Source organism: Artemia sp. Qi Xiang Cuo, chromosome 3 (genome assembly GCF_049724085.1).
Source record: "Artemia sp. Qi Xiang Cuo chromosome 3, ASM4972408v1, whole genome shotgun sequence".
Classification (NCBI taxonomy): domain Eukaryota; kingdom Metazoa; phylum Arthropoda; class Branchiopoda; order Anostraca; family Artemiidae; genus Artemia; species Artemia sp. Qi Xiang Cuo.
In genome coordinates, this window is record NC_142796.1 from 87942329 (window position 1) to 88230686 (window position 288358).

At 35.0% G+C, this 288358-nt stretch overlaps 3 protein-coding genes across 3 annotated transcripts in view; 2 read left to right on the plus strand and 1 right to left on the minus strand.

The window, feature by feature from the left end:
* Nucleotides 1–7744, plus strand: part of LOC148954709 (uncharacterized) — a 141457-nt gene extending 133713 nt beyond the window's left edge. The window contains exons 9-11 of the mRNA XM_089086468.1: nucleotides 2145–2278; nucleotides 3450–3647; nucleotides 7506–7744. Coding sequence (XP_088942594.1) covers nucleotides 2145–2278; nucleotides 3450–3647; nucleotides 7506–7559 — 386 coding nt within the window. The 3' untranslated portion in view covers nucleotides 7560–7744. The remainder of the gene's footprint in view (nucleotides 1–2144; nucleotides 2279–3449; nucleotides 3648–7505) is intronic.
* A 10155-nt stretch (nucleotides 7745–17899) lies between these two features.
* Nucleotides 17900–183650, minus strand: LOC148954710 (protein ECT2-like). The gene is made up of 18 exons (XM_089087211.1): nucleotides 183554–183650; nucleotides 166696–166817; nucleotides 123638–123774; nucleotides 121672–121807; nucleotides 117834–118043; nucleotides 107203–107346; nucleotides 100962–101090; nucleotides 98044–98239; nucleotides 95080–95207; nucleotides 89320–89505; nucleotides 81617–81824; nucleotides 68594–68754; nucleotides 64580–64699; nucleotides 55832–56009; nucleotides 45588–45739; nucleotides 34618–34703; nucleotides 32092–32269; nucleotides 17900–21245 (listed from the first exon to the last, which is right to left on the minus strand). The coding sequence occupies exons 2-18, from the start codon at nucleotides 166807–166809 to the stop codon at nucleotides 21156–21158; spliced, it is 2553 nt and encodes an 850-aa protein (XP_088943337.1). The 5' UTR covers nucleotides 166810–166817; nucleotides 183554–183650; the 3' UTR covers nucleotides 17900–21155.
* Nucleotides 183651–220389: 36739 nt separating this feature from the next.
* Nucleotides 220390–266761, plus strand: LOC148954711 (xyloside xylosyltransferase 1-like). The gene is made up of 3 exons (XM_089087212.1): nucleotides 220390–220732; nucleotides 253799–254152; nucleotides 266364–266761. Exons 1-3 carry the CDS (start codon nucleotides 220400–220402, stop codon nucleotides 266688–266690), a joined length of 1014 nt encoding a protein of 337 aa, XP_088943338.1. The 5' UTR covers nucleotides 220390–220399; the 3' UTR covers nucleotides 266691–266761.
* The last annotated feature ends 21597 nt before the right edge of the window (nucleotides 266762–288358 follow it).

The following is a 288358-nucleotide window of genomic DNA, read 5'->3' on the forward strand; positions in this document are numbered from 1 at the left end:
CGTTTGCTGACTGAAATTAGAGACCACCTGAAGGTTGAAAGCCTACAGCACAAGTAGAAGGAGTTTCAAAAACTAACTTTTTGTTGACAATGCAGTTGATTCTGAGCTTTTAAAGAAAGGCCCCCGTTTGATAGCGGTGAAGTGAGGCTCGGATTCTTAATGGCTTCGCAATAAGTGCTACGCATCGCGGCTTTACTTTCAAGATTTTTGTTGGATTTGAACCAATACTCAGCGAAAACTCATTGTCGTCTCTCTCTCTGTGCTTGTGCCTTTATAGAAGTGCCATATATTTTTACACGGCAAAACAGGTATCACTAGTAGCATTTTCTATTGTGCTTATGAATATTCCTTTGTGAAAGTATATATTGAATCTAATTATTGAACATATAAATGAACAGTTACCCGAATATGTACATAGTCACATAGTCATAGTCATAGTCCTATGACCACATAGTCATAGGCATATAGTCATAGTCATAGTCCTATGACCACATAGTCATAGGCATATAGTCATAGTCATAGTCATAGTCCTATGACCACATAGTCATAGGCATATAGTCATAGTCATAGGCATAGTCCTATGACCACATAGTCATAGGCAGCGCAATCGCGCTCTTCTTTAAGAAATTAACATGAGTAGGGCTCAAAACCCCTATGCCTTCCCAAGGCCAGAACATAATTTGCATTTTACTGAAAAAATACAAATGAATGTGAATTGTCAGTTTGATATACATATACTGAAATTTGGTAATCAAAATGTTAATATTATTTGATTTATTGAAGTTATGGAAGTACAAACATTTATATTTTTTCAGTAAAGGGCAAATTATGTTCTGGCCTTGGGAAGGCATAGGGGTTTTGAGCCCTACTCATGTTAATTTCTGCTCGTTTTGAGTTTGACTCGGTTATTTATTGTAATTCCTGTTCGTTTTGGGTTTCATTTATTTATCGATGCCGATTTGTGGTATTTTCACGCTTGGTAGATTGTTTGATTTCATTTTTTGCTCATTTATGGTTTAATGGAGTTCTTTACTTTTCTTTGAAAAACTTATTTTGTGGAAAAAGTTTTTTAATTAATATAAAAAAAAACATTGCAACACGCCCATGCATCTAATACGAATAGTTGCAATCAACGGTGGTAATAGACCTAAATATCTAATAACTTATAACGAATAACAATAAGTATAATAAATATGATATAATAAATATAATAAAAATAAATGTAATGATAACTCATAACTAGTAACCCGACCTAAATAACTGGTTTTGCCTGCTTCCAACACCTAATGAGACTTTAATAATAATGTTAAAAAGAAAATTAGAAAATTCTAAAATTTGTTCATTTTTTTTTTATCTAAGCAATACTCGTATCTGTAATCGCTTATGGTTTGAAAACAGAGTAAGGCGTGTCCTCTATCAATCTATGAATTAATAGAATCTAAAATCAGCTCTCTGCAATTCCTGGATCCGCCACTGTTCCTGTGTATGCTTTCTAAAGTGTAAATCCTTGTGTCCTCCATTGTGCCATCAAGAAGGGGCTTGAGAGTCTTTTAGAGCCCTCTATTTATTTTCTTCATCCAGAAAGGAGCTGCCGTACTCCTAAAACAGAGAATTTTTTTTTATTTCGGACAAAAGATAAACCTCGCGATCAACAATTATAGGGATATGTTCAATAAAATTGAGTTACGCTAAAATTTTTATTATTTTCGTTTTCTTCTTTTATCAGGTGGCTTGAAAAGCACTGACATATTTAACCCCTGCCTAACCTTTTGAAAGAAAAATTTAAATTTTGGAAAAAAAAATTAAATTCTGAAGCTTGAAAAAATATAAAATTTTTCGTATACCTGAAAAAAAATATACAGATATATTAACCTAAAAGATCCCAAATTTTTTTTTGAAAAAACTGTTGACTGGGTTCGAGCCCCCCCCCCCCCCTCACAAATTTCCGTTTAGAGATTCTAGTCTTTTGGGTGCAGTCACTGAAGTTAGTTTACTTTTGGCTGTAATTTAGTATCACGAAAAACTTGAATAATTTGGAATAAAAATATCTGACAGGGTTGGCAGACTGTATGATAATAAGAAATTGTCCAAGAAAAAGAGTGACAGCATATGTTATTTTGACAGCACATTTTTTTTCTTTTTAGGTGTGCTACTAATGTTGTTGAGTTTTCTACTGCCCTCATTACTTGTGGTCAATTTCCTAGTTGCCAATTTGCCCAGAAGTACCATTACCTCTACTCTTGGTGAAGAAGCTACAGAAATGCTCTATGTTTATACTGTAAGCACTTGTTAAATTTTATCATTTTTAATGATAATTGTAGCCCTCAATTATTTTTTCTACTTCTTCGCTTAAAGTGTTATTTCTGCGGATTTGCCATAGATATTTTGGTGTAATTTCTTACTTAATTTAGTAATTTACAACTGTTAAAGAAACTAGGAATTCTTCCGTAGATTTTGGGATCTTCCTTTTTCACTAGAAGTTTTTTTTAATTTGTCTAATTCACTTTCACTCAATTTGCTTTCAGTTTCATTTCATTTTTTTATGTTCAGTATTAGGGGAAAAAAAATTATGCTAACGCGTGGCGATTATATACATAACTCTTCCTAAATCAGCCTAAATTAATAAATCAATTCCCACAAAAAAAAAACAACTAAGCCAATCCCCTTCACTCACATACTTCCAGAGCAATAACCAACATCAAATACAACTTCCAGCCTCCCCCCAGCCCATCCACCCACTCCTCCCCCAGCTCTATAATAAAGAGGTATGATTTAATAATTTGAATAAGAAATACCCTGAAATTCTGGAAAATTCTCGACTGCCGGACCCGGAGTCTCCCCTGCGTAAAACCCTGATCAGGGTATTCCTGCTCTTCCAGAGTTTTCCTTTTCTCGCCACTCGATTTTTTACAGCTGGATAGCTATTTCTTCTGCAAATGTGACTGCTCGCTGTGAGTACTCGTTATCGATGATTTGTGAGAGTATCGATTCCTTGCAATGACTAAAACTTTTTTTTTAAATATGAATGTCAAACTAAATAAATATAGCCTGAATATTTTGATTTCACACTCTGAAATATTTTTGACAGAAAATCCACGTATATAGAAACCATTATGCGTGTGTAGCCTATATGCAATTTTTCATGTTCGCTCAAAAATAATCTGAAAAAATCTACCTAGAACCATGAAAATTTAATTCAGATAATTTTTGGAACCCTAGGAATGCCAGTAGGCTGAAAAAATTTCACTAATAAAAAACTCCAAACTCCAATATGTGTAACTTCAATTATGTGTGGAGACCATCGATTTTTGGAATCATTAGATTGTACATTGGCTGTAAAAATACCAAAAAAATTTGAAACTAAGAAAAATAAAGAAATATGTCACCGTAATTACAGGGGCTTGAACCCATTCAACAGTCTGATAATAAAAGAAGACTTTTGTTTTTAGACCCCAATTCGTTCATTTTGGCTTGCAGTGCCAGAAGATTATCATTTTCATCTTTTGCTAAGCGTGATTGGTTTCTCTTTTATTCTCTTCTTTGTCTCGAGATGGGTCTCTAGACTCCGCCCAACTCTCAGCCGCGCTCACAAAAGAAGGTTAATGGAGTACAGAGAATTTGTAGAAACCATTGTGAAGTCTAAAAGGGTAAGTTGCATAATTTTTGGTTATTTATGCTGTTATACATTTTATTTTTGCACGATATTCTTATTAGCAGATATTGCTCATACCGTACTTCAAAGATCCTTCCCTGTTTCTTTGTCAGGACTTTGAATTCAGGGCCAGATCTATAGTTTCGAGGTTTTCTATTTTTGGGTTTCCATGAGATTACAAGGCTAAAAAAATTTTAAAAACTAATACTACTACTAAACACTCACCGCAGCACCAAGCTGCCTGGGGCCAACACAGCTACGCACGCTCCTTCTCCATCCTAATCTATTCAAAACCTCCCTCTTTACACCCTCCCAAGAAGTTGCTATTTCCCTTAAATCTTTTCTGACGACATCTTCCCACCCCGACCGAGGATGACCTGCTTTTCGTTTAGCCCTGGACGGTTGGCCGAAAAGGACAATCTTTGGCAAGCTGTCATCCTCCATCAGTAGAACGTGCCTTAGCCATCCCAACCTTTCTCTCATTGTAGAAACCCTAGAAAGCGAGATTAAACCACACTACAGCCTTAGAATTAAACTCTTGTATTAAAAACAATACCAGAAACAATAAATAAAATCTTTGGAAATCAACGGCTTGTCGATGGTTGAATTATTTCAAATTGAAATAATTAGTTTTACTTATGTATTTTATCGGTTCTGCGTGGCAACACTTACAAAATGTGCTACAGTCTTTAAAACTTCAAAATTTTGAAACAACCAAAAGAAAAATCCGAAAAAAACATTCCCGTATTTTAGATATGAATAGACCTGAGATGGTTTCAGAGACAAAAATTATTTTTATTTCGATGTCCTTTGAACTTTAAGAATATCCAAGGATTAACTACCGAACAATTTTGAAATTTGAAAAAAAAAAATTCCAACATGTGAAATTATTATTTATTTTTTGAGTTGCATGTCTTAATATACTTAATTTTCCCGATATCTGAATCTCAGGACTGAAATCCTAAGATTTCAGGGAAGTCTCAATGAGCGGTTGCTCTGGTGCAAAGTTAAAATTTTTAAAATTCTTCTAAAAATTCTTCCAGTAATAAAATCTCTAGGATTGGTCTATTCTAGCCGAGTTTGGCGTGCACTTTTTTCAAACAGTCCACTGAGCGAGTTCAGTTTTATTTATTTATATATATATGTTACCGTGAATGTCCGAAATCTTGTTAATGTTGACATTCACCGGTGAATTTCAAAATTTTCTTTTTCTTTGTTTGGATTCAATTGTTGTTGTTTGTTTTTTGGGGTTTGACGCGTTCGGCCAATAGTTCATATATGTTCGTATCACATGGTTTATCTGTGCCTTCTGTAATCACTAGCTCGCTTGGGTGTCACTTCAGTCAATATTCACTGAACCTGATCATGTGTCACTTATCTTGCTATTGGTAAGGGTAAATAATGCAACTATGCTTTGTCATACAACAATTAAAGTACATATATAACACAATTATAATGAATAATACATTTTTACATTATAACCTGTGACATACTTCCAGATATAAAAATTTAAGCAGATAAAATAAGGATAATATAAACAAATAAAATAGTAAATAGAATAACTCTAAAATAAAATAACATGGGAGGGGGCATTAGGGCCTCAAGGATTAAAATAATATGAGCCCATCTACCACATATCTTGCTATCTATAGGGGTTAATCACTAGCAACAAGTGGCTGCAGTTATAAACACAAGTGGCTGCAGTTATGAACCAAAACAATATAATTTACCTTATCAAACAGCAATTGTAATGCTCATGCAACTCAATTATAATAAATAATACAAATAACTTGTTGCATGTCCCTTAAATCAAGATATAGAAATATAAACAAATAAAATACAAATAAGACAACTCAAAAAAAAAAAAAAAAAAAAAAAAAAAAAAAAAAAAAACAGTAAGAACCCAACCAGTAGTCTTAACCAAATTACTTAATAAGTTTGTGCTGAGTAATCCAGGCCAAATTCAAGTGAAAATGGTGGAGAGATAACTAGTCATTTGTCTGAGAAAGGGCTAACCTAGGTCTCTGTACCCTAATTATAGCACCTTCTGGGCTAGGTATAAACTCCTTTCCTTTACGTTTCCTTTCTGCTTTGCCAGGATTGCTGGTAACTGCTAAAATTGTGGGAAGCCTTGAACCTTCTTTATTTAGGTTTTCAACTGAATTATTCAGGCTACAGACTGCATTTTGAAAATGTTTTGGTGCTAACTTAGAAAACAGTTCGCAAATAGATGTTATAACCTGAGTTTGATCAGAGATCTGCTTTGCAAGACCTTCAAACATGGCCATGTACCCCCAGTTGAGTTCCTCAACTGGAGGTTGATTAGGAGTCAGTGGAGGGAAACAGTCTGTGTGTACCATAGGGACGTGTTCTGTATGAGTTGTAAGTCCTTTCTTGAACACCTCAGCAGCAGTCCTCATGGGGACATTATTGGAGAATGATTAAGTAACAAAAGCTTTCTTTTCCATGAGTATCGAAGACTCATTGGAGTTAACAGCATTGTTTCCATTGCAATTTGGGCACTTAAGTACCTGCTCTTCCTTCACTATCTTTAATTGGGAACATTCTTCAAGGGTGTGTTGTCCACCACATATTAGACATATTCTACCTTTACGTCAATTAGAAGCCATGTGGCCAAAGCCTTGGCAATTGAAGCACTGTATTGCCCGGGGGATAAATTGCTTTACTGTATACCTTGCACCCTAAACAGAGATTTTCAGTGGGAACTGGATATCCTGATTGAAGGTGCAAACCAAAGGGGCAATCACAGGACTTGGATTTTTGAAGGTCATTGTCAATGGCTGGATTCTGTCATCACCTTGGACCTCCCTAATAAAATCATCCATATTGTTGACCTCCTCAGATGGGATCAATACAATACCTTTTCTGTTTGAATTGGGGTTGGAGTTAGGACTAAGCACAAACTTCACCTTACAACCATTTACTGCTATATCTGAGATAGAAAGTAGGCTATAGCAGTAGCTACTGATTGGTTTGCGGCTATTATGATAATACAGTCGTCTGGTCCAAGTCTTTCTAGCATTGAGCCATAATGGCCCCTGCACTCATGTTTTTGAAGGTGTTCAAACAGTTTTTTTGCAATAACTGTTCTACTCCCGAAGGTCAGCGGTTTACTAGTGGTTACTCATTTGGACTTTCTACTCCTAGGGCCAGAATCCTTATACTAAAATCATTTAGGCGATCGGTAACAGGACTACTAACTGTCCTGTCAGTCATGCCAAATAAAATACCAGTAGGTTAAAAATAAACAGCTAAAACAGCAAAGCCAAACAAATAATACAAATACAAGCAGAGGGGGAGGGGTATCAGTCAATAGTAGGCTAGCCTATATGAAGCTTGCAAAATAAATCAGAAGCAGGCACTGCAGTAAGAGGCCAAGCAGGGTATATATAAAAGCTGACTCGCTAAACTAATTGAATCCAAGCAGAGAATTGCTGAAAATATCATCAACCAACATTGGGATTGACGTAACTCGGGGTCAAATTGCTGTAAGACTCCTCTATGAATTTTTACGGACGAAAAATGTTTTCCAAAATAGCTAATTAATTTTACATATTGATTTTTACGGTTCGATGTTGCAACAATAATGAAAATGGGATGCTTCCCTAAAAACTTCTTAGTTTTTAAACTGCCAAAATAAGATCTTAGAAAATCGCGGTTTTCAGGTTTAAATTGACCTAAGAAGGGTCTCGGGGTTTTTTCCTATTTCTTAAATTTTCTAATTCGAAAAACGCTGTTTCTTTTTCCTATTTTTGAAATTTGCTACTTCCCAAATTTTTATTAAAAATTTTCTGTCTTTCCTAAATATCCTAAATATTCTTTTTTTTTTCAGAAAACGTTGTATCAGGAGTATCTCCAGCAAAGTATTGCTGAACAAGACCTGTGAATCTCAACTTGAAGACTCAGTTACTTTTTATTTATTATTAGCAATAATGTGATTATTATTAGCAATAATAGTCAAATTATTTTGAGATGTTTAAATTTACTTTGTGGTGCCCTATGGACTGCTTTCTTTTTTCTGATAAAAAAAATAATTAAAACTATATTGCATAAGTTCACTTTTCATGTCTATCTATAAGGCTAAATTTAGAATGTGGATGGTGTCCCCCCCCCCTTTCAAAATCTAAAAGATCTAATCGATTTGTTGAGATGGACGCTAATTTGCGAAATCAAAAGCGGTTTAATAATTTTCAAATAATTTGATATATAGTTAAGTTCCAACTATCAATGATTAATGGTTCTCCCCCCCCCCCTTACAAAATCTAAAAGATCCAATCGATTTCTTGAGATGGAGGCTAATTTGCGAAATCAAAAGCGGTTTAATAATTTTCAATTCATTTGATATATAGTTAAATACCAACTATCTAGCAGTAAATTGTTAATTCATGTTTTAATTATTGATAAACAATTATTTTAATGTCCGAAATCTGGTTAATGTCAACATTCACCGGTGAATGTCTGAAATTCCTTTTTCTCAGCTTGGATTCAATTAGCTTCGCGAATCAGTCTTTTCAGTCTTATGCAAGCTTTAATGGTAAAAGTTAGGTTAAATTAGGTTACAAATCTCAGAAATGGGCTAAAAACCTAACCTAACCTGTCACCATCAAGCCTTATATAAAACTGAAAAGTTGACTGGTAATGCTGACTAAATCCAAGGAGAAAAAAAGGTATTTCGGACATTTACCAATTTCGGACACTCACGGTAATATATGCACATACACACACACACACACATATATATATATATATATATATATATATATATATATATATATATATATATATATATATATATATATATATATATATATATATATATATATATATATATATATATATATATATATATATATATATATATATATATATATATATATATATATATATATATATACATATATATATATATATTTGACTAGGTCTTTGGAGAGCCCCACTTCCAAAAACCCATAAAAGATTAAATCGTTTTGTTGAAAGCGAATTGCTTTTGTAAAAAAGGCGGTTTAGTAATTTCAGTTCATTTAATATACAGTTAAATTCCAACTATCTAGTGATAAATTGTTAATTCATGTTTTAATTATTGATACATTTTAAATTTGTTTATTTTTAATCCATATACACTTATATATTTTGCACTAGACCTGTGCAGAGTCCTCCCTCCAAAATACTCGAAAATATTAAATCGTTTTGTTGATATCGAGTGTACTTTGTAAAAAAAAATGATTTAGTATTTTTCAGTTCATTTTATATATAGTCAAATTCCCACTATCTAGTGATAAATTGTTAATTCATTTATTATTTATTGATAAATTTGTTTATTATTAATCCACATATACCTACATACTTTTCACTAGACCTGTGAAGAGCCCCCCCCCTCCAAAAATACTTGAAAAGATCAAATCGTATTGTTGATATCGAGTGTACTTTGCAAAAAACGGTTCAGTAGTTTTCAGTTCATTTGATATATAGTTAAATTCCAACTATTTATTAATAAATTGTTAATTAATTTATTAATTATTGATACATTTTTAATTTATATTATTAATCCATATACACTTACATGTTTTTGAATAGGCCCATGGAGCACCCCCCCCCTCCAGGATTAAATCGTTTTATTTATATCGATTCTAAGTTGAAAAAAAGGTTTAGTAATTTTCAGTTCATTTGAAATCAAACAGTTCGTGGTAACGAACTGTAAGTAAGTAGCGACCCGGCTCAATGGTAACCGAAACTCTAGAAAACGGGTTTTTGATACCAATAGATACATCAAAAGAATCAGATTTTAATTCTGAATTCAAATATATAACTTTTATCAAGTTTATTCCTACCCATCAAAAGTTATGCGCCTGAGAAAATTTGGCTAATTTTCAAAAAAAGGGGGAAAGACCCCCTAAAAGCTATAGAACCTTGATAAAAATTACAGTGTTAGAGTCAGTGTATCAGATAACCCTACTGTAGATGTTTCAAGCTTCTATCTGCGAAAATATGGAATTTTGTATTTTTTGCCTGAAGAACGATCACAGATGTGTGTTTATTTGTTGTTTTTTTTTCCCAGGGGTGATTTTATTGACGCACTGGTCCTAGAATATCGTAAGCGGGCTTATTGGAACGGAAATTAAAATTTCTAGTGCCCGTTTTAAGTGACAAAAAAATGGAGGGTAACTAGGCCCCCTCCCACGCTTATTTTTTTCCCAAAGTCACCCGATCAAAATTTCGAGATAGCCATTTTGTTCAGCATGGTCGAAAATATGATAAATATGTCTTTTAGGATGACTTAATCCCCCGAAGTCTCCAGGGGGAGGGCTAAAAGTTATGAACTTTACCCAATGTTAACATATAGTATTGGTTATTGGGACGTATACAGAAGTTTTCAGGAGGTTTTTTTTCGGGTGGTGGGTGGGAGGGGGGGGTCGGGGGTTATGTCGGAGGATCTGTTCATGAAGGAAGTTTTCATGGGGGAAGGGAAATTGCCATGAAGGGGGCGCCGGACTTGCCAGTATGATTTATTGGTTATTGGGAAGTATACAGACATTTTCAGTAAGTATTTTTTTCTGGAGGGGGGGGGGGCTATAGGAGGGGTTTAATAGTGATAATCTTTCTGTGGATGATGGTCCTTGTGGGCAAGGTAAATTTATATGAATGGGGTGCCAGATTTCAAAGCATTATTTAAAAAACAATAAGAAATTAAATAAAAAAAAACAAGTTTTTTCAACTGAAAGTAAGAAGGAACATTAGAACTTAAAACGAACAGAAATTATAACGTATGTGAGGGGGTTCTCCCCCAATTCAATACCTCGCTCTTTACGCTACAGTTTTTTTTAGTGCTTTCAAAAGAGCTATCTATTCTAATTAAACGGCCTTTGTGATTAAGGGGTTTGTTAATAAAATTTTTTTTTTAAATTTTAACTTAAAGAGCGTGTTATTGACTAAGGGGAGAACCTCCTCATATACGTCATAAGATATACGTAATAAAAAAAAAAGCAATGCGGCTCAATAGTAATCAAAACTTTTAAAAACCGAATTTTGATGTCAATAAATGTATCAAAAGAATGTGTTCATAATGCTGATTCTAAATGTATAAATTTTATTAAGTTTAGTATTACTCATCAAAGGCTACGAGCCTGAGAAAATATACTCGATTTTTTAAAGAGGGGGAAAACATCCCCTACAAGTGAAAGAATTTTAATGAAAATCACACCGTCATATTCAGCGTATCAGAAAACCCTATTACATAGGTTTCAAGCTCATATCTGCAAAAATCTGCAACTTCGTATTTTTTGCCAGAAGAAAAATATACGAATATAGAACTTAGTTACGTAAGTTAATTTGTAAAGACATCCATTTAGCAAAAGAAAAGTAAAATTTTTATGCAAATTTTGTTTACTTATTCAATGACGGTGAGCCAAAATAAAAGCTGCATTAACTAAAAAACGATCAGAAATTAAATAAAAAAAACAAGTTCTTTAAACTGAAATTAAGGAGTGACATTAAAACTTAAAACGAACAGAAATTATTCTGTATATGAAAGGGTCTATCCCCTCCTCAACACCTCACTCTTTACGCTAAAGTTTGACTTTTTCTCACAACTCTATTTTTTAAAACAATAAAAAACTTTAGCGTAAAGAGCGAGGCGTTGAGGAGGGGACAGCCCCTTTCATATACGGAATAATTTCTGTTCGTTTTAAGTTTTAATGTCGCTCCTTACTTTCAGTTTAAAAAACTTGTTTTTTTTTATTTAATATAGTTAAAAGTCTAACTATCTAGTAATAAATCGTCAATCAATGTATGAATTATGTCCTTGCCGGCCAGCCGTGTAGGGTCAAACGAAAAGCTGGTAGTCCCCAAATGGGGTGGGAGGATGTCGTAAGAAAAGATTTCAGGGAAATGGGACCATCTTGGGGGGAGGGGTGTAAAGAGGGAGGCTTTGAATGGATTAGGATGAAGGAGCCTGCGTAGCTGTGTTGGCCTAAGGCGGTTTGATACTACAGTGAGTTGTTAGTGGTATTAGTATTGTCATCTCTCTCTCTCTCTCTCTCTCTATATATATATATATATATACATATATTTTTTTTTAATTCCAATTTTTTAGCAAGATGTTAGGGTTATATTCTCAATTTTAACCATTCAATCACTTTTTTTTTCTTTTTTTTTTTTTTTTTTTTACCTAGTTTAATGCATGTAAATGACAGTGTTTGTCTTTTGCTACAGCAACCAGGAAAGTTGCACTTTATAGATTTTCATGATGATATATTTGATATATTATATACATAATATATCAAATATAATAATACATGATGATATATTTTATATATATGTTGATGGGCAAACACCTGGAGCTAAGTCTAGACAAAGAGAATTCTCGTGGCTGTCACACCTAAAGGTCGCATCTGACATTTTTGTCGTTGCTGTCATGCCTAAAGGTTATATCTGATATTTTGGTATATTTAGATAGTTGCCAATACCTTTTATTAAGTTGTTCTTAAAGGGGGGGGGGGTGGCAGCAAGGCAATGTATCAATAATAAGACTTTGATTCTCCTGATATCAGAAGTGCGAACGTGTCAGATTACAACCTTTAAGGATAACACTAACTCGAAAATAATAGTTAAGCCCAAAGATGAATATATTTCTATGAATCTGGGATTTTATAATTTGTGGATATTAATTATGGCTGAAGGATAAACCAATAAGAGAACTAGATTAAACTACAATCATAAATTTTATAGATTAATTACCTTGATAAACAAAAAACTGAACTGTCTTAAGAAAAATTTTTAGCATTAAACAATGGTCTAGAATATTTTTTAATCACATAAATTTTAAGATTATTTTTGTAACGAGAAAATAGATTAAGCGGATAGATTCATTTACCTTAGTAGTATTGCTAGCAAAGATGACGGACGTAGTGAATGTGTTAAAAGTAGAATAGCCAAGTTACAGGTTGTATTTTCGATGCTAAAAAAAATTGGAAGAATAGATCTGCAACTATTAGCGAGCGTAAATATTAGAATATTCACTAAGATTAGCGACAAGCTTATCAAAATTATCCTGCAATATACTTAAAGAGAAACTCAACATAAGTAAATCATCAGCATGGCTTATTTCACTCAAATTACAAATATCAGCCTAGTCCACCAGAAATTTGTTTTGAGATTAAGGTGTTAAGACAGAGCATTGTAGTAGTTCCCATTTTACTATAACTAGCTCATTAAGCCTTTTAACAACAAGTTTCATTCTTATATAGTTGTTGAAACGCTAATATGATAACATAGCTACTATATGAACGTTCACATCGGCATTTTATATTGAATTTCTTTTTTGCATTCAACGTATCAGGGAACACCGTCGAGGTTGTCAAGTCTTTCACCTACCTTGGATCTGTCATCACGGAAAACGGCTCAGTTAAAACTGAAGTTCAGTCACGCGTCGGAAAATCCGCATCAATTATGGCACGACTATGCCGTTCAGTGTGGTCAAAGCCCAACATCAGCCGAAAAACAAAAATGCGGATCTACAACACCACCGTAACCCAAGTCCTTCTCTACAGTGCTGAGACCTGGCCGGCTGCTGCTTCTGCTCGTGATGCCATAGACGTGGCCCAAACAAAGTTCTTGAGACGTATTGAAGGGATCAGATGAGACGACTTCGTCTCCAACACCCGATGGCTGGCACTAACAGATCAGACCCCCAACTCTCGACAGGTCGCTGCACGAACCCTACGGTGGTTAGGCCATTTGGTCTGCATGCCAGCAGAAACAACCGCCATCACTCTCTTTAATTTTGATCCCCCTGCGCATGGCTGGAAGCGCCCCCGCGGAAGGCCCCGGTTCAGATGGAGGGACAACCTCACCCAGAACCTCTCAATGATCGGCACTGATATACAAGAAGCAGTCACGCTTGCACAAGACCGTTCCGAATGGAGGCGAAGAGTCACGTGTCTCTCTACGCTGGACCACCAGCAGGAGCATTAAGTCAAGTAAGTCAAAGCCCCTTGTATCCCTGGCCTTGGAGCCTTTCGAGGGTAATAAGAGCATTAGGATTCTAAGCAAGGGTTTGGAAGATGACAGACTGGATTACCGAATCAAAGGCAGCGGAAGTTTCAACACTACATATATCTACTGATAGCCCAAGGGATTCAGCCTTGGCAAGAATGCGCTTTAGAAGTCCGTGGCTAAAGCATAGCTTAAATATTGTTGGAACCCAAACTGCGTGCCATCTATATGACACTTCGATATAACTTAATGAAGGACCAATGTCTCCAACACCTTGCTCAGCAGTAAACTGAGCTATGGGAGGGGCAGTCGCCACCCTGCCCCGTAGCAAATTACGCCCCTGTTGCTCAACGTACTTGAGACAGTAATTGACCTGTAACCTCCACACTCATTTGCCTTTTTTCATTTCTTCAGGATGTTTGAGAATGTAGTTGAATGTATGGTGAAGTAAAGTGTGGAACCATTGCTCCATGGATGATTACCACTAACACCATCAAGATGGGGAACCTTGTTACCCTACAACTAACAAACAGCTCTCCAAACACTTCTTAGATATCACAAAATAATTTCTCTTTTTCAAAAGTGAATGAAGACACGTTTCATTACACTCCTTTTGCGAATAATCATTTTTAGATCCAAAAACTTTGGAATAATGTGTCAACCACTGTTCCTCAGATAGTGTGGCACCTGCATTGAGCTGCGTTTTACTATCCTTCATTATTGACCCCATTCCTTCATTTTCAGCTCATCCACGTATGTTTTGTATTCTCTTTCACAAAGGAGACTGTGCCAGTCCTTGGCTTGCGGGCATCGCACCGCACAGAATATCACATCTTAGACCTCCATTTGGCATAGTTGACGTAATAATGAACACTACATCATCTTTTACTTGTACCTTTCCTAATAAGTGCATTAGGTACAGCTGCAGACTAAGCAAGTTTTAGCGCATGAGTGATTTCAGCGCTATGCGTATTGAGTGCAATTTTGTCATCCCACCCATAGAAAAGAAGCTGGAACAGGGCTTTTATTTGGCTAAAAATTTCGTTACGCGTCCACTGGTAAAAACTAAGGTTAATATCTTTTCCACTCGCACCTTTCTATAGGTTCTCTCCTCCACTGCCTCCGGAGTTGGGCTGCAAACCACATAGAACAAAACGAAGACCAAGCCCAAATGAGATATTACATCGGCATCACCCTTGACTATTGCAATCAACGCCCAATCTTTTGATGTGGTAAAAAAGTTCACTCATGTTAGATAAATTATATCATCAAATGGCTCAACGGACGCTAAAATCTCAGCCAGATTAGCTAAGGCAAACTCTGTATTCGGACGGCTCTTGAGAGCAATCTTCCTCAAACCGCAAATTAGTCGCCTTACAAAAGTCCGTATCTATAACGCCACAGTCTCAAGCATCATGCTGTACTCTTCTGAGACATGGCCGATAACCCAGACACAGCTAAGAAAGGTCGATTCCATCCAAACTAGACACCTGTGTCGAGTTGAAGGCTTCAAATGGTATGACAAGATCCACAATACTGAGATCCTGTGGACCTTCAGGTTAGCGAAACTCTCCACCTAAGTAGAAGCTCGTTCTCTAAGATGGTACGGCCAATTAATCCACCTCCCATTAGTTGTCCTTCAAAAACCCTCTTTAGAAATCAAGCCAGTGATTGATTGCAAACTTTTTCGACAGTAACTACGCACTAGATTTAATGACGCTCTAAATTAGTGCCCCCTCAACTGAACATTCGGCCCACCTTAGGCCCCATACTTAGACCTGGACAGGGCTGCTTGGAGAAGACTGAGAGTGCTCTCAACTAGTTTCTTCTACGCTGGCGACCCTGCTGAGCAAGAGCGTTAAGTCAAGAAGTCAAAACCTTTCTTATAATCTGGGCTTTTTCCCTTAAAAGAAACATTGAACTTGAGACCAAGATGATCCAGTTTCGATACGAGTCCAATTCTTAAACCAAGAACCTGGTTTGAAAAACCTATATCCACACTAAATTTTTCCCTGATAAATTTTTAGTAATACCACGTCCTTGTATTTTCTGTCACATTCAGCGGAAAGAGAAGAAAACTGTTGTTTAAACTTTTCATCTTTTCTCATTTCAAAATAGTTTGCCATAAATCTTAGCTCTGACTTGTTAATCAGAAAACTATACTTGGAAGCTGAACATGGCCCAACTTGCCAAAATCACACAAGCTATACTTTATGTAGCCTATCAAATATTCGATCAAAGTCGAAAAAATGCGCTTGTATTATTATTATCCCAGAGTTAAAGAAATTACGGTTCAAATCTCAGGGCGGCAGAAATTATGCTATAACTTCCAAAATAAACTATTTGAAATACCTATATCCACGAAAATTTTCTCTTCCAAGTTTTTTTTTTTTTTTTTTTTTTTTTGCAGTAAAACGTCCATGTATATTTCGTGGATTCAGCAAAGACAGGAAAACTGTTCTTCAAATATTGCATCTTTTCTAAATTTAGAACAGTTTGCCCCAAATCTTCCCTCTGATTGGTTAACCTGAAAATTATGCTTGCAAGTTGAATATAGCCAAACTCAGCAAAATCACGAAAGAGGTACATCATTGCAGCCAATTCCAGTCAAAACAAGAAAAAAAGAATATACTTTTAAACTTTTATTTCTCCAGGACCCTTCATATTAATCTAAGGGTAGAGGAATTTATGCTATAAAATCTAAAATAAAACTATACTAAAAATATCCTTTATTTAGACACTTTCTCCAAAACATACAATATAAAAATAAAAATGTTAAGTCACTAAAATTTATACTTTAACCAAAACACTTGTTCGATTGCTGCACTTAGAAAGCTAAATTATGAGAGGGGGGGGGGGGGAATTACTACCACGGAACTTGTAGGAGAGCAACCGCTTTGTGGTCGAAGTCCATCTTATTTAAAGTCAGAAATTGGAAGTTTTTGGGCGCTGGTAAATTAACTTGACAATTTTAAATTAAAACATTTGTACATAAAACGGCGATTCATAGCACACACCCTAAAGCTTAGCACACTGTATCGATCGGTTTAATCCAATTTCGTGTACTTGATTTAATTCTTGGGACACTTAAAAATAAGGCCGTGTCCAGGGGGTTACCGGATTTGAATCCCCCCTTTCCAAAATTTTTGTCCAACTCATAAAAACGTTACAAAACTACATATAATTTTTTTGATAGTTTTTTAACAGTTTTTATTCTACTCCCTCCCCCCCCCCCCCCGACCAAACGAAAATCCTGGATACCCTCTTGCTTAAGTTTTAGTTTTTGTCCGGTAATACTCTTGTTTTTGCCCCTCCTTTGAAGCAAACGCTGGAAGAAGGAAATTTTGAGTTATGAAGAAACGGACCTTCTGGGTCGCTTTCCTTTTATTCCAAGTCTTTCCACTACATTTTTGTTGTAATCAAAGTAATACGGTTTTTCGGTGCTAGTTTCTCGCGTAATCCCATATTTTAAATATTCGCAACATTAAGCACCATCTATTTCATTGTTAACGAATATTCATCGACACTTCTTTCGAAGATTCTAGAACTTTGAAAGGACTTTTTTGTTACATATTCAGTTACGCTGTACAATCACTATTAGCTGAACAGGGGAGGGAGATATGGCTCTTTTTTAATTGATTTATTTGACAAATTTAGAAAAATATAGTTGGTATTTACATCACAAATATTTCAATTACGAGTACATGCAAAAAAAACATATAAAAACAATATTAAAAAAAAAAAAAAAAAAAAAAAAACAAAAAAAAACAAACAAACACGTATTAAAGTCAGAGTGAACCAGCAAATCCGTAAAACATAGGTTTTCTACATATCACGAAATGATAATTTTGTGATTATAGTAATTGCTTCAAAAGAAGACATAAACAAGAGTGATACCCAAGGGGGGGGGGGATTCAAACCGGATAACACCTCGACATTTCCCCTGGATACGGCCCAGGTGATGCCCAATTGTTTTATATCCTCTTTTTTTTTATTCATACAAAAAGCTAGAAAATGGAGTTTTTTGAGGAAAATGGCGATTTTGCCATATCTTGCATACCTAAGAACAACATTCTTATAGAAATAACGCTTTGTCAACAAATTTTACATCGACGAAATGCAATTGTCCGTTGACCCCTATCTACTCCTCTCCCTCTCATAAAAAACGACACTTAAAAAACTGGATTTAGGATTTGAGACCCCCCCCCCCAAAAAAAAAAATAGCGGACACTTTTTTCTCAAGTGATTAGCACTTAAGAAGCATTGTTCTGCTTACGTTAAAATTTAGAGTTTAGGCAAAATAAGTAAAAAAAACTCACAGAAATTTGTATTTTATTTTCGTGTATGTGATGTAACATAGCACATTTTGAATTACTGCAACCGACTTAAGAATCAATCATGTAAACACAAGTTAAAAACATCTAAAAAGACAGGTTAATTCACACAGAACTCAAAATGTAAAGAAACAACTAGTTTGATAAATACTAAAATATATAAAACTAGTTAAAATGTCTACTCTGAATTAGAAAATGTAGTAAGAACTGCAACGCAGAACTGTAATCAGATTGCAATCGAAAAAAGACTAAAAACTCCCTAATGTGCCGTTCACACATGTGCTTACAATCCAAGTCGTAAAACTATGACAGTTGACCGCAACTTTCGTCAAGCAAAAACGACCAAGCAGTGGCGGTAGCAAATTCCAATGAGTGTGTCTGATGAAAAGTAAATTTTTTTTGAAGTTTCTGCCAAAAAAACAACAACAAAAAACAAAACATTTGATCAGAATTATAGCAGCAATATCTAAAACATAAGTTTTCAAAAGTAAATAAACAAATAGTAACTTAAATAATAATACAAAATAAATACAAATAATAATACAGGATAAAGTAATATTTTAAACGAATGGTTAAACAGAAGGCTCATATTTATTTAAAAAATATTTATCCAGCTACTCAAATTTTAGGAATCCAAACCAGAGTAAAGATTTAATTAATCAACAAAGTATATCATTAGGTTGAGCGATTACTTCCCAGATTTTTTTTATAAATATTTTTATTTTATATTATTTAATACTTTTTCCGATTCCTGAAAGTTTCATTTATCTGAGTCAACTAATTCCTTAAAAATGAAAGGATCTTGAATAAGTTCAAGAATCTTTCAAATAAAAAATATCTAAAATGACCATTTCCTTTCCGCAAAATTGAAAATGTAAGGAACTACCCGTTTTATAAATACAAAAAAATATAAACTAATTAAAATGTCTACTCTGAATTAGAAAATGTAGTAAGAACTGCAACGCAGAACTGTAATCAGATTGCAATCGAAAAAAGACTAAAAACTCCCTAATGTGCCGTTCACACATGTGCTTACAATCCAAGTCGTAAAACTATGACAGTTGACCGCAACTTTCGTCAAGCAAAAACGACCAAGCAGTGGCGGTAGCAAATTCCAATGAGTGCGTCTGATGAAAAGTAAATTTTTTTGAAGTTTCTACCAAAAAACAACAACAAAAAACAAAACATTTGATCGGAATTATAGCAGCAATATCTAAAACATTAGTTTTCAAAAGTAAATAAACAAATAATAATAATAATAATATAATGCAAAAACGTCGGCCAGAGCCTCGTTTTACAAAAAATAATAGAAGATAAAGTAATATTTTAAATGAATTGTTAAACAGAAGGTTCATATTTATTTAAAGAATATTTACCCAGCTACTCAAATTTTAGAAATCCAAATCAGAGTAAAGATGGTGATTTAATCAACAAATTATATCATTAGGTTGAGCGATTACTTTCCAGATCTTTTAAAATAAATATTTTCATTTTATATTATTTAACACTTGTTCCGATTCCTGAAAAGGTTCATTTATTTGAGTCAATTAGTTCTTTAAAAATGAAACGATATTGAATAAGTTCTTAATAGATTGCATTATCACTCCAGGCATGGAATTTCAAAGGGCGACGCATCTGTATTTTAGCACTATGTTCACTAAAGTGTAAACAGCTTATTTTTTTCTTTTGGTTTGAAAACGCCCATAAAGCCTGACGCTAGTAGAACTTGGAAAATCGTCACAAGAGGTTAGGTCAACAGTTTCAAAATGTTTTAAAGCGTTAGAAATGGTCCAAAAGCAAGGGTAGTGGATCCTTGCATTTATTTTTTCAAGAACTTGTTCATGGTCCTTTTATGAAAGAAACTTTTCCGGAAAGCTATTGTTCATCTTATTAAAGCTAAATGATCAACTAAGATAATAGGAAATTAATGCTCAAGTCAAAGTAGTCAAGCCTTTCAAGCCAAATTTCTCAACAAATTTTTCACATTTTGACGTCGCGTCAGTTGTGTCAATTGGTAGCGGGGGTGCCAGTACCCCCCCACTACCCTAACTTTTAGAAAATACCTGTTTTTGGTATTTTCGTTGAACAAATTGATAAAAACAATAAATTTATCCCCTGGATATTCAAAAATACTTTTTGTTCCACCTGCTCTCCTAAATTTGAGTGAATTGACGCCACTGTGTCGTACTTGTAGAAGAGAAATGGGTAATTGAAATAGAAAGACTTTGGCCGGAAAGGCCTATTTCAACCCCAATTTGTTTCAATTATTTTCTACAAACATCATATCTTTATATATTCTTCTGAATTCATTAAACTGATAGAGAAATTGTTGTGTAATCCTTTAATCTCATTTGATTTCAAAACAATTTGCATTCAACCTCCACCCTGATTGGTCAACCATACAAATCATGTTAGAAAATAGTTCAACCTTCACTCTGATTGGTCAATCATACAAATTATGCTTGAAATAGTTCAATTTATCCTAATAATGCACTCTTAAAGTATATTGTTCAGTAGTCATGGATAAATTTGTTTTATCCACACGTGTGACTCGTGGAAATTAACTATAAGTAATTATTTGGTATACCCTTCATCCTAGAAAGACTGAAAGTTGTGAACTCAATCCTGTACACCCTCATAATAAGAAAAAAGGCTAATAGTTTAGTTGAATTAAAATTTATAAATACACAAAAAAGATATCTGAAATTTTGGAACACACATTTTATTGTAGCTCGGGCACAACTTGACAACTGTGCCCAAAAAATAAAATCCTTAACTTGGTTATAACCAATTAGAGTATAGAGCGTTTAATAAGTACTTTTTAAATCCTGTATTTACTCTGGTTGGTAGAAATTCAGACACGGGTCGGGCACAAGCTGGCAACGGTGTTCAAAAGAGACAATCCTTAACTTGGTTTTAACCAATCAGAGTATAGAGCATTTAGGATGTACCTTTAAATCATGCATTTACCTTAATTGGTTGAAATTCGGACAAGAATAATAGCTCTCACATCCGGATTTGTAAGCAAGTACACATAGAAAGGGCGGATAAGTCACTGAATTAAGAATTACATAAACTCCTCTAACATCCGGCTTAATAACACAAATTAAAGTAACAATATTAAAAATAACTATAATAATCAACTATTCTACAGATTGTCAATTCTTCTTTGATGGTTCAGGTATACGTCGGGATTCATTGAAAACTACAGTTGCATCCAGAGACATAGATGATTCGCAATGCTTCCCCTACAAAAGAAGAGATATATCTATTTATTTGTTAATGCAATTTTTTAATATTATCTTATCAGTTTAATCATTTAATAATATATTTATTGTTAGAAATCAGAAACAACCTGAAATAGAAAGCTAAAAAATGGGCACGTACAAATATCACGTCTTACTGTAAGTTTTAATTCAGTTTTTAAATCATTAGGGATTTGTCAATAAAAAGATATGGTAATATCTTTATTTTCTGATTTTATAATAAAACTGAAAAAATATAATTAATAATAAAAAATATTAAAAAATATGTTTATTAATTAATATAAGTACGAATAAACACAATCCTTGTCAACAGCGCAACACCAACTCCGGAACAAGATACAGGAAATGAGGTAAAAAATAGAAAACGAAAAAACAACACAACAAACAAATATTGCTAACCAGGCAGTAAACTGATTATATAAAATGGTATATTGGCAACCCTATAATTAAATAATTGTATATTAGCTAATTCCACTACTTCTGATGGCAGATTATTCGATTCTTCATCAGTCCTGGCCAATTTGTCCAAGTTTATTCCAAAGTTTACAAAAGTTTCTTCCCAAAAATACACAGATTTTTCCCAAGTTTGCCAGTCTCTTCCTAAGCTAACTCCCAATTTTACCCAAGCTCACATAAGTTTATCTAAAGTTTATTGCCAAGTTTGCCAAAGTTTTTCCTCGAGTTAACCAAATTTTCCCTAAGTTTAGCCAATCTTGCCCAAAATTATTTCTAAAGTTACCCAAGTTTTTTTTACTTAAGTTTGCACAAGTTTATCCGAAGTAGATTCACAAGTTTGCCAATTTTTTTCCCAAGTTAACGCCCAATTTTACTCAAGTTCTTCCCAAGTTTACCCAATTTTACCAAAAATTCCTAAGTCTGCCAAATTTTTTTCCAAGTTTGCCTAATTATACCCAAAATTATTCCTAAGATTATCGAAGTTTACATAGGTTTTTCCCAAGTTTGCCGAATTTTATGCCCAAGTTTACATAAGTTTTAACAAGCTTAAAAAAGTTTATTCCAAGTTTACAAAAGTTTGTTCCCAAATTTAAACAGATTTCCCCCAAGATTACAGAAGTTTCTTCCCAAAAATATACAAATTTTTCTCAAGTTTGCAAGTCTCTTCCTAAGCTAACTCCCCCAATTTTACCCAAGTTTACATGAGATTATCCGAAGTTTATTCCCAAGTTTGCCAAAGTTTTTCTCTAGTTAACCAAGCTTTTCCTAAGTTTACCCAGTCTTGCTCAAAATTATTCCTCAAGTTATCCATTTTTTTTTTTACTTAAGTTTACCCAATTTTACCAACAATTCCTAAGTCTGCCAAAAAATTTTCCAAGTTTGCCCAATTTTATTACCAATATTACCTAAAATTATTCACAGCGTTACCCAAATTTATATACGTTTTTCCCAAGTTTGCCAAATTATATTCTCAATTTTACCCAAAATTATTCCCCAAGTTTACATAAGTTTTTACCAAGCTTACAAAATTTTATCGAAAGTTTACCCAAGCTTACTTCAGTTTTTTCCCCAACTTTTTTCTCAAGCTTCCAAACTTTATTTTCTAGTTCACCCAAAATTATTCCCAAGTTCATCCAAATTTATTATCAAGTTTGCCCAAGTTATTTCCATTTTTAAGCAACCCTATAAATAAATGCACCCTGGTCAAACTTCTTTCTTGGTTTAATGGAATAATAGGCCCTTCTTCCATACTCTACAATGAATATCTTTTTCTATAGAAATTTTGAAAGCTTAGAAACATACGTGCAAAGAGGTCTGGTCTTTTGATCCCACCTCTAACGGAGAGGGGGGGGGGTCTAGTAACTCAAGAAGTACGTATTCAGGATCATATTATAAATTTTAGCCATGGGCCCTTTAAAAAAGAATTAGAAGGGGGAGATTTTTAAGAGGGTAGGATCTATTGAGGGGGAAATGTTACGGAGAACGAAGTTTCAAAGTTTAAAAAGAAAGTACGAAGATAGAATTCAGACTGGATAGTACAACTTTGGCAAAAAAAAAAAAAAAAAAAAAAAAAATCCGTTTTCTATTGGAAGTTTGAAAGCTTAAGAACATACATGCGCACAGGTCCAGTCTTTAGATCGCAACTGTTATTGGTGGGATGGAGAGTATCCATTACCTTCAAGCGCAAACATTCCAAGAGCCCACTAGACAAGTATTAGGAGGAAGAAAAGTTTCAAAGAATGAAATTACAAGACGTATAAAAAAGAACAAAGACTGAATCGGAAGTCTGTCTTCCGTGATTTGTAGCCTCTAAATATTTAAAAATTTCTTTGATTGTATCCGTCGATAAACCTGAGAATTGCGTACAGATTATCGTTTAAAGTTGCTGCTTCATTTTATTGCTAAACATGTTATTGCTAAAAGTAGAAGCCAAGGCACAATTTTTCACTATTAAAACAAGTATGGAAAAATGGAGAATAAGCTTTTGAACTAAGATCAGAGTATTGAAAGCCACGGTTATGTTATTTTCAACTTTGGCCCTAAAATGTGGGCCTTTCGAAAGACAGATGAAGATATGGTAGGTATTTTCCAGAGGAATCCTCTACGGATAATTTTATGGCCTCGCTTGACAGAGCGTACATAAAAAGGTACGACATACCTCAAAAGAGCGTACATAAATACATAAACAAAAATAAGCTATGCGAAAAATGAGGTTCGATCTCACTTTTTAGGGCTATTGACGCTGCCCTGTTGCTGGATAATGACTAAAATTGAAAAAAAAAGAATATGTCAAAAGAATTTGTCAAACAGATTCTGAACAAATAATCGTCAATCCCCTTGACATGGCTACATCGCTACATGACATGAATACTCCCTTCTTCCCTATCTAACCATAAATTTAGGCTACTTAAATTAGCTATGCGAAAAATGTGGTTCGATAATCTTTCTAGGGCTATTATGAAATAAAAGTTAAGATGGCTAGGCCACGTCTTACAGATAAAGGATGAAGAGATTGTCAAAAACGGTTTTTTTAGGTTCTCCAAATGGGGCCAAACCAAAAGCAGGTCTTTAAACGGCCCAGGAAGAGGTCATAACAAAGGACTTAAGGGAATTGGAACTTCATGGGAGGGACAAAAAAGTACAATTTAAAAAAGACTGGAATGAAGCCCGAGCGACTATGGTAGCCCCAGGCACTGTTGCAGCGAGCTGGCAGTAGTTGTTTAGTACTCAAAAGGACAAGAGGGTTCAAGTTGAAACCCTCCTTTTCCTAACTGTTGTCTACCTTCTATTCAAGGAGTCAATCAAAATGAGTAGTTTGAAAATTTAAGGAAATTTAATCTTGCAGCAACCCAACTCTTATTTGGGGTAGTTTTAATGGTTGGGTCTCAATGTGTAGAAAATAATTCCTTTATAAGAGATAGGGGAGAAATAACCTGACTAAGACAACAAATACTTCAGAAGCTCTAGCATTAAAAATTCTGATATTATTTTGCGCATTATGTGTTAATAAAAACCGTAGTATTCATCTATTCATCGTATTCATCAGTATTCATCGGTCATTCAGAGCGATAACATCTATTAGTTTAAAACAGTTAATACACAATTCAGTGCGCAAGGACGGGAGAAGTTAGCCACGCCCCCAGTATAGCAGCGTCTCCGGATAAAGATTCATTTCTTTGACAACTGAAGAAGAGAGCGCTACAAAGCTGTGTCCCGGGCTAAAGCGGGACGCAACGAATAAACTCTACTGTCGGAGAACATTGCTGGCAGAGAATAAGGTAGGCAATCTTAATTATCTTGAATACGCAAGCAGAAACGGAGGGGAATCAGATTCAGCCACCTCAACTTCCGGATGCGTCAGATCCCGACGCTATTTCTCAGTTTATGCGTGAAATAAATTTCAAACTGGATTTGATCCCACAGCTCTCAAACAGCTTATCCGGTATAGAGGCAAAAATGAATAGTTTTAGTAAACAGCTAGATACAACAAGATCAAACATTTCAAGTGACCTAGCGGAAATGAGGAATAAACTCAGGAAATCTACACTTGAAATTGACTCATTAAAGGCAGAACTAAAGCGTTATAACCTCGTGTTTTACAATTTCCCTGTGGCTGGTCCATCCCAGTCGAGTTTGAAGGATGGGCTTTGCGAGTTTCTTAGCTGGTGCCTCCCGAACCAACAGCTTTCTCGGAGGGACATAAAGGATACTTTCCGCCTCAGATCAGCCCTGTAATAGTTAAGTGGCACGACTTGGAAATACGAAATGCGGTTCTCAGGAAAAGATTTGTATTGAAACAGAATGGCGTAGGGGTTGCTTTGGACTACACTATATATCAATGCAAGGTTTGAAAAAATTTAAAGTCAGTGCTACCCCAAGCCATAGTAAAAGGTAAAAACGCGCAGTTCAAAGGTGAAAGGCTTATCATTGAAGGTAAAACGTACACATACGACCGTGAATGTCAAAAAAATTAAAGAAATGACGGTAAGCCACTCAATTAGGGCCCCTAATGCAGCACAGAGTAACTCAGAGATCAGAGGTATAAATCCCGCTAATGTGAATGAAAATAACCAGAGATCAGTCCAGAATTGCCCTTCAGATCAGTCGGACTGTTCTGGTAATGAAAGTGACACGAACACGATAGTTGAAAGAAACAGTTTAATTGATTATGTTTTGGTGGATATTCGCTGGGATCCGAATTACCTTAATGTGGATGTACTTAAGCTAGTAGGATCGGACCATCTACCGGTATTTTTAGAAATTAGATCAAGGAGTGCTCCCAAAATGAGGGATATTTCAAGTGAAAGTCGTATTTATAATAAACATGTTAGACGTCAGATACCTAGGGAATGGCCTACAGAGGAAAAAGTTAAATTAGACGAAGCGTTTCCAGAGGATGAAGTAGCTATATGTCTAAGTAAATTAGAGAAGGTAAATAGCTAAGATAGATTGATGGAAGAGTTCACGGATATTTTACATGAAACAGCAGGTCCAATTCTGGGGAATAAAAGAGGCTGTAATGCTTTAAAATTTTTTGATGAGGATTGTAGAAATAAAAAAATTAGAATTGATTAAAGAAATGGAGATTTTGAGGGAAGAGGAAATAGAGGAAAATAGGCTTCGACTAGTAACAAGGTTCAAAAATGTTCGCCGGGAGTATAAACGCCTTTTAAAACAGAAGAAGAAACTGGCTATTCAAAAAGGTAAGGAGGAGCTGATCCAGTTTTATGAAAAGAGCGATATGTGGTCTTTCTGGAGAAAGATAAAAAAAGGGGCCTCCATAGCTCAGCCAAAAGTACCTGACCCGAAAACATGGCCTACATACTACAAGGACGCGGTTCAGGAAGACTATTCGTTTGACTGCTGGTTCAGCGACGAATTATCGAATACAGAGAATGAGACCAGTTTCCCACTGAAAGAACACGATTATGATCTGATAAAACCCGCATCGGAAGAAGAAATCGAAGAATGCATAAGTGCCATGGAAGGTGGATCCGCACCTGGTAGCGATGGAGTCCCAACAAAGATCTTGAAACAATTCCAACTTCTATTTATGCCCATCTTCTTGGCTATCTTCAACTCAGTTCCGGACTCTGGAGAATGGCCATCGCCGTGGAAAACATCCTTGATTTTGCCGCTATTCAAAAAGGGAGCCCCAGCGGATCACAGTAATTATCGACCGATATCTTTAGTACCTAGTCTTAGCAAGATATTAGAAAGAATACTAGATGCTACATTAGCTCATTGGTTAGAAAAATATAGGATATTGAAAGAGGAGCAGGCAGGATTTCGAGATGGATATAATGCTATTGATAGGGTCTTAGTCCTACAGGCGCTTGTAGAGAAATATGCAAAAGGGAAGAATAGGTTGTACGTTGCATTTTTAGATCTAGAAAAGACCTTCGACAGTATTGATAGGATTTTCCTGTGCTTAGAACTGTTAAAGGTAGGCTTACCAAGACTTTTTGTTAGGATATTAGCTGATATGTATAGAAAGACATTTGGTATAGTTAAAGTTTGAGGGAAGGGATTATCGTCACCGTTTGAAATTAGAAAAGGAGTAAAACAGGGTAGTAGTATTTCGCCTACGTTGTTCACGTTGCATATAAATGATATTGTTGACCAGTGTATGGGCTTTAAAAAGGTATGGGCCCCTACAGTGTCACTAAGGAACCTGACGTTATCTCTGTTGCTTTTTGCTGATGATGCGGTGTTGATAGGCGAGTCACCAGAGAAACTCCAAATCTTGTTGAGCATATTAGAAGAATATTTAGATAGAATGGAACAAGTGTTAAATATCAAAAAAATTGAGACTGCGGTTTTTAGTTGAATTCGTGTGAATAAGGATTATCAAAAAGTAGAATTTTATTATAAAGGTGAAAAAGTAAAAGGGAATGAAAATTTTAAATATTTGGGAGTAACACTTTCAGCAAAAGGAGGATGGAAAGAGCATGTAAAACAGATGATTAAGAGAGGGAAAGTAGTTTCAGCTGCCATTTTACATAATTCAAGGCTTTCAAGTATAAAAGATCTAAAAATGCATAAATATGTTTTTAATTCTAAAGTTTTGCCTACTATCCATTACAGAGCTGAACTTTGGGGGCATGACCCGGCACCACAATTGGAATCAATTCAGCTGCAACACTTTAAGAGATTAATTGGTCTTCACGTAACGACCCACAATCAGACAATAAAAGGTGACCTAGGTATATTTTCGCTGAGAATGAGTAGATTAGCACAGATGATCCGGTACTGGCTAAAGGTTCTAAGTCTGTCAGAAGATAGGTTAGCAAAAGCAGCTTATGTGGAGATGCTACGGTCGAAACGTAAAAGATCGTGGTCGTATCAAATAAAAAATGTTTTAGACGGATTAGGATTATCATATATTTGGAATGAGGGGCTAGGACCCTCAAATCAGGGTGAGTCGTGTTTTGCTATGTTTGTAGAAAGAATAAAATACCACGAAGTCCAAATGTGGACCCACGCAGTTAAAACATCTGAAACATTGACGTTTTATTCCCATGTAAAAGAGATATTTGGATTCGAATATTATTTTAAACTATGATTACTGGGGGAGACATTGAAGACTTTGTTTCGGATTCGAGTAAATTGCCTGCCACTAAAAATAGAAAAATAGTATTTGAAAGAAATAGAGTGACCCCAGATGCAAATGCGGATTACTCTTGCCCCAGATGTAACCTAGGTATTGAGGATGTGGCCCATATTCTCACCGAGTGCCAGCAACTTTCTCTATTAAGGGAAAAGTATTTTGAGGGTGGTAACTTGGTGTTCCGGGGTATCCTTAAAACGACTGTAAAAAGGTCAATCAGGCAGTTATGTAAATATGTAAATGAAGCGTTGACATCAATGAGTGAAACTTGATATTTATGTTATTTTTCTTGTGGAGTGTATTTAAGAATACTGTTCTGTATGGCCTGTTTTTTGGCTTATAATAAAATTATTATTATTATTAAAAACCGGTGGTAAAACTAGATATTACAAAATGTGATATTTACCAGAGATTTTTCTCATACAGAAAATATTGAAAAGAATATTTCCTTCGATTTCCGGAAAATGTTCTCCAAATCGAATTTGAGTTTTACGAAAATATCATATTACATCTTTAGATTATAGCAGCTGGCAAAAACAACTTACTAAATCAGGTCTCATCAGAAATATCTCTTAGTAGGTTTTTAAAAATAAGTCAAATTTGCGGAGGCATGAAAATTGGCTTAAATAATATCCGAACGCCAGAACACAAACAGTTCAGCGGTACGTCTCTGACTGATAATATATTGTCTCCGTTTAATATTCTTTTTGTATTGGTGCTATGTGCGTTCAAATTCAAAATTTCCACTTATTAATCACATTCTACACCCCCCCCGCCCCAGCAGCTTTGTGGATATGTGATACTTTTTGGCTGCTTTTCCTTCGTTCACGACAAGCATTTGAGATTTCGTCCTTGTTCAACCGCATGCTTATTACATTAAAAAGTAAAATGTCCCTCCCCTTTTACTTCAAGTCCCTCCTCTTTTTACTTCAAGCATTTGAGATTCCGCCCTTGTTCAACCGCATGCTTATTGCATTAAAAAGTAAGATGTCCCTCCCCTTTTACTTCAAGTCCCTCCCCTTTTTACTTCAAGCATTTGAGATTCCGTCCTTGTTCAACCACTTGCTTATTACATTAAAAATTAAGATGTCCCTCCCCTTTTACTTCAAGTCCCTCCCCTTTTTACTTCAAGCATTTGAGATTCCGCCCTTGTTCAACCGCATGCTTATTGCATTAAAAAGTAAGATGTCCCTCCCCTTTTACTTCAAGTCCCTCCCCTTTTTACTTCAAGCATTTGAGATTCCGCCCTTGTTCAACCACATGCTTATTGCATTAAAAAGTAAGATGTCCCTCCCCTTTTACTTCAAGTCCCTCCCCATTTTACTTCAAGCATTTGAGATTCAGTCCTTGTTCAACCTCATGCTTATTGCATTAAAAAGTAAGATGTCCCCCCCCTTTTACTTGAAGTCCCTCCCCTTTTTACTTCAAGCATTTGAGATTCCACCCTTGTTTAACCACATGCTTATTGCATTAAAAAGTAAAATGTCCCTCCCCTTTTGCTTCAAGCATATATATTTTATATTTTACCATATTTTTTTCTCTTTCTCTTTCAGGAAAAAAAAACGAAAAGAATATCTAAAAAGGTATAATATATATATATATACCTTCTTTTAGCCGTTTTGAAATTCTTGATTGTTGCTACAAGGCAGACACGTATTAAAGATTTTCTTTTCTTTTTTTGTAGGGGGGAGGGGGGTCAATGAGGACGAATTCAGGATTTCGGGATAGGGCAAGGCTCCCCCTCCCCTTGTACGTCCCCTAGTTATAAGGAATAAAAAATAAAATAAATTTATATTTGGGATTTCGGGAATACCAGACACGTATTAGAGATTTTTTTTGGCGGGGGGCAAAGAGGACGAATTTATGATTTCGGGACGGGGTGAGGCTTCACATCTCCCTTGTATGTCCCTGTTACAAGGAATAAAAAATGAAATAAATTTAGTTTCCTTTTTTTTGTTTATTTATACACTGTGTTCTAAAGTTGATATTTACAATACATGAGGTATTTAACTACAAAGATGTATGGCTTGAATGGTGAAAAGATTGATTTGAAATTTGTTTGTTCGTTTGTTTTGTAATGAGTTGTTAGAAAACTGACTACGTGTTGTAACAGTTGGGGGCCCTTGCCCCCGGTACAAAAATTTTAGGGGCGAAAAATTTCAAAATAAATAATCGAACGGTTATAATCATTTTATAATTTTATTGTCATTGAAATAAAGTAGAGGGTGTAGATAATAATTGAAAATAATTAATAAATTATGAGTCAATTAACAAATTAAAAAATAAATCCAAAATACAAACAATTAATTAAATAATTGAACAATAATAATTAAAATAACTTAATTAAAATACTTAATAATAGTTAAATAATCTAAATAATAAATTAAGAATAAATTATTAATGAATTAATAAATTCAAAATAAATTTATTGATAAATGAAAAATTTGTCAAAATTTGGCCTGAAAATTTTGTGGGAGCTAGGGGGAGGGGGGAGGGTAATCGAGATTTTGCCTCATGCGTAAGAGAGGCTATATAACTGCCACTGGTGATGGCTTGAGCGGACACTTCCGTCGTCATATGCCGAGTCGATTCCCTTTCCTTACAAATACATTTTGAATATTTTATTATTAAATATTTTCTCTTTTTCTTTGTCAGGAATTTTGTTTTCGGAATTACAAGTTTCTATATATCTAAGCATAAGCAAGTCGTCGCAATAGAGCGGTTTTATTATAATGGATATTTCTCGTCAATACTGACTTATATGACAGCCATCTGGCATAATTTTTGTGCTGAATAGGTTTCTCCTGAATATTTCACGTATACATTAAAAATCCAGACTTTTCGAAGTTCTTCTTTAACATGTCGAAAATTTCGAGTTTTTCACGGAGATGGATTTGTCGTACCTTGAAGAAGTTTGACATTCCTTGAGTGAATGTGTTACTAATGCTGAATAGTTTTAACCCAATTATCTAGTTTTTGACGATTCACGAATGTCACATTCTGCTTTAACCGATGGAACTACATAACTAGAATATAATATTTGCAACTGTCACTTAAAAAAAGAATCAGTAGATTCAAATTTACAAAATCTCTCTCTGATTTCCGGGCCACATGCCACAAAATTAAAAATTCTAAAAAAGAATAAATTTTTGACGGTGATTGTCGCTGAATCTTGATTCTTGGAAAAAACCCCTTAAAATTCATGTTTATGGAAATCCATCTCGAGTGTAGAAGCAAAAAAAGAGCTCTCACAAGCCGAGTCAACACTCTTATTGGATTCCTCTTTTAGAACAACTATATTTTAAATATTTTATTATTAGATATGTTTTTTTTCTCTTCTGGGAGAAAGAAAAAAAGGATTCTTTTTAAGCCATGGATGTGTTTCGCTCCCTTTGTTACCAATAACTGTTCAACGGTATAGATAAGAGAAGTCAACTTAAAGTAAAGTTGCTCCTGTCCGACATGGAAAAGTTTCCGAAACTTTTTTTTTTCATGATTATCATGCATGGAGCAATGTTGTGCAGTATATTTGGAAGGGCGCACTAGACTCGTTTTCCTTGAGATCATCTCACGGGTAGAAATAACAAGACCACTCTCACAGACCCATTCAATTTCCTTTTTGGATTCTACAAGAATATATTGAAGATTTTACTATTTTTTTTTTCTCCTTTAGGAACAAAAAACAATCGTTTTTATTTGTTTTGTGAGCCATGAATATGTTTTGTTCAATTCTAAGAACTGTTTGACAGCATGTCAACTTACTGTAAGATTACTCGTTTCTGAAACACAAAGCGACATTGAAGAGTCGCTGAATACCGAGGAGCTGCCTAAACTAGCAGTAGAGTGCATCGGTCGAAGGATCGATGATACTGTTCGTTTCAACATGGTTGGCGTTCCCTTCAGAGTTCGACTAACGGCATCAGAAGTCCGTGAGGCAAACCTAAATAATTGGAATATCGTTACTTATTAACAGCTTGGTTTAAAAAAAAACACATACTATCAAATGTCAATACTATATAATGTGGCTTATTAATCAATACAGGTAGAATACCCCCACCCTCCCTCCCACCAAGAAACAACAAAATTTTCCCGCAAATCCACTCAAAAAACAACAGCCCCATAAAATATTTTAGGTAGATAATTTTACTACTGTTGTACTACTGATGACGGTCACTGCATATGCGATCGAAATATTTAGTATTTTTGTGAAAGTTATCACTGTCTATTAAAAGAATTGTTTGAACTTTTATTTAAAATATTTTACATTTGGGTTTTCTATTATGTACTAAAGCAAATAAATAATGAACAAAATAGATAATAATAATGAATAATAATATAATAATAAATAAATATAAAGATAATTATAATGATAGGAATTAAAGAACTAAGCAAAATAAAAATATATAGATAGATAGATACCTATTGCAACAGAAGTTACTTTGGGCCATGGCCAAAACAATAGTAATAATATTAAAAAAAAGAAATGACACAAAATAATAAATAACACAAAATGACACAAAAGAAACACACATAACAATGCATGGTACATAAAAAAAGGAAAAAAACATAGCAACTGCAAAAAGAAACATGATAAAGCACATAATAACATAAAATTAACTCACATAATTGTAAAATAATAATGGCGATTTCCCGTGAACTCTCTTCGCTCAAAGAAGGTAGGCTCCATACTTTACGCTCTTTTTTCTTTAAAAGAAAAAAAGAAAAAAAAAGGAGAGGCATGTTCAAGTAGAGGAGAGGTATGTCGTGCCTTCGTTTTTCAATAAGATGCAACGACGAATCGTCGCATGGGAAAAATTTCTCCCAAAAGAAACTTTCCACCCCCATTCTGCCCGTCTTGGGCAGTGTCTCAGCCTCTTCCTACTTCCTCCAGATACGGAAAGAATTTTCGTTCCCTACATTACGAAAAAAAATTAACTCTCCCTTTTTATTACTTGTACTGGCATCCCCGTGTTTTGTTTATGTTCACTTGTTTTCCTTCTTTTCTAAGTTTTTAACATCCATTTTAACTTTACTGTATATTTTTTATTGAGTATTGATTATTTTTTTCCTCTCCCTTTTTATTACTTGTACTGGCATCCCCGTGTTTTGTTTATGTTCACTTGTTTTCCTTCTTTTCTAAGTTTTTAACATCCATTTTAACTTTACTGTATATGTGTTTTATTGAGTATTGATTAGTTTTTTTCTTTTAATGTGCTATGACCCATTTATATGGGTCATAGACCCATTTGGAAGGAATTGATCAAATGAGAGTTTTAAATAATAATTAACGAATGATTTATCCATTCGGTCAATTTGATTTTGAATTCTCACTCTTGCATGCTTCCAATTTATCGGTGTTTTTTAACTTTTTTTATATGAATTCGTCCTTTTTTGTTTTTAGACCCCAAAATTCAAATTCAACCACTCAGGGCTTGTGATAGCAATTTTTTAAAACACATTTTTGATCTTATAATTACTCATAGCTCGTTGTGACACGAAATCTAAGGCAAGACATTTAGAAATTTGATTAGAAATAATAAGAGAAGATTTAGATATAAAATTAGATATTTAGAAATCTAAAGCAGGATTCTAAAACGGTGAAAAATATAATCAGGCAATACAGTAAGCAGATTAAGCACCCTTTTCTTTCAGCACACTCATTCAAACACTAGCCTATCCGTTTAATAAAGGTGTTCAAATATTTCAAATCTTCAAAATGGAAAATTAAATTTTGAAGCTACATGGACAATACAATCCTAACATGCGGTATTGAAAAAAACTATTTTTAAAGATTATTGCTCTGAAACTTAAATAAATCAGCATAAGCAGCGCTCAAAATGAGTGCTAATCCAGGCAGAAATCATAGTTGAAAAGTTGGCGTAATACACGGTCGTGTTGAGGAAATAAACCCGTTGTTAAATTGATAAAGGCTTGGTCTTTCCAATCCTTAAAATAAATTTAATTAATAAAAACCGAATGGAGCACATTATTTAGTTATAACATACAAATGATTTTTTTCTTAACCGTTTTTTTTTCATTATAGCCCGAAGGAGACAAAATAAAAAAAGGAAAAAAAACACACATACACTTATACTATATACATATATATACATATATATATATATATATATATATATATATATATATATATATATATATATATATATATATATATATATATATATATATATATATATATATATATATATATATATATATATATATATATATATATATATATATATAATATATATATATATATATACATATAATTTAATTCAAACTTACTTTACTGCCCTTGAGAAGCCCCGATTTGACAGATCACTTGTATCGATCTCCAATGTACCCGCGTCGCAGTTTGTTAATAAATTTTCCTATAAAGACAGCAATAATGGGTATTATAGAAAATTGGGATAAATAGGGAACAATAAATGTTGAAATTAGTATAATAATTCCAAATTTGAAACAATGAGAATAAATAATTCCATAAAATTAGTTCTGAAATCAGATATCAGATTTTTGGAAGTCCTTTATTTAAAAAAAACAAATACGCCTTTCCATACTATATGAAAAGAACTTCCAAGAAATAAAAACATTTTTTAAACACAGACAGTGACAAGAAACCAAAATATGCGAATATTCCAGCTATATAACTATGGTCCTTCCCAGAGAAAGGAAAAACAAATGAATAAATTTAGTAGTTAGCTCACAATTGTGCGCTACCTCAATTAGCATAAGCTACTTAATTACGTGTGAGCTAATAGAGTAGTTCACAATTAAAAGCTCCGCAATAAAACCAAAACTATCTTCAAAATACTAACACTGTTTCAGAAAATATTTAGCTAACAAAACAAAGTAATTTCCCAAAAACAAAAGAAGTTGAAATACAAAAGCTGCGAGGCTTTTTTCTGTTCTTCTGAAAATTTAAAAATATGGAGATATGTCTATTTGATAACCGACTGACGATATGTAAAATATATAAACGAGATAATTATTCCTTCAATAAAGGACAGAAGGAGCAAAGAAAATCGTATATACACAAACGAATATTTTGTCCTCTAATACGGTACAAACAAGAATTCAATTCAGATCGATTTTTATACAAAACTTACGCTAATACCAAAACACTGAAAAACAAAAAAGCAACAAATATATAACAAGACATAGCAGAATTTAACAACATTAGGGAACACCATGAAATTATATTACTTTAATAATTTTATAATAATATTTATATAATTGTATTATATTTAAATGTGATATTTATATATAATATTTAATAAATTTGAAATATGGCTCACTCCCATATAACGATAGATTATAAACTTGGACATACGTTTAATGACTCAGATTCTGGGCCACATTCCATGGCATTTGGGTGTTAACGACATTCCTCTTAAAAAACATAAAACTATTCAAATTCATTGCAAAACTCTGGTTCTCCGCTCAAAGTCATTACAATAGAAATAAAGCTTTGTAGAATATTTGTTAACCTAGCCTGTTTACCCCTCTTCAACTCCTTGCTCTTTACTCTAAAGTTTTTTTGTGCCTGTTTTTAATTCAACGACCCTCGGTTTTGAACAGCTGTTTTAAGGAGTTGAGACCAGAATTCGAACTTGGGCATAAAAAGCGGGGGACTAAGGAGGGGGTAGACACCCTCATAGACAAAATAAAATACTTTAAGATCCCCTTCAACATGCTCTGAAAGTAAGTACCCTTGAAACTTAGCACCCTTTGCCGTTGCTGAGACGTTACAGATATACCTTTTGACACCCCGTTTAATGAACATAGTGTCTTTTGATTTAGTTTAATATCATGTCCACAAAAAAAACTATAACCAGACTGGGAATCATGAGATACCTGTATATATACGAGGGTTGTTTTTTAAGTAAGTACCGTTTTGGAATTAAAAAAAGACGTGCAAAGATATCGCAATAATTTTATTTTTACATGAAAGCCTGTACCTTAATCTACTTTTTCACATAATATTCTTGAATATTAAGGCACTTGTCATAACGTGGCACCAGTTTTTGAATACCCTCCTCATAGAATTCTCCCGCCTGACTTGTTAACCACTGTATCACAACTGTTTTGACTTCGTTATCGTTTTGAAGACGCTGACCACCCAGGTGTTTCTTCAAGTGCAGGAACAAATGGTAGTCGCTGGGCGCCAGATCAGGGCTGTATGGAGGATGATTTAGAGCTTCCCATTTAAAAGATTTGATGAGATCTTTGGTCAGATTAGCCACATGTGGACGGGCATTGTCATGCAGCAAAATGATGCCCTTACTAAACTTGCCACGTCTTTTGTTCTGGATTGCACGACGCAGATTGTTCAATGTCTCACAATAAGACACTGCATTGATTGTCTCATTACGAGGCAGAAACTACACTAGCAATACTCCTTTTTTGTCCCAAAAAACTGTGCACATGACTTTACGGGCAGAAAATGTTTGCTCAAACTTCACTGTTTTGGGTGATGATGAATGTTGCCATTCTACGGATTGGTTTTTTGATTCTGGTGTGACTTAGGCCCCCCATGTTTCGTCACCAGTAACAATTTGGTCTAAAAAATCTTCACCTTCATTCTGGTACCGCTCAAGGAAAGTTAATGCCCTGCCTAAACATTGGGTTCTGTGCAAATCCGTCAACATTTTTGGAACCCAACCTGAACACAATTTCCAGCAATTCAAGTTCTCAGTCACAATGCGATACAAAACGCTACGAGAATATTGATGAAACCAGTCGCACATTGATGAAATTGTAAAGCGTCTGTTTTCTCTTACTTTTTCTTCCACTTTTTGCACCAAATCTTCATTAAAGACCGAAGGACGCCCACTCCGTTCTTCATCATGCACATTTGTGCGGCCATCTTTAAATGCTCTCACCCATTTCCTTACCATTCCATCACTCATAATGTTTTGTCCATAAACTTCACAGATCTTACAATGAATTTCGATTAGTTTTACAGCTTTAGCCTTAAGGAATTGTATAACTGCCCATACTTAACGATCAGCAGGATTAACTATTGTCAGAGGCCTTTTAAAAGATCAGTTAAACACGTATAAAATTAAGAATCAGACCGCAATGGTTTCAGTGCCTAGACAAGAGATGTAAGTAACCAGTGCGTAGGCGCAGAACGACGACCTTAGCGCTGTGGCGGCGGAATCGCAAAACGGTACTTACTTAAAAAACATAGCAGCACAGGATACACACTACAAACAAAGCTCGGGAACAAAATACAACTTTGGATAACATAAACAAATAAGAAAAATAGAACAACAAAAACACAAAAAAAGAAACACACTAAAATTCAACATTTTAACCAACAAACACCAATCATAATGAAATTCAAATCCTGAGAACCGTAACAAACTAACCCCTCATACATTCTTTCGTATGTTTAATCCCTAAACGAAGAAACTTACACAACTGTTTAAAAGCACATGCGGTCCCTCAGCCATCCGCTCAATTAACCAGCATTCACTCCCAAACACTCGTCCAAAAAATTCATCTCGCAACTCAGACAGCTCTTTACACTCGGATACAAAATGGAATAAATTCTCATTCATACAACCACACATAGGGTAAAAATAGGGGTCAGCCGCCAGCCTAAACTTTCCCAAAAATTTCCTTCTCTCACCTAAATTCAAACTTTTTCCTCTCACCAATAACAATTTCTTCAAATCCTCTTTATTCAACCCAAATTTAAAATACACCTCCTCCCCCCAACCGTCTTCAGCTTGGAAGTGAAACCTCGAAGACATAGATTGGTCCTTATGACCGTGTCACTCTTGGATTTCTTGGCCATTTAGAGGTCACTGGACTTCCTTTCAAACTGATATGCCTTCACCCATTGGGCCTTTTCCTTCATTCCATATCTTCGAGAAGCCACAAAGGTCCAGTATTTTCTTGACCTGATTTTGCCACGAATCACGTCCACCGCCCTTCAAGCTCTCCAAACAAGTTGACTTAAGAAGCCGAATTCTAGGTAGCCTAATAATTTTATCACAGAATTTCACCATTCAAACCAATCCAGCACTCCTTAAAGTTAAAAGCCCCAAATCTCCTTTCAGTGCCACTGAACTAAATGAATACTCTAGTCTACATCGGTGGCGCTCCAAAAGGATCTGTACTTGTGCCTCTCCTTTTCAACATCTACATAAGCGGTCTTGTTGATGACACTGATTCTTGCATTCTGCTATACGCCGATGACACGAAGCCCAGAGCACTCTACAGAAAGACCAGGAAATAGTTGAGAAGCAGATGGCAGCTTGGTTGATGCAAATGAATACCACGAAATCCCACCACGTAAAAATAGGCCCACAAGAGTAAACACAACTTATAAGCTCCTTGGAAAAACTCTAACACGTAGCCTTGAAGAGCTTAACTTGGGCATGATCATTGATGCTAACCCGAGTTTCTCCAGCCACTATGAGGCAATCATTAAGAAGGCATCGATGGTAGTTGGACACCTCCCTACATCATTCAAATTTCTCTAAAATAATATAATATATACTTTATAAAAGGCCTTGTTAAGGTATTTTCCCCAAATTTATCTAACCTTTCTTTTGAAGAACGACTCCAAAAGCTCCAAAAGAATGGTTCAAACTACCAACTTTGGCTTACGATTTTTATCGTGGCAATATAATTGCGATAGGAAATTTACAATAACATTGTACCCATGAACATTCAACAATTCAGTACATCAAGTCTACGTGACCATCAGTTTACACTGTAAAGTAGACGCTTTTTCAAGGACACCAGAATATGGGCCTTTTCAAAGGGGATCATCAGCAAGTGGGATAGACTACACTCATCAATAGTAAATAGCCCAGATGTAAATTCATTCCAGATAGAACTTGATCATTTTCATGGACTTGATATGTTTTCTAGTTTCCCACTTCATAGAGAATTGTAAGAGGTTTGCGCCTGTTTTTACACTAAATTGCTATTTATTATAAATATATACATAAACATATACTCTACAGTCTTTGCCTTCTTGTAAAAAAGAATAGAACCTATTCTGCTATCTTGAAAAAAAAAAAATAATACCAAAATAAAGCCATTATACTTACACCAACAAAAGGCCGTATCAAGGCAACAAAGGAAAAGGGTAATGGGGTTTGACTCCCCCTCCAAAAAAAAAATAGTCCATCTCGCAAAAAAAACAAAAACAAAATGTATATAAACAAATATTTGAAGTTTTCAAAAGATTATTTACCCCCTCCCCCCCCCCCCCAAAAAAAAAAATTCCTGGATACGCCCTTGCACCAACGTCGTCATTTTAGATCTTTTTTTCTTTCTAATTTTTCCATAGAAAACTGTTGGCACAGATGCTTAAAGACCTTATTTTTGCTCATATCATTTTGCCATTCGTTTTCAAAGGTCTTTCATTTTGAGTAAAATGACATATCTTCTGCATACGAGTTTAAGGGTTGAGGTTTTCCAAAACAAGAGCTTACAATTTTGTTTAGTTTATGACGTGGAGTTTTAACCACACTTTGAGTCAATTTTAAATGTGATATTTGCTTTTTTATGCACCTCGCTATCGCTTGAAGACGTTATAGTATTATACTGCAGATTTTGTTTATGACGTCAATTATTCTGTTTTTTTTAGTTTAGAACGTAGAGTTTTAAGCACGCTTTGAGTCAATTTTAAATGTGATATTAGCTTTTTTTATGCACCTCCCTATCGCTTGAAGACGTTATAGTATTGTGCTGCAGATTTTGTTTATGACGTCATTTATTCTGTTTTTTAGTTTATGACGTGGAGTTTTAAGCACGCTTTGAGTCAATTCTAAATGTGATATTAGCTTTTTTTTATGCACCTTGCTATCGCTTAAAGACACTATAGTATTATGCTGCAGATTTTAGTCAATTTTGAAAAATAGCAAATCAAACAAAAATAGTCTAATGTAGTTTTTCGATAAATAAGAACTAGAAATCCTTTCCATACACACTTTTACTTACTGAAGGACATATATTTTTTGAAAAATTTCGACTACTACATTTTAGAAAGATGCGTATTATTTCGAATATTGCTAAATTACATATGATAATATAAATAATAAAACAATTATTTTGAAGATCACTGTAAAATACATATAAATGGTGGAGTAACAAAAAAAAAAAAAATAAAACGCTAAAAAGGAACAATAAATCTATCAACAATAATAATCACTGATAAATAAAAAAGATAAAACGATAATGTGGGCCCAACCGAGAACTAACATCTTGACCGATCTCTGCTTGATCATAGCCTTCTAATTTAATTTAGTCTATTTATTACTCTTCCAATTAGACCCCTCTAGACTTTATTCCTCCTGTGTTTTTCAAATACTATTTTTCTGTATTTTAATTGAAAAACTGCCCACCTCTAGATTTTGAAAAACACTCTTCATTAAATACAAAATTCGAAAAAAAGTTTTTTGAAGTTTTCACGGATTGGCATGTCCTGGATGTAGCTATTACAACACAGCAAAAGAGTAGCAATAGCCATTTGAAACAAAGGGTAGTCTAACAACCAACAACATCATTCTTTTTTCAAGATCGAGAAAATTCAACACTAAAAAAAAGCGCTGATATATTGTAGCATATCAATATATCATAACAGTCGATATATCTATCTATCTATATATCTATACTATAACCATTCATATATTATCTACTATAACAATTTATATATTTATATATCTATATCTATTATAATATATATATATATATATATATATATATATATATATATATATATATATATATATATACCTATAATATCTACTATAAGAATCTATATGTTGTATACAATGACATATCTTTATGTCTAGACCCCAAAGCCGCGCCGAAAAGTCGGCGGCGCCCCGCCGAAAAAAACGGCGGTGTGTTGCCGAGCTTGCATCAGCACGCTGACGCCACCGCTGATTCTATCGGCGGCGGCGTCACTAATACGCCGCCGTTTTTTTTTTGTTTTTTTCTCTCTTTTTTGGTTATCGATATCGCCCTCCGGGCTTCAACCGTCATCCCGGCTAATCTGTTTCTTAAAAATTAATACTTTCATCTTGGGCTCGCCATGTATATCGGTTCGTAGGAAGGAGAAGAAGAAATTTTTCTTGAAACAAAAATTCTACCTTCCACTTTAAAATTCTGTTCATTTTTCTTTCTGTTTTTCGGATGAAAAGAGGTAGGTAAAACAGCATTAGGCAATTCAGGATGTTATTATAGGCTGCGCAATCGAGCTGCCTAAGTAAAGAACGATGTTGGCTCAATGTATTATTTATTTATTTTTCCATACCAGGGCACTTCATATCGAAGGAGTTGTCGTAGAAACTTCGAAAAGGGCTCATTCGATTGGAAATTGGAATAGGTAGTGCCCCTTTTAATAGTCGAAAGTGATTGGAAGGCAGCTAACACCCCTTCCACGCCCACCATTTCCCCAAACACATCCAATCAAAATTTTAAGATAGCCATTTTGTTCAGAGTAACTGATTTCCAGAGAGAAAATATGTTTTTTTGAGGAGGTTACCCCCCCCCCCCACAACCCTTAGGGCAAGGGTTTTAAGTTATGCCCTGGGGGTATATAAGAACGATGTTGGCACAATATATTATTTATTATTTTTTCATTTAGACCAGGGCACTTCAAGTCGAAGACATTGTTGTAGAAAATTTGAAAGGGTCCATTCAGTTGGAGATTGGAGTGGCTTGTTCTCTTTTTGATTGTTGAAAATGATTGAAATACAACTAACACCCCTTTGAAGTTCACCAAAACCCGAAACAAATCCCATAAAAATTTTGAGATAGCCATGTTGTTTAACGTAGTTGAAAGTTCTGGAAATTATGTCTTAGAGGATGACAACGACCCTCACAGCCCTTAGGGTAAGGGTTGTAATTAATGCCCTGGGGGCATATACGGTGTTTATAGAACGTGTTGTCGTAGAAACTCAAAAAGGGATCTTTCGATTGAAAATCGAAAAGCCTAGTGTACTTTTTAATAATCGAAAGTGATTGGAAGTCTTGACATTTTTATAGTAAAGATCGATGCGGGTATAATTTATCATTTTGTTGTTGTTGTTGTTGTTGTTTAGACCAGGGCATTTCGTACCGAAGGAGTTTTCGTAGGAACTTTGAAAAGGCTCATTCGATTGAAAATAGAACGGGCTAATGCCCTTTTTAATAGTCGAAAGTGATTGGAAGGAAACTAATCACCCTCCCACGCCCACCCTGCCATTTGCCTTTATGTTTAAAAAGTAAATATTGCCTTAAGATTAAATAAAAATGCACTGTGTTAATGCTAATTCCCAATAAGGCATCTCAGCAGTATCCCAAGAACGATGTTCAAACTTTCGGGGCTTCTTCTGCTCTTAAAATTTGACCAAATCAAAATAGCGTAACTGTATCCAAGCTATCAAAGAAAGTAAAAAAAAAAAATTTTGCGAATGTTATCAAGTTGTCCATTTCAGATCAACTAGAGGAGGTATGAAACTAAATTAAACACTAATATTTGTGTCCCGATTTTTAAAAGGGTTTATGTTGTTAAAAATTGCTGAAATTTTTTTTTCCAGCATACAATAAGCAGGCCAAACTATAAAGTCCTAAAAAAACGAAAAATTTAAAGTATTATTTTCTTTTTCCCTGAAAAGACTTTGTCAATATAAAACGAACAGAAATTAATTAAAAAATCTGTTTCCACAAAATAGGTTTTTCAAAGAAAAGTAAAGAAATCCATTAAACAAAAATGAGCAAAATTAAAATCAAATAATCTACCAAGCGTGAAACTACCACAAATCATCATCGATAAATAAATGAAACCCAAAACGAACAGAAATTACAATAAATAACCGAGTCAAACTCAAAACGAGCAGAAATTAACATAAGTTGAGCTCAAAACCCCTATGCCTTCCCAAGGTCAGAACATAACTTGTACTTTGCTGAAAAAAAAATATAAATGAATGTGTATTGTCAGTTTAATAAACATATACTGATATTTAGTAATCAAAATGTTAATATTATTTGATTTATTAAAGTTATAAAAGTAAAAACATTTATATTTTTTCAGTAAAGTGCAAATATTGTTCTGGCCTTAGGAAGGCATAGGGTTTTTGCGCCCAACTTATGTTAATTTCTGTTCGTTTTGGGTTTGACTCGGTTAATTATTGTAATTTCTATTCGTTTTGGGTTTGACTCGGTTAATTATTGTAATTTCTATTCGTTTTGGGTTTGACTCGGTTAATTATTGTAATTTCTATTCGTTTTGGGTTTCATTTATTTATCGATGCTGATTTGTGGTAGTTTCCCGCTTGGTAGATTGTCTAGAGCTAGTATAGAAATATATCTATAGAAATGAATTAAATTTTTTTTTGCACTGTTACCAGAGCATACTGAAGTTGAAGTAGCCTTAAACTTTGACTTGAAACGTCATAACTTGACCACTTCTTTCAGAAAAGAATTTTGGAGGGTTATTCCGTGTTGATAAGAAAAGAGGGTAAAGGTGCAGTTTAGTTCCCCCTGCAGTGTAGGGCGCAGGAGCCCTATGGTAAAGGTGCAGATTTGTTCTCCCTTATAAAAATAACTTATTTCAGCAGATACAAAGGAGAAGCCCATTTGCAGCAATTTGTGGGACCTCAAGATCCAATGCTAGAATCAGATCCCGCGAGTGGCAGTTTACGTTCGTCAAGCTCTGGCTGTACCGGCCACAAGTGCCCCAGGTAAACGGCTTTTTAGCACGACAGGACTGATAGTGACTGCAAAAAGATCAATGGCTCCAGGCAGACTGGACAAACTCACTTTTGTTACATCAATTGTAACTGAAGTGATGTAACCGCTGATTTAAAATTGTTGGTGTTGTTAAGCCATGGTATCTGATTTGTATACAGTGTTTTTTTCGATGTTGTTATTTGTTGTTTTTTTTTTCACTTCCTTTTCGTATGTATTTGATGAACAGGAGATGTTTGAACTTCAAACTTTGAAAGTTATACACACATTATCCCAATCATTAACAAGAAGGAAATGACTAAACACGGGATTTTATAGGAACAATGCGATGTTAAACATAAACACAACATAGGTTTCCCTGGGTCTAGTGGCTAAAAATGAGAATTCTACTTGGACGGTGAACATAAACACTTTCCGCACGGCCCAGCAAATTCCTGTTTTGTCATATTGTTCTTGTATGTCTTTAGCCAAGCCTTTAAAAATCCTTACTAAAATCGAGGTTGAACGTGTTTGGTGAAGTGGAATTTTTATTACTTTTAATCAGAAAAATCGGCGCGCCGGGGCGCGCCGCCAGTCTAAAATCGGCGGCGCGCCGCCGCCGATACTAAATCACACATTCGCCGCTATCATGTCGGCGTGGCACGGCTTCGGGGACTATTTATATCTATCATTATGTATCTATTATATATATATTATTATGTCTATTTTTGTGTATACTAAAACAATCCGCTACGCCTATTGTAAAATGTTTGCAACGGATTTGCAGTATTATTGAGCATGAGAAATATCCATATATTACATCTAATATCTATTATAACATATATATATATATATATATATATATATATATATATATATATATATATATATATATATATATATATATATATATATATATATATAACGTAGATAATTTCGGAGACCACACTGCCTTTCCATGACGATAAAATAAAAGTTCAAAATAGGGATAAAATCCTTTTTAATAGACAGTGTATAGAAAATCACAAAAATACCAGATATTTTGGTCACATACAGTGACCATCATCAGTAGTAAAACTGATGACGTTTTACTACTGATGACGGTCACTGTATATGTGACCAAAATATCTGGTATTTTTTGTGAATTTTCTATACATTGTCTATTAAAAAGGATTTTATCTATTTCGACTTTAATTTTATATATATAAATATATATATATATATATATATATATACATATATAAATATATATATATATATATATATATATATATATATATATATATATATATATATATATATATATATATATATATATATATATATATATATATATATATATATATATATATATATATATACATCTGCGATACCTACTATAACAATCAATATATCTATCCATCTATACACGTATACTATAAGAATGTATACGTTATATACAATAACATATCTATATAGCTATTATATCTAGTACAACATTCTATATATCTATATATCCATGTTGAATTAATCAATGCTATAACAACCCGCTACTTCTATTGTAAAAGGTTTGCAACGTTAACCGGACTTACAGTATTATTTAGCGTGAGAACACATATTGTTTCTGCCAAGGTACGTATATATTTTAGTTTGTTCACGTCCTCTGATATGATTCGCCATACGTAGCGTTTTTCGCGGAGGTCCTTCGGACTTCTTACAATAAAGGCAAATGCATTTGGACACTCTGCAAAAAGGAAAAACAAAATTAGTGAACGAGTGGTTCCAAAGTAATCAAAATAATACGTAACATTATTTTCCCCGCCTGCTTCTGATATGATTTAATCAGCAATACCAACCACCTGACCACCGTCTTCAACGCTTTGAAATAAACTGCACCAGTTTTCTGACTAAAATTGTGCCGCAAAAAGTTAATTAGTACTATCTGAACCACAGGTTAAAAAGTTGCGATAACAACAAGAAAATTTTCAATAAGCTAAAACTTGAACAGTCATCCGAGTGAGAAAGGAGCAAGTAAAACCAAAACGTACCGCATTGTACCAGGACCACTAATTTGTACCACAAACGGTACAACTGTAGTGTTAGCAGTGTTACCACGTTGGTAACACTGCTAAAAGTAGATTCCATTTCCCCTGCAAGTAGCGCCGCGTACGCCGAGATGGTACGGCCATCTCCTCCGAATGCTAGGAGAAGCGCCATGTCGCATCACCTACGATTTAAACCCCGTGACCACCGGTGGAAACGACCACGTGGTCGTTTAAGAATGAGACGGTATGATGGACTGCATCAGTTCCTAAGCAAGGCAGGAATAAGATTTTAAGATGCACCCACGGTTGCTCAAGACCGGATGTCCTGGAGGAGCATAGAGTCGGCTTTCTCAACGTTGGCACCTAGTTGCCAGGAGAGTTAACCCCAATAAGTCATGTTTCTGATGCCAGGCAGTAATGCCCAGACTACTTTGCTTGAATCGCGCACAACCTCTAAGCATTTCTTCAGAGGAAAAAACAACTATTTTTTTTAATGCCCGTGTTTGCACAAGGAGCAAGTTAAGTAGCACCAGGTTAAGGCATTTGCTGGTCAAGACACGGAAGTCTAAGACACGACAGCTAAATTCACTTTGAATGCCAGACACTTCTATGCTTGACAAGCACGCAATCTCTCACCCATTTCTTCACAGGAAAAACATTATTTTTAAATGTCCGTACATAGACAAGGTAGAATTGAAACACTCACGCCTTTAGCAGTTGATTGAAAAAATTATTAGGTGTAAGACATTTTCTAAGATAGCCGTATTTTGACAGTACTTGTGCTATGTACTTTTTCTGCACACTTTAAAGCAAAGTCTGCATTTAGTGAAAATTATGAACTAACATTAATATATCAATAAGGAACAATAAATACCAGATACTTAAAAAGAAATTGTTACTCTTGTCAAATATTTTTACAATGAGTAATCGGCTGGTTTTGAATTTCCAAGAAGAAGGATGACAGAAATGTCATCTGTCACGTCATCAATAGTAATCATGTCAAACGCCATCATGTCAATTATTCTTACAATGGGCAATCAGTTTGGTTTGAATCTCAAAGGAGAGGCTGACAGAAACGTTATCTGTGACGTCATCAACAGTAATAGTACCGTCATCCAGTCAATTATTTTAACAACGGATAATCGGTTCGGTTTGAATTTTCAAGGAAACGGTGACAGAAACCTCATCTGTCAAGCCATCAAAAGTAATCATGTCAATTATTTTCACTATAGATGATCGGTTCAGTTGGAGTTTCCAAGAAAAGGATGACACAAACTTTATCTGTCACGTCATCAACAGAAATCACGTCAAATGTCATCATGTCAATTATTTTTACAATGCGTAATAGGTTCGGTTTGAATTTCCAAGAAGAGGAAGACAGAAGCGTCATCTATCCCGTCATCAATAGTAATCATGTCAAACGCCATCATGTCAAATATATTTACTATTCTGTTCGTTCGGTTCGGACGATATTCTATAATCGGTTACATAAATTAATATAAACCGAATATAAACCGAATTTATATTCGGTTCGGTTTGAATTTCCAAGAAGAGGATGACAGAAACATATAAAATCTATAGATTAAGAAACACTTCACAGAGCAAACAAAACAAAAATCAATACTTTGAATGGATGTACTTGTAAAGAACATTGGGCAGCATCATAGCCAAATACATATGGGATAGATAAAGAAATTGCCGCCGTATACTAGTGAATATTTATAGTAAATATTAAATAGAGTTCCGTTCAAACTGCTTACCAACCCATACAACGAAAATTTTTACTAGAAAATGGTACGTCTTGAAAAATTTGACCCTTTGAATCAATGAAATACGAGGACTTTCATTGACGCCATAGACGCATATATAATCCGTTCAAACTGCTAGCCAATCCATACGACGAAAAGTTTTGTAAGAAAAAAGGCAAGTCTTGAAAAAATCGACCCTTTGAATCAACGAAATTTCTGAGGACTGTCATTGACGCCATAGACGCATTTATGTTCCTTTCAAACTGCTTACCAATCCATAGAATGATAAATTTAGTACAAAAAAAAAGTAAGCCTGGAAATTACTTGTCCGATATTTAAAGCCAAGCTGGAAACTCTTGAGCACAGGAGAGGAACGCTGTTCCTCCGTTTCGCAAAAAATGCAATAATAAACCCTCGCACGGAAAACATTTTCCCCAAAAGACACTCCCCATCCAGACACCGCCTGCCACGTACTGTCTCTGCACCCATCCCTATCTTGTCCGCCATCCGTTGTTCTACCTCCAGATATAAAAAAACTTTTGTCCCCTTCATTACTCATCAAATAAACCACTAGTTTTTTTTTTTTTTTTTTTTTTACCGCTGATACCGATGCTGGTGTCCGTTTGGCTCTTCCGTTCCCTCCCCTTTTTATATATTCTCTTTTAAACCTTTTTAACATTATTTTTATCTTAATTTTCTTTTTTGGTTTTGTTTTAATTTGTGCCTTTTTAACTTTCTTACATTTGACACTTTTTGTTTTTTAGACTAATGAATGGCTTTGCCTTTCTGATATTGTTGTTTTTGGCATTGTTTAGCCAGTTTTTTAGTTGTTGTGCTATTTCTATGTCTTTTTTTTATTATATGACCCCGAAATGCGAATTCGGCCCTTCGGGGCTTGTGATAGTCATTTTTCGAAATAAATATCTTATCTTATCTTATGTGGTGATATTATTGATAATGATGATGTACCACTTTCTAAATATATGTCCGGAGCTATTTTCTTTAAAAAAGAATGTTTCAGAGAATAAAAATTTGCTACTTTCAGGTATCTTGAATTCTACAAATCTCTGTGTAATTAAACAATTAGGAAACTTTCTTAATAAAGCCTTAATTCAGGAAAAAGAGTGCTTTATTGTGCACTATTTTTATTTTCAGATTCGGAATTTAAATTACAGGCCTTTGGCTTCGACTTATCCATCTATAAACACATTCATAGACATTTTAGACTCCTGAACTTTCTTACACTCAACACGTGTATTTTCTTATATTTCATGTCATATTTTGTGATACAAGGCATCCCCAGAAGTGCCGCAAAATCATGATAAGAGATTAGAGATCAATTCCTACCTTCACTTCCCCCCCCCCCCTCATATCCCGTTCTATATTTATCTGAAAGCTCGTGGAGAATTCGACAATTCGGGCATTAAAATTCACTCTTTGAGGCATCTGGTAAAATAATCACACACAAATTTTAGGCTCCTTTCAGGCATCTGGTAACATAATCACACACAAATTTTAGGCTCCTTTCAGGCATCTGGTAAAATAATCACACACACATTTTAGGCTCCTTTGAGGCATCTGGTAACATAATCACACACAAATTTAAGGCTCCTTTCAGGCATCTGGTAACATAATCACGCACAGATTTGAGGCTCCTTTGAGGCATCTGGTAAAATAATCACACACACACATTTTAGGCTCCTTTGAGGCATCTGGTAAAATAATCACAAATAAATTTAAGGCTCCTTTCATGCATCTGGTAACATAATCACACACACACATTTTTGGCTCCTTTGAGGCATCTGGTAAAATAATCACACACACACATTTTAGGCTCCTTTGAGGCATCTGGTAACATAATCACAAACAAATTTAAGGCTCCTTTCAGGCATCTGGTAACATAATCGCACACACACATTTGAGGCTCCTTTGAGGCATCTGGTAAAATAATCACACACACACACACACACACACACCACCATTTTAGGCTCCTTTGAGGCATCTGGTAACATAATCACACACAAATTTTGGGCTCCTCAATTTTCTTATACTGAACAATCCTATTTCTTTTATTTCATGTCACATTTCGTGATAAAAGGAACATCAAAAGCACCGCATATTTTTGATTAGTACGGATCAATTCCTACCTTCACCAACAGGACCTAATCTCTAATCGCAAATAATTTGATCTAAAGCGCCACAAATTCTTTACTCAGTCAAATCACCAAGTTTAATGCATCACCCGAACCTTCACTTGAGATCAGAACATAGTCTTTATTTAAAAGCTGCTAAAGGAGTAAGTTCGAGTTAGTGTGAGGTGTCAAAACCATGTGCAGTTTCATATTCTTTACTCAGTCAAGTCGCTAGGTTTAATACATCATTTCAACCTCCACTTAAGGGGATAAGCATAATTTTTTGATTTAAAGGCTACTCTAGACAGTTCTTGGCGGATGTCCAATATAAAACCAATTTATTTTCCAAGAACCCTTTCCTAAGCGTTTCCTTCTTCACGTAATCACAACCAGGGTTACCATTTCTTGGGCTTTCTCCAAAGATTTTGAACATTCAATCTTGAGCTTGGGATCTTGAGGACAGTATAGTTGTCATAATATAGCTCCCAAAATAAATTAACTATATATTATTCTTATTCAGCATATTTTCAAACCTTGGAGCTTGTCCTGAGAGAATCTTGGGATATCCTTAAATGTTCAATGGACGCCCTGATCATAACTTGTCACATTAGCAAACAGAGGCAGAAACGGTACTGGCAACAGTCGAAAAAGCGTTCCTCAGCTGTCAACACGCTATGCAGCTTTTAAAGGGACAGTGTTTACATTTAGAGGCTCAGTAGTCAGGGGAACTAATGTCATATCTTTGAATAGCAAAAACTCTAAGTTTTTTTTCTTTAAAGTACCATGTACATCAAAATTAAAACATTTTTTGCCCCCCCCCCCGCTCCATCTTAGGTCTATTGCACCGTTTCTGCAAAGATAGGCAGAAACAGAGGTGGCAACGCTGGAGAGAACGTTCCTCAGCTGTCAACATGCAATAAAGCTTTTAACGGGGCAGTATTTACATTTAGAGGCTCAGTAGTTAGGGGAACTAATGTCATATCTTTGAATTGCAAAAGCTCTAAGTTTTTTTCTTTAAAGTACCATTTACATCAAAACGAAAACATTTTTGCACGGAGGTGGCAACGCTGGAGAGAACGTTCCTCAGCTGTCGACATGCTATGCAGCCTTTAACAGGGCAGTGTTTACATTTAGAGGCTCAGTAGTTAGGGGCACTAATGTCGTGTCTTTGAATTGCAAAAATTCTAAGTTTTTTTCTTTTAAGTACCACGTACATCAAAATGAAAACATCCCCCCTGGTTCCATCTTAGGTCTATTACACCGTTTCTGCCAACAGAGGCAGAAACGATAGTGGCAATGCTAGAGAGAACGTTCCTCAGCTGTCAACATGCTATACAGCTTTTAACGGGGTAGTATTTAAATTTAGGGGCTCAATGGTTCGGTGAACCACCTAACTAGGTGGTTAGGTGCCCCCCCCCCCCAGCTCCATCTTAGGTCTATTGGATCCCTCTTTGCAGAAGCGGTGGTTGCAACGCTGGATAGAACGTTTCTCAGCTGTCAACGTGCAATACAGCTTTTAACGGGGCAGTATTTACATTTAGAGGCTCAATTACAAGTCCAGTGGAAATTGTCTGTCACGCGTCAACCCAAAATCAATCCTATCTTTCATCCCTTAGTTCTACGACTATCTACCTTGGTTCTGTACAAGGAATTATGTATGGACGGATGAATGATAGACTTATCTATCAACAAGTGAAATGACATCACTTTTATACAATCCTAAAAAGGGCTTATGCCAGAATTGCCTCTCACTCACTCGGACAATCTGTCTTGGCTTTTTCTGCAATTAAACCATGGTTTGATGCCCGCAACTATTTGATTTTAATTAAACTACTTGATTTAATTTACTTGATTTTGTATTTTAATAGTCAAACAGTTTGTGGTAACGAACTGTAAGTAAGGAGCGACCCGGCTCAATAGTAACCGAAACTCTAAAAAACAGAGTTTTGATGCCAATAGATACATCAAGAGCATCACATTTTAATGCTGATTTCAAATATATAAGTTTCATCAAGTTTAGTCCCATTCACCAAAAGCTACGCGCCTGAGAAAATTTGTCTTTAATGAAGAAAAGAAACAGCCCCTAACAGTCGTGGAATTTGAACTGCAGTCCCACTCTTGAATACGCTGAATCTGTTCGGTGAATTAGCAAGATTAAAAGTCGTGTACTAGAGCTCCTAGCTGCAAAAATGTAGAATTATGCATTTTTTGTCAGAATAAAGATCAAGTATATGTGTTTATTTGGTTTTTTTGTTTTGTTTTTTTTTTCCCAGGGGAGATCGTATCGATCCAGTGGTCCTATAATATCGTCGGAGGGCTCATTCAAACGGAAATTAAAAGTTCTAGTGCCCTTTTTAAGGGACCAACAGAAAATAGAGAGCAACTAGGCCCCCTACCACGCTCATTTTTTTCCCAAAGTCACACGATCAAAATTTTGAGATAGCCATTTTGTTCAGCATGTTCGGAAATATAATAACTATGTCTTTTAGGATGACTTAATCCCCCAAAGTCCCCGGGGGGAGGGCTGAAAGTTATGGACTTTACCCAATGTTTACATATAGTGTTGGTTATTGGGAAGTATACAGACGTTTTCAGGGGGATTTTTGCGGGTAGGGGGAGGGGGTCGGGGGTTTATGTGGGAGGATCTTTCCATGGAGGAAGTTTTCAGGGGGAAGGAACATTGCTATGAAGGGGCGGCGGATTTCCCAGCATTATTTAAAAAAACGAACATAAATTAAATAAAAAAAAGTTTTTTCAACTAAAAGTAAGGAGCAACATCAAAACTTAAAACGAACAGAAATCACTTCGTATATGATTGGGTTCGCCCCCTAGTCAATACCTCGCTCTTTAAGCCAAAGATTTTTAGTACTTTCATAAGAGCTATTTATTCTAATTAACGGCCTTTGTGATTAAGGGGTCATTTTTAAAGAATTGGAACAAAATCTGAACTTTAGCGTAAGGAGCGAAGTATTGACTAGGGGGCGAACCCTCTAATATACGTATTAAAAATGTACGAATATAGAAGCTCGTTACGTAAGTTAATCTGTGAGTTACGTATATTTATTACTAATAAAAACGTTCATAAATAAAATTAAATAACTTTCGAGAAAGCCATTTAGCCAAATAAAAGTAAAATGATGATGCAAATTTTGTTTTAATTATTCATGTACGGTGAGCCAAAATCAAAACCTGGGTTAATTCATAAATGTTCAAAAATTAAATAAAAAAACAAGTTGTTTTTAACTGAAAGTACGGAGCGACATTAAAACTTAAAACGAACAGAAATTATTCCGTATATGAAAGGGGCTGTCCCCTCCTCAACGCCTTGCTCTTTACGCTAAAGTTAGACTCTTTCTCACAACTTTTTTTTAACAATAAAACCCTTTAACGTAAAGAGCGAGGCGCTGAGGAGGGGACGACCCCTTTCATATACGGAATAGTTTCTGTTCGTTTTAAGTTTTAATGTCGCTCCTTACTTTCAGTTAAAAACAACTTGTTTATTTTTAATCAACTAAAGGGATAAATACAACAAAATAGGATAGACTAATTGGGTAATTGGGCTATCGAAAAATGGGTTCTACTAGCTAAGACAATTAACAAATAATAATTCCAAGCCTTTAATGTTGAAGAATTTTAGTTTTAAACATTTTAATATATATATATATATATATATATATATATATATATATATATATATATATATATATATATATATATATATATATAAAATATACATATATATGTATATTATATATATATATATATATATATATATATATATATATATATATATACATATATATATATATATATATATATATATATATATATATATATATATATATATATATATATATATACATATATATATATATATATATATATATATATATATATATATATATATATATATATATGTATATATATATATAATATACATATATATGTATGTATATATATGTATATATATATATATATATATATATATATATATATATATATATATATGTGTGTGTATATATATATATACATATATTTTTTTAAATTTCAATTTGTTAGCAAGATGTTAGGGTTATATTTTCAATTTTAACCATTCAATCACGTTTTTTTTTTTTTTTTTACCTAGTTTAATGCATGTAAATGTATGTATATATATATGTATATAATATATGTATATATATATATATATATAATATACATATATATGTATATATATGTATATATATATATATATATATATATATATATATATATATATATACACATATATTTTTTTTTTAATTTCAATTTGTTAGCAAGATGTTAGGGTTATATTTTCAATTTTAACCATTCAATCACGTTTTTTTTTTTTTTTTTTTTTTTTTTTACCTAGTTTAATGCATGTAAATGTAAATGCGTGTAAATGACAGTATTTGTCTTTTGCTACAGCAACCAGGAAAGTTGCACTTTCTAGAGCTCCATGGTGACATATTTTTTCGCTTATTTTCTGCTAGTTTTTTACAGATGTTCTATATTTTTAAACTTGCAGCCGGCTAAGTGTTAAAACTATCTATCTGCATCGAACGTCTTTTGCATTAAGAATTAAGTTTCTAGGTTTCCCTAAAATTTTTTTTTTAAGACGCAAATGGTTGTGTAAGTTTCCATATAACCAATAAAAAAAAAAAAAATCAGATCTTATTTTCACTGTCCTTGGTAATTAAGCTGTACGGAGATAAAGTTAGAGGCAAAGATGAGGAGGATGATGGATGGATAATTTTACAGTGGAACCAAGACCATAGTTACTATTTTCATGTTGTAATGGCTAAATAAAATATATATTTAAGCACATGTACTTCCTCTGTTTCACTGTTGGTATTCTGACAAAATTTGTTAAGTCTAACATACGATGAATTTCGTTGGAGATATCAAGTGAGGCATAAGTCAAAAGCTATATTAAGAGGATGCGATACCTTAAAACCATTGTGCGAGCCTCGGCGTCGGCTGACTACCTCAAAGACAAAGGGTCCTTAGCGAATTCTCCAAGAGGACTAGCCACCATCGACAGCTACTGAAAATCTGTGGTTTTGCTATGAAATTTGATGGAAAAGACAATGAAATTTTACGTACCCTGTGTCAGCAAGGTTTTCAACCAAACCGGGTAGCACCATAGTGTATTCTCAAAGCTGCCAAATTGCTCAAATGATATTTCCTTTGAGCTGATTTTTAATTCTGCTCCGTTTCATCGAAAAAAATAAAATAAGTTTTCTGATGATGGAAGTTTCATTAAAACTAAATATGGCATAAAAAGGGATAAGTTAGATGGTTTTTCTAAGATTTCCGGGAAAGTAGATGTCAGTTTTGGTTTTCTGTCGTTTATTTGGATCTTTTATCCAAGATCAACAAGTTGTGGCAGGACAACCCAACCAATTCTGAATAGTTTTACGACACAAACTAAAAAAAAATAAATACAAGAAAATCGAAAGACACGAAACAATAATATTAGAAGGCTGTAACTGGTAAGAAGTGAATGCTCACAAGGACGTGCGTCGAGGGGGCCTAATACCCCCCAAAATCCCAATTTTTCTCAAATTTAAGAGGTTCTTCTTATTCAAATTATCAAATAACATTTTTTTATTATTATTATTATCCCTCACTCCAAGAAAAAAAATTCCTGGGTACATGCCTGACTGCTGATATAGGCTTTAAAACCAACGTCTTGCCAATTCCATTTTCGGTTTCTCTAGGGCAAATATGACGCCAAAATTAGGGGTCAAAATATCAAAATCTCTAGGGCAAATATTACGTCAAAATAAAGATAGTTCATAAGTTTTTTTTTCGACAGGTGTCTATATCAACTATCAGTGATATAGTTTGTGTGGCCAATAGTTTGGCCACACAAACTGGAAAAGACTATATAGAATGAATTTGCTACCTTCGGTTTCATTGATGTCCACTATTCTCTTGATATGCTGCAACGATATCAGCTCTGCGTGTTTATAGAGTTTATTTGATGTTTTCGAGGGTGTTCCTACTCTGGACGGTGTTCTTGTCGGTAACGGAAGAGTTGAAGTGCTTGCACCAGATGCGAACTTGTTTCGTTTTTTACATACCTGTAACAAAAAGGGGTTATTCCATGGTTGATTTAAAAACATACCTGCAGTAAAAAGGTGACATCATGTATGCTAAACATGATATAATGGTATGGTAACATAACTAATAGCAGATGAAAACTAATTTATTTTTGCTGATTTCATACTAATTGCCGAACACAGTGTCATTGGTCGTTGTTTTTTCGTGTGAAAATCTGTTTTATATTTGGCTATTTCTTTGTTATTTTTCCCTTGATTTTAGCATATCTTCTTAACTTTCTGTTTTCATCCCCTTTACATGCATTCCTTTGAATTCCACAGTGTGTGTGGTTAAAAGGGGGAAATAAAAAAACTACGAAGAGATTTTTTTTTCGCAGTGTTTTCAGTTAAAGGAAAAAAAAGTCAAAATAAAGTGAAAATGATAAGAAAACAGATACGTCAAAAAAAAATATATTTCTAATACAGGTGAAAAAGCCGAGGGTGCTTTTCTTGCAGTTTAAAAAAAAAGTTTAGAAAAATAGGAAGATAAGTCTGGGAACCAATTTTAAAATATTGGAAGCTACAGTGATGACAGTGGTCAAGTATGGGTCTGAAACGTGGGCGCTCAGAAGGCCCGAGGACGATTTGTTAGGTGTTTTCCAGAGGAATTCTGTACCAATTCTTTTGGGTACCTGTCTGACTGACCATATTACAAACAGTGAGCTGTAGGTAATATGTGGTTTTATCTCGCTTCCTAGGGCCATTTTCATCAAGACACATCCCCTTTTTGGGGGTGTTTTCTCAGCTTTCCTAAAATTAAGCAAATTCTCTCAGGCTTATTACTTTTGATAGGTAATTTTAAACTTATTGAATTTTACATACTTAGAATCATTGTGAAAATAAAAAAAGAAATGGTAGTTGTTGGCATCGGATTCTCGGAGCCAAAACTAACTCCCAAGAAGCGTTAGTCATACTATGAGCCATACTACTCTATATAAGAGTCACCGTCTATCTAGTATCAAACCATACTAATAGAGTATAGTTGCTACTCTATTCTATTTCTCTATAACTAATTCCCGAGCCACATTATACCAAACTACTACGAGCCACACCACTCGATCTGCGAGCAGCACTCTATTTAGTTTCGAGCCACACTAATAGAGTATATTCATTACTCTGTTCTACTGCCCTATACCTAATTCTTGAGCCTCACTATAGTCGCTACTACGAGCCACACTAATCTATACACGAACACCACTCTATGTAGTTTCGAGCTACACTAATAGAGTATAGTCACTACTCTATTCTACTACACTAGTCGCTCGCCAGCATTCATTCGGTGCGGAGCTTTGTGTGCGTAAGAGGTGATTGCTGTATCATTTCAAGGCGCTGGCTGGCTATTGTTTATTTTGGCGTTGTTTGAAAGCGGGCCCCTCTGGTTTTTAATTCTCTGGAGAACGGGGCCCTTGCGAGTAAGTTTTCATTCTATGGATTTTTAGGGGAGATTTAACAAATATGCTAGAATTTATTGTTAGTAATAAGGAATTTAAATATGACATCTCTTACAAAGAATAATTTCGATCAGAAGCATCAAGAGCTTATGCAGTTGGTGGCTAATCTGGAACAAGGAATTGATGCTCTCCGCTAGGAAAATTCCCAATTACGGCAGGAAAATTGCGTTTTGAAATCAGAGTTAATCAATATAAAACAGTCGTGCCTGCAATCGGAGCTTGCATCTAAAAGACAGAATATTCTACTTCACGGTATTCCCGTTGTGTCTGGGTAGACTGGTGTTTCCGAGCTTTTTACTGATATTGTGTTATCAAAAACTGACGTTATTCCATTTGTGAAATGCTATTTCTTGAACAATAATAGAATAAAAGGGACTTCAATTAGGTATTCCGTTAGGAATAAGATTGAACTTATTATAGTCACTCTGACAAGAATTACTGACAAAGATAATATTATGCAGAACTGTGGAAAGCTCAAAGGCTTTCGTAAAAGTATCAATTACGATTTAGCTCGAGATCTAGCACGTCGCCGCAAAGAGCTTTTAGCGTACGGATATAGCCTACATACTTCTGCTACTCCGTTAGTGAAGGTGGCTGAAACCGGAGTTATTTCAAAAGGGATTAATATTTGGCTTGAAGCTAAGAAAAATTCGAAAGTTAAGAACTGGAAGCATGTAGAGGATACTTGTTTTGATCCGTTTATGATCTCTGCTAGTGCGTCTAACGTAGTCATCCCTTCACGTGTGTATGAGGAATGATTTTTGGTCATTTATTTCATTGTGTTATTTCATCAGGTTCCTTCTTTTTTTTTTCCTTTTTTTTGGTATAATTATATTTTAATTGTCATATTTATTATAATATGATTGTGGTCCTGCGTGTGTGTGGATCTCCCGGATGATTTCATCGATGATCCCTTTTCCTCTTTTTTTGTTCTTCTTTTTTTCTTTTTTTTGTCTCTCCATTGCTCCTTACTTCGGATTCAGTTGTTTTGGTTTTACTTTTGTTTTTCAGTTTCATGTGTGAACAAAAATGAGTTCAGCTTTACTTCTGCATAGATGCCATAGCTCTGCTGTGATGTCGTTAACCTTTGGTCAGGTGAGTTTGGTCACGGAGCGCATATACTATCCACCGTAAGTAAAATGATTAATACTTTTGATGACCAGGGTGATGTCAATTCTTTTGGGGAAAGTTTTGTTGAGTTACAAAATAATCTTTCAGATGTTGAAAGTATAAATAATAATTCAGAGGGAAGTAGAAATAGATATTATAATGATCCTAAATCGGCTATTGAAAGTAGTTATGTTCCGCAATTAAATGGTTCTGCTTCTTCTAAACAAGACGGTATTTGCTCTGTGCTTCACCTAAACATTCAGAGACTTTGCTCCTCTTTTGATGAGCTGAAACGGAACGTCAGTGGTGGAACTCCGGATGTTATTGGATTATGTGAAACTTTCCAAGATTCAAAAAAGGATATGCTTATAGATATCCAAAGATTTAGGATGGAGAGGATGAACCGGAAACAGATGGCGAAATGTGGCCTCGCCCTGTATATTGCCGATCATCTTGCATATAATATCTGAAGTGATTTGAGTAGAAATGAGGAAGGAATCTTTGAATCCCTTTTTATTGAGATTAAGTCAGGTTGTAAGGATCTAGTCGGTTTGGTTTACAGATCCCCTAGTGGATCTATTTATTCGTTTATGAAAATTCTGGAAGAGGTTTTGGACTTAGACCAAAAGCATCCTTGCGAACTAATCCTTATGGGGGATTTCAACCTTAACCTGCTGGATCAAAATTCTGCTTCGGCTGCAGATTTTTTGTCAATGATGCTTTCTGCGGGAACTCTACCTTCAGTTTGTATACCAACCCGAGTTACTGAGATGCAAGCATCACTTATTGATGGTATTTTTCCGTCACTAGATGTCTTAGATAATTCGGTGATGGTTAGTGATATTTATGATCATTTCCCTGCTATTTCACGATATAGGACTGCTGATCGATCGCAGCGTAAAGCTTCGCCATCTAATCTTCCATTTTTCCATTTTGATGTCAGTGAGATCAGTCTATTGAAATCTCGTTTGACTGATCAGCCATAGGATAGTTTGGATTCTGAATCGGATTTTAACCGCTCTTTTGATGTCTTATATGATTCAGTAAAAGAAGGCATCCTATGAGTCTGCCACCAGAATTCAGCGCCTCATACCTCGAAAAGGATAGTACTGCTGAATCCGTGGATGACTCCAGGTCTCCATAAAAGCTGAAAAAGGAAAAATTATCTGTGGAAGCTATACAAGACTTCGTTATCTGCTTCTCATCATCAGCGGTTCAAGGCCTATGGGAGTATAATTAATCTCTCTGTCGGAAGGCCAAGTCTCAGTATTATCACAGGAAATTTTCCGAGTGTGGAAAAGATGTTGGGAAGACATGGAAAATTATTAATTCTGTACTTAGACCTACTCCCCCTCCGCCTTTAGTTCCAAAAACGCTGATATCCGATGGTAAAATTGTCCAAGGAGAAGAAAATGTTCAGCTAGAGTTAACGTCTTATTTTGCTAATATAGGAAAGACGACTGCTTCCTCTGTGAGCTCTACAACTCCTCGTTGCGATTTCAGAACCTACCTTGGACCTCTATGTTTAAAGTCAATGGTCTTTAACCTAGTTTCTGATTTTGAGGTAGCTCGGATCGTAAATGCCCTTAAACGCTCATCGTCTTCAGGGCCAGACAGAATTCCTACAAGGGTTATCCGTGCCGTTCTGCCTGCTATTCTATCACCATTGACTAAGCTTGTCAATCTGTCTTTCGAGAAAGGAATTTTCTCTGAATCACTCAAGCGAGCTAAGGTGATAGTGCTGTATAAAGGTGGGTCCCGGAGTGATCCTGCTAATTATAGGCCACTTTCTCTTCTATCTGTTTCCAGCAAAATTTTTGAGAAAGCTATGCTATCCAGGCTTCTTAGTTTTCTGTATGTCATAAAATTTTTCCATGATTTCCAGTTCGGACTCCGAGCGAATCACTCTACAGAGCATGCTTGCGCATCTCTCTTGAATTTCATTCATTCGGCAATAGATTTTGGTCTTATCCCGGCAGCTTGATTTTTGGATGTTCGTAAAGCTTTTGATTCCTTGACTCATTGGATTTTTCTTTGGAAAATATTGCATATTGGTATAGAATCAAATGCTTTCTCTTGGTTTGAATCAAATATTTCTGGTAGGCTTATTTCAACTGATCTGCTTTTCTGGAGCCCTTCTGAAGTAGAATATGGCGTCCCCCAGGGATCTGTTCTTGGCCCAATTTTATTTCTGATTTACGTCAATGATCTGATTTCAGCAGTCAAGAACACCGGTCCTCTGTTACGCTGCAATCTGTGTCATCCGGATGTTCCTTCGTGTCCAAATGCTGCTTCTAATGAAGATTACCTCGTTGCTTTTGCCGACGGCAGTATTTTTGGGACTCTGGGGAAGATGGGATGTAATATCAGATTTAACCTGGTGGTAAAATTTAAGATAGAAGTTTCAAGGCTTGATGTAAATACTTGTCCTTGAATGTTACCTCGTCAAATTTTCCTATTTTTTCTCGAATTGGTGTAGCTATCCCTGAAATGACAGAGGTTCAGGTGTCACAAGGCTCCATGTGTAGACCAAAAATTCAGATGGTCCGGTTTCTTGGTATCCTGCTTGATGAGAACCTTTCGTTTAGACACCATATAGCCATGATTAGGGTTAAGGTCTCAAGAAGTTTGTGTGTCATTCGAAAACTCAAACACACCTTTCCTGGATCTATTCTGAAGCTTCTTTTTTTCTGCCTTGTCCAGTCATATGTCTCTTATTGCCCCATAGTATGGATGTCTACTTTTGCTTCTACACTGCGGTCGCTTTCTGTGATGTATAACAAAGCACGGCATCTGGTTATGGACACCAACCGTTCTTCACCAAGACCGGTTCTAAATCTACAGTCTATCTACATTCTTTCTTGCGCTTCTTTTGTTTTTCATCAGCTTCATGGCAATCTTCCAAAATCTCTTCAAAAAACTCCTCAGTTTATTTCTGATTCAGCTCCATATAACCTTCGTTCGTCACATAATATCTGCATTCCTCCTACTCCCACTGTGCGGTCAGGTTTCAATCCCCTCGTCGCTTTTCATCAGGTTTGGAACTCCCTGCCTTCTTCAGTAAAGAAATACCACTCGTTTGGCACTTTCAAGAGGATTCTTAAGGACCATTTAGTTAAGAATCAAACAGAATAGTTTTTTTTTTTTTTTTTTTTTTTTTTTTTTTTTTTTTTATGTGGAGTTGATGTCCCCTGAATGTTTAGTTTTGTTATATGGTGGTCTTCTCTGCACTTTGATTCCCAGGCCTCAGGTATGGTCTCTTTTTAAATTTATACGTTGTTTGGCGATTGATTTCTTTTTTATGGTTGTTTGGATATATTGTATATATTTTTTTCTCATTCCCCCTTGTATCCCTGGCCATGGAGCCTTTCGAGGGGGATTAGGAGTGTTGTGATTGGATTGTGTATGTATTGTGGAATAAAACTCTGAACTCCGAACTCTCTCTCTATACCTATTTCCCGAGCCACACTGTATCTAGTTTCGAGCCACACTATAGTCACTACTACGAGCTGCACTATATCTAGTTTCTAGTGCACTATATCTAGTTCACTACTACGAGCTGCACTATATCTAGTTTCGAGCCACTCTAATGGATTACAGTCAATGCTCTATCTACTGTTCCATCTACAAGCCACACTACTGTCCATAAAAAGCCAAGATTTATGAATGATGCTTGTTCTATATAGATTTCAATGACAACATAATGCAGCAGAAACGGACAATCTACAAAATTGCTTCAAAATTCATCGTCGGTTATATAATTTAAAAAATTCCTTAGACCACACTACCTTTCGATTTATAATTGAAACGACAATATATCAAAAACTTTTTAATAAGACATTTTTAATAAGAGTAAAATTTTTAATAAGACATTAAATATATTTTTGTTCCAACTATAAATGAAATAGGCAGCGTGGTCTAAGAAATTATTTATGTAAAGCCTACGGTTGGCAAGAGGCTAATTCTATTTTTATTCTTGGAGTCAGTTTATATGGTTCATCAAACATTTTTCTTCTAAGAGACAAAAAAAAAAAAAAAAAAAAAAAAAAAAAAAAAAAAAAAAAAAACTAATAATACTTTCCAGTACAACTCAAAAAAGAAGCAAGAAAATGACCTTCCCCACAAAAAAGCAAACCACTTAGGCGAAAAAGCAAATAAAATTAAATTCCACAGTAGAAAAAAAACAACAAAAAAACAACAACATGAGCAGTTTAAGTACAAACCTGACCAACTAAATTTACCCCACAGATAGGAATCCTAATCGCATGTTGTGAAGACACAAACGAGACAAAATAATCTGATATACAGAAACATAGAACCAAAACTGTCTTTTAGAGAGTGGAAAAGGCACGAATGATTAATCACAAGGCGGATGGAGGAGGGGGGACGTATTTTATTCAATGTCATGTCGGCGGGGTACTTTTTCTTCGTCTGTCTCAAAATATGTCCAGGAGTTTATGCTGACGTTAACAGATGTTTTTTTATTTTATTTTTTATTAATATAAACATAAGTTTAGTGACTTTTCCCGTCTTTGATATTAGTGCTGCTCACATAATCTTCTCTTATACGATTACTACTTTCACCCTAATGCCCAACTAATTGACTACAAGCGTGATTATTCCTACCAAGACCACTCCTACGATGGCTACTACTACTACTACTACGTATCTTCTAATGATTAAAATTATTGGACTTTGCCTTCTGTTATATTTCAGTTATCGCAAAAACTTGGAAAATATTGCTACTATTAATATACACAAAAACTACGTCAAGTCGAAAACGAAGAGAAGCTAAACGGAATAAGAAAAACGAGGTTGTCCCAAAGCAAATTTAAACTTAAGGGGGAGCAGAAAATACACCGAATGAAGAAATGACAAAGTAAAGAAATGGCAGAACAGAATAAGAATTATACTAAAAGTTATGACGAATCGTAAAAATTCAGACTTTGGGAAAGAAGGGAGAGAGCCCAAAGCAGTTGTGCAAATCTGGACTAGGGTTAAGGGGCCAGAGCAGCCCAGAAACAGTCCTTACGATGCTCAATCCTCACAAGAAAGCTTGAAAGAATTCTATATGATTTATAAATATTCGCTTTATACTGAAAACGTGTCAAGCTCATTATGCTGAATCAGGACTGTTTCTGAAAAATAATGGGCCATGGTCTCCTCGTAAATATCTGCATCCATCTGAGCACAATTCAGGTGTCAATCATTAGACTTTGATAACATGTCATTGAGCCTGTACACCTGATAATCAATAATCAGATAATAATTTGTCACTACAGATTTTCTTGGCCATTCTGTGAATAAATAGTAATTCATCCCTCTCTCCCTCCTCCTTCCTCTATATAGGAGAATAACAAAATTCAGAACACAAGGATTTGTGGAAATCATACATGATTACATTCGAGACCAACCCAAAATTCATACAATCTATTTTTGATTTAGTAGTAATTTTTGATTTGGGGATGGTTTTCAATAGAAATTCCACATATCTAATTCTCCTGTAGTCATAATTAATGGGGATAAAAATTTTAGACAAAAAGCATCGCAAATAGAATGGAAGAAAGAGAGAGAGAGAGGGGGGGGGGGGGGGGAAATCATAAGATAAAAATCTTTTTTTCACTTTTCTTTTAATTTTCTACTAGGGGGATTTCTTTAATTCTCTCCATTTGCATTTGAGTATATATGTAATAGAAGGAGAGATAGATGGGATGCTTTAGTCTCCCACTCTTATCTGGCAATTTCTGTTTGTTTTAATTGTGATCTCAAAGGTTGCTTGACATTTTTTATTCAAAACACGTTTTTAAATTTTCGCTTCCTACGGGCTAGAGTTCTTTCTTTACTAGGCTGCGGCGTGCTGCAACCATAATTGTAAAAAAAAAAAACATCGGTGGATTTCATTTTGTTTATTTTAATTTTCGGATTTCTTGCTTTATACAGCGGAGCAGTGTCACACTATGATCGTTGAAAGGTTATTAAAACAGAACTTACCTCTAAAATATCCGTGAAAAGAAAAAGCATGGCTATATCCCCTCGAAACACGCTTGACGTGTTGAGGGCTATCACTTCCACTTTGTTAAGAAAATTCCTGTTTGAATTGATTATATTTGCCTGAAAAATGACATTCAAGACATTAATAAGATTATGATAAATTATGATGACAAAATTATTATCTTAGGATATTTCTGTAAATAGAAGACGGATCAGTTGGAAATTTCTTTCATAAAAATTAATAGAAAAGACATATTTCAAAATATGATCAACGTGAAAAAAAAAATATATATATACAGACATATATACGTATTTTTGGCTCATCATTGGAGTAGGAGAAGTAAAATTAGCATTACCTTCGAAGCCTTTTAGAGATTAAAATTTTTCCAATTATGAGTGGCTACAGCCCTCTCAGCTCCTCACTTTCAATATTAAACTCTTAATTAACTTTAACAACATAATATGACATATATATATACATATATATGTATATATATATATATATATATATATATATATATATATATATATATATATATATATATATATATATATATATATATATATATATATATATATATATATATATATATATATATATATATATATATATATATATATATATATATATATATATATATATATATAAATATATATATATATATATATATATATATATATATATATATATATATATATATATATATATATATATATATATATATATATATATATAAATATAAAATTATATAAGCTTGTGGAAATCAGGATTTTTTTTTCCAGGGAGGGGGGGGGGGGTTCAAAATCAGAAAACGTATAGTTTCAGCCACTATATTAAGAGGGAGATTCTCCTTATCCCTTATTTCCCCTGAATATAAGTATCGAGGCATCTGTGACTTTTTTTTTATGGTTGTACAGTTTTCAAATAGATTATAATTACTTGTATTTTAGCACTTTTGAGGAGCGGGGTTAATTTATTCATTTGTGCCTCTCTGTAGCAGGGGTAACAAATTTCTTCCTTACGTATCCGCGTCGGAAATCTTTATAGCAGCCGAATTTTCTGTGTGTCGCTGAGTAAAACAGGACTCAGTGCCAAGTCTTGCAATATTTAACAATGCTATCTGCTGTGCAACCCGCAGAATACCAGATTTTTTTTATCGAGCCATCTATTTTCGCCAGTCACCTTTAGTACGCGGATGACACCTTCCTCCTGTTTGATGATTCACAATCGCTGTAGGCTGCTGTGAATAGCCTCTATGCCGGGCTGTCAGTCGCTTCTGCTAAAACTGAATTCCTCGTTTCTGATTGATCCTGCTACAATTTCTGCCTCTGCATCTCTTGAGTGACTTGGACTTACATTCGGAACCTCGATTCGGGCAACACGGTCGCAAATAATCAATGTGTTGAGAAAGAAGTTGAGAAAGTCCTATGGACTTTTCTCTAAAGTTAAAGGCCAATTTGACAGGCTGTATAATTTGTTTTTCGCACCAAATGTTTTATTTTTGACACCCTTTTAGGAGTTTTTCTCCACCTCTGGTAAAAAGCAAATCCTATCGCTGTTCTTTAGGTTCTGCAAGTACTTATTCAGTATCCCCATTTGGACCCGTAATAGTTACATCTACCGACGGTACGGTGTCTTTGAGATTTGCCTAAAACTGGATAAACTGTTACGTAGATTTGCTGACCACTGCAACAGAATTGTCAATTTTCCTCTGATTTGTCTCCTATCAAGGGCCTAGTGTCGTTTCCGGCTTCTCGCCAAGGTAATGGGCCAATTTAATATTAGATCCCTAGGTCAACTATATAACGCCTTTTTTGCGCCACATTGTGTTGTTTTTGACACTCTTTTGGAAACTTTTCTCCACCTCGGAGGAAAAGCAAATCCGATCGTTGTCCCTTACGTTCTGCAAGTATTTTTTCAGTATACCTATTTGGACTCGTTATAGTTAAATTTACCAAGGGTACGATATTTTTGAGACTTGTCAAAACAATGGCTTAACTGTCACTTAAATTTGCTGACTGCTGCAATAGAATTGTCAATTTTCTACTGATGTGTCTTCTATTAAGGGCCTAGTGTCGTAAGTTCTAAAATCTCATAGTATTCGGCCCTTGTTGATTGAGTGTTTAAGTTAAGTTGTCAGCATTTGTGCGTAATCGTTGTCAGTGTCCTTCTCATTTTTTTCTTTTTGTTCACACTCTTCTTACTGCGTCTTTGCTATTTATAGAGGGTAACAATAAATTATTATTATAGCTGTCCTAGCTATATTACTATATTATTATAGTAATTGTTCAATCCAATGAAAGAAGTTTTTTTTCCGTTTGTCCAGATTAAGAAGATGAAAATGAGCAACCTATCAAATTTTGTCCGGTTTTTTATCCGGTAAGATCTATTATTAAATAGATCTTAGTCTATGAAAAAATAAGAAAACGAAACTAGTTTTATTTTGCATTCAGTGCATTGTGCATTTGAATCACCTCTTTCTTAACGTCACGGGTTGTTTTGAGCACCCGGATGACCGACCGTATTTCCAACAGTAGGCTGTACGAAAAGTGCGGTTCAATCCCGCTTTCTAGGGCTATAATGAGGGAAAGGTTGAGATAGCTAGGGCAAGTTCTACGGATGAAGGATGACAAATTGCCAATGATTGTCCTTTTCAGCTAACCATTAAGGGCTAAATGGAAAGCAGGTCGTCCACGGGTGGGGTGGGAGGATGTCATAAAGAAAGATTTAAGGGAAATGGGAACTTCCCGGGAGGGTATAAAGAGGCAGAATTTGAATGGGTTGGGATAGAGGAGGAGCGTGCGCAGCTGTGTTGGCCTCAGGCGGCTTGGTGAGTTATTAGTAGTAGTAGTAGTAATTTAAGCACCTTAAAGCACATTTAGCGTACTCGTAACGCATCTTAGTTATTATAGTAGATCTTACTTCTCGTACACTCAAAATAAATTTACTGTAAATAATCCACAAGTGGCATTAAGACTATAAAGGGTGAATTGTTTAAGCGAAAAATGAATATAAATAACTTCGGCTATTTCTTTTTTTAAATCTAAGAATAGTCTTTACGTATAAATTACGTTCAAAGTAAGATATTTGTTCTCCATTGCTAATTCCCCATATACGATTTTGAAGCAACAATGTCATTATCCATTTCTTTTTCAAAATTAGCATCGCTTTCATTAATATCATTGAATTTTCGAGAAGATACACAGTCGAACGTACCGTATTACATCTAGCATTAGCATATATATATAAAAATAGATGGCGTAACACATTTCGCAAATCAAAGGACAATAAACGTAGTTTTTCCAAAGTAGGAACTAGAACGCAGCGCGATTTTTTTTTTTTTTTTTTTACCAAATATTTTAAATACGTAAAATCTTTTTTCTTCTGGAACAGCTAGAACGTTTTCCTGAAATACTTACATTAATTTAGAAAAAAATAAACGGTACTATTATAGAGAACATTTCTCAAATGAAATGGCATGAACAAAAAAATAAACCGCCAAGTGCTTGTTTTCGTGATTTTCTTGTTTTTTTTTATAAGGCATTTTTCGTCGGCTTGAAACTTAATGTTAAGAAGACTAAGTCGCTTAGACTGATAATAAGTGAAGGGGTAGAGTAAGTTCTACGAAAAATGTGGTTCTATTCCACTTTCTAAGGAAGACGGGGGTGGCTAGGACACGTTCTGTGGATGAAGGATAGCAGATTGCCAAAGATCGTCTTTTTCATCCAACGATCTAGGGCAAAACAAAAAGCAGGTCGCCCTCGAATAGGGTGGGAAGAGGTCCTAAGGAAGGATTTAAGGTAAATCGGAACTTCTTGGAAGGGTGCAAAGATGTATAGACCCAGGAGGTGTCAAGAGGGCAAACAATGTTTTGTTATCATGTCCGTGGTAATGTAAAGATTAACTTCGAAATGAGATTTCTTTTCTTCTGAAAAACTACGTAACCGAAGAAGAAGAAAAAAAGCGGAACTCATGTTAGAGTTTACTACTAATCAAGACTATTCAACACTCACCGGGCAATTTTCAATAAAATTAACAACTTCAAAAAGGGCCACTTGACCATCCGTCTTCCGCTTATCTTCATTTAAATATGAATTAACCTTTTTTATAGCTGCAAGCGCTTCTTCCAAAAGAGCGTGGTCTGGATTACTTTTTCCAGTTCTTTTCAACAAATCTATAAGATACAGACGGGTTACGAATGGAACAGAATATATTTTAACTGTTATTAGTAAAAAAGTATATCGCAACAAAATCACAACACAAAATATAGATTATGAGAGACTTGAAAAAACAAAACAAAACTATAGTAATTAAAAGCAGAGTAGAAAGAGAGTATTTTTTTAAAATAGAACTGATGGTAAAACTGAGAGAACACCTTAAATGACAGTCTTGATGCAAGAGAAGAGGGAAAAATTAGGAAAGAAAACAGCCCCAAAGAAACTGAAAACACGATTATTACATGGATAAGCAATGAGGTCAAGAGAGCCAAGAGACAATTAAAGAAAGAGAAATACTAAAGAAGGGCAGTCAAGGGGTAAAAAAAATAAAGAAGAAAAAAAAACAAAGAAAAGAGGAGCAAAGAACAAACCGTGACCCAGCAAAGAGCTGTTGCAAAGAGAAAGGGAATTAGATAAATAATTAGAAATCAGGCTCTCACAAGGACCACTTTTTGAAAATGGTGATCTATTGCATACAGGTGATCTATGCGTGCAGACATCAGGGTGATCAGGTCAACTACACTTTGAAGCTTCTGATGAAAATTGCCCTGTTTACATTATTTTTTATGAAAGGTTTGGAAATAGTTTTGGTAATCATCACAAAAAAAAAAAAAAGCCAAATACGACATTTAGGCGCGACAGTACGAAGAATGTTAACACTAAGCTTGTGAAATGTATCACAACTGGGATTGCAGCTCTCTTTTAAGATAATAGCGCACGAGAACAGGGTCAAACATAAAAACGATATAAAATTATCAAACCTCATTACCAGCTCTTTTTTACATCGAACTTCACGGTATCAAAAACATGTAAATTATGTTCAATTACGCTTTAGTCCTCCTGACCCAAATTGCCTTATTGATATTATTTTTGATGACAGGTTTGGAAATAGTTTATGGTAACCATCACATAAATATGAAAAAATCAAATATAACATTTAGGTGTGGCAGTACGAAAGGATGTTAGCATTAAGCCTGTCTAATGTATTACAACTGGGATGTTGCACTTTTTTAAGATAAAAGAGCATGAGAGCCATTATTAAACATAAATACGATAAAAAACGATCAAAACGTATTTTCAGCTCTTTATACGATAAACTTTACGGTGCCAAGAACATCATGAACGCCAAAAATCTGGCAATCATCTGACAAAAAATTGTTTTGCCAAAAATCTGGCAAATCTGTGCCCAAAAATCTGGCACAGATCACGATTTTACAGATGTCTTGATCTTTTTCTTAAAGGAATAAACAGATGGTGTTGAACCACTCATAAGGGCACTTTAAAATGAGTGGGTCGTATCGAGCAGAACCATTTTTCAGGTTCTCATTTAGTTCCTCAAAGGAACAATGTGCAAGCACATTGGACTTTTTTCTGTTACCACATTCATTTTCCCTGATTCTTACAAATGTAGTACATTGGCAGCCACACCCCCCCCCCCCTCTCACCATGCTCCTGTCTTTTAAGTTTCTGTAGAATAGAAACCAACATAAGAAATCTGAGATTTTTCATGTCTAAGTTCTCAGGTGGACTAGAAAATGGTAATTGAAAAAATGCCCCCCCCCCCCTCTTAACCTTACATTGGTGAGGGCATAAAAGTATACCTTACTCCCTCAGGAGATATTAAAAAACTAGGCACACAACTATGCTTCAAAAGTAAGAGGGCTTATCCATTGAGTTTTATACCATGTAAACCAGCTAAGTTATATGCATCTTTTCTTGAATGAGTCAGTAGATGAGATTGATAGAACAACCCCCCAGGGACACGCTTTAGGATGGAATTGCAACACCAAATTGAACTATTATAAGGTGGTGAGAATGGAAGAGCTCCCATGAAGGTAGATTGACATATAACCCAATTTATTTTATAAGCAGTTGACTGTGAGAATTAAGTACCAAGGGCAGTGAAAAGTAAAATTTGATTGAATTGGTTAAGTGGAAACTTCCTCAAACATGTTATAGCTTCAAAAACTAAGGAACATCAGGAATTCAGTTGTCAGTGAAAAATACTAGGTAGTTATGCAGTCTTTGATGAAAAAAAAAAAAAACTTAGACCGAAAAATCAGAATATAATAAGGTAAAATATATAGTAAAAAACAGTTAGGCTTTCTCCAGCTTTAAACAGTCTTCAGCTTTCTCTTGAAGATGTATTTGTTTTTCGAAATCCGTAGATAGTTAATGTTTGGAAGTTCAGGGACGAAAAGCGTCGCCAACCTTAACTAATTAGTTTTGCTCATTTATTTTCACGGTTCAATGTAGCAACACTGACAAAAATGTGGTACTGCCCCTATAAACTCAAAAATCCATAATTTTAAAATAAACAAATGAAACATCTTAGAAAATCGTTTCATGTATGAATTGCCTTAATATGGATGGTCTAAAGGAAACATGATTTATATTGATGTCCTTAGTACTTTCATGCTTGTCCCCAAAAAAGAAGTAGAAGAAGAAAAGTTGATTCTGGACAGCAAAAATCCAAACAAATTCTTAGTAAAATAATTTTTGAGCAATGAAAAAAAGTTGCATGGAGAATAATGGTGTATCGGATAACGATAAACCAAAAAATACAAGTAGCGATTTCATTTTTCTATTACTCCATATTCTGTTGCATATAAATAAACAGATAAAAACCATATTTAATCAGATACTTGGCAATGGCCCCAAAATCGAACTAATTGTAAACTGTCTTGAACACCGTTCCCCTGTACAGCAAAAACTAAACTACTTTCAAGGTGGCAACAATGTCAAGACACAAAAACTGCGCTTATTTGACCACGTAAACGAGTGAAGCCGAGCCGCCTCCCAAAAATCGCACTTGAAGGATATCTGCATGGCCTTCGTCCACGAGGCACACCACGAAAGCGATGGATAGATGACTTCAATTTCAACGTTAAGTTAGCGACTTGTCAACTACCGCACCTGATTGAATAATGCAACGAGCTCTTATTCATGAGCTAGCAGGAGGATTTGCGCCAAAACTTCCAACGAGGATAATCGGGGCTTAAGTAAGTAAAGTAACCATATCAATTTTTCCTGAAGGTCATCCAAAAATGTGCAAATATCATGAAGAATCAGATACACTTTTAGCTAAAATAATTGTAAATTATTTTAAGGATGTTGATCAAATTGATATTGATCTATTTTACCTTGAAATTGTTCATAGTTTAAAAGTCGGGGCTAATAAAGCATTTAGAACTGATTCTTTCCGTCGTGGATCTCATGTTTTAGGTTGGAACCTTAACCCGATTTTAAAGCAAAGCCAAAAGAATGAATCTCAAGCTTGTTACCTTTGGAATTGCGCGGGAAAACCGCGATCTGGACCATTTTACGATGGTATGAAATTAACTAAACGCGTTTTTCGGGCTGAGTTGCGTTTCCATAATGAAATTATAAAAGATGAAATTGGTTCAAGGATTACTAGTGGTAAGAATGAGCTTTGGAGTTTGGTTAATTCTAGACGTCGTAATAATAATTGTTCACCAGATTCTAATAGTTCTCTGAAACTAGATGATTGGATAACTCATTATAACCAGGTTTTTTCATCCGGTGATGCGGCAGTTGAATCACGGCTTGACTCTTTATTATTGGAAGAAATTACAAAGCCCCACCCAAATAGTAAAATATCTGTTTCTGTTGATGATGTAACGGTAGCAATTAAAGCTATAAAAAGTGAGCATTCTTTTGATCATGATGTTATAAATTCAAACCATATAAAATGGGCATCCCCCAAAGCAATCCTTCTCCTCGCGACTCTTTTTACTACTATTCTTTCTTCTGGAGTTCTTCCAACTAGCTTTTCTCATGCTACCACTTCACCCCTTTCAAAAAAAGGAGGGAATACGAATCGATGTTCTGATTACAGGCCGATTACTGTTTCGTGCCAGATTAGCAAAGTTTTTGAGTTAGTTTTATTGAAGTATTTGGAGTCTTGTAACCAAGGCCTGAATCAAATTGGGTTCCGTAAGGGTCTAAGTATGGATGTTGCTCATACCCTCCTTTCAAGAATAATATCCTTTTGTAAGCAATGGGATAGAGTTTATACACTTGCGTTAGATTTTGCGGCGGCGTATGATTCAATTATCCATTCTTTGGCTATGACTGCACTTCTGAAGAATAATGTCCCACTACCAGTAGTTTTGGTTTTAAAAAAGTGGTATGGCTCCTCTCGTATTCGTATTAAGTGGAAGAATCAGTTTAATGATTATAATGTTAAGTTATGCAAGGGGCTGAGACAAGGAAGCATAATTTCTCCTTTGATTTTCAATATTACTGTTTCGGGGCTATTTGATCAAATTCGGTTGACTTTTATTTATGGTAAAGGTTATGTTCTGTCGTGGATTGATTACGCAGATGATTTACTACTTTTGAGTCGATCGCTTCAGTCACTTCAACAAAATGTAGATTTTTTAGCAAATGTTTTTAGTGAGCATGGACTTCGTTTTCGCCCTGAAAAGTGTCAGTTTTTAATTATTGGTCCTAAGGCTAATGATCTCGTTAATTCAGAAATTTATGTTCGTATTTATGATAGTATTTTAAAACCTTTGGAATCTTTTTTATATCTTGGTGTGCCTTATGGACCAACTTTGGCTCTATGCCGTGCTTCTATTTCTAAAGCAGTTAAAAGTAGAATAGCGTCTAGTTTCGGGGCAGTAATTTGTCTTCACGATCTTCTTTCTCGGAAATCACTGGCTCGGGTATATAATACAGTCGCTTTGCCTCAAATTTTATTTTCTTAATCGCGTCTCCCGTTTTTTATAATTAGTAAAATTTCGCATGTAAAAAACAAAATTTTTAAATTTTTCTAATTTACTTTGCCGCTTTTCTAAATCTGAATCAAATATTTTTTTAATGAATACATATAAAATAAAAAACCCTGCTGATGTTTTGGAGAAAAAGCATAATAATTTTTTATCCAAATTAAACGTTTTTTCTCATAATTTATATAGAGCTGCGCACGAAGCTTAATTTATTTTATTTGATTTAATTTTTGAATGAAGTGTTAATTTGTGAAGTGTTAATTTATTATCTATTGAATGAAGTGTTAATTTGTGTGGTAATTTTGATTGAAGGCCTTTGCGTATTTGTTGTTATATAGTTTAAAATAATTTTATGGCCTGTTGATTAGCGGTTATTATTTTTATTTATTTCTTGTTTACTCTTCGTATTCGGAGGAAATAAAAAGTTTGAATTGAATTGAATTGTTTTTTTCTATCATGCTTGAAAACTAAGGCTGGAAAAGTAGAAGAAGAAGATAAGGAGTTTCGCGTTTCGGACGAGGATGAACCAAAAATATCTAGAAATTTCGTCAACTTCTCACAGCTCACCTGGTTTATCTCGACATGACTACAGGCTCTTAAGAAGATCATAACCATTGTTCACATTCCTCATAAAAGGAAAAATTTTATAATAATAATAATATTAAAACAAAACCAAAATTGGGAATAAGCTCTCTTTTTGGCCCCAAAGCCATTTATTGTGGAGTCATCGCATCTGTAGGTAATACAGATGCGATGCGATATGGTCGTAATACACGACCATAAGTAGGTAATAGGAGTGTCTAAAAACGAGAAGCCGGATTTGAAAGCCAGTTATTTTCATTTATTGTTATCGACAATATTTTTGTTGGAACCATCTGACCATTTAGGCTGTGTTTTGATACCCCTGAAGAGAAGGGTGTGTTTTGTTTGCTTCTTTCATGTCACATGACATTTAAAATATGTCAAATGTCATGTATATTTGGAACATCAAAAAGATGAGCTATTTTTATGCATTACCCCCAGAGTGAAGGCTACACAGTGCACGTTTTGATTTGGTTGAATCAGTCTCAAATACCAGAATTATATTCTAAAACTGATTATTGTTATGTATTTGTTATGTTTAATATATATATATATATATATATATATATATATATATATATATATATATATATATATATATATATATATATATATATATATATATATATATATATATATATATATATATATATATATATATATATATGTGTATATATATATATATTTATATATATATCATATATATATATATATATATATATATATATATATATATATATATATATATATATATATATATATATATATATATATATATATATATATATATATAAATAATATTACTAATATTACTTAAAACTCACTGCAGCATCATCCCACCTAAAGACAACACAGCTGAGCACGCTCCTCTTCTGACCCAGTCTATTCAAAGTTTTACACTTTACCCCCTCCCATGAAGCCCCAATTTTCTTTAAATCCTTGCTCATTACCTCCTCCTGCCCCATTAGGGGATGACTTACTTTTCGTTTGGCCCCAGATGAATGGCTGAAAAGAAAAATCTTTGGCAATTTGTTATCCTTCATAAGTAAAACGTGGTCTAGCCCTCTGAACTTCGTTGTAGCTCTGGAAACTCAGACTAAACCATGTTTTTCTTAAAGCTTAGTGTTTAATAGAGGGCCAGTCAACGGGTTACCAAAGGCTGTCCTTGTACGTTTTTGGATTATTGATACTCTCAGTGAAATGGATACCCAAAACTATCCGTAGACAACTGCATCATCAGACAACAGCATCAGCATTTCCGACAGAAACAGCATTTTTGGGTAGGCGTTTATCAGTAAATGGAATCCAGTATGTAAGAAATCTTGGGGGCTAGAAATCTAAATTCAGAAAAATAACCTAAAGATTGGGACTTCCTCAACTTAAAAGAAGTAATTGAAAAGAAAAAGGATTAAAAACCAAGAATAAATTTGAAAAAAAATTCCAAAACCAACAGAATAAGATGGGGGAAGGACTAAGGCACATAAATGAAGCCGTGAAAATAACTGTTACGAGGAATGGTTATATAGAACCATTATCTGTTTTCCTCTGGAAAACAGAATAAGTTTTCCTTTGGGTAATATCCATGATTCTGAAATATGTTGTCTTCCGTATGCCATTGGAAATTGAATTCCGAAAATTTCGAAAATTCCGAAAAATTGAAAATTCCGTATTTCATTGGAAATTGAAAGTTCTTGTTCAATTTTTAAGATTCAAAAGATATCCGAGGGCAAATAACCCCACCCCACACACACCCTTTTCCCCCAATCCCATCCGATAAAATTTTTATAATAGCTATTTCATTAAAATAATTCAAAGGTCAGATAAGAAAAATTCCTGTGTCAACGGAACCCGCCAGGGCCCGGAGGCAGGCGTTATGAATAATGCTCTAGGTGCGTATATAGTTCTTATGAAAGGGATACCCACACAAACTTCGAAGAGGGCTCATTTGAATCAAGATTGAAAGTTCTTGTACATTTTTTAAGATTCAAAAGAGATCGGAGAGCAACAAGCCCCTCCTCCTCCACGCCCTAAATGCATCAGATAAAAATTTTGAGATAGACATTTTGTTAAAAATAGTTCAAACTTCTGATAACAAAAAACTCCGGTGTCGAAAAACCCCCTAGGGCCCCGGGGTAGGCGTGGTAAGTTATGCCCTGGGGGCATATATGGTTGTTATGCAAGGGATGCTCGTATAAATTTCCTAGAAGGCTCATTTGATTGGAAATTTTAAGCTGTAATTCACTTTTTAAGAGTCAAAAGTGATTGGAGGGCAGCTAGCCTCGCCCCACACTCCATTTATCTTTTCCCAGAGGCACTTCATATAGAAGAGGTCGTCGTATACACCTTAAAGGGGGCTCATTCGATTGGAAATCGAGAGTTCTAGTGCCTTTTTAAGAGTCAAAAGTGATCGGAGGGCAACTGACACCCCTTCCACGCCCACCGTTTCCCCAAACACATCCAATCAAAATTTTTATGTGGCCATTTTGTTCAATGCAGTTGAAAATTTTGGAAATTATATGTTTGAGCTGGACACTCCTCCCACAGTCTTCAGGGGCAAGGGTTATAAGTTATGCCCTGGGGGCATATATGGTTCTTATGGAAGGAATACTCGTATAAAATTCAGAGAGTGCTCATTTGATTGGAAATTGAAAGCTGTTGTTCACGTTTTGAGAGTCAAAAGAGATCAGAGGGCAACTAGCCCCTCCTCCTCCACGCCCTAAATGCATCAGATAAAATTTTGAGATAGCCATTAAGTTAAAAATTGCTCAAAGGTCAGATAACAAAAACTCAGGTGTCGTCACAACCCTCCAGGGCCTGGGGACAGGCGTTATAAGTTATGCCTTGTGACATATATGGATCGTATGAAAGGGATGCTCGTATAAACTTCAGAGAGGGCTCATTTGGTTGGAAATTGAAAGTTCTAGTTCACTTTTTAAGCGTCAAAAGCTATTGGAGGGTAGCCAGTTCACCCCAGCCCCAAACCCCTTTTTCCCAAATGCATCCAATAACAATTTTAAGATAGCTATTTTGTTAAAAATAGTTCAAAGATCAATATAACAAAATTTCCGGTGTCAACACAACCCCCCAGGGCCCGGGGACACGCATTGTATGTTATGCCCTGGGGGCATATATGGGTCTTGTGGAAGGGATGCTCGTATTAACTTCAAAGAGGGCTCATTTGATTGGAAATTGAAAGTTCTAGGTCACTTGTTAAAAGAGACTGGAGGGCACATAGCCCCCCCCCACCCCACCCTTTTTTCCTCAAACCCGGCCGATAAGAACTTTGAGGTAGTTTTTTTAGAAAATAGTTCAAAGACCATATAACGAAAACTCCGGGATCAACACAGCCTTCACCCCCCGGGCCCGAGGGCAGGTGTTGTAAGTAATGCCCTGGGAGAATATATGGTTCTTATTGAAGGGATACTCGTAAAAACTTCAGAGATGGCTCATTTGATTGGAAATTGAAAGTTCTAGTTCAGTTTTTCAGAGTAAAAAAAGAGATTGGAGGGGACTAGCCCCCTCCCCCTTTCTCCCCAAATACATCCAATAAAATTTTGAGATAGCCATTAAGTTAAAAATTGCTCAAAAGTCAGATAACAAAAACTCAGGTGTCGTCACAACCACCCAGGGCCCGGGGAAAGGCGTTATAAGTTATGCCCGGGGGCATATATGGATCGTATGAAAGGGTTGCTCGTATAAACTTCAGAGAGGGCGCATTTGGTTGGAAATTGACAGTTCGAGCTCACTTTTTGATAGTCAAAAGAGATATGAGGGGAGCTAGCCCCTCCCCCCGCATCCTTTTTCCCAACCCATCTGACGAAAATTTTGTGATAGACATTTTGTTAAAAATAGTTCAAAGGTCGGTTAAGAAAAAATCTGGTGTCAATACAAAACCCAAGAGCCCAGGGGAAGGCGTTCTAAGTTATGCTTTAAGGGCATGTATGGTTCTTATGAAAGGGATGCTCGAATAAACTTCATAGAGGGCTCATTTGATTGGAAATTTAAAGTTGTAGTTCACTTTTTAAGAGTCGAGATAATTAAGGGTAACTAGCCCCCCCCCACGCTCTTTTTTCCCCAAACCCAGCCGCTACAAATTTTGAGATAGCCAGTTTTTTGGAAATTATTCAAAAATTGGATAACAAAAACTCCCCCCAGGGCCCTGGGGATAGGCGTTGTAAGAGTTGTCCTGGGGGCGTATATGATTCTTATGAAAGAGATGCTCGTATAAACTTCTTAGGGGGCTCATTTGTTTTTGGAAATTGAAAGTTCTAGTTCAATTCTTTAGAGTCAAAAATTATGCAAGGGTAAATAGCCCCCCCACACACCCTTCTTCCCCAAGCCCATCCGATGAAATTTTTATAATAGCTATTTCATTAAAAATAGTTCAAAGGTCAGATAAGAGAAATTCCTGAGTCAACGGAACCCACCAGGGCCCGGAGGCAGACGTCATGAGTAATGCTCTAGGGGCATACATAGTTCTTATGGAAGGGATGCTCGTATAAACTTCAAAGAGGGCTCATTTGATTGGAAATTGAAAGTTCTTGTTCAATTTTTAAGAGTCAAGAGATCAGGGGGCAACTAGCCCCCCCTCCCCTCCTCCACGCCCTAAATGCGTCAGATAAAAATTTTTAGATAGACATTTTGTAAAAAATAGTTCGAAGGTCTGATAACAAAAAATTCCGGTGTCGACACAGCCCCCCCCAAGGCCCGGGAGTAGGCGTGGTAAGTTATGCCCTGGGGGTATATATGGTTGTTATGGAAGGGATACTCGTATAAACTTCCTAGAAGGCTCATTTGATTGGAAATTTTAAGCTGAAATTCACTTTTTAAGAGTCAAAAATGATTGGAGGGCAGCTAGCCTCGCCCCACACTCAATTTATCTTTTCCCAGAGGCACTTCATATAGAAGGGGTCGTCGTATACACCTTAAAGGGGGCTCATTCGAATGGAAATCGAGAGTTCTAGTGCCTTTTTAAGAGTCAAAAGTGATCGGAGGGCAACTATCCCCCCAAGCTCTTTTTGCCCACAATACATTGATAAAAAATTTGAGGTAGCCATTTTGTTACAAATAGTTCAAAGGACATGTAACAACAAGTCCTTTACCTATGGCCATTTCTTTAGAACTAGTTCAAAGGTCAGACAAGAAAAACTGCGGTGTCGACACCCCCCCCCCCTCCAGGGCCCGGGGAAGGCGTTGTAAGTATTGCTCTGGGGGCATATATGGTTCTTATAGAAGGTATGCTCGTATAAACTTTGGAGGGCCCATATGATTGGAAATTGAAAGTTCTCGTTCACTTTTTAAGAGCCAAAGGAGATTGGAGGGCAACTAGCCCCCCTTTCCATGCCCTATTTTCCTCAAACCCATCCGATATGAACTTTAAGATAGCCATTTTTTCAAAATAGTTGAAAGGCCAGATAAGAAAAACTCCGGTGTCGACACAACCCCCCAAGGCCCAGGGGGCAGGCATTGTAAGCTATGTCCTTGGGCCGTATGTGGTTCTTATGAAAGGGATGCTCGTATAAACTTCAGATACGGTTCATTTGAATGTAACTTTAAAGTTGTAGTTCATTTTCTCAGAGTGACAAGAAAATCGGAGGGCAACTAGCCGCCCCCACCTTTCACACCTTTGTGCTTATTAGATGGGTAAACCTATCTGATAAAAATTTCAGTTGACTATTTTGAAAAAAATAGTTGAAACATAAGACTCTAAAGCTCGAGCGTCGATAGAGCCTCCCAAGACCCGGGTATAGGTGTTGGAAGTTATGCCCTGGGGATATATATGGTTCTCATATAAGGAATGCTCCTATAAACTCCAGAGAGGGCTCATTTGATTGAAAATAAAAAGCTCTAGTTCACCTTTAAAGAGTCAAAAGAGACCGAAACTTAATTAGTCCCCCCAAGCCCTTTTTCCCAAAACCCATCCGATAAAAATTTTGAGATAGCAATTTTGTTAAAGATAGTTCAAACATCAGATAATAAGAATTCTGAGGCTTACGCAAACCCATTTTTTCCACTTTGATATTGTTACTTTGGTACCAGTTTTGATACTTTGATGAATATATGATTTTTTTTTTAAGTTTGGTTTTGAAATAAGGAATTTTTAAAAACTTGAAACTTTTTGCAATAAAAAACGAACAAAAATTAATTAAAAGAAACATTCCGAAAAATAAGTTTTTCATAGAAAAGTAAAGGCCATTTTAAACTTAAGCTCAGCAGATACAAATACCTTTTAAAATTCAAACTCAAAATGACCAGAAATTACTATTAAAGAATAAATGAAACCCAAAACGAACAGAAATTAAATAAACAATCATAGCAAAAATATACAACAAGTAATAATATAAATGAATAAATAAATCTTAAAGCGAGTAATGCTTAGATTGAATATGAAAATCAAGCTTAAAACGAACAGAAAGTAAATAAACAATCAATGCAAACAAACATACAATAGATATTGCTGTAAATTAATAAATAAACCTTAAACGAATGAAACTTAAATTGAAAATGCAAATCAAGCTTGAAACGAACAAAAATCACCACAAACAAGAGTTTGGATATGACCTCCTTCTCTCACTGTAAATGTCCAACACCTACAGCGTCATTGGCGCTTTACTGAAAACTATATACGTCTTGAACAGTCTTGAAAAGTATAACTGACATCAAATTGAATATTTTATGTATAATGATATTAATTGTTGAAAGATCCATCAGTTCATTAACTTATTTCACTTTAATTTTATTTTTATTTTCAATGCTGTAAGAAGTGGAAAAGAAAATATTTGTAATATAATTCGTTTTCAGTTAAGCGCCAATGACGCAGTAGGCTTTTGGTTCTTATTTCCAGTTAGATAAGGACTTGTTTGTAGTGAAACTAAATTCGTCTTTAACAACTTTAAATAGAGCTAATAAATTAAACTGAATATTTGATGCATAATGATATTAATTGCTGAAAGCTCATACGTTCAAAATGTTACTATAATTTTAATGTTTATTTTCAATATTAAATACAAAGGAAATTTTTTTTCATAAAATTGGTTTTCAGACACCAATTCATAAAATTGGTTTTCAGACACCAATTCATAAAGTTGGTGTCCACTATCTTCACTAATAAAGCGAACAATTCCACGTGACCGATCTCGTCACCCAGCGTCATTTCCTCATCCCCATTTATTCATAGTTTAAGCGACCTATTCTTCATAACAATAATACTCTTGCACCCAGAACTCTCAAAGCCAAAGGATCTCAAATCTTGTACATAAACTAAACCTAGAAGAGTTTAACTTTCCCATTTGATTCAGTGCTCACCCATAATATTTGCCACCTTCGTTAGGACGAGTCCATCAAAAAAATCTGTATAAACGTGGATAGGACAGGACCCCTCTTAGCTCCTAATTCAACATCAAACCCCCCTTCGTCTGTATCAGTGTATATATAACCCATATTATGGGTTTTCTTATGGTAGGAGAAAAAATTAAAGCGTTACCATTGAGAAGAAGGGTTATACTGGGTAGCCTTTGAATAGGACGTATCATAAGCTCTTCCAAAGATTGTCTGCCACATTCTGGTTTCCCTTGGCCAATTTTAAGAAACGCGTGGAATCGTGGATTTCGTTTATAGCATTCTTGGAGTGTTGCTTTTGAATTTTCAAAAAAGTTGATATAGGGTTGGTAGGCACGCAAAATATCATCCCGCTAAAAAAAGAGACTTGTTTAAGTAAAATAAAATAACAAGTGAAGCGAATAAATAATATTTTTATAAATAAATAATATACATAAAATAATGAAAGAAAAATAACAAAATGAAGAAAACAACAACGAGTCTGAAGCCTGTAGAAGGAAACGACGCAAGGATATTTCGCCTGTGTAAAACGAGGCGTCTTCAGCACTAAATACACAAAAACTAATTAAAAGAGTAAAGATACTAAAACTAAAAACAATATAAGAAACAAACCAATATATATATATATATATATATATATATATATATATATATATATATATATATATATATATATATATATATATATATATATATATATATATATATATATATATATATATATATATATATATATATACAATAATTAATACTGCTGTGATGAACAGCACAGGGTATTTATATACACAATTAAGGGTAATTTTGTGAACACACAAAAACAAATGGATAAAAAAAAAGAAAATGAATTTGAAGTTAATTATTTTGCTGAGAACCCATCTTTCCGTTTTCAGTCAAGGTTGCAGGCCCCTTGTTTCGTTCTGCATTTGGGATTTTTCTCTCTTTAGTTTTAAAATTTAAAATTAAAGTCAATTTATTTGAACAGTTTACCAATAATGAAAGCTAGCAAATGCCGAAGAAAGTCTAACCAGAACCAACTACGGTTGATAAGCACGTACAATTTCATCCCGATAAAAAGTAATTTTTTTCATAAACAAATAATAGTAGTTAGCTAATAATTTAGAATAAATAATTATTTTCAAAAGGAAATAGCTCATTTGAAAAGAGACAAAAAGGCAGTCAAAAACGCTTAAAATTATTTTAAAAGTCAACTAATAATGAAATACAATGAAGCAAGTACCCGAGATAGTCTAATATCCTTCCTTCGTAAACCAGCTCGACTAAAACCTCGGCACATTTTTAACCTATTAAAATAATTCTATTCAGTCTCAGTTGCTTAAATTAAAGTATTAATTAGTATCTTGACTTAATCAATTAATTAACTGAATCAATCATTAGTTTTATAGTTATTGAGTTTTGTAAAGCAAAGATGTTAGTAGCATCGTGGTCAAGCGATGGGATTCAATAAGAAACTACTGAAACTTAATCACTAGTTGATTAACAGCTTTATTCAATAATTCAACTAGTTGATTGGTCTAAGTATTAAACGAATTAAAAATTTGATTAAAATTGATAAAAAAAATTGATTTATTGATTAGGTGTGGTTATTTGGTTATGCACATATTTAGTTTGGGAAGTTAAGATGCTAGTACCATTTAGAATAAAGGAATTGGGATTAAAATAAAAACGGCTAAAATTTAAGTACTAATTGATTAATGGATTGATTTTCTGATTTAACTAATTAATTAGTTTAAGCATTAATTAATCAGTGTGGTTATTTGACCGTGTAGTTAATTAGTTTCGGAAATTAAAGATGTTCGTATAACTCAGAAAAAAGGAATTGGGACTAAAATAAAAATGGTTCAAATCTAAGTATTAATTAATTAATGGACTAATTTGATTAGTTAATTAGCTAATTAACTGATTTAGGCATAAATTGCAGCAGTTATTTAGTTTTGTAAAGCAAAGATGCAAGTACTTCAGAGAGAAAAGGAGGTGGGAGTAAACAAAAACCGCTAACATTTAAAAACTTATTGATTGAATTAATTATTTGGTTGAAGTATTCATTTATGCGGCTATTTAGTTTTAAAAAGTAAAGATTTAAGTATCACTGAGAGAAGAGGGAGTGGGATTCGACAAAAAAGGTTCATGGGTCAGGTGGACTCCTATACCGAAAATTTTGTATCTACTTTGTTGCATCGATTCCTGACAAGTGAAACTCGGCCCAAATCTCTTTTGAATACAATAGGCTTACCATTTCGCAATATTAGCACTGATACAACTACTGCGACTGCGACTCTGACTGCAAATACTACTGCAACTTCTACTATTACAACAAGAACTATTGAATTAAATCAAAAGAGTTTAATTGCATCCTCCTTTTCAAAATGACACAATACATCCAGGTTGTCAAAAGGGCTTATCTGTAATATCTCACAAATGGCTAAGCATAATAATTTTAAAATTTTAGAGAATATTTGCAGCAAGGGGGGGGGGGGTGTCACACTAAGTCAAAAAACACTAGGTGCGTCCAAGTTGTTAAGAGGACCTATCTGGACACATCCATATTGATCTTAGGAATGGCTACGGGTGTTAGATTGAAATTTTCATGGAATGTTATGGGTGATATTAAACATAATCAAAAGACAATATATATACTCTGGTTGTTATAACGGCATATCTTATTTCCAAAACAGTTAGGGAAGTGTTTGACATTGAAACGTTCAGAGAATGTTGAGGGGGATAAGTTAAGATGTTTATAAAAAAAAAATACTATCACAAGTCCCAAAGGGCCAAATCCAACAAAAAATGTTCCTGGTCAAGTGGACTCTATACCGAAAAAATTATATCTACTATGTTTCATTGATTCGTGACAACCAAAACTGGGCCCAAATCTCCTTTGAATACAACAGGCTTACTATTTCCCAATAGGGAAATGGTCGGTCAAAAAACATACTGCTTGGAACTTACCTTGGGCCAAACAAATATTAGGTAAAAAAAATAACAAGTTGATGTTTTTAATGGAACAGATGCTTTCCAACCATAAGAATTCAAAAACAATGTTGATGATTGTTATTAAGAATTATTTATAGTCCTTTGTTGGTGACGATGTTTTACCAACAAAGGACTGAGAAGTCCTTGTTGGGAAGACGCTGAAAAACAAAGGACAGACACAATTATTTTATCCTTAGAATTGATTCCATTCAGAGATAAATAGCCTTGTGGGAGCAGCCCCCCCCCCCCCAAAAAAAAAAATCCATTGTTTTAAAAACGATGTTGATTGTTATTAAGAATTATTTATAGTCCTTTGTTGGTATAACAATTAATAATCCAAAGTAACTGTTTAATTAAGGATGTGATTATTAAGGGATATGATCAATATCCCTCTGCGAAGTTGACTTTGGGATAAAGATTGACTAGAAAATGTGTTTCACATTCTAGCTCATTTCTGGAAAGATGTTGGATACACTTTTCCGATTTGGGCTCAATGAACACTCACTGGGCATTTTAAATTCGTCGATTCGTAAGCGCGAGCGACAGATATGCGCAGTTATTAGCTTTGGAAAGTAAAGGTGTTACTTAAAAACTTCCATTAAAGGATTCAACCAAAAAAAATGAAAATACAAAAAAAAAAAAAAAAAACAGAATTACCGAGAAAATACAAAGAAACTTCAGATAGACTTAGGTCTTTTGATTATGTTTCGCATATCTAATATTTTTAGTATTTAAGAAGCTGAAAAAAAAATTAATTACTTATTTCAAATAAGCAAAGAATAGCGGAGATCAGGTTAATACAAGAATAAAAGGAGTTTAAGATAGACTTTCCTATTTTCGCTTAACATATCCTTCAAAGTGCAAGATGGAGTTGGGCGATAATTTGATTAATTAACGATATATTGAAATCTATATTTTGAATCCGGTTTTTGTTGAGATTAACTCTTGTTTTAGCCAAAGTTCAGTAACAAAACTTTTCATTAAAAAGTATTTGGCCTAATTTTTTCAAACTTCGGGTAATATAAAATAAAACAATAAATAGACAATTTGGTCACATAAGTGAATATCAAGAAAACCCACTTAAAATTACTCGGGCTCAGGGCAAAGATAAATAAACCAATGGCTATTAGAAAAGCAACATGACAATGGTTTCCCTGAGGATTATTTCTATTTTTCAGTGATTAACTAACCAATCTTGGAAAACACTCTCAGAAGGGATATTGGTCGCATATTACTGACATTACGGACATTACTTTTGTGGCAACCTTTGGACATTACATACGGACATTACTTTTGTGGCAAACATTGACATACGGACATTACTTTTGTGGCAACCTGTGGACATTACATACGGACACGACTTTTGTGGCAAACATTGACATACGGACATTACTTTTCTGGCAACCTGTGGACATTACATACGGACATTACTTTTGTGGCAACCTCGTTTAGGTATTTCTGACATCCCATAGTATGACACTTGAATGGATCAGTTTTTTTCGGAACTATAGACTGTCTATTAAAAATCTGTAGAACTATGATAGATTCAGCCACTGGCGAAGCATGCTTGACATTAATGAACCCCGCTTACAGAGGGGTTTAATTAGAGTTTTACCAAATTGGCTAGGTTTTCCCCCTTTTATCAAAAACCACATTCATAGTCCTCAGCAATCCATCTCTAATCCACAACCACCATATTTAAAAGACTCATTTACCACACTATCAGCACCTGGGTATTTTTATTTTTTAATCCTTTTAGTAGCCTATTGTCACTAATTCTTCCTCACAACATAAATTTTCCTTTACTTCCAAAGTGTCAAAAAATTCCATTCCTTTCCATATATTCTCCTGTAACTTTGTCATGGTTTAGCACACTCTCAAAATGTTTTGGCCAATTCTATTTAACACTGTTCTTATCACTAATTGCGAAGCGTTCCTATCTTTACCTGCGACAAGTCCAGGTTGACTATTCCTTCTCATTTTTTCCTGTTAGTAAGATATTTTCCTGTAATGCCGTCAAGTGAAGAGGGGCCATTAGCCCCCTAGATTTTGCCCCCCCCCCCCAATATTTTGGATTTTTTGTATTTTCATTGAGAGATAACCTTAGTTTGGCATTTTCATCCAGAAAGCTGACAAAACTAAAGCTCTCATTTCTAAACTTTGAAAAATACATCTTGCCCTCTTTCAGCATTTTCGTGAAAGCTTGTAGTACTGACACATTTTCCTGTTATGCCGTCAGATTGCATCCTCCAGATCTGCAGCAATTTTATCCAAGTCTTCCATTTCAAACCTTCCTTGTTCACATTTTAAAGCTGTTTCCAGTCTCCTTACATTCTTTTCCTTAAATAATTCTTGCATAAACCCTCCCTCCTCTCTGCTAAACATCATCACCATCGTCACTAATATTCTAACTTTCCTCCTAATTAATTTATGGGCGCAACTTATTTTTATGTTAAATTATTTTGCGCCCTTTCACTAATATTCTATTCTAACAGGGCTTGTAACTTTCCTCCCAAGGACCACAAACAGCGACTTCGCAAACTGTTTTCCTAAAATTATTCCGTCCATCTTCTACCTTCTCAAATTTTAGACGCTCCATTTTTGTATTCAACGGTTCCTGGAAAGTTTCTCTCGAACTCTCACCCTTGTAGTCTATCGACGGCGTAGTTACCTGGAAGGTAGTTACCCTTCCTAAATTTCAGCTTTAGATTAACTAGGCAGATGGTGGTTTTACTTTTCAAACAGTAATGTAAATACTGTAACGAACTGTAAGTAAGTAACGCCCCATTTTTATGCTGATTTGAAATATATAAGTTTCATCAAGTTTAGTCTTACCCATCAAAAGTTACGCGCCTGAGAAAAATTTGCTTTATTTTTCAAAAAAGGTGAAAACACCCCCTAAAAGTCATAGAACTGTAAGGATCACACCACCAGATTCAGCGTATCAGAGAACCCTACTATAGAAATTTCAACCTCCTAACTGCATAAATGTGGAATTTTGTATTTTTTGCCAGAAGAAAGACCACGAATGCGTGTTTATTTTTTTTTTCCCAGGGGTGATCGTATCGACCCAGCGGTCCTAGAATTTCGCGGGAGGGCTCAATCAAACGAAAATTAACAGTTCTAACGCCTTTTTTAAGTAATCAAAAATGGAAGACAACAAGGCCCCTTCCCATTCATTTTTTTCCCCAAAGTCACCTCACCAAACTTTTGAGACAGCCATTTTGTTCAACATGGTCGAAAAATACAATAACTATGTCTTTAGGATGGCTTAATCCCCCACAGTCCCCGGGGAAAGGTCTGCAAGTTTTGAGCTCCGCCCAATGTTTACATATATTATTGTTTATTGAAAAGTATACAGATGTTTTTAGGGGGGATTTTGCTCGTGGTGGGGGCGGGGGGGAGGTGGATCGCGGGTTAAGTGGGAGAATCTTTCCATTAAAGAAGTTTTCATGGGGGAAGGGACATTGCTATGAAGGGGGGGGGGCGCCGAATTTCCCAGGATTATTTAAAAAAAAAAACGATCAGATACTAAACTAAAAACAAACAATTTTTTCAACTGAAAGCAAGGAGCACGATCAAAACTTAAAACGAACAGAAATTATTATGTATATGATTGGGTTCGCGCCCTAGTCATTACCTCGCTCTTTACGCTTAAGGTTTCTTTGTACTATCATCAAAGCTATTTATTCTAATTAACGGCCTTTATGATTAAGGGGTCATTCTTAAACAATTGGAACAAAATTTGAACTTTAGCGTAAATAGCGAGGTATTGACTAGAAGGCAAACCCCATAATATACGTAATAAAAATATACGAATATAGAAGTTCGTTACGCAAGGTAATTCATAAATTACGTCAGAACAAAATTTCAAGAAAGCCATTTAGCCAAAAAAGAAAGTAAAATTAACATGCAATTTTCGTTTTAATTATTCATGTACGGTGAGCCAAAATCAAAGCTGCATTAATTCAAAAACGTTCAGAAATTAAATGAAAAAAAAACAGGTTTTTTTTTTTTAACTGAAAGTTAGGAGCGACATTAAATCTTAAAACGAACAGAAATTATTCCGTATATGAAAAAGGCTGTCCCCTCCTCAACGCCTCGCTTTTTACGCTAAAGTTTGACCCTGTCTCACAACTTTAAAACAATAAAAAACTTTAGCATAAAGAGCGAGATGTTGAGGAGGGGACAGCCCCTTCCATATACGGAATAATTTCTGTTCGTTTTAAGTTTTTATGTCACTCCTTACTTGCAGTTAAAAAAAACTTATTTTTTTATATTTAATAATATTAAAAAAATCACTCCTATATACCAAACAAGGCCGTATCCAGGGGGGGGGAGGGGAAGGAGATTTGAAATCCCCCCTCGCCGAAATGTATGTCCGACTTGTAAAAATGAATTTAAACAAATTTTTTATGTGCTTTTGTACCCCCCCCCCCCAAAAAAAAACCTTTTGTATTCGTCCTACGCAGTTTGTCTTCCAACTTCTCCTTCTACTTTTTTAAATTATTCTTTCTTGTTTTTTCCTTTCTTCCTTGATGCTTTTTAGTTTTTACTTTATTTTAGTCTTGTATCGACATCCTTTTTTGTTTTAAATGAGTAAATAAGTCTTTATTCCTCTATAACACAGTCTATTAAGCCTTTTAGGGGGCGTCTGTCCTAATTATTACACATCATTTACATTATTGAAAATAAATTTATTTACCTATCATACCTATCATATTACTTTTAATTATAAATATAGATTATAAATATAGAATTATATATATATATATATATATATATATATATATATATATATATATATATATATATATATATATATATATATATAGATTTACCTATCATATTACTTACGTGCTTTAAAAATACCCGTCCAATACTATTATCCTTCCAATTCCTAGCCATAATGGTAAAATCCTCTAAGATTTTTTCATGAACTTCTTTGATTGCTGGAATATTACCAAATATAATTTTTATTTCTGTTGCAGCCACCAGCGGCCCTCCAGGTTGGTCTTCAGCTTCAAGAGGTACCCTAAATACCTGAAAACAAAATAGTCTTATTCCCCCTGAAAAATTAGGACCAGAGGATGGAAAAAATTAATTCTAAAGGAAGGGATATCACGATATTTCCCGGCCAAATTTTTGTGATAGATCTTTCCAACCATCATGGAGAGAAATCGGTGAATAAGGAGAAGGGTAATGCTTAGTGGGTCATTATTTCGCTTTTATTCCAGGAAATAAGTGTCCATAACACCCAGCCAATCCTTAACATGAAAACAATCCCATGTTATCATTGCCCAAAGCGTTTATTTCTCTAAAGAGCTTTCAGAAGCAGTCAGTTATTAACTAGCAGTTAGTTTCCGATATTCAGAGGAAATATTTATTTTACTATTTTATACTAAGCTTCATAAGAATAGCCTGCTTTGTCTTCCAGCTAGGGGATTAACTTGAATTATTTCAGAAAACAATTTTTTGTGGGAGTAGAGGATCTTGTATTTTTTTTTTGTTTAGGGGAAGAGGGCAATATCTTTTTTCTCTGTCTCACCAAAGGTATACACTATGTTGGTGTATACATGTACACTATGTAAAGGTATACACAAAGGTATCTCATGAAAATATACAAAGGTATCTCAATACAATATACAAAGGTATCTCATGTACACTATACAAAGGTATCTCATGAAGATGGGAAAATGATCTCAGAGTTGGAACATATTATTTAACAATATAATAAGAATTAAAAGTAATAAGTAATGACTCACTAATTTCACCAAACAGGAAACAGTGCAGGAAAATTCGACATTTAAATTTAACCGATTAACGAATTAAATAATTTAATCGAATGAAGCCTATGCCACGAGATTGTGACCAGCACAAAAATTACATTGTAAATACTAAAAGGTTATGTTTGTAAAGATTAAAGTTGGATTGCAATCCCCACATACTCGTAAACAACTAAAGGTTTTCGGTGCCTCCCCACGCTCACAACATTTGCTTTTGTGCTACTCCCCCCCACTCACCACTAAAAACCTGTTTCCACTAAACTCACCTGTTTTTTCTGCAATTGTTGCTTATTTTTTTAATGTTGATCTTCACATAACAAGAAATTTCTTTTAAGTGAAGTAATCATGAGATCACCTATCATAGAAGTTATACTGTAAAGTATAAAAGATTGAATTGTAAATATTAGAATTAGATTACAAAATTAGACCCTTAGGATTAAAACATTAGATAAAATTAGCCCAATTAGACTAAAGCTTGCATTAAATTACACAAAAATAAAAAGATTGAATTTCACCACAAAATATTGCCTACGAGCAAAGAAAAACGAATTAGTCACCGCGAATACATGGGAGGGGGAACAATGAGCCCACCTCTTCAACAAAATATCAAAATTTTGCGATACTACTTTTTATACTTTAACATTGCATATTTTTGGCATCTTTTGCTAATCCCTGAAATAGCTTTCTGAAGACCTTACATTAGAGAAGGCAATTAAATAAGCATTCGTATAAAATTCTTTAAGAGTAGTCGGATGAGAACACAAACTAGAGCCTTGTACGATGGCTACAAATCTCCTGACTTTAAATCCCCTTCTTAGTTGGTGTAATAAGGGGCATGGGGACTACAAAATAGAAAGCTTATGCACAAATTACAGGGATCGGATTTCACTATGTCCTTATCATAGGCAGCACAATTGCGCTGCCTAAGCAAAGAACGAAGTTGGAACAATGTATTATTTATTTGTTTCTTTGCTCAGACCAGGGCACTTCGTATCGAAGGAGTTGTCGTAGAAACTTCGAAAAGGGCTAATTCGATAGGAAATTGGAAGGGCTTGTGCCCTTTTGAATAGCCGAAAGTGATTGGTAGACAACTAACACCCTTTCCACATCCACCATTTCCCCAAACACATTCAATCAAAATTTTGAGATAGCCATTTTTTTCAGCGTAGTTGAAAGATCTAGAAATTATGTTTTTGAGGAGGACACTCCCCCCACAGCCTTCAGGGCAAGGGTTGTAGGTTATACCCTGTTGGCATATAAGTTTTTTTTAATAAAAAGTGTTGTCACAGAAACTTCAAAAAGGGCTCACTCGATTGGAAATTGAAAGGGCTGGTGCCCTTTTTCATATTCGAAAGTGATTGGAGGGCAACTAAACCCCCTCTCACGCCCACCATTTCCCCGGACACATTCAATCCAAATTTTGGGATAGCCATTTTGTTCAACGTAGTTGACAAATCTGGAAATTATTTCTTTGAGGATGACAAACCCCCTAAAGCCCCCTGGGCAAAAGTTGTAAGCTATGCCCTGGGGGCATATACGTTTTTTTTTAGAAAACGTTGTCGTAAAAACTTCAAAAAGAGCTCATTCAATTGGGAAATATAATATAATTTGTAATTTACGATTTGTAATTTAAGAAATCAAAACTAATTAATATTTTAAGGAATAAGCATCAGCATACGTATATTAAATTGACAATGCACATTTTTTTCAGTAAAGTATAAATTATATTCTGGCTTTTAGAAAGCAGAAGGTCCTAGAACCCTATTCATATTAATTTCTGCTCGTTTTGAGTTTGACCCTATTATTTATTTTAATTTCTGTTTGTTTCGGTTACATTTATTTATTGATACTGAATTGCGGCAGTTGTATGCTTGGTAGATTATTTGATTCTATTTTTGTTCATTTTTGGTTTAATGGAGTTCTTCACTTTTCTTTGAAACACTTATTTTGTACAAATTTTGGCAAATTATTTTGTGCAAAGTTCGTGATTTTCTGATTAATTAAATCAAGCACTTTAAGAAATCAAAACTTAATTAAGATTTTAAGGAATACATATCATCATATGTATATTAAACTGACAATGTACATTTCTTTCAGTAAATTCATTTGATTTTTTCCATTCTGGCTTTTAGAAAGCATAGGGGTTTAGACCCCTAGTCATATTTATTTCTGTTCGTTTTGAGTCTGACTCTGTGATTTATTTTAATTTCTGTTTATTTTGGATTTCATTTATTTATTGATACTGATTTGTGGTAGTTGTATGCTTGGTAGATTATTTGATTTTATTTTTGCTCATTTTTGGCGAAATGGAGTTCTTTACTTTTTTGAAACACTTATTTTATGGGGAATTTTTTTTTAAAAATTAATTCATGTATAAGAGATTAGACTCCTTGATGTTAGATTGAAGGTGATTTGAAAACTACTGCTACCACATAAGGAAATAAGGTGCAAAAGAAATTCTACATAATAGAAAGCCTAGAGTGGAGGACCAAGTTTCAACCTTCTCGAACTGTTTCTTCTGCACGTGAATTCATCATAAAAATAGAAGGAAAAAACTGCTGTTCCTAAGAAACTTTAAAAAATTCGCCAACTCTTCAATTAGTGTTAAACTGCGTGTAAAGAAAAAACCTTATCTGAGACCATTAGACTACTAGAGGACATGGGATGGTGTGGGATTGAAAGGGGGAGTGGGAGCACCCAGTTTGAACCCACCCTCCTTGAATTATTTCTTCGATGCGTACTTTGGTCGTAAAAACGCAACTAAAAAACCCGTTGCTCCTAAAAAACTTAATAACATTCTCCGACTCTTTAATTTGTCTTAAACTGCAGAAAAAAAAACTTATCTGTAACCATTAGTCCACAATAGACAAATCCCTTTTCTTTCGTTTTTTTTATACCCCCCCCCCCAAAAAAAAAATTTCTTTTGGTACCCCCAACCCTCCTTTTCCCGAAAAAAAAATCCTGGATACAGCCCGGCAATTCAGATTTCTTTCTTCTTTTTTTTCTAAGTTATTAATTTTTTTTAATGCTATCTTTATTTAGCAACAAGCTTAATTTTAAAACACGTTATATTTCCTTTAAATAGCAAACAGAACTCACTTTCTGGCCCCAAACTGAATATAAAATTTTTACCGCAAAGATTGTTTTTATCCATTAAGTACTTTCAGAGTTTTTTTTTTTCTCAAAGACAGTTCATTCTGTAAGGAAATTAAATTACTCAAATTTACATTTGATAAAATATTCAAAAAGACGGGAAAATATATTATCATCACCAAAGGCGTATCCAGGATTTTGTTCGGGGGAGGAGGGGGGGCAAAAAAAAATCTAGTTTAAAATAAAGAATACCTACAATATTTTACTAACTGTTAAGCAAAATGCTGTCTATTCAATGTACCTACAGCATAAATAATATGCATCCTGTGTCCGCAAAGATTTCAATAAATTCGGTTAGCACAACTGACAACTTCCAAAGATGTCAAATTATTCAATGAGGCATTTATTAGTTGATTTTTAAAGTTTTCAAAGCAGGTATAAAAGAATGTTTTTAGGGACTACCCTTTCCTAAACTTTAAAAGAAAATTCTACTCAGTTCCACACACAAAAAATAAAATAAAAATCATGCTTTCTAATGATGAAGTTTCTTTAAATCTGAATATCTCTATCCCCGACACAAAACGGGAAAATATAAATGGTTTTTCTAAGATTTCCAGGAAAGTACTTGTCGGATTTTAGTTTTCTATCGTTGATTCAGATCTCTTATCAAACCTGCACAAGTTATGACAAGACCACCAAATCTAATCTAAAGAGTTTGGCCACACAAACATAGAACAATTTACAATGTTCCTTTCAATTCAGATCGTTCACATTTCTCATATAGTTATGTTTTGCAACCTAATGCAAATTCCAATGCAATCAAACCAGATAAAATACTGTTATTCAGAAAAGTTTTAGGTAAGATAAATTTGCAAATGAAAACTTAAATCTGTCATTCAACATCTGGATTTATTCTATATTCAGCATCGATTTTTATTTACTTTTACTTTTATTTGCTTCTATTCATTTATTTATTGTTTATCTATTTTACTTATTTATTTTTGTTTATTTATTTATTATTTATTTACCTGAGGATGGCTCGGCGGAGCTCTCAACCAAAATATTTACATTTTCATCTTTTTTCACTGGCTGTTGAATCAAGAAGGCCCGTGATATTAGAGCGACATCTCGACTAAACACTCAATTTTATCAGCTTCTCAAATCAAATAGTAACCACCCCCCACAAAAAAAGAAGAAAAAAGATCATATGTTCTCCTTAAAAGATCCTATCTCATTACCAAATAAAAATGTAAATTATACAACAAAAATTAATGACCCCCTCCCTCCCACCAAAAAAGAGAAAAGCATGTTATCTTTAAAAAAAACTCTCAAAACACCAAGTGTAAAAATACAATAAAAGAAGCCATTCACATACTTTTCCGCATGCCAAGCAATGGTCCGCGTAGCACAGGTGCCGATTCCAGGTTTTCTGCTTCTGGCCAGAGGCAGAAGAGACACCAATGTCAAGTACATTGCGCCATTGGCGGCAAGTCATTCAACGCTTTATTTGTTTTCCTCCCAGATCTCTTGAGGCACTCATTTTGAGCTGGGTCGACTCTGGCTGAGCTTACACAGTCGCGCCACTGAGCCTCGTTCCAAACTAAACAATCAGCAACATCAGGACTCGAACCCCTGCCCTTACAGACACAGAAGTCTAGCACGCCAACCCCTCGGCTAGTATGGCTCCAAATTCGCACAGGACTATGGGGAAAAAGTCAGAAAAAAATTGCAAACGAACCTTATCAATTGCGCTCAGAATTCCGACATAATTAACTTCTGTCTGCAGAAGCTCCATGAAGACTTTTTCCCTTTGAGTCATGTCTTTAAGCTGAACGGCAAATAATCCAGTTTTGCCTTGACCCAGACCTAGAAACAATATAAAGGAATATATGACAGCTATAGTTACGACTCAAATTAACATCAATGTTAAGTGTCCATACTAGATCAACTGAAATTACATATTTTTGTTTTGTTATAAACAATCATAGGCCGGTCCATGGGGGGGGGGGATCTTATTTTGAAATCTTTGGTACTATAAAGAGTCCATATTAGACCAATTTAAATTAATTTAAATTTAAAGGAGATTAGTTTTATATCGTTCTCGTAATTTTTTACGACTTATTTGTAAAGATAAAAAAATGAAAGAAAGAAAACAAAACTGTAGTTTAAATAATGTTTGAAGTAGATATATCAATATTGATGCCAATGCTATTCTTAGGTCGGCACTAGATGAACCCGAACAATGCGATTTTGTTTCAATCAAGATCTTAGTTTTATGTCTCATATATGACGATCGACAAAAAAAGAAGATTTTTATCAGAAAGGACAGTCAACAATTTTTTTTTATAAATATGTACAGGCTATCCATAGGCTATTCGTTACAAATAGTGTACTGTTTAAATTGACTTTCAAGTTTACGCATTCATGAAAATATTCCAGATTATAATCAGGATTCACCCCCTGATTTCTAGCCATGGTTCACAGACATTTCAGAGCAGTAAATTGTATCTATCAAAATAACAGTAGAACAAAATTTCAAATACATATCAATAGTACAACGGGAAACAATGGGGACCGGTCCGGGATAGATTAATTTTAACAATTCTAGAAAAGGCTGTTGCTGGAAAGCGATTTTCTCAGTCACTTTATAAAAAGGACTATGTATTGGCTAAAGGGAGATTTTGATACCATAGAATACCTTAAAGCAGTGGTTTTCAAACTTATTTAGACACTGTACCGCTTTTTACTCACAAAAAATTTTAGGTATCCCTTCTCAGTTACCGGTACTAAGTAAACTATAGCTAAAATAAAGTTAAAGGGTTGTTTTATTTTTTTTTGTTGGCCGGCCACATACCCCCTAAAAATTTTGCGTACCCCCAAGGGGTACGCGTACCACAATTTAAGAAACACTGCCTTAAAGAATTACACTAACTCGTCCAATATCACCTTTTTTAGTGGGCAAATTATTTAGAATTGACTATGGGACCCATGGGTCTCCAAGTGACCCATATCCTAATTTCAAGTAACCCACTTTAGTTCCAAAAGTGTAACATATAAAAAATAAATTTACAACATATAAAAATAAAAAAGATATTTAGAAAACTGATACTAAAAGAAACATTTTAGTTCAATGGCAAAATTGCGGTAACGATAGTAAGCGCAATAAATCAACATTTTCCGAACAAATACCAAACATTAATAGGCGCACAGCGTGTGTCACTCTCTCAGTTGTAGCAGCAAAAGGATAGTGACGCAGTTACAAGACAATTTAGTTACTGCACAGTGATTTCAAACCGGGCGGACAGAAAATTATGGGTGTATTCAAAACATAAAAACGTGAATGAAATGATAAATGTGAAATTTTACTAAAACGCGTATTAAAGTTTGAAAACAAGACAAATTTTTGAAGATATTTTTTACCAGCTATAGCTACATATCTCAGCCATTCCACTACATATGCCAGCTTTGTTGCACCTATATCTTTATATCTCAGCTATCACAATACATCTGCCAAACTTTGTTGCAGATACATCTACATATCTCAGCTATCACGCAGTATATGCTAGTTTTATTGCAGCTACATCTACATATACCAGCCATCACGCCACATCTGCCAGCTTTGTTGCACCTATGTCTTTATATCTCAGCTATCACAATACATCTGCCAAACTTTGTTGCAGCTACATCTACATATCTCAGCTATCACGCCGTATATGCTAGTTTTATTGCAGCTACATCTACATATACCAGCCATCACGCCACATCTGCCAGCTTTGTTGTACCTATATCTTTATATCTCAGCTATCACAATACATCTGCCAAACTTTGTTGCAGCTACATCTACATATACCAGCCATCACGCCATATCTGCCAGCTTTGTAGTAACTACATCTATATATTCCAGGCTATCGCGCTACATCTGCCAGCTTGTTGTAGGTGAAAAATGATTAATAACGTAATTAGCATTACAGTTACCGAAACAAGATTCCTTAAAATGTTATTTACAAGATAAAATAATTCTAACCAAAACACACTCTTAATATTTACTTATTTAATATTTAAAATTTTTAAATAATTTAATATTGTAAATATTTACTTTAGAACTTTTTATGTCTGTAAACACAGTTTCAGACTAATTTTGGCTGAATTTTGCCCACAGACAAGACAAGGTTATCAAGCCAAACTTGACTGTACAAACAGAGCAAAATTAATCAAGGTGCCCCCTCCCCCGTGGAACGGGTGATAAAAAAAATTAAGAGGGGACTCGTTCAATTGAAAATCTCAAGTTCCTGTTTCCTTTTCAAGAGTCGACAATGATTAGGTTAAATTAAATTGCAATGTTTAACAAAAAATGCATTTTTTTACATCTACAAGACGTTACGACATTCTGCTGAATTCCCAGTAAAAATAGTTGTTACCTCTCACAAGGCAGAGAGTTATCTCAACAAATTGCTAATACTGACACATTTTTTAAAACTACTATTAAAAACACTGCAAAATTCCAAAGTTTCTGAAAAATTCATTAAGCAAAGTGATCAAACGCAAATGTATGTCTAATGAATTACAAGTAGCTTAAATTTAAATAAACAGCTAAACCGTTTTAAAAAATAGAAAACATGAAAAAAAGAAAGAAATTTGCGGCAACATTGGCAGTCAATCATCATTGCAATTATTTATCTATTTTTCAGTTGAAAAGACTTACCGCCATCAACAATACCGTCAGGGACATGTTCAAAAGATTCGGATACAGAACTTCTTCTCTTTGACGGAGATACCAAAACTGGAGATGACCCACCAGAGGCCAATTGCGACAAAGTCTCACGAAATAATCTCTTTCGATTTTTGCTCAGGATTCCTACTGGTGTCTGCGGTGACTGAACAAGCTCTTTATCCATTTCCTAAAATTAAGTCCTTAAGCGTGATATTTACAAATTTTTGACCCAACTTTACATAATCGCTATTTTTTCTGGCCCAAAACAGCACAAACAATACCCATGTTGCAGCAAAATACAAAAACTAGAAACAAATATTTCAGCCTAAGAAAAATTCTAAAATACCGAAAAAAACGGGCATTTTTCGCGTTTTCCTCTGACCTTAGAGAAAAACCGACTACCAGAGCGGATTAAAGTCCGATCAGATCCTAGCTATGTCTAAACCCCTTCCCCGAAATACCATACTTATTAGGGATGTTAGCGTAATTTCCTATAATGCTATGTGTTTCGCCCCCACACCCAGGGAAAATACCGCTAGATCGAAATTCAACTCAAGTCAAGTCAGTCAGATAACCTATCTAAACCCAGATCCCTTCCATAATTATTAGGAATTTTACATTGCTTCCTATGAAAATGAGCATTTTTCCTCCTCCCTCTAGGGAAAAACTACGCGAGATCTGGTTATCTCAGTGAATTTAAGTCCTGTCGGAACCTGGTTATCTCCATAGCCAGGCCCATCCACTCAAATGTCGTAATTATTAGAATTTTCGCATAATAGCCAGTGAAGCTGGATGCCCCCCTCCTTCTACCTAGAAAAAAAAGCCACGGAATACGGATGCCGGGAGGGTTCAACTCCTATTCGAACGTAAATTTCTCCGAAATCTATGCCCCTCCCCCCAAATATCCTAATCATCTGATTGATATTCGCTCGGCAGCCCGATTCACACGTCGTCCAACGAAAAACATATTACTATCTGGGCGGATATTCAGTTCGTTTCTGTCTCGGAAGAGGATTGAAACCTCCAGCTCATACATAATTGGCCCATTAGTTTTTAAATGTAACATTGGAAAATGAAGTCGTCTAGTGGAATCTAATGGAATTAATAAACCAGTTCCTGTAAAAATAAAGCAAGGGAATTTTTTAACAATATAATTAATGGTAGTAACGGTAAAACGAGATAAGACATCCACCCCATTAAGCTTCAATTTGTTCCGCCATCTGCAACTTTCCCTTAAAGCATCAATTTTGGCGTCTTTTTTTCTAAAACACTTTTTTTCAGAGCAACACTAAAGCGACACTTTTGCTTATAAACAAGCCTTAATGCGTTGTTTACACAACTAAAATAATAATATGCCCGTTTAATGGTTGACCACTTCTAAAGAAAATATGCTAATAAAATAAAAATAGTATCATTAGATGCCCTATTTTATGATCTTTCCAAATATCGCGGTCGTTTCGACAATAAACCCCACCCTGATGGTTCAAAACATAGCCATAGGGTATGTAAAATAGCCCTATACCATAATTCCTTACATTGTTATCTAGATTCTTAGATAATTTCAAATAATATCTACATCCACAATTATATTATTATGACTTAAGCGAATCTAGATTTCATCGAGTCGAGAATCCAAAAACGGGTAAAATAGATAACGTGTCACAAGATACAAAAGAACGGAGAAATATATTATTTGGGCTATATACGGGGCGATCAGGGGGGGGGGGAGGGGTTCACTGTCGCAAACGTGAATATGATATTTGGAAAGAGCATAAAATAAGGAATCTAATGTTAATACTTTATTTTATTAGGATGTTTCTTTTTGAAGTGGAAAGGTATTTTGATATAAAGATAGATATAAAGATATTTATAATATTTGGAAAGAGCATAAAATAAAGGAATCTAATATTAATACTTTATTTTATTAGAATGTTTTTTTTTGAAGTGGTCAATCACTAAATCGATGCCAATAATATAAACATTAATTTTTTTGAAAGAGATTAAGATTAAGTGGTATCATGGTATCAAGAACCGACTGTACTGAAAGTAGGAATAGAAAAAAGAATTGATCAAATCTTACTACGTTGATTACAAAATTAGAGCAAATTATATGACTATTGATTATCCTGAAGGAGATTAAGGCGTGGTCTCGTTTTATGACGAACCGAATTTAGCGAAAGTAGAAGGAAAATAATCAAATATTACAGCGTTGATTAACCGAATAGGCCAAATAAAGTGAGTATTGGTTTTCTCAAAGGAGATTAAGGCGTAACCTGTAGTATTACCAACCAGCTTTACTGGAAGCTAGCTGTGCCGTCCTAGCCGACTTATTAGCGCGCTAGACCCGATATCCTTTGTCCGTGAGGACAAGAGTTCGAGTCCTAACGTCGCTGGTTATTTCGTTAGGAACAGGGGCCAGCGGTGTGACTCTGCAAGCTCAGCCAGAGTCAACTCACATCCAAATGGGTACCGAAAGAAATCTGGGGGAAAAAAATACGGGAAGCGACGGATGATTTTCTCCCAATTACAAATAGGACCCCCGGCCGAAGGCAGTGAATCAGGAGATCGGTGCCTGCGCTACGCAAATCACTGTCAGCAATCGATAAAGTTTTTAAGTTTACTGGAAGAAGGAAAAAAAGAACGGAAGAGTCAAATTTGACTGCGTTGATTACCCGGCCAGTGTAAATAAAGCGTCCACTATTCGTTTTGAAGGAGACCGAGGAATATTCTCTTGGCAACACAAACCGACTTGCTAAAAGTTGAAAATAAAATCAAATTTTACGGCAGTGATTACCCGGTTAGAGCAAAGGGATAATGGTTGTTTTGAAGGAAGTTAAGACGTAGTCTCATGGCACCGCAAACTAGTTTTACCGGAAGTAGGAAAAAGAAAAAGAAAGAAAAATAGGAACCTCTTCAAAGACGAATGTTTTCGGGTCAGCACAGTATTCCATTTGAATTGACGCCCAGAACCATTCCATTTTCAACTTCTTCACGTTAGATGCTAGATTTGGCGGTGCTTTTGAGTTTTTTGCAATGATCTGGAACACAATAATAAACAGAAGATAGAAAAAAATGAATTGAGGTGCTTTTGAGGCGTTTTAATCTGCAACAAGATAAACATAAAAGCAGTAAACAGAAGAGAAAAAAAAAATTAAAAACAGGTGCTTTGATCAACAACAAGATAAACACAAAATCAATACACAGAAAAAAATAAATTTAAATCGAAGTGCTTTTGAGGTGAAAATAAGCATAAAATCAATAAACAGAAGAGAAACAAAATTTTTTATTTATATTTGAGGTGCTTTGATCTGCAATATGATAAAGATAGAATCAACATACACAAGAGAAAAAATGGCGAATTCGTATAGAAAAAAAATATACTGATGATTTATTAAAATAAATAGGGTTGATGAACCTTCGATCCCGTTTTTAAATGCCCCGAAGATTGTAGGGGTAAATAATAACATTCTCCCGAAAGGCAATAAGTGGTAGGATGGGAGGGGTCCCGAGCCCCTCCATGAAATAACCCAATTTAAAACAATTATTTTTCGCCTCATTAATAACCGGGCCGAGGGAGAAAATTAAAGAGAAAAATGTATAATTTTCAGACGTTGTAAGACGTCTCACCAACAAAAAAGTTCGGAGTTAAATATGAGCGAACGCCAAGAGGGTCTTACTCCGCTCCCCTTATCGAAGCCTCTTGGAATTCCTACATTGCTTCCTGAAGTTGTTCATGTTCACATGTTTTTTCGTTTTTTATGTTTTCAAAAATTGTCGCAGCCATGAAAGAAGCTCCTGCATTCATACTTAGGGTAAGTTCGATGTTCGATCCACGTTCAATATTCGATGCATAAATCTAGATTCGATGTATTAATCCACGATCATCGATTCAAAACTTATAATCCTAATTACCCAGAAATTAGGAACTCGCTTAGAAAATGTCGAACATCACTTATTAACATGAGAGCGTTTCATTGTTTTCTTGGTATCCTTATATGTAACATGTAGTAAAAAAAAAGTTCGTATTTTAAGACAATTATTTGTGCTATAGCTATTTCTTATAGCCACCTCCTTTGAATTCCTGACCTTCATACTTACTTATTAAGTTAAATAACTGTGCGAAATATGTGATTCAGCCCCGCTTTCTACGGCTACAATGAGAGAAAGAATAAGATGGCTGGGACAGGTTCTGCGGATGAAGGATGACAGATTACACAAAGATTGTCCTTACTGGCCAACTGTCTAAGGCCAAACAAAAGCAGGTTGTCCAAGAATAAGATGGAAGGATGTCATATTTCAGGGGAATAGGAACTTCTTGGAAGGATATAAAGAAGGACGTTTTGAATAGATTGGGATGGAGGTGGAGCTCAGGCGGCTTGGTGCTGCGGTGAGTCGTTAGCAATAGCAGTAGTAACTTACTTATTGTGTTTAGTATCAAGGGCTCTTAAAAAAAATTGCGAAAAGTAAAAAATAAGGATTGAATGTCTTTTTTAAAATTCCTGATAAAAGCAGCATAATAAAAACGCTGAAATAAACACGATACTCTTTACCCTCGATTTTATTGAAAAAAAATAAATAAAAAAAAAATAGATGTATAATGTATTAAAAGTCTTTCAAGTTATTTTATAGACATAGTTACATTGAAGATAATTCATACATAAAATATAAAAACAAAGAATAATATGGAAATATATAATTATATATATATATATATATATATATATATATATATATATATATATATATATATATATATATATATATATATGAATAAGATGGAAGGATATCCAAGAATAAGATGGAAGGATGTCATATTTCAGGGGAATAGGAACTTCTGGAAGGATATAAAGAAGGACGTTTTGAATAGATTGGGATGGAGGTGGAGCTCAGGCGGCTTGGTGCTGCGGTGAGTCGTTAGCAATAGCAGTAGTAACTTACTTATTGTGTTTAGTATCAAGGGCTCTTAAAAAAAATTGCGAAAAGTAAAAAATAAGGATTGAATGTCTTTTTTAAACTTCCTGAGAAAAGCAGCATAATAAAAACGCTTAAATAAAGACGAGACTCTTTACCCTCGATTTTATTAAAAAAAAAAAAAAAAAAAAAAATAGATGTATAATGTATTAAAAGTCTTTCAAGTTATTTTATAGACATAGTTACATTGAAGATAATTCATACATAAAAGATAAAAACAAAGAATAATATGGAAATATATAATTATATATATATATATATATATATATATATATATATATATATATATATATATATATATATATATATATATAATTTGATGTATATATCCACAATCATTCATCAGAAATCTACAATCAATAATTCTTTGAAGGTCTTTTAGAAAATGCTGATCACCAGTTATTAACATGAGAGCGTTTTATATTATTTCTTTGAGGGTATTTTCTTCGTACCCTTAACCTGATACAAAATATAGCAAAACAAATCAAAAATCGTATTTTAAGACTTAGTTATTTACAGAGGTCTATCCCAGGCAGTGCAACAACGCTTCTTAAGTAAAGAGCGATGTGGGCACAATGTATTATTATTAATTGTTTTTACTCGTTGATACAGACAGTAGTGGTAAGATCTCCCTTCAAGCAGCTAACGATCTCTTTCTTTCTATTCGGTTGTGCATCCTCGTTTACTGTGTGCATATCATGTGTGCATTACCCGGATGTGTATTTCGTCTTGATCTCTCCAGTTGTGCGAGAGTTTAAAAATATGTAACAAATGCTGGCATTGGGGTCCCATTAGCCCAAGGTCTCATACAAGTTTCGGGCCAGTAGAAAAAATTTAGCCCTTTTTTAGCTAGAGGGGGTAATCCTTTGAATAATTTTTTATATTTGTTCCCTTGGCCTAAGGATATAAGCCTGTAAATTTCAAACTGATCAGGAAAAAAAAGTTTTGTAGAAACATAAAAAAAAAAAAAAAAAATCTAAAAATCAATACTATAGGAAAATCTACACCAAATATTCGGCCTACATTTGGACTATAGGATGGTAATTCCAAATTTCCTTTTTTCTTCATACTTTCTATGTGGCTACTCAATTTTTGCAGGGGAATTTCCCGGAGGTGGAGTGGGGGGATTTTCCAGGGGAAAATATGCTGAACCCCGGTTTATAGTACATATAATTATGCAAGGCAGCCTTCGAGCTGGAATTATTGAAATATTCTTTGTTACAATGAATGTGCATCTCCCGTACCTTCTCTCATGAAATACACCCCAACAAATGCAACCAGTGGATTTAATTCCAATAAAAAAACCTTACATTCTTAGATCTGCATCCCCTTCAATTTTATAATGATAGCGTGATAGAACCCCACAAAAATATTAAAATTAGTTTTATTTTTAAAGGTTTAGACCTTTACGAGCTCAATTACGTCGATGACATTTTGAATTTAAGCCTTTGTTGAAGAAAATTGTTATGCGCTAAGTGTGTTTTCACAAAATTTATTTTCAAAATCTGGGGACTGTGTATTAAATTGACAGTTTTTCCAATTTCGTCAATAAACATATCGAAAAATCAATTCCAACCAAAAAAGGTATGTTCAAAATCTAGGGGGCAAACCCTCCTCTGGTCCCTCCTAATTGATGTCAATGTGGCTATCTCGGGATTTTTGTTCAATAGCATTGTTTACCTAATCCAGGAACATGCAAAAATAGGTCAGAAGTCTAATACGTCAAAGAGTGAGGTTCTTGCTTTCGGTAAACGTATACGTAATAGGAGTGCGTACTACAACGAAAATCTGAATATTCAATTATCTACTTGCTTTAAGCCCTTGGTATATAGGAGGTAGTGTGTAATCGATGAGGGCACTCCTCCTCACCCATCTAATTGAGAAGCTTAAAAAAGAGTTTGGCATGCTAGTCCATTGTAAAGCCTGCTATAGCAAGCGTATTCTTGCCCATGTGAATAACGATTCTGCCAGGCCGCATGTCCTCATACTGACTCCATTTTGGAATACCTTAACAGCTACCGATAAGAAAACATTCCGGTCTACATGTTTTGTTTCTCGAAGTATTTGTTGTGTATACCCCTCTGTGCTAATCTCAACTTACGGTTTAAATGAGCCACTACTAACAGCTTAGCAGCGTCTGGTTCGCTTCATATCTAAGTAAATGAGTCGAATAGCCCAATAAATAATCAGTAGATTATTTGTATGTTCGTCACTTTTTCTCCAAAAGGCCGCATCTGACATTTACACATAAAACCAAGTTATATTTTATTGTAGGTGAAAAATACATTAATATTTTATTATTAGAACAGTTAGCTGTAGGCTAAATGCCATATAGTTGAACTACAGCTACAAACAACAAAATCTTACGGAAATAAATAGCAGCTAACAACTTTTCTTGAACAAGAAAAATCTTTCTTAGGGTAGGGTGCAGCTTAAAACATCGGCTTCTAAATTAGGGAACAATCACAAACAAATAAAAAATCAATAGGGATAAATCTTTTATTAAACAGTGAAAACAACTACATAATCTTTGGATATTTCGACCGCACATATAGTGACAGTCTTTAGCACACAAACTAAAATAATACAAATGAAATATCGATATTTACACAAAATAATTACTTCCAGGCCATAAATCATTTCATAAATAAATCATTCAGTCTTTAGTTGTAAATTGAATTTTAATGAAGGTGGCGCCATCTTCTTCTTCCAATTGCAAAAGAAATATTGTTGAATTTATAGTTATATATTTGTTTGGTCACATCATCCCCAAACATACGACGTAGGTATTTTTAAAGACCACACATCCTTTCTAAGAAAAGGGCTCCTACAACTGAAGCAACTGAGTTGCTTTGGTGTTCTCACTGAAGTAACTCTAATAGCTTCTTTTCCCTACGTGGATTAGTTGCGCCAATTGTATTTTTTTGGTGGTGGTTTTATTTGTTTTAAGTTTTAGTTTGGTTGTTTTTTTTTTCATCTTGTTCTTCATGCATTTTTCTTGTGCAGAAGACACCTTGTTTTAAAATAGGTGAAATATCAGCGTCGTTTTACATTTTTCGTCTTTTCTCTGCACTGGCCGCAGTCTCGTTTGTCGTTTTTTTCATTGAGTTTTTTTCTCTCTGTTGTTTTTTGTCATTAGGGAATAAGCTAAAATTTATCCTAGAGTTATCATTACTGACATTTATTTATAGATGGAGCAGAATAACTAATTACTGATTAATTGTCAAAAACCCATATTATCATCTAAATCTCCAGTTTCTTTTTCATCTTAGGTTTTTGTGATATAGTGGTAAACTGCCTCTCTTCGAACACAATTTTCGTAAATAACGATTTGGTAAGCTATTGTTAAAGGAAGAAACGGCAAGGTAATGTAGATCTGAAGGATTGAAGTGTAATTGAAAAAAGACTAAGAAAGACTGAAGTGTAATTGAAAAAAAATTGCCCCATTCATCAAATCCTTGAATGCAACCCAACGAACTGGTTTTGGCACTTAGCCCAAAACAGTGGCCTATATCAGAACAGGTTTGGTCAATTTCAGGAGTTTAAAATGTCAGATACGACATTGAAAATAGCAGTGACAACTGTGACAAGTTATTCTTTTGTATGTTGTTATTTGCAATTTATATTATTCAAAATAGTATAGTCTTTTCTGTGCGTGTATTTATTCTATCGGTTTTCTCTTTCTTTTCACTCCAGTATTGACTGATTAATAAGCAACTTTTTCAATACAGTTCTATAAACTAAGTGATTGAGTATTTCTTACGCACATAATTATGCATATTTTTTTTTACGAGTTTTTGCGCTTCAAAAAAAAAAAAAAAACACTAAAAAATCACTGCACAAAGCTATGACTGCTTAATAAAAACAAGCATTAGAAGATTCTACTGGATAAGAATTTTTTTTCTTAAAAAAAAAAAAAAAAAAAAAAAAAAAACCATTGAAAAAAGTTCTATTGGCATTTTCGAGTTTTGGGAGCACAAGAACCACAGATTCTGCCCCCCCCCCGAAAAAATCTTCCATGATATTATTTAAACAGGCAGTCTTCAACACCATCAATTAATGGCAGAATTGCTTGTTCAATGCCGCCAATAGGATCAATCAAAGTATAAAATGTTATAACCTTGGATAGACTGACTTTCAACTACAAAGATCAGAGTCAAATACTTAGCCAAAACTTACCAAGTGCGTCAGATTAGGGTCATTAACGTCTACCCCCTTTCCACCATTTGATGCAAGAACTTCCATCATCTCGTCGGTTTCGTTGTCAGGAAATCCGTAGAAGTGCATCTTTAGATTATGAAATATTTTCATTTTGTACGCCATCTAAAAAACATCTAATATATAAATAATATTTCAAAAAATATGATTAAATATACTTAAATATATTTAACTTGAGTAGAGGGAGGAGGGGTGCGACCCCTATAATCCAAGTTACTGCTAGCCAATTATATCTTTTCTTCGTGTTCATTGTCAGGAAGCATATAGAAATGTGAGATATTCTGATATCCTGAATCATCTAAAAAAAGCTTTAAAGTTTAAAATACACAACACGTTCGACGGTTAGGCCAGGGGCTGATGTTGCAAAAAAAAGTATGCGTTTCGTCGTTTTTGTTGTAAGTAATACTGTATAATTTAAATTATGAAATATTTTCATTTTGTACACCATCTAAAAGAAAACTACGCCCCCATTTTCGTTAAATAGAAAAATTGCACCCCCCCCCCCATTTTCGTTGTTATAAAATCCGTAGAAGTGTATCTTTTAATTATAAAGTATTTTCATTTTATAAGATGAAGAACAAAGATCGTCCAGAGCCACTGCTGGTACATAGAACGTCGAATAAACGTCTCAATTACTAGACCTTTTTTACTGGGACAAGTAGCTAGCATGTGGCTCAACCTCGCTACAGCGGGATTGATCCTTAGGCCCCATATTGCCTAGGAGAGCATCAATCCACTGTGGTACCACAGGGTATCACTTCATGCACCATTTAAAAAAGAAAGAAAAAATGGAAGAAAAAAAATAATAATAATAGTTCTTGTCTTGGTACTTGGCAAGGTTCATTATATGAAGCTAATTCAGGAATGGTAACTATGATTTCGATTAATATTAATGATAAAAGTTCGTAGTGAAAACAAATTTGTGGGAAATTAAAAAAATAGCCTGAAATTTCATGAAATGGCGCCGACTCGAAATTAAAAATGCACCCACAAACAAATTTTTAGTGAAAGGGAATATTTTGCCGCGGAAGGTAGGTGAGGCTCAAATATGGTAAACGCCTCTGGTAATCCATCTGCTTTGGCCTCTTGTTCCTAAATTATTCGCCACGTAATTTTGGAGTGGATTAGAGTCAGAGGTATTTTCGAACGCCACACTACCTTTCCATGACGTACAAATTACAGTTTAAATAAAAAGGATAAATCCTTTAAATATACGAAATAATAATAAAAAAGGATAAATCCTTTTAATAGACAGGGAAAACAATGACAGAAATTCTGGATATTTTATGCATTATTAATAATAACATTAATAATAATAATAATTAGATGGATATTTGATGAATAATAATGGATATTTAAATAGACTATGACCAAAGACATACGGCACAGACTATGAGAGCATGGTGTCAAAAAAAAAGTTCTTTAGACTTAGATTGTGTAGATGGCTCGAGTGTCTTAGATACCACTGTTAGTGAATTTTCGGAGGTTTTGAGAGTTCAGGAATATAGAATAAGTTCAATAATAAATTTTAAAAAGACTAAGTTGCTTAGACAAGGGATAAATAAGTATATAGAGATGATGTTAGGCAACGATAAAATTGATCAGGTAGAAGGCTTCAATTACCCGGGTAATATTAATGGAAAATAATGTATTATTTTATAATAACTTATATAAATTATTATATGCACTATATATAAATAATGTGCTATATATAAATAATTATAATGCATTTCAACAGCAATAAATCAAGAAAATACACTTGAAATAAACTAAATGCCAGGCGATTGGGAACCCCCATAGATCTAGATTATCCCAAGCGAAATTCGGGGCATTTGACTGTATATTCTCGATCTAATCAAATTAGACATTTCTGTCGAAAGTTGTAGACTTGGAGAGAATTAAAATGAAGGTAAGGTTCGAAAGTTTTGAGACATAAAAAAAAAAAAAAAAAAAAAAAAAAAAAAAATTCTGTCAGCCGACTAGCCATAACAGTACCTAATCATGCGCTTAGCAACAAAAAAAAAAAAAAAAAAAAAAAAAAAAAAAAAAAAAAAAAAAAAAACGCCTGACGAACAAGGGGTACCAAACCAGGGGGAAAGAACCAGGGCCAAACAAAATCAGTTATTGCGGTCCACTAATATCAATTACTAGAATGTGCGGACAAGATCAACCTCCGCTGGGTCAGCCGCCTGAAAAGCCGTAAAAAAAAAAAAAAAAAAAATTGTGCCCACATAGTTCCACAACGATATGGGCACAATGTGTTTTTTTTTTCCTCCATACCCGGGTAATTCGTATCGACCGTAGGAACTTCGAAAAGGGCTCATTCGATATGAAATTAGAGTGGCTAGTGCCCTTTTTAATATTCAAAAGTGATGGGAGGGTAACTAACCCCCCCCCCCACGCCCATCATTCCCCAAACACATCCAACCAAAATTTTGAGATAGCCAGTTTGTTCAGCGGAGTTGATTTCCAGGTGAAAATATGTTTTTGGGGAGGACACTCCCCGACAACCCTCGGGCAAAGGTTGTAAGTTATGCCCTGGGGGCATATAAGAACGATGTTGGCACAATGTACTATTTATTATTTTTTCCCTTTAGAGCAGGTCACTTCATATGGAAGGGGTTGTCGCGGAAACTTCAAAAGGGGCTCATTCGATTGGAAATTGAGAGTTCTACTGCCCTTTTTAATAGTCGAAAGTGATTGGAGGGCAACTAGCCCCCACCTGAGCCCATCATTCCCCAAACACATCCAATCAAAATTTTGAGATAGCCATTTTGTTCAGTGTAGTTGATTTCCAGATAGAAAATATGTTTTTGAGGAGGACACTCCCCCACAACCCTCGGGGCAAGGGTTATAAATTATGCCCTGAGGGCATATAAGAACGATGTTGGCACAATGTACTATTTTTTTTTTTTTCCTTTAGAGCAGGGCACTTCATATGGAAGGGGTTGTCGTAGAAACTTCAAAAGGGGCTCATTCGATTGGAAATTGAGAGTTCTAGTGGCCTTTTTAATAGTCAAAAGTGATTGGAGGGCAACTAGCCCCCCACCTACGCCCATCATTCCCCCAAACACATACAATCAGAATTTTGAGATAGCCGTTTTGTTCAGCATAGTTGATTTCCTCATAGAAAATATGTTTTTAAGGAGGAAACTCTCCCACACCCCTCAGGGCAAGGGTATCAAATTATGCCACCGGGGCATACAAGGTTTTCATAGAAGGTGTTGTTGTAGAAACATCAATACAGGTACATTCGATTGGAAATTGAAAGGGCTAGTGCCCTTTTGAATAGTCGAAAGTGATTGGAGGGCGACTCCCCCCCCCACGCCCATCATTTCCCCAAACACATCCAATCAAAATTTTGAGGTAGCCATTTTGTTCAGCGTAGTTGATTTCCAGATAGATAATATGTTTTTGAGGAGGACACTCCCCCACAACCCTCAGGGCAAGGGTTTTAAGTTGTGCCTTGGGGGCATATAAGGTTTTTAAAGAAAGCGTTGTCGTAGAAACTTCAAAAAAATCTCATTCGATTGGAAATTCAAAGGGCTAGTGCCCTTTTTAAGGGTCAAAAGTGATTGGAGGGCCACTAGCCGCCCCCCCCACGCCCAGCATTCCTCAAAACAAATCCAATGAAAATTTTGAGATAGCCATTTTGTTCAGCGTAGTTGATTTCCTGATAGAAAATATATTTTTGAGGAGGACAATCCCCAACAACCCTCAGAACAAGGATTATAAGTTATGCCCTGGGAGCATATAAGGTTTTTTATTAAAATCTTTGTCGTAGAAACTTGAAAAAGAGCTAATTCGATTTGAAATTCAAAGGGCTAGTACCCTTTTTAATAGTCGAAAGTAATTAGAGGGCAACTCACCCCCCCCCCCCCCCTCTCAAGCCCAGCTTTTTCCTAAAAACATACAATAAAAATTTTTGGATATCAATTTTATTTAATTTGGTTGAAAGTTTTAGAAATTAGGTCTTTAAGGATGACAACCCCTCCCCCCACAGCCCTCAGGGCTAGGGTTGTAAGTTATGCCCTGGGAGCATATATAGTTTTTATTGATATCGTTGTCGTAGAAACTTCAAAAGGGCTTATTTGATTGGAAATTGAAAGGGCTAGTGCCTTTTTTAATAGTTGAAAGTGATTGGATAACGACTAACGCCTCTCTCACGCCCACCATTTCCCCAAACACATCGAATTAAAATTTTGAGATATCCATTTTGTTCAACGTAGTTGAAAGTTCTGTAAATTAGGTCTTTTAGGATGATAACCCCCTCAGAGCCCTCAGTGCAAGGGTTGTAAGTTATGCCCAGGGGCATATAAAGTTTTTATTGAAAGCGTTGTCGTAGAAACTTCAAAAGGGCTCATTCAATTGGAAATTGAAAGGGCTAGTGCCTTTTTAATAGTTGAAAGTGATTGGTTAACGACTAACGCCCCTCTCACGCCCACCATTTTCAAAAACATATCCAATCAAAATTTTGAGATATCCATTTTGTTGAAAGTTCTGGAAGTTAGGTTTTTTAGGATGATAACCCCCTCAGAATCCTCAGTGCAAGGGCTGTAAGTTATGCCCTGTGGGCATATAATGTTTATATAGAAAGTTGTTGTATAAATCATAGGCAGCATGATCGCGCTGCCTAAGTAAAGAACGAAGGACTCGAGAACGAGACAAGAAACGGAGACTAAGTAAAGAGGAGGACACTCCCCCCCAACCCTCAGGACGAGGGTTTTAAGTTATGCCCTGGGGGCCTATAAGAACGATATTGGCACAATGTATTATTTATTAATTTTTCTCTTTAGACCAGGGCACTTCGTATCAAAGAAGCCGTTGCAGAAACTTCGAAAATCCATCATTTAATTGGAAATTGCAGTGGCTCGTGACGTTTTTAATAGTCGAATGTTATTGGAAGGTAACTGACAGCCCTTCGACGCCCACCATACAAAATACATTCGAAATACATTCAATTAAAATTTTGAGATAGCCATTTTGTTCAGCGTAGTTGATTTCCAAATAGAAATTATTTTTTTGAGGACAGTCCCCCACAGCCCTTAGGGCAAGTGTTGTAAGTTATGCCTTGGGGGCCTATAAGGTTTTTTTATAGAAGGCGTTGTCGTAGAAACTTAAAAAAGGATCATTCGATTGGAAATTCAAAGGGCTAGTGCCCATTTTAATAGTCGAAAGTGATTAGAGAGCAACTAACCCCCCTTTCATGCCCATCTTTTCTCCAAACACGTCCAATCAATATTTTAGATATCCATTTTATTCAACGTAGTTGGAAGTTTTGGAAATTAGGTCTTTAAGGATGACAACCCGCCCCCCCCCTCACAGCCCTCAGGGCAAGGGGTGTAAGTTAGGTCCTTGGGGCATAAGGTTTTTATTGAATACGTAGAAACTTTAAAAGACCTCATTCAACTGGAAATTGAAAGGGCCAGTGCCTTTTTTAGTAGTTGAAAGTGATTGGAGAGCGAATAACGCCCCTCTCACGGCCACCGTTTTCCCAAACACATCCAATCCAAATTTTGATATCCATTTTGTTCAACGTAGTTGAAAGTTCTTGAAATTAGGTCTTTTAGGATGATAACCCCCTCAGAGCCCTCAGCGCATGGGGTGTAAGTTAAGCGATGGGGGCATATAAAGTTTATATAGAAATTATATGTTGTAGAAATTTCAAAAAGGGCTCAGTTGATTGGAAATTGAAATTGCCCTTTTTAATAGTCAAAAGTGAGTGGAGAGTATTTAACCCCCCTCTTACGCCCACCATTTCCCCAAAAATATTCAACCAAAGCTTAGAGATAGCCATTTTGTTCAACGTAGTTGATAGTTCTGGAAATTATGTATTTAAGGATGATAAACCCCCCAGATCCCCAAGGGCGAAGGTTATAAATTCTACTCTGGTTGCATATAAGATTTCTATAGATAGATTTGCCACAAAAGTTCAAAAGGGGGTCGTTCAATTCGAACCTGAGTGAGCTAGTGCCCTTTGTAATAGTCGAAAGTGATTGGAGGGTAACTAATCCCCCTCTCAAGCCCAACTCTCAACCCCTTCAAACACATCCAATCAAAATTTTCAGATTGCCATTTTGTTCAACGTAGTAGAAAGTTCTGGAAATTAGGTCTTTGAGAATGACACCCCCCCCAGCACTCAGGGCAAGGGTTTAAAGTTGTGCCCTGGGGGCTTATAAGATTTTTATTGAAAGCGTAGAAACATCAAAGGGGCTTATTTGATTGGAAATTGAAAGACCTAGGGCCATTTTTAATATTTGAAGGTGATTGGAAAGCGACTACCGCCCCTCTTACGCCCACCATTTCCCCAAACACATCCAATCAAAATTTTGAGATAGCCATGTTGTTTAACGTAGTTGAAAGTTCTGGAAATTCGGTCTTAGAGAATGACAACCACCCTAACAGACCCTAGGGTAATGGTTGTAATTTATGCCTTGGGGGCATATAAGGTGTTTATAGAAAGCTTTGTCGTTTCCAAAAGGGCTCATTCGATTGGATATTGAAAGGCCTAGTGCCCTTTTTAATAGTCAAAAGTGATTGGAAGGCTTGACATTTTTATAGTAAAGATCGAAGTGGGTATAATGTATCATTTTTTTTTGTTTTTTAGACCAGGGCACTTCGTATCGAAGGAGTTGTCGATGAACTTTCAAAAAGGGCTCATTGGATTGAAAACAGAAAGGGCTGACGCCCTTTTCAATAGTCAAAAGTGATTTGAGAGCAACTAATCCCCTTCCACCCCCACCCTCCCACGCCAACCCTCCCATTTCTGCTCTTAAAATTTAACCAAATCAAAATAGCGTAAGTGTATCCAAGCTATCAAAGAAAGTAAAAAAATTTTTTTGCGAATGGTATCAAGTTTTCCATTTCAGGTCAACTAGAGGGGGTATGAAACTAAATTAAACAGTACTATCTGTGTCCAGATTTTTAAAAGGGTGTATATTGTTAAAATTTGCTGAAAATTTTTCTCCAGCATACAAATAGCAGGCCAAACTATAAAGTCTTAAAAAACGAAAAGATTTAAAGTATTGTTTTCTTTTTCTCTGAAAAAATAATGTTAATATAAAACGAACAGAAATTAATTTAAAAAACCTTTTCCACAAAATAAGTTTTTCAAAGCAAAGTAAAGAATTTTCTTTAACCATAAATTAGCAAAAATAAAATCAAATAATCTACCAAGCTTGAAACTAACACAAATCGGCACTAATAAATAAATGAAACCCAAAACAAACATAAATTACAATAAATAACCGAATAAAACTCAAAACGAGCAGAAATTAACATAAGTTGGGCTCAAAACCCCTATACCTTCCCAAGGCCAGAACAAAATTTGCATTTTACTGAAAAAATACAAATGAATGTGCATTGTCAGTTTAATATACATATACTGATATTTAGTAATCAAAATGTTAATATTAATTGATTTATTAAAGTAATAAAAGTAAAAACATTCATATTTTTTCAGTAAAGTGCAAATTTTGTTCTGGCGCAAAATTTTTATTGGATGTGTTTGGGGGAATGATGGGCATGGGCGGGGAGGCTAGTTTCCCTCCAAGCACTTTCGAATATTAAAAAGGGCGATAGCCCTTTGAATTTCAAATCGAATGAGGCTGTTTTGAAGTTTCTACGACAACGCCTTCTATAAAAACCTTATATGCCCCCAGGGTTTAACTTAAAACCCTTCCCCTGAGGGTTGTGGGGGAGTGTCCTCCTCAAAAACATATTTTCTATCTTGTAATAAACTACGCTGAACAAAATGGCTATCTCAAAATTTTGATTTGATGTGATTGGGGGAATGATAGCCATGGGGGGAGGGGGGCGAGTGGCCCTCCAATCACTTTCGACTATTAAAAAGGGCACTAGCCCTTTGAATTTACAATCGAATGACCCTTTTTTGATGTTTTTATGACAACTCCTTCTATAAAAACCTTATATGCCCCCAGGGCATAACTTAAAACCCTAGCCAAAAACATATTTTTTATCTGGAAATCAACTACGCTGAACAAAATGGCTATCTCAAAATTTTAATTGGATGTGTTTGGGGGAATGATGGGCGTGGGGGGGGGGCTAGTTTCCCTCCAATCACTTTTGACTATTAAAAAGGGCACTAGAACTCTCGATTTCCAATCGAATGAGTCCCTTTTGAGGTTTCTACGACGATCACTTCCATATGAAGTGCCCTGCTCTAAAGGAAAAAATATTAAATAGTAGGCCTACATTGTGCCAACATCGTTCTTATATGCCCTCAGGGCATAACTCAAAACCCTTGCCCCGACGGTTGTAGGGGAGTGTCCTCCTCAAAAACATATTTTCTATCTGGAAATCAACTACGCTGAACAAAATGGCTATCTCAAAATTTTGATTGGATGTGTTTGGGGAAATGATGGGCTTTTCCAAGTTTCTACGACAACTCCTTCGATACGAAGTGCCCGGGTGAAGAAGAAATAAAAACACATTGTGCCCACATATTTCTTTACTTAGGCAGCACTAGCGGGCTGCCTATGATACACTGTTTTGACTTTATAGTTATATGTTGGAAACGACTGCAACAAAATTACACAACTACTCCAGGAAAACTGATACCTTTCTTATATCATCTTTCCAAACAATGGAACAAGCAGTCAAAGGATTGAAGTCAAATCTTACGGACAGAGTAGAAGAAAGAAGAATAGAAATGCTCGTGCCCCACAGGGGCACCAATTGGCGCGAGGAGAGGTCATATACCCTCTAGATTAGGAAAATATTACTTTTGGTATTTTCATAAAAATGCCCTTCTCTATATTGTGTAAAACACCGTTTTTTGCATCTTGATTTGTAAATTCCACCCTGCCATACATCTGTGAATTGCCCTCCCCCCTGATGACCCATTTCCTAAAAGTCCCAAAAGATAAATGACAAGAAATTTTTCATTTATTAACAAAAAACGCATAAATAGACACATGCCCCAGCAAAGGATTCATGGCATTGAGAAGTGTGCGTGTTTCTGGGGGGCATATTGTTTGAATACTAACCCAAAACGAAAAATAAAGTGACAAATGGCCCAGACTGGAAAAAAAGCAAAGACTAATGGGGGTTCAACCTATGCTGGACAAACCTACCCCAAGACAAAGAAAATATAAAAATGAAACAAAACCCTTTTTTTCATAATTTCGACAACACCCTCAATTCAGTCGACAAGTCACTTTACTCAACAAATTTAATACAATATGATAAGCAGCGAGAGGTTAAAAATGCGACCATACTGACAGAGTAAAGGCCCATTCACACTGAGATTTTACTAATACCGAAATTCACCCAGAATAAAAAAAAGAAGCAAAAAAAGCAAAAACTAAAAGGGGTCCAACCTATCCCAAGACAAAAAAAAAAAAAAAAAAAAAAAAAAATTTAAAAAAACAATTTTTTTAACAATTTGACCAACACCCACAGTCTAGTGGACAATCCACGTTAGTCAGCAAATTTTAAAAAAAATTATAAGCAGCGAGAGCAGCAACACACTGCAGGCTCGGAATTTGATTCCGATGATGAGATTGTGCTAAAACTGCTCCATACTAATCCAAACAAGAAGAAGAAGTAATACTATATAAGCTACTGGAGCTTGTCAGATCTCAAGAATATTTGCACGACAAGAGAAACAAGGACTATATGAGTAAAGGCCTATTCACAGTGAGATTTTACAAATACCAAAATTCACCCGTTCCAACACCCAAAATTAGCTGATGCTATTAATCTGATTTATCATTGGCAGTGAATAATTTAAATACTGAGATGAACTAGTACCATAAGTATCCCATGTCCTTGTCCAGCAGCTTATATAATATTTCTTCTTCTTCTTCTTGTTTGGATTAAGTAGCCGTAAGTATCCCATGTCCTTATCTACATTTCAGAACTCATATAGTCCTTGGTTCTCTTGTCGTGCAAATATTCTTGACATCTGACAAGCGCCAGTAGCTTATATAGTATTCCTTCCTCTTCTTGTTTGGATTAGTATGGAGCAGTTTTAGCACAATCTCATCATCGGAATCAAATTCCGAGCCTGCAGTGTGTTGCTGCAGATGTGTTCAAACGTTGAGTCCCGTATTACCAAGCCGAAATCAATCTCACTACACCTCAACAGAACTATCAATATTTCTTCTTTTTCTTCTTGTTTGGATTAGTAGGGTAATTCTTTCGCATAATATCATCTTCGGAATCAAAATTACAGTGCAGTGTGTCCTGCAGTGTGTTGCTGCAACTGACTTCGAACTTTCGGTTCTGTATTACCAAGCTGTGCCACTACGAGACCTCTCAATATTTCTTTATGTTTGCAGTTTTTTCTCTACCTGGTTAAAGCTTAGATATTTGTCAATAAGAAAACTAAAATTTTTGATTGACTTTGATCAAGTTCATGTTGATTGAACTTTAATTTTGGCCTGATCTAGTTCTGGGCGCCAACTAAATCTTTTTTGTAAACGGGTTTGGTTTCAACTGATTCCCAAAATTAGCGCTAGATAAATCTCGGTATTAGTAAAATCTCATTGTGGATGTGCCTTAAGAGAAAGAACAACAAGACATATTGTTACAAAAGTAATAAACAACGGGCTTAATAGAGAACTTACAAACTCTGGGTTTGTAGCATGACAATCCGTCTTATGCCGCTGCTCCCAAACAGCTTGAACCCAATCTGAAGTCATTACTGGAACCCTTAGGGTCAAAGCCAGGTTACATTTATCAGTGCCACTTATGCTTGATATCAGATGCGTTACTGTCTTGGAAAAATCATTCCGTATTTTACCACCCATCCAGTGGACAAACTTGCATAGGGCTATCTAGAAAAAAAAGGCTATCATAGGGCTATTCGTGTACTAACAGAATTAATTAATGTGTGTTAGTTATAATTGAAGTTAGAAGCGTTACTGTTGGAAACCTCATTCCATATTTTACTACCCATCCAGTTGACAAACTTGCACAGGGCTATTTAGAAAAAAGGGCTATCATAGGGCTATTTGTGTACTGATAGAATTAATTAATGTGTGCCACTTATGATTGAAGTTAGAAGTGTTACAGGGTTGGAAAACTTATTCCATATTTTACTACCCATCCAGTGGTAAGACCTAAACAGGACTGTCTAGAAAAGTAGGACCATCATAGGGCTATTGTGTACTAATAGAATTGATTAATGTGCGCCATTTATGCTTGAAGTTAGTTGTGTTACTGTATTGGAAAACTAATTCCATATTTTACTACCCATCTAGTGGAAAGACCTGAACAGGGCCAGCTAGAAAAAGTAGGACTATCATAGGGCTATTCGGGTACTAATAGAATTGATTAATGTGCGCCACTCATGCTTGAAGTTACATGTGTTACTTTATTGGAAAACTAATTCCATATTTTACTACCCATCTAGTGGAAAGACCTGAACAGGGCTAGCTAGAAAAGTAAGGCTATCATAGAGGTATTCGTGTAATTAATAGAATTAATTAGTCACTTTATGTGTCACTTATGCTTGATCTTAGATACGTTTCTCTCTTGGAAAACTCGTTCCATATCTTACTACCATTCAGTGGAAAAACGCAAACAGGACTAAATAAAAAAATAGGACAATCACAGGGATATTCGCGCAAATTAATGCAATTAATTAGCCAATAGTTAATCAGCGTGAGTTTAGTAGTCCAGCCTTGAATCACTGAAGATCTAGTTCAGACAACTTTCCCATTTTCTTTGCAAAATAACAAGTTTTTGGCGCCAGTAGCTGGCAAATTATTTTCTTTTTTTTTTCTGAATCAAAATCTTAGCCCAGCCTGATCATTTGCAGCAGACCTGTTTTTATGTCATAGCTAAATAGTCTGATAGTATTACAGCCTGATTCTAGCCTGATAATCACTCACCCAATTGTGATGTTCAGCAAAAGTTCCAGCTCATGTATTTTAATTTAAGGAGCAGAAATTTAAAAAAATGCCTAACCATTCCCAAAAACAACTCTGCACTAAACAGACTGTATTGAGGTCATAATAAGCTCAAATACGCAGTCTCATGATCAACAAGTCCAAAAAGCCTTTATAATACAAATCCCTGACAAAAAATTCTACTCAGCAGCCGTAGTTGCGTTATCAAAATCTTTACAATGCAAAAAATACAAAAAATTAAGTAATTTAAGTCAAATTTATTAATGCTTTTATATTGGTACGTTTTCATCGCCCTAGTTGGTAAACCTTTTAAAAATACAAATAGCCCTGAGGATGATAAAAAAAAAAAAAAAAAAAAAAAAAAAAAAAAAAAAAAAAAAGGAAAGAGCGACAGTAGAACTTAAAACGAACTAAATTATTCAATATAATGAGGAAATCCGCTTTTTAAGCTAAAGTTTTATAGTGATTTACCAAAAAGTCTACAAACAAGAACCCTTTACACCATCTTGCGTTTGGCAAAACTAGTCATTTTTCAGACACAAACAATTAATTTAATTTGTAAAAGTAATGTAGTAATAATTGTCTGATCCCAGTTCCTGGCAGAAAAACGATTACAAGGCTTGAAAAAAAAAGCCAAATGTCGCCAAAGGCTAGATGACGTTGATGGTCTTTTTTGCTAACACTACTGCCAATTTCGACTCTTATAAGTTACCCACACTTTTTGTTATCGCTTTTAAAAACCCCTTTAACCCCGAATATCAACAGTTAGGATAAACTTAAACGTCATTTTCATTATGACAGTAAACTAATTGCTACCTAAATGAAAATGGCATTGAGTTAATAGAAAATGCTAAAAAAAAATTATTTATATAACAATTTAAATTAATGAATGCGATAAATATTAAATATACTTTTAACTCATCAGCCTATCTTTAACTGGGACTAGGCTAGACTAATTACTAAACCTTAATTTTGTACCAAACTAAAATAATGTTTTACAATAATACCGTCGAGATGGTTCTTCCACATCCTCAGTAATTTCCTCCGTTACTCCAACTTCATATCTCCTTCATTCTTAATCTAATACCCGTTCGATTTCCTTATTGTTTACTAGTTCACGTTACATCACTCAAATTTTTTTATGCAAAATTATTTTCTGTTCTACCAAAACCAATTTGTGTCGCTAGTATTCCTAGCTAAATTCCTAATTCTCCTTCCTACAGCTTTGCCTACTGCTTCCACGACTTTTCAACTCCATTGAACTTACACTACGCTATTAAAATGCATTTGGATGCATTTTAATGCATTTGGACGCTATTAAAATGCAAGCGGGCGTAAAACCTTAAATTAGTTATCCTTTTCTCAAACCCCACTGCCGTTCTATGACGAACAAACACACGTTCAAATGGGGCTAAATCCATTTATTTAGACAGTGAAAAAATCTATGTTTTCACTATGCCTATGTCCCTGTCTATGTTTTGACTGTCTAAATGAATGGATTTATCCCCATTTGAACGTTTATTTGTTCGTCATAGAACGGCATTATGGTCTAGTTAAAGGTGTTACGTCGAAAATAAAATTTTAATTATCTTTCGGTTTGCTTAAGTGTAGATAAACAATTAAACACAAGTCAAATGGCACGGAGAGTCACCCCTTTGACGATCGACAGATTCGTATAAATGTAAATAAAACGGCATAAATTTACACTAAAACCAACTCACATTTCCCCCCCTCCATCCACCGCTAGCTACTGCATATAACAAAGGCTTACCCTGTTGTTCTTATTGCATTATAATATTATTTAGCATACATTTTTCATTAGCATTATCCAGTCCGCGACTGACGGTCATATCGATAATATATAACTAATAAGCGTTATTAGACTAGATTTAAGAGGCTAGCTCGCCTTGTAAAAGCAAGAATGTCGTATCCGCACTTTTGAAAATTTCGAGAAAAACGCAATTGAAAAATCGGTTTTTGTATTTTTTAAGGGATTTTTAAAATTGGGCTTCAGGCACAAAAACAAAACAAAAAACATATGCTCTCTTGTCAACATTATTATTATTATTTTATTTATGATCTACTAATAACAAAAATGTAAATAGCGGAGTGAAACATATATAAAGAAGAAAAGCACTAACTATGGAAATGTATACTTTCAAGACAATGGAACGAAGAAATTTATTTTTTCTAACATCCGAAATCCTTCTATTTAGTACGGTAACTTTACAAAAAACATCAGTCACCCCGAATTTTGGCAGCATCTTTCCATTATGATACCAAGTAGAGAGAAAAAGAGGAAATTTACAATACCGGAAATACTGAATACACAAAGAAGAAATATCATTCTTATTTAACAGAGGATAAAACCCGGAAAGATATAGAACCAAATGATCACAAACATAGAAAATATCTGCATAAAGCTTCACGGAAACCCATTGACTCTGATTGTAAAATCACTCCGAAAAAACCTTTACTATTACAAATTAGGCATAGACTGGGATTTACGTAAATTTAACAATTATATAAAGTAAGATAATGATAAGCCTACCACGTCTTCTTTCTTCCGAAACCCAGATACGCAAATACAGACGTTATGCATAGATAAACAAAAGACAGGTCGGGTGAATTCTGGCAATGGTTTTTCGCTGGCATAAAAGGCTTCAAAAAGAGGGTAGCCAATTATCCTAGAAAATAATATTTAAGTCTTAGAGATCCTAACATAAAAATAAAGAGTCAACAGGCGAATTAAATATAGAACCAATGGCTCAGAAGAAGCAGAGAAACTATCCTCTCCCCATGATGACGATTCTAATCTGAAACGTTGAAGGTCTTCTTTAGAAAGAAGAGGGTAAGTAAAAAAGAGAGAGAGAGAGAGAGAGATTTACAAAAAAAAATTATTATTATGTTTTATTTACTATATGCCTGAAAATGTAGAATGGGTTTAAAATACCGTGCAAATATGTAAACTACACAGGAGTCAGCAAAAACCCCCCAAAAAACGAGCTCCTCCCCCTGGCCCATATTTATGGTAGGGATAAGATACCCAGTATTCGGACAGCTGATCACCACTTCAATAGTTAAATCTTTGTAAAATCTTAAAGCATACCACCTAAAAACTCGATTATTTCACCATTGGTTTTGTCAAAATCTTCTTAATAAGTATGTGAGTAGTATTTATATTTTAGAACATACAACACTCACAATTCCAAATATACTAATAGACAATAGTGGAGCCTTATCTTAGACACATTTTAAGCTTAAGCCTTATCTCGGAAAATCTCAGAAAAGTCAGCCAATCCCAACCAAGCCAGTCAGCCAGCCAATGTCCAAGATTGGGAGCCTGTAATCTGCTTTTAGGAAAGGCACTTTTTGACCAGGAAATCTGTCTGAGATGACTGGCCGAGTACTGGGTGTCTTACTCCTACGTCGTAATGTCCTTGTACAAACCCATGAGACACCAGCCTTACTTGGCGACAGAATCAATACAAAATTCAAAAAAGAAGGGTTCTTGTAGACAGCTCATTTATTTAGCAAACATATAATGAACATTTAGCTGACAAAGGTACTATTTTGATAAGCCCCGTGAGGTTTTTGGAAAATGTTACAATGCTTAAGCATATATTTAGGACTAGGATAGGTCTGGTATTTGAGTTTGGTCCAGAGTTATGGGGATCAAAAAAGGCTGAGAAGTTGGAACAGCTAGAGCATTCTAAGAAAATTTTAGCGGTTAGTGCACTAAGAATAGCCAAGTAAATGAAGAAGATTCAGGTCTATATGAACGGCTAGTTTAGTAGACATGGTAAGGTATTGAAAAAAAAAAAATGTTAGATAACCATGAACAAGGCTCGTAATATCAGCATATCTAGAGACGATTAGGAATTCAGTTGCATATTCTTGGCCGAACCGAACCACATTCATGAAAATGTGGAGGGGAAAAGGATTTTTCTTTTTAATAAAGATAGATAAAAGGTATTTTCCAAAATCTAGGGAGATGGGGATTATGTTTTTTTCAATGAAAATACCAAAAAAAGGTATTTTTATAAACCGGAGAGAGGAGTATTTACAATAAAGACAAATATTCTGGCTTTATGAGTTTTATTATATTTCTTTTTGAGATAGTCTAATACACTCTAGTGTATTGGGTGCAAATGATTGAGGGAAAAAGTAAAAATACCTCAACTTTATAATGTTAACATATGTTACTAGGTAACAAAAAAAATTTTTCGTAATGGTGTAGAAAGGAATATGTTAAGGAACGAGTACAAGGCTATCTGGATGAAGCGTAAAAAATTAACAAAAGAGCTATTATTTTTGAACAAAAACTTTATTGTAGAATTTTTTTTAGTGTCATTTATTATACAATTTATGATAATATCGTTTAGTCCATATTATAATAATACTCCTTTATTAAGTTATTATTTGTTATAATATAACATTTAATATTAATAATAAAGCCGTTATTAACTATAAAACTGGGTAAAATTGAAAGAAAGATTAGAAAGTGGGTATATTACCTTTTTTTCTTACCATCCCGAGTCAAATCATCATATACAGGTGTCTGAAACTCATCCAGAACAAATAATATTGAATCATCTCTTAAGGCAGGCAGTTCTTCTGTATTTTGACAGAATAAAACAGGTACATGTAAATTCTGTAAAATAAAACATTTTTATTTTCTATTTCATTTTTTATTAAACATTTTTATTTTATTAAATTAAAGACACTCATGAGAAGATGCACATCCATACAAGTATTAGTAAGAGGATGTAAAAATCGGCTCTCAACTTTAAGTCTTTTGATATACTATTTTTGTAAATTATATTAGCCCAAACTTTCTTAGAGAATCCCCATAGAGCCCATTTTCTATATATCCAAGCGAAAATAATAGGAGACTCTGCAAGATAACAGTAGTATGTAAATAATCATTGTCCCTTACTTTCAAGGGACCCCCTAAAGAGACCTGGTTTTCTGCGTTTCAATTCAAAATAATGGTAGATTTTGCGTGATGACAATTGAAAATAAAAATTAGCCCACACTTTCTCGCCCCTCCCACCAAAAATTAAAAAAACAATTAACTATATATACAAGTAGATTACCCTTGTTTATATGTATGTAGGCAATTATATGCACTGCTTTTGCATTCAGTTAAGGAATCCAGAGAAGAAAAAAGTTAAAAAAAAGACAACATTCAAACATTCAGTTAAAAAAAGCAGAGGAAAAAATACTCTGATGTCAACTGCAAGAGATGATATAGAAGAAGGCATGTCAATGATGATGAATATGATGCTTTAAACAACCCTAAACCCACCGTTAAGTTCAGAATCTAAACCCTTTACCTGCTAGGGATGTATTAGATTCAAGTCTAGCACAGACAGTCAGCCTAAACAATGACGCTGTAATTAAGTTTTAACTCTTAAGAAGATTAAGAGTTACAAAAGAACAGATTTGTGAAGGATACTGTAGTTTACACCAACATATCCTGACGGTGTGGACATGATTCTTGCACAAGTCAAAAGTTTTATAAATCTATTAAACATAGCCAAGTCTATGGCTCACTGGGACAAAATTAGCATACAGGTGGGATGTAAAGAAACAGAGAATAATCCCAAAATTTAAGAACTAAACATCTTTTTCGACTTAACCACTCTTAAATGCGAGTTGCTACTAAGCATCGGAACTGTAACTGTTTTTACTTCTTTTTCTGTTTTTGTCTAACCTGTTTCTGTTTTTCCACAAAGAACCCCCCCCCCTTCAAAATTTTTACCCGACTCGGATAATCTTAACATAAATGAATTCAAACAAATTATTGATGAGTTTTTTGAAGTTTTATTGTACCCCCCCTCCCAAACAAAAATCCTGGATAAGCCCTTGGTTAGAGGACCTAGTTGTGCTAGGTTTCATCCAAAAGCTGGCAAGGTATAAGGATGGGTAAACTAGTTTCTGGTCCCCAAACCATTTCACAGATTTCTTTCTTTTTTTTTGGGGGGGGGGGGGGGTTGAAGCCATGGTCTCATGTGGTCGGACCTTTGACACAGTCTGCCTGTGGTATGATAATAACAATAATAATTAAAATGGTTCAAGGGAACATGATATTCATTTGGGATCTGACAAGTCTACAATAGTTCAATTTTAAGCCGGATTACCTTTGGAATATATTATAACACTGAGAGTGCAGATATATATGGAATTTAAAGATACTTTTAATGATTACATTTGAAATTTTGATGGACTTTTTACCTGGATAATAGATTAATTTCGGCTATGTTTTGGACCTAGAGTGTTTTGGGCTGAGCTAAGCAAAAATAGTAATGTTTTCGCATTCAGCTATTCTTAATTTTATCCAATCAAACATTCGATCGGGTATTGACGATGAAGTAATTATTAGTCATGTAGTGGAGTTTTTTCCTGGAAATATTCTCAAAGATGCTAAAGCTGATTTATGGACAGAAATATACCCTATTAGTAGTAGTAAGCTATCTAGTACTTTCACGAGTGATTGAGTAATATGACTTACCAGGGTCAGTCACCTATTACTAGGAACGGTGCATGCCTTACCAGACGGGTTTCTAAGGTAACACCCATTTTTTTGGGGTCAATCGGAGAGAGAGCGGTGGTTACTCCATATACAGTAACTTGATTAGTAGGTTTTTTTAAAAACTTGGCAATGTATAATGTACTCAAGCATGTTTTGAGAGTTTGATTACATGCCTTACCAGACGGGGTTCTGAGGTAAAGCAAACAGGTTTACATTCACACCTACAAGACCATACACAGTTTCAGGGATACATTCACGCAATGTGACGATCTCTAGTTTTGGCTATTGAACCTTGAAAAACATGTGGGACAAGTCTTGTACCCTCTGTATCAATTGATGACTGTCCGCGGTAAGGCATATTATGCGATACTTATTTAATACCCCGGTAAACATTTGACTTGAAATGCTTCAGGAGAAATAGACTTTTGCTTCTTTCTGCACTGTCGGGGGAGTGGGTGGGGCAAGTATTTAGTGAAAATAATGCTAAAAAGGGGGAAATTAAGATTTGAGGGGGGTTTAAAAATGGTACTTATTTAATATCCCGGTAAACATACTACTAGAAATGCTTGCTACTAGAAATGCTTGAGGAGAAATAGACTATTGCTTCGTTCTGAACTAATCGCAATTCCTTGACAAATATTTTTTTATTTTTACTTTATTGCTATTAGTCTTCACGATTACATGAATATACAGTGTATTTTCACGACTACAAGCCCGAGGCATGAATATACAGTCTTGTTTGACGATTACATTGCAAAAAGCGAGTAATCCTTTTATATTATATGCCTATAGAGTTAACAAACACGTTTTTACAGTATAATTGAGATTATATGACGCAACCAGATGGCTTTTTGAAGCACTTTCATCATAACATGTTTTTTTTTGTTTTTTTTTGCAATTGAAAATTTTTTCTGATAACAAGTACCGTTCATTGCGATCGTAGCTCTATGTTGGCTCGTTTTATATACTTCAGCTTGTCTATTCATTTGTGTTGAATAAAAATCTTGAATCTGGAAAATGAAAAAATAAGTATTTAAACAAAATGTACGATGCTGCTAATTAAAGAATAGTAGGCTACACTCAGAATTGTTTGATTGACATATGCTATTAAATCACTTTACGTAAAAAGCTAACTATATTTGCAAAAAGGGATAAGGGATTCGTGAATTGGACTGTACGAACGATCTTATTTGATAATAGTGAAAAAACAGAGCTAGCTGAGGTTGGAGTTGCACGGGGGTTGAGTTGCATGAGGGTTCAGTTAAACAGGGCTCACTTGCATAAGGGTTCAGATGCATGGGGGTTCAGTTGCTTGGGGTTCTGTTACACGGGGATTCAGTTACAATGGAACCAACACAAAAACAATGGGGCACACAGTAAAGCCAAATTAGGCCAGTGGCCTATGAAAAATCGTAAAATACCCGAGACAATGAACAAGTCCCGATATGGCAAGTATTTAGTTAATATAATGCTTGGAAGAGAAATTAAGTTTTGGGGGGGGGGGGTGTAAAAATTGTACTTATTTAATATCCCGGTAAACAAACGACTAAAAATGCTTCAGGAGAAATAGACTATTGCTTCTTTCTGAACTAATCAATATTCCTTGACAAATATTTTTTTATTTTTACTGTATTGATATTATTCAAAACATTGCATTGTCTATGCCATATCAAACTATCTAATGATTATTATGGCTGTTAAGGTGTTCAATTTTTTTTTTTAGTGTAATTAATAAAAAAAAAAATGATTAAATTTAGATTTGGATAAGCTCTATTTTGACTACTTTATATGAAGTGAGGGGGGTGGGGGCAATTATTCAGTTAAAATAAAGCTATTACGGGGGAAATTAAGTTTTGAGGTAGGTTTAAAAATGCTACTTATTTAATAACCCGGTAAACATTAGACTTGAAATGCTTCAAGAGAAATATACTATTGCTTCTTTCTGAACGGTCTGGGGAGTGGGGGGGGGCAAGTATTTAGTGAAAATAATGCTAAAAAGGGGGAAAATAGAAGCTGTGTCCAAGAAGATTTAGGATTCATTAACATTTTTCAACTTTATTTCTTTTTTCTTTTTGTACATATCTTAAAATGTCAAAATATGCTTATGGTTCTAACAATTGTGCGCTATGATTGGTCAGAGACAGGATATTGCTTTCCCACTGGAGGTTTTATGACTCCGCCCCACAATGAATTCAGATGGTTTTAGGACTCATCTCACTACCCATAACTCCATTCAACCTTGAGCGAAGGTATAAAAGTTTGATGAAGTATTTCTCTACTTAAGAACTACATTAATAGCCTCCAAGATGATAGGACTGTATGACACAGAATTTATCGGATTAAAAAAATCATCTTGTAAGTAGGGTAAGAAGTTCCATTTCTACGGGCCCTATGTACCAAACAGGTTTTTCTTGTAGGTATTCTAGTAGTCCTATTCTACAGGGCATTACACCTTTCAAAGAGACGGGTTTTCTATTGTGACATCGATTTTTTGAAGGTCAAACTTATGGATACATGTTTATTTTTTATTTTATTTTTTTAAACCGGTATTGTTTCAATGAAGTCCATAGCACTTTGCAGAAACCCGTGAATGTAGGACTGAAAGTCCAATTACTAATCAAGTTAGTGTGACCGCCATTTTTTATCTGGTTAAGTGGGTATAATCTGGTTTGGTTTGTTATTGCGAGAGGATTACTAAATTTACATCTTAGTGTTAACTGGGCAATGACTAAAGGAACATTTGAAGGTGGAGAAAAAAAAGGGGTAATTAGCGATTGGATAATTTTAACAAGAAATGACCTAAAAGTGTTTTGGAGGAGATGGAATGAATGTGTACTGTATAATACACAAGTGATGATTTGCACAGTGTTGTCAATTTTAAATAGTTTAGAAATAAAAAAAATTAACAAGAAATGGCAGAAAAGTGTTTTGAGGGAGTTGAGTTGCACGAGGGTTGACTTGCACGAGGGTTCAGTTACATACGGATTCAGTTACACGGGGATTAGTTAAATGGGATCAAGTAGCACGGAGATTCAGTTGTACGGGGTTTCGGTTATACAGGGGTTCAGTTACATGGGGGGTTCAGTTGCACGGGGGTATCTGCTATAAAAAACACTTCATTCTAAACAAAAACGAACATTTTGAAAAGCAGACAAAAAATTGGACACTATAATCAGAATTATTTAGCATTTGCAAAAAGGGGTAATTAGTGATTGGAAAATTTTTTAATGCTTTTACAATCGGAGATGTTTGATTAACCTTTGCAAAAAAAGGGGTAATGGGATTTGCGAATTGGAGGTAATAATTTATTTTAGCAAAGTAATTATTTATTTTAGTAAAGTAATAATTTATTTTAGTAAAGTAATAATTTATTTTAGTAAAGTAATAATTTATTTTAGTAAAGTAATAATTTATTTTAGTAAAGTAATAATTTATTTTAGTAAAGTAATAATTTATTTTAGTAAATTAATAATTTATTTTAGTAAAGTAATAATTTATTTTAGTAAAGTAATAATTTATTTTAGCAAAGTAATTATTTATTTTAGTAGAGTAATTATTTATTTTAGTAAAGTAATAATTTATTTTAGTAAAGTAATTATTCATTTTAGTAAAGTAATAATTTATTAGAGTAAAGTAATAATTTATTTTAGTAAAGTAATAATTTATTTTAGTATAGTAATAATTTATTTTAGTAAAGTAATAATTTATTTTAGTAAAGCAATAATTTATTTTAGTAAAGTAATAATTTATTTTAGTAAAGTAATAATTTATTTTAGTATAGTAATAATTTATTTTAGTAAAGTAATAATTTATTTTAGTAAAGTAATAATTTATTTTAGTAAAGTAATAATTTATTTTAGTAAAGTAATAATTTATTTTAGTAAAGTAATAATTTATTTTAGTAAATTATTGTTTTAAAAAATAAAGTTGTGAGACAGGGTCAAACTTTAGCATAAAGAGCGAGGCGTTGAGGAGGGGCAGTCCCTTTCATATAGGGAATAATTTCTGTTCGTTTTAATGTCGCTCCATACTTTCAGTCTTAAAAACTTGTTTTTTTTATTTAATTTCTGATCGTTTTCTAGTTAATGCAGCTTTTATTTGCATAAAAGTTTTACTTTTCTTTTTATAAATGGACGTCTTTACAAATTAATTTACGTGACTAACTTCTATATTCGTCTATTTTTCCTCTGGCAAAAATACAAAGTTGCAGATTTTTGCAGATATGAGCTTTTTTTTTCTTGTACTTTTAACTGTCTACCAGCTCAATGATGTCTAAACACTGCGGGAAACTTCCTAAGAAGAGTTTTTGATGCAAAACATCACCTATGAAAAGATTCTTTTAAAAGATATACTACAAATTGAAAAAAGAAACCATAAGCAAATAATCTTAATAACGTTTAATCTCTTCCAAAAGAAACTTAAAAGGAAAACAAATTCAACCCATTTCTCACTGGCAAATTCCTACAATATTTTTGGGTATATAAAAAATATAATTTCCCATTCATGCGAAACTTTGATTGAACAAATATTAGACAAATCTACTTTACTTATACAAGTAGAATTATCTGGCAAAATTTCTGTTTCAAGAGGTTTATCCGATATTGGAATGCAGTTTTTAGAATGTGCCATTGAAGATTTATCGCTTGTGGAACTTATATTAAGCCTCAGCTTCTTTACAGCGCTTCTGTCTTCTTCATTACCACATGTCTTTCCTTTTTCAACCGACCACTTCGTTTCCGTAGCCTCAGAGTTTCTAAGTTTTCTTTTCAGCTTTTGCTGGGTTTTTCGGGTTTTCTTTTCTACTTTACCTATAAGTGCTTCATCTTTCATATCAAGTGGAATTTCCGAAACTCTTCAAGATGTTGACATGAACTTGTTGTTTTTGTTTTTAATTTGTGTGCGAATGACCTTTGTCTTATCTTTAATGTATGTCTGACAAGTTTGTTTCTTTTTCAGGCTAAAAAACTTGGGGGAATGTGTATCACTTCCATTACTTAAAGAACCATATTCTACTCTTTGCTTTTCCTTCTTTGGTTCGCTTATTTCACACTTGGAATGAAAGTCCAATTTGACATAATGAGGATTTAAAGATCCTGATGCCATCAGAGCACGGGACTTTAACTCACTTTCTGTTAGTTTCTTTATCACTACTGTAGAGAACTTCAATTGTCTTCGAACTCCAGGTATTTCAGCGAGGCTAATGAAACATCTTTCTGTCATTTTGTATTTCCTGAAATGGAAATTAAATTTAAGTTAATAAAGACTGTTAACTTTAAGAGCAGCAGTTTATATCCCTACTGACTTCCCTTAATGGCAGATAAAAGTAAGGAGCGACTAGTTTTTTTTGGAGTTGAGTTGCACGAGGGTTGACTTGCACGAGGGTTCAGTTACATGCGGATTCAGTTACACGGGGATTAGTTAAATGGCTTTATTATATCTTTTCAGAACAAATTATTATTTTAGGGAATTATTTCGGTGAAACAGTTAGAGATATTTTAAAAGAGGATTTTAGAAGAGGATTTGAGGGTGAAACACTGTGATCGTTATAATACACAAGTTCCATTTGAACAGCGTTGTGAGGTCCCTTACCACAGCCCCAAAGGGCTCCGATCCCTCCACCCCAACCCCGAAGGAAGCGTTGATAACTTGATACGTGATTTGAATAAAAGGAATTCAAATATTTTGTCTATGAAATAGAAGCTTACTCAATTTGCAAAAAAGGTATTCCATTTTGCACAACTCTGATCTGATTGAATTGTCACCGACAATGAGATTTAATCACTGCTAAGCCTATTGTTACTGTGAGAGAGTTACCCGATTTACAGCTTAGTGTTAACTGACAAGAATTTGGTAACAAAAAATGTAAAGTTTCTATAAAAATGACTGAATTACAAAATCAAAATTAAATTGCATTTACTACTTTTCATTTAAACTAATGCAGCTTCAATAAAAAATTTGAAATTATTTCGTTTAAACTATTGCAGTTTCTATAAAAATGACTGAACTATAAAATCAAAATTAAATTGCATTTACTACTTTTCGTTTAAACTAATGCAGGTTCTATAAAAAATTTGAAATTATCTCGTTTAAACTATTGAAGTTTCTGTAAAGTTAAGTTAAAAAACTGCTCACCAAGTTTAGCGAAATAAAAGCGTCTATTTGCAGCATTCCCCTTCATCTTCCAAATTGTAAGAAGGAACTGAATGTATATCATCCCATTTTGAAGGTATTTTATACGTTATATCATGGAAATTAAGTCTCGCTCTTCTTATCAGATTCAAACGCTTAATATCTCAAGAATATGCGAGTCAAATTTCACCTTAAAGCCCAAACGTATCTGATGAAGTAATTTAAGTCTTAGGATCAATTTCATAGGAACACTCGATACCCATAAAATGTCTGATTCAAATTATTAAACCTATGGAAATTCTTGATTATGTAATTCAGTCACTTTTACAGAAACTGTACATTTCTGTTACAAAATTCTGGTCTAGATTTCATTTTTACAGAAACTGTACATTTTTCTTACAAAATTCTGGTCTAGATTTACCTTTGATTAGGAAAGCTGCAATAATAAATGAAAAGTTATACTATTAAAATCAATTTGCTAGTAACAACTCATTGCACTACAAAACCATCTGACGTAGTCACGGCCATGTTTGATCAAGAAAATATCTGAATGCATTTAAGGTATAGTATGAATGGTTTGCAAAAAAAGCAAGAAAATACTACTACTAGTAACAACTCACTGCACTACAAAACCATCTGATGTAGTCACGGCTATGTTTGATAAAGAAAATATCTGAATGTATTTAAGGCATAGTATGAATGGCTTGCAAAAAAAACCACGAAAATACTACTACTAGTAACAACTCACTTCACTACAAAACCATCTGATGTGATCACGACTATGTAAAAAAAAACACGAAAATACTACTACTAGTAACAACTCACTGCACTACAAAACCATCTGATGTAGTCACGGCTATGTTTGATCAAGAAAATATCTGAATGCATTTAAGGTATAGCATGAATGGCTTGCAAAAAACACGAAAATACTACTACTAGTAACACCTCACTGCACTACAAAACCATCTGATGTAGTCACGGCTATGTTCTATCAAGAGAATATCTGAATGCATTTAAGGTATAGTATAAATCGCTTGCAAAAAACACGAAAATACTACTACTAGTAACAACTCACTGCACTACAAAACCATCTGATGTAGCCATGGCTATGTTTTTGTCTATGTCGTTCCTCCATTTCTGAGGGGGCAGGAGATTAAGAAGGCTATTATTTCATTTTTGTATTTTCATCATCATTTTCAACTAATTATTTTTTTTTGTTCGACATGAGGTTACATTTTGACATCATTTGACAATTTACTAAATTTTAACGTTTTCTTATGCAAGAGTCGGAACACACACACACACACACACACACACAAACAAAGTTCGCCCTCGCTTAGCATGCACTACCTAGTGTGCATCTTGGAGCACCGCGCAATCTGTACAGTTCCAACCACATTTGGCACATTTCCACCGCACTGTGCACAGTTGTGATATGCTAGGCAAAGTTCACCACGCTTGGCTGCGATGTGTATGTGTGATCTTAGGTTAGGTTAGCCTATCTAAGCGCGCGTAAAGTTCAACAAAATATGCAAAGTCGACATAACTTTTATTTCATTTTTTTAAGGTTAATTTAGACGAGGTTACATGGCGGGCCATGTAACATCGTCTAAATTAACCTTAAAAAATGAAATAAAGTTATGTCGACTTTGCATATTTTATTCAACTGTACGCGCGCGTACATAGGCTAACCTAACCTATGATCACACATACACATACACAGCCAAGCGTGGTGAACTTTTTCTAGCATATTACAACTGTGGAACGCGTGGTGGAAATGTGCCAAATGTGGTTGGAACTGTACAGATCGCGTGGTGCTCCAAGATGCACACTAGGTATTGCATGCTAAGCGAGGGCAAACTTTGTTTTGTGTGTGTGTGTGTTCCGACTCTTGCATAAGAAAACGTTAAAATTTAGTAAATTGTCAAACGATGTCAAAATGTAACCTCATGTCGAACAAAAAAAAAATAATTAGTTGAAGATGACGAGGAAAATTAAAAAATGAAATAATAGCCTTCTTAATCTCCTGCCCCCTCAGAAATGGAGGAACGACATAGACAAAAACATAGCCGTGGCTACATCAGATGGTTTTGTAGTGCAGTGAGTTGTTACTAGTAGTAGTATTTTCGAGTTTTTTTGCAAGCCATTCATACTATACCTTAAATGCATTCAGATATTTTCTTGATCAAACATAGCCGTGACTACATCAGTTAGTTTTGTAGTGCAGTGAGTTGTTACTAGTAGTAGTATTTTCGTGTTTTTTGCAAGCCATTCATACTATACCTAAAATGCATTCAGATATTTTCTTGATAAAACATAGCAGTGACTACGTCAGATGGTTTTGTAGTGCAGTGAGTTGTTACTAGTAGTAGTATTTTCGTGTTTTTGCAAGCCATTCATACTATACCTTAAATGCATTCAGATATTTTCTTGATATAACATAGCCGTGACTTCATCTGATGGTTTTGTAGTGCAGTGAGTTGTTACTAGTAGTAGTATTTTCGTGTTTTTTGAAAGCCATTAATTCTATACCTTAAGTGCATTCAGATATTTTCTTGATTAAACATAGCCGTGATTACATCAGATGGTTTTGTAGTGCAGTGAGTTGTTACTGGTAGTAGTATTTTCGTGTTTTTTTGACAAAGTCGTGATCACATCAGATGGTTTTGTAGAGAAGTGAGTTGTTACTAGTAGTAGTATTTTCGTGTTTTTTTTTTGCAAGACATTCATACTATTCCTTAAATAAATTAAGATATTTTATTTATAAAACAATGGCCGTGACTACATCAGATGGTTTTGTAGTGCAGTGAGTTGTTACTAGTAGTAGTATTTCCTTGTTTTTTTTTTTCAAGCCATTCATACTATACTTTAAATGCATTCAGATATTTTCTTGATTAAACATAGCCGTGACTACATCAGATGGTTTTGTAGTGCAATGAGTTGTTACTAGCAAATTGATTTTAATAGTATAACTTTTCATTTATTATTGCAGCTTTCCTAATCAAAGGTAAATCTAGACCAGAATTTGGTAAGAAAAATGTACAGTTTCTGTAAAAATGAAATCTAGACCAGAATTTGGTAACAAAAATGTACAGTTTCTGTAAAAGTGACTGAATTACATAATCAATATTTTCCATAGGTTTAATAATTTGAATCAGACATTTTAAGGGTATTGAGTGTTCCTATGAAATTGATCCTAAGACTTAAATTACTTCATCAGATACGTTGGGGCTTTAAGGTGAAATTTGACTCGCATATTCTTGAGATATTAAGCGTTTGAATCTGATAAGAAGAGCGAGACTTAAGTTCCATAATATAACGTATAAAATACCTTCAAAATGGGATGATATACATTCAGTTCCTTCTTACAGTTTGGAAGATGAAGGGGAATGCTCCAAATAGACGCTTTTATTTCGCTAAACTTGGTGAGCAGTTTTTTAACTTAACTTTACAGAAACTTCAATAGTTTAAACGAGATAATTTCAAATTTTTTATAGAACCTGCATTAGTTTAGACGAAAAGTAGTAAATGCAATTTAATTTTGATTTTGTAGTTCTGTCATTTTTATAGAAGCTGAAATAGTTTAAACGAAATAATTTCAAATTTTTTATTGAAGCTGCATTAGTTTAAATGAAAAGTAGTAAATGCAATTTAATTTTGATTTTGTAATTCAATAATTTTTATAGAAACTGCACATTTTTTGTTACCAAATTCTTGTCAGTTAACACTAAGCTGTAAATCGGGTAACTCTCTCACAGTAACAATAGGCTTAGCAGTGATTAAATCTCATTATCGGTGACAATTCAATCAGATCAGAGTTGTGCAAAATGGAATACCTTTTTGCAAATTGAGTAAGCTTCTATTTCATAGACAACATATTTGAATTCCTTTTATTCAAATCACCTATCAAGTTATCAAAAAAATAGAAATGATATAATAAAGCCTTAAAAAGTATTATAATGGAGACTCAGGAGTCTTTGGGGCGCCGGGGGACCCTTTGGGAGCCCAGACAACCTTTGAGGACCGGGGGCTTCCTTTGGGGTTGGGGTGGAGGGATCGGAACCCTTTGGGGTTGTGGTAAGGGACCTCACAACACTGTTCAAATGGAACTTGTGTATTATAACGATCACAGAGTTTCACCCTCAAATCCTCTTCTAAAATCCTCTTTTAAAATATATCTAACTATTTCACCGAAATAATTCCCTAAAATAATAATTTGTTCTGAAAAGATATAATAAAGCCATTTAACTAATCTCCGTGTAACTGAATCCGCATGTAACTGAACCCTCGTGCAAGTCAACCCTCGTGCAACTCAACTCCAAAAAAAAACTAGTCGCTCCTTACTTTTATCTGCCATGAAGGGAAGTCAGTAGGGATATAAACTGCTGCTCTTAAAGTTAACAGTCTTTATTAACTTAAATTTAATTTCCATTTCAGGAATTAAAAAATGACAGAAAGATGTTTCATTAGCCTCGCTGAAATACCTGGAATTCGGAGATAATTGAAGTCCTCTACAGTAGTGATAAACAAACTAACAGAAAGTGAGTTAAAGTCCTGTGCTCTGCTGTCATCATGATCTTTACATCCTCGTTATGACGAATTGGACTTTCATTCCAAGTGTGAAATAAGCGAACCAAAGAAGGAAAAGCAAAGAGTAGAATATGGTTCTTTAAGTAATGGAAGTGATACACATGCCCCCAAGTTTTCTAGCCTGAAAAAGAAACAAACTTGTCAGACATACATTAAATATAAGACAAAGGTCATTCGCACACAAATTAAAAACAAAAACAACAAGTTCATGTCAACATCTGGAAGAGTTTCGGAAATTCCACTTGATATGAAAGATGAAGCACTTATAGGAAAAGTAGAAAAGAAAACCCGAAAAACGCAGCAAAAGCTGAAAAGAAAACTTAGAAACTCTGAGGCTACGGAAACGAAGTGGTCGGTTGAAAAAGGAAAGATATGTGGTAATGAAGAAGACAAAAGCGCTGTAAAGAAGCTGAGGCTTAATATAAGTTCCACAAGCGATACATCTTCAATGGCACATTCTAAAAACTGTATTCCAATATCGGATAAACCTGTTGAAACAGAAATCTTGCCAGATAATTCTACTTGTATAAGTAAAGTAGATTTGTCTAATATTTGTTCAATCAAAGTTTCGCATGAATGGGAAATTATATTTTTTATATACCCAAAAATATCGTAGGAATTTGCCAGTGAGAAATGGGTTGAATTTGTTTACTTTTTAAGTTTCTTTTGGAAGAGATTAAACTTTGTTAAGATTATTTGCTTATGGTTTCTTTTTTCAATTTGAAGTGTATCTTTTAAATGAATCTTTTCATAGGTGACGTTTTGCATCAAAAACTCTTCTTAGGAAGTTTCCCGCAGTGTTTAGACAGTTAAAAGAGCAAGAAAAAAAGCTTATATCTTCAAAAATCTGCAACTTTGTATTTTTTGCCAGAAGAAAAATAGACGAATATAGAAGTTAGTTACGTAAGTTAATTTGTAAAGACATCCATTTAGCAAAAGAAAAGTAAAATTTTTATGTAAATAAAAGCTGCATTAACTAAAAAACGATCAGAAATTAAATAAAAAAAAGTTTTTTAAACTGAAAGTATGGAGCGACATTAAAACGAACAGAAATTATTCCCTATATGAAAGGGACTGCCCCCTCCTCAACGCCTCGCTCTTTACGCTAAAGTTTGACCCTGTCTCACAACTTTATTTTTTAAAACAATAATTTACTAAAATAAATTATTACTTTACTAAAATAAATTATTACTTTAATAAAATAAATTATTACTTTACTAAAATAAATTATTACTTTACTAAAATAAATTATTACTTTACTAAAATAAATTATTACTATACTAAAATAAATTATTACTTTACTAAAATAAATTATTACTTTACTAAAATAAATTATTACTTTACTAAAATAAATTATTACTTTAATAAAATAAATTATTACTTTACTAAAATAAACTATTACTTTACTAAAATAAATTATTACTTTACTAAAATAAATTATTACTATACTAAAATAAATTATTACTTTACTAAAATAAATTATTACTTTACTAAAATAAATTATTGCTTTACTAAAATAAATTATTACTTTACTAAAATAAATTATTACTTTACTAAAATGAATAATTACTTTACTAAAATAAATTATTACTTTACTAAAATAAATAATTACTCTACTAAAATAAATAATTACTTTGCTAAAATAAATTATTACTTTACTAAAATAAATTATTACTTTACTAAAATAAATTATTACTTTACTAAAATAAATTATTACTTTACTAAAATAAATTATTACTTTACTAAAATAAATTATTACTTTACTAAAATAAATTATTACTTTACTAAAATAAATTATTACTTTACTAAAATAAATTATTACTTTACTAAAATAAATAATTACTTTACTAAAATAAATTATTACCTCCAATTTGCAATTCCCATTACCCCTTTTTTTTGCAAAGGTTAATCAAACATCTCCGATTGTAAAAGCATTAAAAAATTTTCCAATCACTAATTACCCCGTTTTTGCAAATGCTAAATAATTCTGAGTATGGTGTCCAATTTTTTGTCTGCTTTTCAAAATGTTCGTATTTGTTTAGAATTAAGTGTTTTTTTTATAGCAGATACCCCCCGTGCAACTGAACCCCCCATGTAACTGAACCCCTGTATAACCGAAACCCCGTACAACTGAACCTCCGTGCTACTTGATCCCATTTAACTATTCCCCGTGTAACTGAATCCGTATGTAACTGAACCCTCGTGCAAGTCAACCCTCGTGCAACTCAACTCCCTCAAACAACTTTTCAGCCATTTCTTGTTATTTTTTTTTATTTCTAAACTATTTAAAATCGACAACACTGTGCAAATCATCACTTGTGTATTATACAATACACATTCATTTCATCTCCTCCAAAACACTTTTCGGTCATTTCTTGTTAAAATTATCCAATCGCTAATTACCCCTTTTTTTCTCCACCTTCAAATGTTCCTTTAGTCATTGCCCAGTTACCACTAAGATGTAAATTGAGTAATCCTCTCGCAATAACAAACCAAAACAGATTATACCCACTTAACCAGATCAAAAATGGCGGTCACACTAACTTGATTAGTAATTGGACTTTCAGTCCTACATTCACGGGTTTCTGCAAAGTCCTATGGGCTTCATTGAAAAAATACCAGTTTAAAAAATAAAAATAAAAAATAAACATGTATCCATGAGTTTGACCTCCAAAAAATCGATGTCACAATAGAAAACCCGTCTCTTTGAAAGGTGTAATGCCCTGTAGAATAGGACTACTAGAATACCTACAAGAAAAACCTGTTTGGTACATAGGGCCCGTAGAAATGGAACTTCTTACTCTACTCTTGTGGTGTTATATTTGAATGTGCTTTTTTATTATTGTCTATGAATCTCGAAGAAATTGACTGTTATCATTGGATAGTGAACTATAATCTGTTTGAGTATGATAAAAGCTTGTGGAGTACTACATTACGTTATATAAACAGACTGGGATTCTATGATAGAGCGATTACACCACTTAATAATACTGGTCGGGAACTGAGAAATGTTCAGGAGGAAGTCAGTGAGATTTGCAGCTTTTTCGGGGTTGAAGCACTCTACGTAAAGGGTAATGTACTTACATATAAAGTTTTAATTCAAAGTGTAACCCTAGGATTCCAGTTTTCAATCTAGATGAATTTAAGTGTCCTAAATTGGAAGGGGGTTATCACCGTCCTGAAGACGAGGTTAGGTTCTTCACGCAGTGGATACCTAAGGACATACCTGATCGTGATAAATCAATAAGACATGGTAAAAAAAACTATTCTAAATCATAGGATCATCGTTTCTGGGTGTTAAAGTGTGAACTCTGAGTACTATTTTTATGTAAATATGTGTTTTTTTTTGTTATTTTTTCTCAAAAAAAAAAATCTGTTAATACGTTTAAGCAATAAATATCTTTAAGCCTAACCCGTCTTTATTCTTTAGAATTTTTTCGCCTATTGGATACACAATCCTGAAATTTCATTCAAGAAATTATGAAGGACTTGTAAATAGGTAACACACTCATTCTTGAAGTCACCTCTTGTATGCACAATGCAGAAATTTCATTTAAGAAATTATCAAAAATTGTAAGTAAGTAGCAAATTCTTTCTTGAATTCGCCTCCTGGATAAATAAAAAAGACGTTTCATTCAAGAAATTATGACAAAATTCTAAGTAAGTAACAAACTCTTTCTTGAAGTTACCTCATGGATACACAATGCAGAAATTTCATTTAAGAAATTATCAAAAATTGTAAGTAAGTAGCAAATTCTTTCTAAAATTCGCCTCCTGGATCAATAAAAAAGACATTTCATTCAAGAAATTATGAAAAAATTCTAAGTAAGTAAAAAAATATTTCTTGAATTTACATCATTGATACATAATGCTGAAATTTCATTTAAGAAATTATGAAAAAATTGTGAGCAAGTAACAAACTCTTTCCTGAAGTCACCTCGTGGATGCACAATGCAGAAATTTCATTAAAGAAATTATGAAAAAATTGTAAGTAAGTAGCAAATTCTTTCTTGAATTCACCTGCTGGATAAACAAAAAGACATTTCGTTCAAGAAATTAGGACAAAATTCCAAGTAAGTAACAAACTCATTATTGTTTTCACGACTTAGATACACGATGTAGAAATTTAATTCAAGAAATTACGAAAAAATTCTCAGTAAGTAACAATTTCTTTCTTGAAGTCAACTCTTGGATACACAATACGGAAATTTCATTCAATAAATTATGAAAAAATTGTAAGCAAGTAACAAACTCTTTCCTGAAGTCACCTCTTGGATAAAAAAAAAAGTCATTTCATTCAAGAAATTATGACAAAATTCTAAATAAGTAACAAATCCTTTCTTGAAGTTACCTCATGGGTACACAACGCAGAAATTTCATTTAAGAAATTATCGAAAATTGTAAGTAAGTAGCAAATTCTTTCTTGAATTCACCTCCTGGATAAATAAAAAAGACATTTCATTCAAGAAATTATGACAAAATTCTAAGTAAGTAACAAACTGTTTTTGAATCCTCCTCCTGAAAGCACAATACAGATATTTCATTTAAGAAATTACGAAAAAATTGTAAGCAAGTAACAAACTCTTTCTTGAATACACCTCGTGGATATACAATGCAGAAATTTCATTAAAGAAATTATGAGAAAATTGTAAGTAAGTAGCAAATTCTTTCTTGAATTCACCTGCTGGATAAACAAAAAGACATTTCGTTCAAGAAATTATAAGAAAATTCCAAGTAAGTAACAAACTCTTTATTGTTTTCACGACTTAGATACATGATTTAGAAATTTATTTCAAGAAATTATAAAAAAAAGGAAAGTAAGTAACAAATTCTTCATTGATTTCACCTCTTGGATACAAAAAAAAAGTAATCTCAGTCAAGAAATTATGAAGAAGTTCTAAGTAAGTAAAAAATTCATTCTTGAATTAGCCGTTTACATGCACAATACAGAAATTTCATTCTATGGGACCTCTACACGTGATTAAATACGTTTTGAAACTACATACTATTTGCTTGCCTTTCCTTGGCACCTTTCCAAACGAGCGGGGATTCTCCACTGATTCCTATACAGTGCAAAAAAGTGACCAGTACGAAAACTCCACGTTTTCAACCAGACTGTTTTTTTAGACACCCATTGTCGGGTTGGCTGAGTGGCTAAGGCGCTAGACTTAGGATCTGGTCCCCATACGGGGTCGTGGGTTTGAGTCCCACACCTGACAATTTTTTTCTTATTCTAAATCTTTGGAAACAGCCTCAGCTATGACCTTGAGAAAAGAGCCTGAGAAAATTGCCTGATTATCGAAAAATGGGGAAACATCCTCCAAAAGTCGACAGGAATGCCCCCCTCCAGCGCTTTCTCGGATATGTTGAATAAAATATGCAAAGTCGACATAGCTTTATTTCATTTTTTTAAGGTTAATTTAGACGAGGTTACGTGCGCGCACGTAACCTCGAACTCTTTTCAAGAAAGAGTTTTTTACTTACTTAGAACTTTGTCATAATTTCTTGAATGAAACGTCTTTTTTACATATCCAGGAGTCAAATTCAAGAAAGAATTTGCTAGTTACTTAAAAGTTTTGCTAATTTCTGAAATGAAGTTTCTACATTTTGCATACAAGAGATGACTTCTATAATGGGTTTATTACCTATTTATAATTCCTTCATAATTTCTTGAATGAAATTTCAGCATTGTGTATCCAATAGGTGAAAACAATAAAGACTTTATTACTTACTTGCGATTTTATTAAGATTTCTTGAATTAATTATCTATATTGTGTCTAGGAAGCGAATTCAAGAAAGCCATTGTTTCTTACTTACAATTTCTTCATAATTTAAATAAATTAATAAAACTATTCTAAAGAATAAAGACGGGTTAGGCTTAAAGATATTTATTGCTTAAACGTATTAACAGATTTTTTTTTGAGAAAAAAAAAACAACAAAAAAAAACATATTTACATAAAAATAGTACTTAGAGTTAACACTTAAACATCAAAAAACGATGATCCCATGATATAGAATAGTTTTTTTTTACCATGTCATGGATTTATCACGATCAGATATGTCCTTAGGTACCCACTGCGCAAAGAACCTAACCTCGTCTTCAGGACGGTGATAACCCCATTCAAATTGTTGACACTTAAACTCTTCTAGATTGAAAAGTGGAATCCTAGGGTCACACTTTTTAATTAAAACTTTATCTGTAGGTACATTACCCTTTACGTAGAGTGCTTCAACCCCGAAAAAGCTGCAACTTTCACTGACTTCCTCCTGAACATTTCTCAGTTCCTGACCAGTATTATTAAGTGGTGTAATCGCTCTATCATAGAATCCCAGTCTGTTTATATAACGTAATGTAGTACTCCACAAGCTTTTATCATACTCAAACAGATTATAGTCCACTATCCAATGATAACAGTCAATTTCTTCGAGATCCATAGACAATAATAAAAAAGCACATTCAAATATAACACCACAAGATGATTTTTTTTAATCCGATAAATTCTGTGTCATACAGTCCTATCATCTTGGAGGCTATTAATGTAGTTGTTCAGTAGAGAAATACTTCATCAAACTTTTATACCTTCGCTCAAGGTTGAATGGAGTTATGGGTAGTGAGATGAGTCCTAAAACCATCTGAATTCATTGTGGGGAGGAGTCATAAAACCTCCAGTGGGAAAGCCACATCGTGTCTCTGACCAATCATAGAGCACAATTGTTAGAACCATAAGCATATTTTGACATTTTAAGATATGTACAAAAAGAAAAAATAAATAAAGTTGAAAAATGTTAATGAATCTTTTGGAAACAGCTTCTATTTTCCCCCTTTTTAGCATTATTTTCACTAAATACTTGCCCCCACCCACTCCCCAGACAGTTCAGAAAGAAGCAATAGTCTATTTCTCCTGAAGCATTTCAAGTCAAATGTTTACCGGGGTATTAAATAAGTAGCATTTTTACACCTCACTCAAAACTTAATTTCCCCCTTCCTAGCGTTATTTTAACTTAATACTTGCCCCCACCCCCCTCACTTCATATAAAGTAGTCAAAATAGAGCTTAGCCAAATCTAAATTTCATCATTTTTTATGTTATCAATTACACTGAAAAAAAATTGAACACCTAAAAAGCCACGATAATTATTCGCTAGTTTGATGTGGCATAGACAATGCAATGTTTTGAATAATAGCAATACAGTAAAAATAAAAAAATATTTGTCAAGGAATATTGATTAGTTCAGAAAGAAGCAATAGTCTATTTCTCCTGAAGCATTTCTAGTCGTATGTTTACCGGGATATTAAATAAGTACCATTTTTACACCCCCCCAAAACTTAATTTCTCTTCCAAGCATTATATTTACTAAATACTTGCCATATCGGGACTTGTTCTTTGTCTCGGGTATTTTACGATTTCTCATTGGCCACTGCCCTAATTTGGCTTTAGTGTGTGCCCCATTGTTTTTGTGTGGGTTCCATTGTAACTGAATCCCCGTGTAACAGAACCCCAAGAAACTGAACCCCCATGCATCTGAACCCTTGTGCAAGTGAGCCCTCTTTAAATGAACCCTCATGCAACTCAACCCCCGTGCAACTCCAACCTAAGCTAGCTCTGTTTTTTCACTATTATTCAAATAAGATCGTTCGTACAGTCCAATTCGCGAATCCCTTATCCCTTTTTGCAAATATAGTTAGATTTTTACGTAAAGTGATTTAACAGCATATGTCAATCAATCAATTCTGATTGTAGCCTACTATTCTTTAATTAGCAGCATCGTACATTTTGTTTAAATACTTATTTTTTCATTTTCCAGATTCCAGATTTTTATTAAACAAAAATTAATATAAAATCTTAATTATATAAAATGAGCCAAAATATATCTACGATCGCAATTAATGGTAATTTTTATCAGAAAAAAATTTAACTTGCCAAAAAAAAAACAAAAAAAACACGTTATGATGAAATTGCTTCAAAAACCCATCTGGTTGCGTTATACAATCTCGATTATAATCTCAAAACGTGTTTGTTCACTCTATAGGTATATAATAAAAAAGAATTGCTCGCTTTTTGCAATATAATCGTCAAACCAGACTGTATATTCATGCCTCAGGCTTGTAGTCATGAAAATACACTGTATATTCATGTAATCGTGAAGACTAATAGCAATAAAGTAAAAATAAAAAAATATTTGTCAAGGAATTGCGATTAGTTCAGAACGAAGCAATAGTCTATTTCTCCTCAAGCATTTCTAGTCGTATGTTTACCGGGATATTAAATAAGTACCATTTTTACACTCCCCTCAAAACTTACTTTCTCCCTTTTTAGCCTTATTTTAACTAAATACTTTCCCCCCCGCCCGCCCCCGACCGTTCAGAACGAAGCACTAGTCTATTTATCCTGACGCCTTTCAAGTCCAAAGTTTACCGGGGTATTAAATAAGTAGCATTTTTACACCTCCCTCAAAACTTAATTTCCCCCTTCCTAGCTTTATTTTAACTGAATACTTGCCACCACCCCCCGCACGTCAGATAAAGTAGTAAAAATAGAGCTTATCCAAATCTAAATTTCATCATTTTTTTATGTTATTAATTACACTGAAAAAAAAATTGAACAACTAAAAAGCCACGATAATTATTCGCTAGTTTGATGTGGCATAGACAATGCAATGTTTTGAATAATAGCAATACAGTAAAAATAAAAATAAATATTTGTCAAGGAATATTGATTAGTTCAGAAAGAAGCAATAGTCTATTTCTCCTGAAGCATTTCTAGTCGTATGTTTACCGGGATATTAAATAAGTACCATTTTTACACCCCCCTCAAAACTTAATTTCCCCCTTTTTTAGCATTATTTTCACTAAATACTTGCCCCACCCACTCCCCAGACAGTTCAGAAAGAAGCAATAGTCTATTTCTCCTGAAGCATTTCAAGTCAAATGTTTACCGGGGTATTAAATAAGTATTGCATAATATGCCTTACCGCGGACAGTCATCAATTGATACAGAGGGTACAAGACTTGTCACACATGTTTTTCAAGGTTCAATAGCCAAAACTAGAGATCGTCACATTGCGTGAATGTATCCCTGAAACTGTGTATGGTCTTGTAGGTGTGAATGTAAACCTGTTTGCTTTACCTCAGAAACCCGTCTGGTAAGGCATGTAATCAAACTCTCAAAACATGCTTGAGTACATTATACATTGCCAAGTTTTTAAAAAAAACTTACTAATCAAGTTACTGTATATGGAGTAAACACCGCTCTCTCTCTGATTGACCCCAAACAAATGGGTGTCACCTTAGAAACCCGTCTGGTAAGGCATGTACCGTTCGTAGTAATAGGTGACTGACCCGTGGTAAGGCATATTACGCAATCACTCGTGAAAGTACTAGATAGCTTACTACTATTAGCAAAACAACACCAAGGAGACAAGGTGATAATGCCTCCGCTCGGCATGTGAAATATATGACTAATTTGCTTCGGAAGCGCGAAAATGAGGAGTTAACAGTGCCGACGTACGTAATCATTTCACCCACTGAAGTGCCCATAATTCCTGCTGTTGCTTATCATAAACTTGCTTCCAAAGTTTGTGCTCTGGATAGTACAATTAATTTCATGAAATAAAAGGTAACAGCTTATACTTTAAATTTTCCGTCACTTCCCATTCCTTATGCCCCATAGTCCCCATATTGAAAGCACGGCCACCATTATCATTTCAAAAGTGCCTACTAAACTTGACGACCCTTTGAAACGGGCTCACGCTATTAACAAAATTCCTGGTCATGAAGCTATTCACAGCATAAAGCCTTCTGGCGATAAGCTGTTTTTTTCAGATTAGTCAGTCTGCAGCAAAGATTTTCAGTAATGCTGTTCCAACCGTATGGAATAGCAGTGACGTCATGATGCACGAAAAGAAATTTCATGGCATTAAGTGGGTGCCCGTTAATTATGATGCGATGATTTTCAAGGAATGTGAAGATGTCATCGATGCTGGACGTTTGGGAAAATCCCTGAGTGTGAAAATTCCCTTTGCTGATGCTGTAGCCCAGACAAATAGCCTAAGACTCGGGCTCAAGGTTGGTTATGAATCCTTCCGGGTCTCTGAATTCCTGCGCCCGCCCCGTTGCTGTCATAATTTTCAATCTCCCAACCACATGAAAACCAAATGCGATAAGCCAACAAAATACACCCGCTGTGCCGGCTCTCATGTATCATTCCGTTATTCCCCCTGTGTTTTTGATTCAAAATGCGCTAATTGTGAGGGTAGTCACGCATCGTATAGTCTAAAATGTCGTATTTTGCGTGATGTGCTGAGCAAACGTGTGATTCAGAAATGACTGTCGAATTGTCCGTCTCAATCTGTTCTTTTAATATCAATGACACGAAAGATAAAGATGACTCATTAAATCAAAAAATGAATGATTTTGACATTTTGTTCTTGCAAGAACATTACTTCCTGCCATCTCTGTTAGCTCTCTACGAAGAAGTAGCCACAATATTGTGTTTACCACCAATGCCTGCAAAACAAAAGGCCGACCCTCCCGGGCCTTATATGCGTTATCAAACGATTAGCTACTCCTTTGTCACGTGTCTTATTTCGTTCTTCTGATAATATTATGGCATACGACTTGGTCACCTTGTATTTATAAATGTATATCTTCCCTGCGATCAGAAACCTATAGTTTCACTTACTAAGTTTTCTAATGCCTGCTCATCCCTTAAAACTCTGCTATGAAATATTGAAAAGCATGGGTATCGTTGGCTAATGATAGGTGACTTCAATTGTGATGTTCATAGCTCCTCTACTCGTACCAACTTAGTTTCAGATTCGCTGCCAAGTGATTATCGCATAGTAGCCACTGCTCTTAATAACAGTTATATTCATAATAGTGGTACTGTGACCAATATTGATCATTGTATCTGCTCCGCCTATGTTCCCTGTTCTGTCGTTAATGTTGACGAAGACGAACGTAATTTCGACCACCTTCCCTTACTGTGACATTAACCGCAGGTCTATCTAATTATCCTTGTGCTACTACTTATAAGAAATGGTGTATGACAATAGAGTGGAGAAAACCCTTTATATATTTCTACCCTAACAGCTCTGTTGTCCTGCATCAAGATCCCTTTTAATGTCTTGTTTAGAGTGTTTATTCGCCACAAGCCAGAGTACAACTGAATGTTTATTACATTCGCTTAGTTGAGCACATAAAAAAAAGCTGAAAATGGGGCTGTCCCCCTTGTCCGGGTTAAGCTCAAACTCGAAGTCAAATTTGGAAAGAAGACCCAGTTCTTAAAGCCGTCAAAAATCATGCTAAACTCAGGCTTTGCATCTGGATTGTGTGTGGGCGGCCCTTGCGAGGCCAAGTGTTTGATATAAAAAGTAAGACAAAAGCGGAGTTTAAACGGTATCTTCGTTTGGTTCGATAAAATGGTGCTGAGTTTCCTAAAAGTGCAGTACAATAGAAAGAAGTCATTAATGCATCTACATTTGGTTCATTAGGGACCAGTGATGTTATCCCAGATTCGTCTTGGCTTAGGCATTGTCAAAATATTTTTTCTAAGATCGAGTATAGTGTTCATTATCATTTTCAGTGCTTAGTTTCTAAATTTTGCCACCTCAAGTTTTGCAACGTCATGTTATTCCTGTATCACCTAAAAGTATTGTTATTTGTATGCTTAAACTTAAATCTAAATCGACTGATTGTGATGGGATTAGCGCTCACAATTTACGTTGTGATTGTCTGGCACTAGTCAATCAGCTCCAGTTACTTTTTCAGTTCTGTTTATGTTTGTCAATGGTGTCTGATTCCTTCCTTTGCGGAACGGTAACTTCGATTCTTAGAACGCGGAAGAGACCCTTTTGATTGCAGTTCATATAGGCCCATCACTGTTGCTTGCAATATTAGTAAGATTTTTGAATACGTCCTGCTCCCATGATTATTGAACGAACTGTGAAAGACTTAGACCAATTTGGGTTTCAACCTCGTATTGGGTGCCAACACGCGCATAAGGTTTAGCTTCAATTTTTTATGATGCCCAGTCTAAAGGTAATGAATTACATATTTGCTCTTTGGATTCAAAGCCTTGAATAGTATTTGCCTTGCACAAGCGTGGCACAATTTGTCAGAGTTTGAAGTGAACCATTCTGTCATACATGTACTTAAATTTTGGTATATTAATTCGTTTCTTCGTTTAATATTAATATTTAATATCAATAAATTTTTACTTGCAAATTTTTACTGTACCTTCCCATTTCATATCGTAATACACGTATTATTCAGAAGTATGGTGCTACCGACATTATCCAATCGTTTGAATTGCTAATTTAACAAGACATGCCTTTGTGCCCCTATGCCCAAACCATAATATTATCCGTACGTTTTTGTCTGTGATTAAGGTTTAAGTTATCATTGTTTCTGGGCATTTGATTTTTCTTCCTATTTAGTGTAATTTACTCTGCTTGTTTTATATAAAAGTGGGCTATAAATAAATTATTATTATTACAGCCAGATGAATCAGGGTCTTTATAGGGTAATTAATTAAAAAAAACTTTTTCCACAAAATAAGTTTTTCAAAGAAAAGTAAAGAAATCCATTAAACAAAACTCCTATGCCTTCCCAAGGCTAGATCAAAATTTGCACTTTACTGAAAAAAAATAAATGTTTTTACTTTTATAACTTTAGTAAATCAAATAATATTAACATTTTGATTACTAAATATCAGTATATGTATATTAAACTGACAATGCACATTTATTTGTATTTTTTCAGTAAAGTGCAAATTTTGTTCTGACCTTGGGAAGGCATAGGGGTTTTGCGCACAACTTATGTTAATTTCTGCTCGTTTTGAGTTTGAATCAGTTATTTATTGTAATTTCTGTTCGTTTTGGGTTTCATTTATTTATCGTTGCTGATTTGTGGTCGTTTCACACTTGGTAGATGATTTGTTTATTTGATTTTATTTTTGCTTATTTTTGGTTTAATAGAGTTCTTTTATTTGTTTTGAAAAACTTTTTTTGAAGAAAAAGTTTTTTTTAATTAATTTCTGTTCGTTTTATTTTGACATAGTTTTCTAAGTGAAAAAGAAAAGAACACTTCAAATGATTTCTTTTTTTAAGACTTTATAGTTTGGCCTGCTATTTGTATGCTGGAGAAAAGTTTTCAGCAATTTTTAACAACATACACCCTTTTAAAAATCTGGACACAAGTACTGTTTAATTTAGTTTCATACCTCCTCTAGTTGACCTGAAATTTAAAACTTGATACCATTGGCCAAAAAATCTGTTTACTTTCTTTGATAGCTTGGATACACTTATTCGAAGCTTCGACCCATTCGAAGTTCCCACGACAACTACTTCGATACGAAGTGCCCTGGTCTAAACAGCACCAACAACAACAAAAATTATCAATAATCACTTTGGACTATCAAAAAGGGCACCAGCCCTTTAAATTTAAATTCGAATAAGTCCTTTTTTGAAGTTTCTACGACAACACCTTCTAAAAAAACCTTATATGCCCCAGGACATAACTTAAAACCCTTGCCCAGAGGGTTGTGGGGGAGTGTCCTACGACAATAACTTAAAACCCTTGCCCTCAGTGTTAAAACCTTATATGCCCCTAGGGCATAACTTAAAATCCTTGCCCTGAGGGTTGTGGGGGAGTGTCCTCCTCAAAATCATATATTTTATCTAGAAATCAACTACGCTGAACAAAATGCCTATCTTAAAATTTTGATTGGATGTGTTTAGGGGAATGATGGGCGCGGGGGGGGGGGGCTAGTTGCCCTCCAATCACTTTCGACTATTAAAAAGGGCACTAGCCCTTTGATTTTCCAATCAAATGAGCCCCTTTTGAAGTTTCTATGACAACGCCTTCTATAAAAACCTTATATGCCCCCGGGGCATAACTTAAAACCCTTGCTCTGAGGGTTGTGGGGGAGTGTCCTCTTCAAAAACATATTTTCTATCTGGAAATCTACTACGCTGAATAAAATTGCTATCTCAAAATTTTTAGTGGATGTGTTTGAGGGAATGATGGGCGTGGGGGGGGGCGAGTTGCCCTCCAATCACTTTCGACTATAAAAAAGGGCACTTGCCCTTTGAATTTCCAATCGAATGAGCTTTTTTTAAAGTTTCTACGACAACACCTTCTATAAAAACCTTATATGCCCACATGGCATTACTTAAAGCCCTTGCCCCTAGGATTGGTGGGGAGTGTCCTCCTCAAAAACATATTTTCTATCTGGAAATAAACTAGCCTACGCTGAACAAAATGGCTATCTCAAAATGTTGATTGGATGCGTTTGGGGGAATGATGGGCGTGGAAGGGGGGGGGGGCTAGGCGCCCTCCAATCACTTACGACTATTAAAAAGGGAAATAACCCTTTGAATTTCCAATCGAATGAGCCTGTTTTGAAGTTTCTACGACAACGCCTTCTATAAAAAACCTTATATACCCCTAGGGCATAACTTAAAACCTTTGCCCTGAGGGTTGTGGGGGAGTGTCCTCCTCAAAAATATATTTCCTATCTTGAAATAAACTACGCAGAACAAAATGGCTATCTCAAAATTTTGATTGGATGTGTTTAGGGGAATGATGGGCGCGGGGGGGGGCTAGTTGCCCTCCAATCACTTTCGACTATTAAAAGGGCACTAGCCCTTTGAATTTCCAATCAAATGAGCCTCTTTTGAAGTTCCTATGACAACGCCTTCTATAAAAGCCTTATATGCCCCCAGGGCATAACTTAAAACCCTTGCCCTGAGGATTGTGGGGGAGTGTCCTCTTCAAAAACATATTTTCTATCTGGTAATCTACTACGCTGAACAAAATGGCTATCTAAAAATTTTGATTGGATGTGTTTGGGGGAATGAAGGGCGGGGGGGGGGCGAGTTGCCTTTCATTAAAAACTTTATATGCCCCAAGGACACAACTTACAACCCTTGCCCTGAGGGCTGTGGGGAAAGGGGTTGTCATCTTTAAATACCTAATTTCCAGAACTTTCAACTACGTTGAATAAAATGGCTATGTAAAAATTTTTATTGTATGTGTTTGGGGAAGAGGTGGGCGTGAGAGGGGGGTTAGTTGCCCTCAATATCACTTTCAACTATTAGAAAGCGTACTAGCCCTTTGAATTTCAAATTGAATGAGCCTGTTTTGAAGTTTCTACGGCAACACCTTCTATAAAAACCTTATATGCCCCCGGGGCATAACTTAAAACCCTTGCCCTGAGGGTTGTGGGGGAGTGTCCACCTCAAAAATGTTTTTTTCTATCTGGAAATCAACTACGCTGAACAAAATGGCTATCTCAAAATTTTGATTGGATGTGTTTGGGGAAAGGATGAGCGTGCTGGGGAGGGGGGCTAGTTGCCCTCCAATCAGTTTCGACTATTAAAAAAGGCACTAGCCCTTTGAATTCCAATCGAATGAGCCTGTTTTGAAGCTTCTACGACAACGCCTTCTATAAAAACCGTATACGCCCCCGGGGCATACCTTAAAACCCTTGCCCTGAGGGTTGTCATCAAAAACATATTTTCTATCTGGAAATCAACTAGCCTACGCTGAACAAAATGTCTATCTAAAAATTCTGATTGGATGTGTTTGGGGGAATGATGGGCCTGGGGGGGGGGGGGGGGGCTAGGTGCCCACCAATCACTTTCGACGATTAAAAAGGGCACAAGCCCTTTGAATTTCCAAAAGAATGAGCCTGTTTTGAAGTTTATACGACAACGCCTTCTATAAAAACCTTATATGCTCCCAGGGCATAACTTAAAACCCTTGCACTGAGGGTTGTGGGGGAGTTTCCTCCTCAAAAACATATTTATTATCTGGAAATCAACTACGCTGAACAAAATGGCTATCTCAAAATTTTGATTCGATGTGTTTGGGGGAATGATGGGCGCGGGGGGGGGGCTAGTTGCCCTCCAATCACTTTCGACTATTAAAAAGGGCACAAGCCCTTTCAATGAAATGAGCCCCTTTGGAAGTTTCTATTACAACGCCTTCTATAAAAACCTTATATGCCCCCAGGGCATAACTTAAAACACCTGTCCTGAGGGTTGTGGGGGAGTGTCCTCTTCAAAAACATATTTTCTATCTGGAAATCAACTACGCTGAGCAAAATGGCTATCTCAAAATTTTGATTGGACGTGTTTGGGGGAATGATGGGCATGGGGGGGGGGGCTAGTTGCCTTTCATTAAAAACGTTATATGCCCCGCGGATATAACTTAAAACCATAGCCCTGAGGGCTTTGGGGGGAGGGGTTGTCATCTTTAAAGACCAAATTTGCAAAACTTTCAACTACGTTCAATAAAACGGCTATCTAAAACTTCTTATTGGATGTGTTTGGGGAAAAGGTGGGCTTGCGAGGAGGGTTAGATGCCGTCAAATCACTTTCGACTATTAAAAAGAGAACTATCCCTTTCAATTTCAAATCGAATGAGCCCTTTTTAACTTTTTAAGACAAAGATTGCAATAAAAACCTTGTATGCCCCCAGGGCATAACTTATAATCCTCGCCCTGAGGGTTGGGGGGGGGAGTGTCCTCCTCAAAAATATATTTTATATCTGGAAATTGACTACGCTGAACAAAATAGCTATCTCAAAATTTTGATTGGATATGTTTGGGGAAATGATGGGCGTGGGGGGGGGGCTAGGTGCCCTCCAATCACATTCGACTGTTAAAATGGGGCAGTAGCCCTTTTAATTTCAAATTGAATGAGCCTTTTTTGAAGTTTCTACGACAACGCCTTCTATAAAAACCTTATATGCCGCCAGGGTATAACTTAAAACCCTTGCCCTGAGGGTTGTGGGAGAATATCCTCCTCAAAAAATATTTTCTATCTGGAAATCTATTACTCTGCACAAAATGGCTATCTCAAAATTTTGATTGGATGTGTTTGAAGGAATGATGGGTGTGTGTGTGTGTGGGGGAGGGGGCTAGTTGCCCTCCAATCACTTTCGACTATTAAAAAGGGTACTAGTCCTTCGAATTTTCAATCGATTGAGCCTGTTTTGAAGTTTCTACTACAACGCCTTCTATAAAAACCTTATATGCCCCCAGGGCATAACTTAAAACCCTTGCCCGAGGGTTGTTAGAGAGTGTCCTCCTCAAAAACATATTATCTATCAGGAAATCAGCTACGCTGAACAAAACGGCTATCTCAAAATTTTGATTGGATGTGTTTGGGGAAAGGATGGGCGTGGGGGGGGGGGGCAGTTGCCCTCCGATCACTTTCGACTATTAAAAGAGGCACTAGCTATTTGAATTCCAATCCAATGAGCATTTTTTGAAGTTCCTACGACAGCGCCTTCTATAAAAACCTTATATGCCCCCAGGGCATACCTTAAAACCCTTGCCCTGAGGGTTGTGGGGATGTGTAATCCTCAAAAACATATTTTCTATCTGGAAATCATCTAGCCTACGCTGAACAAAATGGCTATCTAAAAATTCTGATTGGATGTGTTTGGGGGAATGATGGGCCTGGGGGGGGGGGGGGGGCAAGGTGCCCACCAAACACATACGACTATTAAAAAGGGCACGAGCCCTTGGAATTTCCAATCGAATGAGCCTGTTTTGAAGTTTCTACGACAACGCCTTCTATAAAAACCTTATATGCTCCTAGGGCATAACTTAAAACCCTTTCACTGAGGGTTGTGGGGGAGTTTCCTCCTCAAAAACATATTTATTATCTGGAAATAAACTACGCTGAACAAAATGGCTATCTCAAAATTTTGATTCGATGTGTTTAGGGGAATGATGGGCGCGGGGGGGGGGGGCTAGTTGCCCTCCAATCACTTTCGACTATTAAAAAGGGCACTAGCCCTTTCCAATGAAATGAGCCCCTTTTGAAGTTTCTATTAAAACGCCTTCTATAAAAACCTTATATGCCCCCAGGGCATAACTTAAAACCCCTGCCCTGAGGGTTGTGGGGGAGTGTCCTCTTCAAAAACATATTTTCTATCTGGAAATCAACTACGCTGAACAAAATGGCTATCTCAAAATTTTGATTGGACGTGTTTGGGGGAATGATGGGCGTGGGGGGGGGGCTAGTTGCCTTTCATTAAAACTTTATATGCCCCCAGGTTATAACTTAAAACCCTTGCCCTGAGGGCTGTGGGGGGAGGGGTTGTCATCTTTAACGACCAAATTTGCAAAACTTTCAACTACGTTGAACAAAAGGGCTATCTAAAAATGTGGATTGGATGTGTTTGGGCAAAAGATAGGCGTTAGATTGGGGTCAGTTGTCCTCAAATCAGTGTTGACTGCTAAAAAGGAAACTATCCCTTTGAATTTCCAACCGAATGAGCCCTTTTTTGAGTTTCTACTACAATGATTTCAATAAAAACCTTATATGCCCCCAGGGTATAACTTATAACCCTTACCCTGAGGGTTGGGGGGAGTGTCCTCCTCAAAAATATATTTTCTATCTGGACATCAACTACGCTGAACAATAGGGCTATCTCAAAATTTTTATCGGATATGTTTGGGGGAACGATGTGCGTGGAGGGGGGGGGTAGTTGCCCTCCAATCACTTTCGACTGTTAAAATGGGGCAGTAGCCCTTTGAATTTCCAATTGAATGAGCCTGTTTTGAAGTTTCTACGACAACGCCTTCTATAAAAACCTTATATGCCGCCAGGGCATAACTTAAAACCCTTGCCCTGAGGGTTGTGGGAGAATATCCTCCTCAAAAAATATTTTCTATCTGGAAATCTATTACTCTGCACAAAATGGCTATCTCAAAATTTTGATTGGATGTGTTTGAGGGAATGATGGGTGTGTGTGTGGGGGGCTAGTTGCCCTCCAATCACTTTCGACTATTAAAAAGGGTACTAGTCCTTTGAATTTCCAATCGATTGAGCCTGTTTTGAAGTTTCTACTACAACGCCTTCTATAAAAACCTTATATGCCCCCAGGGCATAACTTAAAACCCTTGCCCGAGGGTTGTTAGAGAGTGTCCTCCTCAAAAACATATTATCTATCTGGAAATCAGCTACGCTGAACAAAACGGCTATCTCAAAATTTTGATGGAATGTGTTTGGGGAAATGATGGGCGTGGGGAGTTGCCCTCCAATCACTTTCGACTGTTAAAATGGGGCAGTAGCCCTTTGAATTTCCAATTGATTGAGCCTGTTTTGAAGTTTCTACTACAACGCCTTCTATAAAAACCTTATATGCCCCCAGGGCATAACTTAAAACCCTTGCCCGAGGGTTGTTAGAGAGTGTCCTCCTCAAAAACATATTATCTATCTGGAAATCAACTACGCTGAACAAAACGGCTATCTCAAAATTTTGATTGCATGTGTTTGGGGAAAGGATGGGCGTGGGGGGGCCTAGTTGCCCTCCAATCACTTTCAACTATTAAAAAAGGCACTAGCCCTTTGAATTTCCAATCGAATGAGCCTGTTTTGAAGCTTCTACGACAACGCCTTCTATAAAAACCGTATACGCCCCCGGGGCATAACTAAAAACCCTTGCCGTGAGGGTTGTGGGGATGTGTAATCCTCAAAAACATATTTTCTATCTGGAAATCATCTAGCCTACGCTGAACAAAATGGCTATCTAAAAATTCTGATTGGATGTGTTTGGGGGAATGATGGGCCTGGGGGGGGGGGGCGAGGGGCCCTCCAATCACTTACGACTATTAAAAAGGGCACGAGCCCTTTGAATTTCCAATCGAATGAGCCTGTTTTGAAGTTTCTACGACAACGCCTTCTATAAAAACCTTATATGCTCCTAGGGCATAACTTAAAACCCTTTCACTGAGGTTTGTGGGGGGGTTTCCTCCTCAAAAACATATTTATTATCTGGAAATCAACTACGCTGAACAAAATGGCTATCTCAAAATTTTGATTCGATGTGTTTAGGGGAATGATGGGCGGGGGGGGGGGGAGCTAGTTGCCCTCCAATCACTTTCGACTATTAAAAAGGGCACTAGCCCTTTCCAATGAAATGAGCCCCTTTTGAAGTTTCTATTAAAACGCCTTCTATAAAAACCTTATATGGCCCCAGGGCATAACTTAAAATCCTTGCCCCGAGGGTTGTGAGGGATTGTCCTTCTCAAAAACATATTATCTATCTGGAAATCAACTACGCTGAACAAAATGGCTATCTCAAAATTTTGATTGGACGTGTTCGTGGGAATTATGGGCGTGGGGGGGGGGCTAGTTGCCTTTCAATAAAAACTTTATATGCCCCCAGGATATAACTTAAACCCTTGCCCTGAGGGCTGTGGGGGGAGGGGTTGTCATCTTTAACGACCAAATTTGCAAAACTTTCAACTACGTTGAATAAAACGGCTATCTAAAAATTTTGATTGTATGTGTTTGGGGAAAAGGTGGGCGTGAGAGGGGGGTTAGTTGCCCTCAAATCACTTTCGACTATTAAAAAGGGCAGTAGCCCTTTTTCAAGTTTCTACGACACAGATTTCAATAAAACCTTATATGCCCCAGGGTATAACTTATAACCCTTGCCCTGAGGGTTGTGGGGGAGTTTCCTCCTCAAAAATATATTTTCTATCTGGAAATCAACTACGCTGAACAAAATGGCTATCTCAAAATTTTGATTGGATGTGTTTGGGGAAATGATGGGCGTGGGGGGGGGGGCTAGTTGCCCTCCAATCACTTTCGACTGTTAAAATGGGGCAGTAGCCCTTTGAATTTCCAATTGAATGAGCCTTTTTTGAAGTTTCTACGACAACGCCTTCCATAAAAACCTTATATGCCGCCAGGGTATAACTTAAAACCCTTGCCCTGAGGGTTGTGGGGAATATCCTCCTCAAAAAATATTTCCTATCTGGAAATCTATTACTCTGCACAAAATGGCTATCTCAAAATTTTGATTGGATGTGTTTGAGGGAATGATGGGTGTGTGTGTGTGTGTGGGGGGGGGGGGCTAGTTGCCCTTCAATCACTTTCGACTATTAAAAAGGGTACGAGTCCTTTGAATTTCCAATCAAATGAGCCTGTTTTGAAGTTTCTACTACAACGCCTTCTATAAAAACCTTATATGGCCCAAGGGCATAACTTAAAACCTTTGCCCTGAGGGTTGTTAGAGTGTCCTCCTCAAAAACATATTATCTATCTGGAAATCAGCTACGCTGAACAAAATGGCTATCTCCAAATTTTGATTGAATGTATTTGGGAGAATGATGGGCGTGAGGGGGGCTAGTTGCCCTCCAATCACTTTCGACTATTAAAAAGGGTACTAGGCTCTCTAATTTCCAATCGAATGAGCCCTTTTCGAAGTTTCTACGACAACTCCTTCGATACGAGTGCCCGGGTATGGAGAAAAAAACAAAAAAACATTGTGCCCACATCGTTCTTTACTTAGGCAGTGCCAGCGCGTTGCCTATGATATTTAACAATCATGTCCAATCAGTATTCCCTAATCTAGAAGCAATTTTGAGATTTTTTTTCTTAGTATGATGGCTTCAAATTGCTGGATCAAGATTTTTTTTCAGGTTTTGAAGATCTCCTTTTTTTCTTTTCTTTTTCAAGTTCTTTCTTCCAATATCTTTTTTACTCTTTTCAGAGCAAATCTTTTGTTTTTCAGATCTTTAATAAAAAGAAGTTTTTACAGTTGAAGAAGACAAACAATGAATTTAATACAGCAATGACACAATGCAAACAATGTTTCCTCATGCTCATACAAAGTATTTCTCATGTGCATGAAGAGTGAAAAGTTACACAGTTTATCATCTGATGAGGTCATCAGTGACTTTGCTCGGACAAAGGCCAGAATGAAAATATTTTAATTTAACTTAATTTTAGTTCAAATAATTAGATCAAATAATTAATTAGTAATAATCAATATAACCAAATCAAGCTTAGTTTCAAAATTATTTTAATTTTAGTTTATCAGTTGATTTTAGTTTTTTGGCAATATTCATACACACAAAAATAGATAATTTACCAATTCCATTGGTAAATTATTGACTAATTGATGTTATCACAACCTTGAAGCATAGGTAATTCCCAAACAGTCGTTGCTGACACCAATTTTTCAATCCTAATACGTGACAAAAAAAAAGAATATAGGCATCAGTGCTAAACATACGAAAAAGTGATTTTCTTTGTTTTTCAAGGTGGGAGAACTGCGAGTTTCTTGCATAAGGTTTTCAGGAGTGATGATTCCAGTGGTGTACTTTTTGTTTCAATCCCACACCATTTACGAGGGGTTCAGGCTTTTTTTGTACCTCAAACAAAATTTGTTTTCAAAATGACACTTTTGCTGTTAATACTAATAAAAATAATAGTTACCATTCCTGAATCAGCTAGAAATGGCCATTTTTTCCCTACACAGTTCTTTACATGCGTTTTTAAAATTTTTGGTTACAGGCCGTGGTTTGTTCTTTACTAAATTGCAGCTATTGCTGCAACTATGAGTATGCATCATGTGTAATCCCTGAATAATGAGGAGTTGGAAGTAGATAAACTACTGAAGCTGGAGGAGCAGTATACAAAGCTCAGGGACTCTGTTTTAACCCTTTGGTGGCTGGTGGCTCTTATAAGGCACACCAAGATTTTGCCTATAGCTCCTTTCTGATTGGTTGAAACGAGAAATTATCTGCATAGCCAGAAACAAGAGAACGAGAGCTGTCGAATGGTATATTTGCCCCTTTATGAGTCATCTAACAACGTTCGCACAGTACTCAATTTGACATAGTGAAATTTTTCGGATTTTGTAAAATGAAATAAATCTGACTCAGGTAGTATTGAAGTTTATGTTGCTTGGTGAAGGGAAAAAAATCTTGTGGTGTTCGTTAGTATCTAACGGTTCCATCTGTATTATTTTTATTCATCCAAAAGCCAGGACGGTTTTTAAGTATGTATCTTATAAGGCCCTTCCACCCTAGGGGAGGGAGTATAATTATCGACCCGTCGAAAAGTTCAATATAGTTTACACATGTTGCATCAAAAATCTTAGAATTGTTTCCACTTTCCTTTAGCTTTCTCATTTAACAGGAATATTTTTCAGTAATGTAGCCAGTGTTTCCACTTCTACTTATTTTGGTAGTAGAATACTTATTTTTTGACTATTCTACTTCCAATTAATAAATGTATTAAATCTACTTATCTACTTATTTTTTGGAGGCTTAAGTTTTCGTGCCGGCCAAGTATTTTGGTTTTGATTCCGTTGAATTATAATCCTATAATGTCTTATGAAATGGAAGGGTGCAATTGTTTTTAGCAGCGGCATCTTTGTCGGGAGCGGCAAAAAGGAAATCCAGGAAATTATGAAAAACCGTACCCACTTTTGATCCTGGTTGACCTATAAACAGCTAATTTTATAATAATTGATCCTGGTTGACCTAAAAACAGCTAATTTGCGGATATAAAGATCAGTTTAAATGAATGAATCTGTTCAAAACCGTAAGGCCATCCATATATAACAAATGCATTATCCGCCCAGTTCGCATCTTTACTATTTACTATCAGCAGCTGAAGAGCCATTGAGATTATGGAGTTCTCAACCTCTTCATTAGTTAATGAACTAACATTAAGTAGTAAAGAGAGTCTGCAAGACGTACTGATAAGGTGATAGAAACGACGATTAAAAAGGGTGGATCTTATTATTGCTGTTTCCTATGTCTTAGAGCCAGACGGCGATCTCTCTGAACTGAATTTGGAGGATTCTGAAGACGACAATGACTTTCTCTTTTGCGAATCAGCTTAAGATAAGCACGATAGTATTTGGGATGACAGCGACGACGAATACGATCTACCACTCAGTAGAACAGCAAAGTCTCATCTAAAGTCTGCAAAATCCCTCCGCGATGAAGCCGAAGTAGACGTGGTTCCTAAATCTTCGGCTGAAAAGAGACGAATCTGGAAGAAACTCCCTGTGCCAGAGAATGACTCTGGTTACTCCAATCGCATTCTTCCAAAAGTTTTTCGACTCTGAAATTATAAGTATCCTTGTAGAAGAGAAGAATTGGTATGCTCTGCAGGAGAAAGACTTGGAGCTGAAATGTAATATCAAAGAAATGGAACAATTACTTGGAATCCTTTTGGGTATGTGAATTATGAAGCTTGTCCTTATGTCTTTGTACTGGAAAGTGACTAAATGTTACTATTCTGGGGCTAATGCTATGTCACATGACCTCTTCAAAAGTAAACGACAATTTTTCCACGCATATGGTAGTTTTAAAGCAATCGAAAATAGAAATCGGGGATACTACACCCTCTTCAAGGTTCGACTCTTGTACGATAGCCATCGGAAGAATATGCGAGAAGTCCCAAACGAAGAACGACAATCTATAGATGAACAAATGGTCCCGTTCAAGGGCCGGCTTGGGTTCAAGCAGTACATCAAGGACAAACCACACAACTTACTTACTTACTTAGGTCCCGGCCATCCTCGTGGGACGTTTTGGGGCCACTCCTCTTGCTAGCTCATGCGTAAGGGCTCGGTACATTGCTCTATCTTGTGCGATACGTGATAACGGTGCTATCTTGACGTTGTCGAAGTGGAAGTTCTCCATCCATCGTTTTCGTGGTCTGCCTCGTGGGCAAAGGACATGGAGGGATCCTTCAAGGGCGATTTTCGGAAGGCGGCTCGGCTCCATTCACTTGATGTGGCTGAACCTGCGCAGTTGCTGTTTCTTGAGTTTACTGAGTATAGGTTCAATGGACTGGAGCCTTTCACGTACTTCCACATTTGTGATTTGGCCAGTGTATTTGATTCTAGAAATGCGACGGAGGCATCTCACCTCAAAAGCTATAAGTTTTATTTCATCTTCGGTTTTCAGAGTCCATGTTTCACATCCATAAATAGCTATGGGGATTACTAAACTGTTGAATAGGCGCATTTTGAGTTTGTTGGATAGGTGGTTACTTTTCCAGAGGTTGGCTAGTCTTCGGAAGCTATAGCTAGCAATTGCAAGTCGACGTTTCACGTCAGAGCCATGGCAATTATCTGAGGAGAGTAGGCTACCAAGGTACAGGAAGTGGTCAACCGTTTCAACCTGTCTCCCGCCTATGGTGATAATGGGCGGGTTTTCTAGTTCACGTCTCGTAGTTACCATGACTTTGGTCTTGCTGGCATTGATCTCCATCCCGAACGGCTTTGTGGTATCGTAGAGTTTATCAGCTTGTGCCTGCAATTCTTGCGTAGAGTTGGCTAGCTCATCAATATCATCAGCGTAGGCAAGATTCTCTATTAGCACCCCTCCTATTGTTGCGCCATATTCCAACTGCATCATTGACAGAACGGCATTTAGAAAGTGGTTGAAGAGATGTGGTGATAAGATGCAACCCTGGAGTACTCCTGACGAAGTTGTAAACTCTTCTGACAACCCATCAACGGTTATTACTTGGCCTCGGAACTGGTCGTACAAACTCTTGATTATTTGGACTATCTCATAAGAGATACCGTAGTGAAAGAGGATATGCCATAGTCCTTCGCGCCATATCAGGTCAAATGCCTGACGGAAATCAACGAATAATTGGTAGAGTTCTTGGTTGAATTCGATGTGTCGTTCCATGAGTTGCCGAACGACAAATATCTGATCGAATGTTGATCGTCCAGGGCGGAAGCCGGCCTGATATTCTCCAATGACAAAGACAGTTGTTGCTTGTATGCGTCGGATTAGGACTTGTGTCAGGACACGTGACTGATGGCTCGTGAGGCTGATCGGACGGTAGTTTCCGCACTCTTTCTTTGACCCCTTTTTGTGAATGGGTACAATGACAGCCTTGCACCACTGACGGGGTACGTGGCCGGTTTCCCACACCGCAGACACAATGGCATGGTACAGATCAGTTATATCATCCGATCCGACGTTAATGAGTTCAGCGGTGGCTCCGTCTGGGCCAGGGGCTTTTCCTTGTTTGAGCAACTTGATTGCTGACTCGGTTTCTGACTTGAGTGGGGTTGGTGGTCTGAGTTCTTGGTCGGGTATGGGGAAGCGGGTCAGTATTTTAGGATCCGCAGCTACTGGGGGATTCAGTTTATCGTTAAAGTATTCTTTCCATCTTTCAAGTTTTATCTTTGAATCGTAGATCTCATTTCTATCTTTGTCCATGATCACTGATTTTTGCGGCTCTTTTTTCCGGCTTAACTCGCGTACCATTCTGAAAACTGCTCCTCTATTCCCCTTCTTGGACAGTACTTCGCAGTCTTCGCATTTCTTCCGCATGTGGTTACGTAGTGCCTTTCTGATCTCTCGCTCTACTCTTCTCTTGAGGAGCTTGTAAGTATCCCAACTGTGACGGTCGGATTTATTGCAAAGAAGTCGCTTATCCTCGCATAGCGCAATGATCTCATCTGTGATCCATGGTTTTTTATTTGGAGTTTTTCTTCCAAGGACGTCAGTCGCTGTCTCTATGATTGCTGATGTAGCCTACTCGGTCAGGGAGTCTATCTCATTAGCGGTGGTCAAGGGAGAATGATTTTCCAGGATCTCTCGGAATTTTTCAGATAGTGTGGAAGTGTAGGTCTGCCTTTTTGCAGGATCCCATAGCAGATCCAGCCGGAATATTGGGATTTATGTTGCTTTTTGCCATTTTCTCATTCTTAGCTTGAACCTTGACATCAGGAGTGGGGGATAAAAGTATTTACAAGAGCCGGAGCCAGTGGAATAGTTTATGACTTTGAAATTTACAGTGGTACAGGAACCACTGTCAGTTCAGACGTTGGTGCTGATGTGGTGCTCCAACTGTCGAATATCTCCCCCAAAAGGTAAACTTCAAAGTCTTCTTTGAAAATTTTTACAGCAGTTTTCATCTAGTAGATAATCTGCAGGAAATGCAAATCCTGTCAGTATGCACAGTCGGAATAGACAGAATGCGGAAATTGAAGCTTCCGCCCTTGGAAGCTGACGACAAGCTGAAAAGCTCCAGAAGAGGATCGTTTGATTGGCGGGTTGAGCGACATTCTGGAATAGTCGTGACGAAATGGTACGACAATAAGCCGGTCCATCTTATTTCTTCATATGTTGGGCCTGGCTCCCTTGATCAATGGAAACGGTGGGACAAAAAGGGAAGAATCAAATCGATGTAGCCAGACCTCATGTCGTCAAACAGTATAACACGTTCATGGGTGGGGTGGACTTGAGGGACATGTTGATCGAGTTATATCGTACTGACATCAAGGAGAAGAAGTGGCACATGCGTCTAATCAATTACTTCCTTCACGTCAGCACAGCCAATGCTTGGTTACTGTACATGCGCAATCATCACTCTGATGCTGAGAAGCCCCTATCCCTTGTTCACTTTTGTGTGGATATTGCTGACTGTCTGCTCAGAGGTGCAGTCATCCCTGCAACAAGGAAAGGTAAACCACCAAGCGAGTCTCCAGTTACTACCAGACCGCAAAAGAACACTAGGAGTGACAGCATCCCTATTTCCACCGTTCGCTTTGACAACACGGCCCACTGGCCTGAAATTGTGGACGAAAGACAAAGAGTAAGTCCTGTGCAAAGCACGCCCACACGTTGGTCAAGTGCCTGAAGTGTAATGTGCACCTTTGTTTAACCAAAGATATGAATTGTTTCAAAGCGTACCACTCAAGTGTTTAAGTAGACTATTTCACTATTTAGCTGATGTGCCTTATAAGATCAATATTCCATGTGAAATGAATATTTGATATAACTGATTTTCCTCAGTTGCCCCTATGTCATGAACCCCATGACACAGTTTCATAATTCAGCCATCAAATGGTTAATCATTACAATATGTTCTAAGAGATTAGATCATGAGTCTTTGTAAATGGTGGTCTTTTAAAGGAAGTCTTGTTGCCTTTCACTAGAGTTCGAATTTTTAAGATAATTATTTTAGGTTTACTTATTTATTAAATTGTTATTTTTTACATATTACAGATACATTATTTTACTATCTATAAGGAATATATCCTTATAACGTATTTTATTCCTGTAACGTATTTTTGTACCAAGAGATTAGATAATAAATGATTGGAAATTGTAAAAGCGAATTTTCTTTCCTTTTACTGGAGTTTGATTTTTAAGATTGTTATGAATAAAAATGGTTTTCAATTAAAGATTTATTCTTGTAATATCTATACATTTCCTAACTCTATTTCCATCTAGTCTCCTAGATATCTCTAAAAAGTTATTTCAAGTTAAAGATTGGCAGTATAACTATCTATAAATTTCTTAACTGTATTCCCATTTAGCCTTCTTGGTATCTCATAAGAATGATTTTAAGTTGAAGATTTATTATTTTTCTATTTATATATTTCTCTATTTCCATCTAGCCTTCTAGATATTTCTTAAAACTTATTTCAAATTAAATATTGATGATTTTACAATCTATAAATTTCTTATCTTTATTTCCAATTAGTCTTCTAGTTATCTCATAAAAATGATCTTAAATAGGAGATTTTTTGTTCTTATTATGTAAATATATATTTCTTAACTGTAATTCCATTTAGCCTTCTAGGCATTCCATGAAAATGCTTTTAAGTTAAAGATTTATATTTTACTATATATAAATTTCTTAACTGTATTTCCATTTGGCCTTCTGGGTAGCCTACCCGTTAAATCAATTTTGAGTTAGCTTTATTATTTTAATATCTATAGATTTTTTAACTGCATTTCTCTTTAGCCTTCTGGGTATCCTATAAAAATAATTTTAAGATAGAGATTTATTATTTTATTATGGATAAATTTCTTAACTGTATTTCCATTTAGCCTTCTAGGTATCCCAAAATCATATTTGGCACTGTCACACACCTGCAACTTTTGGTATGTTTTGATAAGTTGGATGTCCTAAAAGTGAAAAGACAGACTACATAAAAAAAGTATGTATGCAATAAATTAAAGTCTTATTTGATGTTTTTTTGCTGAAAAAAAAGACAGAAAATAAGCTGGACAAATAGTATCATCAGTTAATTTTTTTTTTTTTTTTTAATAATGTTATGTTTTTAGATTTGAACATTCTGTCTGTAAAACCACTAAGTAAACATAAGTTAAGATATTGAATTTTTTTTATATTTTGTTATGTTATATTTTTGGCCCTTTTATGTTTTTCAACTAAACCTGTTATTCAGCAAAACCATTAGTCATTGATTAATCAGCAAAATTTTAATCAGCAGTGTTCTGATAGATTAAGCCCCCAAAGGAGATGATAATAACAGATGGATGCTAAATGCTGCACCATTGCACCATTGCAGTATTGGATTGGAAGCTGTATTGGAAACAGTTATACTATAAAAGAAATGATAATCTAATGCATATTCAGATAAACATTTGTTTCAATTGTCCTGTTTTACTGCAATCAGCAAATGGACCTACAAAGGGGGGAGGGGCCTGGGGCATTCCCCCCCTGAAATCCTAATTTGTTCTGAGTTTCTGGTATATATATATATAAATATATATATATATATATATATATATATATATATATATATATATATATATATATATATATATATATATATATATATATATATATATATACATATATAGAAACAAATGGTCTCATACCTCAAATAGCTAAGGCCCTAACAAACTCTAAATCTGGCCCTCAATATTTACTTTGCAATTTTTTGACAGACAAGTCAAGCTTACACAACTTGATGTACCTTCAATTTTGTACTTGTTATTTAAATTACATAGTTTCAATAATGGCACAATGTACACCTTCTAATATTCTCTGTCAGCTGTGATTATCGAAAAGGTAAACAATGCAGGACTAGATGTTCAATTCCCTACTGGCTGTGCTGATCAATGTTTCTTAGACCTTCAGGTAGGAAGTGCAATGGATGGGGGGGGGGGCAGCTATCATTTACTTTTGCACACCCTTTGTGCTAACCTTCCCTGGATATCTTCAGGTACCTATTTAGAGCTGTGTTGACTCTGGCTAAGCTTACAGTGTCACCCTTGTCCCAAACCAAATAATTAAGACACCAAGAATCCCCATCCTTAAGGATGGGGCTTAAGCGTTGCAAGTCTAGAAAATCAGCCACTCTAGAGCGGTGAATGAATTTGAGAGTACAGAGAATCATTTGAGAAACGAGAGTACAGAGAGGTACAGTACAGAGATTTCTATTTTATATCTTAGTAGATACACACAAAACTTGAGCAAGTTCTATTTTTTTTTTAACTAATTTTTTTACTTGAAATAGATAAGAAAGTAATTGATGGCTAATGGCAAAGCACCAGATGCTGTGCTTAATCAATCAGAGCTGCATTTTGCCCCCCCCCAACATTTACTTCTTACCATAATGAGTTAAACGCCAAAGAAAAAACTTCCAAAATCTCCAGCTGCAATCCATTTACCAGGAAATGAGTGCCAATTCTTACTCCCTGACCCAAGGTATCATAAAATACAACTAACAAAATTGTGATAAAACATTTTACTTACTTCTGTTAAAGTTCTTGGAATTGTATTAGCTTCAATGCCAACTATGCACACTGAGCCAATGTTTGCATTTTGTGTGGTTTCACTTGAATCTTCTAATTCCCCAGACTGTTCCATTATTTAAACTAGAACAAACAAACTCAATGATGGTTGTAATAAATACAGGTAAACAAAGTAAGTATTACATAAAATTGCTGCAAAATAAGTATGGACCTCCTTCCAGTAAATTTTGAGAAACTGCTCAGGACCATTTACATTGTGATGCATGAATAAGAGCTATGATATGGATCTTTAAAATTGTCACAAAGCCTTTTGATTGGTCAGATACAAGTGGAAAATATTCATTAATCAGACCAATATGACAAGCTTCATAATTTATGATTCATCAATTATGAATAAACTGATTTAATCCTTCATCTGGTGCAATTCATCAGCTCATAAAAAACACTTAAAAATTTGTTTAATCGTTTCTTACATATTTTTCTATTTAAATCAATTTGTAAACACAACAAGCCAATCTTAAATTTTATTTGTTTAGTCTGGCTTAAATTCTTACTTTCTCAAAGTGTTGGCTAAACAAAATCTATATTAAAAAAGTACTAATGTAAACCCTGTTGATCACCCAGTGGTCAAATTACTCCAATATGAATCTTTAACTTCTAAATAATTGTTAGTGCAAAATAGTCAGTGAAAAGAGACTTTGTAATTGAGGTTTGTATGAGTATTTTGAGGGGAAAATGTAAACAGGACAAGGATATTTTTTAATGAAGATACAAAAAAGGTTTGGGGGGAGGGGATCAGTTTCTTCAATTTTTAATTGACAATATAAAAAAGGTATTTCCAAAATTTCTAAAAAAAAACAAAAAAAAAACACAAATTATGTGGGTATCTCAATAAGCATGCATGCAGGCAGGTAGAATTTGTGTGAGGGTTCTGCTCTTGAAAAATTTATAATTCAGACATACACTTTTTTGTTTTGAAAGCACCCACTCAACCCTCAACCCCCGAATACGAAAAATCACTGTAATATTTAGTCAATTAGCACCAACTACCCACTTACACCATGTTTAACTCTTTAAAATTCATCCTTTGCCAGAACTTTTGAAATCTATTGAAATCACTCATAGCATGACTCAGAAGCCTCTCAAATAATAATTCAATTCCCAACAAATTGAGGATCTGAGACTAGGAAAAGTGAATGCACCATTATTAGGGGCAAGTAGTTCATGGAACATAACTATAAACGTTCACAATTTATATATACAACAATGTGGTAAATACAGCAAAAAGAAGTGAAGTATATTAAAATTATGCAGTCATACATGTTGAATTATTCAGGATTTATCTCAGGATTTAGTATCTCAGGATTAATATGTAACTCAGGATTTATCAAAGGAATGAGGCTCAAAAAACTTTCCTTGGGCTTCATGCTTCCTTTCAATCTATTTCTGAAACTTCAAAGTAAAATTTTGTTGGTACATTAGATGTGAAATCCTTTGTACATGAGGACAGGGGTTCGAATCCTGGTGATGCTGGTTATTTGGTTTGGAATGGGGGTCAGTGGCATGACTCTGTAAGCTCATCCAGAGTTGACCTACCTCTAAATTGTATCAACAGTGACAAAATTGAGAGCCAGAAAACATATGAAAAATATATAGGCTGATTTGTTGAGACTGTACATTTGCACATGAGAGAGGGGGGGGGGGAGTATAGTGGGACTGTAGTTGAAATGTGCTAACTACAATTATTCTGCACATAATGAAGGAAGAATTTTTGTTTCTTACTTTTTTATATAGCCAAAAATGAAAGAAAAAAATATGATCCTTGAAGGCCTGTAATGGGCTAAAAACTGAATTCCCAAGTGAAGCAATTATTAGCTTATATTTGGAAAGAGGAAAAAAAGAATCAAGTGGTATGTTCACCTTTTTTGTAGGCCAGGGTAAAATTCCAGACAAGCTACATTTTGCTATCTTGGAGAGTCTTTAGGTTAGGAAAACGAAACTTTCAGGGATGGATCTACAGACAAAAGTATGTCATGGGGAGATGTTTTGAAGCACATACCTCTACTCCTTCTCTCTCTAGAGGGTACTGACCATCAAAAATATTTGTCTTATAAAAGTGAAACCTTGCAAAATAGATTTTCTGCTTAAATGGAGGTATTAGGTGGGGGGGGGGGGAGGGTAGTGTTGTAAAATTACCATAAAATAAAAACTTGGCAAGTAAAATTGATAGAATAAAGTACTTCCTTGGAAATAAAGGGTAGAATTGGTGTTTTAGAGTTGCCCTGTAGCTACAGGACCAGTTGAGCATTTCTTTTTCAGCATGAATTACAACTTTTAGTGAAATTTATAATGATTCTAATTTTTTTGGGCTTAAAAAAGGTAATGCCCCTTCATCTAGTTTCATCAATTTAATTAACTGTCTAGTTTATCCCTTTGGTAATCTTGTGCCAAGAGTAATACCTCAGCAATTGGACAGTGCCTGATATTAAACATTCATTTTGAAAAAAAAAAAAAAAAAAAAAAAAATAAAAATTACCATTACTTGGGAGTAAAATCATATTAGTTATTTTTGTCTACATTTAAACCTAATAAATGTTGCCCTAACAGCCTTGCATATATTAAATAGGTGTATTCAGCCACATTCCTAATATCATATACATGTTACTTTTCGTTTATTTATAAAAGTACTGAATACAAGTAAAAAAGAGGTTTGCAAAATTTGCAAAATTTTGAGTAACTAAGCAATGGATTGTAATAGCAAAACATTCAGTCACTTTCATAGTCATTAAGATGTCATCAACAGGATTTGCTTTCAAAACCAGCTCCTCTCCTTCAGTCTTAAATTCTAATTCAAGTAACCGTGTCTGTTCCAAAGCCCCCCCCCCCCAAACAAGTTTTGGATACAGTCCTGAGGATCATACATCAATTTCTACTTCCAACCCCCAAATGGTTGAAAAGCCAGCTAAACCTTAGAAAAGAGCACTGAAACTTTAAATTTCCAATCGACCAAGCCCCCTCCAAAGCCAGTTCCACTACCCCTTCCACATGAAGTGCCATTGGGAAAAAATAAATGAACAAATATTAATACATTGAACCATTACAGGTTTTTACTATTTTTAATGCAATATGATTGCCCCGACTTAAACAGGAGGGTAGAAATTTCAATACCCTTCTAATGAAAATCTGGAATTATCTAAGGGAAAAATAGGGGAAATTTTCTGCAGGGCAGCGGGGAATATTCCATGAGGAGGGGGGGGGGGATAAATGCCAGCTGCCAAGGAAAAGACATCAAGAATGAAATATTTCTCTAAGATGTGAAATCTAAAATGAAAATGAGGATATCAATTCTACTTTGGCCCTCCACATTGTTGAAAATCCAGATCATATAGTTCTTTTTGATGAGGCAACTTTAATATTTGAAGGAAATGGCTTTCCACATTCTCTTTAGGAAGCCAATCAAACAGTCTTTCTTCTGCTTAGGCTAAAGATAATTCAAAAGTTTAGTTTTTTTTTTTCTGAGTACTGGAAACAGCTGAGCAGAGGTCCCTGACAAAATATTTATTTCCATAATTTTTGCTTCTTATTTGTCCATTATTATTTTTTTCTTGCTTGTCATATGTCAATCCTTCTTGTAGCCGTTTCTGTCTTTAACAGTTGACAGAACTAATGTAATTTTATTTCAGCTAATATTTCACCATTTTAAAATTATAATTACCTGTACTATAATACACTTTATTGTTCTGATAACAAGAGACCTAAGTCAGACACACGGCCTTTTAAACTGGGTAACAGCTATATGCAAAACAAAATCATATTCAATGCTTTTTCTGCCAGCCTCTTTGTGCTTTTGTGCTCTGAAAATTGCAAGGCCTCATAAAATATGTCAGTAAAATATGTAAGATACCAGCAAAATATGTAAAATACTGGTAAAATACATAAAATAGGTAAAATATCAATTTTAAAGGAGCCTGTAAAATTCAAGTAAAATATGTAAAATACCCAATTTTACTGTGACCAATTTTACCAGTTATAACACTAGGAGTGGGGGGGGGGAATAAAGAGCAAAATTTGTTAGAAACAATGATTTTGCATAGTATGCAGTAGGAATTGTTGGTACTGTTCTATTAGCTACAAGACACACAAGATAGACAATAAAAAAAAAAACTAGTGAAACAGGTTCTTTCAACAGAGAATTTGATAGCAAACATTGGTTTGTCACTGTGTTTACAATATTTAGACAAAGTTTTTTCGGGTTTAGGGGGGAAAAGGTGCCTAGGTTAGGTTACGTATTTAATATATGCTATGCTTTACCCCCCACCCCCCAAAAATTTTGTCTAAACTATTATATTTTCATCATATTTTGTTTTATTTCATTAGGATTAACCAAACTTCACTTCTCATGTGTCTTGTAGCTAATAGAACAGTACTGAATTGTTTTCCAAACATGTTTCCTTCTTTACAGGTCCTTCTCTAGGCATATACTGGCAAATTTCTAAGATTTAGAAATCAGAAGAGTGTTAACCTAGTAGCTTGGCAAAACCTTCCGAGAGTATGTTTTGGCCATGGATTCATTACTGAAAGTTTTATTTTCCCAACCTTCCAAGATAGACCACTTTCCAAGATAGCAAATAGTAGGCCAGTACCATAAAATGTCCCAAATTTACCCATTGTTGGGGTTACAACTATTACAGACCTATGGAAAAATAGCATAGGCCTAAAATAATGTAGGCTATTAGCCTACTTTTACTTTGTTAATATGTTGCCCAGAAGAGCCATTAAATGACAATTCTACTGTTTGATCTAGAAGGGGCCATGCACAAGAGTATTAACAAGCAAATAAACTTAAAAAACCACAGGATCTTAAGGGTAAATATTCTGATCAAAGGGTATTCTAATTTGCATTAAAATAAACCTTATCCCTACCCCCCTAATGGGAAATATAGATAGACTACCCTAAATAGTATGTATTTAATGAATTGTCTATCATTTTGACAAACTGATAAGTAAATTTGGAAAAAAACAAGGGGTAAGGTTTATATTAACAGACTATTTAGGTAGCTAAAAAATAAACTTACCTCTTTAGTCAGAATTGTATCCTGAACCCAAATTTAACATGCATTTGCATCAGAAATGAACTTTACATATACCCCTATATACTATTTCAGGGTATATATTTGTACATTAGGGAGGGGGGTAAAGTTTATTTCTGATGCAAGGTAGCCCAAGTCTAAGCTTTACTCCCCCCCCCTTTGTGCAAATATATGCCCTGAACTAGTATATATAGGAGTGGGGGTAAAATTTATTTGTGGCTAGAGTGATTATTATATTTGGAAAGAGCATAAAACAAGGCATTGGGTGATATGTTCACTTTATTTGTAAGCCAATAATATGAACCGTGAAATATTTCCCATTTTGACTGTAGAGGTAAATTTATTTCTTAGCCTAGCTACCTGAATAGTCTGTTAATATAAACATTACCCCAAAACAAGTGATGGTAAAATTGTACTTTAGCTACTTTTGGCTATCTTGGAAAGAAGTTAGGTTAGGAAAAAAGAAACTTTCAGGGATGGGTCTACAGGCTAAAGTACGTCTGGGAAGGTATTTTGAAATACCCACATCCACTCCTTGTCCCTCTAGAGGGTCCTGACCTTTGATGACTTTTAAAAATCTTATGTTATATAATTGAAACCTTGCAAAATAGATCTTCTGCTTAAATGAAGTACAACAAAATTTTTCCAGCTTTACAACTTTGCTCAATCCCAATTTATAAGGTTTTAAAGATATTGCAAATACATTTCCTAAATTTTCAAAAAAACAACAACATTGATATAGCTTAAAATTCTACTCAAATAACAGGAATTGCATTTTCAGAACTAAAGCCAGAGGAAAAGAAACTGACAGTGGAAAATTAAGGTAAAATGTTGTTTTGTCAAAATTTCAATAGTTGTTTTATCAAAATTCCAAAATTTAATTGTTTAAGTGTTTGTGGACTTGCATAACCAGTTTCTGTCTCTCAATGGTCTAGTAGTGAACATAATAATAATATTTCCCTATCTAATGCTGACATTCCTCCTGTTTCTTCAGCAACATCTTGCTTACCTGATGTTTCTTCTTTATTGTTTTTAAGTGCATTATCCAACAACCTTACCAGTCCTTTAGTTTCTGCATCCTCTCAGATTCCTTCCTCAAAAAAAGTGAGGTTCCTTTGCTCCAATGTTGATAGCCTCCCTAAGAAGCTTTCTGAGCTTTCCTTTTGTATGAAATCATAAGGAGTGGACATTGCAGCAATTACAGAAGTTTCACCAAAAATATACCTTGTCAGTCTTAACTCCAGACAAAATCAAAATCAATGGTTACCAACTATTTTCTAATCTGAATTCCCCAATTTGCCACAGAGGAATGTGCCTTTATATTAGAGATGGACTAAATGTTAGTCTCATTCAATTTGAGTCTCTGAATACTGATGGAATTGAGTCTGTGTGGATTAAAATACACAATCAAATAATTTCAATTGTAGTGGGTGTTGTTTATAGAAGCCCCAGTGCTCTGTGTGTTTTGGACTCTAATTTGGCTGCTATGTTGTCTCATGTGATGTCCAAATTTGCCAGCTATGATCTTGTCCTTACAGAGGACTTTAACCTTCCTGAAATCTAATGGATTGTTCGATCTGGTTTTTGTAAGAAATTCTCCTTTTTGTCTGCCCTCTCTAATAATTCCCTCTGTCAAACAATCTCACAACCAACTCGTTACAGGGAAGGTCAAGTCTCCAACATTCATGATCTGGTTATACTCAGTAACCCTGACCTACTTATTAATAATGTAATAACCACATCTGTTGGTAATAGCAACCATGTAGTAATTATTTCAGAGCTATGTCTGCCTACCAAACAACCTTTCTCTAAGCAACAAAAATATGTAAACTACAAAATAGTCTCTGATAAACTTGCCAAAGTCAACTGGAAAACGCTTATTACTGATGATATTGAGGAGAGTTGGTCAAATATTAAAATGGAAATTGTAAATGTTGAAAAGTCATGCACCAGAATTTTTCAGGCAAAACAGGCAAAAAGTTTACCTAGTTTTAACCACTAAAGTAAGCAAGCTAATCAATCAAAAACACAGAGCATGGAATCACTATAGAAAAAATAAGACCATGGAAAATTATCTAGTCTTCAAATTCTTTTGTAATCAAACAACAAACCAAGGAGTTGAAGAGAAGGTTTGAGGAAAAACTGGCTGAGGAAGTTAAGGACAACCCTAAATCTTTCTGGCTTTATGCCATTAAAAAATGCAGCAGCAGATGCACAATCCCAGATATCCTGCACAATAGTAAATCAGTTGCTGATCCTGAACTGAAAGTTGAAATTTTCCGCCAATATTTCTCTTCTGTTTTTTTCATCCAACTCCAGTATTGTATGTCCTACACCTCCTTTATATGATGTATCACATAATATGGAACCAATTCTGATTACATATACTTTGGTTCTAAAGGAACTTACATCCCTCAAACTGAATAAATCTGCTAGCCCAGACAGCATTCACCCACGTATCCTACATGAATGTTGTACAGTTTTGTGTCAACCTCTTTCTCTACTGTTCAATTTATCATTGAATCTTTCTATATTACCCCAGAACTAGGAAACTACACATATCATTCCTATATTTAGAAAAAGGTAGAAAGGACCTTGCAAAAAATTATTGACCCATCAGCAGTTGTTAAGGTTCTTAAAAGAATAATCAACTGTGCAGTTGTTAAACACCTTGAAGCAAACAATGTTTTACACAGTTCACAACATGGCTTTCATTCTGGAAGATCTGTTGACACCAACCTCCTTGAATCATGTGATCAAATCACCAAGTTGCTTGATATTGGGGTACCTGCTGACATGATTCTGCTTGACTTCTCTAAAGCTTTTGACAAAGTGTGTCACAATCAACTTGCAATTAAATTATGCACAGTAAAGCTTGAAGAAAATCCCTGCTCTGGATCTTTGATTTTCTTTATTTGTGTAATCAATGTGTTCAGTTATTTGACAACTCTGGTAATTGTATTCTTTCTTCCTCAATGCATGTTCTGAGTGGAGTTCCTCAGGGAAGTGTCTTGTGTCCTACACTGTATTAATATCTTCATCAATGATGCTTCTTCCATTATCAGCACTAAATCAACTCTTTATGAGGATGACCTACAGCTTCTTGGACCAGCTTTGTCTTGTGAAGATCATTCCCTGCTACAAAATAATCTTCAACTGCTGTGCCAATGGGCTGATGACTGGCTTCTTGAATTCAATGTTGCCAAGTGCCATACCATTCACTTTGGCAGACTGAATCCTTACTGTTCTTATTTTTTCTTAGGCCACCTACTCTCCTCTGTAAACAATGAGCAAGATCTTGGTGTGACTATTGACAATGAACTAAAATTGAGTACTCATGCTAAGAGGTCTAGGGTAAAGGCACCGAGGATTTGACAGTGCAATTTTGGAACCACTGTCAAAACTTTCCTTCAAAACAGGATAGCTCTGCTTAGCCGTGACTTAGAGCGCTATCTCTTGGAGCCGTCGTTATATTTCGACGGTGCGAAACGTGGACACTATATCCAGTACACCCAGATAAGAAAAGAACATTCAATTTGGTCAGTTTCCTGTTTTGACACAAAAGGAGCTCCCAACAATTTTTCAGGTATGTAATGTTCAAACTGTCATTACTTGGTTATTTATTGCAAGAAAAAGTTGGGATAAGCGCCAATGTGTCGAGATACATTTGATCTTCTCTGAAATGTAGCCACATTAGCTTTTTCTTGATAAAATTAAATGAAAATGGCGACGGAAATTGCATTGTCAAAACTAGGTTCCAAGTGTCAAAAATTCTTGTTCGATGTAGTGGAATACCAGGCGGACTAAAAATGTTCCTTCAGCCACATTCAAGCCGCAAATATCAGCTTCAATCAAGGGATTTATTTCTTTGGCGAATATCTTGTAGTAACCTTGTCAAAATTTTGGACAGACAGCAACAGGCCCTGTTGAAATATAGGTGACTCTGTCGAAACTTCACTGAACATGTAAAATAGATGAGAAATAATAGGTGTCAAAATTCCAGGATCCACTGACGAAACCATAGGCACCATAGCTGTCGAATTTATGGGTGCTTTCTGCACAACAAGATATTTTGATGATTATTATTTCTAATAATATTTCAGATGAAAGAACATTTAAACAAAAGGTTTTTTTTAAACTTTGAAGTTTTACTTACAGACACTGGATTTTTACATCATCTGAGGAACTGCCACTTGGCCTCATACCATGCAGGGGCGTAAATTACTATGGGGCAGGGGGGGGGGGGCAGTTGCCCCCCCAGACCTGATTTTGCCCCCCCCCCCCATATTTATCTACATTATACCCTTATTTATCCTTCATCCAAATAAAAAATAAAAATTTTATCAAATACAAAATCTTGTACGAAATGATGCGTAGGCCTATGTTTTGGACGAAACTAAGAATCTGCATATGAAAATAAAATTGCCTAAATCAAATAAACTTCTTAAATTTCTTGAAATCCACTCCCATTTTCCTAGATCCTATCCCTTCCGAAATGCTAGTGAAACAATTTTGTTATACTAAATACTATTTGTATTTAATAATGTATATTAAAATTTTTTGTACTGATTTTGTTATACCAAGTACTACATACTTGAAATGATTTTGTTGTTTTATTACTTCTACTTTTTGCATAGTCTTTTACACTTTTATACATTAAATGAAGTTGAAGAAAAACAAAGAAACAAGAATATATGAGTCAAATACACCAGGTTCTGCCCATAAGTATTCCCCAAGTATTTAGATGGGTGTCAAATTGGGTTCTGACTTGCATCAAAAACAGGTATCATTTTTGTTGTATCGAATTTGTGGGTGAAAATGTTCCTATTTAAGAAAATTGTAGTTTTGTACCTTTCCCAGATAAAACTTGAAACTTCTTATCAAACAATGAGATCGCTAGATGTTTTTCCTACATACTGAAACCCTTTTCAAACCAAAAGTCTTTAAATTAAGACTTCTAGAGTAGAAAAACTGGTTTTTTACAAAAAATGTCAAATCATCGGTTCGACACCCAATACGGGTGTCGAATTGGGTTCCGACTTGCATTGAAAACAGGTAACTTTTTTGTTGTGTCGAATTTGTAGGTGAAAATGCTCTAATTTTGGAAAATTGGAGTTTTGTACCCTTTCCAGACAAAACTCCAAACTTCTCATCAAACAGTTAGATTCCAAGATGTTTTTCCTACATACTGAAACCCTTTTCAAACCAAGTCTTTAAATTAAGACTTCTAGAGTAGAAAAACTGTTTTTTTACAAAAACTGTTGAATCATGGGTACCTTTACCCTACTGGTGGGGCTAGTTCAACCTTGGGATTGATTAAGCATAATATTTCCTCTCATTCCCCTAAAGTCATCAGTCTTCTTTATAAGAGACTTTTGCATCCTAAGCTTGAACTTGGAATGTCTCTTGCCTCTTCATATTTTAAAAAAGACATAAAAGTTCTTGAAGATGTGCTACTAAAGTGATATCTGGCAATACCTTCCTGTGGCATACTTTAGCCTGTAGGCCCATCCCTCAGTTTCATTTTCCTAATCTAACCCCTTTCCAAGACAGCCAAAAGTAACTAAAGTAGAATTTTACCTTTCCACTTCTATAGCACACATATTTTTAAAGGCCATCAAAGGTCAGGACCCTCTAGAGAGAGAAGGAGTGGAGGTAGCTACTTCAAAATACCTACTCATGACATACTTTAGCCTTTAGACCCATCACTGAAAGTTTCATTGTTCTAACCTAACCCCTTTCTAAGAGAGCCAAAAGCAGCTAAAGTAGAATTTTACCAATTTCAATAGGCATAACCCTGTCATGTAGTCAAGTTTCAGGACCCTCTAGAGGGAGGAAAAGTGGAGTTAAGTGCTTCAAATACCTTACCAGGACAAACTTTAGCCTGTAGACCCATCCCTGAGTTTTCTTTCCCTAACCTAACCCCTTTCCAAGATAGCCAAATACAGCTAAAGTAGAATTTTACCAGCCTACTGATCTACAAATAAAGTGAATAGGGTAAAAAAAACAGTATCTAATTGAGCAAAATTATGTAAAACTAAAACCCTCACATCTTGTTACCAAAGAGGAACAGAGAAGGATTGGGTATATTAATAAAAAGCTAAGAATTTAAGCTATGCATCAATATGATTATTATTAAAATTATTTAAGATCAAACACTTGAAATTATTAGTTTATTGACTTACCAACAGGGACCTCTTTTTGGAAATACCAATTATCCTATTTTGATGTACATATAGGGTAAACAGCCTCTTTTTGGGAAAGACTACTTTTCTTTGGCATTCTGGAAAAATAGCAATGGATTTTTGGACCACCCCTATTTTACTACAGCATGATGTAATGTGAGGGCAGTAACAAGAACTTGTTTGACCTTCTTGGTCAAATTTTCACCAGTAATTTGTCAGCATAAATAAAAAAAATGGTCTCTGTTTTGACAAGCAATTGAAAAGAAAAATTATATCCACTATTTGTGATTTATAGAATAAATATCAAGCAATGTCTTGTAACTGACCTGCTAGAGAGAGGATTACCTGTGGATATAATATTGTTACACCTAGCCAAAGCATTTGACAAGGTTTGTCACCAATACCTCATTCACAGGCTACTTACTCTATCTGTTAGTCCACAAGTGGTCAGTTGGACAGAGGACTTTCTGAGGGACAGAACACAGCAAGTGAAAGTGATAACTGGACCAAATAGCCATGTCCTTTCTGACGAAATCAAAGTCACTAGTGGGGTTCGCCAGGGCAGCGTCCTGGGCCCCACCCTGTTTAACATCTACATAAATGAGCTACCCCTCATCACCAGCAACAAAACCACCCTATATGCGGATGATTCGAAACTCATAGGTCCTGCCAACACCTCTTGTTCCATCCAATCCCTCCAAACTGATCTCAACCACATGTGCTCCTGGGTCAAAAGATGGCTGCTGGAATTCAATGCAGAAAAATGCAAGGTCATACACTTCGGACATAAAAACCCCAAACATCAGTACCTCATGACCCAAAATTCTGGAAGTCACCACACAATCGAGCCTGTCCAGGAGGAGAGTGACCTTGGCATCATTGTTGACTCCCAGTTGAAATTCAGCTCCCACTCACAGAAAATCTCAGCCAATGCTAGTAGAGCCCTAGGCATCATCAAACACAGCATCACCAGTAGGCCTAGGAGTAAACACGTAATCACCAAACTCTACAAAGGATTAGTAAGACCTAGACTGGAGGTGGGGACAATACTGGCCACCCCTCGATTCAAAAAGGACAAGGCAGTTCTTGAGCAAATCCAACGAAGGGCCACTAAGATGATTGTCAGCATGGAAAACAAGACATACAGTGAACAGCTGAAGGAACTCAACCTCCCCTCCTTAGTATACAGATGGAAACGTGGAGACATGATCCAGGTGCACAAACTCCTCTCAACCAATCAAGGAAATGAGATCCTGGAGATCGACACCTCCCACAAAACATGAGGACACCCTAGACGAATCCGCAAACATCATGCTACAACTGGAGCAAGATGCAATTTCTTTTCTAGTTGGATTGAGAACCTCTGGAATAATCTCAAGGAGGACACTGTTGCTGCTGAATCAACAGATGCTTTCAAACGCCATCTGCATGCTGAGTGGAAAGATACACCATGGAAGTTTGACTGGGAAGCACCAGAATCTTCCACCAGAACTTAACCAACTACAAGTCATCATAAGGAGTGATTCAACAGGATCGAAAGTCCTTATTTCACTCCAAGCTGTGATTTAAGGTAATTTAAGGTAATAAAAGTTATATCTCTAGAATTAGAAGAAAATCAGCTTTCTGTCAATAGGGCTGTTTTTTCACTCATCAATGTGCAAAGATCTTACATCTTTTGTCAGAAAACACTTAAAAGTGAAATATTTGACCTAAGATCTTATATCTTTTGTCATTTTATGCAAATATCTTTTGTCATTCTGCTGTGATAAGTCATCTGAGAACAATAACGAGTATATCATCAAAGTTCTCTTATCATTGTTCTATATGGCAGAAAACTTTTTTTTATGTTTCTTCACACTTTTTGCTAACATCAGTGAGCTGTAAGATCTTAGAACAAAGATGAGTGAAATAACAATAATCTTTGCAGAAAGATGCAAGATCTTAGATGTAAGATTTTGGTGCAAAAAACAGCCCTAATATGTGAATAAAAGTCAAACACTAAAAGGATATGTACATCAAAATAGGATAATTGGTATTTCCAAAGAGGTCCTTGTAGGTAAGTCAATAGGCCTAAACTAATGATTTGAAGTGTTTGATCTTAAATAATTTTAATAAAAACCATAGGTTTCATAGGTTTAATAAAAACCATTGCCTCTCAATTACTTGGACTATCTGTCTTGGCTTTTCTCTGTCTACAATTACCCAGCCCAGTCTTGATGCAACCTATTGCCCAAAATACTTGATAACTTCAATTCAAAATCAACGTTATTTCAAGCAAATTTATGGCCCTATGTCAATTTTAAATTCTTGGTCAACCTTCTTAAGACCATAGGCGGGTCTGCCTTGTTTGCCTCTTTTTTTAAATTCTTGACCAGCATGCCTAGGACTCTAGGCAGGCATGCCTCCTTTCCAAAAACAACCTTGATAAGTATGTGTCCAATAAGAATGTCATGCATACTCCTGCCATTTACCCTTGCCCCAGCCATTTAAACATTTGCCTCTCAATTACTTGGACTATCTTTCTTGGCTTTTCTCTGTCTACAATTACCCAGCCCAGTCTTGATGCAACCTCGTGCCCAAAATACTTGATAACTTCAATTCAAAATCAATGGCAGATGTGCCTTGTTTGCCTCTTTTTTAAATTCTTGATCAGCATGCCTAAGACTCTAGGCAGGCATGCCTTTCCAAAAACTAACCTGACAAGTATGTGTCCAATAAGAGTCATTCATACTCCTGCCATTTACCCGTGCCCCAGCCATTTAATCATTGGCCTCTCAATTACTTGGACTATCTGTCTTGGCTTTTCTCTGTCTACAATTACCCAGCCCAGTCTTGATGCAACCTATGCAACCTATTGCCCAAAATACTTGATAACTTCAATTCAAAATCAACGGATGGGCTGGGTAATTGTAGACAGAGAAAAGCCAAGACAGATAGTCCAGGTAATTGAGAGGCAAATGTTTAAATGGCTGGGGCACGGGTAAATGGCAGGAGTATGAATGACTCTCTTATTGGACACATACTTGTCAGGTTAGTTTTTGGAAAGGCATGCCTGCCTAGAGTCTTAGGCATGCTGATCAAGAATTTAAAAAAAGAGGCAAACAAGGCACACCTGCCTATGGTCTTAAGAAGGTTGACCAAGAATTTAAAATTGACATAGGACCATAAATTTGCTTGAAATAACAGGCAAAACAATCGTTTAAAGCCATTTTTATCTTTCAAATAGTACCTATCCGTTGATTTTGCCTTGAAGTTATCAAGTATTTTGGGCAATAGGTTGCATCAAGACTGGGCTGGGTAAATGTAGACAGAGAAAAGCCAAGACAGATAGTCCAAGTAATAGAGAAGCAAATGTTTAAATGGCTGGGGCACGGGTAAATGGCAGGAGTATGAATGACTCTCTATTAATACTAAGCTATTAATGTATAGCTTCAATTAATAGCTTTTCTCTGATAATTATGATTCTTCTAGGCTAATATTCCTCTTTGGTAACAAAATGTGAGAGTCTTAGTTTTAAATAATTTTGCTCAATTGTATAGGCCTACTGGTTTTTTACCCTACTTTTAGTGTTTCAGTTTTATTCATATATTAGGCCTAACAGCAGGGGCAGGATCTGGGATTTTTTGTAAAGGGGGGGGGCAAAATAGGTTTATCTGATAAACTTGCATTAGAAGCAAGTTTAGGGTAAGACACCCAGTAGTTGGACACTTTAATCACTTTGAAAACTTTTTGACATTTAAACTACTCTAATTACTGTATTATACCACCTAGAAACTTAATCTTTGTATCAAAAAATTTCTGAAGAATTTCTGAACAAGTAGGTTACTAATTCAAATACTTTCACTTGTACAGCACCTCCTATTTTTGAATTTACTAACAAGTGACAATTCTGCCTAAACTCGGACATACAAATGGCTCATTGTAAATAGTGATTAAAATAGTATAAAAGATTATGTCCAAGAATAGGCAGGTGGTTGACTACTGGGTGTCTTACCCTAATTAATGCAATTCTGCATTAACTAAGTATATTACACTACTTTAGACTACATTAGGAGGGGGCATATGCACCCCTTGCCCCCTGGATCCACCACTGCCTAAAAGAAAGCTAGCCTAATTTTCTTCTGATTCTAGAAATGTTACTTTTGTTGTTTGATACTTATTCTACAAACCAGCAAAATATTAAATATAGTTTTCTTTTCAAATGCTTTTGAAAACAGAGAATGCTTTTCAAAACAAAACAGAAATTTTCAATTTGTGCTGACAAATCATTTGTCAAAATTTTGACCTTATCTTTCAAATAGTACCTATTTGTTGCGTCTGTTGATTTTGCATTGAAGTTATCAAGTGTTTTGGGCAATAGGTTGCATCAAGACTGGGCTGGGTAATTGAAGACAGAGAAAAGCCAAGACAGATAGTCCAAGTAATAGAGAGGCAAATGTTTAAATGGCTGGGGCACGGGTAAATGGCAGGAGTATGAATGACTCTCTATTAATACTAAGCTATTAATGTATAGCTTCAATTAATAGCTTTTCTCTGATAATTATGATTCTTCTAGGCTAATATTCCTCTTTGGTAACAAAATGTGAGAGTCTTAGTTTTACATAATTTTGCTCAATTGGATAGGCCTCCTGGTTTTTTACCCTACTTTTAGTGTTTCAGTTTTATTCATATATTAGGCCTAACAGCAGGGGCAGGATCTGGGATTTTTTGTAAAGGGGGGGGGCAAAAAAGGTTTATCTGATAAACTTGCATTAGGAGCAAGTTTAATTAATGCAATTCTGCATTAACTAAGTATATTACACTACTTTAGACTACATTAGGAGGGGGCATATGCACCCCTTGCCCCCTGGATCCACCACTGCCTAAAAGAAAGCTAGCCTAATTTTCTTCTGATTCTAGAAATGTTACTTTTGTTGTTTGATACTTATTCTACAAACCAGCAAAATATTAAATATAGTTTTCTTTTCAAATGCTTTTGAAAACAGAGAATGCTTTTCAAAACAAAACAGAAATTTTCAATTTGTGCTGACAAATCATTTGTCAAAATTTTGACCAAGAAGGCAGAGTTCTTATTAATGACCTCACATTGCATCATTCTGTAGTAAAAAGGGGTGGACCAAAAACCCATTGCTATTTTAATGGAATGCCAAAGAAAAGTGGTCTTTCCCAAAAGAGGCCTTTTACCCTTTAGGCTATTGCTTGACACCTTCTTCTAGGCTATGGTTTTTCCAAATATAACAGAATAATCACTTCCAAATTTAATATCTAGAGTTTGGAATGAAATTCTGATTCTAAAGTTAGCCTATGCTTATTTCTTAACTAGCCTATCTCAGTAAAAAGTTAACCAAAATATTAGCCTATCAAGACAAGAGGCTTGCTTTAAAAGCTACTTTAGCCTGATATTATGGCCTAGTCTATATGAGATTTCCCAAGGTTCAGCAGAGCTCAGGGAACACACAGATGCTTAATCTGAATATCCAGGCCTAGCCTTCTAAGATTAGCCTAGTAGCCTACCAAAGTGCGATTTTGAACCTTGGAAACTTTACTTTTACTGAAGATTCCAATATACATAGAAGGCACTTACTGTGGCATATACGAGTACCAAACCTTGGTTGTCTTCAAAAAATAAATATTAATAACTTAAGTATTTTTTAAGGTTTTGCTGCATTTTTAAATTGAACTTGCTAATCTTTTCTTCCTCGGTCTTCTATCGCTGAATATTCAAATCCTTGTAAAACCCTTAAATGAATCTTAGAGTTGTGTTATTTTACAGGCCAAACTAGCCAACGATCAGGAACGTAGGTCCAGCATTTTTACTTGGGGGGCAGGAGGAAGTCCACACCCGGGAAGTCAAGGGATATGGGATGACCTTCTGCGGAGAGGGGTGTTGCAACATTTGTGAGAAACACGAGCCTGAATTTATTTTCAAGATGTCTGAAAACTTGCTTTTGGAAATTGTTTTATAATGGATACTGGACTGGACACCCAATGAAAAAAGTAAAGGGGGATGTGCCTACCCTAAGTCTTCAATATCACCTTTGTCTATAAGATTTAGTAGAGAAAAGTTATTATTCAACAAAGAATCTTCCTAGTTAAATTAAAAACATTGCTTAATACATAACAAACAAAAAAAATACATTAAACAGACATAAAATAAATTACTGGTTCTCGACTTTACTAAAATTATCATCAATGAGTTATTGCCGACGACAGTAGTATAATGTAGACAAGCTTTCTGGTGGACGAACGTGAACGTAGCATAAACACGGCTTTTTTCATCCAGCTTCACCAAGAATGTTACAGTACCTATCCCTTCCACTTTCCCCGACCCCCATGCCCAACACAGGATGCTTAATCTCATAGTTGCATCAAGCACTATTCCGACTGTCCTGTATATCGTGCTATCAGATGGTTGTGTTTTGAAAATGTTGTCTAAGGAAATCAAAAAGTATACCCTTTAAATTTAAATTGACGAAATCTCATACAGGAAAATTACAACCCCCGTCCATGAACATCAAGAAAAAATCCCTTTTTTGCATGGGCAGCAGTGATATGTCCTCTTTTTTCTTCGTCAGTATCAAGATAATGGTACATCATAGAGAGCTGTTTAAGGGCTTATTTAAAAGCTAAATCCTCTATCTTATTTTTTAAATTAGAGTCGATAAAGCCGTCATAAAGTGCCATATGGTACCCTTAAGGTGGAATTTGGGTAATATATCTGAAATAAAGGCTGGGATGGACTTATAAGTTATTTTTTATATGTAACTGCTTTTTCTAATAAATTCGACTCAATAAGGTAATCAAAAAGAAGCATATGGCACCCAAAAAGTGCACTTTGGTCTTTTTATCCTTTTTTAAAAAAGAAAACAACGAAAAGGCGTCTGGTCCAATAAAAACAATTTTGAAAATAAATTTGCCCTGGAAAATACCTTCCACCCCTACAGAAAATTCTGCTGCACGGACAATACTCCCCTGTAAATTTTACCCCCATTTAAAATAGTGACAGTATTTTTAAGTTAAAATTATTTAAAAAATGAAATCAAAATTATTAACTTACCCACTGGGTATTATTTAAAGAATAGCAAGAAAATCTGAACAATTTTTAGAATAATTGTGGCAGAAACCTTACATTGATTAAAACTTGCGAGGAAGGCCAATCAGAAGTGAAAATTTCGAAAATTGCCTATTCCTTTGTATCTTTGTTTAAAATAAAAACGAAATCTAAAAAAATTACACCAGTATTGTTCTTTCTGTGGATCAGTGAATGGGGGTATATATTTTGGAGAGGGAGGGGGGTACATTGAATATCGTGTCTATGTCTAAAATTCCCTGCACTAAGCAAAGCTCGGTCTCCTAGGGCTGCATGTTAAAAGTGATAACAAAAGAGAAAGGGTCTGGGTTGCTACCACTTATATGTGCACGTAAAATCTCTAAATTGTGTGAAAAATATTCATATATTGCTCAATTCACTTTATCCTACTTTCAGCAAACATTTTGTACAGCATGCTGATGCAAAGATAAATGTCGCACAAGTAGCACTGGCATTACGTGAAATGCAACTAATAACAATAATAACCCTGAATATATTTATGGAATTGTTTTTTGGGGGTGGTTAAAAAAATTATTTAGAAGTAAAGATAGCAAGTAGTCAGCATACAATTATACATCGAGGCAGTTTCACATTTATGGGTTAGTAGGAGAATCCAAAACCTAAGGAATAGGGCTTTATCAGCGCTTATTAGGCGTTTCAATTACAAATAAGAAAATTCGGAGCTGTATTGGAGTTTCGATTAGATATTGGAAGTAAGAATTTAAGCAATTAAACAATTCCAGGAGCAAAGCTCCCCCACCCCCCGGACCAGCTTCAATTACCAAGCTCAACCGATTTGACGCATTTAGCTATAATACAAATATCATTAATTATAAGCAGTACTAAGTCTTATTTTCTTTTTCATCAGGAAATTATTTTCACTGTATCCTTCTTATTATATCTTCCTATTCTTCCATGGTTCTATTTGTGTTCTATTGGCTGGTGAAGAAGGTGTATTCATATCCACTTTTGAAAGCTTTAAAACAAGAAAATATAATCTTGAATTGAAAGATTTTAGGAAGTAAAATAACCTTAAGCACCAGGGACATAAACTTTACCTGAGCAAACGTGGCGAAACAGGAGGTATAATACATTTCCATCATTTTGTCATTTGTCATTAACTAGGCTCAGCTATTTACTTGATGATAAGGTTTCAAAGGCCGTATATTTGCATAAATGTTAATGTGGGACATATTAGGAAATTTAATGGACCCTTGTTTTTCGCGTTTTTGTTATATCAAAAACGAGCATGGATTATTTAAAAAATTATATCTGCTGGAAATAAAGATCAAAGTTGAAATTTAGGACGAGTAACAGTTTTAGTGCTACTTAATAAATCATAGTTTTTTTTCAAATTACTGGAGGGGCAACAGCTCCCCCCGGCCCTCCCAAACAACGCCACTGCCGACGATGTCCAAATGGATAACCTAATTGAGGCAAAGTTGGTCCAATCTTGTTCAGCACATATCGGTTGGTCATTGATTTTGACATAACTAGCCAGTTTCCTCTGAAAAAAAAAATATTCCCCATCCACTAAAAAAAACGTGGCTCGGCAGAAATGAGACAAATTACACTTGAGCCAGGGCACAACATGGGCTTTAAGTGGGAATATTTAGCCCTTTTTCTCTTGTGTCTTTAAATGAGATTTGTTTGACTATTGCCAATGGGTGCTAGTTGTCTGTCATGAAATAACCCGGTTTGGGATTATATGGCTTGCAGTAGCTCTTTTAATTTAAGGAACTGGATGATCATTGTAATTATTTCAAGTTCACTACTCTTTGTTCAGGTTATTTCAGGCCAGTTATTGACTGCTGGTGGAACTTTGTGGTGTTTGAATCACTTAAATGGTTTACTGTGAAGAATAAGTTGTGCATGCATCAGAACATTACATTGAAATAGGTATTATCTTCGTGAAGATTTTCTATTTGCAGGAAAGGAAGTGTCGTTAAATCATGCTGATATTTGTCCAAATCATTCATTACTGCTGTTACACTTTAAAAAATTGAAGATAATTGTATGAAACTGTCTTTTTGAGTGAGCTGGGAGGCTTAACAGCACCAACACATTAATGTCAGGGAGGAGGTTTGCTTTATTGAAGGTCTTCCTTATGTTGACTACTTTTTCCTGAATGAATTGACATCCAAAAATTAAGTTGCTCAGAGATGCAGGAGTAGAGCTGCAAAATGTAAAATATGGATCAGTTCGTCTATGCCAAGTAAACTCCTCCTTTCTCAAGATCACAGAGGGGCTTTCAATTCTACAATTAAAAATATTATCTGCCCTTGAAGAAAATATGGACGGGTAGTGCATTTTAATTTTTGAGGGAGTTTTTCTTCTAATCATATCTCTAAGAGTCTTGGCTTTCAATTTACGATCAATGGAAAAATGGAAGGAGCTACTTGCTACCTGGTCAGCCAACTCTTTATATTTAAGGCCTAGATGACTAGAGATATTCTGGAACCTGGAACTAGATGTTAATAGCTTTTTTTTAAGACTAATTATTTGTTCTTTTATAGTCCTCGGGTGTGAATAAGTTATGGTAACCTGTTCAATTAAGCAAAAATAATTTAATATGAAGTAGAATATTTATAACGCAAAAAATACAAATTGATAAGTTTCGAAATACCACTGTTTATTAAAATAAGAGAAAACATCCTTTATGTGGGGATTCAGAAGGAAATTGCTATACGGAAATTGGTAGATTTTGATGTGGTTGATTTATAGTATATAACGTTAGATTTTTGGGACCAAGGGCGTACAAATCTATTTGACGGACTGACCTCTGTCTGTTTATTTTTAGGAATACCTTGGAATATTGTAAGAGTATAAATACCGTACTGCCTTGTACCTTATTATAGATTGCTTATAATTGTTAATGATCTGGGACCATTATTCCTCATAGCATATATATCTAGAAAACGTAATTTGGAGGTATAAATGAAAGTATTATATTATACCAAACCTCCCTATACAACATTATTTAAGCTTCTCGATTAACTCCCAGTAGGTAACCTTCAGACAATTAGCCAGGCCAGGGTCTAAGGGCACGCTACCGAGATTTACTCACGTTAGGACCGTAATTATACCCCCTACAAAGGGTACAATAAGTAGGGAGGGGGATCGACATACTAGCTATACAAGATCACACGACCATTTCTAGGCCAATCAGAGGGATAGGATAATTAAGAGTTCATCTGACCTGGAGAACATGGAGTTGAATGCTAATGAATGCGAACTAAAGGTCAAGTCAATCAAGATAAGCGGTCATGAACTGACTATACATAAGGGTGTATGCAAATTTGCCTGGAATGATATTTGGAAAAAAGGCAAAAAATGTAAATATCTGCATGTTTGCAAGAGTTTTAATGTTGGGGGTGAGTGTAAAGTCTCTGACTGCCAACTATTACACCAGAAAGTTTGTTTTAAGTTTGGAAGTGGTCGTTGTTTTGGTTGTGACCGGATTCATATGAATCATGGCTATGGCGCATTCAAAAAACTTTTTAATAATACCAGAAAGAGATATCATCAACTGTCAAACTCTATCCCATGTATTATCACTATGAATATTGAGCAGCCAAAAAACGAAGTTCGCCAATCCAGACCCACTGGTCCCACCAGCCCTCAAAGGCGCCATGAATCCGAATCATCAACGGCACCGAACAAACCCATTCAGAAGACCTCCATGTCACGTTCCAGCTCCCTCTCATTCCAATTGCCAAATCAGTCTATCTCCTCAGTTCCGTTATTTACATCAAATGAACCCAAGAACTTACAAAAAGTCTACAATAACAAATCAAGAAACCCTGGTTTGATACATTGCTGCTCCTCCTACACATTTCCCAGAATCCTTCTAGCGAATGTAAGGTCACTGGTAAATAAAATGGATGAACTTCAAATTAGTCTTGTCAAAAACCAAATAGATAGATATTGCTTGCCTTACCGAAACATGGTCTGCAACTGAAGACTTTTGTTCCATTCCAAATTATGTTTCCCATTTTAAACCCAGGATAGACAAAGATGGTATCCCTCTATCTCATGGTGGAGGAGTAGTTTTTTTTGTCGATCTACCCTTCCTAATTGGATTCTTTCATTTTCTGAAATAGTGAACAACTCCAAAACCGAAGTTCTATGGCTATGGACCAGACCCAAAAACCTCCCAAAAGAAGTATCTTGCATGATTTTTTGTATTATTTATTTCCCTCCTCGTAGTGGATTTAAGAAGGAGCTGACGGCATATCTGCAACTTTGTACTGACAGAATTCACTGCAAGTATCCTTATGCTGCAATTACATTATGTGGTGATTTTAATGAGCTAGACCAAAAGTGGCTTAGCTCTGATCTTAACCTTGATCAAGCTGTCAAGTCGCCTACATGCGGTGATAAAGCCCAAGACTTAATTTTTTACCAACATTGAAGATTACTACTGTGCCCCCAAAATAGCCCCTCCATTAGAGGCAAGTGGCTATCTATGCATCTTTTGGACCCCTTTATCTTCCTTTCCCCCAAAACAATTGATCAGTTATTCTTACAGACCCATTAACTGACGAGAAGGTCGCCCATTTCAAATTAAAACTTAGTTTCAAATCTTGGGCCAATATCCTATATCTTACCAATGGTAATAAAATGGCTTCTAAGTTTTCAGCGGAACTTTTCCAGTTATATTGTGACACCTTTCCAGTGAAAAATGTTACTCGCAAATTTAACTGCAAACCGTGGATAAATAAAAAAAGTTTGTACCTAATAAATTAACGTGATAAAATCTTTACGGAATGATTTTTCCAAGAAACTCGAAAACTTAGAAACATCGTTGTGAGGGAAATCTGTAAAGCAATAAAGGAGCATGGTGCGCACGTGCTCAATAAGTTATTGTATTCTGGCACTAAGAAATTCCACAAAAGTGTTCAAGATATCATGGGAAAGGCCTCTTCAAAATGTTTCGTACTGGACAGTAATGGTGACCCAGTGGGTGCAGATGTCATAAATGGTCATTTTGCTTCAATTTGTAAAATTCACCCGCCATTCCAACATATGCCGGCCAACAGTGCAGTGAGTGACATTCCTGTGATTGAAATACATCAGACCCAACTTAAACTCGAAACTCTTGACACAAAGAAGTCAGTATACCCAGGTGATATCCCTGCCAAGTTGAGTGTGGAATGTGCCCGGTATTTAAGTGTACCTCTAACTGCTGTTTTTAACCAATTTTTTGTAGATGGTATTCTTCCAGTGTGTTTTAAACGAGCTATTATATCTCCTATACCAAAAACTAAGACCCCAAAAGTTCCATCTGACTTAAGACCAATATCAAAGACCCCCATTTTCTCTAAAATCTTTGAAAGTTTTATTTACCATTTCCTTTTTGACTATATTCATGATAAAATCAACCCAAATCAGTTTGGCTTTAGGCCGAATCATAGCACCACGCATTGCTTAATTTATATACTTGATAGTATTTTCAAACATCTTGAGTTGAATAGTTCCTACGTTGAGGCTATTTTTGCTGATATTAGCAAAGCCTTCGACAATTTGGATCATCAGACAGTTATAGATAATGAAAGGGCTTTAGGTGCAAGGGATTTTGTTTTAAGTATGTTAGCTAGCTTTTTGTCTGGCCGTGAGCAATGTGTAGTCCTCTCTAACGGGGATTCATCAGGTTTTTCCTTGATTTCCTGTGGAGCGCCTCAAGGGACTAAGTTAGGTCCTTTAGCATTTTTAATAGTTTTTAATAATGTTTTACCAAGTTTTGACAACTCTTTTAAATTTACGGATGATTTGACATTACTGAACCTTTGCCACATCTAAACCTTTAAACCTTTGAAAGTTACACTCCATTAACTAATTAACAATTTAAAGAATGATCTTGACAATGTTAAACTCAACTTAAGCATACCCAAAAGCATTTTCATGTTATTTTCTTTTTCAAAAAATATGACCCCTATCAATAATTACCTTTGCATACCAAATCTTAATGCTGTTAAACTGCCGGGTGGGGAGTTTAACAACGATCTAAAATGGAACTCCCACATTTACCTACTATTTAAGTTAAGTAATTTTCTCTTCAAATTTTTTTCCCTTCTCAAACGGTTCTCCATATCAATCTAAAGCCTTAAAATAATTTATCGTTCTTATATTAGGCCCTGTATGGAATATGCTTGCCCTGTCTTGCACCTTGGGTTGACCAAGGACCAATGTTCTAAAATTGAAAATATTCAAAAAAGGGCAATAAAAATTATTCTGGGGACGGCCTATACTACACACGATGAAGGTTTGGCTAGACTTGAACTTATTACATTGGAATCACGACATCACATCCTTACCATGAACTTTGGTCACAAGTGCCTTAGTTCTGACTATCATCGACATTGTCTCCCTCCGTTTAAAGAAGATCCCCCAACCCTTCCTAATACAAGACTCAATGCTCGTAGAGCTCCAAATACCCAACTTGACCTGTATCCCCAAATGATGACCATGAGGTACAGAAACTCTTTTGTCCCCTATTTTGTTTCCCATTTTAATAATTGATATAGCTTTTGTTTTATGCTTATCCCTTAACATCTGTTTTATTATTGATTCAATTTTTGTTTTATGGTTATCCCATAATATTTATTTTGTTATGGTAACTCTGACGTGCTTATGCTAGCTTTTGTGCTATTTTAGCCAATAAATCATATTCTATTCTATTCTAACTATACAAGATCACACACCTATCTCTAAGGAAAGCCACAGAAGATACTAAGCTAAGTGACGTCACAGTCACAATCCCATTGAATACTGCCGGGTGTTACATCAGACCAGATTTCTGGGAAATTATTAACTTGAATTTTACGTAATTTTCTTGTCGAAACTACGCATTATCTGTTTTTGTTATGATTCCAACCGTATAAGTTGTTCGTGCTTCTAGCCTATTGTATCAGTTCTTTTGAAACCATTGAGGAACAAACACCAGATAAAATGGATAATATTTATGACATTGTTACACAAAGTTATATCGTAAGTTTTATTTATAAATAATTAATTGAGATATTTGCATTATATTGGAGACACATGAAAAAAGACAAGATTACTTAATAGAATAAAGAATGAATAAAAAATAACTTAGAAACAAATTTGGTGGTGCATATTTGTACAGTCTGTGGGGTTGCATAAAGCAAATATTAATTGTAACCCAGCTAGCATTTTTTCTTTGAACACATTAATTTATTTAGACTCTACTAGGCTAGCAGTGAAAATGTCGTTTGATGTAAATTTTAGGCCTATAAGCTGTGTGCTAACGAGCTTTTTCTATCTAATTATAGGTATATATAGTGGGAACGTGCTATCATGCCTATATTTCTAGAGTTTATAACATTTTAAAGATTTTATAATGGGGAGTCTATACCCAAGCCTAGACTAACAATGAAATTTATCCCCACTTAATTCTTTTTTAGAAACATTATTTCTTTAATGCATATTGACTATTTCATATTGGTTAATGTCTGAAAAAAATCTTTATTTCAACTTATTTCAGTTTTAGATAAAATATCCGATAGTACATGAATGGCTTTATTGAACTTTGATAAATTCGTTATTATCGAAAAACAAGAAAAAGAATTTTTTACACATAATCATTGAATTAAAAAAAAACCTAACCGAATCTTAATGACAAGGTGCCCTTTGCTTTAACCGTACAGGATATCAAATATTTTTTTTTATAGCCCATAATCTAAGAATAGTTATCTTCGTTAGAGAGAATGACTTTTAAAACTGGTTTGCCCTTTTGAACTTCCGTTTTCATTAGAGTAGAATTTTGTTATGCATTAATATAGAAGAAGATGGGGAGGGGGGGGGGGGGTGAAGCATAGATATATTAAATGTTACCCTGCTAGCATTTTTTCACTGAACACAATAATTTATTTGGAGTCTACTAGGCTAGCAGCAAAAATGTCGTTTCATGTAAATTTTAGGCCTATAATCTGTGTGTTAACGAGATTTTTCTGTCTAATTATAGGTCTATATAGTGGGAACGTACTATCATGCCTATATATCTAGGTTTTATAACATTTCGAAGATTTTATAATGGGGATTCTATAGCCTAGCCTAGACTAACAAAGAAATTTATCCCCACTTAATTCTTTCATTTAGAAAGATAGTTTCTTTAATGCATATTGACTATCATAATGGTTAATGTCTGCAAAAAAAACATTTATTTGAACATATTTCAGTTTTAGATAAAATATCCGATAGTACATGAATGGCTTTATTCAACTTTGATAAACTCGTTATTATCCAAAAACAAGAAAAAAATGTTTTACACATAATCATTGAATTTTTAAAAACCTCACTGAATCTTAATGACAAGGTGTCTTTCGTCTGAACCGTATAAGATATCAAATACTTTTTTTGCACTCCATAATCTAAGAATAGTTATCTTCGTTAGAGAGAATAACTTTTAAAACCGGTTCACCTTTTTGAACTTCGTTTTCATTAGAGTAGAAATTTGTTTGCATTAATATAGAAGAAGATGGGGAGGGGTAGTTTTTTCACTGGGGCATTCAAAAAAACTATAATTGAATTTCTTTTTCAGGATAATTTTGAAGAATATGCCCCTCCCGCCGGAAATAAAGGACCGGATTGAGGATGGAAATCACACTCTTCCTTCTGTAATTAAATACGCTGGACCCTCGACGTCATATATACAAGATAAGAATACCATCAGTGTCAATACAGGACCCTGTATACAAGAAGGCGAACCGGCCATGGACATGATGCTCGCGCAAGAAGCAAATAATGTGAGTTTTAAATTTTATCGATGTTTTCGCCAATGATTTTTCTCCCAATGGGAATAGTCAATTTGAAGGACTATTTTTCGGACCTTTTTCGTTTCTACTTTTACATGTGGATGCCAAGTTGCGTTATAAAGGCTTCATCTCTCCCCCTATAAGAAGTCATAATCAGTGACTTACCCTAAATACGTTTCCATGCATTATTGATTTTTACATATAAGTTTAGGTCTGAATTCCATGGCCTATTGCGTAAATCCATGCTAGCGTTCCTAGGACTTGGTCAAATAGGCATCTGAACAGTATAGTAAAACAAATTCTCTGCAGTACAATGTAACTTCACTTTTACCATACCTCTTTTATAGTCATTGATAGTATTCGCATTCATATTGTGAAATTTACGTGTTTCAATTTGTCTATTTGAAGCAATATCACATACAGTGTTTTCAAGTGGTGATGCACATTCTGTAACAGCCAAATAAAAATCACTAGGTTTATAGTCATAATAGGCAGTGTCGTCACAACGATGACGTGGTAACCAAATTTTCTTGTTACCCCAAAGGTTGAATCGAAGACCTGATTCTTCCTCCCAAAATAATTTAAAACCAAGACGATACAAAATCTCTTAGAAACAAACTAAAATCTCGTTTTGGGTTCTTTCAAATCATACCAGGATAAGTGTTCTCCCACTGATCACATTTATCATGGTGACAATTGGAGCATAGTTGCCCTCTAGGGTGCGAGTCACAAATCTCTTCAAGACATGAATTACAGCCTTTAATTTGTGCTGTATATCCTCTTTGCAATTTACAGGGATTGCATAATTTGCAATTTTCATTATATTCATCAATAATGGTGCAAGTCCTACATAATGACCAACTTCCAAGAGTATAAACACACAGTGGAAACGTTTAGAAACATTTTTTGGTATCAGGTTCAAATATTTTCACATCTGAGGTAACACTTATCCGTGTTTAATAAATTCCGAGACGGATAGGAGAGAAAGGATTAGTTCTTTGACATTAAAAGATTCGTTTTTAAGATAGAGTTATCTACATAGAATCTATGGCAATGTATTCAAAAGTATATCCACGATATCATTTTGCTTTGTTTCAATTAATATATCAATAAATTGAGTAAAAGCATTTTAGTCACGTCGTAAGAGCTTCAAACAATATTCCAACGGTGCAGAATTATTCATTGCTGAAACACTCTTATTGCTGAATCTAGACTAACCATGATTCATTCTACTTCAAGAATATTCGATAACCTACTTTAAAAAAATCTAACAAAACGAAAGTGGACATTTTCGATTGTGAAACAAGTTTATTGTGCGTGAACATGATTACAACAATAATATATTACACATATACAATTACCAATATAACTTATTGTCCTCAATATACTTCACTATTGCATTTAAAGCACTTTGAATTCTATGTATATGTACTATTTCGACTTTCGCAGCGAAGCATAATTGGTCCTCCAATTTAAATTCTCTCAAAGATATCACGTATCTTGCATACACTTCTTCCCACTCGAGAAAATCCTCTCTCGAGATCCTCTTGTGATTTCTATCGCAATGTTCGGTGCTCTTGTAACATTGCTGCTGCTGCTACCAGCTCCACTCTCAACTTCTAATAGTGTAAACATTCCGCTCATTATTGGAAATATATATCTTGCCAAATAAATAAATGAGTAATGTCAAACTGTTCTCCCTCCTTGCAGTCTATTCTCACACTAATATCAACGATACTGACAGGCCTTCCTTATATTAGTTTCACTTGCTAATACATCTCGGGGGAAATGTACAAATCCAATGCTAATCAATTCCTAGAAGTCAAGTGATGTCACTCGCGTTAGTATTTTTAGCTCTCTGATTGCTTAGAAATAGGGCGTGTGATCTTGTATAGTTAGTATTCTAGCCCTCTGATTGGGCTAGAAATGGTCGTGTGATCTTGTTTAGTTAGTATATCGACCCCCCCCCTCCATACTAGGATAACATACCAACACACAATCTACTTTACGACAGCTGGTGGTAAGCGGAAAAACTGGGTCGAAAAGTTTATATAAGGCTGTAAATTAAAAACAAAATAAAAAAAACAAAATGACTTTATACGAAGGAGAAATCAAAATGACTTCTTTTTTAGAGGCGTTCAAATTAGCAAAACTTTGAGTAGCTTTGCTTGAACTTTGGCTATTACAAATAGACAGAATGGAAAAAAGGCTCAATAAAAAATTGTAAAATGAAAAAAATAGTATCTAGTATTTAGCAATTAGAATTGAGTGTATTATTAGTAGTATTAGTAGTTTTATTAGTGTTCAATGCAATGCAGTAGTACCGTATATCACTAATTAATAAAGGGTTTGTACCAGAAATTAAAAGAAATATTAGAAGATAATGCGTAAAAACTTACTGAACAGTAGAAGCGTTGGTAGACACAGAAGAATTTTAGGCATAATAGTAGCAAATAGGGTTCTAATTCAGTCTTACTACAGATACAGGATATAGACTTATCGTTTAAGGATAACACTGCTACAATTTAGCAAAGGGAACACATAAATTGTTGTCCGAAAATTGTAGGTTTGAAGCTGCCATTTCCAAGTTTTTTAGGAGTAGAGGCGCTTTAAAAATGGCGCTTTTTATGAGTCAATAAAGAATAAAATTACCCTCGCTAAAGTTAAACCATACTAGGCTAGTGGTGTAGCTTCATAGGCAAAGGAAAGACAAAGATATACAAATTTCTAACTAAAGAACTTGAGGAGAGGGATGGAAAAAAAGAGAAAAGTAATCTTAAAAAGCAGAAAAAAGTGAAACCTTAGCAGAAGTCACTGAAGAAAGCGAAAAAAAAGAATTGTTACGCAGCTGAGATGGATAATCTGCATAAGGCTCAAGAAATTCGGTGAGAGAAACCGATAATCATAGAAAATGGAGGCACGGGGATAGGTCTTAAAAGGGCCTTCTTTCCTTACACAGAGGACCTTGATCTGAATAGTGGTGTCAGAAAAAGTTCAAATTCTGAACTAGCCGCACGAAATTTGTCAGAAGAAAGTTCAACTTTGAATTTTAAAATATGGCTGCTCATGCGCCATGTAGATGTAAGGCAAGTCAGTGTATGAAAACTGTTATCCTTGTTTACATAGAATATAACCCAACATTAGGACAAACAGATAAGGCAATGCATCCTTTTGGGACAGCTATTATTGATAATTCTGGTTCACTCTTACTGTTACTCAATGACGAACCACCCTCGCGTCAGGTCTAATTATAAATCAGTACCGTTTAGTCGAATAGACAAAATAGTAAAAATACGAAAATAATAGAATTGAGGAATTCAAAACCCAGAAGAACAAACACGAATGGAGACAGGAAGATCTAGCAATTAGTCCCCAAAGCCGCGCCGCGCCGACATAACGGCGGCGTATGAGTGATTTAGTATCGGCGGTGGGACGCCGCCCGGCGCGGCAAATTGGTTTTGGTGGCGCGCCACGGCGCGCTGATTTTTCAGATTAAAAATAATAATAAAATTCCACATCACCAAGCACGTTCAACCTTGATTTTAGTAGGGATTTTTAAATGGTTGGCTAAAAACATACAGGATCAACATAATTTACTTAACGTATTTACTTGTTGTGTTTATGTTAAACATCGCATTGTTCTTATAAAATCCCGTGTTTAGTCATTTCTTCCTTGTTAATTGTTTCGACTAATGTGTGTATAACTTTCAAAGTTTGAAGTTCAAACATATCCTGTTCATCAGATACATACGAAAAGGAAGTGAAAAAACAAAAAAAAATAACAACATCGAAAAACACTGTATACATGTCAGATACCATGGCTTAACAACACCAACTATTTTACATCAGCGGTTACATCACTTCAGTTACAACTGATGTAACAAAAGTGAGTTTGTTCGCTCTGCCTGGATCCATTGATCTTTTTGCAGTCACTATCAGTCCTGTCGTGCTAAAAAGCCGTTTAGCTGGGGCACATGTGGCCGGTATAGCCAGAACTTGACGAGCGTAAACTGCCACTCGCGGGATCTGATGCTAGTATTGTAATTGCGCAAATGGGCACAGAATGCCGCAAATGGGATTCTTCTTTGTATCTGCTGAAATAAGTTGTTTTATAAGGGAGAACAAACCTGCACCTTTACCATAGGGCTCCTGTGCCCTACACTACAGGAAGAACTAAACTGCACCTTTACCCTCTTTTCTTATCAACACGGATTAACCCTCCAAAATTCTTTTCTGAAAGAAGTGGTTAAGTTATAACGTTTCAAGTCAAAGTTTAAGGCTACTTAAACTTCAGTGTGCTCTGCTAACTGTGAAAAAAAATGTAATTGATTTCTATAGATATATTTCTATACTAGCTCTAGATAATCTACCAAGCGGGAAACTACCATAAATCAGCATCGATAAATAAATGAAACCAGAAACGAACAGAAATTACAATAAATAACCGAGTCAAACTCAAAACGAGCAGGAATTAACATGAGTTGGGCTCAAAACCCCTATGGCTACCCAATGCAGAGCATGATTTTTATTCTCCTGAAAAAATATAAGTGTGTTTACTTTAATAACTTTAATAAATCAAATATTATTAACATTTTAATTACTAAATATCATTATACGTATATTAAACTGACAATGCATATTCAATTGTGTTTTGTCTTGTAAAGCGCAAATTATGTTCTGGCTTCTGAACGGGATAAGGGTTTTGAACCCTACGTATGTTAGTTTCAGCTCGTTTTGAGTTTGACGCGGTTATTTATTGTAATTTCTGTTTGTTTTGGGTTTCGTTTATTTATCGATGCTGATTTGTGGTAGTTTCACGCTTGGTAGATTATTTGATTTTAATTTTGATCATTTTTTGTTTAATGGAGTTCTTTACTTTTCTTTGAAAAAATTACTTTGCGGAAACAGTTTTTTAATTAATTTCTGTTCGTTTTATATTGACATAGTCTTTTCAGGGAAAAAGAAAATAATACTTTAAATTTTTCTTTTTTTTAAGAATTTATAGTTCGGCCTGCTATTTGTAGGCTGGAAAAAAATTTTCAGCAACATTTAAAAACATAGACCCCTTTAAAAATCTAAACACAAATAGTAGTGTTTAATTTAGTTTCATACCTCCTGTAGTTGACATGAAATGGAAAACTTGATAACATTCACAAAAACTTTTTTCTACTTTCTTTCATAGCTTGAATACACTTACGCTATTTTGATTTGTCAAAATTTTAATAGCAGAAGAAACTTTAAAAGTTGGAACATAATACCCTCAGTTGTTCTTGGGAGACTGCTGAGATGCCTTATGGGGAATTAGCATTAACACAGTGCATTTTGATTTAATCTCAAGGCAACATTTACTTTTTAAACATAAAGGAAAATGGGTGGGTGGGCGTGGGAGGGGGATTAGTTTCCCTCCAATTATTTTCGACTATTAAAATGGACATCAGCCCTTTCTATTTTCAATCGAAGGAGCCCTTTTCGAAGTTCCTACGACAACTCCTTCGATACGAAGTGCCCTGGTCTAAACAACAACAACAAAAACAAAATGATACATTATACCCACATCGATCTCTATTAAAAAAATGTCAAGCCTTCCAATCACTTTCGATAATTAAAAAGGGCCCTAGGCTTTTCAATTTCCAATCGAATGATCCCTTTTTGAGTTTCTACGGCAACGCTTTCTATAAACACCGTATATGCCCCCAGGACATAAATTACAACCCTTACCCTAAGGGCTGTGAGGGTGGTAGTCATCGTCTAAGACCTAATTTCCAGAATTTTCAACTACGTTAAACAAAATGGCTATCTCAAAATTTTGATTGGATGTGTTTCGGGAAATGGTGGGTGATGAAAGGGGTGTTAGTTGCCTTCCAATCATTTCCGACTATTTAAAAGAGCACAAGCCACTCCAATCTATAATTAAATGAGCCCTTTTTGAAGTTTCTGCGACAACTACTTCGATAAGAAGTGCCCTGGTCTAAAGGAGAAAACAATAAATAATACATTGTTCCAACATCGTTCTTATATACCCCCAGGGCATAACTACAAAACCCTTGCCCTAAGGGTTGTGGGGGAGTAACCTCCTCAAAAAACATATTTTCTCTCTGAAAATCCAGTACGCTGAGCAATATGATTATTTCCGACTGTCTATTAGATGTGTTTGGGCAGACGGGTTACACAAAAGTTGTGATAGCTACCTTTCGTTTACTTTGGGCTATTAAACATGGCACTGGTTACACCAATGTCCAGTCTGATGAACCTTATTCAAAGTCCTCACGACAGATCCAATCTCATAGAGTGTCCTGGTATGGAAAAAAATAATACATTGTGCCAACATTGTTCTTTACTTAGGCAGCTCGATTGCGCTGCCTATGATAACATCCTGAATTACCTAATGCTCTTTTATCTACTTCTTTTTATCCGAAAAAATCAGAAAGAAAAATGAACAGAATTTGAAAGTGGAAGGTAGAATTTTTGTTTCAAGAAAAATTTCTTCTTCTCCTTCCTACGAACCGATATACATGGCGAGCCCAAGATGAAAGTATTTATCTTTAAGAAACAGATTAGCCGGGATGACGGTTGAAGCCCGGAGGTCAATATCGATAACCAAAAAAGAGAGAAAAAACAAAAAAACGGCGGCGTATTAGTGACGCCGCCGCCGATAGAATCAGCGGCGGCGTCAGCGCGCTGATGCAAGCTCGGCGGCGCGCCGCCGTCTTTTTTTCGGCGGCGTGCCACCGACTTTTCGGCGCGGCTTCGGGGTCTACTAGCAATGCCCCAAGCCGATTAATATTAGATTAAAGTAATATAAATTTTTGAAAAAGAAAACAAGTAAAAAACTCTACACAATCATTTGCAGTTATTAAATAAATTGTAAGAATGCACTATTATTGTTTGTTTTTAAACAATCAAATTATGTATCAACATAACTTATGTCAGTATAAATTATCAATATAAATATAATGAATTATTATTTTGAGTTTTTATTGGAACAAATTTTGCTTTTGTATTTTAATCAAGTATAATCTAAGCTTGGCGACTTTTGATAAATTTATAGATCATTTTAATTATTAATGCTAATTTGAGCGTCCAAATATTAATGGGCGATTGAGATATACTCTTGCTTAACAAAAAAAAAGAATGTATATAAAATTGTATGCTTTTTTTTTGTTTTTTTTCTCTTATGTATGCAAACGTTAGTTTTATTTGTATATTGATATCTAAAAATCTTTTTTAGACCACTGACCTAGTTTATTTTTTTTACAATCAGCTTTTGGTTCATTTATTTTACCGAATTCAACCAGATTATGATGGACTTTACACAAACTTTTGGTTCATTTTGTTTCACCCATGTCAAATGTTGACCTAATTTAATATCAATCGGCAACTCAGACATGCAATTACATCAGCAACATGCAGTAACTATTGAGAATTTTACATCCAATTTGTAGACTGTTAAGTGAGTTTTAATCAGTAATATTCAAATCTTAAAATGTATAAGCAGTTGGCTTATAGCCTAAATGGCATTCATTAAGTTAAAGAAAATGTAATATGTTGTCTTTAAGTGAAATCTGTGATTACTAAAAATTGTTATGTATTAATTATTTAAGGGATTCCTAACCCCGGAAGATAAATATTTAATGAACTACATTATCCAAGAATTAAATTATTCATAAGAATTAATTTTAAGCTCAAATTAATCATATAGTTTCAAATATAAATTTAAATCTGATTTTAGTAAAATACTAATATAAACGCTAAAGCCATTGTGGGCCAAACTGAAAGAGAAGATGCATATTAGAAAAGGTGTGAAAAGAGTAAGCATTTTTTTGGAAATGATTTTTACCCCTATCGTTATATATACCAATTTAGGGCATATATTTGCACATTTGGGAGGGGGGGGGAATAAAATTTAAATTTACCTCACATTGGCATCAGAAATAAACTACCCCGCCCCCTTAATTTGCAAATATATATCCCGGATTGGTACATATTGGGGTGGAGGTAAAATTCATTTCCAACAAAAATGATTGTTATATTTGGAAAGAGCATAAAAAAAGGCATCAAGTAGAAGTGAAAAGAGAAGGCAAGACAAAAAGAAAAAGAGAACAACAAGGGTGAATCCCCCCAAAATTGATATCTTTGAAATCAGACATGGAATGACATTCGGCCATAAAACAAAACCCTAAAGGAAACAATTGAGGTTGTATGCACAGAATGACCCATAAATAATGGCAAAATAGAAGCATATTGGAAGTACTTAAAATTTGATGTTCCAAAATTAAAATATTTAGAGTTTCGGACAAGGCTTGCTAAAAGGGATAGTAATGTGGTAACCTGTCCAATTAAGCAGAAATAATTTAATATGAAATAAAAGTAATTTAATTTAATAATTTAATAATTTAATATGAAAAAAACCTATAAGTCTTTTAAACAGTGGGGTAAAAATTTTGGAGAAAATTTTGGACAAACGGCTTGGAAAATGGATGGAGGCTCTAAATGAAGACCAAGGTGGATTCAGACCGGGATATTCGACAGTGGATCGAGTATTCATTTTAAATGCAATGATACAAAAATATTCTAAAGGAAATAGTAAATTATACGCTGTGCTTATAGACCTACAGAAAGCGTTTGGAACGTAGATAGAATTTTGTTGTTTGAAGGTTTGAGTGAATTTGGATTACCACATCAGTTTATGAATATAATAGCTTCGATGTATTCATGGACTAAAAGTTTTGTGAAAATTCCGCAACAGGGTGTCTCTTCCTCTTTTCCTGTAAGTAAGGGAGTTTTACAGGGAAGTACTTTATCTCCAGAATTATTTTGTATATTTATTAATGATATAGTGCAATTTTTCCAACACCAATGGGCACCAACACTTCGTCTTGGAAATCTGAATCTTTCAATGTTGCTTTTCGCAGATGACATAATTTTACTGGCTGATTCTGAGAAAAATCTACAGTCTCTACTGAATATCTTAGCAGAATATCTGCAGAAAAACAAACTGAAGGCTAATGTATCGAAAAGCCAAATATTGATATTGAACAAAAAGCAACCAGAGCTACCCCCCAAGTTTTATCTGGAAGGTCAAATTTTTAAAATAGAAGAGAAAGCAACACGTTTTGGCTTTAAAGTAACTCATGATGGTAAATTGACGCGACAAATATCAGCAACTGCGACAAAAGGAAAAAAAATAGTGTCTGTTCTTTACATGCGCAACGTCAAGACAGAAATAGGCGATCCCAGCCTTCATAAGAATACATTTATTACAAAAATTTTACCTATACTACAATACGGGGCAGAAATTTGGGGATACAAGACTACCTAAAGATTAGAAACTCTACAACTACAATACTAGAAGCATGCATATGGGCTGCATAAAACAACTCACTCTCTAGTATTGAAAGGTGACCTAGGCATCTACAGTTTAAAAATACGAAGAAAGATACAGATGATCAAGTTTTGGCTCAAAATCCTGAATTTGCCCGAGGAAAGACATATTCTTGCTGCTTATAAAGATCTTCTCACCCAAAAAAGTAAAACCACTTGGACAGCACAGATCAGAAAAATACTACAGGGAACAGGCTTTTCAGACGCGTGGAATGGAGGACAGGGACCACTAAGAAAACTTCATAAAGGAATTCCAAGCAAGATTGCACGACCAGGAAATTCAACTTTGGTGGACAGCTTTAGATAAGTCGCCTAGTCTTACTTTGTATAGAGATATAAAGCGGATTTATGGACAAGAGGCATATTTGAAGCTAGGATTACCTAGTAAGTATATGAAAACGTGGATTCAGCTTCGAGCCAATTGTCTACCAATACAAGGAAAAGTTTGGAAAAATAGAGAAGGTCCGAAAACGCAGCGTACTTGTCTAAAATGTGTTGAGATTGGTTTTGGGCTGGATCATTTCCTCCTGCGATGCCGGCGGCTTTCTCACATAAGGGGAGAAATTTTGAATGAGGGTAATGATTGGCTACTTCGGAGGATTTTAAGTTCAGATTCACCACAGACAGTAGTAAGTGTGGTAAATTTTGCATTGAAAGGTATGAATGTTGATTAAGAGTATATTGATTTTAGTATGTCTTCATTTTATTTATCCTTTTTCTTTTCTTTTTTGTTTTGTATATGGCTGTAAAAAAGCTTTAATAATACATTATTATATTATATTATAAAATATTTATAACACAAAAAATACAAAATTTTAAGTTTCGAAATACCACTGTTTACTAAGATAAGAAAAAACATTCTTTATGTGAGGCTTGAAAAGGAAATTGCTATTAACCACTTTCTTGGCTAACTACATTAATTGGTGGGTTTTGATGTGGTTGATTTTTAGTATATAACTTTAGATATTTGTGACCGAGGGCGTACTGATCTATTTGCCGGGCTGACATCTGTCAGTTTATTTTTAGGAATACCTTGAAATATTGTAAATGTTAAACTATCGCATTGTATTGTACTTTATTATAGATTGTTTATAATTGTGGATTTTCTGGGACCATTAGTCCTCATGGCATATATACCGAGACCATGTAATTTGGTAGTATAAATAAAAGTATTACATTATATCAAACCTCTCTATACAACATTATTTGAGCTTCTCGATTAACTCCCAGTAGGTACGCTTCAGATAATTAGTCAGGCTAAGGACTAAGGGCACGATACCGATATTTACTCACTCTAGGACCGTAATTATACATCCTACAAAGGGTAGAATAACACAACCAACACAAAACCTACTTTGATACAAAGTGGCACTAAAATGGATAGTATAAAGGAGATGAAGGATATATTTGGAGTTTGAGAGTAATGCAAATTTTTTGGAAGCCGGCGGATTAAAATTAACAACCCTTAGGAGGTCATTTTTGGCTGACAGCTCTGCAGTCAAAATGGAAGTATTATCATGAAGTCTTGTTATTCAGTTCAATGGATAACTTGGGATAACAGAAGCAGAAGAAAATTTACTACCCTTTACGCTTAGTAAATATTTCAGAGTAATTTTTTTTACCTTCGGAGTAAAAAAAACTTGAATGGAATGAGCTTTCCTTTAAGCCCCCGAGGTCAGTGACGAAAGTTCGTCAAAATCCTGGGGAGGGCCAATTTGGAGCCAATTTTCCCAAATCAAGTAAAAATGACATTGAAAAACGAAAAAAATAGCCATATAGTATCAAAAAGGCAAAAATATACTAAATAAAATTGACCTGTTTCTCTCTAAACTTGAATTATGCAGACTTATCTTAGTTTGGACCAGATTTTTTTCAGAAACCAAATTTCAGATGGGGGAGGGGGGTAAACTAAAGACGAGGGGACAAATTGGGGTCTGGAGGGTGAGGGTGCAGTGGTCCCCTCCTAGAAAGACAGGAGATGAGAGATGTCATTTACCATCCCGAAAAGATATGAAAATCACTGAAACGGGATGACGCAAGTTTCCATGATGTGACAAGTTCAATAAGCGTTTAGCACAACCTTGTTTTTTTAAGGTGAGGTTCTGGTGTTGTGAAGTTGTTGTGACGTGAATTATTATGGTATTTGAGTGTTGTAGTCGTAAATGCCTTTATTCTCCCTTTATAGGGGAGATAAACTCTGGCCCTAAGGTAATTTAACTTTGGTAGCGTGCCTTAGGCTATGACCACTAATGAGGCGTACCGACTGGGTATGTTCGAGGGACTAAAGGTAGATCGTAGAGAGGTTGTCTAAAATATAATACTTTTATTCATTTAACATATAATATAATCGGATATATTCTTTCTACTGGGACTGGCTGTCCCAAGTAGACCACAAGTCTCAGAAACTACAATAATAGATAATAAGATACAGACACTTACAATGATAAGACAAAATTCCAAGGTATTTCCAGAAATAACGAACCAGAGGTCAGTCCGGCATAAAGTTAGTATCAGATCTCCCCTTCAATTAAAATCTATCTTTTATATATTTATATCAACCACACCTTCCCACATAGTCTCTAGGAGGTGGTAATTTCACAATTTCCCGTTAAACAGAACTTGGCAGGATATGTTCCTTATCTTAACAAAAGGTGGTATTTCAAAACTTCATATTTGCGTCTTATATATTTTTACTAAATTAATAACTAACTAAATTAGAAAGCTTTACCACAATACTCCCCATTTAAAGAAGAAATGTCCCAATTATCAATATTTTACTTTCAAAACAACTTAATATTTTTTACAGCTATTATGCTGCCATCTTTGAGTAATTAGGTTCATATAACCTCACAAGATTTATCCAGAGCCGTATTTTCAGTCAAATATTGCTAATGTTCTTTTCTTTTGTTGAAGAATCTTAGATTGGATTTAATACTTGTTTCTCACTTACCCTATCTTGATGATTGACGATATATCTTTTACCATCTTCATATGTCTCTTCTGATTTAACTTGAGCCAAAGCTGCTTAAAAATATTGTTAATGGCTTGGCTTGAACTAGGTTTCAGGTTATATTAGAAAAGTTTTTGAATTATTTGAGTTTAAATTCAATTCACATTAATAATTTAATTTATCTGTGTGATGTGGTAGATATACCGTTTATTTTTCGTTTTAGAAATGCCTTGGGTAAATTACATATAACATTATGTATTTTTAAATTTTCGCATATTTTTCCAGCACAATGTATTTTCACATATTACAATAACATAAGCCAGTTGGGCTGTGTAACACACTATCTAGGCCTAAATTAAGTTCTGATTTTATCTCACTTTTGATGAACTTGTAGTAAAGTCCGTATTTCTGCTCAAGTTTCCAAATATCATTTGATCAAGTATGGTTTGGTTTCTGATGGTATGAGATGATAGTGTCAGGATCTAATTGAACTGGCTTTTAAATTTGCTACTTTCCAAAAATGCGTCCAAGAAATGATTGAGAAATGGCTCCAAAAGGATGTTATGAAAAATTTGATTTCCAAAAAAAATAGCTAAGGCTGTATCTAAAATAATTATTCACATTAGAATACATATAAAGTATAAAATGTTACATATATAGCAGAAAGAAACACTCAATTTCGTAAAGTTTAATTACTTTTATTTACTTTTCTCTCTTTTAATTACTCCAAAAATAATCTCCCGCTTAAAGCGAAACATTATGTTTCTTGCTGGATTATTCTTTCAAACTTAATACTAAACAGATTATTTCAAAATAAAAATTATTAATACGTTGACTCGAGGTCAAACATTTACATATAACATTAAATCACTAGTTAAAACTTAAAGTTGATAAAAACAGTATACATATATATAAGCATTGTGAAATAGTTTACATAAGTTTTTTTTTTTCATTCGTAAAACTAGATAGGATATTTAACTACTGTTTAAAACTTAAAGCATTAAAAAAATAATACACGGTGTAGATAAGCATTGGAACTAATTCCAATTATTGTTTTGTTAATTGTTTATGAAGTATTAATGTAGAATACTTCTTGAATGATATAAAAATAAAAAAACACAAATACTCAACATTTAATTCACTATATTTACATGAATAGTTTAGGATATATATATGTATATATATATATATATTAACAAAAGTTATGTTGATACATAACTTCATTGTTAAAAACTAATTAATAATTATGTAATTTAATAATTTATTTAATCACTGAAATATATATTCGTTTTACAACTTTTAAATAAGTCCGTCAGTAATTTTATATTACAAGTCCTAACTTAAATTAAAATATTTACAAAAAAAAACAACTCCAACAAATAGATTTATGCACTATAATTGATAACTGTGATTAGCCTCTATATAAGGGCTTGGCAATATTTCATATAACATAACTTTTCTATTTACATTTCTATAATTTTTTTTTAATACAATTCTCTGTTTATAAAAGAGTTTCGAAATATATTTATAACAGTAGATATTTTCTCAATTACATTTGTTACAACTATATAACTTTTCCCATATACGACTATATACATTTTGTTTTAAAACTTTGTTTCTATTTTGAACCCACTTGTGTCATTAACTGTCATTAGCTTATAAGCCTGTTTGTTTATTCAGACTTTTAATCTTTCTAATTCTTTTCGAATTTTTTTGGTACTTGAGACAGTTTTATGACGTTTTTGTCTGTAATCTCTCTTTTTCAGCTTTAATGTCCTTTTGGTTTAAGGCTTTATTTACAGCTTATATCTGATAAGCTAAAAAATTTTACTGTTCACCTTATACCTGTTATGCCATTATCAAATGACTTTACCTGTACTCTGAAGGTTCGCTTACCAGGACTGCCTTATGGTAGCTCCTTATAACGTTTCCAGGTCCTCATATCATGGGCTACCACTAAAAGGACTATTCTGAACCCGCATACAAAATTATTAACTAATTACGTATATTATTGTCACACTTTTTGATTTGTCACAGCAATTTTCTCTTCGGCTATTTTGTTTCAGAAAAAGTGGCTCTTCTGCAGAAAAATACTGTTCCTTTATGGCAAACAGTAATTAATAGGTTCTTAAGGCTATTATGTGCCTTACTCTTAATTTTCTATGCCATGCTAGTACAATTTTCAACTTTAGTACAATTAATGTTACTTATTTTGTACTTATTTAGTACAATTTTCATACTAGTTTCGTTCGGCAAGTTCAATAAGTGCGTCTAACAGAGTTTAACTGACTTCATTCAGTTTATTTTCCTTTTAATTTCTCCTGGCTATATTTTCAACTTGAACCCTTCTCCTTTTTTTTTATTCTTTAATTCAATTAAGCATAAGGGTTTTTTTAAAGTTTTTATTCTGTTTTTTTTTTTCAGTAATATAGGTATTTTCTAATCCTATATGTAAATGTTTCATGTTTTATTCAATAGCTTTAACAAGTTTTTATGCTAATTGCCCTTCTATGGTCAACTTCATTATCTCCATATTTTTAAGGGGTGGGGGTTTGTCTATTGCTGCACCCTGTATTTTTTTGAAATTATTTAAATTTCTTCATCCGAAAGTGTTCGTGTTAGAAAAGTACAGTCTTTTTTCAGCGGAATTTTAGAATACTTTTAATTAAGTTTTGCCCCGAAATTGATAGTTCTCATTTATTCATAAAAATGTACGTTTTTACAATATCCTGATTCCCACAAAATTGTGTGATTTTCATTACAGACACATATTCATTGTCTGTAGTATTTTACCAAAAATTAGTGCCTATTTCGTGCCAAAAGTTGTGTAGAGATAGGGGTTATCAGCACCTATTGTGGTTTCCCTATAAATTTTATATTATTCGCGTCTGGTATTATCCTCAGTTTAATTTGCGCCTTCGTTTTATACATTCACTGAGTGTAATTTGTCCCTTTCGTGATTTTTTGACTATTACCCCGTTCTACAAGTTTTTGGGTTTTGTGCACGGGTAAAACCTTCGCTGCTACTTATTGTAGCATGACGGATTTTACCCGAACATTCAGGCCCAACTTTCTCCAGTTTACCAATATTTTTAATATCCATTTGGTTAGCTTGGTGGATCCCCCCCAATGACAAGACGCTTAGCAGTTTTCGTTTTTCAAAGCAAACGGTCCTGTCATTGGTGTTTTTTACCTGCAATGTCCTCGCCCTGTAATGTCTGTTAATGGTGTGTTGTGAATTTATTTAATATGTGAAATTAATTATACCCGAGAAAACTTTGTTTTACACGGTGCTATACTTTTTAAATTGTGACCCGTTTTATCTACGGTTTCTTGTTTATGTACACCGTCCTTATAGGTAAGTGTTTAATTTATCATATCTTCTACTATTTATAACAAGATTACAGCTAGCTTGTACATGTAGTGGCCACCTAATGTAAACTCTTGCTGCCTTTCCCATTATAATTATTTCAAAATTTCTTCAAAACAATTTTTTTCAAATTCGACTGAAAGTGTCACCTCAAAGAGTCAAAGGTCAGTAGATGCATTTCATGTACTTAACAACGAGACACCAGCAGTGATTGAAATCACTCCAAATTTGCTAGCTTCCAATGACCCTATTTCAGTAGACTAACCTTAACCTTCTTCGTTTTTTTTTAATTTTTTTATCCCCCTCAAATATATTTTTCCAATATACATATCAAAAGAATTGCCTTTTAATGCTGATTCTAACTATGTATAATTTAATTAGGTTCACTACACCCATTTAAAAGTTACGCGGGCTTATTAATTTTATAAGGCCGATCAGATCGGAGCTAATAATTTAGCGTTAGAACGTGACGGTAATAATTTTTACTGGCGATATATATTTGAAGGTAAATCCCAAAAAATATTTTCCACCCTAGTTTTTACGTTTTCCGGTAAATTTTTTAAATCAAATTTTTGCAAAAAATCCGTTTTAGACATTCCATACTTTTCTTGTGGTTGCGGTTTTAATGAGGATAAATGTTCGTGGCTAGTGAAGCTTACGCTTAATTCTGGACTGTTTATAAATTTTATTTCCGAATTCAAAATCTTTTCTACTGATCCAAGTTCTACCTGGTTCAGTTTTATTTTATTATTACTTAGATTTGATAGTTTTAAGTATGTTATACCATTTTCAATTTTTATAACTTGATTTTCCACGAAAATCATTGGGTATTCTTTTATGATGTGCCCTCCTATCATGGCATCCATTGTTTTAACCTTTCCTACTTTTGCATTTAATGTCGCTAGAACTTTAGCTGTCGTTCCCCCTTCTATGGTGATTTTTCCGTTTATTTTTTGGTTATAATTCGAATCTTCAATTTCGCTATCTGTTGCTACCAAAATTTGTCTATTATTTTCATTTGCCTGGTGTATAGTTATTGTATCGGATATGGGTTCCAAAACGATCCCATATTTTCTGATGGCATCTACTCCTAGAATACAAGGAAATTGTGGCTGCTTGCATATTATTACTTTTACTGTTATTTCTTTATCCCCTGCACTAAAGTTCAGTGGACATTCTCCCACAATTGTCAGCTTGTGCCCTGTCACTGATGTCAGGGTATTCAAGCATCTTTTTACGCGATTTTTGACACTAGGAGGAAACCTCTTAAAAACCTCCTCTCGAATTAATGATTTAGATGCGCCTGTATTTAGTAAACATCGTAAATTTTGATAACACTCAACTTTAAAACAACGCAGAATCAGTAGATTATTATTATTTGCATTTGTATCACAGCATTCTAAACTATATAGGGGTGTTTGTAAGGAAACAGCTCTGTTGACCCTTACAGGCTGGTTTCTCCGTTTAAATGCCCACTGTTTGGCCAAAAGTTTCTGGGATTATCCCAGTTTTCTTCAGCGCTGCTACTTTGACCCTGGGTATTGTTAACCGTTTGCCTCCTAGCCCTAAATTTAGGAATATTATTAGGTGTTTTCCAAGTATTATTTGTTCCCTGTCTTCCTAAATTTCTATCCTCCTGCGTTCTGAACTGGCGTCTTGTCTTGTAAGACTGGCCTTCTTTGCGTATTCTATGCCAACAATCTGCTGGATAGTGGTTTGTTTTGCTAAAATAATAGCAATTAAATTTTTTCTTAAATTGTTTGTTTGTTCCCTGGTTATTTCTAAATATTTTTGATCTGTCATTGTTGGTTCCCCAACTATTTGTCTTTGGTGGGGGAGGATGCCCATATTTTCTATAGTTATTAGCTGCTAATCTCTCAAGGTCGTGGAATCTGTCAGCTATTTCCCTAGACGGCAACCCTCGGTCTCCGTCGCGCCTTTTGGGTTCTCGATTCGGCTCCTCAACGCTCACCCTTTTCTGTCCCCTTTCATATTTTATACTTTTTTGTGCTCCTGTGTTATTTATTGACATATGATCAAACTTTTTCATAGCCTCGTCAATTTTTACCTATGTTTCGACTAGTATTATAGCCTGCACTAAATTTTCAGGTTTCCGCGATAATATTAGTCTTAATAACTTTTTTGGTAACCCTTGGGTAAAAGTATGTAGTTGTACTTTCTGTACTGTCTCGTCATTTTCACCTTTCTCTAATTGTAAACACACCGATCTACAAATTTTGTCGGCACATTCCCTGATGCTAGTTGAGGCATTGAATGTCACTACCTCTGTTCTTAACCTCTCGGAGATGCTTGTCTCTATGAATCTTGTTTTAAAGGATTCAATTAGAGTACTGATGTCCTTGGGCTCTTTTTCCTTAATCGCCTCAAAATTTCTAAGGGTGCTTCCCTTTAATATGGCTGCCATGCAGTGCTCTTTGACCTTATCTTCAAATTCTTCAGTTAGTTCGTCGAAAATCTTTAATTTTTCGGTAGAGTGGTCTATGTCAGAAATTCCCACGTATTCTGGTAAAATTTTTGCAATTTCAAGTACTGTTGATACGGAAGTCAATTTTTCCTCTGGTAAAGCCATTTTATTTCAATCTACTATTTTATCTAGCCTTGTCGACCCAGTTTTTTCCAGCGACCACCAGTTGTTGTAAAGTTGTTGTGACGTGTATTTTATGGTATCTGGGCGTTTTTGTTGTAAACGCCTTTATTATCCCTCTATAAGGGAGATAAACTATGGCCCTATGGTAATTAAACTTTGGTAGCGCGCCTTAGGCTATGACCGAACTAATGAGGGGTACCGACTGGGTATGTTCGAGGGGCTAAAGGTAGATCGTAGAGAGTTTGTTTAAAATACAATACTTTTTTTCATTAACCGTATAATATAATCGGATATATTCTTTGTACTGGGACTGACTGTCCCAAGTACACCACAAGTCTCAGACACTACAATAATATATTATAAGATACAGACAATTACAATGATAAGACAAAATTCCAAGGTATTTCTAAAAACAACGGACCAGAGGTAAGTCCGGCATAAAGTTAGTATCCGATCTCTCCTTCCAATTAAATGTATCGTTTATATATTTTTATCAACCACACCTTCCCACATAATCGCTACGAAGTGGTAATTTCACAATGTCCCTTTAAACAGAATTTGGTAGGATATTTTCCTTATCTTAACAAAAAGTGGTATTTCAAAACTTCATATTTGCGTCTTATATATTTTTAATAAATTAATAATTAACTAAATTAGAAAACTTTACCACACTGGCTATTCAACCTAGTTCGGCACCAGGAAGCTGTCGGACCAGGTTCTGCCAAAATGTTTAGTCCTTTATCTGTGGTTGAATGAGTTGAAGTCAAGACTTGTACCACATGTAGCCATATTTGGCGAAACAATATAATCGTTCAACATCCTTCTTCACGACGTTCCTCCGTTTTTCATTTATTAGCTCAATCTAGTGGATGAAAAACTTTATAAGAGACATTCCTTCAAAAAACTAAGGTTCAAAGTACCATGATCGTTTCCAAACGGAAACGCTTTTTATTTTATTTAACGCTAACGTAAATTGATTTGTAAATTCAGTCTTCTTTAAATTGAACTGTTCTAACGAACTCTAACGTAAGAAAGAACTCTAACGTAAGAAATAACTCTAACGTAAGAAAGAACGTTCTGGTAACAAACTCTAAGTAAGAAGCCATTTAGCCAACTAGTAACCGAAATTCTAAGACAAAATATTTGATAAAAAATGGTGGGTTAAAAACAAGAATTTTATGCTAATTTCAAATATATAAAATTCATTCAGTTTAATGTTACCTATCAAAAGCCATAAGCCTGAGACAATTTGAATGATTTTTCAAAAGAGGAAACACCCCAAACAGTCAAGGAATCTTAGTGAAATAAATACCATCAGATTTGGGGTATCAGATAAGCCTACTGTAGAGGTCTCAAGCTCTTTTCTAAAACATGTGGAATTTTGTGTTTGGTTAGAAGTAAGAGTACGAATGCTTGTTTGTTTCTTTCTTTTTACCAGGGGTAATCGTGTCGATCCAATGGTCCCAAAAGATGCAGAGAGGGATCACTCTAACGGGAATCAAAAGTTTCAGTACCTAGTTTAAGTAACCAAAATTATTGGAAGGTAAATATCACTCCTCCAACGTTTAGTAAGGCTGACCAAATCAAGCTTCAGAAATTGATTTTAATAAAACAAATTAAAGACGCAGAAATGTAAATTGCATAGGTTTAAAAAGTTTTAAAATAACCATTTTACTGAGATACGGGGTTTTGGAATAACCCCTTCCCTGATATAAAACAGGAAGTGTGGTCAGGGCATAAGGTATATATGCCCTGTTTTTAGATAAGTCGTTGGTCTTGATCTTTGAGCTTTTTTTTATTAATAACTGGATTTTTGATTGTTTTGGTACAGTAAAGATTATATGTCTGAATTATTATCTGATGTACTAATTATTTGTTGATACTTTCACCTGTAATCTTTAGAGTCAAGTTCTGTCCCGTTTGTGTTCTTAGAGCCAAATAAATGTAATCAATATTTAACCTACTTCTTTCTCTCAAAACCTCAGTAGGTTACGTCTTCTTCTAACTAGCTTAGGTAGCCTTGCTACCAAGATGCTACCCATAGTTTAACAGTCTATTAACCTCCTAACCTTTGGTGACCATAGAAGTCACTCATCTCACACTCAACAACCTGGCTTTACAAGACACACCCCCCCCCCGAAAACTTGACTTAGGTGTCCTGCTGGGCACTACTCTGCATAGATAGTAACGTCTACATCATCCACCCGCTTCGATCCAGTGCGAGCGTTTGCGCTTCGCTTGGTCTGATGTTTGCCATCCCCAGGAACTCAGAAAGGCTCACTTCAAACCACGAGGTTGCTTCAAAATGGCTTTCATAAGGTCAAAATAAAAGATCGTCTTTGTGGGTGAGTGCAGGGGCATTCAAAGTAGGTCCAAACCTTCGTAAGGTACGCTTGGCTGCTTTGGTAGAAAACTGAGACTGTTTGGTGAGCTGCAGCAGCTTCTCATTACTTACGATATCAAACCACCTTGGACCTTCACTTCTTCTGAGGAACTTCGACTAGAACATATGAATAGCCTATAAGAAAGCGGCTGATGCAAACCGTGTCTCAGCTCCGTAAAGCACGAAGAGGGCGTTGAAAATCCGCAATTTAGTTGAACGACTTGTGTTTGGTTTTCGCCAAAGGTGGTGGTTGAGCCTGCCCATGGCAGAAGACGCTTTGGATATCCTTCATGCAGCTCGGGGAGAAGCGAGCCATCTGAAGATTTTGGAGCCCAGGTAGGTGAGCCTTTGGCCAACTTCAATACTAGTTGTTCTGTCAAGACTAACTGCAGAAGTAACAGCAGGAGAAAATGGATCTATGCCTATAATTTTCGTTTTATCCCAGTTTATCAGTAGTCCTACATTTGCCATCTGTTCTCATAAGATTTAAAGCTGTTCCAGCAGCTGACACATGGAGTCCGCTAGGATGGCAAAGTCGTCGGCAAAATCAGCATCTGAGATGACGCGATCTCCAAACTTGAGCCCAAGCTGAGACGTGAAGTCGTCTTTGTCAATATACATTTGAATATAACATATTCATTGTATTTTCCCCAACTATTTGGATATGCGAGAGTTTGTACTAAATACATTGATTTTAAAAGTAGAAGTCAACAACTTAGCCATAAGTTAATCGTAAGAGGTTTTCCGTCGATGAACTTGCTTGGCAATTTAATAACCTTAGTTTTCAATATAATCAACTTAAAATATCAAGATATTTTGAATGATATTTTGAGGTAGCTTGTTTGATGAATTTTTTTTTCTCTTCCCCTTATGATTTTGGAATTTAGTGTTTGTTTCGAGACAAGCCGGTTCTATTGAAATTAGTTCGTAGAAATTGAGCTTGAAAGTGAAAAGGCTTTGGTTGACAGTTGGGATTATGCAATTATGGGAGATATACTGGGTGAAGGGTTATTCTTTCAGAGTTGGGATGTTTTTACTTTGATTCAGTTCAAGGTGAGCGATGATGAAGGAAGCTCTGAAAATTTTTTGGGTTTATTTGGGTACAGACGCTCTCAATTTATCTGGTTAAGTAAATTTAAGCGCCGAAACCCGTATAGGCAATGAGTTTTCCTCTGAGGAGGAGGAGCCCTGATATGTGGTGATTACTTGGAGAATATTAAATTTTGTAGACTTAAGGCACTATGGCTTGGTTTTGGGACAATGATTTACACTTATTAATGCTGATTTTGCTCTGTTTTGGACTTGATTTTCGGACTATTGGGTTGGATGTACTGTTTTGTCCCGGGTTATTGGATGGATGAGTAAGGTCTAGACCTTGTTCAAGTGCTCATTTATCTCAGTTACTAAATTAGGAAGACCATTTTTTTTACCAAGTAATTACCTGCAACATATTATAAAATCGTCTATTATGGCATTGAAGAGTTCTGGGGCCACTTCACATCCTTGACGCACATCTTTCGTGCTTTGGAAGATTGGGTTGCGCCGGCCGTTGACTTGAACACGGCTTTCTGTACTATGGTACAGAAGACATTCTGGGGGAGATGCTTCCCCGAAGACATCCGACCACATTTTTAAATGAGAGAATTTTCCAAATGAAAATTTACGCGCGGGAAGCGAAGGGAAGGTGATTTCCTGGGATGATTTGAAGAACGGTCAGAAATTAACAACTTTTTCAACTGAGAGTAAGGAGTAACAATAAACTTAAAAAGAACAGAAATTATTCCGTGTTTTTACCACTGTCAAAGCTTAGTACGAAAATACTAAAACTACTAGTCCTATTACCTATATTCAGCAGAAACAGTATCGCAAAAATAGTATGGCAAAAACAGTATGGCGAAGATATGGCGTAAAAAACTGTATGGCGAAAAAAACTGTATCTCTATCTATTTCTCCCCCCCCCCCAAACAAAATACATATTCTTTAATGTTATCAAAATCCTAAAATATGCTGATACTGCCGTTTGGCAGATGACAGCTGAGTAACTGGCTGTCATAGGAGGGGCTGTGGCAAATTTTTACTTAGGGATTTGTGTATTTGAAATTTTGGCCAGTGTGAATTTGGGATTTGAAATTTCTACTTGCGCCATTTGTGGAAGTAGTTATATGTCATATTTTGATAATTGGCATCCCATAAAGGACATCCCATTTGTATTTTCTCGAATAATAATATGGAATACAGGGGCGCTAATAAAGGGCGCGGGTCGGCCATTGTCCTACACCAAGATTTTAGATACACGTTTTTATATTTTTATTAAAAAAAAAAAAAATAAAGATACCCCCTCCTTAAATTTTGTAAAGTACCTATTTTGCATCTTTATTAAAATCCTTGCCTCTCTACATTTTCTTGAATTTACACCACTCAGGGGTAGACACAAGGATGGTTTTTGGGACACTTGCCCTCCCATCACCATAAGGTCAGAGGTTCTTCTAATTATTAGAGCGGAGGGGTAAATGCACCAATGGAGGACCCCAAGTTTTTCTGGTGCACCCCTACCCCCAACATTGATTCTATATGCGTCCCTGGTGCCACTGATGAAATTATAATATAAAAATGATTATACAAAATTAATAATAGGTACGAATGTTGGGGCTAAAATGCAGGGGCACCAATAGGTAGGAGCCACTGCCCCAAACCTACTCTTCTGAAATACCTTTTTTTTATATTGTCAATAAAAAATCGAAGAAACTGCCCCCCCTAAATTCTTTAAGATACCCTTTTCGTATTTTTATTGAAAAAAAAATCCTTGTCCCCTTTACATTTTCCTATATCTGTGCCAGTCAGGGACAGATACAGGGGTGGTTTTAGTGGCACGTGCTCCCAACTCCCTTGAGGTCTACGTCTAGACTAATAAGAGTGGCTGGCGGTTGGGGTTGGGGGCAAAAAGAAAGTTGGAGGAGCCCGAATTTCGTTGGTGCACCTCCTCCCCCCAAACACTGATTCTCTATGTACCCCAGGTGTAATTGATGAAATGATAATAAAACAATTATTTATAGGTACTTTTATATTAAACGCACTCTTTTATATAGTGCTAGTTTGGTTAATGCTAATGAAATAAAATAAAACAGGATGAATATATAATAGTTTAGAAACAAATGTTTAGCAAAAATATATGCTATATATTTGCATACTAGGGTTGGGGGGGGGGGGGGTAAAGCATAGCATATATTAAGTACGTAGCCTAACCTAACCTAAGCACCTTTTTCTCCCTCTAAACCCCAAAAAACAACAGTTTAAATATCGTCAACGCATTGAAAACCACGATAAGCATTCATTACTGTACAACAGTGTCTTGAATTAACCCATACAAAACGGGTTTTCTATCGTGTCTCCAGTTTGACACATACAAAAGAGTACGTTTAATATAATTAAACAAAAAAAACAAGTTTTTTAAACTGAAAGTAAGGAGCGACATTAAAACTTAAAACGAACAAAAATTATTCCGTATATGAAAGGGGCTGTCCCCTCCTCAACGCCTCGCTCTTTACGCTAAAGTTTTTTATTGTTTTAAAAAATAAAGTTGTGAGACAGAGTCAAACTTTAGCGTAAAGAGCGAGGCGTTGAGGAGGGGACAGCTCTTTCATATACGGAATAATTTCTGTTCGTTTTAAGTTTTAAGTTCGCTCCTTACTTTCAGTTTAAAAAACTTGTTTTTTTATTTAATTTCTGATTGTTTTTTAGTTAATGCAGGTTTTATTTTGGCTCGCCGTCATTGAATAAGTAAACAAAATTTGCATAAAAATTTTACTTTTCTTTTGCTAAATGGCTGTCTCTAAATTTGGTTCTGACGTAATTTACAAATTAACTTACGTAACGAACTTCTATATTCATATATTTTTCTTCTGGCAAAAAATACACAGTGGCAGATTTTTGCAGATATGAGCTTGAAACCTATGTTATAGGGTTTTCTGATACGCTGAATCTGACGGTGTGATTTTCATTAAAATTTTTTCACTTTTAGGGGATGTTTCCCCCTCTTTAAAAAATCAGGTGAGTTTTCTGAGGCTCGTAGCCTTTGATGAGTAATACTAAAGTTAATAAAATTCATATATTTAGAATCAGCATTATGAGCCCATTCTTTGGATACATTTATTGACATCAAAGTTCCGTTTTCAAAAGTTTTGCCTACTATTGAGCCGTATCGCTTGTTTTTTTTTTATTTTTTTTTTTATTAAATATATATTATTACGTATATTATGTGGTTCTCCCCTTAGTCAATACCACGTTCTTTACGTTAAAAGTTAAAAAAATTTTAATTCACAAACCTCTGAATCACAAAGGCCGTTTAATTTGAATAGATAGCTCTTTTGAAAGCACTAAAAAAAACTGTAGCGTAAAGAGCGAAGCATAAACTTGCGGGAGAACCCCCTCATATACGTAATAATTTCTGTCCATTTTAAGTTCTAATGTTGCTTCTTACTTTCAGTTGAAAGTACTTGTTTTTTTTTTATTTAATTTCTGATCGTTTTTTAAATAATGCTTGGAAATCCGGCGCCCCCTTCATAGAAATGTCCCTTACCCCAAAGAAACATCCTCCACGGAAAGATTCTCCCGAGTAACCCCACCTCCAGCCCCCCCCCCCCACCAGAAAAAAAATTCTTCCTGAAAATGTCTGTATACTTCCCAATAACCAATACAATATGTAAGCAATGGGCAAAGTTCATAACTTGCAGCCCTTCCCCTGGGAACTGTGGGGAATTAAGTCTTCGTAAAAGACATATTTATTAGATGTTTGACTATGCTAAACACAATGGGTATCTAAAAATTTTAATTGGGTGACTGAGAAAAAAATGACCGTGGGAGGGGGCCTAGTTGCCCTCCATTTTTTGGTCACTTAAAAAGGGCGCTAGAACTTTTAATTTCCGTTCCAATGAGCCCTCTTACGATATTCTAGGACCACTGGGTCAATACGATAACCCCTGGGGGAAAAAAAAACAAACAAATAAACACGCACCCGTGATCTTTCTTCTGGCAAAAAATGCAAAATTCCACATTTTTGTAGATAGGAGCTTGAAACCTCTGTAGTAGGGTTATCTGATACGCTGAATATGATGGTGTGATTTTCATTAAGGTTCTATAACTTTTAGGGGGTCTTTCCCCTTTTTTCGAAAATCAGCCAAATTTTCTCAGGCGCGTAACTTTTGATGGGTAAGATTAAACTTGATGAAACTTATAATATGAAATCAGAATTAAAATCTGATTCTTTTGATGTACTTATTGTACCAAAATTCCGTTTTTTAGAGTTTCGGTTACTATTGAGCCGGGTCGCTCCTTACTTACAGTTCGTTACCACGAACTGTTTGAAAGTAGCGATTTATATTTGTAAATCTTTAAATATTCAAATCTTACAGTGGCCCCATTCTCATAGTAATGACCTGTCTTACCAAGGCTTTGAATCAAACTGTACTATGTATCCGACTAAAATTTACCGTAAGAGGGTAAGTTGAACCACTGAGCAGCAGGTTAAAAATTTGCCGCAACAACAACAAAATTTTTGATGAGCCAAAACTTGAACAGATATCCGAGAAAGTAAATAAAAGTAAGAGAGGAGTAAATAAAACCAAAATGTACCGGGAGATTTAATTGTACTGACAAATTGCCAAATGTATCGCATTGTACCAGGACCCATGAATTGTGCCAAAAACTGTACAATTGTTCCATGTTGGCAACGCTGGTAATGACCTTCATCCATAAATGATAATTCTACTGTCTTACCGTAAGCTATTGATGAATAAAACAAGTTTCAGCTCCACCTACTGATACAAGCTGCTGAGAATGAAGCAGGTTTCACATGCAACAAAATAGCTAAAAAAAATGGCAAGATTCTCATTCCGACAATTTGTCTTTATAATGGTTTTGACATTCGGGCTATTTCATCAATTGACATTATACATTTGTGACAAAGATACAACAAAGGGACCATCAAACACTACTATTGAGGTTGTGATTACATGTGCTACAAATAAACGAATATTAAATATAACAAAAAAGAGTGATTCTAAGACGTTACAAAAACTGAGGACGCTTGTTGCTTCGATTAATAAAACTTCAGAAGGCTCTTATATTAGATTTAATTTAATAAGCTATGAAGAAGAGATTCCTCGTATCGAAAGTGTTTTGCAGTCGGCAATCGGATTGAACAAAAAGGTTAGACGATTTCCTTTTTAAATTTTACCTGAAATTATCTGGGTGTAATACGTCTGCATAAACGTAACCAGAGGATTGGATGGGGATTGGACTTGTACAGTATGGAATATAGAACCTTGTAAATAGCTTATACAGGGGTTGGCAACTTTGGAAGAAATCACGCAATTCGAATAAAGGAAAACTAGTACCACTAGATTCTTTATTTTAGGATCTTTCCAAATATCACGGTTACTTTTCTGACAATGCACCCCCTCCCCCCAAATTGTCCCAGATATAGCATTAGTACTACACATTTCTCCGCTAATTTGACTCCAATGATACGTGATAGGTTCCTTGTGGAAACGGGTTTTATATTTTTTTTTTTTTAGAATTATAATATCTATAATAATGATTTTTTTGAGTTTAATAGTTTGTCGGGTTTTACTTAGTTTTCAATATTTCTTCATATAATTTGGTGCTTTTTGAATTTTTTTTAAATTTCACCTTACAGCCAAAAAGCTCATTTGGCCTGCCAGCAAAGATCGCTAGGCAAGGAAACCTTCATATACTTTCGAGGGGCTATGAAAATATTTCTAAAGGGGGAAAGGAGGGGTTAAGATTATATTTTTTCTGGAAATGTATTCAAATTCTTTTCGCTGCTATGAAATGTTGCGCTTTTTGAATAATTTTTCCTCATGAGGATTAAAGCCCCATGTCTTCTGTTGCGATCGTCCTTACCACAGCATAATGGTTCTCTACCTTTTCGAAGGACAATGCCCCTTTTAGGGTCTTCAGGTCGCTCGCATGTTTTCGTCTCACGGATTCTGGCAGAGTCGACAATCGTGGAGAGGGTATTCTCATATTCTTGTTTTGGTATTTTTCACTTGAACAATTAAAAAAACACAAAAATGCCCTCCCACACTTGATTTGAAAAATAATTATGTGTTTATCTTCAAAATCGAAAAAGATCCTTGGCCCCCTACATTTACGTAAATTGGCACCACTGGATTTTGGGAATGTGGCCTATTCCAAAGTCTCGAGACTTTTACAGTTTGTGAACTAATGTCGCATAGTTTCACCATGATTACTTTTGTTGTAGTTCTTTTGGACCCCCTCCCCCTTGAACGACACCCCTCAACCCCCGACCGGCAAAAATTCATTGTTACTGCCTTGTTGATGGTGCCTTAATTCTTGCTTTTAATAGTGAATTATTTATTGTCTTTGAACACTAATTTTGAAATATTACCTATTATTTATGGTTATACCGTTTAATTATGCGATTTATATCCTCGTATTTTTGTTGATTGTTTTCTTATTACTTCTCGAACTACAAATTTTTAAAAAGTAAGTACTAAAACCAGGTTTCTGTTCATATGTGTTACAAGAATCAAACTGATGGGAATCTGTGGAATGTGCGCAATCCCACTAGAGTCATTAGAGGGCTAGCCCATCCTAAGTAAGTAATTATACGTATCTTATCTAATTTGTTTTCTTATCTTCGAATATAAGGTCTGTATAGTCAAAAATATGGAAAAAATATTTTCCCCCTTAGAAAAAAGTATGGGATAACGTTAAGCAAAGGAGAATAAAATAATATACATGCCATGCCAAGCCGCCCATATTTATTTGTAAAGAATGAAAGATAAAAAAAAAAAAAAAAAAAAAAAAAAAAAAAAAAAAAAAGTTCTACTATTTCTCATAAGAATTATACTTTTAATATGCTAAGGCGTCATATAAGTTCTTGAATCTGGACGAAGAAGACAAAAGACTTTTCGGTTTCTCTGATTGAACGGATACTGTCCTTAACCGCATGAACTATTCCGCTCTTAAAGTACTTTGCATTCTGTAGCGTCTTGATGCGACTGAAGCCCCAGATCCTGACAGCATATCTAACGTTGTTTTGAAGTCCTGCAGTGTCAAACAGTTTCTGTTTGCGTTTTTGCTCTGGAACCTTTCTGCGCATATGGAAATCCACCCATGGCATTACTAAACCAGATGGTGATCCAACGAGCAATAGGTCATATAGGCCTATTAGCCTCCATTCCTGGACTGGGAGAGTTTACGAAACCGTTTCCAATCAACCACTTTTTTGGTACCTTGAGTCAAATGACCTCTTAGGTGACCGTTAATATTGATTCCACTCAAAAATTTCAACGCTTGACCAACTAATGGCCCAGCACCAGGAGTGGATCGAGCTTTTAACAAAAGAATGTAACATCAGGCTATTTGCATTCAACGTCACTAAAGCCTTCGAAAGATTATGGCACCTCAGCCTACTAAAGAGACTCTGTGCGTATGGTGTTCATGAACGTCTTTTAAAATTGGTTGAGAGCTTTTTTCTGATCGTTTATTGCGAGATCCCAATGGGTACAATTCTCACGAATATCCAATAAAGACTGGCATATCCCAGAGAAGTATTTTTAGACCTGCAGTTTCCCTTATCTGCATAAATGGCAAGGAAGAAAATCTTACAAGTCCTCTGAATCACTATGACGGCACTACGACAAACATAGCTGCACCAAAACACAAAGACCCAGCCCAGACCTCCCTATTCTAGAGACGGATCTCTTAGAAATTTAAAAGCAGTCCGATGCATGAGTAGTAAGGCCATAGGGAATATGAAATATACATACAATTACACATGAATTGCGCACGGAAAAGCATAGGGAATCCAGCCAGTGATTGCGTAATATGCCTTACCACGGGTCAGTCACCTATTACTACGAACGATACTTGCCTTACCAGACGGGTTTTCTGAGGTAACACCCATTTTTTTGGGGTCAAACAGAGAGAGAGAGCGGCGGTTACTGCATATACAGTAACTTGATTAGTTGTTTTTTTTTAAAACTTGGCAAAGTATAATGTACTCAAGCATGTTTTGAGAGTTTGATTACATGTCTTACCAGACGGGTTTTCTGAGGTAACACCCATTTTTTGGGGTCAAACAGAGAGAGAGCGGCGGTTAGTCCAATATACAGTAACTTGATATCTGACTGGTTTCGTTTCACGGGTTCATTAATAGAACGACTAATGTTTTTGAAAAGGGTAATTACTTCTCAGTTCAATAACCAAATTAAACTTCCGATGATTAAGAAAGCGTAACGGGTAATTAAAGTATGAGGTATGGGATGGTATAGTTAGAGTGGTTTTAAGTTGAAAATTATAACGTAAAAATAAGTCTTTGCAATTTTTTTGCGAAAAGGTATTTGCAAAAGGATATTACGCTAGTTGAGAATGCCTCAAAGGTACCGAAATTATGAAAAATGGGATGCTTGCATCAACAATACAAATAATATACTCAGATACTTAATAGATTTGACGCCTACAAGAGACATTGGTAAAAGGTATTCAATAACTTAATTGAAAAGTAACGATAGAATGACATTGTGACTTGACATAGCTTTACCTCTCCGATGTGGTCTGTATAATACACAAGTAACGTTTGAAAAGTATTGTCAATTTAAAAAGAAATGGCTGAAAAGTGTTTTGAGGGAGATGGGATTGCATGGAGGGTTGAGTTGCACGAGGGTTCAGTTAAAGGGGGTACACTCACACGGGGGTTTAGTTAAATTGGGTTGAGTTGCAAGAGCGGTCAGTAGCACGGGTGTTCAGTTGTACAGGGTTTCGGTTATAAAGGGGTTCAGTTACATGGAGGGTTCAGTTGCACGAGGGTTCAGTTAAAGGGGATTTAGTTACACAGGGGTTTAGTTAAATTGGGTCGAGTTGTACGAGGGTTCAGTAGCACGAGGGTTCAGTAGCACGGGGGTTCAGTTGTACAGGGTTTCGGTTATACATGGGGTCAGTTACATGGAGGGTTCAGTTGCACGGGGGTTGAGTTAAATGGGGCTTGAGTTCCACGAGAGTCGTGATTTGTCGTGGTTTAGCTTGTCACAGTTACATTCTCTTGATCTTTCAAAGTTCACTTTGATTTTATTTCATTGATTCTTTTTGTTTGCATGTCCGGGCTGGTGTTTGCAAGTCCAAGTTGGGTTTTCAGACCTACGTTTTTTAGATTTTCGTGGGTGTTTGGTTCCCTGGGTTTAGTATTTGAGAAGTTAACTTTAGTATTTCGTGATTTGACGTGCCTGAAATCATGAATTGGAATGGTTAATTAGCTGTTTGGGTTTTCAGACCTAGTTTCTTAGATTTTCATGGATGTTAGGTTCCTGGGATTTATTATTTGAGAAGTTAACTTTAGTATTTCATAGTTTGACTTGCCTGAAATCATAAATTAGAATATTTAATTGGCAGTTTGGGGATTTTCAGACCTAGGTTTTTTAGATTTTCGTGTGTGTTTGACTCCTGGGGTTATTATTTGAGAAGTTAACTTTAGTATTTTGTGGTTTTACGTGCCGGAGATCATGAATTAGAATAGTTAATTTAGCTGTTTGGGTTTTTAGATTTTCGTGGGCGTTAGGTTCCTGGGACTTATTATTTGAGAAGTTAACTTTAGTATTTCGTATTTGACGTGCCTGAAATCATGAATTAGAATACTTAATTGGCTGTTTAGGGATTTTCAAACCTAGGTTTTTTAGGTTTCCGCGTGTGTTTGACTCCTGGGGTTTATTATTTGAGAAGTTAGCTTTAGTATTTTATGGTTTTACGTGCCTGAAATCATGAATAAGAATAGTTAATTACATGTTTAGGGTTTTCAGACCTAGGGTTTTTAGATTTTCGTGGATGTTTGACTCCTGGGGTTTATTAATTGAAAAGTTAACTTTAGTATTTTGTGGTTTTATGTGCCTGATATCATAAATTAGAAAAGTTAATTTGGCTGTTTGTGTTTTTAGATTTTCGTGGGCGTTATGCTCCTGGGACGAATTATTTGAGAAGTTAACTTTAGTATTTCGTATTTGGCATGCCTGAAATCATGAATTAGAATATTTAATTGGCTGTTTGGGGATTTTCAAACCTAGGTTTTTTAGGTTTTCGCGTGTGTTTGACTCCTGGGGTTTATTATTTGGGAAGTTAACTTTAGTATTTTATGGTTTTACGTGCCTGAAATCAAGAATTAGAATAGTTAATTATATGTTTTGGGTTTTCAGACCTAGTTTTTTTACATTTTCATGGATGTTTGACTCCTGGGGTTTATTATTTGAGAAGTTGAATTTAGTATTTTGCGGTTTTACGTGCCTGAAATCATGAATTAGAATATTTAATTACCTGTTTATGGTTTTCAGACCTAGGTTTTTTAGATTTTCGTGGATGTTTTCGTGGATGAAAAAAAACATAGTTGTACCCTCAACGCCTCGCTCTTTACGCTAAATTTTTTTATTGTTTAAAAAATTAGAGTTGTGAGAAAGTCAAACTTTAACGTAAAGAGCGAGTCGTTGAGGAGGGGACAGCCCCTTTCATAAACGGAATAATTTCTATTCGTTTTAAGTTTTGACATTCTTCCTTACTTTCAGTTTAAAAAACTTGTTTTTTACTTAGGTAATAATGGAACATTTAGTATTTTTTCTAATGTAAGTGTTTTCTTAAGAAAATGGCCCATCTGTAACAAATATAGCCTTAGCTAGTTAAAAGGCGCATAAATTCTTGATTTTTTGTCGTGTTACTTAGGTAATAATGGAAGATTTAGTATTTTTTCTAATGTAAGTGTTTTCTTAAGAAAATGCCTCATCTTTAACAAATATAGCCTTAGCTAGTTAAAACTGCGCATAAATTCTTGATTTTTTGTTGTGTTACGTAGGTAATAATGGGACATTTAGTATTATTTTTTCTAATGTAAGTGTTTTCTTAAGAAAATGGCCCATCTTTAACAAATATAGCCTTAGCTAGTTAAAACTGCGCATAAATTCTTGATTTTTTGTCGTGTTACTTAGGTAATAAACGAACATTTAGTATTTTTTCTACTGTAAGTGTTTTCTTAAGAAAATGGCCCATCTTTAACAAATATAACCTTAGATAGTTAAAATTGCGCATAAATTCTTGATTTTTGTGGTTTTACGTGCCTGAAATCATGATAATTAGAATATTTAATTAGCGGTTTGGGTTTTCAGACATAGTTTTTGAGATGTTCATGGGTGCAAGGTTCCTGGAGGGTTTTATGAATCCTCCCCCCAATGAATTCAGATGTTTTTAGGACTCATCCCCCTAGCCATAACTCCATTCAACCTTGAGCGAAGATATAAAAGTTTGATGAATTATTTTTCTGCTTAACAACTACATTAATAACTTCCAAGATGATAGGACTGTATGACACAGAATTTATCAGTTTGAAAAAATCATCTTGTGGTGTTATATTTGAATGTGCATTTTAATTATTGTCTATGGAACTCGAAGAAATTGACTGTTATCATTGGATAGTGATTAATAACATGTTTGAGTATGATAAAAGCTTGTGGAGTACTATATTACGTCATATAAACAGACTGGGATTCTACGATAGAGTGATTACACCACTTAATAATGCTGGTCAGGAACTTAGAAATGTTCAGGAGGAAGTCAGTGAAATTTGCAGCTTTTTCGGGGTTGAAGCGCTCTACGTAAAGGGTAATGTACCTACAGATAAAGTTTTAATTCAAAAGTGTGACCCTAGGATTCCACTTTTCAATCTAGAAGAGTTTAAGTGTCCTAAATTTGAGGGGGGTTATCACCGTCCTGAAGACGAGGTTAGGTTCTTCGCACAGTGGTTACCTAAGAACATACCTGATCGTGATAAATCCATAAGACATTGTAAAAACTATTATATATCCTGGGACCATCGTTTGTGGATTTTTAAGAGTGAACTATAAGTACTATTTTTATGTAAAAATTTGTTGTTGTTTTTTTTTTTTCTCAAAAAAAAAAATCTTTTAATACGCTTAATCAATAAATATCTTTAAGCTTAACCCGTCTTTATTCTTTAGAATAGTTCTATTGTAAGCAAGTAACAAACTCTTTCCTGAAGTCACCTCTTGGATACACAATGCAGAAACTTCATTTAAGAAACTATGAAAAAATTGTAAGTAAGTATATAACAAATTCTTTCTTGAAGTCACCTCTTGGATACACAATACAGAAATTTCATTAAAGAAATTATGAAAAAATTGTAAGTAAGTAGCAAATTCTTTCTTGAATTCACCTGCTGGGTAAACAAAGACATTTCGTTCAAGAAATTATGACAACATTCTAAGTAAGTAACAAACACTTTATTGTTTACACGACTTAGATACAAGATGTAGAAATTTAATTCAAGAAATTATGAAAAAATTCTCAGTAAGTAACAATTTCTTTCTTGAAGTCAACTCTTGGATACATAATACAGAAATTTCATTCAAGAATTGATGAAAATATTTTTAAGTGAGTACAACGTCCCCTAGTGATTTCATCCCTATGATACGTAGTACATAAAATTTAGTCAATAAATTATGAAAAAATCGTAATCACGTAACAAACTATTTATTGCTTTCCTTTATTGCTCATATAATGAAGACATTTAATTCAGTGAACAATGAAAAAATTGCAAGAAAGTAAAAAACTCTTTCCTGAAGTCACCTCTTGGAGATGCAATACACTATATGGAAATAGCATTTAAGAAATTATGAAAAAATTGTAAGCAAGTAACAAACTCTTTCCTTAAGTCACCTCTTTTATACACAATTCAGAAACTTCATTTAAGAAAATATGAAAAAATTGTAAGTAAGTAACAAATTCTTTCTTGAAGTCACCTCTTGGATACACAATACAGAAATTTCACTAAAGAAATTATGAAAAAATTGTAACTAAGTAGCAAATTCTTTCTTGAATTCACCTGTTGGATAAACAAAAAGACATTTCGTTCTTGAAATTATGACAAAATTCTAAGTAAGTAACAAACTCTTTATTGTTTTCACGAGTTAGATATACGATGTAGAAATTTAATTCAAGAAATTATGAGAAAATTCTCAGTAAGTAACAATTTCTTTTTGAAGTCAACTCTTGGATACACAACATTGAAATTTCATTCAAGAAATAATGAAAATATTTGTAATTAAGTAAAAAACTATTTTTTGATTTCACATCTTGTATATATAGTACATATACTTCATTAAATAAATTATTAAAACATCGCAAGTAAGTAATTTTTTTTTTCTCTTTATCACAAACAATTTTCACCTAGCTACACGATGCAGAAATTTAATTCAATAAATTATGAAAAAATTCTCAGTAATTAACAATTTATTTCTTGAAGTCAACTCTTGTATACACAATACAGAAATTTCATTCAAGAAATTATGAAAATATTTTTAAGTAAGTAACAAGCTCTTTATTGATTTCACCTCTCGGATATACAGTACAGATACTTCATTCAAGAAACTTGATTAAACACGTTTTAGACTGATTACACCACTTAATAATGCTGGTCAGGAACTGAGAAATGTTCAGGAGGAAGTCAGTGAAATTTGCAGCTTTTTCGGGGTTGAAGCGCTCTAAAGAGCTTGTTACTTACTTACAAATATTTTCATAATTTCTTGAATGAAATTTCCGTATTGTGTATCCAAGAGTTGACTACAAGAAAGACGTATTCAAGAAATTATGAAAATATTTGTAAGTAAGTAACAAACTCTTTATTGATTTCACCTCTTGGATATACAGTACAGATACTTCATTCAAGAAATTATGAAAAAATCGCAAGTAAGTAACAAACTCTTTATTGTTTTCACCTCTTGGATATTCAAGACGGAAATTTCATTCAATAAATTATGAAAAAAATTTTAAGCAAGTAAAAAACTCTTTCCTGAAGTCACCTCTTGGATACGCAATACACAATATGGAAATATCATTTAAGAAATTATTAAAAAATTGTAAGCAAGTAACAAACTCTTTCCTGAAGTCATCTCTTGGATACACAATACAGAAAGTTCAATTGAGAAACTATGAAAAATTGAAAGTAAGTAGCAAATTTTTTCTTGAAGTCACCTCTTGGATACACAATACAGAAGTTTCATTAAAGAAATTATGAAAAAATTGTAAGTAAGTAGCAAATTCTTTCTTGAATTCACCTGTTGGATAAACAAAAAGACATTTTGTTCAAGAAATTATGACAAAATTCTAAGTAAGTAACAAACTCTTTATTGTTTTAACGAGTTATATACATAATGTAGAAATTTAATTCAAGAAATTATGAAAAAATTCTCAGTAAGTAACAATTTCTTTCTTGAAGTCAACTCTTGGATACACAGTACGGAAATTTCATTCAAGAAACCATGAAAACATTTGTAAGTAGGTAATAAACTCTTTATTGATTTCACCTCTTGGATATACAGTACAGATACTTCAATCAAGAAATTATGAAAAAAATCGCAAGTAAGTAACTTTTTTCTTCTCTTTATCAAAAACAATTTTCGCTTAGCTACACGATGTAGAAATTTAATTCAAGAAATTATGAAAAAATTCTCAGTAAGTAACAATTTCTTTCTTGAAGTCAACTCTTGGATACACAGTACGGAAATTTCATTCAAGAAATAATGAAAATACTTGTAAGTAAGTAACAAACTCTTTATTGATTTCACCTCTTGAATATACAGTACAGATACTTCATTCAAGAAACGTGAATAAACACGTTTTGAAACTACATGCTATTTGCATGCCTTTCCTTGGCACCTTTCCAAACGAGCGGGGATTCCCCACTGGTTCCTACACATTGCAAAAAAGGTCACGGCACACAAACAGAATCATAGTGAGAGAGATATCCAAAAAGTTGAGTTGATCTAGGTTCACTTAGAGTGGCGCGCCACTCTAAGTCCCAACTTTTTGGATATCTCTTCTTTTTGGATATCACTTTTTGGATATCTCTTTTGGGATCGCAGTTCCTGACCAGCATTATTAAGTGGTGTAATCACTCTATAGTAGAATCCCAGTCTGTTTATATGACATAATGTAGTACTCCACAATCTCTTATCATACTCATACATGTTATAGTTCACTATCCAATGATAACAGTTAATTTCTTTGAGTTCCATAGACAATAATAAAAATGCACATTCAAATATAACACCACAAGATTATTTTTTCAAACTGATAAATTCTGTGTCATACAGTCCTATCATCTTAAAAGTTATTAATGTAGTTGTTAAGTAGAAAAAAACTTCATCAAACTTTTATATCTTCGCTCAAGGTTGAATGGAGTTATGGCTAGGGGGATGAGTCCTAAAACCATCTGAATTCATTGGGGGGAAGAGTCATAAAACCCTCCAGGAACCTAACACCCATGAACATCTAAAAAACTATGTCTGAAAACCCAAACAGCTAATTAAATATTCTAATTCATGATTTCAGGCACGTAAAACCACAAAAATCAAGAATTTATGCGCAGTTTTAACTATCTAAGGCTATATTTGTTAAAGATGGGCCATTTTCTTAAGAAAACACTTACATTAGAAAAAATACTAAATGTTCCCTTATTACCTAAGTAACACGACAAAAAATCAATAATTTATTATCATTTTTAACTAGCTAATTCTATATTTTTTAAAGATGGGCCATTTTCTTAAGAAAAAACTTACATTAGAAAAAAAAATACTAAATGATAAAGTAATACATAAGTAAAACGACAAAAATCAGGAATTTATTTACAGTTTTTACTAGCTAAGGCTATATTTGTTAAAGATGAGGCATTTTTTAAGAAAACACTTACATTAGAAAAATACTAAATGTTCCATTATTACCTAAGTAACACGACAAAAAATCAAGAATTTATGCGCAGTTTTAACTAGCTAAGGCTGCATTTGTTAAAGATGAGGCATTTTCTTAAGAAAACACTTACATTAGAAAAAATACTAAATGTTCCATTATTACCTAAGTAAAAAACAAGTTTTTTAAACTGAAAGTAAGGAAGAATGTCAAAACTTACCCCTAATAGACATGATTCTGTTTATGAACGGGGGGGCACCCTCCACAACGTCCCGTTCTTAACATTAAAGTTTAGATTTTTCACAATTTTAATTTTTTAAACAATAAAAAAATTTTTCTTAAAGAGCGAGGCGTTTAGGGTACAACTATGTTTTTTTTCATCCACGAAAACATCCACGAAAATCTAAAAAACCTAGGTCTGAAAACCCTAAACAGGTAATTAAATATTCTAATTCATGATTTCAGGCACGTAAAACCACAAAATACTAAAGTTAACTTCTCAAATAATAAACACCAGGAGTCAAACATCCATGAAAATCTAAAAACCCTAGGTCTGAAAACCCTAAACATGTAATTAACTATTCTTATTCATGATTTCAGGCACGTAAAACCATAAAATACTAAAGTTAACTTCTCAAATAATAAACCCCAGGAGTCAAACACACGCGAAAACCTAAAAAACCTAGGTTTGAAAATCCCCAAATAGCCAATTAAGTATTCTAATTCATGATTTCAGGCACGTCAAAAACGAAATACTAAAGTTAACTTCTCAAATAATAAGTCCCAGGAACCTAACGCCCACGAAAATCTAAAAACCCAAACAGCTAAATTAACTATTCTAATTCATCATTTCAGGCACGTAAAACCACAAAATACTAAAGTTAACTTCTCAAATAATAAACCCCAGGAGTCAAACATCCACGAAAATCTAAAAAACCTAGGTCTGAAAACCCTAAACATGTAATTAACTATTCTAATTCATGATTTCAGGCACGTAAAACCATAAAATACTAAAGTTAACTTCTCAAATAATAAACCCCAGGAGTCAAACACACGCGAAAACCTAAAAAACCTAGGTCTGAAAATCCCTAAACAGCCAATTAAATATTCTAATTCATGATTTCAGGCACGTCAAATACGAAATACTAAAGTTAACTTCTCAAATAATAAGTCCCAGGAACCTAACGCCCACGAAAATCTAAAAACACAAACAGCTAAATTAACTATTCTAATTCATGATTTCAGGCACGTAAAACCACAAAATACTAAAGTTAACTTCTCAATTAATAAACCCCAGGAGTCAAACACACACGAAAATCTAAAAAACCTAGGTCTGAAAATCCCCAAACAGCCAATTAAATATTCTAATTTATGATTTCATGCAAGTCAAACTATGAAATACTAAAGTTAACTTCTCAAATAATAAATCCCAGGAGCCTAACATCCATGAAAATCTAGGAAACTAGGTCTGAAAACCCAAACAGCTAATTAACCATTCCAATTCATGATTTCAGGCACGTCAAATCACGAAATACTAAAGTTAACTTCTCAAATACTAAACCCAGGGAACCAAACACCCACGAAAATCTAAAAAACGTAGGTCTGAAAACCCAACTTGGACTTGCAAACACCAGCCCGGACATGCAAACAAAAAGAATCAATGAAATAAAATCAAAGTGAACTTTGAAAGATCAAGAGAATGTAACTGTGACAACCTAAACCACAACAAAGAACTACTCTCCTGGAACTCAAGCCCAATTAAACTCAACCCCCTTGCAACTGAACCCTCCATGTAACTGACCCCCTGTACAACCGAAACTCTGTACAACTGAACCCCCGTGCTACTGAACCCTCGTGCTACTGAACCCTCGTGCAACTCGACCCAATTTAACTAAACCCCCGTGTAACTATACCCCCTTTAACTGAACCCTGCGCTATCGACTTGAACTTGATCACTAGCAGATTCCAACATGATATATGATCATACTCTTTTGCTTTGTTTTCGATGTGTCACTGGCAAAAGGTTTCCAATTGTTTACAAAATGAAATTAAATCTGTTTTGCTTTAATTGCACAGATCTTTGGAGGGGTTTTCTCCGTTTTTGGGGATATAAGATGGCGACGGTGGCGGGTTGCTCATGATAATGTCTCTGTTTTCCCAAACGTCACAACGTAGTTTGAAGTAAAAGCAGTTTTTTGTCACCGGCAATATTCTCATTATTAATGAATTTGCTTAGATTGTCTTCAAAATGTTCGACGGGCGAGAGGACAAGTTCAAATGGTGTCAATTTATAGGGCTTAGTCATTCTCTAGAGAAAACTGTTTACAAGTCCTTCAATTATTGGCAGTAAAAGTTTAAAAAGCTACCGCCCGCTTGAAGGAGACGTTTTTAAAAAAAATTTCCCTTGTTTTTGCAAGCCAAGGCACGTACAGTGGAACGATGTTGCTTTTTCTGTTGTCTAACATCTTCTGGCAAGTGTACATTGCCCTCCGTTAAATTTAAACAAAGTTCAGATATTAGATTAATGAAATCATTGTTAATACCATGTTTGAGTATGGCCTTCCAGAGTGGGAGTTTTGAAGTGCCTAAAACAGAAAATAAATGCCGTTGTTCGTGTAGTTTCTTCAGTGTCATAATGGCAAGTAATAGCTTTTTTACTGTTCACCGGAAGATATACTGTAATTTCATTGTCATAAATATCTGTGACTACACGTAGATCCTCGGGTTTGCTCTGATTAAGATCTAGCAAAATGTAGCCGTAGGGCTTATTTGAGTGTACGCTGACAGCAGAAGTTTGGGGGCGCCTGGATATATTTGCTTATTGAGAGCTATTAGCGAGCTAGAATCACGAACAACTCGATAGATAATATAGATAGTGCAATTCAAAGTAAGGGTTCTCATACATTTGCTCTGATGAAACAGATTGTGTAGAGCTAGGGTTATGGAAATGTTTTCATGATGAGAGCGAACAGTGAACAGCTGTAGCATTTCCTGTGAGAACTGTTCAATGGATTCAGCCAAATCATCAATAATCAGCCACGAGTTTGGTTCAATACTACTGAAAACATCAAGTCCCCGTATGAATTGTATTGGTATGGGTGTGGCAATAACTTTTATTTGATCTTAGGACTCCTGCCAAATACTATAGCAATAATAAATTTTCTTTGGTTTTCCAAAAACATTTTATTACAATTTTGAATTATTTTAGCTAAAAGTTTCGTTTTCCCCGACATTGAGTGACCACACAGAAACGATTTGAATGGTGTTTTAAATTGATACTTACTGCTGCTGTTGACAACAGTCGGACTACAACTAACTGTAAATCCTACTCGTCCAATGAATAAGTAGTAGTAATTTTTTCTTAGAGCTATCTAGTACACGAACAACAAAAACAATATTTCATTCATTTATTCGACATAAAAACTCTATTTGTTCAAGAGGAACAACATAAAAAAACACTTCCGTTCAACAATAACAAAAACTCTATTTTTTCAAACATTATTGACATAAAAAATGACACTTTTTGTTCAACAAGAACAACGACACTATATGTACAACACTTATTGTCACAAAAAAAACACTTTTTGTTCAGCAAGAACACACATTTTTGTACATTAGCACTTTTTGTACAACAGCACTTGAAAAAAAAACACGAACATGAACATGAACTTAAAATAGCACAGTTGAACATTATGAATTTAATTCCCTCCACCCTCCAGAGAGCCGCGGGCTGAAAGCGGGCCGCGGGCGGGACCCCCCACCCCCCGGAACCCCGGGCCGAAAACCGGCCGCGGGCGGGACCCCCCCCCCCCAGGGATTGAAAAAGTATACAATAGTCGCCGTCACTGCTGCTACAGGTTGGGTTATTTTGGAGCATGAAAGGGTTAGGTTTGGGTTAAGTTTAGGTTGGGTTAAGTTTAGGTTAATTTATTCAGACCAAGCTGATTGTGATAGTTTATGCATTCAACCCGGTCTGAAATACGGTTGTGGCCATGGGGCAGTACATTTACACCATTCTCGAGCATAAAGACTGTCGGATATACATGACATTGCATTATTTTCCACTCTAACAGTATAATTTTTACACTTTAGAGAGCGAATTGCAAGCACTTGTGCTCTCAGCACTAGACTACTCTCTACACAGTCTCTGTACGCACTCATGTTAAAATTGTTCTTTACAAAATGTGTAGGCACCCCTTTACACGCCTGCTTTACATCCCTGTTATGAGTTTCCACGCAATAAACTTTAGGACCCGGGAACACCCCCTTGGATATCAAATCACCCCCCATCTCTAATTTTAAAATGAGCAGTTAGTTGGGGGCCTGACATTTCACCAACTCAGGGTAGAGGGACGGATTCCAGTTAGTGAAATCCATCCGCAAGCTGATGTTTTCCCCATTTTCTAAATCTCCCAATAAATCACCGGTTTTTACTTTTAACAGCAGAGAATCTTTATCCCCATAGTAAACTTGAACCTCCCCCTCCCGTGGCCATTGTACCTTGCACACATTATAAAAAAACGACAACATGAGATTTTTGGAAATTTCAAGTACTGAACTACCTCCTGCTATATTCTTGTTCAGCACCACATTTCTCTTTCTCCTGTGTAGAAGAACCATGCTTGTCTCTATGCTCGTGAACGATGTAAAATTGGGGTCAGCAATAACTCGTGCAAACTCTTGAGGGTCAGTCACGACGTCACAACGAGATCTGTTGCGTACGCTTTCACACATTTTGCCAAACGCTGAATTTAGAATGAGCTTGTACATTTCCTTCTCTACTTTAGTGTTTGCCCGAGAGCGTTTATCAACAAAAGTGTCGATAAACGTCTTTAAGTAGGGTTTTTGATTGAATTGCAGGACCATATACATTTTGGTGATCTTGAAACCATTGTTCACTGTCCAATGCAAAAGAACATGATGAACAACAATATTCTCTTTAGGGTCCTGACCTGCAATCATTTTTTCTTAGAGGGGGTCCAGTGCATCCCCATATCCTCAACCAATAATCGATTGTAGGGACTCGGCGAGTTCCTAGTCACTGGTCGATTGATACAGGGAAAAACAAAATCTCTGACTGAATTTTGAAGCGCCAATTGAATGTGACCATCAATTTCAAAGAACCATCCTTGTGGCCCTTTGTCCTCGACGGTGTTAATGTTGGGGAACTCAGAAGGATTCTCAAGCGATTTATAGTTCCCACATGGCAAAGAGTAGTGAGACATTGTCGAGGGGTACAATGAGTTCATGTCCAAGAACACTGCATTTGACTTTACACCGGTGTTGTTTTGCCCGCTTGGATCTGTTGTCAAAACGCGATCCCCATGAAAAACATACCCACCCCTCATTGATCTTTCTATAAAAAAGGTGTTGATATACATCAGTTATTAAACCTTTTTCCTCCCTACTAATTTTCAAAATCAAGTCCATCACCAAATGTGGTGTGGAAAAATAATAGCCTATATCTAGTCCAAACTCTGAATAGATTTGGTCTGTGTTTTTACAGACAATATCTAACAGAGTTAAAACGTCACTGGCCATGTAGAGTCTACAATAATCCCACCCTTTTTTACAATTCCCCTTAGCCCACACCTTCTTGGAAAATTCATATTCCTCGGCAGTGCATTCACTGTTGGTGAGGGTCCAATTAATTTAGTCAGTGCCTTGACCATACACTCTCCCTCATCCAACGTTTCAACTTTTTCTATCAGCTGCATACTGTTAGAACTGTCTCTTTGCGCGTGGGCGTAGGAGACTGCAATATCTTGATGTTCCTTGATTCGATTTGGAAATCGAGGATCGTTCACTTCCACTAACTTCGCTTCACAAGCCAAAGAGATTTTATTGCTCTGAAGGAGGGTGTTTTGAAAAATTTTAAAGCGTAAAATAGCCCTATCCGCTGAAACCGTTTCCACTGACTGGTAGTCATGCCGTCTACAGTGCTTCATATGATCCCGTAGTTTTAAATCGCTACGGAGTTGTGATAGGCATGTTGGACAGTAGAAATGTACACCCCCCACCCTTTTTACCCTCCCCCAGAACTCTACTAATGTCTGTAATTGGGTTGAAATGGCCAATTGCATTGGGTTCACTAGGTGGTGTGTACAACAACCAAACCCAGTGCTTCACCAGTTCAATCGACGGGTCTCTTACTGGGAACACCACCCCCTTCTTTTTAGGACGAACCCCATCCTCAAATTTGGTTTCATATTGAACCACAGTAACGCCGATATTTAAATGGGCATTGGCGCTTTCAAAATATCAATAGACCTGAGGGTTACTGGGTATTTTCCCTCTAAACAAGTTAAATCTACAATGGAAAAATCGGACCCCTCCTTCCCATGCACAGCCTAATATTCTAAATTCGTCTTGGTAGCGTCATTTCGTAGAGGCTCGAATGCTGATCTGAGGAAGGCATACTTGAAACATTTTAGGCCTGTTTCAAAACAGATTCGCTGAACACCTTGACAATCTTCTAAATCTCGATTATATTTTAAAACTATTACCCCCTCCCCAGGCCCCCCTCTTAAAATAAAATCTTTTTTAAATTCACAAATATTACAGATTAAGTTTTCAACAAATAAAACTACAGACCAACTCCCGTTTTCGTTATAATTCTCGAGATGCGTAATAATGTGATCTATCCAATCAATAAAAACAGCCTCAAAATTCTCTAAATGGGGATAGACCACTCGCATCTCGGTGTGTACATAAACCTCACTTTTTCTCTCATTTAAATAAAACACCTTTAAAACGATAGAAACCTTAATTGAATCCCTATCTCCCCACAACTAAATTTGGTTTCCTAGCTGTGCACGAATTCTATCTACATATTCATGAACAATTTCTACAGGGTTAAACACAAAATTACCACCCAAAAGCGAATTAAAAGGGTCACCAAAAGTTGCAGTTTAGACAACTATCATATTTAAAATTGAGTTTGAGAGCTGAAAGTCAGGAAATGATGTAAATTGGATACTCTTCCCCTCCCCCTATTGTATGTTATCATCACCCCCTCCCCCACATTGTTCATCAAAAGGATTTTTTTAAGACATTTCATCCTCCCCCTCATGTATATTATCACCACCCCTCCCCCACATTGTTCAATAATAGAGCCATGAGAAGCCACTTCAGTTGTTTGAAGTGGAAGTATGAAATCAGTGGGGGAGGGTTCCCTGTTAATTTCCGGGTAAAATCATTTAAAATTTATAAGGTATTTGGACTCAAGTCCCCCTGCCCAACTGTGCTATTATCTACATTAAAAAAATTGGCTAAAAAATCGTCAATATTATCTGGAATTTCAATGGTGTTTTCATACCATTCATTGATAGGCAATGCTTCATTGATAAGCGATGCTTCATTGATAGGTGATGCTTCATTGTTGAACTCCATAGCATATCTTATTCTTCAATCGATGGTGAATACGGAACCAGAACAACTTATAAAAGAAAAATTGCTTATTTTTAAAGTGTCTAAATCACCCTATTTTTAAAAATTGAATTATTATTTAAAACGCGCTTAGTAGCAGCATTTGGTTCCCTACTCTATATATTCTGAAAGTTCCAACTTAATACAATCTAAAAGATGACAGAAGGTTTTGATTTTGCCATAAGAAAATTTCATATTAATAATCTATATCTGCTATGAAAAAAAACTGGGGTCTTTACTAGGTAGCCTATCCCTTTCAGGCTATATACAACTCTTTCCGATAGAAAATTGTTTTTTAATAATACAGTTTATAACGCAAAGATTTTGCTATGGGGAAATTATGATCGGAATATAGTGCCTTTCTTGGCTTCACTATGAGAATTCAGCAGGCTGAATGTATATAATAATTGACCTGATTCAAAAGGGGGAGCGCTATATTTCCTTTAGGAGAAAAATATCTCTGCTACGCTTTTACTGTGATGAAATGAAAGGCTTACTTCTATGTCCCTTAAAACTTAAATATTCTAGCGAAAAATAGCATTATTAGTTTCAAATGGTGAGATAAAAGGCTCTCTCTCAGTAAACTAGAAATTAGCTAAAAATATTATTATGAGGTTGAAAAGATAGCGAAGATGCCTGCAGTAGGCAGAGAAAATAGGAAAAATTAAAAAAGAGCGGTTTCTTTGACAAGCAAAAAAAATTACCTTATATTTAGATATCTCTGAGGGGGGGGGAAGGAGCAGTGAAATTTAAAACAAGGGGTGTGGAGGGGGATTATAGTGAAAATAACATTTTAATATTTCTGACACACTTTTACAGTGTTGAAAAATAGTGAAAAGAAAAGGCTAAAAAAAGTAGGAAGAAATAGATAGATATTTCTATAACCAGGTAGAAATGCTTACATTTTTATATTCCGTCTGCACTTGTGTGCCTGAAGGCCCTGGCAAAGTATGCTGGAGGGCAACCTCCTGACCTTGAATAGACGTGTCAGTTCTTGAAGGCCCTGGCAAAGCATGAAGGGGGGCAACTTCACGATCTTTCGCAGCCGGGCCAGCGATATATCGGGCTCGTGCAGCCGAGGCTGTAACTTGACGAGGCAGCATTGAGGCTCGATTAAGAAGGGCTTGCATAGATGTGATATCTATGTTGCCGGCTTGTACAGCGGGGTTCTCCATCCTTGTGGCCCATTGTCTTTTTGGTTTTTGACGAGACTGCATTGGGGCTGCCTCACCCTCTGTTGCTCTCTTCGATGGAGGGGGCACACATTCTTCATAATTGGACTTAAAAAGAAGAAAAAATTTAGTATGAAAAAATGATTCCTTTTTTTACAGAAGAAAAATTAGTAGCCCCCCACCCCCGACCGATAATTTTGTCTAGAAAGCATTTATCGCAAAGAAGCCCCCTCCCCCTTTTCAGCAAAGCAAAAATGAAAATTTGCAAGAAATATATTAGGCTTAGAAATCAAACGTTTTTATTGTACAACCTGTGAAAAATAATTCCCTTGACAAACAGTAGTCTGTAGCCTTAGGATAGAAATCAATGTTTCTATTTTTACCATTTAGAAAAAATTAAATGTTGCAGTCTATAGGCTTTAAAATAGAAAAAATATTGTTAACACACAGCTTATAGGCCTAAAATTTACGATCATAGGTAAAAATCCTATTCAATTTACACACAATAAAGCTATGTATCTTTTTCTTAAACCCGCCCCCCGCCTTACTTTTCACACGAAGAAACAGTTTGTTTTCACCTTACAATGAAGGTGTTAGAAGCGAGGCATTGCCCCTTCCCCGGCTCCCCCCTTTACATAATGTCCTAAAAAAGCATTAATTTGGAAATAACTCGTTTCTCTACTTCCATACAGGTTGCGTTAAGGCTTAGCTTAATGAACGCAATCTCTTTCTGCATGAAACTGTTTTAACTCGATGGGAAAAACTATCCTTGTTCAGTGAAACCTTTGGTTAAGCCGCTAACGTAAGGATTAAGAAGCCGGATGTACTTTAAAAGGGTGACAGTAATTATCAGCTATTTAAAACTTTGTGAGAAATCTGTAAGTCAAACCATAGTGGCTTAATAGCTAAGGGATTGACAGAAAGTTGGCTGTCAAAAGGAGAGTTTAAAAACATAGTTATTTCCATTGGAAGAATTAAAGTCGTAAACAGAGGGGGGAGAGGGGAGGTTTACAAGGTAAAAACGAGCGTATTTTGCGCTTTCTATCGAGTATAAACATTATATAGAGGAGTTTGTATTGTGGGGGGGGGGGGTGACCTGAATTTGAATTTATTGTGGGGGCTATGTAAAATGATTTTATTCGAAAATAAACTATGAAAATTTACTAAAGAGAACTCACATTATAAATCTCTCTAGCCAAAGCTTCCAAGTCGATAATATCCAATACTTTATCCATGGTGTCTTAGAACTTTCTGAAAGTTTAATTACAACGCATGTCCGTTATATACAAAATCTCAAGGGCAAATTGTGATATAATGGGAAACCTTAGATAACTTCCCTGATTGGCATAGAGAAAGACACGTGATCCTGTTTCCCGTTATCGGATCAATACATTCCCCACCGATTATGTAAATAAATTTCTCGAAAATCACTTCCCCCTCGAGTCCTAGATCAATAGATCTCTCCCCACCGTCAATGCGCATGTGCAAACTTCACCCCAGTGTCAGGTCGATAATTCGTTGGCTCATAGGTGAAAATTAAGTCCAGTTATGGATCGAAAAATAAACTATTTCTGTAAAATCTGAGCGAATAAGGGTTTTTGGCCGTAAACTCTAGTTTTTTGTAAGAACATTATCAAAAATACAATTCATTGGCTCATTGGTAAAAATTAAGTCCAGTTATGGATTGAAAAATAAACTGTTTCTGTAAAATCATAGCTAATAAGGGTTTTTGGCCGTAAACTCTAGTTTTTTGTAAGAAAATTATGGAAAATACAATTCTATGGTTCAAATCTGAAACTTAAGTCTATTTTTAGTTCGAAAAATAAAACTATTTCCGTAAAATCTGAGCTGAAAAGGGTTTTTGACCGTAAATTCTAATTTTTTGTAAGAAAATTATGGAAAATACATTCGTTGGCTCATAGGTGAAAATTAAGTCCAGTTATGGATTGAAAAATAAACTATTTCTGTAAAATCTGAGCTAATAAGGGTTTTTGGCCTGAAACTCTAGTTTTTGTAAGAAAATTATGGAAAATACAATTCGTTGGCTCATAAGTGAAAATTAAGTTCAGTTATGGATCGAAAAATAAACTATTTGTGTAAAATTTGAGCTAATAATGGTTTTTGGCCGTAAACTCTTGTTTTTTGTAAGAAAATTATGGAAAATACAATTCTCTGGTTCAAATCTGAAACTTAATTCTGTTTTTGGATCGAAAAATAAACTCTTTCCGTAAAATCTGAGCTAAAAAGGGTTTTTGACCGTAAACTCTATTTTTTTGTAAGAAAATTACGGAAAATACAATTCATTGGCTCATAGGTGAAAATTAAGTCCCATTATGGGTCGAAAAATAAACTATTTCTGTAAAATCTGAGCTAATAAGGGTTTTTGGCCGTAAACTCTAGTTTTGTAAGAAAATTATCGAAAATACAATTCTCTGGTTCAAATCTGAAACTTAAGTCTATTTTTGGATCAAAAAACAAAACTATTTCCATAAAATCTGAGCTAAAAAGGGTTTTTTGACCGTAAACTCTAGTTTGTTGTAAGAAAATTATGGAAAATACAATTCATTGGCTCATAGGTGAAAATTAAGTCCAGTTATGGATCGAAAAATAAAGTATTTCTGTAAAGTCTGAGCTAATAAGGGTTTTTGGCCGTAAACTCTAGTTTCTTATAAGAAAATTATGGAAAATACAATTCCCTGGTTCAAATGTGAGACTTAAGTCTATTTTTGGATCGAAAAATAAAAATATTTCCGTAAAATCTGACCTAATAAGGGTTTTTGACCGTAAACTCTAGTTTCTTGTAAGAAAATTATGGAAAATACAATTTTCTAGTTCAAATATGAAACTTAAGTCGAGTTTTGGATACTCATAATGATGAGGACTGATGGTTCTAATTCAATATTTTTTTTTCATTAGAACAGACTATTTTTTTTAAAAATTCGAAATTATTCAACTTTATTTATTTTTTATCTTTTTTTTGTACGTGTCTTAAAATGACAAAATATGCCTGCGGCTCTAACAATTGTACTCTATGATTGGTCAGAGATACAATGTGGCTTTCCCATTGGTATTTTATGTCCGGTTATTGACACTACCTAGTCTATTGCATGTATTAAATCAGTATTTTTTACGCAGTGGAACGATAAAAACATAAGTCATATCTTTAAAAAAAAAGTGAAGATGGAGCATTTTAATAAAGTGTGTTTACATAACAAGGTTATTGTAGCATTGAATGCTGACAAGGAAAAGTATTTAGACTATGAACCAAGTACAAGTAGTAGCACTATTGGAAGTGTATGCATGCATTGTCATGACAGTAAGGAATTAAATTTCTTTGGAATAGCGAAAAAATTCAACTCTTATTTTGGTGGTTATGCGAGATTGAGATCTCCAGAGATGACTGCACTCAAAAAGAATGCCAACATAAAAATAATCATTGAAGATAGAGGACAATTCCTTGCTACTGCTGCAGGTAACACATTATCTACTGATACACCCAATCGTCAGCTTTCGGGTATTAGCATTCAACGGAGGGTCAATAAAAGAAAGGCCTACTCTTCTACTAATATCGTAAACCATATCTTGTCTACGTGTCGAAACTGTTACCTGTGCAAAAATAATGTGATAATAGACAGTGAAATTGCCAGAAAAATAAAAAGAACATTGTCAGAAAATATCACTATGGAATATAAAGATGAATCGATGAAAAACAAAGCACCAGCAAACGTTACTACCATTTATCAAACAGTCAATGAACCAAATAACACCAAAGACGAAAAGCATATTGAGCCTTTTGATGAGACACCAGTAAAAATTGTGTATGACTCTAAATGGAATAGTGATTATTCTACTGATTACGAACTAAGAGAAGACAACAGCTACGATATTAAGAGAGAACATGGTGAATTATTTTATGAAACAGGTTCAAAATGTTCAAAGTTAATCATTGATATTAATAATGTATCATAATATTTTTTGAATTAATATTCTACATAGCATAATTTAATTAAAAATTTATTATGCATTACCTTGTTATGTGCTCATTATTTATTTTCGGGTAAGCTAGCATATCAAACGTTTAGAATGTCTATTAAAACATCGGAGATGTAAGAAAAGGAATTTGCATACATCTATTGTCAGAAACATGGGATAACATTGACAAAATCTAGCTATCAGAATGAATAAATTCTCTATCAACATCCGTTGTTGGATATGTTATTATGTCATTATGAAACAATTGTAAGTAAGTAGGTAAGTAAGTAATTAACTAGGTAAGTAAGTAACAAACTCTTTCTTGAATTCACCTCTTGGATACACAATACAGAAATTTAATTCAGGAAATTATGAAAAAAATTGAACAAATTCTTTATTAACCTCGTCATTTTAAGATACGTACAAAAAAAAAATAAAAAATAAATAAAGTTGAATAATTTTGAAGTTTAAAAAAAATATTTTGTTTTTATGAAAAAAATATTGAATTAGAACCATCAGTCCTCATCATTATGAGTATCCAAAACTGGACTTAAGTTTCACATTTGAACTAGAGAATTGTATTTTCCATAATTTTCTTACAAAAAATTACAGTTTACGGTCAAAAACCCTTATTAGGTCAGCTTTTATGGAAATATTTCTATTTTTCGATCCAAAAATAGACTTAAGCTTCACATTTGAACCAGGGAATTGTATTTTCCATAATTTTCTTATAAAAAACTAGAGTTTACGGCCAAAAACCCTTATTAGCTCCGATTTTACAGAAATACTTTATTTTTCGATCCATAACTGGACTTAATTTTCACCTATGAGCCAATGAATTGTATTTTCCATAATTTTCTTACAAGAAACTAGAGTTTACGGTCAAAAAACCCTTTTTAGCTCAGATTTTACGGAAATAGTATTATTTTTCGATCCAAAAATAGACTTAAGTTTCAGATTTGAACCAGAGAATTGTATTTTCCATAATTTTCTTACAAAAACTAGAGTTTACGGCCAAAAACCCTTATTAGCTCATGATTTTACAGAAATAGTTTATTTTTCGACCCATAACTGGACTTAATTTTCACCTATGAGCCAATGAAATGTATTTTCCATAATTTTCTTACAAAAAACTAGAGTTTACGGTCAAAAAACCCTTTTTAGCTCAGATTTTGCGGAAATAGTTTATTTTTCGATCCAAAAATAGAATTAAGTTTCAGATTTGAACCAGAGAAATTGTATTTTTCATAATTTTCTTACAAAAAACTAGAGGTTACGGCCGAAAACGCTTATTAACTCAGATTTTACAGAAATAGTTAATTTTTCGATCCATAACTGGACTTAATTTTCACTTATGAGCCAACGAATTGTATTTTCCATAATTTTCTTACAAAAACTAGAGTTTACGGCCAAAAACCCTTATTAGCTCAGATTTTACAGAAATAGTTTATTTTTCAATCATAACTGGACTTTATTTTCACCTATGAGCCAACGAATTGTATTTTCCATAATTTTCTTACAAAAAACTAGAATTTACGGTCAAAAACCCTTTTTAGCTCAGATTTTACGGAAATAGTTTTATTTTTCATCCAAAAATAGATTTAAGTTTCAGATTTGAACCATAGAATTGTATTTTCCATAATTTTCTTACAAAAAACTAGAGTTTACGGCCAAAAACCCTTATTAGCTATGATTTTACAGAAATAGTTTATTTTCGATCCATAACTGGACTTAATTTTCACCTATGAGCCAATGAATTGTATTTTTTATAATTTTCTTACAAAAAACTAGAGTTTACGGTCAAAGACCCTTATTAGCTCAAATTTTACGGAAATAGTTTATTTTTCGATCCAAAAATAGAATTAAGTTTCAGATTTGAACCAGAGAATTGTATTTTCCATAATTTTCTTACAAAAAACTAGCGTTTACGGCCGAAAACCCTTATTAGCTCAGATTTTACAGAAATAGTTTATTTTTCGATCCATAACTGGACTTAATTTTCACCTATGAACCAACGAATTGTTTTTTCCATAATTTTCTTACAAAAAACTAGCGTTTGCGGTCAAAAACCCTTGTTAGCTCAGATTTTACAGAAATAGTTTATTTTTCGATCCATAACTGGATTTAAGTTTCACCTATGAGCCAACGAATTGTATTTTCCATAATTTTCTTACAAAAAACTAGAGTTTACGCCCAAAAACACTTATTAGCTCAGATTTTACAGAAATAGTTTATTTTTCGATCCATAACTGAACTTAATTTTCACCTATGAGCCAACGATTTGTATTTTCCATAATTTTCTTACAAAAAACTAGAGTTTACGGTCAAAAACCCTTTTAGCTCAGATTTTACGGAAATAGTTTATTTTTCGATCCAAAAATAGAATTAAGTTTCGGATTTGAACCAGAGAATTGTATTTTCCTTAATTTTCTTACAAAAAACTAGAGTTTACGGCAAAAACACTTATTAGCTCAGATTTTGCAGAAATAGTTTATTTTTCGATCCATAACTGGACTTAATTTTCACCTATGAGCCAACGAATTGTATTTTCCATAATTGTCTTACAAAAAACTAGAGTTTACGGCCAAAAACCCTTATTAGCTCAGATTTTACAGAAACAGTTTAGTTTTCAATCCATAACTGGACTTAATTTTCACCTATGAGCCAACGAATTGTATTTTCCATAATTTTCTTACAAAAAACTAGAGTTTACGGTCAAAACCCCTTTTTGGCTAAGATTTTACGGAAATAGTTTTATTTTTCGATCTAAAAATAGACTTAAGTTTCAGATTTGAACCATAGAATTGTATTTTCCATAATTTTCTTACAAAAAACTAGAGTTTACGGCCAAAAACCCTTATTAGCTCAGATTTTACAGAAATAGTTTATTTTTCGATCCATAACTGGACTTAATTTTCACATATGAACCAGAGAATTGTATTTTCCATAATTTTCTTATAAAAAACTAGAGTTTACGGCCAAAAACCCTTATTAGCTCAAATTTTACAGAAATAGTTTATTTTTCGATCCATAACTGGACTTAATTTTCACCTATGAGCCAATGAATTGTATATTTTCCATAATTTTCTTATAAAAAACTATAGTTTACGGTCAAAATCCCTTTTTAGCTCAGATTTTACGGAAATAGTTTTATTTTTCGATCCAAAAATAGACTTAAGTTTCAGATTTGAACCAGAGAATTGTATTTTCCATAATTTTCTTACAAAAAACTAGAGTTTACGGCCAAAAACCCCTATTAGCTCAGATTTTACAGAAATAGTTTATTTTTCGATCCATAACTTTACTTAGTTTTCACCTATGAGCTAACGAATTGTATTTTCCATAATTTTCTTACAAAAAACTAGAGTTTACGGTCAAAACCTCTTTTTAGCTCAGATTTTACGGAAATAGTTTATTTTTCGATCCAAAAATAGAATTAAGTTTCAGATTTGACCCAGAGAATTGTATTTTCCCTAATTTTCTTACAAAAAACTAGAGTTTACGGCCAAAAACCCTTATTAGCTCAGATTTTACAGAAATAGTTTATTTTTCGATCCATAACTGGACTTAATTTTCACCTATGAGCCAATGAATTGTATTTTCCATTATTTTCTTACAAAAAATAGAGTTTACGGTCAAAAACCCTTTTTAGCTCAGATTTTACAGAAATAGTTTTATTTTTCGATCCAAAAATAGATTTACGTTTCAGATTTGAACCATAGATTTGTATTTTCCATAATTTTCTTACAAAAAACTAGAGTTTACGGTAAAAAACTCTTATTAGCTCAGATTTTACAGAAATAGTTATATTTTTCGATCCAAAACTCCTTATTTTTCTCTACTACAGTTAGCCTCTTTAGTAAATACATACGCGTACAGAAAATGATCATCTCTTTAAGTTTGCTTAAAGTGCGGTGAGATGTATTCTCACGAAAAAAAAAATAAAATTTCAACTGTTACATATACTTGAAATTTATTAAGAATATTAATAGGGGGCATCCCCTTCCTCCAGCTCCTCTTTTTCCCTTGACCAGACTGTATTCGCGTGGCTCCCGATGGGGCCATCTATCTCCAGTTGTTGCATTGGAGTAATACCATTAGCCTTAGCTCTCTTTTGAGGAGGAGAGTAATTGCAGGAATCTTCCTCCTTAAAAACAAGACAAAATTTAATATGGAAAAAACAATCCCCCTTTTTACAGAAGAAAAAATTAGTCTGCACAAAGAATCCCCCCTCCCTCCCCCTTACTTTACATTCGATGAAATAGTTTGTTTTTCACTTCACAACGAAGGTGTTAGAATTGATACATTTCTCCCCTCCTTCGCCTTGTATTTTTTATAAAACCGTCTTAATCATCAAATACAATTGAAAATAGAATATCTCTCGTCTAATTTGACCCAAATACAATCTTTTTCAAGGAAAACCCTTGCCGCTATCCATAAACATGTGCTATTAATATGTGATAACACGAGCGTGCGAAGTCTGTTTTCCAAAACTGACCGGTTCTTGTAACACAGATGCTTCTATTTAAGCAGGTAAAGAAAGCGCTTTTTAATAGAATGAATGAGAAAACTGACATTTTTGAAGGAAAAGAACTAAAACTAATGAATTAAACTCATAAACATATGAGGGGAGGGGGGGTTCAGATTTACGTAATAGAAAAAAGAGCGTACTTTACGTTTTCTAGTGACTATAATCATCATATTGCTGGGTTTGTACTGTTGGAGGGGAGGGGGGCTATGTCCTACTGAAATTTGAATTAACTAGTGGAGAGGTATAATGATTTTACTTGGAAATAAATTAAGAAATTTAGTAAGCTGTACTCACATTGTAAATTGATTGTATCCATTGCTTCAAAGTCAATAATATTTAGTGTATTATCCATGATATGTCAAATCATTATGAAAATTTAATTGTAAGGTATGAACATTTTATAAAAAATCTCAAGGACGAATAAAAAATCACTCCTTTTATTTGTAACCAATCACCGATCAAGTTATCTTATATTGAGCAACCTCCGCTGTCTCCGATTCGACCCCTAAAAAACAGATGTTGGCTCAAAAAACAGTCTGCTTTAAAAACTTGGAGTTGAAACAAACTTGTGTGGGAATCCCCGCTCATACTGCTCGTTTGTTTGCAATGTTTAGGAACCAGTGGGGAATCCCCGCTCGTTTGGAAAGGTACCAAAGGGACATAAGCAAATAGCATGTAGTTTCATAACGTGTTTAATCACGTGTAGAGGTCCCATAGAATAACATTGGAAGGCCATGTGAGAAGATACTCACTCTCTTTGAAAAGGTGTAGAGCTTCTATAGAAATGTTTTTCCTATAGCTTCACGCAAATAGCATGTAGTTTCAAAACGTGTTTAATCACGTGTAGAAGTCCCATAGAATAACATAGGGAGGAACATAGTGCTATAGAATAGCATGGGAGGGAACATAAACCCTTAGAATAGCATAGGAAGGAACATAAACCCTTAGAATAGCATGGGAGGGAACATAAACCCTTAGAATAGCATGGGGGGGGGGAACATAAACCCTTAGAATAGCATAGGAAGGATCATAAAACCTTATAGTAGAATGGGAGGGAACATAATCCACCCAAAACCATAAGTACATGCTCTGGGAAGATGCCAAGGAACATAAGGCATGCAAATCCATAAGTACATGATCTAGAAAGACGCCAAGGAACATAAGGCAAGCAAATCCGTAAGTACATGCTCAGGAAAGGTGCCAAGGAACATAATCCACCCAAATAATACAGGAAGGAACATAATCCACCCAAATAGCGCAAGAAGGAACATAGAGTCATAGAAACGGAACATAGAACTCTACTACTATTCCATATATGAAGGGGTTGCCCCCTTCAAAAATACCTTGCTCTATACGCTAATGTTTAACTGTTTGTCTCAATTTTTTCAGAATGGCCCCTAAAATACAAGGGCCGTTTAATTAGAATAGGTGGATTTTTTAAAAGTGCTAAAAGCTTTAGCGCAAAAAGCAAGATATTGAGGTGGGGGGTACCCCTTCATATAAGGAATAATTTATGTTCGTTTTGAGTTGTAATGTTGCTCCTTACTTTAAGTTAAAAAACTTTTTTTTATCTAATTTCTGATCATTTTTCAAATAATCCCAGTAAATATGGCTCACTCTCCAAGAAAAACCCCTCGCTGAAAATCACCACAGCCCCTGGGGGGAGGGCAGTAAGCTTCTTAATTTGCCCATTTTTTACATATAGCATTTATTATTGGGCATTATACGGAGATTTTTTGGTGGGAATTTCTGCGGGGAGAATTTTCCATGGGAAGGGAAGTTCCTTGGGATTTTTAGGTAAAATATTAAACGGTGGGGGAGGGAAAAATTTCCTGGCATAATTAGAAAAACAGTCAGAAATTAAATAAAAAAAACTAACTTTTTGACTAGTAATCATGAGAAACATCAAAAGTAAAAACAAACAAGAAATATTCTCCGTATATGATGATGATGCCCCTTCCTCATCGCTCCCTCTGTATGTTAAATTTTGACTATTTGTCGTATTTAAAACTGTCCGTGGTAACGAACTGTAAGTAAGACGCGACTCGACTCAACAGTAACCGAAACTCTAAAAAAATGGAATTTTGATATAAATAGATACATGAAAAGAATCGACTATTTATGCTGATTCATATATATATATATATGATTTATCAAGTTTGGTGTTACCCATAAAATTGACGAGCCTCAGAAAATTTGCCTGATTTTCAAAATAGGGGGGAAACATCCCCTAAAAGTCAAGGAATCTTAATGAAAATCCCCACTTCAGATTCAGCATACCAGAGAACCCTATTGTAGGAGTCTTTAGCTCCTAGATACAAAAATGTGGAATTTTGCATGCTTGCCAGAAGAAAGGTCATGGATGCGTTTTTTTTCGCATGGGTGATTTTATCGAAATGGTAGCCCAAGAAGATCGGGAGAGGGGGCATTCGAACAGAAATTAAAAGTTCTAGTGCCCTTTTTAAGTAACTAAAAAGATTGGAGGGCAACTCGCCCCCCTCCCACGTCCCTTTTTCCCAGAGTTATCCGAACTAAATCAAACTAAATTCCATCAGAATCTTTTCTATTATTGTAATTAATAATTTCTAATCCTTTAATTTCATAGAAATTACACCCCTCCCTCTCCTCAGAAAAACTGGAGAATAATTACCAAGAAAATGTACCGCCTCTGTATAAATAATTAGATAATGTGAAGGGAAAACGACATCCAATCATCCAATCTAAATATTGAGATAGCCATTAGGTTCAGTAAAGTTGAAAAGTCTAATAATTATGCATATAGGGGTGACAAGGCCGCCCATGATTTTCCATATAGTATTTGTTATTGGGCAATATACAGAAATTTTTCGGTGGAATTTCTGCGGGGGATTTTTCACGGGGAGAATTTTCCGTGGGAAGGAAATTCCGGGGGAAATTTACCAGGGAAAATTTTATATAGTACGGGTTGGGGGAGAGATTTCCTGGTTTAATTAGAAAAACTACTACTAATTACTAGCAACTCACCGCAGTACCTAGCCGCCTGAGGCCAACACAGCTACGCACGCTCCTCCTCCATCCCAATTAGAAAAACGGTTGGAAATTAAACAAAGAAAAACTAATTTTTCGATTAAAAGTCATGAGCAGCATCAAAACTTAAAACAAACAGAAACTATTCTTCGTATATTAGGGGCGGCCCCTTCCTCATCCCTCCTTCTTTAGGCTAAAATTTGACTCTTTGTCCCATTTCTTTAAGAACGACTCCTGAAACACCAGGGCAATTGAATTTGAACGAGAAATATTTCTGAAGAACTTGAAGACTTTTTTTTATGCAATTACACATGAAACACCTATAGAAAATGGACTGAATTTGCTTCAAGGAGCGAGATAAGTTGAACAACACCATGTGGTACAAGGTTATCAGAATAGCACATCTACAATTTTCCAGAAAGGGCTTAGGGTACAAGTTAAAACTGTCAGGGGGTTATAGGGGGCAACTGGACCTAAGATTTGACTTCGGAGGAGAAGGCAGAGTGGCAGGGTCTGCTATTTTGTCTAAAATTTGTTTCTACTTTCGACATTATAAGCCCCTGTGGGACTAGAATATGTTCCCGGTGCAGTCACAATGTAGGTAAAAGAGACACTGTTACCTAGTTTATCAAGACGATATAACTGCATTATCTCAAGAACAGACTGGGCGATTGGGCAAAGCTTCAATAAAGTTTTTCCTCCCTTTCTTATCACACTAAGGGGGGGGGGGTAAAAATCCATATTTAACTTGAGAGGGGGTGGGGTATGGAAGATCTAAATAAATTTTCCTTACACATTCCTAAAATTTTTGCGGGGGGCGGAGGCAAATAGAATTCAAATTTTGTGTTGGGGGGCTAAAATATGATGTCTCCGATCCACCAAAAAGTATTTAGATTAAAAACCCCTATGCTAATTAGAATATATTTCGTTTTAAGTAGCGAGATAAGTCAAAAGACACTACGTACTCCAGTAGAGAAATTTATACAGTAGGTTCATCCTGAAAAACAGCCAGTGCAAACATTTCAGTAGCTGGATCAACTTTGAATAAGTGCCTACCCATGAACAAATCTAATGTAGCTTATGTTTCTTCCGGTTTATATGTCCTCTGGAGCAGCTTCATCTTGGTCAGGCTTCGTATAATGGTTGAGATAGGCAATGATTGTACTGGTTAAATTTCTCTACAGTGCTATGTACATATAATATCCTTAGACACAATATCTCAGTAACGGCTTTGGGATCGTTTTGGAATTGACTGTGGGTGTTGCGGGACGTGAATAAAACAATAAAAGAGAGTATAAAATATAATAATAAAATAATAAAAATAAATAATATAATAAAAGAGAGTATAAAACAATAAAGTGAATAAAACAATAGAAAACAATAAAACTTGTTTTAGGAGAGGGTCCTGGACAGAACAATAGAAACTATGTGTCCAAGTTATCAAAATAGCCTATCTGTCACATCTTGGGAATGATTTGTATTGATCAAGCTGAAACTTCCGGGCGCTGGGGGAGATCACGTAAGAGGATTTTGTTTGTTGTGTTTAGAGGGAAGGGATTTCGTTTGTTGTGTTTAGAGAGAAGGCATGAGGAGTACAAAATTTTGTCTCCAATTTACCCAAGATAAAAATGTAATACTTTAGAAGCAAATTTGGGCTATAAACTTGTAGGCCTACATTAAGGGGGTAGGGGTAAAGTATAGCGGGTGTGTATGCCTAATGTGTTAGGTACAATTATTTTTCATATTAAGCAGTAAGAATTGTTTTCTAACTTCACACTGTCCATATACTTTACACACACACCCCTAATGTGCAAATATATAGTTCAAATTATATATTTTTCATCTATTCTGTCACCTCTCTTTGTCTTGTCTCACGCTAAGCTGAAGGAAATTGACGAAAAAACCAGTTCTATAAAGCGTCAATGAATGAACAAACTAGAGCGGTAGGGGTTTTAACGTACAATTACCGTCTTTTATTCATCGGAATATGGGGCAAAACCTTTTTTTTGAAGGTTCTAGAAGAATTATTGGGGCGATAGCCCTACTCTTGTTTCTGCCAATTTCTGTTCACTATAATTTTTACTTTCCCTGTTTGGTAAGCGTTACTTTTCCGTTCACTTTCTGTTTCATCTATTTATCTTCCGCGGTATTTGTTATCTTTACACTTGGTGTAATTATTGATTTTAATTTCTGTTCGTTTTGAGTTTAATTTATCCATTGATAGTAATTTCTGTTTGTTTTCAGCCTGAAATATTGTTTGACCTTAAATCTGCTGTTCTTTTATGGGAAAGTTTTTTCTTTTGATTTTTTCTTAATTAGTTATAAAAAATTCATTTCGGTTTTCCTCTTTGAATTTACCTTTGTAAATATTCATATTTGCAGATAACTTACAGATTTGAGTCTCTTAAGAGCATAGCAGAGTCTTATCGAAGTGAGATCAATCTCTCTAAGAAGTACACTTGGTCTGGTGATGAACGGTTCAAAGCGTCAGATGTCACCTTCCATCTTAGACCACTTTTTCCAAGAATCTTTAGATATGAAAAAGTCATCGCTCTGGATGTCGACCTGGACTTCAGGTGTAGCATAGAAGTGCTTCACAAGCAATTCGAAAATTTGCATGGAAATCACATTTCTGCACTGGCTTATAATCAGTCGCCATACTATAGGAGAGCCTTACGTAGTTATAGAATAAGAAATCCAGGTACACATATTGGAAACTTCTTCCCTGGCTATCAGGTAGTATTTTCTTTTACTTTATCCTTGATTTTTTTTATCTTTAATTCAGTATTTCTGTATTATTATTTTATTATATTGTATTTATGCTATCTACTTAGTTACTACAATGCATTTATATTAATTATATCATTTATCTTCCATTTCATAGAACTTTTTAGGTCTCATTTTCCTTATTACCTCTGGAAAAACAGAGGATGAGGTTCGGACAAAGTTAGTGGACCTCTTTGAGAGAGTTTCAATTTGGTTTGATGCTAACTCTCTTGCCTTAAATGTTTCTAAAACTAGTTTTTTTAGTTTTTTCTCGTATATCTCAGAGTTGTCCTCAATTATCTGAAATTCATATATCCAAAGGCTTTATTAGTAGACCAAAGGATGGCCATGTCCGTTTCCTAGGTATCCTCCTAGATGAAAATTTATCTTTTAAACACCATATTGATTTGATTAAAATGAAGGTATGCAGAAACCTCGGTATTCTAAGAAAACTAAAACATATTTTTCCAGGACCAATTCTAAGAATCCTATTTCATAGCGTAATTCATTCTTACGTTTCCTATTTCCCAGTCATATGGATGTCTACTTTCCCTTCTTTTCTCAAACCGCTTTCAAATACTTGCGATAAAGCTATAAATCTTATCCAGGATGTAAATCGTTCGGCAACTAAACCGTTACTTGATATTAAAAAACTGTATATTCTTTCCTGTGCGTCTTTGGCTTTTCTTCAGCTCCATGGTGATATTCCTAGGTCCCTTAGGTTTACGTCTTCTTTTGCATCTGATCGGTCAAATTATCAACTCCGTAGTCCTCTAAATATCCAAATTCCCCATACACCAACAATAAGATCCGATTTTAATCCTCTTGTTGCATGTCATTTGACATGGAACACCCTTCCCCATTCGGCTCGAGAATGCCACTCGTTTGGCACCTTCAAATTACTAGTAAAAAAACATTTGTTTTCATGTGATTAATTTTCTTTATTTTTGCCTGCTGCCAATAGTTTTTTCACTTAATTGTTTTTTTTTTATTTTTTTTTTATTATATAGTTGTTGTGATTCATTGTAGTTTGATAAAGCTTAATTAGTGAACTCTCCTTGTTTTTTTTTTCTCCATTTTATGAAGCAAATGCTTTACATGTTAAGAGTTCAAATGCTTATGTTTATATGTTTAAATGTTAATGTTATGTTTATATTGTTTAAATCTTAAGCGTTTAAATGTTTAATGTTTATTTGATCTTTTCATAACCCCCCTCTTACGGGCCATGGAGCCTTTGTGGGGATTTGTAGATTGTTATGTAATTATTTTACTGATATATGGAAAATAAATCTATCTATCCATCTATCTTTCTATCAAGGAATAAATATTTTATTTTGGACAACAAAATTGCGATTTGATTTATTTATTGCTATTATTTACCTATCACATTTTTTAGTATCTCTAATTCTAGCGACCATATTGAAAAAAAAATACCTCATTTTCCATACTAACAGCACCTGAAGCTTTATTATTTTTGAATTTTTTTAGTACCGTTTCTGTATGCTCCTCAGCTCGATAAGCTCCTCTGCTCCATGCAGAACAAATCTGCCCTCACTTCCAAAATGTGAAAATTTTCTATATTTTTTTGTGTCACGTAAAAATAACATTTCAGTAGGGACAATTGTTTCTTTCAAAGCAGTTACAGATACAAATCTCTTTGATTTCCTAGTTTCCAGTTTATTGAATTGAATTGTATGCGAAGGTTCATTATCAGGTAATCAAAGGTCATAAGTATTGGGAGAAATTAAATAAAAAAAAACAAGTTTTTTTAACTGAAAGTAAGGAACGACGTTAAAACTTAAAACGAACAGAAATTATTCCGTATATGAAGGGGGCTGTCCCCTCCTCAACGCCTCGCTCTTTCCGCTACAGTTTTTTTATTGTTTAAAAAAATAGAGTTGTGAGAAAGTCAAACTTTAGCGTAAAGAGCGAGGCGTTGAGGAGGGGACAGCCCCTTCATATACGGGATATTTTTGGTTTATTTTATATTTTACTATCGTTCCTTACTTTCAGTTAAAAAAAACTTGTTTTTTTTTATTTAATTTTTGAACGTTTTTGACTTCACGCTGGATTTGATATTTGTTCCAAGCATACGAATAATTAAAACCAAATTTTCGTATTATATTTGGTTAAATGGCTTTCTCGAAACTTGTTTAATTTTATTTACGAACGTTTTTATTAGTAATAAATATACGTAACGTAGAATTAACTTACGTAACGAACTTCTATATTCATAAATTTTTAACACGTATATTAGGGGGTTCGCCCCCTAGTCAATACCCTGCCCTTTAAACTATAGTTCGAATTTTTTTCCAGTTCTTTAAAAATGACCTCTTAATCACAATCAGTTGATCAGTTGAAAAACTTGTTTTTTTTTTATTTAATTCCTGATCTTTTTCTTTAATAATGCTGGGAAATCCGGCGCCCCCTTCCTAGCACGGTCCCTGCCCCCCGGACCCCGTCCGGCATGGCCAGATCCGTCCATCTAGCCCCCGTCCCTCTCCTTCCCCCACCTACCAGAAAAAATCTCCTCTGAAAAAGTCTGTATACTTCCCAATAACCAATACTATATGTTAACATTGAGTAAAGTTCATAACTTTCAGCCCTCCCCCTGGGAACTTTGGGGGATCAAGTCATCCTAAAAGACATTTTTATCATATTTTCGACCATGTTGAACAAAATGGCTATCTCAAAATTTTGATCGGGTGACTTTTGGAAAAAAATGAGTGTGGGAGGGGGCCTAGTTGCCCTCCATTTTTTTTGGTCACTTAAAAAGGGCACTAGAACTTTTAATTTCCGTTCCAATGAGCCCTCACATGATATTCTAGGACCACTGGGTCGATACGATCACCCCTGGGAAAAAAAACAAATAAACAAACAAATAAACACGCATCCGTGATCTTTCTTCTGGAAAAAAAGGGAAAAGTCCACATTTTTGTAGATATGAGCTTGAAACCTTTACAGTAGGGTTCTCTTATACGCTGAATCTGATGGTATGACTTTCATTAACGTTCTATAACTTTTAAGGGGTGTTTCACCCTTTTTTTGAAAATCAGGCAAATTTTCTCAGGCACTTAACTTTAGATTGGTAGGATTAAACTTGATGAAACGTATATATTTGCAATCAGAATTAAAATCTGATTCTTTTGATGTAACTATTGGTATCAAAATTCCTTTTTTTAGAGTTTCGGTTACCATTGAGCCGGGTCGCTCCTTACTTACAGTTCGTTACCACGAACTGTTTGACAAGATTAACTTTATTTGACTGTACTAAATTATCATAAATTGAATTTAAGCCCAATTCAGCTGGATCTCTATTCAAAATCAGGTCTTTAAATTTTTTTTTTATTTAAATGGTTACCCTAAAAATTTGTTTTAGATCGCCGTCCCTAGATATCAAAGAGACATTTCTGAAGATAAAAATGGTCCGGGAAATTAAAATGTGTTGTGATAGAGCTGATGTAAAATTTTGTGGTTTGGATTTTGTATTATTTGCTAAGACTTTATCATGGTGTAACACGTTTTCAGAATGTTCTGATTATCTCTCTGTATGGCTTTCCGTACCACTAATAGAGGCCTCGCTCCTATCTTTAACTGGGATAATTCTAGACTGACAGCTTTCATTCAGTCTCTTAACACGCCAATACAATATCTTACTAATATGTTGTCTAACTTTGTCTTCTAGATCCTTGGTAATTTCATTCAAGTCCTCCATTTTACATCTTCTGAATTCATATTTTAATTCCTTTTCTTTTTCTCTTACTTTAGTATTTTTCCAGTAAGGTTTATCTCCAATCATATTATTTTTCAATAATTTTAGTACTGTTTCCAACCCCTCCTTACTAAATAAATTTTCCTCCATTCTCAAAATTATCTAGTGATTTTTCATATACTTTTACCACAATAACATTAACTTTAGTAAAACTGACATGTGTCTCATTTTTTCTCCAGGGGTCTTCAAATAGAACGAATTTGTCTATTTACTATTTTAATAAATTAAGTTAGAAAATTGACAGTATATATCTCTATAATACAATAATGTCTAACACGTAAATACATGCTGGATACCCCTTTACCCCCAGTAAAAAACAAAAGCAAAACAAGAGCATGGCATCTCCACAAAGAACTGCATAAAAAATAGCATATTTCTTCCGATTCTCTTCCACCTACTGCTTCCACTATTTCCAAATTATTCTGAGATTTCCCAAATTTCACTAAAACGGAATAGGATTCTCCATAATCTTTCAAAAAATCAATGTTTTTATACACATGTACGTTAAAACAAGACACGAATCATTAATTTTTGCTAACATTAATTTTCGGGTGAATCTGGGAGAACCAAATTTTCTTCTAGAGAAACCTGGGGAAACCCTAAGAAAATCCAACAATAGTGGAATTGCTACTTCTGTCACACTCGTTTAATTAGCACATATATCAACTCTCGCACTCACTGGAGAGCTGTTGTATTTATTCTGACACTTTGGAAAAATTTTCTGACTCAATGGGGTCCTTCCAGCCCGAGCCCAGTTGCAGCATCAAGACTGTATTTTGTATAATTGCCTAAATACTTCCAAATAATTGCTGAAGCTACTACCCCTATAGGGGAGCCTGGGATGATCAAGTGTTATTCTTCCTATTGGCTGTTAATTACCAAAGGTTCTCCCCCGTCCTTTTAATATAATTAAATAAAAAAAACAAGTTTTTTTAACTGAAAGTAAGGAGTGACATTAAAACTTAAAACGAACAGAAATTATTCCGTATATGAAAGAGGTTGCCCCCTCCTCAACCCCTCGGTCTTTACGCTAAAGTTTTCTATTGTTTTAAAAAATAAAGTTGTGAGACAGAGTCAAACTTTAGCGTAAAGAGCGCGGGGTTGAGGAGGGGGTAGCCCCTTTCATATACGGAATAATTTCTGTTCGTTTTAAGTTTTAATGTCGCTCCTTACTTTCAGTTAAAAAAGTAGTTTTTTTTATTTAATTTCTGAACGTTTTTGAGTTAATGCAGCTTTTATTTTGGCTCACCGTATATGAATAATCAAAACGTAATTTATATATTAATTTTACTTTTTTGGCTAAATGGCTTTCTCGAAATTTTGCTCTGACGTAACTTACAAATTAACTTACGTAACGAACTTCTAGTTTCGTATATTTTTATTTGGTATGTTAGGGGTTCCGCCCTTAGTCAATACTTAGCTCTTTACGCTAAATTCAAATTTTCTTCCAATTCTTTAAGAATGACCCCTTAATCACAAAGGCCGTGAATTGGAGTAAATACTACTACTACTACTACTAACAACTCATCGCAGCACCAAGCCGCCTGAGGCCAACACAGCTACGCACGCTCCTCCCCCACCCCAATCTATTCAAAGCCTCCCTTTTTACACCCGCATACGAAGTTCACATTTTCTTTAAATCTTTCTTTATGATTTCCTCCCACCCCAGAAGGTGACGACCTGCTTTCCGTTTAGCCCTAGATGGTTGGCCGAAAGGAACAATCTTCAGCAATCTGTCATCCTTCATCCGCACAACATGCCCTAACCACCTCAACCTTTCTTTCATTATAGACCTAGAAAGCGGTATTGAACCACATTTTTCGTATAGCCTATTGTTTGAAATACGGTCAGTCAGCCGGGTGCCCAGAACAATCCTTACGCAATTTCTCTGGAAAACATCTAGCAAATCTTCATCCGCTTTTCGCAGCGTCCATGCTTCAGAGCCATATGTGACCACTGTCATCACTGTAGCTTCTAAGATTCTAATCTTGGTTTGCAGACTTATCTTCCTATTCTTCCAGACTTTTTTTAACTGTGAAAAAACACCCTGAGCCTTGGCAATTCTATTTTTAACATCTTCACTGCTCCCACCATGTTTACTAATAATATTACCAAGTCCAGTGGAGCTTCTCACCTGATCAATCTTTTCATTACCCAACGTAACCTTTTTATTTTCATATATTCCTAGCTTTGGTGATTTGGTCTTCTTAAAATTATTTTTCAAACCTATTCTAGCATCCTGAACTCGCAAAGTTTCCAAAATCTCATTTATTTTGCTCATATTTTCATCTAGAATGCATAAATCATCAGCATAATTCATGTCCAGGAGACTTTTTCCTCCCCATTTGATTCAGTGGTCTCCCCTTACATTTTTTGTCCTCCTTAAAACAAATGTCATCATTATGATCCATACAACGGGCAATAGAACACAGTACTGCTTAACTCCTGATTTAATACGAAACCAGCTGCTTAGCTCACTTCCTACCTTAACCGGGGCAGTGTTATTCTCGTACATAGCCCTAATCACTTTAAATTCTTTGTCTGGTATACCATACAAGGATAAAACCTTTACTAAAGCTCCTCTATCAACAGAATCGAACGCTTGCTCATAATCTATAAAACTGAGGACCAAAGGTGTTTGAAAACTTAGGCACTTCTCAATTATTAACCTACAAGTAAAAATTTGGTCAACACATCCTCTACCTTTTCTAAAACCGCACTGCTCTTCTCTTAAAACTTTGTCAACGGCATCTCTCAGTCTAAAAAGTATCATATTACTAAGCAATTTGCTACCTACAGAGACCAGACTAATGCCTCGATAATTACCACACTCACTTTTATCACCTTTCTTATAAAGTGGCTTAATTAAGGTTTTCCTAAAATCTTTAGGTACTTCCCCTTTTTCAAAAATCATATTCATAATCTTCAGTAACTTATTTCTAACCTCAGAGCCACCATATTTAAGAAACTCATTTACTACCCTCTCAGCACCTGGAGCCTTATTATTCTTTAATCCTTTTAGTACTGTTGTTAATTCCTCCTCACAAAACAAATCTTCCTTCAAATCCAAGGTATCACAAACTTTTTCATTTTCCTCTATATTTTTTCCTGCAACTCTATCTCGGTTAAGCAAGTTCTCAAAATGTTCGGCCCATCTCGCTTTAGCTTTTTCCTTATCGCTAATTGCCACCCCATTCCTATCTTTAACTGGGACAAGTCCGGATTGACTACTACCTCTCAATTTGTTAACGTGCCAGTACAATATTTTACTATTATGCCGTCTAGCTGCATCTTCTAAATCCTCGGCAATTTTATCCATGGCCTCCACTTCACACCTCCTTAGTTCATATTTCAATGCTTGCTCCACTTTCTTTACATTTCTTTTGTTTTCATGCGATCTATCACTCAGATAATTCTTGTACAAGTCCTTTCTCCTTTCTATTAAACATAAAGCTTTTTCACTAATATTCTTAGCTGCAGTTCTAGCTTTCTTCCCTAATACACCTTCAGCAACTTCACAAATTATTTTTCTAAAATTATTCCAACCATCTTCCACATTATCAAATTTTAAACTCTCAAGTTTAGTATTCAACTGTTCCTGGAAAGTTTCTCTTAAATTCTCATCCTGGAGTCTACTAACATCATAACTTCCCGGAAGGTAATTACCCTTCCGATATTTCAGCTTTAAATTAACCCTTGACACTACTAGATGGTGATCTTTACTTTTAACATCAATAATAGCACTCTTATATACCCTAGTATCTTGTATTGATCCTGCCAGTCTTCGGTTTACTATAACATAATCAATAAGGTTTGCTGTCTTACCATCACGTGAATATCATGTTAGCTTATGAGCCATATTATGACCAAACACCGTATTGGTTATAACTAGATTGTTATACCTACAAAATTGCAAAAGTCTGTATCCATTACTGTTTTCTTTTCCTACACCAAATTTACCTAAGCTGGGATACCATCTATCCTTATTTCTACCAACCAGGGCGTTAAAATCTCCCAGTAATAGCATCATATTTCTACCTGGGACCCTGTCTATTTGTTCCTGTAACTGTAAGTAAAATTCATCTGAGTCACTAGTATCTCCATCAGTTGGTTCTACAGGGGCATATACTACTATAACTGATGCCCTGAACTTTTTAGTCGTAAAATAAGCAATTAGTATTTTATTATTAATACCTTCTTAGCCTAAACAAAACGTAGCAGGTTTCTTATTTATCATGAACGATACTTCTTTTCTATGTACTCCATCTTTTCTACCTCAATAAGAAAATCCTGTATCCCCAAATTTAAGGCTTCCTATCCCCGGGATATGAGTTTCTGAAACTCCTAATAAATCCAGTTCGAAAAATGTTGATACGATAGTCATTTTTTAATGTCGTAACATTCCAAGTTCCAATTTTCATGTTCTTTAAATCATTGAAATTTTTTTCGCCTCAGGAAAAGCAATGATCCCGGATACCAGTGCAGGACGGAGATCACATATCTTCTCAAGTCTACACCGAAGTGCTTAAGCCGGCTTATAACCGGACAGCAAGAAGTTCCTGGGACCTCCATGACTGGAGGCTTTGTGCAATCCTGGGCCCATCTTGGTCACAACATGGTTTTCAGCACTTGGCGATACTCTTCTATCAACAAGAGTCGAAATCCTGCACAGACAATCTCAAGCCTATTACTTCCGACTCATTATATATTCATGCCTAAAAATATTATGCTACTACGGGGAAGCAACCCGTAATAGATAAACCAGCTAGGAAGATGGTTTTCAGCCCAAAGACGCCCATCAAAACATACCAATCCCAGAAGAATTGTCCATTAGTCAGAATCTCGTGCGAATGCTGTGTCGTTTACTAGGCTATAAATTCCTCGAGGGGCGCCACTCCTCAAGTGGGAATATGAAAGTACAAAAAAAGAAACTTCAGCGTAGCGAGGTAATGAGTAGGGGGCGAACCCAATCATATACGTATTAATTTCTGTTCTTTTTAAATTGTTGCTCCTTAATTTCAGTTAAAAAATAGTTTTTTTTTTATTATTTAATTTCTGATACTAGGGGATGCAAATGACCTCAAGATGGACTCTATTTGTACTTGTCTTAATATCAAACAATTAGTTAAAATTCCGACAACAAGAGGAAATACGTCCCTTGATGTCATTTGTTCTAACATGAATAAGTTTTACAGTCCTCCCATAGCCCTGCCTCCATTAGGTGGTAGTTACCATTACTGTCTACTTTTATCCCCTTCCTCGTCTTTCCTACACTTGTTCACAACCACAAGCGGATCTTACCGTCTTTGGGTCCTTTTTCATTTGGCTCTTGGTTGTCTAAGGAATGTTGGTCCGACATTTAGAATCTGAATAATCTTGATGACAAAATCCTTACTATGCACAAAAAGCTTAATGACAGTTATACGACTCATTTTCCCGAAAATATTTTTAGAAAATGCTCTAATGATAAACCCTATATAAATGATCATATTAAAATGTTGATCCGGAAATAATTGAACTTATTCAAAAGACGTAAACTAGAGAAAGCCAATAGTTTAAGAAAATGCTTAAAAAACCAAATTAGAAAATCTGCCAGAACTTATTATAAAAATAAAGTTAAAGAACTATGTCAGGATAGACGCAAAACTTGGCATTTCCAGATCAAAATACTTGCCGGCAAGAGACCAGAACCACTAAACTTTAATTTAGATGAACCTCCAAAGACAACAGCAAATAATTTTAATGAGATCCTTGCTTCAATTGTCCAAAGCCTTCCTCCCATATCCTATGTAACTCCTAGTGTTGCAACTCCCTTTTATGTCCCTAACATTTTCCCACTTGATGTGGTAAAAAAAATTGAAAAATTAAAAAATCAAGCACTTGCCAAAAGGCTTTCGACCTGGTTAACCATAATATCTTGATCAAAAAACTTATCGAAGAATTCCAGGGCGATCAATTTTTAGTAAAGTTCGTTGCCTCATTTCTTTCTATCAGATCACAGGCAGTCAAATATCAAGATTGCTATTCCAGCCACCTTAGTATTCACAATGGTATTCCCAAAGGTACTATTCTTGGCCCCCTCCTGTTTGCCGTCATGATCAACAGCCTTTCAATGGATTACCCTGACAGGTGGAAATTTGTCGATGACCCAATCGTTGTAGAGACGTGTTATAAATGTATTTACAGCAATCCAATGGGTTTCTTCAATAACATTGTAGGCTAGGCTTTTTCTCTTGATATGATCGTTTATCCTTGTAAATCAACAGTAGTATCTCTCAGTTTCCTGAAGTCCCCTCCTCTTTTCTTTCATCCAATTCCTCCTGAGATTTCAGCTTCCTCCTTTAAACTCGTAGGTGTTACCATATCTTCTGATTTGAAGTGGGACACCCATGTAAATAACATCTAATGTTAAGCAAACTTGTCACTTTTTCTTCTGAAACTTCTGAATAGATTTAGTCGCCACTCCCCCCATCTCAGTTACTGAAGTTGTATATTTCTATTGTACGTCCTTTGGTCGAGTACGCTTGCCCTGTCTGGCATCCGGGCCTCTCAATTGAAGTAACCAAAAAAATTGAATACATTCGAAAAAAGTCCAGAGGATTATTGATAAAGAAGGCGAGGTCCCAAATTCCTACCTTCTTAAATCTTCAAAGCTTGATACCCTCGAGTCCAGAAGAAAACAAGTATTCCTCCGTTTTTGGAAGTCAGCTCAAATAAACCCTTGTACTGAAAACCTCTTTCCTAGCTGCCACTCACCCACAAGAAATCGCCAACCCCGTATAGTGTACCAACCCATCCCCATCCTTTCTTCCATACCCTTTTCTACCTTACGTTATAAAAAAATTTTATTCCCTTTTTTACAAATAAAATCAACCAAAATCCAAACCTCTAAGTTTGCCAAAAATTTAAACTGTTTTGTGTATATTATTTTCTCATTTTCGTATATTTAATTATTTTATTTGTTACCTCTTTTATCTTTTTATGTTATAACCTTTAAAATGTTTTATAGTAATGACCTATATTTATGACTTTTGTATTTTTTATTTTCTGACTGTTACCTGTCGTGTTTTCGTTACAGTGGTAACTATGTGTTGTTATTGTATTATTTTTTTATTGTATTTTTTTTTTTACTAAGAAATGCAAATTCGGCCCACTAGGGTTTGTGATAGTTCTTTTGCCAATAAATATCAATCTATCTATCTATCTATCTATTATTTACCGCATTAATTTACTGTCAATTAAGTTTTATTGCTAAGGTGGGAATGAAAGACGAAAGATTGGTTTTGCTCTTCCTGCCTTCATTAGTTAGACCACAAAAATTTGAACTTGAAGGCCATTTAAAATTTTCCCTGGCAAGGGAGGCTGTGACCAATTCCAGAAAACAAATTATTTTCCGAAATGCAAAGAATGTATTTTAAATAAACTTTAGGTAGAAGGTTGTTTACAAAAATTGAGTATTATAATACGAATAATCGATTATCCCGAATGCTATGTTTTCTCAACCAAACACTTTTTTCCCTTATCCCTAGCTTATTTTCCCCTTTCTTCTAGCATATATCTTCTAGCGTATATTATCTCCTTTCTGCTATTCTTATTCTTCATCTCCCATTTCCAGATTCTTGATGTACTTTCCTTCAGTTAATGTCATTAAATTTTATGTCTTGTCTTTATTTTTAAAAGCTAAGAATTAAAAAATGTTCCAAATAGGAAATTTATCAAGCATTATTATATGAAAATAATTTTTTTTCATTTTTCATGATTCTTCTGTGCTAGACTTCAAGATGTATAAACTATACTAAAAAATATGTTCCCCTTCCCTATATTTTCTTGAATTGATACCCCCTGGAAAAATCCCAAGTTTTGGAAAAATCAAAGACATTAAATAATAAAACTGTGTACACTTAACATTTCTGTCTGTATAATCTTTCTTATCAACATATTATTTTTATATTTTTACTTTATTTATCTTCCATTTCATGAAACTGAATATATTTCATAGGATGAATATTTAAATTTGTCTGTCATTTCGTTTTGAAAAAAATCGAAACATTAAATAATAAAACTAATGTACAATTAATATTTTTTATGATAGTAATCTGTAAAATATAAGAAAATGCAAAAAAATATGTGGGAGAGTATGGCAATTGATCTTCCTCAACTGACTCCCACCTCCATTCTATTGATCTTCCTGTCCCTGGAATTATGATGACTTTAGAAGTTAACCGGTGACCTATTTGCAGCAATCTAATCGCAAACACTTTTTGTGGGGGGGGGGGAGGGGGGCTAGTAGTTCCAGGCTCTCTGGTACGGGGGCTCATTTCAGTTCATCAGAGCTGTCAGGCACCGACTAATTTTTTTAACTATTCTGTGCTATCCTTATTTATTTCACATTTTTCATATTTATTGCAGGGTTTGAACACAGGGGTGATGCTCATGAATTTGGAAAAGATGAGAAACAGCAAAGTTTACAACTCTTACTTCACCCACGCTTCGATGAACACTTTATTTAGCAAATACAACATGACATCACTACTTGGGGATCAAGACTTCTTCACAGTGTTAGGGGCAGAACATCCAGATATGTTCTATATTTTGGACTGTACTTTTAATAGGCAGATGGACTCTTTTGAATTTTCTCATAGTTTGTTTGATAAGTACCATAAATGTGATGAAGATATAAATATATATCATGGGAACGGAGACTCGATTATTCCGAGTACTAATGTTGATCCATAATTGAGTTTTCTTTTACCTTTTCTTAGTAAATTTTTATTTATTTATTTTATTCAATAAAGAAGGAAGCCATAGGCTTGTCGCATAAAAGGCTGTCGCATAAAAAACAAGCCATAGGCTTGTTTTATTGGCACTCTTTTCGCACTCATATAGCTTAGTCTATGGATTGACGATATCTTGAATACAAATGTCCTTGTGTCGGCCTTGTGGCAGCTAGAAGTGAGCCCAAGCATTAAACGACTTTTGTTCATTTAAATTGTAAAAGTAGAAGTAGTTATGGCAGTAGTTCCAAAAGTTTCAACTTAATACCCCCATTCGTTCCACAGATATTGCTGAGGTGTCTTATTGGCAACCGTACACACACTTGACTTGATTGACTTGATTTATTGACAAAATAAAAACAATACATACACTTACTTTCGTACTGCTAACATGCCAGAGGCTGTAAACGACCCACACGAAGATTTAAGAAATTAATTATTTGATAAAAATATAACAAAGAATTTGACAAAAATATCTTCAAACAAAAATATCCCTTTTCCAATATCATTAAGCAGAAAAAACTAAACAAACAACAAACAAACAAAAACTAAACAACAAATAATGTAAATACTTTTCTCATCTACTCAATAAGATATTTTTAAGTATTTTCTTCAGAACGAGATTATCGAAATCAATTATTATTATATCAACTTTATTATTATTATTATATTAATACTATTATTACATTATTATATCAACTATATTGATTTATATAGTTGAGCAATATACGAGTATTCTGCATATTCCACACATGAAAGGAAATAAGTCACATCACAAGATTATCGCTTATGCCTTATTCAAAAAGCAATAACCGGAAAAACTAAACAAACAAAACATATTTATTCAATAAGATATCTTTTAATTTTTTTTTGAACGAACGTAACGAAATTGGTTCCTTAATACAATTGGGCAACATGTTTCACACCTCCACACCAACATGTCGCAATGAGACTGCACCTCCATGGCTGTGGCACATTTCTGATATGAGTAATTTGTTTTCAGATGAGGTTGTTGGGTATGAATGATATTCTGAAGCTGTTTGGAACATATTAAGCTGTCTTTGACAAAGTGGTGGTAAAGAATTAATACGCGAGTAGACTAAACTTGCAACTTGGAGCATAGATATTTAAGAAACATTCAGAACTTTTGCCAGGTGGAATATAACTCTATTTTCATATTTATATGAACATAGAATCTTTACTGTCCGATCTTGTATTACTTGGATTTTACGTGCATTATAACTAAACAAATTGGACCAAAGAGCGCATCCATACTCTAACTATGAAGAAACCAGAGTATAATATAAAGTTTTAAGTGCTTCATGAGGAATAAAATATTTTCTATTTAGATAACCTGTCCATTTGGAAATTTTAATGGAAAGTGCCCTCACATGATCCTTCCATGTAACCATTTCATCACTAATCATTCCCAGATAATTGAAGTTGGTTAACCTTTCAGTCATTACGTTTCGAAATGAAAGCATCTTATTTGTTTCAAAATGTTGTATATTTGAAAATATGAAATATTTTATTTTTGAAATATTTAATGATAGATGATTCATTCGCAAATAACTAGACATTTGAGCTAAAGTGATTTCCATAATAGCAAACAAACTATCTACTGTATGACTTAAACAACAGTACTGTGCCATCAGAATATGTTATTAGTATGCAATTAGTTATAAATTCTTTTATATCCGAGACATATATTTAGAAAAGTAGCGACCCTAGGATCGAACCTTGGAAAACCGCGCATTCTATTATTCTTTCTAATGATGTTGATGATCTTACAACTACCGCCTGCATTCTATCTTCCAAATATGACCTTATGCAATTTTACCGGCCAAACCGGAAAATGTATTTTATTCATTTTTGTTATTAATGCCTCGTGATTAACAATATCGAAGGCTTTCGAAAGATCCACAAAAATTGCCGCCTTCATGAATCCAAAATCCAAAAAACCCATAATCTTTGTAATAAAACGATATACAGCATGTGTAGTGGAATGACCTTTACGAAAGCCATATTGGTTATACGGTTAAATTGTATTTCCATTTATAAATTTTGTCATTTTTTCATGCATTACCTTTTCAAATAGTTTAGAGAATACCGATTAAATTGAAATGGGCCTGTAATTATGTATTTGGCATTTATCTACATTCTTATGTATAGGTATTATCTGACTTTTTTCAGTTGTTTGGGAACAACTCCTTTTTTAAATGAAATGCTAAGCAGAATAAGAAAAACACGACAAATAACCGGGAAAATATATTTTAATGCTCTTTTTGGTATTCTATCAACAGCAGTGTAGCTTTAATAGTTTCAAGCGGGGTGTCCCCCCATATAGATATAATAGTTTCAAGCAGGGTGTCCCCCCATATAGCTATAACAGTTTCAAGCGGGGTGTCCCCCCATATAGCTATAACAGTTTCAGGAGGGCAGGTAGTCAATGTAGCTATAACAGTTTCAGGAGGGCAGGTAGCCAATGTAGCTATAACAGTTACAACGGGGCAGTCCCCCCGCCATTCAAGCAGACAGTACTCCATTATAGTGTCAATTAAAAGAAGCGCACAGTACCCGTACCATACAAGTGAGTGACCAATAGGTATTGAGATTGTGCACAAAGTAGAAACTTGTAATTGTTATTCTAGTCTATAGTTGGTAGTGGGAGTATCAAGAATGATTGGATTTGAGAAACAGAAGATCTTACGGAATCTAGTCAAATTGTAGAAATGTTTAGTGTTAGATTATGACTTTTTGGAATTATCTCTTCAACGGAAAATATTTTTCTAGAAACGCTTAAAAGGCATAATGGGAACTGATTCTCCATCTTTGGACTATTGTATGAAGCTTATGCGTTGTGAATCAAATGTGTTTACTCAATTTATTGATATATTAATTGAAACGAAACAAAATGACATTGTGATTCTGCTTGTAACCACTACCTAGAAATTCGTTCTTTAAAACAGTAGGAAATAAGTTTTTGTGACGATACTCGATTGCTCATCCTCCTAGAAGACATTTTTTTTTATTGATTTTGAGTCAGTTTCTTTTTGGCAGTGAGACGGACAACATCGAAAAAATGTATCATACATGTTCACTATGTTTATATACATTGGGCAGCTGGTCATCATGTGAGAACTGTGCTACAGTTGATGGCTATAATGAAAAGTGTAGACAATGCAATCCGTGTAAATTGCATAAAAGATATGCTGTATAAATTAAGGGCTGTAATACCTGTCTTGAAGAGACTTAAGACTCTCATCCTAATGGGTATCTATGCTCCAATTGTCATTATGATAAGTTTGACCAATGGGAAAGTACTTACCCTGGTATGATTGGAAAAAACCCTAAAAGTGACTTCAGCTTATTTCTACGGGATTGGTATCGTCGCGGATTTAAATTGTAATGGGAAGAAAAATCTGGAGCGTGTCTCAAATGTAAAAACATCAATAAAGTATGGTTCCTTTGTCATCGTTGTGAGGACAATACTACCCATGATTATAAATCTAGTGATTTTTATTTAGTTGTTACAAAAAGTGATTCTTCATAAGAGAATATTGTGTGCGACATTACTTCAAATAATCAGGTAGAAACAGGTGATTTTTTCAATATGAATAGTAATAGTATCATTGACTTTACAAGAAGATTTAATAAAAATGAAGTTACAATATATTATGGAAAATGCGACCCTGACTTTGCACGCCAGGATCAGTACAAGTTGAGTCCCAATGATCTGCCACCACTAATCGCTGTCGACGACGACTATGATGATGACAATCTAAATGACTATGAAGAAGAAGAAGAAGAAATCTAAACAAATGAAGACAAAAGACTTTTTTATAGTGCATATATATTTTATTAATAAACAAATTCACATAAATTTTTAAAACACTTTATTCTTAGGGCACTGAAATCAATACTATACAGGTCTGAGAGGGTATTTTCTATTAGAAAGTCATTCAAAAGTGGACTGTGTACATAAATGTTGAGACATTCACTGAAAGTATAGTCACGACATCGAAAAATGAAATAAAGTAATGCATGAAAACCACAGCTTTTGGTTGATAAATCTTGTACTAACATCCGATTTTGCATAATTGTTTTCCCACTTCCTTCAAGGTAGTTTTTGATGTGTGGTGTGTAGAATGCATATGGTAGACCAAGAGGATCAAAAAATTCTATATTCTTCGCTGTTTGATAGATGCATAGCCAATGACCCGTCTGCACAGTCTATGGACTACTATTAACAATGATAATTGTTTTGTTAACAGTATGAATATAATCAAAGAAATATGAGGTTATACAGTAGTATTTTTATTTCGACATATATGGACTCAGATTAAATACATCAATTATTTTACGGGTGTTCATGGTGCCAAGTCTAATAGAACACTACTGTCGGGGGTCATTTCTCAATAGGTTTTAAATAGATTGAGTGAGATTAATGTTACTCTCTGTCCATGGTTTGTCAAAGGTAAACTCTAAACGTACAGTACCCGTTCGGACAATACTCATATCTTGAGTACCAGAAAAGTCCAAAACAATGATACCATGACTTTTTGCGAACATTGAATCGGTAATACCATTTTCATATAGTTGAGAATCTCGATCTAGGGATTGCATTGTCAACTCATATAGGGTCCTATAGGTTTCATCAAAGGACAAATTGTAGAGAGGAATTTCATTTACTTTACATACAAGAGAGGAAAGTCCAAATAATTCAAATTCATGTGGCGAACTTGTCCACGATCCTACGGCACTGGCACTTTTTACAATAGCCAAGGCAAGTTTCGAAGGAAATTCACTATTGATAAATGAAGAATCGGTGTAGGTACTTGATCCAGTGGCAATATGACGTCGATTGGTGATTATGTGAGGAACGAGCAGTTTGATATTATTCCCCGAGGCTTTTAGTTTTTCAGTTGCCAAAGCAACAGAACTCATAACCTGTTGTTTTCGCACATGAAGTATTGCCGAGGTGAGATTGACACTAGCATCGGGTGCTGCATCAAGTGTTTTTCTCAATATGAAATTGGATGGTGCAAGTTGTAACTTTATATCAATTTTGACATTGGGGGGCATCCATTGGGGTATATTGAATATTTCATGATTGAGTCTACCAACTAAATAATACTCCTTGCTCACTGCCGAAATGAGTTCACCGTCAGTATCAACATTTGATCTATAGTCATAGCCCATTGGCAGACCTTTCAATTTCTTATAGGCCATTGGAGTCATCAACATAAATTGTATGTAACTTGCATAGTTTGATAGATTATTTCTAGTGCTCACCAATGTTCCATTTATGCAGACACATATTTGTTTAAATAAATTGTGTAGTATACCATTTTCATAGGATAGTCCATCGACGTTGGAGGGAGGTGAATTGTCAGACTTTTTCCTCACCACAACTTTTAAATCAATAAATGTGGATGATAACTCTATGAAGTAGTCTTCATTGGAATAAATTTGAAAATGTATGTCTTCAGAGAGGGGTTGCTGTGGATAGAATTGTTCATAGTACCCGTGTTTTACACTGACATCAACACTTTCTGAAATGAAAAGATTTTGAGACGTGATGACAGTGGGATGAGATTCCTTGTGGGGTAGACATGCCATTTAGGAAAATAGATCCCTTTTCGATCTAACAATATTACCCCTGACGGTAGTGTTCTTTTAGACTTGGCACCATGAACAGGTTTCTTTTTCTTATTCTTACTTTTCTTTGACAAGAATGATGATGATGTCTTTCGCTTCTGACCTGAGTAGAGACTGATGAGTGATGAGACGTTTCTCCTCCTTTTAAAACCTTTTCCACTTTTTCGCGATTTCAATCGCTCGCCAAGGGATCGTGCACTGGACCTGAGATTTTGTGAAACACTTTCTTTAAAATTTTTACCATCCCCCCATTCGTGTAGCGTACAGGATGCAAAATCTGCAGCAACTGGCGCAATATATTTTTTAGCCAACGGTATTGCAGAGCGAAACAGCTTAGAAAACCAACTGCCAAGACCATAGCCCGGAATTGACGAACTGCCTTTATAATAGTCCATTCCATGACCCAATTGTCGTGGTTGGAGAGCAGTAACATAGCAATCAATATCAGGACATACATAGGTTGCATAGGTTGCATCAAGACGCTGGGTAATTGTAGACAGAGAAAAGCCAAGACAGATAGTCCAAGTAATGTTTATATGGCTGGTGCACGCACGGGTAAATGGCAGGAGTATGCTTGACTCTCTTATTGGACACATACTTGTCAGGTTAGTTTTTGGAAAGGCATGCCTGCCTAGAGTCTTAGGCATACTGATCAAGAATTCAAAAATTGACATAAGACCGTTAGATTGCCTGTAATGAGAGGCAAACAAGGCACACCCGCCTATGGTCTTAAGAAGGCTGACCAAGAATTTAAAATTGAAATTACAACTTGATTCCCATTAGCATCAATTTGAATATGTTCACTGTCATTGAGATATGTCAAGAGTCTTTTACACTGTTCACAATAGGAATAGTTTCGTTTCAGAGTTCAGTGAGGTAACATCAAAATTGAATTGGATATTATTCCTGTCTGGAGTTATTTTGGTGAGGTCATAATTTATTCCAAATTAGTTGATGACCTGAGTTAAGAGGATTAACTTTAAGAGGATTATAAAATGGAATCTACTGTGTTTTTAGTTTCACCTATATTTCGATATTTATTAACTCAGTATTTTTTCCTGAATCAATATTGAGACTTTTTAATTTGTGGTGAGTGCGAAAGCCATGAAAAGCTCCGACGAAATGCCTGAACTTGTATATTCTCCTGTTCTGAATTTTATTCAAAGCAGTTTGCTAAGCGGAATTGAGGAGGATATTATTAAAAGACATGGTATGGAGTTTTTTGACGTGAATATAGTCAAAAAAGCTAAAAGTTTACTGTGGCAAATAAGTGCACCTGAATTGAATTGCCCAGTACGTAAGGGGAACAATGCACTTTCTAATCATTTTAGTGACATTATTTCTCTGTTAAGATCTCTTGACAGTAGTGACACTTTTGCACCTGCGTTTGTGATAAAGCGACCTACAGAGGTGCCATGTCTCCCTGCAAATGCTTATACTTCTTTACTCTCTAAGTTTAATGAGCTACAACAAGTGGTTGTTGAAATGTCAGGGAAATTTGACAATTATCAGTTGAATTTTCCTCAACTTCCGAAACCTACCCCAGCAATTGACACTCATACGACAGTTATTGTTTCTAAAGTGCCTTCAGATCTGTCTGATCCGATTAAACGCAAATCTGTTCTCGATCAAATAGCTGGGCATGAATTAGTTTGTAGTGTGAAACCTGTTAAAGACAAATGGTATGTCAATATTGATAAATCTGCAACTGAAGATTTTTGTACATCCGTTCAGAACTTTATTACCGGAGCAACAGTTAAAGTACGATCCAAGCGCTTTTTTGGGATTCTCAGAGGTTTCCCAGTTGATGTTGACCTTTCAGTTATTAAAAGACTGCAAGGTATAATAAGTGCAAATCGACTGAGCCAGACTATGTCAGTCAAGCTGGAATTTGAAGACTCCTTCACTCAGTCTGCTTATTTCAAAGAAGGAATTAAAGTGGGATATGAATTTTTTCGAATTCACGTATTTAAAGAAATACCTAAATGCTGCTTCAAATGCCGATAATACGATCACTTTCAAAGTGCTTGCACCAGCAATGTCCCGAAATGTGCCAGATGTGCTGGGCCACATATTTCTACTAAGGATAGTCCTTGTAGTGCTGCTCCCAAGTGTGCTAACTGTGGTAAAAATCATACTTCTTATAGCTTGTCCTGCCCTATATCTAAGGAACTAATGTCGCGCTCCCACTTTTTGCAATGACTTTGGAGTTTTCAATAATATCGTTTAATATTAATGGTACAAAGGATAAGGATTTCGTTATTGATGAGTTCTACTATGATTTTGATTTGGTTTGTTTACAGGAGCATCTTCTTACAGACTTTAGCATGAACGTTTTGCGTCGTAGCCTTCATCATGATGTGTTTTTTACTACTGCCAGAGCCACAAGAGGCCGGCCATCCGGCGGACTAGCTTGTGTTTTTAAGCACAATCCTAATTTGGTTTCGCCGGTGATTTTTTACTCGAATGAGTTTTTTTTGGCTGTTCGTATGGGCACTATAGTTTTCATTAATTCTTATCTGCCTTATGATGACCGTTCCTCTAGATCGATGGCTAGATTTGCTAAGGCCTGTAACACGTTGAAGTTTCTAGTGGAAAAAATTATTTCTTTTTCTCTTGATTATATGATCATGGGTGATCTAAATACGGATATAAATTGCTCATCAGTGAGATGTGATTTGTTGTTGGAATGACTTCCATCTTATCATATTATTCAAAAAACTCATCCGTATTCTTATATTCACCATTCAGGCAGCAAGAGCAATATTGACCACATTATTTGCTCACCTAGTATTATTACATCCATTGTGTTTGTACATGCTGAAGAACAAGACTTAGACCATCTCCCTATCTCACTTACTCTTACGCTGAATTTAAGCCCTGAAAGTTTCTGTAGAGTACCCCGGTCTTCAAAATGGTTTGAAAAAAGTAATTGGAAGAAAGCTGATGTTCCTCTTTATGCGTTTACACTAACAAGCCTGCTGTATGCTATACGAGTTTCCTATCATCTGCTTCAGAGTTCTATACAAGAGAATTGCAAAAAGGACCTGGATTGCTATTATAATCAAATAATTAAATGTTTAAAAGATGCCGAGGCAGTTGCAGTGCCGCTGCAACGTGTTAGACGTGGTACGCAAAAGCCTATTTGGTCTTTAGATCCTAATTTAAAACCTTTGAAAAATAAAGCTAAATTTTGGTTAAAAGTTTGGAATGAATGTGATAGACCGCCCTGTGGTATTGTTTCTGACCTTAAGCGTAAGACCCGCAGGGAATAAAAAAAATATCTTAAGTCTATGTGTTATCATGGTATGGATTTTCCAGTGTCAAAGAGAGAATGGTGAAAAGTTATTAATTCTGAGTTGATTAGAAGTGATGTACCAAATAGTGATTGTCTTCCTGCATCTGCTTGGCATGACCATTACTCGTCTATTTTTTCTAATGTTAATTACCATGTGCATTCTTTGTATTCTCATTCTCTTTCTGCTATTTTTAGTACCCCTCTATCTCAGCGTCTCTGTGTTCCCATTTCTCTTTCATCTGTAATTGAAGCAATTAAGAAACCTAAATCAGATAATGTTGATAATGATGGTATATCTAGATTTCACCTTTTATTAGATTGCTCCCCCCTTATTAACCATATACACCTACTTCTCCAGATGTGTATTTGTACTTCTAGTGTACCGGAGAGTTTTTTGTGTGGTACTGTCTCTTCAATTTTAAAGAAGGGGAATTCTCCTTTTATTTGCTCTTCTTACCGACCTATTACTGTCTCTTGCACTTTTAGTAAAGTTCTTGAGCATGTTTTAATACCTTTTGTGACTAATAATATGCTTGAGAGAGATAACCAGTTTGGATTTAAGCCCGGAGTAGGTTGTCAACACGTACATCGTGTATTATCTTCTTTGCTCCTTGAAAATTCTTCTAAGGGAAGAGTATATATCTTTGTACTTTAGATCTATCTAAAGCTTTTGATAGTGTATGTCATAGTCAGCTTTTTTCTGCTCTTCGTGGTTACGGTGTCAATCTATTGGTTATTTTGCTTCTTCGGTACTGGTACTCTAATTCTTTTCTTCGGCTGAAATCTGTGCCTGCATCTAATATTAAATTGAAAAGAGGTTTAAGGCAAGGTGGAGTTTTATCTCCGACCCTTTTTAATTTGTGTATTTCAGGAGTTCTGGCAAAGATTTCGGCTATCTATGTCTCCGGTTTTTCTGATGTTTCCTACCTGGCTTACACTGATGATCTGCTTCTTATAAGCCGTACTAAAACTGGTTTATCTAACATGGTTTCTCGTGTTGCTACTTCGTTTTCAGACAAAGGCCTTTCTCTTAATGTAGATAAATGTAAATTTCTTTCTTTTAATAATATTTCTAGTACTTCCCTTCGCTGTAGTGGCTTTACTATCCCTCTCGTAGATTCTCTTCGATGGCTCGGTATTTCTATTACTAATAGTCTTCCGAGCTTGTGCCAGCGCACAGACCAGATATTAATATGAAAATTAAATTAGGATATGCTAAGATTGTTGCCAATAGAGGTAAATATAATAAACTCGCGTTAGCCAAGCTCTACTCAACTTTTTGTGACCATTCAATTCTTTTTGCTTCTGGAATTTTTCTCCTTCTGAAGAAAACTGAGTTGAAAAGAATCCGGATTAATTATTTTAGATTTTGTAAATTTTTGTTGTTTCTTCCACCTTGGACCAAAAACTGGGTAATTATTAATAAATTTCTTGTTCCTAATATTACTGAAAAACTGGAAGCACTACACAGAAAACTTTCAAATACTGCTTGTATCCGTTTTTCTCCGCACCATCACCTTATCAGGTTTTTTCAGTCGTAAGTTATATTTCTTTTATTTGTTTAGTTGTTTTTTTCTGTTTGGTCATTCTACAATTTAGATTTGTAAAGAGTGATTAAAAATCCAATAATGATAATATTAATGCCTGCTTATTAGATTATGCAAGTTGTCAGTTTTTTTTGTTTTTTTCCTCTTTTCCTCTTTTCCCCCTCCTTTCACGTTATTTTTTTTTTTTTTTTTTTTTTTTTTGCTCTCGTTTCTTTTAAATTATTATGTGTTACGCTGTAATTTGGTAATTTTTGATTTATATATTGTCTTGTGTCGCATTTTTTGTGTTTTTCCTCGTGATACTCCACGTATTGTACCTCTGTATAGTGTGGGTTAAAAATAAATAATAATAATAATAATAATGTGGCATTAAATCTGCAACACTTGTCATATCTTTAGATAAATCTTCTTCTTTTGGTATTATTGTTGTTCATGATGATGATGATCATGATTTTGGAGTCATTTCCTTATTGTGATCAATGACATTTACTTTGAGGGGTCTCTCACGATAGGGCTTGTGTTTGTCGACTCGGCGAAGAGCATTTTGAAGAAGAATTAATTTTTCATCGTCGGCAATTGTCTCATTGTTAATGAATTTATTGAGATTGTCCTCGAAATGTTCCTTTGGCGAAAGGGCGAGTTCAATTTGAGTCAATTTATAGGGTTTGGCCATTCTCTCTCTAGAGAAAACTGTTTACAAGTCCTGCAATGATTGGCAGTAAAAGTGTAAAGAAGTTACCACCCGCTTGAAGAAGTTGTTTTCTTTTAAAATCGTTTCCTTTATTTTTGCTTGCCACTGATGCTAGGGAGCGTTCAAGGGAACGATGTTAATTTTTCTGTTGCTTAACACCTTCTGGAAGTTGAACATTGCCTTCAGTTACATTTAAACAAAGTTCAGATACGAGATTAGTAAATTCTCTGTCGACACCATGTTTGAGTATGGCATTCCTAAGTCGTGGTTTTGAATTACCTAGCACGGTGAATAAATGTCGATGTTCATGTAGTTTCTTCAGTGTCATAATTGCAACTAACGAACTTTTTTACTGTTCACCGGCAGATATACTGTAATTTCATTGTCAAAAATATCGGTGACTACAAGCAGATCCTCGGGTTTGTTTCGATTCAGGTCCAATAGAATATATCCGTAGGGTTTGTTGGTAGCCTGATTGTAGGCCGAGAGATGAAATTTTGGTTCACCCGGATACACCTGTCTGTTTAATATTATGAGGGAACTGTAATCACGAACAGCCCTGTAGATGATATAGTAGGTGCAATTAAAAACAGGTGTTCTCATACAATTGCTCTGTTGAAAGAGATTGTGTAGAACTGGGGTAACGGAGATCCGTTGATGATGAGATCGGAAAGTGACCAATCTTATTATCTCCTGAAACCATCTTCGATGAACACAGCAGGGTCACCAATAATCAACCACGATTGTGTATCAATACTATTGAAAATGTCAAGTCCATGCATGAGCTTTGTGTGTTGGGCAAAAGTTTTTTTTCTATCATAGGATTCTTGCCAAACACTGTTGCAATAGTTAATTTTTGTTGGATTTTCTAAAAACATTTTATCACAATTTTGAATTATTTTTGTTAAAAGTGTCGTTTTGCCGGACATTGATGGACCGCAAAGAAACGATCTAAATGGAGTTTTAAATTGATACATAGTCCCCACTTGCATTGATGTCAAAACACAACTGACTGTACATTGCACCATTCCGTTCAATAAATAATAATAGTAATTTCCCTAATCAGATTTGAGAACAAGAAAACATTTTTAAGAATGATACAAGTTTTTTATTTACAAATAAAAATATCACTACAAAAATACTACATGTTGGCCGTCTAGAAAATGCTGTTTAAGGAGGTGTTGTTTCAGGAGGGGGAAACTATTAAAATCGTCACTTTTCTGTACTTCAATGAGTTGTCTTAGGGATTTGGGGAAGAAGCTAAAGGAGTATAAAAAACGGATCTCATTCACGCACAATTTATCGTTATCTATTATTTGCCATTTGAATTCTAAGAGCAGCAGATTTTCAGACGATTTGAGTATGATATTATAAGAAAAAGAACCATCTACCCATGCGCCATCTACAGCTCCACCTTGTTGCAATCGTGCCAATGCCGGTAAAATAAATTTCAGGTCATAGCTAGAATTGTGTATATAAACAGGTAGAAACAATTGTTGACTAACGTTTAAATTACACGATTGATGGGCCACTCTATGAAAATTGCTCAATCCCGATACAAACGGGTTGCCCAAATGATCGTGGTCACGGACTATCCCTTTACCCCCTTTATCCTTAACCGCTTTCCTCTTTCCCTCTTTCCCATCACCCTCAACAAATTCCCCCTTATAAACCCAACATATTTTTTCGGTTTTAATGGCCAACTCGTCCTCTGGTGATAGACTCATTGGATAGGATGTATTTCGCAGCCGTGATATCGATTTATTTGCTGTTTTAATGAGTGTTGTCACGGCTGAGAGCATACAATCCTCACCACCCAATCTGTCAAATACCTCTAGCGATTGCATGGAATTACACGAGTCTCTTTGTGCGTGAGCATAAGAGACTGCAATGACCTCATGTTTTTTAACAATATTTGAATTCAATGGATCAGACACATCTATGAGAGCGGCTTCGCAGTCTAAGGCCACCTTGTCACTCTGTTAGAGTGAATTTTGAAAGTTTTTATATCGCAAGATGGCCCTGTCACCACTAACCGTTTCCACAAACTGACATCCGTGACACTTGCAATGCTTCATATGATTGTTTAACTTAATTTCTGACCGGAATCTAGAAAGGAATGTTGGACAATAATGTGATTCCCACCTCCCCTTTTTACCCTCCCCCAGAACCCGACTAATGTTTGGTATTGGAAAAAATGTCCAATTGAATCGGTTTCACTGGCTGGCTTGTAAAGAAGCCAATCCCAATGTTCCACTTATTCAATGGACGGAGCCCTCACTGGAAATATAACCCCCTTTTTGCACTCGCCCTCCTCAAATTCTGTTTCATATTGTATAACAGTAACACCAATTTTTAAATGTGCATTAGCCCGTTCAAAAATAGCTATCCCATTAAGTGTTACTGGATATTAATCATTTAGACAATTAAAATCTACTTTAGGGAAATTTGGACTCCCATTAACTCCATAATCATCCAACAGTATCTTAGTAGCTTCCTTTTGCAGAAGCTTGTGAGCTGCCACAAGAAATGCATATTTGAAGCATTGAATCCCAGTATCAAAATTGAAGCGTTGACCCCACCGCCCCACTCCCGCGGCCTCCCCTTAAAATTAAACTCTTTTTAAATTTACCCACATTAATATTCAAATTCCCAATAAATGAAACCACCGACCCACTACCCACCTCAGTATAATTATTCAATTTCGTTATTATATTATCAACCCATTCCATGAAAACACACTCAAAATTATTCAGGTCCAGATGAAGTGGTAGCTTTTCAGTACGTAAATAACGCTCATACACCTCATCCGCCTTTTCATTTAAATAAATTATTTTTTGTGCGATGGCAGCCTTAATCCCATCCATCCCACCTCCCTCCAGAATCACGCTTTCAAGAAGGGCTTGAATCTTGCCCACATATGAGTGTACTATGTCTACCGGATCCGTTATGATGCTACCTGATGTTAGTGAATTAAATGGATCCCCAAACTCAGCCCTATAAACATACACATTGTGCGAGGCCGAGTTAACTAAATTAAAATCGGACATGACAGGGAGTGTTACGGGGATTTCATGTCCTCCACCAATTTGCTCAATGATGGGGATGTTGCGTGGTGTGAAATCCCCCAACTCACTAAACAAACCATCGAGTGTATCAGGACTGAGATGATCATCCCATTCGAGGGTAGTTGGTTGAGCTATACCCCCTGTAGATGTACTTGGTACATTAATGTAACTATCCCCATTATCCGGAAGAAGTATACTACAAGTAAAATTGGACAAGACAGGGGGTGTTACGGGGATTTCATGCCCTGCACTATTTTGCTCAATGATGGGGATATTGCGTTGTGTAGAATCCTCAAACTCACTCAACAAACCCTCGAGTGTATCAGGACTGACAAGCATACTACTACTACTACGACTACAATTATCACCAAACCAATCATTTGTAATCCATTCCTGTGAAATTTGTAATCCATTCCTGTGATTCAACATGGAGATTATCTTCGAATTGTGTTGGTGGTGGGGGCTCCCGTACACTTATCTAAAAAATGAATGTGAAGTTATTTTTTCTTTTACCGGAAAAAGAATATTTAGATTGTTTGTGTGTGTGTGTGTGTTCTTGTGTGTGTGTGTGTGTGTGTGTGTGTGTGTGTGTGTGTGTGTGTGTGTGCGTGTGTGTGTGTGTGTGTGTGTGTGTGTGTGTGTGTGTCTGTGTGTGTACGTGTTTAATATGATGCTACAAGTGCAAGCTGGTATATGAAAGAGAAATTATGTCATTTTTTTTATTCTATTATATTTTTTTATGGTGATGTGACACTTTTATTAAGTTAAACAAAAATATTTTCACTGTTTAATAACCTAAAACTGTAAAACTGCTACCCTTTTATTAATTTTATTACTTCTTAATTTACGTTAGATCCTAACATTGAAACGTTGTGTTTTTTTGTCATTAAAACTTCGTTCAGAAACAAACATACTTAATAACTGTTTTTTTTATAACACGCACACTGGGATAGATATATACAGAGATAAGAGAGAGAGAGAGAGAAGATACAATTTTTCTTACGCAATCACGGAGAGAGGCGATTGGCTCCATGACTACATAAGCTTCTCAAATTGGAGCTATAGCTTGCATGTCGGGCGTGGCAGTTGACCAGTTGACAGTTGGCTGGTGTATGATGGGTTCGGATGTTTGTGGCATCTTTTTGCGGATGTTGGACGTGGTAGTTGACCAGTTGACTGTTGGCTGGTATATGATGAGTCTGGAGGGTTGTGGCATATTGTTGTGGATGTTGGATGTGGCAGCTGGACAGTTGGCTGTTTGGTGGTTTACGGTGGATTTTGATGAGCTTAATGGTTTCAACCTACGACCATATTGTGTAACAGTTGGTCTGTTCGAAATGACCACTGGAGTCGCTTCACCCCTCTTTGTCTTCTTAACGGGTAGGGGGAGCTCTGGAAAATCCTAAAAAAAATAGTTTGTTTTTCATGAAAAAATATTGAATGAGAACCATCAGTCCTCACCAATAGTATGCACAAGAATATGTTTAAAAACTTAAATCAAAAGTGTCATTCTATTTTTCTGATATGATTTAGAGGTGTAAAAAAAGTTGAAAAAGAAGTGGTCACTACAAACATTATTTTTCTAATAGTAAAAGTTGCGACACACATATCTATATCATTCCCATTTTGAAGTTGGAAAATATTAAATGTTAATTTTTTGTGTTTGTGAATGTGAATTTTTGTGAATTTTTTGGGGTTGTTGGGTGGGAGGAGTGGGGGGAGGGGGGTTTGAGGGAGTGTGGGGGTGGGGTGGAGGGAGGGTGTAGGGGGTGTGGAGGGTTTTAGCATAGTGGGGGGGTGAACCTTGGGCCAGAATAAAAAATAGGTATGATTTACCTCATGTACTAAGCTCGCAAGCCATCTAAATGCAGTGTTTACATACTTTTTTGTTTTTATATTGCTCTTTACCGACCTCTGAAGATCCAGGTTCAAAAATATTTAACAATTCGTTAACTATAATGGGGACTGTATAAACCACCCGATAAATTATATTAGAATTAATTTCTTTACCCACTAAGAATATAAATGAATAACTTACTTCTTGCGTGCAGCTTTCATCAATATTGCTTTTGTTAGAATGCATGGAAGTATTTCAAATGCCAATTTTGAACTGAGAAAATAACTCGTTGTCAGAGTTTTTATACCCGTGTTCAAGGTCAAACATAAAAAAACACGCCTAAATTATCATTTAACAGACAGAATTTCATAGCCATTAACTTCATTCAACCATACCATGAAAACATCCATCGATGTATGCATGATATGCCATTAAAAAAAAAGGCCTAACGCATTGCCATAGAATTTTGTAACAACCAAGTTCGTTTACCCATACCATGACTCTATCAGAAGCATGGAATTTAAAATCAAAATCATTGTTTCGTGAACAACACGAATTTTCATGGTTTGCTGATTATTATTACAACATAAAAAAAAGCAGCAAAGATATGAGTTTTTAAGGCGTGGTGATTTCTATCTGTCTGATACCTTAGATTGGCATAGTAATGTCCCACCTGGCCGCTACCTTTAATTGATACAGTTATTTCCTACCTGTCTCGTTGAACAGATTGACACAGTAATTTGCTACCACTTCCGTTGTAACTGTTATAGATACATGGACTACCTGCCTTCCTGATACTGTTATCTACCTGATACATTGTCTACCTTCCCTCCTGAAACTGTTATAGCTATGTGGGGGGACACCCCGCTTGTAAATATTAAAGCTACATTACTATCAACTCCTGGGTTTTCGAAGGGACCAAGCGATGTAAATGCTATTTGTAACTCATGCATTTGTTTCATATCATCCTGAGTGAAAACTGAGTTAACTGTATCAAGCATGTTAATGTTTTCAATTGTTTCGGTTTGTCTAGTATTATTATTAATTTGCCGATATATACTTGAACCAACATCTGGAAAATAAGTACAATATCCGTTAGCAATATCTCTTTTAACAAAACCCCATTCGGGTTTCATCATCTTTTAACAAAACCCCAATAGGAGAAGTAATAACATTTGAAATTTCTTTTTTTAGTTGTTTCTTATGAGGTGAAAGTATCACATTTATTATTTTGCATGTTGCTCGAATATTATTCTTATTTAATTCAAAAACGGAATAATAATAATTTCTTTTTAATTCTCGTTTCATTTTGTTCACAGGGGTCCTGGATTCCTTATAAAGTTTATCATTTTCAAAATAAGGGAATTTTATTTTCTTTATGTAAAGGCTATTTTTCAGTTTCAACATATTTTTTTTTATCTCAGCTGTGAATCAAAGTAGTTCCAGAAAGACGGGTTTTCCATGATCTTTAGGTTTGGTCATGCAACAAGAATCCACGCCTTAAAGAATTTTATCCATAAATAAGGAATATGCACTTGCCACGTCATATGTCCCAAATACATCTTCCAAATCTATCTTTGAAAGAAAGATTTTTAGTTTCTCACAATTTTTAGTAGAAAAATTTAAAATATTTCCTGGAGGGTTATGGCTGGTTGCCCGTAAACTGCAGCCATTATTAAATTGCTGCTTTTGTAGACTTAATACAACATAATTTAAAAAATGATCTTAACCTGGAGAAACAAGCACTCCCGAAAATTTTAATCGCTCATATCATATTTGAGGCAAAAATATATTATCAATTAACATGGCACTAAACAGTAATTGAAGGTTTAGTGCCATGAAACGGGTTACCCTGACCCTTTTCAAAGAGAGTGAGTATCCTCTCACACCTATGTTCCTTGGTACCTTTCCAAGCAAAGTGATCAAACACGTCCTTAGCAACTTTGTTCATCCGTCATCATAATTTGTTTTTTTTACCAAAAACTAGAAATTGTCAAATTTCATAATCAAAGAATGGGGTCATTTTAGAAATACTGGTTTACAGCTAGTTATAATCATCTTTTTTTTGCTATATATATATCGAGCAAATTGGTCATTCAGGACCTGTTGACTAAGAGAAGTTGTAATAAGCCTATTAGAATCAAATTGTTCACTCGTTCTAATGGACAATAAAAGAATTATAACGGTAAGTAAATATACATTATTCGTGGACTAAAATAAGAACATAACCTTTTTTATTCCTATCTATCATTTGAGTTTCACACAGAAAGGGAACTTCTGTAATTATGAAAGCTCTCGAAGTAAACATCTACGATAAAATTCGCATGTTCATAACAGCTGTTTGGATATTTTGATTAGAAGGCTGTTTTGTTGCTTTCTCGTGAGATTTTATTCATATTTCACTGAACTCTTAATAAAGCACACTTAAACGATCTTCGCTTGATCGGCTAACAATTTATAATTAGCTACTTGTATGGGTGCGTGTCAATTTACTCAAGGGGGGGGGGGTAATTATTGAAGAGAAAAAAAAGAGTTGGGGGAGGGGGCACCCACCATTGATATTCTTAATAAATTTCAAAGGTAGCTAATAGTTGAAATTGTATTTTTTTCATGTATCGTATTTAAAAATGTGTTTTATGGCATTCCAATGTAGTTATAGGCTATTTGAGTGTGAATGTTTATTATATACCTTTACAGAAATATCTCGTTTTTTTAAGACTTTATAATTAAGCAAACTTAATGAGACGATCATCGATTGCTCGTCTAACAATTTATAATCAGCTACTTGCATGGGTACGTGTCAATTTACTCAAGGGTTTTTTTTTCTATGTGGTTTAGGATGATTTAAGCCTATAAGGGTACAAGTTACCTAGTGAATAACTAAAAGTTAATTTTTATTTCACAAAACATATTTTAAAAAATGATCTTAACCTAGTTTTTTGGCTAAAAAATTTCTAATTTTTGGTTAAAAAAACAGATTATGATGACGGATGAACGAAGTTGCTAAGGACATGTTTGATCACTTTGCTTGGAAAGGTACCAAGGAACAAAGGTGTGAGAGGATACTCACTCTCTTTGAAAAGGGTCATGGCAACCCGTGTCATGGCACTAAACCTTCAATTACTGTTTAGTGCCATGTTAATTGATAATATATTTTTGCCTCAAATATGATATGAGCGATTAAAATTTTCGGGAGTGCTTGTTTCTCCAGGTTAAGATCATTTTTAAATTATGTTGTATCAAGTCTACAAAACCAGCAATTTAATAATGGCTGCAGTTTACGGGCAACCGGCCATAAACCTCCAGGAAAAATTTTAAATTTTTCTACTAAAAATTGTGAGAAACTAAAAATCTTTCTTTCAAAGATAGATTTGGAAGAGGTATTTGGAACATGACGTGGCAAGTGCATATTCCTTATTTATGGATAAAATTCTTTAAGGCGTGGATTCTTGTTGCATGGCCAAACCTAAAGATCATGGAAAACCCGTCTGTCTGGAACTACTTTGATGCACAGCTGAGATAAAAAAAAAATATGTTGAAACTGAAAAATAGCCTTTACATAAAGAAAATAAAATTCCCTTATTTTGAAAATGATAACTTTATAAGGAATCCCGGACCCCTGTGATCAAAAGGAAACGAGAATTAAAAACAAATTATTATTATTCCGTTTTTGAATTAAAATGGTATGGTTGAATGAAGTTAATGGCTATGAAATTCTGTCTGTTAAATAATAATGTAGGCGTGTTTTTTTTATGTTTGGCCTTGAACACGAGTATAAAAACTCTGACAAGGAGTTATTTTCTCAGTTCAAAATTGGTATTTAATAAAACCATGCATTCTAACAAAAGGAATATTGATGAAGGTTACACGCAAGAAGTAAGTTATTCATTTATATTCTTAGTGGGTAAAGAAATTAATTCTAATATAATTTATCGGGTGGTTTATACAGTCCCCATTATAGATAACGAATTGTTAAATATTCTTGAACCTGGATCTTCGGAGGTCGGTAAAGAGCAATATCAAAACAAATAAGTATGTAAACACTGCATTTAGATGGCTTGCGAGCTTAGTACATGAGGTAAATCATACCCATTTTTTATTCTGGCCCAAGGTTCACCCCCTCCCCACTATGCTAAAACCCTCCACACCCTCTCCACCCTCCCTCCACCCCACCCCCACCCTCTCTCCAACCCCCTCCCCCCAAAAATTCACATTCACAAACACAAAAAATTCACATTTAATATTTTCCAACTTCAAAATGGGAATGATATAGATATGTGTGTCGCAACTTTTACTGTTAGAAAAATAATGTTTGTAGTGACCCCTTCTTTTTCAACTTTTTTTTATATTTATAAATCATATCAGAAAAATAGAATGACACTTTTGATTTAAGTTTTTAAACATATTCTTGTGCATACTATTGGTGAGGACTGATGGTTCTCTTTCAAGATTTTTTCATGAAAAACCGATTATTTTTTTTGGATTTTCCAGAGCTCCCCCTACCCGTTAAGAAGACAAGGAGGGGCGAAGCGACTCCAGTGGTCATTTCAAACAGACCACCTGTTACACAATATGGTCGTAGGTCGAAACCATTAAGTTCATCAAAATCCACCGTAAACCACCCAATAGCCAACTGTCCAGCTGCCACATCCAACATCCACAACAATATGCCACAACCCTCCGGACCCATCATACACCAGCCAACAGTCAACTACCACGTCCAACATCCGCAAAAAGATGCCACAACCATCCGAACCCATCATACATCAGCCAACTGTCAACTGGTCAACTGCCACGCCCGACATGCAAGCTATAGCTCCAATTTGAGAAGCTTATGTAGTCATGGAGCCAATCGCCTCTCTCCGTGATTGCGTAAGAAAAATTGTATCTTCTCTCTCTCTCTCTCTTATCTCTGTATATATCTATCCCAGTGTGCGTGTTATAAAAAAAAACAGTTATTAAGTGTGTATGTTTGTGAACGAAGTTTTTAATGACAAAAAAACACGACGATTCAATGTTAGAATCTAACCCTCCAGAAAAATCCCTTCGTACATAAGCGCCTAAGCCACCTTTTCACATACAACTACGATTACGGGAATAGAAAGAATATCCTTGAATTTCAAAAATAGATACAGGAGATACCTCAGTTATAAAAGTCTTCGTCAGGCCTATCATGTCAAAAGAAAAATTTTACTCGATTAGTGTTGTACAAAATATAGCTTTTTCTAGCCCCTGAACATTGTAATTGGCTATCGTATTGGGCCATTTTGCAACGCGGATATCAATGGATTTCACCCACTTGATTTCTTGGGATTCAACGCTCAAATAGAAAAGTCCATTGGCATCATGCACCTCACTGCATAGGCTGGAATGTTCAAACTCGATAGGTCAAGAAACTGCGACTCTAATAGTTTAAGTCTATCCATTTTAAATTTGATAGCAGCACTACGTCAGCACCTTTGTCCTATCATGTTGCCGTCAGGAGCCACCAAAGATTGGTCTAGCGATAGTACTTGGGCCGAATTACG

Coding starts and splice junctions, on each gene's coding strand:
- LOC148954710 (XM_089087211.1), bottom strand. CDS start 166,809: ATGGAACAGTCTGGGGAATTAGAAGATTCAAGTGAAACCACACAAAAT. Junction 56,010..64,579: donor TTTTCACGGATATTTTAGAG/GTAAGTTCTGTT, acceptor TTTTTGTTACAG/GTATGTAAAAAACGAAACAA. Junction 45,740..55,831: donor GGACATCAATGAAACCGAAG/GTAGCAAATTCA, acceptor TCCTTTTTGCAG/AGTGTCCAAATGCATTTGCC.
- LOC148954711 (XM_089087212.1), top strand. CDS start 220,400: ATGGCAAGATTCTCATTCCGACAATTTGTCTTTATAATGGTTTTGACA. Junction 220,733..253,798: donor CAATCGGATTGAACAAAAAG/GTTAGACGATTT, acceptor TCATATTTGCAG/ATAACTTACAGATTTGAGTC. Junction 254,153..266,363: donor ACTTCTTCCCTGGCTATCAG/GTAGTATTTTCT, acceptor TATTTATTGCAG/GGTTTGAACACAGGGGTGAT.